This window comes from Atractosteus spatula, chromosome 4, assembly GCF_055471065.1.
Source record: "Atractosteus spatula isolate fAtrSpa1 chromosome 4, fAtrSpa1.hap1, whole genome shotgun sequence".
Lineage (NCBI taxonomy): Eukaryota > Metazoa > Chordata > Actinopteri > Semionotiformes > Lepisosteidae > Atractosteus > Atractosteus spatula.
The window spans coordinates 65301611-65576720 of record NC_142709.1 but is presented as its reverse complement, the minus strand read 5'-3'; the positions used below and the strand labels follow the sequence as shown (position 1 = coordinate 65576720).

Below are 275110 nucleotides of genomic sequence, written 5' to 3'. Positions count from 1 at the left end.
GTATAAAGTTCTCAAACTGCTACAACTACATGATGTTAAACAGTATTACCATTCTTAAAATTATTTAGGCCTATGTAATACAAAAGGAAATTAAAGATGAGCTTGGCTTTTAAGTTAGATTGGCTGGAGATCTTGGCACTAAGACTCCAGTTTCTAAGAAGATTTGAGATAATTAATCACCTGTTAGAAAAGGGCAAATTGCAGACATTGTAGGACATCTTGATAAAACCCATAGCCGCATCTGTTCAGTGAAATAACACAACGGTCTTCGCAGGGCAAGGCTGGGATGTACAGTGGGTTTTATAAAACCGACTGGTAAGAGCAGAAAAGGGCAGCAGTGTCAAACAGTGTTTAGGGTTCTGGCCTCACAACTGAAAGGTTTTCTGGAATAACAGAAAATAGGTGCTAAAATTTGCATTTTGTTACAGTGCCATCTGTGTTAACCTTTCTTTGGTAACTAAAAGTACACTGCACACAACCAAACTGGCAAAAACTGAAAAAAACAACCAATTTCGGCTGCACTGAAAATTTTGGTGCCTTTTTTTAAAACTTGATTGTTAGAAATGAGAACGCCAACATTTTATTTGAATTAAACCTTTACAGATTATAGCAGGGTCTTGGACAAAGTTCAGCTGAAGTTCAGCAGTTTAGCGCTGGTGTCAATGCCCTGCTTAGCTATGAAAAGGATTAAAAAAATAAAAGCTCAAGATCACAAAGCTGAGCTGATGTCATAAGACACCCTTTAACTTATGCACTGTACCTTCCAGCTTGTCTGTCAAAGAAAAAAAGACCGGTTCAGAGACTTTGTATTTGATTTAGAATAAGGAAATGAATTTCATCAAGCTTGTCCCACCACCAAGACATCAAAGGCAGTAAAACAATGCGAGTCAGTGCGTGTTAATGATCAGGGTTGTCCACTGAGTTCAATTCTGCCTTTTTTTCTCTATAGCAGCCTGTTTCTTTGAAGTGGGAAAGAAATACCAAAATACATTGGGAGATTAATCCCACTGTGGCAAAATTCTTTTCTTCTTCTGTAGTTCTTGATATTCCCTTTCTTACTAGTGTGTCCCTCTGCTTCGGGCTGTGGCTTCCAAGCTGGGGTCAAGTTAACCACTGAAGTACTCAGACAGAATCCCGGAGTCTGGAAACTGTTCTTCAATGATCTCGGTATTGAATTAGCATTCACTAAGATCTTTTTTTTTTTAATAACTTGAACATTAATAGGTGTAAATGTTGCAAACGGGCAGACACTGTCAGTGTGAAATGAGTGCATCTCTCCTTTAAAAATCACTCCGAAGCAAGGAGCTATTTTTTGTAGGTCATACTGTACATTTAACCACAATAATCTATTCTTTTGCTGGTAGCAAAAACATGTCACCTTTCACAACAATTATTTACAAGGCTTGTAAAAAGCATGGAACAAAATCAACCCTCTCAAGCTCTGATCATATTATGCTGTTTCAGTATTTTATGTGATAAGAACTTCCAAAAACATTTTGTTTGCTTTCAAGCCTAAACAATAATATTTTCATTCGTCTTCTAAGAACCTTCTCCAGCAACTGTTGAAAATGTGTACTTGTATAAATAAATGAAGGCAGCTCTCACTTACACTGAATTTAGGTTATAACTAAATTTGGAGTCAGTGGCAGCGTGTAATGCAAATATTATACAAGATGTGCGAGAAGCAAGGGAGAAACATTGCAGACACATTAAAGACGACAAAAGGGTTATTCATATAAGTGGTCTAAAATTTCACAGGAGCAAGACATTTCCTCAGTGCTCCACATCTGTTTTATCCATGAATTTCAGTACTATTGATAAACTCAATCTGGCGGGGCCAGTAACGTTACATTGGGAATTGCTATAGTGTACTTTAAATCTAAAATGATTTTTTATCTTGTTACTATGCAACTGTATCCAAATTTACAATTTCATCTTGGATTGTCATGTTTCTGCTAAATGTATTCTGCTTATGTGTTTTTGTACTGGTATTATAGTTTATTATCGGTGGGAAATTATGATGTTATGAAGTCCCATCTTAATAATTACATTATTACATACCATATATATTTTTATGTATTTCTAAAATCTAAGTTTTAGTGCAGACTCAAAGGTTGTGAGCTCAAATCCCAGGTATCACACTGAAGTTCCAACTTTCAGTAAAACACCCAGCAACGGTGTGTAAATGGATACAAATATTAGTCAGGTTTGAGAAAGGCAACAGACAAATCAATTCAATCCATGCATAGTTTTTAATACTAAATATTGCAATCTTGTACTTTGTGTTTTTGTGGTGTTCTTTCCTGGTAGTTTCATGTTTCATTTCTCAGCTTTTTCTTTCACTCTTAATTAAAGTAACCACTGGAGAGAGATTAAATGTTTGTTTTTCTTCTAAGGCAGATTGTTTAGTTTAGGGCTGGTGTTGCTGAATTGTGTTTCTGACTTATTCAAGGCTCATCACAATCATCTCCTGTCCAGAGGGATAAAATTGTTTTGGCAGGGAGATCAGCAATATCAGATATTTTTGACTTCACTTTGAAACCGTATCAAATTGTTTGTTCCAAGAGATTCTGCTCGTCTTTCCAAAATTTTGCCCAAGGTTAGTGCTGTGTTGTTTTTTTTTTATTTTAATAAAGAATGTCCTTGGAGAAGTGGTCCAGAGATCGAAGCAATGAATGGGTTATAAAATCCGTACATAAACTCATATCGACATCAATGTGGGGTTTGGCACACAGATGTAAAAACTGGGGTGGCATGGTGCCACAGTGGTTAGCATTGCTGCCTCGCAGCACTGAGACCTTGGGGTTAATTCCTTGAGTGCTATCTGTATGGTGTTTGTATGTTTTCCCTCTGTTCCTATGGGTTTATTCCCACAGTCCAAAGATGTACTGTTAGGTTAATTGGCTTCTCAGTTAACTGACCCCATTGTGAGTGTGTGTGTTTGTGCCTGTTCGTGCCCTGTGTTGGGCTAGTGTCCCACCCAGGGTGTATCCTGCCTTGCTCCCGTTGCATGCTCCAACTCCCTGCCCCCCTGTGTTGAATAAGGTGGTTAAAAGATGGATGGATGTGAAAAACGCCTTGTCTTGGGTCTACCTTGGCTCAGCCCTAGCTCTGAGGCTTGACCCATGCCAGTTATAACAATAATACTGTCTGAAGAGGTGTGGCAATATGATACACTATTAGACTGGATGGCAGGTTACACTTAGAGAACATTGCAGCTCAATGGTATCTTAATAAGTTAAAATCTTATTTTGCTGTACTCGATAAGGCATATATTTTCACAGTAATTTACCTGCTTACTTTTTACAATTCAACTCTTGCCCCCATCAGTTCACTTTTTTTTTATATTTCAGCCACAATTCTGAATCCTATAGAGAGGACTTTACCAGGTAAAGAAAAAAACTTTAAAGAAAGTTGCTGTGCACCACATCTATACTCACGCTTGTAGCAGCTAGAAAATGGCCCTGCCTCCCTCAGCTGTGTGAAGATTGTAGACTGTAATAGATATGCAACAGCCAGTTTTGTCATTTATCAGCTCTGATGTTTAACAGCACCATTTCTCTCAGAAGAATGTTAATGTCAGACAACAAGGGTTCTATGAATTCTTATCTAGATGTTTTATACAGGAAGAATGTAAGATACATGAAATCTATACAGTCCTTTAAGATTGTGCTTTTGTGAGCTTCACACTGGTTATATTGCAAGCAAAATAGACTTTGAGGTTTTTCATATGTAAAGTTTCTTGGTTATACTGTAAATTGTCCGTTCTTTGTTCTCCTGTGCTTTACATCCTTGCTACTGTCTTGTTTTCTCCCTGAAACCTGAGGAAGATTCAGTGGCCAAAAAGTTTGTTTCTACTTTTCAGCACGAAATTAACCTTTTCTTGTTTTTTGCAGCCACCGCATGGTGATGTAACTTTCCACTCGAACTTATTTATTAAATGTTAATTCACGAGGAATGACAGCAGCCGAAAGCTTGGGAGAAATTAGAATCGTTTATTGTGATGTGGAGATTTGGCGTAACCCGCTTGGCTGAGGGCCAACCTCCCGGCCGTCGGACGGGGAGGATAGGACCCCCATGCGACCAATGGGGTGGCTGCAAAGGTGGAGAGGGGGTGGAGGAGGGATGCAGAAAACGAACGAGGAAGAGGAGAGAGAGTGACATTTGATATTTATGGAGACCGGTTGCTTACGTCAGGATTAGTGAGAATTGCGGCAGCTGTGTCGAATGAGCGCGGCTGCCTTCATTCCTCCCGAACTTTCATTAAAAACTCCATTAAGGGAGAACTATAACACTTTAAAGATTTAAATGCTTCTCCTGAGACTCCTGAGACTCTCACAGCTGATGTAATTGATGTTTCCAGTACACCAATAAGAGTGTACTGGAATATATACCTGCTAGCTACTGATATTATGAAAAATCTTCCATACACTAAAGATCTATTCTGAATGGAACTGGCAGATGAAGCAAAAAAAAACGTAATTGTGCTGTGATAACTGAAAACATACATTAGTATCACCATGCTACTCTTTTCCTAGCAACACAGCTGGACTACCATAGAGCATGACACGATACCGATGTTATGTTTTTTTATATTAGCATCTGTGTTTTTCAATAAGAGGCAACGAGTTACAAGTGTCCATTTAAAGAAATAGCAGTGCTTTAAAACATTATCAAAACCTTGCTCTTTCTCATTGCATTACTGAAAGCAGTGACTGCTGACTTCTGTATTGTTTCAACACAGAGGGCTCTGTTGTGACTATGCTTTTTATTAATGTTAGGTTGCCTTGAGTGTAATTTAATCAGGACCTGGGTTCATGTTTGGACCTCATTCAGATGCATGTTACCTAGTGTGACACCCCAGTTGGTTATGCCGTAACAGGATCTTAAAATTGGGAAAACGTATGACACACAACTGCAGACATAAATTACAAACCAAGTGCTCTTTTAGTGCAGAAAACTAAAACAAAAGCCTAAACTGTTTGGGCTCACAGGACTTCTCCAATGGCCCTCACTAGCACTAGCTAAGCTAAGCTCCTTACCAGCCTCAAGACAAGCACTTCTTCAAAACTTCAGTCTCACTCGGAGACTCTTGAATTTATAAGTCTTGAACTGCAATAACCCCACAACTTGCAATACAGTAGATCACTTTCTTCTCCCTTCCCTCTGCCACCTGGTTTTTAAACTTTCAGCTGACAAATTGTCTTCCAGCAACTGGTCAGGTGACAGAAGACAGCAGCTCACTCATAACGGCATTCTGGGAAATAGGGTCCAGACGAGGCCTCCATTTTGCCTGAACCTGCTGTACAATCACAAAACAATCACAGAACAGGTAAATCTGCTTCAAAAAGAAAATGGATAAATCGCTGCTCAAAAAACAAGGTAAATGGATGGGAGCTAATAAAACAAGCTGACAAATGTTTTTTGTGTCCAGCAGAACAGCCACAGTCAACTTCAGGGTAAAGCAGTCTGGCTTACTATTTCTAGCAATGTTCTGTTCATGGATTTTACAATAATAAGCATTTTTTTACTGGTATCACTGTTACATTTTGCAAAGCTTGCTAAATGACCAACACATGGTCTCACCTTAAAAGTGACTACGAAATATTAGAGGCTTGTTTTAAAAACCAGTTTGCTTTCCTAATAAGGTGTGCTCTTTGTAGTCCTTTGTTGCTGCTACTAGCATAACTCAGTTTTCGTTTAAGACTTATCTCCACGGAAGTGTGGAAGGGAAGAAAAACAATAAAACAATGACGCCCTGTGCTCTTAATGAAGCTTCAGTGGTTAGACAAGCCCTGCATAAAGCAAATGATTTTGAAATGTCTTTGGCTTTAACCCACTTGGGCAAAGAGATGGCATCTGGTTTTTGAAATGGCAGTGCAGCAAATAAGGCATGTTGATGGTGAAGTGGTAACAGATGATTGGTAGGGAAAAAGGGTTCTTAACTTCCTCTCAGATGTTTACTATGACCCCCAATTTTCACACTGAGGCCCACTGAGATCACGGTTTTATCTTTCCGCGTGCACGATTAACCACTCCACAATCTGCCACAGAATATGTTTTGGGATTGTCAGGAGGGACTTCTACAAGAGAATATGGAAGAATATTGAAGTGGTTATGCAATAAACAAAAAGGTTTAAATAGTATTGGCTTTTGTGTCATACATGACTTGTTGAATAATAATATCCCCTTATTCATTAAATTCAGAAATGGACTAAAATCCACTGTAAATATATTAGAGCTTTCTAGAGCAACTTCAGCATCTGTTTGAGCTATTTTCATCTTGAGTGCAAATCGTCTTCCTTGCATTAAATCATTGATGTTATCATCTTCATCCCAGCTGCTCATAGCCTGGGTAGTGTACATCTTTAGAATAGATTTCAGCCATTGTCTGTCATGTTTCAGGTGATAAGATGTAGAGCCGCGACTCATCTCCAATTTCCTGTGCCATTAAGAAGGCAGGTGAAGATGCTTCAGTGTGCCGAATGCACGTTGAGCTTGTTTTTTTCCAAACCAGTCTCGTCCTTTTCATCAGCGGCACTGCCTGCACGAGAAGCCTCTATCCGTTCCAGCAGCTGCTGCGAGTCTGAACAGACCGATTTGTCAATTTCACTTCTGGTGTGAGCACCCCTGCTTTCTCAGACACCGCATTCATCAAGATCCCAAGACTGTGGTGTCTGACGGCAGAGAACTTGTGCCTAAATGTGTGATCAGAGCGCCGGCGGAGCGGCTTTCCCATTACTGCCGCTCCAGCCAGCGCTAAATGAGCAATCAGGGCGAAGTGGCAGGAAGAAATCCATCCTCATCAATCTTCCCGGAGTTCGTCACAGTGATGTCTGATGACCCCTTTCACTCTGCGCTGTGGCGCCAGTCCTGATACAATTGTACTTCCAGCCTGTTTATCATCTCGGTATTAAGGTCAATCCTTTCCTGTCTGTACAGCCCTGGTTATTGTGTTAACGCATTTGCTCCAGCAATTTTGAAAAAAGGAGGAAAGAAAAATGTTTTAAGGCTTGGAAGCATTTTTTTGGGGTAAGTATTCGAAATGCCACATTCAACCTTTCCTCATTCCTGACTCATTTATATAGTCAGACTACTTTGACTAGTCAGTGGGGTCTCCACGTATGCGACAGTAAGGTTCGCGAATTTGCTTACTCGCGATTCGGACAGGCTGACAGGGTCTTGCTTGGATGAACAGCGGAGCGGCATGAAACGGGGCGGAAGGTTGTTAGTCACAACTTTCAAGTTAGCCCTACAACACACTAGGGTCGTGAGACGAATCTAGCTAGTTAGTGAGCCTTTCCCTGCCCCTTACCCAAGTACCCACTACCCACCATCCACGTCTCAACACGGTCTTGCTCTTATATTGTCACAAACGCTCCAGGTTCTGTCAGCAGTGAGCGGAATGACAGGCTGGAGACGACTCTACAGGCTCACTGACAGTTTCACTACCCTTTTCATTACAGTGGAGTGTGCTGATCACAGAGGCAAAGAAATACAGACATCATGTTGTTTATTGTAGCTGATTACTGTACGTTTGTGATTACTGTTGTTTGTTTTAGTTGACCAATGTTGTTTAAATCTACTTAAAGCCAATGTATTAGTACTTGAATTACTTATGTTACTTAACCGTCCATACTATATGTGTTAGAACATCATGCAGCGGTATAGGAGTGGATATGGTTATATCCGAATTTGACTATTCATACCAGATCTCTGCACCAAACCCTCATGAATGTTTTATTTGAGAGCTACTGAATGCGATTCAGAAAATCTCCCCTCTCCTCTTCCTAATCAGAAAGAGAGAAAACATGGTTTGCTGTCTCCAGTGTAGTGATGCTGGTGCTTATGGCCGGAGCTGTGAAAAGGCTGCCAAATAGTCCAGCAATCCTGTGAGAAGCACCTCCGCCCTGTGGAAGGTGCACAGATTGGACGGTGAGCCGAGTTTCAAAGGGAGGAGGAGGCAGGGTCTGGGCCCTCATGTTTGTTTGAATTACCTTATGGGGCATTAAGGGACACTTGTAAGCGATTAACAGGCAGCCTGCTGAGCCAAACGGAGGGTGGAATGTTTTCATAATATTGTTTTTTAGCGCGGTGCAGAATTGAAGAATGTGGGTTTTGGCCGGTGTTTAAGGTGTTCCGTAATTCCCTCTGCACGGCAGACTGCGCCAGGGGTGAGGCCCTCGCTCGCCTTGTGGGTCTGAGTCTCTGCTGCAGTTATCAGCCCCCCAAAGGAGGACCAGCCATTCCTTCCTTTATATGGCTGCAGATGCTTTTCCCTAATACATCTCAAACATGCTTAAATCCCACGAATCCATCAAACTGTTCCTGTGCACGCTAGCGTGTTGGAAGAGAAGAGCCAGTGTTGCCTCCGTGTGTTTGCATTGGGTTTTTGTTAATTCTGCTGAGCCCCTGCAGACAGGATTGTGCTGCTATTAATGTGTGCAGGCTTTAAACAGCCATTCGAAAGGGATCAGCCATCAGAAGAAAGGGATGGTAATGGAGGGAAAGTTGCATAGATCTTTGGTTCACTGAAGCTCTGGGATTTTTTTTTATCCCATACTATATTATTCTTTGTTTTCCAGCAGGTTTTCTTGATCCGTTTATGTAGGTAGAACCTTACAACCTGGGAAACTGTAACTATTCCAGTGAAGTCTATGGTTCAGTTCACCCAGGATTTTTAATGAAAACCCACAGGCATGGCAGCCTTCTCACACTGGCATTGGGTACCCCTGGCATACACAGTACCTGCCAAGCCCATGAGTTGCTGCTGGGCTCTGGAGTCCTTCAGTGTCTGATGGAGGACAGGCTGCAGCCTTCATCACGGACACAGCGCAGCCCAGCCATGGGAGTCACTTATGTGTGGTGATCCCAGCGCCTTGCCTTGCAGTGCTCAGGCCAGTTCCACACTGCCAGTGAGGGGCTAAGTCTGAGCATCCAGTCCTCCAGCTGTAGAACTGTTGTACTGCAGATGGTGCAGAACGTCCAGCGTCTACAGAATGAATAAAATCACCATCCTAACTATTCGCCAAAGGAGAAAACCAGAGAAATGTGTCCGCTAGTAATATTTCAGCTCAGTCTGTGACCATTGGCTCTAGTGACTGCAGGAGTGGGCCAAATTCTTCTGAGTTGGAGGGCAGATAAGAACATTTACATGACATACTTGAAGTTGCTCAAATGGATCAAGTTAATCTCCGTCAAAGATTTACTTTCAGCTCGGTCCCTTTATGCCCAAACACATTTGAACGAGGACAAGTTAATCAGCTGCATTAGAGACAGAGTGTTCCTTTTCACAGTCAGGTGCTCACCTCTCTCTGACAATTCACTGAAAGCTCAGGTGACTGGCAGACACAAGAGAGCTCTCCAAACTGCACAGGCTATGGAAAGCAGTAATATGCAACGTATTATCTGAAATGCGTAGTAAAGTGTATTTCCTCTTTGCCTGTGTGTGAAGATAATTGATTTTGAAAGTGTTTTTAGCATAAAAGCGCTGTGGAATGTTTCAAAGAAGAGTGCAACACGCAAGCTGTAATATGTATGGGTTTTTTTTTCTCGAAACTCAGCAAATGCACTATTTGTTTCACACACCAGTCAGTGCAAACTTTTGAATGTTTTTTTTTAAAACAAGGCACAGCTCCTAATGTGTTTTCTGAGGTATCCACCGATGAAAAGACCTCTGTGAAATGGATTGTGTGACTGCGATGAGGGCAGTTTGTTCTGAGTGAGGTTTATTTTTGCTCTTCGAAGAGCTGTGGTGGAACGGAAAGTTCCCTGCTGACCTGCTGTGTGTGTTTATGAAGTCCTGGGGCAGCTGAAGCTGGTCTTTGGTTGAGCTTCAGCTCCCTGGACCGATGGAGGAAGTATTTAAAAGGTGTTAATGGACAGGCAGCTAATATTACTTTGATGAGGTGATGGCTGTTGTCTGTCGTAGCAGGGTTTTTTTTAATGCTTTTGAAGAACACCTTTGTGCTGTAATGCTTAGTAGTATTATTTCATGTATGATTATATTTTATGTATATAAAGGATTTATGTATAATTACTTCAGCAATTTCTGAGCCAGCAATGAATTATAAATCAAAATAGTACTGAGTACTGAAAATACATTTTTTAATGATTCTCACTTTGTTGTTACCCTAACTACTATTCATATAAGCAATCTTAAAATATAGAAGATATATGTTTGACAGCCCCATTCCCCCTATACAGAACCCTTCTATCTATGCTGCACCATAGGTTTATGTCATGAGAAACAGTTTATTTTATTCGGTGTTGATTCACTCAATTATCAAATTAAGGATCTGTATTTTATCACTGACCTGTACTGGAAGTGATTAGAAAGTCTAGTGTTTTCATGTGCACTGAAAAATATCACTGTGTTTATGAAGATAACATTACACAAGAAAGCACCCACAGATGTCTAAGAGGGAATTTTTTTTTAAGTGTCATAGATTTGAGACCTAGATATTAAGCATTTCCGGGCTCTATTACCATTTTTTTTTTTACCGAAGTCAAAACATCTCATCTGTACTTTTGTTTCATCTTCCGTTTCTACATAGTTTTAGATCAACAGATGTAAACTGCTGTGCAGCTTCTGGAAGATTCTACTGCTGCTGTAAAAGATAAGACGGCGCGTGATTTCAAATTGCACTTCACTGTAACCCAATAATGAGGCCATAACTAGCTTTTTTTAATTTTATATATTATATTGTCAATAATAATAAATAATAATGAAACATGCAGTGTTGTATCATTCAGCTGCAGAGTGGTTGAAATTGCCTCCCTCCAGTTTTGCTTCTGCCCCTGGAAGGACTGTAGCAATAGAGAGCAGATGGAGGCCAGACATGTCCTGATCGCCTCATTTTCAGGGTGGTATTTCAATTTGGAAACCTCTCAGGCTGGCGGCTCACTGAAGGGTGGAACCTCAGCGCCAGAGATCTCGCTCTCAAAGCATCTTTTCTGTTCGAGACCAGTCAGAGCCTCCTTCTTCCTGGAATCCTTTATGGAGAAATAAACTGGAGGGGGTGGGTGGCGAGGTGAGGCTTGCGTTTTGTTTTCCCCTTGGCTCTATAGGGACCACGGAGGAGAAGCAATGCACAGAACACAGGACACAATTGTGAATTATTCACGGCCTGGGCTGACCCTCCATTTGCATATTCTTGGAAAAGGGACCAAGGGACAAAGGGACCATGTTCTTCTCCATATTCTTGGAAAAAAGACCAAGTTCTCAAATTTACTTTGTCACACTCCTTTTACACAATGAAATGGTACAATCATTGAATACAATCATTCAAGAGGAAGTTGTCTAATTGAACCGCCTCTACAAACACCTTACGTTAATTAACTCCAGTGATCAGACTAGGTTTATGACCGTAACTTTTAATTCTCTTTGGCAGATGTCTGAATTAATTACTTATCATTCTCAGGTTGTTTGTGGTGTGGATTTAATTAATTGATGATGATAATTCACAGATAAGCATAGGGTGGCATTAATAGAGGCATGCTTGAGCTCACATGCTCCCATTTTTTATGGACAATACATTATATAATCTCTGTAAAGGTAATTAATGTGCATTAGGAAAAAAATGCCTTAGTTTATCAGTTGCTTATATATTTTTTTGAATGAGTTGGCTGTGGAGTCTGTAAGCAGCAGACTGTAAGCCTCTCATTTCAGAGAAGATACAAATGCATGTATTCTGGGTGTATCGATCCAAAAGACATCAACAAAGAAGTGGACATTATAAATGAGCTATTTTTTTAAAGATGGTCTTTTCAGGACTCAAGTTCAAAAATATCATTCCTAGAGGCAGTATTGTGTTTTTTTTTCCCCACTTCTAACATTTCCAGATATGTAGAACCAGAGGAACATTAGCCCACAGAAAAACTAGATTCTATTTTGAGGAAATTATTTTCTTAATAATTGCTGTTAGAATGCTAGCAGCTGGATTATCATCTTTTGGGGCAAAGACAGAAGTATTAACATCATATTGGATTTGAGGGTAAAATAGCTGAAAAACCATAGTGTTTGAATTTGAAGCTTGTTTTTTTGCCTTTGTGAAAACTGTTTTATTATTTATCCTGCAGTTTCGGAGATGGCTCAACATTCTTGTGCCTTGTTATGGTTCTGCTTCTTCAGAGAGGTTTTAGGCCAGGTAAGATCTTGCTCAAAGAGCCCTAACTGTTGTGCTGGACAAATGGTACTGACAGGCCCTGGGATCATGTTTGTAGAACTCCACATTTCTTTTCTATGGACAGGAACATTTTGAAAAGGTGGCTCTTTGCCTCTCTGTGGTGTGCTGACCACCAACTTCCACTGCAGCTGTTACACCACAGGCCATTAATCTTAAAGTTTTGTCTACCTTCCAACCATTTCATATGTGCGAATATGAGCTACATGTCAGTTTTAGTTATGCAGCCCAGTGTTCAGCTGCAAGGGAAGGTTCTTGCAGATGTTGCTCTGCTGGTCTTCAGCAATGGCTAAGATGTTGTTTAGTACAATGTGGTTTACTCGATTCTTGTATGTTATTCATCACAGTGGCATGCTGGTTAGCACTGCTACCTCACAGTCCTAGAGTGGGTTCTGGCCTGGGGACCTGGCTGGGAGGTGCCTTCATACTATCCCTGCGATTATGGGATTTTCACAGAGTGATTCTTCCCACCTGTTAAAAACATCCTGGTTAGGTTGGTAGATTTCTCTATGTACTTCTAGAGCACTACTGGTGTTTTGTGTCACAGCATATTTCAGTGAAGAGCAGAAAGAGGTTTATTTAGCAACAAAGAGGCCTCCTGGAGTTCCGAGTGACACAAATTCTCTCCCTATCTGATCTGCTTACTGTTCTTTACAAGCACCCTTTTATACTTTAAAACACCTCCTCTATCTACCCAACATGGTATTAGAGAAGCACACATTTTAGGAGTGATATATTTAGAGCTCACCTTTGTTTCTTTCTACAGATTTCCATATTTGTGAGACAGGGATATGCTTGTTCAGCCCATCAGATTCTTTGTGGCTCTGTACAGCATGTTTTTCATGAAGGAAAAGCTTGCAGACGGGTCAAATCTTACACGCAGAGAAAATACTGTGTTTGCATTTGTTGCATGACAAATGAAAGTTAAAGTTACTTCAGATTGTTGTTTTAAAAGGAAATCCCTGGATTATGTAACAGTAAGTGCTGCTTTATTTCGAAGCTAATTTATGATGTGCAGTTGTGAGAAACAATGTCCTTAATTGTGAGTGTGTAGGTTCTTTTTAAACAGAAAATGCTGAAAAAGTTGTAGACAGATCCGCACCATGAACTGTAGAAAAGCTGCAATGACTCATGTACAGTATCAACGTGGCCTTGTCGTGGTTGCACTGAATTACGAGAAAGGAACAGCGGAACAACAGTTCAGTGGAACAATATGAAATGGAAAAGGTTACTGAAATGGTTGGCAAGATTTGTTTGTTTTTTTTCCCTTCTTCCAGCTTTGTCTCATGGACACTCTTGTCTTGCATGTGGAAAAGCAGCCCGTAGGGGACACTGTTGGCCAGAGTGAATTTTTCTGCCTGTGCTCAAGACACACCTGTTCCAACTGAGTTTTCTGAATGTGCACACGGAATTCAGGCCTCCCTAAGTGTCCATCATCTTCAGAAGTCAACACTGGGTTCAACAAATTGTGTGGTTTATAACAAATTATAATCTGTTTTATGTTTATTACATGGATGTTATTAGCTGAAGTTTGGAATTAATCTCACCCAGCTGTTCCAACTCATGAACATTACTGAAATTAGCTGTATATACTTAATAAAAACACCTCTGTGCATCTGTCTCATGCATGCCTCCTTCACCCCATCCAGACCTCACAGCTGTCTCTCGGTTAACCCCTCCCTAAGAACGGGGTTCGAGCCTCCTAGTCCTGTGGCCAGGGGGCTGCCCCTTACCTGGGTTATGCCAAACTATCCTACCTAAAATACTCAAACATTCACAAAGCATCTGATTTTTGGATGTTGTTGTTCCTCATGAAATTAAAATGTTATTAAACAGCCAGTGAGCTGTTTCTCTGGATGAATCATACTGAGGAGAGTGATGATGGGGTTTGCTGAACAAGCCTCCAAGTTTAAAAAATGACTTCTAGTAATACAACTGTCCTATAATCTTACGACTTGCCCTGGTCACTATACCTAATACTGTAAATTAAATGACTTAAATCATAATTTCTGGATAGTTTGACATAAAGTGTGTTAAACACTGTTAAAAAGCACTCTGTCCTATCAGCATGTCCTATTTTCACTCATAGTGCCCTAGAACTGCTCTTTAACAAATGCAATGGGATGAAAGCACCTGAACAAACCTTAGTTCACTAATTCACTGATCCACAAGATGAGAATAATTAGTGTAACTTGGACCACAAGTGTATAAAAATACTTGGAAGATTTTTTTGCTCTAAATAATGAACTACATCCACTTCTTTTAAGTCTTTTATTGATTCCAGTACCACTGTCATTTTATTGAACAGTGTTTCCTAAGGGCATATATTTATAGATTATATACAGTATTTACATGATTTACATTTCACTGCTATATGGCAAAAAGTATAATCTCTTCCATGCACATATTTGGAAGACTATCTAAAAAGCCTAAAAAGCAATAAAAATATTAATTCATTACATTTGTATTACAATTATGAGAAAATACAAAATGTAATTTCTTAGACAACTGTTTTGACTGTGAAATTGAATCATATTCACAATATTCTAAGCATGTGCTCTACTGCAGCTATAAAGAACAAAATTACAGTTGTCTACACTGTCCATCCATTTAAAGATGGGAGGGACTGAAATTGAGCAGATGTGAAATTTTAACATCCAGAGTGCTGCAAGGTAGGTTCAAGTAAGAAGTTTTTCACTTCTGAATCCCAAAGAGTGCAGTTAAATTTGAAAGCATGCCCAGCTTGCTTTTATTATAATTTTGCAAAACAAACATTTGCATTGCATAAATTAAATATCGCTGTCTTATAGGAGGGTAATACTGTGTGCCTTAATAATAATAAGCTTACTTTTTGACATTTCTTTCAAAATTCAGCATATTCATTCAGAAACTATCACACAACGGGCTGCTACTAATATTTCCAGCACCTTGATTAAGTTCCAAAACCGAGTATTTTACCAGTTCTCTGTCTGATTAATAAATAACAGCAATAATAAACATTTCAAGGCACTAAAGCTAGAATATGAATCCCCCTTAAAGCATTCTCTTTAAGCTGAAGAACACAAGCTAACATCTCACAAAGCAAACCTAATTCAAATGGAAAGGAGCACACATTTCAACTAATTGGAAAGGGCACACAGCTATGTTGTTAGTCCTTTTAGGCCATGGAACAGTACAAAACACACCAGTTTTTTATCTGAGGATACTTGCACAGAATGAACATGGATGGAGGGGCAAACTGAAAAAGTGAAAAGGGTTACAGTCACTTTGATCAAGTTAACTTCTTATAAAAACTAAAATTAAAAAAATACATACAAAGACAGTAGAAAGCAAAAACAAAACCTAAGCAAAGCCCCTTTCATTTCATAGATACAGCTGGGGGGGGGGATTCAAAAGGAATGTTCCTGGTTCTGTCACAAAAGTACACAAAAAGTACTCCGCTCACTCCAGTGTTAGTAAGCTTTTAGTACTGGAAGAGAACATGTCCCATTATACACAAATATTAAAAGACATTGGGATGTGTGCATGCTCAGATAACCACAGCTCAAAAGGAACCCCTTTAAAGCACTGTACAACACACGGTACCCCTAAACAAAACATTGCAGTTTATATTGTTTATCAATATACATTTGGCAGCTTGTGCTAGACACCACACACAGGTATTTCCAACAAATGCATATATAATTCCGTTGGAATGTGTTAATGTTAGTACTGTTTAGTACTGTTTCGAGTAGTTTGAAAAATTGAAGTAGACCAACACTGTCTCACTGCCACTGTTTTCAGATAATTTCCTTTATTTTTGTAAACTGGGCCATTGGACATATCAACTGCTACCTCTTAACTGAAGCATTTTACTAGTACCCTTAGTTCCATCATCCTTAAATGGCTATGACTCCATTAACATATTACAAAGATGATATAATTTCTTGGTCCTATACACTTACATATGTACATCCCATGACTGAGATCACAATTGTATACAGATAAATCACTAAAGTTGGTCAATAGAACACAGCTGTTTCAAATGCCATTTCCATGACAGTAAAGCTACCTCAAGCAACCTGGAAAGGTAAAATGAAGCTTCCCTCAGCTTTTCACCAGTAACTCTACAATATATGTACTGTACGTGTAAACATTTGCAATATTCCTTGCATTGTCCCTAAATTTGAAAAAGTACTCCAGAGTGATACAGTATATACACCAGAGGCCAAATGGAAACTACAAACAAGTACATTTAAAACCGAGAACTGCAGGTACATTATTAAACTAAGAGTTGTGAGAGTATGGGACAAGCTACTCATCTATGCTATAGAAACTGATAACCTACAGTAGTTTCTTTCAAGAAACAGCCAAATAAGATCCTTGGATCTCTCTTGAGCAATGTGTGAAAAGGCTAACTTCCTTCTCTCAATTGTTATCTTTCTTGGGTCCCTGTTACTTACTGCAGCAAATTTGTATTTTAAAATTTAGAGATGTACAGTACGTACGGACATATATATTGTTCTGTGCATCTGAATACTTCACGATGCACAGTTCAGAAGACTTCTTTCAGAACTACACAACCTACTGCTCAGAGAAAAGCTTCTCATATTTACAAAAACAGTTTAGTGATACTTAAATAATGTGTCATCAAACCTACTGAAAATGGATGCTGACAGTCTAGCAGTAACAATGTCAATTTACATTCTTTGAAAATCTGAATCAGTTCATAAAATGACTATGTAAATAATATGCTTTCAAATACTGGAGAGCATTTTACAAAGTGCTCTTTGTGTAGCTTAATTCAAATGAGTTTAACAATGAAATATGTTCTTAAAGCATTTAACAAGGTTTTATTACATCAGGATTTTCTTGTTTTAGAAGAGAGGAAAAAACATGAAAATGATTTTGGTAAAGAAATTCGGACAGAACTTCTGAATTATTTCTGCTGTTACTTTGGTTTAAATTGGTCTTTTTTACCCCTGTCCTAGGTAAATTTAATACAAAAATAATGCTTTGAAATCTGCTGACAGTAAAAAAATGTACACAAACGGTAATAATTTATTGAAAGAAATGGAGACATACATAGGCAGAATCACTTGAGGTACTGGTGTAGTTCTGCTGTTTTAGTTTTAGTTCCTGCTATTTTCCTGAATCCAAGTGAAACTGCTGGTTAAACTCAGAGACAGTTTTGCTTTTGAGGGGAAGGTGAAATTACAACATGGCCTTCTCATGACCAGCACCAAATCTGCCCTGCTCCCACAGTGACACCAGCTCCTGCCTCTCTCCGTCACTCTCACAGCCTCTGGGAATCATACTGCTGGAACCGGTTTAGTTTATCAGGGTCGTTGGACGCCATCTGAGAAAAATCTCGAAAAATATCCTGATAGGTTTCATCCCCTGCAATGAGAAACAAGTCATTTTAACTCGCTGTGGAATTCAAAGTACAGGAATGTATGAAGCACTTTTAATATGCTGTTCTATAAAGTATATTTAAAAACCTACAATTTATTAAATGCATGCCTGTGTATCATCTTCCTCCTGTTTTAAACTTGGTGAAGTGGTGTTATAGTTTTTAATGCACACAGATGGTTCTAGATTAAATAACTTGAAGATAATAGGTGATATAACATTTTAAATATATTTTTAATAAAGAATATATACACTCCTAAAAGATCTTTAAACTTCTGTGTTGCATGTGGGGTTAAAACATAAAAGATTTGAGAGTAGCAGAAGGAAACGAGCCATACCTGTGCAAGTGTCAAAGCAGCTCAACAGAGAGAAGCAGAATTAAGCAGTTTTAAGGAAGAAGGCTTAGAGGAGGCAGATTCAGAGATTAGGACTAAAGCTTGGAGCCCAAAGTACAATGCAAAGGGTTGCTGGTACAAAATCAACCACTGTCCAAATGTCAATTCCTGAGAAAAATTTATGTGCTTAATGCTTCTGAAATCAAACGTTCAAATTGCTTAGATGTAATCATAACTTAACTTTCTCTATGCAGTTCTGATACTGTCTACCTACAGTATTTGTCTGATTTAAAGAGTCCACACCATTATGGGTCACTAGTTCAACTGATCTCTAGTGGGCCTATAAATGAGGACTTGAATAACATATGGAATATTTTGCCAATCTCTCCACACATACAAACATGACAGCATGCATCTATGGACAAAATTACTAATTACTAGTACTATAGACCTCTTCTTTCTTCTTTGTTGCCTTCCAAAATTCCAACAAAGATCTGAAACAAAGGGTCTTTAATGGTCCATATTTCATCGCCAGACCAACATGATTTGTAAGCGCATGTTGTTCATGTTTGTATATTTAATAAACTGTGAAAAAATGTATGTGAAGCAAATAAACTCTCACTAAAGCAAATTGACTATGGGTTTCAAAATGCACCCCCTAGTTTTTTAGAAAGCATTTTGTGATTTTGGCGGTGGGGGGGTTGGTTCTGTTTATTTTTGCTGTGAAAAACAGGTGAGGCATGTTCACCTATAAACTTAAGTAAAACTAAGTGAGACAGACTGACAACATGAGCTCCTCTCATTTGTAACTGTTCTGATGTACTTTAAACTCTGAATGTGTCCCAGCATGAGTACCCTTAAAAGGACAGCATGCGGTGTGGTGATAATCTATGGGAGATAAAAAAAAAAAATAGTCAAGTTTTTGTTAATAACCATGTTGTATTTAAAGTGCAGGATTTATGTACAAAAAATAGTTGCATTGGCCTCAGGATCTCAAAGAAACAAAAAAAACAGCAAAGGCACAACCTTGAGAGATTAGAGCAACAGATTAGAAGACAGTACAACAGTAATGGAAAGGCCAGTAAACATGGAAAAAAAAACATTTTGTGCCAGAAGGTGATCTACATTGCATTGAAATACACAGTAACTCCTCTGATGCTTCTTGCACAGACTCAGGAATGGCCTATTCTAGACAGTTTAAACCTCAATAATACTATTTCTTAATTTTGCTATTGGATTCACACTTCACCATAATCTCTACTGAGCCATAATGAAAACGCAACAGCCTTCTGTTGTACAACAGTGGATTATTAGGCACATAGATATTACTGATATTTTAAATACTGTGTTTAAATATTATTTGAAAGGTCTGTTGAGCAAGTAATACTGTAACCTGGAATAACAAAATACTGAGCCCAAGTCCTGTGATTTCTGGAAACACAAGTTAAAACCGCAATCTGTAGAAAAACTGTATAAATAAACAATCACAGAAAAACATTATTTTGATTAATATAAGAACAGAAAAACATACAGCTGTGGCCTACATTGAGTAATGACGATTGCCTGGTTTCTATTGACATTAGAAAGCCTAATAGACTGATTTCTGAAAGAAACACTACATTTGAAGCCTATTCCTTCAAAACCAGGAAACTGGCTGCGTGAGGGGATTCTGCTGGAGAGATACTGCAGGAGGATATGACTGGCAGAGCACTAGAACAATCCAGTGAGTGACCACCACTGTATCCAGCTGCACAGGAAGAAAGATGGAACAACCAAACATCCAAAACAGTGTGTGCAGAGGTGGCCCTGCGGGTCAGCACTGTCAGGACTGTTAGTGCTGTAGAAGGTCATACCCTGTACAAATGTTTTAATTTCAAAGGTGGGTCACGTCATAATCAAAAGATTATCGTGATTCTTTAAACTACACTTTTTAGTCACTTTTGCTATGATTTCGTTTGATATCTGTTTAAGATATTTGAAAAATAAGTCATTAGACCTCAATGATGCATTTCTTTTGAGCATCAGTATAGTTTCTACATATACTGCACCAAATACAGCTGGAAGCAGAAAACCCACTCAAGTTCTCACTAAAAGGTTTTAGGAATCTGCAACTAGAAGACAACTATCTATATTGCCTAAACATTACTCACTGCCATAGTTTATAAGACTGATATCTAAACGTACAGTAGGTTTTCCTAGATTCCTGAATGAGACTTGCTGTCAAAACACTAAACTTGTCTTCTGTAGCATCTTTGGAGTAATGGGGATAACGAATAATTCTGCAAATTTGAAAACATTCCTTGTGTCCATTTGTTTTTTTAGACAGATTTTAAATAAATCAGTTTAATAAATTAAAATAAAATGGCCAGTTGACGTGTCAAAGCTATACTGAATTGTAAGAAAATGTCGACAAGTGAAAATAAAGCAATATTGCAATCAGACTACAAGTGTGTGCAGGGCCACAGTCATGTGTTTACAACCCTCAATCAACATCTCAATCCAGATTACACAGACACTGGCCACCCCTGGTAAGGCAGGTCAGAACATGTCTACTCATCCCCCCCCCCCCCAGCAAAAAATCAACGTTAACTGAACTCAGCAGTTTCTCTTTCAGTGATTTACTAATGTGAATCACAGGACCGATGCCCCTACTCAACAAGAAAAGCAGGTCATATCGTGATTTTAGTCCTTGTTTAAATGTGTGACAACTTACACCTCAGAATAATTGTCCTATATGTTACAAACGCACTTGGTACAAAATAGCATCCATAAAAGCAACAACTAAATAAGATTAGGTCCTCTTTTGAAGCTGGGCAAGAGTATAAGAAAGGTTACAATCAAAAGGAAGCCAATCGGCCCATATAGCCCGTTTGGTAGTTAGGAGCTAAATAATCCCATTGATCTCTGGTTGGTCTAAAGAGCCTTATTAAGATGGATAAAAGAGTGATCAAAGTGTGCACAGCTTCTTTTAAAAAAATGCTTAGCTACGCTTCTTAAGTATAAATATTTGCCATCGTTTCTAATCCATAAGAAAATGTGCTCAAGTCACATAATCAAAGGCATGTATAAACACGTCTCCACCTTGAATGCCATGCAAGTGAAGGCAACTCACCTCACTCAGAACAGAAATCGTCATTTTTCTGCATTGTTTAATATATCGCCAGGTTTTCAGCTTATACACTGAAGATCACACTTATCAGGGTAGTTGGATTAAAAAAACAAACATGTTCACTGCGTCTGACAGTACATTACGAAACTTTTAACCTTTTGCATGGGAAGGTTTAACTGTGTGTTAGAGAAAGTCTATCTTCTATCTGACTTCTTATAATTCAGGAGGGACTTAATTACATAAAGTGTTATGGGAGTATGGAACAAGCAACCTAGCCATGTTGTTAAAGCCGATACCTTGGCTTCTTTAAAAGAACAGCTCGATAAGATCTTTGGATGAACTAGCCACTAAAAACCAAACTGTGGTCCTCGTTAAAAAAAATTAGAAAAATGAATATCTTCATGACTTCCTCGTGTCAAGAAACAACATATCTCCTGTCCATAACAATTACAAATGTCTTAACTGGATAACTAAGATGGTTCCCTACAAGTTAAGAGCAACAGTAAATTATTCACAAGATTTATCTCACCCACCTTGTTCCAGGAAAATATACAATGGAAATTATTAAGAATAACAAGGTATAAACTCAGTTGACAAAAAAGGCTTGCATAATCTTGAGGAAACAGACTAAAAGACTAGAGTGAAGATCCATCTAAGAAAGCATAGAAGGCAATACTGCTTTTATGCTTGTGTTATACTTTAAGACACTATATTTCAAAATAAAATTGGTTTAGGAATATTTTGACAAAGCCTGGCTTCATCGCTCTGACCTGAAACATTGTGACAGGGATACTTCAGTGTCCAGTCTTATGGGGGACATTTTTAACACGTGCTGTTGATTCAACCAATTAACACCAGGCTGCTAGTGTCGAAACCAAGCTGTGGAAGTCCAGTTGCTGCAAACGTTCTGTCATGTTTTGTCCCACTATGAACTGTAGTTTGCTAAATGGCCCCCAGGCTGTTGTGATAACATGAATTATTACATGTTAAGGGGGGGAGGGGAAATTAGCAGTCTAGATTGGTGTTTTTGTGACACCGGGCTTGTTGAGTAAGCACTCATAGCTATTTTTTTTAATGTTCTTCTTCAGTGCTGCACTGACAGGACATGCTGAAAAATGTTTTCCCTAACTATCCAACCATCCATTTTCTAACCTCTTTATCCAGTTCAGGGTCGTGGGGGGAGCTGGAGTCTATCCCACCAAGAAACAGGCACAAGGCAGGGCACACTCGGGATGGGACTGCAGGGCAATCTTCCCTGACTAAAGTACCCAAATTCAGATTTAAACCAGCATCTAACCCAGAGATCAGAAAAGTTGTGAAGGGAAGCAGAGACACTGATTATACGAGTACTGCCAGGCAATTGTACAGTCAATAGCTAAAAAGACTATTAAAAAAAGTTATAAATATAAAGAAGAAAATGCAACGGGAAGATATTTATACCTTAAATATGTTTACATCACCTGCCTTTGTGCAAAGTGTGTACACAATACAGTGATTTACAATACTGTATGAAACCCTTTTCATCTACAATACACTGCTGATTTTCCTATAAAAGACCTTTTAGGATAACAATCCTGTTTTTCCCCCCAATATACATATATATTAATATACAAACATAAATTATCTGTACATTTTGTTTATATGGTTCCACTGATGCATAAGATAGTTTTAAAATAAATTGTTTTAAAACCGCCTTCCATTTTAAAACTATCATTAAATCTTCTGCTGGCAGTTTTATAACTTAATTTAAAAAAAAGAAATTAAAAAAGTTGATAAGTTTTCATCTATGTAAATCAGTATGCAAGCATGGAACCATAAGAAATACTACTACAGTATGTGTTTGCATATCCACTAAAGCACCCCGACTTGTTATTCTCAGACTTCAACACCAGAGCAGTTAAATTCAGGCTGCTGTGGTGTTTTTCACTGCAGAATAACAAATGCCACCCACTAGTCACAGCTTTATGGCTTGGTCTCATGTGAATACATGTCTAGCATGTACCCTGCATAATATACTGTACAACGTCCTTTTCAACCTATTTGAGATATGATATTAAAATAAAAAGGCTACTTCAGATACTTCACATTAATAATCTCACTTCAGGTATTAACTAGTACATGGATTTCCAGACACTTCTGTTAAGACTCTTCTAGCTGCAGGCTGATGAACTCCTGTATACACTTCCTGTACTGCATCTCAGTGTGGCTGTTGGTGGAATATTGACCTGTCTGCCCATAGGGGCCCTCGGCTTCCCTCATCTCGTCGTTCATCTTGGCCAGACGCAACCTGCCAGGGGAGAGGCAAGGGGGAAGTTAGTCACATTGTCCTGCTGCTGCAGCACTGATGTCATTCATCCTGCAAAGCTTCTCCGTCCTCTGCTGGAAGCAGTATGGAACGGTTACCACCAGGTGGTAAAGGGGAACTGCATCGCTGTTTTAAATGTTTGGGGTTTAGAAAGAATTGACCATGATGAGCGCGTTTCAAACCACAATGAAAGCAAAATGTACTCGGTAACATGTAAAACCTCCAATTTGCATAAAAACAAACGAAATTTCCAGGCACCATTCTCTGCGATTCAGAACAAGGCAACGAAGCTTCCAGTGACGCGAGGCAACCCTATGACACTGCAAACAAGCAGGCTTGAGAATACATCTCCTTTAATCCAAGAGAAATATTGCTCCTGACTTTGAGATGGTTTTTCCAACACATACTAATTACTTGTTAACTCTGCATGCAGGTCACGTTGGGACATTTCTGCGGTGAAACGTCTGCTGCACCACCTGCACTTATTCGCTCGCACATCACATCACGCTATTCATTAGGGGCCGCATCACGTCGCACGAACGCGTGCAAACTCTCGCTCTCACCAGCGGCGAGATTAGGGGGTTTGCAACAAAGTGGAGGCCAGACAGCGCTTTCACAAAGTTGACGTTTTTGTGCCTAATTCAGAATTTGTAAATATTTTGCTATACAGTCAATTGAACTATATTGTTACTGAGATTTAATAACTGGTCTGAGAAATTGGGACTGCAGTTCCCCTTTAAGAGGGATGTGCTTTTCACATTAGTAACTGGAATAAAGTTTCAACCTTTATTCCTCAACCTTTTGTATCTTCAATACTGTATCCATAGGACATTTGCATTACTTCTAAAATCCTATTCCTCCTTTCTTTGCGCACTTTAGAATTCCTCTTTGGAACTTCTTTCTTACAGTTACTTTTCTTCACCACTAGAGGCTTCCGTTTCCCATTCCACACCAGTACAGTATTTAAAATACAAAAGCAACAGTGCGAGGTAGCACAGTGCAGAATTGTTTTACTTGGCTTTCTGCCTAAATGCAATTCCACTTGTGCATGCAATTCGCTTACATTTCCACATACTGATTTCTACAAAATAAGCAGTCATTCTGAGATGGCTATCAGGACACTTATGTACTGCGCTAGCCAGACATAACAGTGACACCTACTGTTCTTTAATAGTACGTGATTCCAGGATTGTTTCCTACTTGACGGAGATACTTTTACTCTGAAATGTTGGAATATAAAAAAAAATTTCTAACATCTAAACTTCGACACTATCAATAGTATCTAAGCATTCTTACACCTTTAGCCTTTCTTTATATGCAACACCCCCACTGCAAAGAAAACACCACAACACCAAGCCCTCATAACTATCAACAGGAGAACATGTACTCACAATGTGACTATGTCTGCATTGGCAGCGTCCACAGCTATCGACAAGGGGCTCTTATCCTCAACATCCACAGCGTTTTGACTGGCCCCTCTCTTCAGGAATAAGCAAACCTGCCTGTTGCAGAACAAAAATGACCAAACGAAGAAAGATGTAAATCTGTTTTTTTATGATCTCTACTTTTAATACATATAAATCTATACATTAAGATTGATATATATATAGCTTTATATATGATTATATAATAAAATACTGTATATAAAGTTATATATAATAAATTGTACACAGATTTATTAGGTTATAGATTTATACATGTAAAGCATAGCTGCATTTCACTTATTATTTAGCATCTCAGAGGTGAAGTACAATGTCACTAGGGAATGTCACTTAATATGTAACAACTGTCTTTCGGAGTGGGGAACTGTGTCAGCCTGTGAGCTGCAAAGGTGCAAGCAGAGGGAATGTCCATGCTAAACAGCAGAAAGAAGAAAAAACAAAGCATTTCAGCTGTGAAGCCTTCTTCAGGCATGGAATTAGTTTTATTACTTAACTAGGGAAGATCAAAGAAGGCAAACATCCTAAGACTCTGTCTGACTTGCAGGTCAATCTCCCTCATGCTTAATGAAGCCATTATTCCATTGTACAAGAAGGTGAACTCTAGTAGTTTTGATTTAGCTCGTGTTGACATATATCCAAAGAGATAATCTTCTGTTTATTGCTGAATACTGGATCATTTTTTGACCTGAAATCAAGCCCAGTCCCCAGCAGAAAGATGAAAGAGAGTACATCGAGCTCCTATTCTTCTTTTCAAACAGACAGTAACAGGTCAGAGAGCGAGCGAAGACAGGAACCCCAGAGTGGCAAGTTAGTCTCTATAGAAGAATTCAAAAGCAGTGCAACCAGATTTATTTGGCAACAGGAGGAGATTTAGTTATTGGTCTTATCTGATGAATCAAATGAGAGAAGTGGACTGAATACCCTGTGTGCCCCAGGATAGTGGCGTGGTGGAGGGGTCCTCTGCCGTGAAGATCTTGGTGATTGACGTTTGCGCCATTCTGAAGCAAAAACTCGCAGGTCACCAAGGAACCCTGAAAGAGGACATAAACAGCGTGACTGTGAAGTACAGCCTAAGGACAAATGAAGACCGCAGCCCTAGGAGCCAGGCTGTTCAAATTACAAGGAGATCCATCCTAAGGGCCTCAACATCACAATTTCCAGTACAGACAGTGATAACGGAGCAGAGTGAGATTCCCTGTCAAGGAGTCTCTGCAGGTCAGGTATCTTGTAATCTCAGGCCACAAGCCGTCTCCCATGAGGAAAAGTAGTCAATATTTTCTGTCAAATCTACAAACTAAGCATTAAAGTTTTAGGCTATTGAAGGGAACAGAATATATATATTCTCGACCTACTCGGACACAGATCCTTCTTCAAAGAAATGCGATATGCAACAGGTTTAAACTGACCAAAAACGTAAGACAGGACAGGATGGTCAGCAGTTTACCGTTGTGGAGACCGTGACTGTTCTTAATTCGAGTAGCTACAACATGAGGTTTGGAAGATGTACATGGACGCCCCTGCCGCACACTTACCCCGAGGACAGCCTGTATGAGGGGAGTCTTGTTGTCGTCCTCCGTGTTCACCCAGTTCACCTCGGCCCCGTGGGCCAGAGCCTCGGCCATGTCCGGCAGGCTGCGCGCGGAGGAGGCCCAGTACAGCTGCGGGCCCACAGAGTAATCCCTGGGCTCGGCGAACACCACCAGCTCTGGCCCAGCCAGGGGGGCAGGCGTCTCGGGGCCCTCTGCACGACGGGAGAACGACAGCGTTTAAACCTCCCAAGCGTGTTCCCTTGCGTCAGACACTTCACTCGGACATCCGGCGGCTTACCCGATTCGCTCAAGCTGTTCGTAGAGGGGGTGGAGGCCAGCATTTCCCTGCTTCCATCAGCGCTGTTCTGGATCCCACTGTCGGCACTCTTTTCTGCAACAGAGGGGGGCAGAGGAGGTTCCTTAGTCCCGTGTGATGAGCAGCTGCTCTACCAAGCGCACCTGTGGTGGACACCCACAGTGTCTCCAAGAAAATGGGAAGCGCAGCTGGAAGAGTCATTTTTTGCTCCCACCATCACCTTTGTTGCAACAGCAGCACGGAGGATGTTCTGTGGGTAAAACGCAGCTTTTAAAAATGACCGAACCGGCGCGCAAGGGGGGGAAGGGGGCGCATAACGTGGGGAAGCTGCAAAGTCCAAACGTGATGAGCGACATCTCGCGTGTACGAAGGGAAACAGCAACCGATGCCGTCAGCAGAATGGATGGAATGGATGAATTGGGGGAAAAAAAAATGCGGCCAGCCAAAAAAACAAATCTGCAACACAGCGACGATGTATTCGGAAATACCCTTATCGTGAGCACCTGACACACCATAGTATTGTATGAGCAGTGAAGAAACGACGAACAATGAGCACAGCTGGAGAGCACTATGACGGAGAAGGCCCGAGCACATGTGGAGGACTGCAGTGAAGGGCAGAGGGCACAAGATGAGAATGGTCTGCGAGTGCAGTACTTACTACTCCGCAGCTTTGAGGAGGTATCAAAGTAGGAGAAGAGCGAGTCAAGCTCATCGGGACAGAAGAGAGACTCCCGGCGGGTATCCTCGTTGAAGGTTGCGGCTGCTGGGGAGCGTGTGGGTTAGTACACAAAGCACGAAGCAGGCCAGAGAGAGACGGGGGTGGAGGAGGGAAAGATTCGTTTTGCAGAAGAAAAGGACATGATAAAAGCATGGGTGTTAGTCAGAAATCCAGAACAGGCTTTTCTTGCCTTGAAATTGCCATTAGTTGACCGTGTGACCGCGACAGACATCTGAGGACAGTAATTCAGACATGCTGGTTAGTGTTATTGCACATCCTGAGCCCCTTACATGTTTACACTGTTACATGTCAGTGCTTCACGGCATAATCACAACATGCCTTGATATGCTGTCAAAGCAGGCGCAGATGATTGTCGCGACTTCCTTCTAGAACGGTCAAAGGGTGTGGAACAGAGCGCCTCTCACCTGACGCATTGGAGGAGGGGTGCTGTTTGGGTGTGGGTGGGGGCGCCCGTGGAGGAAAGTGCTCTGAACTGCTGCTCAGGCGTTTCTCCTGCTTGCTCAAGGCTATGACCTTCGACCTCTGCTCGGCCGCCGTCGGCTTCCGCACAAACCTCTTCTCGACGTACTTCGCTCTTATGTAAGCTTCGATCTCGTGCCTGAAACCGAAAGGGGAAGTCGGGTGAAGTCCCAGTTCAGTCGGCACAACAGCTTCTGGCAGGCAGCTCGAGGAACACGGACATTTCTCTTGGGAATCAGTGCGGTACCTTGGATCGCCAGGCTGTGGCTTTCTGGCTCCGAGCTCCACCCTCCGAGCCTCGTATATTCGGTTAATGACAGAATTCCCCAGCTCACACATCAGCTGCCAGCATAGAGAAGCTCAGTCAAACATCTCGACAATGGCGTATAAAACACAACAGTAACCCTGCAGGTTTTTAGTGTCACATATAGTTAGAATATTTTTTTCGAAAAATGTCACAGTCTTTTCTTCCTTGCAGGTGCCAGGGTACTTGTAGTGTACTTTAAATGCGTTGATTATCACATTGAAGAAATAAAGAGAGCTTTTCTGGGTTTCACTTTTCAATCATCCCTACAAACCTTGCTTTTAGAAGGGCTTTTAGCGTGACACACTGCAAGCGCCCTCTCTTCAAACCATTTTTGTGGACCTTCCGAGTGAAACGATCACAGTGAAAAGTCACAGCCCAGGATGTCAGAGGGGACAAAACAAAAGTCTTAACCTACTGTTTTTCAAGTGTTAGATCAATGTAGTAATGCTTTTCCAATCAACAAAACTCATGGCTTTCAAAGATCTTATTCATGTGCACGATAAGTTGCTTCCAAAGATAGGCAAGGAGCTATGTTCACTGAGACAACAAGAAGGATACATTCCAGCACTCATTTTTCATAAAGCACTTCTCTGTCTGCTTAATGCTGTCTGCTATCTTGCACTCATGTGTTTATTTGAATTTTGCTTCTGCAATCCAAGCCACAACCTGACTCACCTTTAGCAGTTCAGGCTCCCAGGTGTCTAATGTTAGAGATCTGACTTTGGAAAAGTGGACACCTAGACTCCTAAAAAAAAATGAAAAAATTATATGTTTGCGATACTTATTCAGCTGCTTTGGACCCGTGCCTCATCCTGTAAAGCTGTTAAGTACTTTGAGTGGAGTGTCCAGAAAAGCGATACAAGTGTAAGGAATTATTATTATTATTGTAAACATTACTGTTAAGATCACTTTAAGAGTCATGGGTCAGTCATTGAATTTGATGTGCATAGGGCAATCAGCAATTACTAATAAGCACAAAAGTGAGAAATTCAGCACAGTATCCAACTTTGAAAACGAGAATATCGATTCAGCAAAGAAGCAGCTAGGAGGATAAAGTTTGCATCATTTCATCTAAACTGCAAAGGACTACCACAGACCACTGATCTAGACAATCAGGACATTCCTTTTCTTCTACACACCTTTCACTACCGTCAATAAGAAAGGCTCATCACAGCGCATCTCACTGTTCCTTTTGGACTTGACGGTATTTCACGTTCAGGGAGCTGACACGGGAGACGCTGGGCCGCCAGCAAGCTCCTGGGTTACCTGTGGATGCCCGAGCAGTCGATGCACAGCGTAATGCCCAGGTTGATGCTCGCCCAGCGGGGGTCTGCCAGCCCGCAGTCACAGCAGACGGCATTGCCCGGGATGGCCAGCACCCGCTGCAGGGCGCTCTCTCCCTTCAGAGACTTCTCCTTCGGCTCGCTTCCCGAGTCCAGGCTGCCGGTGGACGTCGAAGATTTCCTGTCCAGCTTCTGCAAACACCGGACGCGTCACCACACATGTATCTGCCTTTCCTGCCAGGATTACTCAAACCCTAACGCTGGTATCGGAAAGTGGAAACCCTTGTAAAAAGGGGGCTTTAAAACCAGATTAAACAGAGAGGTTAAAAAGTATTTGCTTGTTTTCACTTTGAAAACACTCCTTTCAATGTCCACAATATTTTCCAGTGCAATTTGCCTCGTGCAACCTGAAACAGATAAACTACAACTTGACTTGAAAACGAAATGAACATTTCCACCTGCGTTTCCTAGGAAAGTGGAAATTATCTTGCAACTTCTTTGGATTGCGGTATAAGTTCCAATCTCAAAAAAACTTTTTCTCCTCTTGATTAATGTGGATAGCTTTAAACTAAATCTAACCATAGGAAAAAAAAAACGATAAAAGTAGAAGACCAACAAAAATGAGACGCTTAGGAAAGCCTGTTTTAATGGGTAGGAAAAACAAAGAGCCAGGGGAACCATAAAATGCAAGCTGTGGAAGACAAACAGATGTGCCGTGTTTAAGCAGGGTAGGGCGACTGACCTCGGCATCTTCTCCTTTCTCCCTGAATGCCGTGGCGATGCTGTTCTGCACCGCTTTAATCCAGGCCTGCCGCAGTTTCTCCGAGTCGGCCTGCATCATGCAGCTCCTGGAGGGGGGGAGGGGGGAGGGGGTTGGGGCAGAAACTCATCAGCCCTCCTCTCAGTCAATGTACAATGTCTGCACCACCACAGCTAGTGGTTTACCTGCTTCCACTGTCAACAGCATTAAGGTGACCAGCCAAATCAATCCCCCTCACTCAAAATAAACACTGTCACTATTCCACAACTGTTTGATATTCAAACAGTGCTCGGAGCTCGGCTGCTACCTCCCAGAGGACAGTACCGCAAGGTCAATGCTTCTACTCATCACTGGCCTCACAAACAGTAAGCCTTCCTATTGAACACGCAGGATCCGATATCCTGTGTCAGGGAAACTGTGCCCGCACTAATTAATTAACGATCGAGGGCGCCCTGCACTGGAAAGGAAGGAGGGTGGAACAGCAGGTGTTTCACTGGCGTGTCCATGTCCTGCGCAGCGCCGTCTCGGGGAGGGGGACTCACTTGGTGGGTGAGACCACCTCGAAGCAGAAGCGGCGCTCGATGTCCTCGCAGTGCTTCACCGTGCAGAGCCGCAGGTCCTCCACCACTACCGTGGGGTTGTCCTGGTGGGGGACAAGCCCAGCAGGACAAGGGGTCAGCAGTGCGATGCACACCGACACAGCACTCACACACTCCAGGGGTCATGACGCGTCTCGGGCCACAGCTACTTCACTGCACTTTTCGTGGTCAAAAAAGAGGCCAAATGGACTCCTCGCGGCTACAAAAACCACACCTGACTTTGGGATTTCGAACGGGGACTCCCAGAAAGCATACACATGACCCTATACAGCTCTTTTAAAGAGATGTGGGCTTTGTAGAAGACATGGTGTTGACACTTCTCCTGAATACAGGTCAAGTGTTAAATAAGATACAGAACACAAATCTAGAAAGGCTACACATTTGAATACAGCACAATCTTCTTTTGATAATATACTTTTTTTACATGCGTTCTACACTTAAATATAAAAACAGAAATTCAGAGGTCTTACCTTAAATTTCTTCTGGTAAACTAGCTGATTATTTTGAATAGAGAACCAGCGCCTGAAGATTTAAATAAACAATGATTCAGTTTAACTGTAATAAGGCAGAATCTACAAAGCTTTCGCACATCAAATGCATAAGATCAGGAAATAAGAACACACAAACTGCAGGTACACCCAATTACTTATTAAAAAAAGAAAGTGTCTTGAGAGGTACATATGTATTTATTAGATTTGAGATCTATATAAAAGAGAGTTCTTTTTAAAACTACCATAATGATAGACAGCATTTAATCTTTAATTAAATATTTCGTGAAATAAGTACTTATATCATACTAATTCGATAATCTAAGATTATAATAATGGCCTTAGTTTAGCAGTACAGGTTTTATGAATGGAAAGAATGAAAAGTTCTTTTGAACTACACATTTTCTAGTAATTTGACATTATTACCTGCAGATAAAATCACATTTTTAAATATTTCAAATTTCTGATTGATTTTTAAAATTTTCCCAGTAGCACACAAAATCCATACACTGTACATCAGACGATGTGCAATTCATGATCAAACACATTACTAACTAAAATGCTAGCACAGCCACTAAGCGTGTCCTTTTAGATGACGAGCACAGCTTGCTTGTAGTGTTTAGAGATTATTACTACGATTACTCCTTTTTGCTTCCATTTTCACAGACTGCAAAACAACTTCTTTGCACCCCAGCCACTTTTAGTTTTTGCTGAACACCTTACTGGCACTGCACACACAAGGCCACAAAGGCATCAAATCAAAGTGCAACTTTATGTGCTCAAAAAGACAAACCAGAATAGAACCTGTTCCTTCCCCCCAAAAAAGAATCATACCTCATGATTCTTTAACTATCACACTAACAAGAAAAGTTTATAATACCATTAATGTATTACATCTGTAGCGGCGAGGCTTAATAATAAGGCAGAATTAAGTGTTTCTGAGCTTCCCAAATGAGGCCCCATTTCTCTGTTCATCTCTGTGGTGCAGCCACAGAGAGACCATTAGTGCAGGGTGATTTAAGGTTTCCTAGGACAGCTCCCAAAGGGGGATGCACTTAGCTAAGTCTGGCTATCATGATCAATGGTCATCCACTGGCGCCTATCAGTCTAGGGAGTGCCGGATGGACATCTGGACTGCATTACTAAGTGTCAGGACTAAGTGACTCATATCTCACCTTGATCAACCAATCAGGGACTGGTAGGGCTGAGTAACCCACGTGGGACTCTGATGCCCATGGAACTTTCAGCAAATCAACAAGCTGAAGTTCCTCCAGGTAAAAACAGGCAACACAGGCCTGGAGATTCAGATTCGGGAGATTCAGTAAGATTCTGGAGAGGATTCTGTGGACTGTTCTAAAGGGAATTCAAAGGAGAATTCCAGGGCAGGACGGCCCAGGAGCAGAAGGCTCCCAAGGGCAGGACATTCTCGCAGCGCGCCTCCTGACCATCCCGAGACTCAGCCCGGACAACCACGGAACGGCCAGTGTGTCCGAGTGCCAGAACTTTCCTTTGTTCTAAGAGTCTAGAGTGGAGGTTGCCAGAGAGTAACCAGCAGCAGGCCTCGTGGACAGGTCAGAACTGTGGACAGCTGAATCACTATTCAGAACTAGCTCTTCATCAGGAACGAACCGGTCCTCTTCCTGACTTGCTGGGATCCACAGTCATCTTTTCTCCTGTGCACAAACTTTGCTAGTTAAAGCCAACACTAACTAGCCGGTCAGTGAGCATCAGCAGCGCACCGTCGCAAGCCGCACAGCACAGCCTGGCACGGAGCCAGAGAGCGCGGATTGGACAGCAACAAGCCTGCAGCTGATTGTTTGTGCCTGCAGGAGATCTGAATCCCCAGAAATTGGATGAGTATTCAACTTCAATGCATTACAGCTCGAGAATTCAATTGTTATCCCAACCAGTTGATATCAATTTAATTCCTAAGAGTTATGTACTTGTTTTGAGTATCTAATGTAGAAGTTGTAACCAAGTTCACTTTACGAAACGGTCTTAATGAATGATATACTGAACGTATGTCCTCTTGATATATGTAACTCTTCGTAACTGATTGAATATATATCTTTTGTATTCTGATAACCTTCTCGATAAGATCTGTTAGGTTTACATGCATATTCTATGTATTAATAAATGTATCCTCGTGTATTAGTACCTGTGTGTGCGCGTTGTTTGAGTTATGTCGCGTGGTTGGATTCTAAAGCCATCAAAAGAATCAATTTTGTGATTTACTGCTACAATTAATAATTGTCTCAGTAAATGCCCAAACCCTACAGAACTGGTGCCTTCAGAGAGCCACTATGATTACATATTTGGCGTCCCTGAACGGCTATGAAACACTACACATCTAATTGTTTTAATAAATTACGATGATCATACACACAAGAGGTACCATGCTTGGCAAAACAAGCTCTACAGTATACAGAAATCATTTTTAAGGGCACTGTATAACTATATGCACGGTAGGACATACCATTAAACTGGCTTACTGACATTTATCTGTAAAACTGCTTATAGTACCAGTCCTTCAGCAACTGCGAAGAAAGACTGAAACTGAACAATAAAGTCAGTAGCTTCTTTAATACAAAATAAAATGTCTCATAACTGAAATTTGACAAGGAAAATAATGTGGACATACCTGCCTTGACTGACAGAGAAAAAAAAGGCGAAACAATTTATTGAATTGAAAAGTAGTATGGACTCCTTTTACAGTTTGATAAGGCCCTAGCAAAGCACCTTGTATCATTTAGGGGAGTGGGGGTCAGGTCAGCACAGATCACAACACCACCTCTCACTGGCTGCAGCAGTGTTAAACCGAGTTTAGGATAATACTGTGCCTTCCTCATAAAGACATGGACAAGGTATTGATTTCTGCCAATTGTCGCAGCCCAAAATAGAAGTAATTAAGAAGGCACCTTTAATATTTAAGTGTTAATTCTGCTAACATATATAAATATTACTATTAGGTTTGAATAAGAGATAATGGGTTAAGCTCTGAATATTTTATAAAAAATAAATTAGTATCAGTAACAAGCTGAAAATGATCAGCACAAGAAAATATTTATATACAATACTTGTATATAATATCTGCTGTTTTAAAAAAAAATCTAAGGGCTGAGCTGTAGTGTGTCACACATCCAGTGGACCAGTTAATGTACTTTGCAAAAACCCATGAAATTGCTTACCACACAGTCCCAGGAGACCTATTACAAGTTCCTCAACTTTTTGTTAAAGAAAAAGTAAATAACATGAAGTCTAAGGACAGTCAGGAGAGCTTTCAGCGACCACAGTCACACTTTCTCAGTGTAGATGCGCTCCATAAACAGCAAGGCAACATCACAGAAAGAGCATTTTTTTTCCTGCAAACTCGCTTCTAGAGCTGCGTCCAGTTAAGCTAGTTTATTTTCATTTATATTCAGTAATCAGGACAATTTATTTAAACAGTGGCCAAGTACATGATTGCAAGTAATCTAAAGCTCAGCAGGCAGTGGTCAGAGCAGGGATGAAGCACAGGCAGGGATCAGGGTTTGAGGTCAAAACAAGCTGGCTGTCAAGTACCTGTTTTGGGAGGGCTTTTTCCTGGCATGGGACAAATAGGAGGAAGGGTCAAATCATGAGGAAAGTTTAAAACAAACACATATAAAAAGACAAAAAAAACAGGAACATTTGAATATGCACAAAGCCAGTGGTGATGCTAGAGAGGCAATGGCAGAAAAAAGTGATAACTATTTAAATTGCATATAAAAGCAAAATTTACAAGTATAGGCATTCAGTGATGCCACTACAGCTAGATGGGAAGTAATTAATTAAATGGGATTCTATTTGCTTATGTAAACAATTAGCAAAAAATGACTTTCAGTGTGAACGAAAGTGATAAGAGTGTTAAATTATCTATTAAAATTATCTACCACTTAGTTCTACAAACCAATCTACAAAAAAAAACTTTCAGAGGCTGGCTGCATCATGCAGATTTATCTTCATACTCAAGCACAGTTTTTGCTGTGGATTCTAATTTAAATGTCATGGTATGGAAAAGATCATCTGATTTCTGCTTACGACAGTGCCCTGAGACTTATTATCCTGTAAATACCTTCTCAGTGCCACAACTAGTCCTTTCAAACGAGCCAGCTGCAACTAAATTATTTTTCAGAGCAGGGTAGCACCATTAATTAATTGTAGAAGCTTGTAAGAATATGATTAATGCACATGAAGAAATGACTCTTGTTAGGGATTTGGAATCTCGTTAGACTTCCACATAAGAAATTCATTCCTTAACAGTCTCCCACTGACACAACAGGTGATCTCCACCTCATGGTCTCTTCAAAATCAAAAGAAAAAGAGCTGCAGTAAAGAAGGCAGATGCAGTCTAACAGGATGAAAGGAGGAATATTTTTTCTGTTGTCAGCATCCATTTCCTAAATGTCCACTGATCCGTTGGGATACATTTCCCTGGTTTGAAAGGTGAAATGTCCCTCTCCAGTCTTTTGCCCCAAGTATCCAGGAATTCCTACCTGTTCCATGTTTTGAAGGCATTGCTCGCTCTTTTGAACAGATAACCCTCCATGGCAATTCCATTGTCTGCATCCACATTGTACTCCAGCTTGGTGTCGTCATTCGAGAAGTCCTGAGACGAAAACGAGAGGCATCAGGCAGAGACCAGATCTCCAGGATCCAGCTGCTGAAGTCAGCATGTGTTGGATGAGCATGGAATCAAAAGTGAAAACAGACTCCGGACAAGTATACTTCTAGATTCAGGAAGACAATGGCCTTATCAAGATGATCGCCATGACGATGGTGCTTTTTTTTTTTTACACATACTAAACTGCCAACGTTTGTGGAACTGCTGCTCGGTTTCAGATGACTTGTGTAATTCAGCCTGAAGCTATGCCTCCTAACCCAGTTGTAAAGCATGGGTAGTGGGTATTAAAAAGTGAAATGAAGCTATAAAAGAGGTGTTTGGTGCAACAACTTTCTTTGTAACACAAGACTTTTCGCCCAAAATGTGACACAAAAAATTGCCGACTATGTACTGGTTTACAAGCAAAATTACACAAAATATTTAGGGAGAGCAAGAAACAGTAGCTTTTGGGTAATTTTTCAGCAAACAATCATTAGAAGTTGAAGAAAAACAAAACATGGTTTCCTAGGGGTTTATCTACTTACAGTTTCCTCTGAAGAGTTTCAGACAACTTGTTTCAGAAACCATACTTAAATTTGTGACATATTATGTCAGAGGAAATGGCAGGATCAGGATTTCTGGTGATTCAGGTGGTCAGACCCCTTCATTCATAACATTTATCATCGGATTTATTTTTAGTAGGAAAATGATCCTCACTGAGGACATATGAGCCTTTTCATCCTCACCAAAGTCTCTTTGCTCAGTAATACAATACACGTCATGAAACTCCAATGAGTAGTGACAATGTTTTTGAAATCTACTCCCAACAACCCATAGCATAACAGATTGTATAAATTAAGAGTTTCACTCACTGGTAATTTGTATGTTTGCCTTTCATTCAGATGCTTCATTTATAAAATAACACAAAAGGTCTAACAAATTAAGTTTTGAGACCATCAAAATACATTCATAAACCCCTATTTTCTTCAATCCCGAACTCCTTCACTAACCTCCTGTCCTCTAATTCAGTATGTTAACGTATTAAACAATTTTATACACATAGCAGGTTGGAAACCATTATTACTGGAATCGGCTAATTCAGGCCCTTCTCTGAGTGGTTTTCTTATATGCAGTGGGGACAACTGTTATAACTTTCAGGGCAATGAATGCAAAAGCTTTCATAGGATGCCCATTCAAAACCAGACAATAAATGCACCAAAAATTAAATGTAGATCTTACTTCTCAGCTAGTTGCTCAGAAACGTCAGCTCCTTGATGCTAGTCAGTAAGGATATACTACTCTGTATGCTTCTTTGCAGAACCAGAATGCAAAAAAGCAGAATGCAGAGTGCTCTAGTAGAATCTGAAAATGAAATATTCATGGCTTCCAGAAGCTCATGCTTGCTCTACTGCTACATTTCTATCGCAGAATCTTGACTCCCAGATTGAAGTCAAGGGTTCTTTCTGACTGCTGCCACTTTAGCTTTAAAGTTAAATAAGACAGCAGATGGGAGAAGGGGGAGACAGAACAAACAGCAAGTGTTTCTCAATGCCAGTGTACAGTATGTCTCCAAGTAGGAACTGGTCTCCACAGTGCTGACAAACAGCCAGAAGTAAGCTCCTTGTTCCTCTGATTCTTTGCAATGCACAAGTAGAGTCTACAGTTCCCTTCTCTCACCGCAGTTGAGACTACAATGCTAATAAACTGCTTCTCAGTCTAGAATTTTCCATGCTGACCCAGTCGGAGGGAGCAGTTTATTTTTGGAGGCAGAATATTTACAGCTAACACTGCCGGGTCCTGTGTTCCTGTTGGAGGATCAGAATCATCTCAGATGAATCAGATCCCTCCAAGTGCGATTTGTAAAATGTTTATGACTGATCCTCCTGATAACGGGTTATTTTCATTTATCAAAGGGGGAGACTGGTTTAAACTCTAGTCCCCAAAGATGTGATGTGATGTGATCCTGGAACCCAAAACCAATTTTCAAAGCTATCTGAAAAACGTTTTCTCATCACTCTACAGATTTTTAGATGCCATTTGAACTACCATACTCTTTGGAGCTAGAAGGCATGTCATTTTGTTTTTGTTGTAACGCTGAATCATAAAAAAGAATAACACACTTTGATTTAACTTAAAATTCTTTAGATACAGTACATGCAGGCCTATCTTCTGCAAGAAATGAAAACCTTCTCGTGGAATCAGCAGATTTTAAAACAATCACGGATGGAATCCAGTTAAAATCTCTGGGTATAGGCGATGACTACTCTGAAACTAGATCAGATTCATATTTCTGTTTCAGAAAATAAGAGAAAACAGAGAAACAATGAGGAATGAGTAGGTTCAGACACATTAAAAAGCTACCTACAGCTGTCGAGCTCCAAGCACAAAAGCAGCGGACATCTGGCAATGAATCAGACTCTGCCACCTAAAAGTTTGTATTAGAACAAGGAAAACTGGTTTGGCCAAGAGTCAAAGGGGAAAACACTGTACTGTACACTGTATCAAAATCACGGATGAGAACATCCCCACACGACTGGTCCTGATGGCCTGATGAGACTAGATCCCTAGGCACGTCCACTCTTGAAATACACACCTTTTTCATCTTTGCCACTAATGCTTCACCGTGAGCAGCTAGTTTACTGTACTCCAGCCCATCATGCCTCATCTCTTAAAACATCGATAAACACAAAGGGTAAACACTTACCAGATACCACACATAATGGAACCTGCTGAAGATTTTCATGCTGCTAGTGTTCTTTGCTTAGGTTTATTCCAACTTAACCAGTGACTGGAATGAAGGCTAGAAAAATTCTGAATCCTGCTCAGTTCAGGGCATCTCTGTGACTGCCCCAGTGCAATGTTCTCTAGAAGCCTGCCCTACAATCGGGGCACATGGTAGGCTTACAAGAGTGTCTATACACTAGCTTCGATCACTACTAGTTGATGTGCATTACAAAGCAGGTCTGAGAGTTCTGAGCTGTGTAACTCAACCAGATGACCTGCTGTCTTAAATTAGCTCCTCCTCTCCACTTTTCAACATAGCAGTACAAAGACCAGTTCTGCATTCAATGAGGTTTCTCCTATCCAGACAGCCAGTCAAATTAGTAGTGGCGATCGGAATAACACAACCAGGTTGCAGCAGTGACTTAATAAAGGTTTATCCAGCAATTTGTATATTAAACCTTTTATAATGTCATTAAGAGCATCAAATTTAGAAGCACAAAGGTATTATGTTTCACTGTTATCTGACATGAAATATTATGATCATAAACAACAATTTGCACATTATACATATGCAGAATTTAGCCAATTCCATAACTAGGGGATTTTTCATCCACACAGAATGAAGTGACTGATAGAAATAAACAAGAACCTTAATGAGCAATATATCAACATTAGCTTACAAAATCCCAGGTTTTAGAAAATACACAGTTCATACTGGATAAAGAGCAAACTGTGTTCTGTTACAGTAACCTCCTTATCCATGAAAATATATTGAACTTGCATTCAATACAGTAAGACTGCCAGAGGACTTGAAATATTTGCATCATTGAACCTATTTATGGAAATGCATATACTTATTTATGTAACCATACATAAGATCAATACAGTAAGGACATTCTATTTGTTATTTAGCTAAATTAAATACATAAAACTAACCTGACTTTAATGTGGACTATATGTCAATATATCCTATATAACTGAGATCATGCTCTCTGTATAGTGGGAGCTGCACAGTGTAATTAAGCATTCTGCCCCATAGGAGCTACAGTCAAATCACTAAATTCAAGGTCTTGGAAGAAGCACAGAAATGAAGACACAATGGCACAATAAAAAGACAAAGGCTTACCTGCAGAGCAGCCTGAGAACAGCAAAGAGGGAAGAAAGAAGATCAGATTATAAACTGCAGATACAGGGAGCGGGAGAGCAGGAGGAAAAAAAAGGCACTCGCATAAAAATAGCAGCCTGCACAGAGAGGGGAGGGCCGGGCAGACAAAGACAGAGCCCTCGACACGAGCAGTCAAGGGCAAGCTGGCGTTAGCACCGGCATCACGGGGCCGGCTGCAAGCACACATCCCTCTCTCCCTGTGGGGGCCTGCTTGAGAACAGCCCGAACCTGACAGCTGCCCTGCTTCTCACCTGTTCTATAGCTTGAAAGAAGAAGTAGATAACACCGTTTATAAATCTGTTGGTTTTTTTACCGATAACCACAAGTTTTTGCAAAGAACAACGACTGTTATCTCTACACTAAGAGGTGTCATGGGTACAGGCTGCTTGCAAATGAATGAAGAACGAGAGGATATCTGACACATTCCTATTTGTGCCGCATCACAGGAGCAGGGCTGTAATGGATCCTACCTGTCCTGTATGCATGCCTACCTAATCCTTCCTTTGCACTTTAATAATGCATGACACTGGCTAACAGGATACTGCATCTCTCTCAGGGATAAGATTGCACTTAAAAAACAGGAGCTTTTCCCAGCAACTGGCATGACAAATGGTTAATTATGCTAATTACTGCTTTTTTTAAAAAGATTACTTAATACTGTATTAGACAGCAGTACAACAAGACAACCTAATAAGGTGCCTGTTTTCATCATCTTAGTTTCCATACAGCAGCAAAAAAGCCAGAAGTCTTTGCTGCACAATTGAAGAGTTTCAGTTAAAATCAGCAGTCCAGTACTAAAGCACAAAATCCTCCAAAATGGAAAATATTTTGAGAGGGCAAGAATTCAACACTGGATTTTTGGAGAGAGGGTAACAAATGCAAACTGGACACTGGACAGTTTAAAGAGTAATCAAACAATGAAAGAAAATACTTTCACTTCACCTTCCAAAGTACTTTCTGATATCAGCATGAAAATTGTGAATTCTAATCTGAGAAATGTGTCTTTTACATATCTGAACACTTCAAGAGGATGTCTGTCCAGTTCCTTTTTCCAGATGACTATGTGCAAAAAGTACTATCATGGGTCACACGATTTAGCAGGACAGGCCAAAACTGAAATTCATTCATTTATACCAATACAGCATGCTGCCAGTCATGCTACTGCTGATCACATGACACGTCACCAGTCAGACTAGAGGAAACTATTACGTTGTTATTCTTACAATGGAACATATGAAATGTGGCTGCTTTCCATAAGAGTCAAAATCTTTGTATTTTCGACGACTGAGATAAACCCAGATTCTGAAGATGCTACAGGATTGTCATCTAATTTTCTCTGTGTTTGGCCGATTTTCTCTGAAAAAACACAATTTTCTTAAGCTATGCATTTTCTTTTGGTTTAACGCCAGGGACACACGACTTGTATAAAAGATAACAGGTGACAAAAATGGATCAAATCAGGGGAGGTGAGAAGCCCTTACCTTCTGCTGGATGGTGGAGTGCTTCTGCTCCATGTCTCGCTTCTCCTTAGCTGCATCCACCACCAGCTGGTCCAGCTACAAGAAGAAAACAAGCCGCTTTAATCACCTGAGTACAGTTGCAAGAAAAGGTTTGTGAACCCTCTGGAATTACCTGGATTACTGCATTAATTACTCATAAAAATGTGGTCTGATCCTCAACTGAGTCACAATAATAGACAAACACAATCTGCTTAAACTAATAACATACAAACAATTGTTCTTCTTCTTGTTAATACTGAACACATCGTTTAAACATTCACAGTACAGGCTGGAAAAAGTATGTGAACCCTGGTAGAACCTCCTTTAGCAGCAATAAACTCCACCAAACGTTTCCTGTAGCTGCTGATGAGACTTGCACAACGGTTAGGAGGAATTTTAGACCATTCCTCCTTACAAAACTGTTTCAGTTCATTGATATTTCTGGGATTCCTTGCATGAACAGCTCTCCAGGTCATGCCACAGCATCTCAATTGGGTTGAGGTTTGGACTCTTGACTTGGCCATTCCAGAACACAAATTTTCTTCTGTTTAAGCCATTCTGTTGTTGATTTACTCCTGTGTTTCAGGTCATTGTCTTGTTGCATCACCCAACTTCTATTAAGCTTCAGGTGACAGACCGCTACCCTGTCTGTAGAACATTGTCCCAGAAGATACGTGAAACATCCAGGTGGTCTTCTGCAAACTTGAGATGTGCAGCAATGTTTTTTTTGGAGAGCAGTGGTTTCCTCCGTGGTGTCCTTCCCTTAACACCATTCTTTGTTCAGTGTTTATCTTATAGTGGACATAGTGGATCTTTGCAGGACGCCCACCGCTAGGGAGAGTGGCAACAGTACTGAATTTCTTCCATTTGTAGACAATTTGTCTTACTGTGGATTGATGAACACCCAGGCCTTTTTCAGCTTTTTCAGAATTTCTACAATTCTTCTTCTAAGGTTCTCTTATATTTCTTTTGATCGGGGCATGGTTCACACGAACAGCTCTTTCTTGAGAAGAGCAGACTCTGTCAGTAACCAACCTTTGCGTGCCTTTTTTATAGGGCACCTCCAATCTCATCTCATTGATTGGAACACCTGACTCCAATTAGCTTTTGGAGAAGTCATTCCAGATTTCAAATGACTGACAGCCGGACACAGTGACAGAAGATACCGTTGATATAGCTCGGTACATGACTAAATGCATGCATGGGAAGACTGAAAAAGAGGGAGGTGAGTGTCCAGCTACCAGGTTGTATTTGCAACCTACAATGGTCCTTACAGAGAAGAGTCACAGTTATCAGCAAATTGTCCTGAGTATCAGCAGGGGGCACTGTGGCAAAGCAATTTGATTATTTTTTTCTAAATTTAGACAGGCTCATCATCACTTAATCACAGAAAACACACTAAGGCCTGAGTGCTCAAATTAGGGTGATGTAATTAGTGGAGTACCATAGGGATCTGTACTAGGACCTACACTCTTCTCAATTCATATCAACAATCTAGGTACAATCTAGTTTACTGACTATACTATGGTCTAGTTAGTAAACTAGTCAAGTTTGAAGACAATACATTGGGAAGATTTAAATATCAGTAGATACATCAAATGAAATTCAAAAAGATTTAGATAAAATTCAAGACTGAGCAAACACCTGGCAGGTGAAGTTTGGTGAAGTTTAGTGCAGACAAGTGCAGGGGTTTGCATGCAGGTAGAAAGATCAAAAACTATAAATACAAAACCACTGATCTAGACTTAGGTGTTTATGTTGATACATCATTGACGTATAGACAGGGTGGGGAAGCAATAAAAAGGTAAGCCTATCCCACACTGAGAGGCGAAAGAACTGAACCTTTTCAGCCTTGAACAGAGAAGACTATGAGGGGAGTCAATACAACTATTCAAAATCCTCAAAGGCACTGACAAAGCCAATGCAGAGGACATTATGTGATGCCGTAATTACTTTTTTTTTTCCCCACAAAGGATTTGGGAGCATGGAACAAGCTACCCAACTCACCCACGTTACTGAAGCCTTCGCTCCTTCAAGAAACAACTGGATGAGATCCTTGGGCTGCTAAACTACTACCCTCCAAAGTCCTCCTCTCATCTGTTACCATGTCTAACTTCCGTTCTTTGACACATTTGTTCATTTCACACTAGTGGAAAGGCTGTACTTCAAAGACAAATCCCTCTCCAGATATCATAAATCTTATTGATATTGTTATTGTGTCAGTCTGTATATGCTATATATGTCATATATATGCTGTATATGTCTGGCTATCTGGAATGACAGGTTTAGGTTGTTTAATTGTTACCTGCTTCATATAAATGTTCATTCTGAAAGCTTACAGCTAACATTAGTTAAAATGGTGACAATTGTTAATACTGTGTTTATTGTTCCCTTCTGTGATAAAAGCATGCTTAAAACTATTATTACGAGGAAATGTGATTGTACTTCTCAGAGAAACATTGTATTGTAGATGCACAGATGAAAATTAAAATGTGAAGGGCAAACACAAAAAAACTAGGTGGAGGATTAAATAATTTAGAAAAAAAAAATAATTCCAACCCAGAGGAAGCTGGAAGATAGCCAGCTTGGTGATAAAATCTTATGTTTACTCACATCTACATGACAGCAGCATGGAATTTTTCTCTGCTGTAAGTCCCTAGATTATTCACTGAATAACGTTTCCCCAAGCTTGTGGTATGGACAATTCGCTGGAAACAAACTTTACCCAATACTTACCTGAAAAGGGGTTTACCATTTTCATTTCAAAAGCAAAAGAAAATTCGCTATGACAGAATTCAAAGGAGCTATTAGAGCTATAGACCAGAATCACACTGATACAATTACAAACATCAGTTCTATGAGCTCACTTGAAAAGCTCCTAACTTCTCTCATTGTACTTTTAATCAAGTTGTTTACATGTGTCATTGCATCTTATATATTATTCTTTTAACGATAGGATATCAATATCGCATTCCCTATTGCCTGTATTGCACTCTACATTTATAGAAAATCATCATAAGAATACTTTTAGGACAATCTTCTGCAATTCACAGAGAATTATCTTCCCATCATTTTATATTCATTTAATTTTTGTCTTTTAGGCAGAACACCCACATTCATGTCAGAATCTATACATAAACACAGGCATTAAATGCAATAAATGACACTGGTTTCAATGCTAGAATACTTCTCTCTCTATATATAAAATATAAGAGAAACAAGGTGCTGCTATATAACAGAATTATACAGTCAAGGAAATACAGCAACACGTGTTCAATGGATAAAAAATAAGATATCAAATGTATGACACAGATTTCTAGTTCCTTAGAGTAGTATAAAGAAATTATCCATTTTGTACAACTTAATTATAATGAACTTTTTCCAGAGCTCTTTCTGTGAACAGACTGGAATACTAGATATTACTAGTAGAGACTGTTCACAAACACAACACTTGAGTTAGCCTCCGCTCAATTCAAAATGTGGACATCTGTTCCGGTTTCTAGCGCTGCTCAACTATTCTATTTCCCCCCTTAATGCTACAACACAGCTACAAAGAGCAAAAGTGAAATGTTAACCTGTGGACAGCTCCTCCACAATTCGTGACACAAGCGCTCCAGTTTCTTCAACCTCATGGTGTAGACAGTGAACTCTCTCCGGAGATCAAAACTCAACTCACAGAGGCTCAGCCTGCCTCCTCGCCACTCAGCCACTTTTTACTAACTGTCATGCTTCCTGACTTGTGCCCTTGCTGACTACAAGACAATCCAGCATTGGGGAATTCCCTCTTCCTATGATGAAACACTCCACGCTAACATGGACACTTTCCTTTCTCTGTTTCAAGTCAAACACAGCAAAACTGAATGCTTAACAACCCGGAGGACAAAATAGCTGCGGCACATGTCAGTGTATTTGTTATTTTTTAACAAAAGCACATTAAACTTAAAGGTCTGGGGGCCTTGATGGAACACCAGGCTTTCACCCCACCTAGTCACAAATCTACAATTAGAAAACCCGCTTAGCAAGAAATTAAAGGACAGAATTCAGAAGCAATCCGTCACCCTTAATCAATGACTAGTACAAGGCCTAGTACAAATATAATGTTATATTTAAAATAATTCTGTGCGACAGTTTAAAGAGAACTGGTAAATTTAATTATTTTCAAGTGTTTAAAACTAGGAAATTGCTATTTTGTTGGTTGTTCTTTTTTTGTAACTGCTACTACAATCACTGTATTTTGTTCTTCTCTACCTTCTCGTAATTAATGTACTATTTGCCTTGAGGCTTCACTGAAAATATCTTTCAAGGTTTACTCAGCAAATTCTTGGCAAGAAGCCTGCCTTTTGATAATAAAATAGAAGCACAACCATTTGCAGCTGCATTTGGTTACATACTGCTGGAGAATCGCAGACCCTCTTAATATGTCATATGCATTACCATGTGAAGTTAAAACGTCTTTGGTTCAAATCTATGACAATATATTTTTTGTTATCTTGTCATTCTCTAAGGTTTCCAAAATTTACAAACATCCTTAAGAGAGGATATAAATGGAGGGGTTAATTCCTTTCAACTATGGTAAAAAGCAAAATATTTTGTTTTAGTTCTGGAACATGATTTTGGAAAACAAAAACATTACCACTTACAGGTACGTCAACAAGAATGTTGAGTCGATCCCAGAGTTGTGCAGGATCTGGTTAATTCTACATTAGGTTGTGAGAATCCAGTAACTCTTTGACTGCTGTTCGGTCTCAATGCAGGTCATAACAGAGACCCAGACAAACTCCAGAGCTCACCTGCCCTCCCAGCTCTTTCATTAATGGCTGCAGCTCACTGAACAGGTCATAGCCCTGATGGAAGAAGGTTAGGTGGGCATACATGAAAGACAGCATCTGCAGAAATTAAACACAAAAAAAAGAGAGACAAGCTTCGATCAGTTTTCAGAAAAAGTAAAACCCCTTGACAGTTCTGCTAGTATAGTGCCTATGGCATAAACCAGAAAAAATTGAATAAATCAGTGCCAGATACAGACACTTCTAAATGTCTTGTATGCAGTTCTGGTATGCAAACATTTCTTTACTGGGTTTTGGTGTTCTGAATGGACAAAAAAGCAACTCACCGATTTGAGAATCTCAGATCTCCTTTTGGATTGAAGGACATTAATCTAAGGGAAGAAACAATATTTCCACTTTCAGTCACTTGTTTTCTTTTTCCTTCAAGGTTAGTCTTCAGTGAGCTACAGCATATCTATAATGGTGTTTACCTTTGCCAAAATAAAATTAAAATATCTCCAGAACAGCACCTGCGCATAGCATCGGTTTGACACTTTATGGGCAAAGGATGAAAAAAATTCAGTTCATCCAATACAAGTCCTTTCACACTCAAGTTATTGATTGCTATTGATGAAGCAATAAAATGAAACAGTAATTTCCTTTCCCTATGAATCCTGAATATACATGCACATGCTGCTAATCATACAGAATACAGATTAGTCACTTTTTTCTGTGAATGTAGAATTCACTGTCCTTCCCCTTTCTGACAATCACAGATGTATACAAAGAAAATAAAAAAATACTTGTTTGCATTAGATAGGTGTGAAGATTGAGAAGGTACTAAACCTTTAAAAACAGTAAAGGTTAAGAACAGTAGGGAAAATTCAATACATTCAACTGTTATCAGCATGCAAAAGAGGTATGCTTTTTAATATTTATTCATGTATACAGCTTATAGGCAGACTGTTATTTTTACTGTTATAAACTATTTTTACGTATTTCAATGCGCTGTGGTTGAAATGTTTTTTTTCTACAGGTAGCAGGAAAGCATAATATCTGCAAATATTTGCTTTAATTAAAAAATCAGTGTTATGAGTTTGACATTTTGCAATTAAAGTTTCACTGCTTATAAAAATATTAATATAATTCAGAAACTACTTTTGCTACAACCGTGGTTCTCTGACCTTGAGCTTGGAGATCCCTAAACCAGTTAGTCTAATAGGTCATTGCTTTTACAGACTGGCAACACCTGTAAGCTACAGATTAATCAAGTAATCATTTCAATTAAGAGAACTCTGGTCCTTGAGGGCTGAAGAGTACCAGGACTGTAGTGCTAAATGATCTCTAACTTAATTAATAAATCACACATTATTATTTGATCACAGTGAAACTGTTCCTTATCTTTAACAACTGGTGATTTAAAGGACGATTGGGGCTGCTCAGGACCTGGGTTGGAGATCCCTGTATTATACAAACACACATCACTGAATAGTACCAGTGCAAGTACATTTTCACACCACTAGATGGCAAAAATAACTCATTCTTCATCTTAATGATCCTTAGTAGAGGTGAACAGGCGACAGTACATAATACCAGTACACACACACACAGGTGTTTTCCTGTGACAATTTCCCATCACCTCCCATTCTGTTATTTACTATTCTCTACTGTCAAACAAAACTCTACACAGGGTGAAAACACACCTAAATCAAAGTATTCTGGCACGTTTATATGTTAAAGAAGGTGCCATTGTGGATTACTAACAATATCACTTACAGTGTAAGGATGGCCCCACATTTTATGTTGGCCAGGAGTTACTATATTTGTGGGGACGCTTTCACACATTTTCCGTTTCCATATTGACACGTAACCAACACACAGTGTCATATACACCATAGTGAACACAACTGAACTAACCTTCAGTCATGTCAGCTGCTTTTTTCTGCCTCTACCTATACAGTCATGTGAAAAAGAAAGTACACCCTCTTTCCATTCTATGATTTTAAATATCAGGGCCTAAATAACAATCATCTGGTCTTCACCAACTTCTATAATTAGACAAATCTAGCCTCAGATAACAGACAACACATAACAGATTCCACTATGTCATTATTTATTCAACAAAACATAAGCCACATGCAACACACAAAGAAGCCATGTGGGAAAAAATTAAGATACATGACTGTACCCCTGATGCACACTGACAGCCACAAATCAGAACCAGGGCTCGTCTAGCTAGGTGGGAGAAACCAATGGCTAACATTCAGTGACCTGTTCACATCAATTTCTTGTAATCACGCCTTATCTGAGGCTATTTTTTTTAAATAAGAAATGAATGGAGCTAATAGAAAGAGTCCGGCATGCATTTACTAGCACTGCTATTTCTTACACCCGTTGGACCAGCTCTTTTCCGTGAAATTTGTGTGATGGGCTTGAAAGAATGAAAACTAAAAGCCCTGATCAGATCTGCCTTAACTGAGCCCTTACGTACACTAACATGGGCTTTTAAACAAAGATACAAATCTTCCAAAATCCATGCCCTGTATTTTACTCTTTTATTCTGAAAATATTTAGCGGCACATTTGTTTTTTTCAGATATAAAAATAGTGGATGGGAAAATCTAGTCAATTTGACAAAGCTAATCCTCTGCAACCTTGCAGAAAATTCAATCTCATCTCGGCACACGGCGTCAGATAGGTTTTAAGAAATGAATCTGATCTCTCATGAATAATGACAGCTCATAAGACAGCCACCAGAAGGCCTTCGTCTCTAAGGCAGGACAGATGTGTGAAATGCTCTCACAGCTGTTGCTGTGGTCATTAGCACATTCCTCCACAATGCTGGATACTCACTGAAAACAATTCTCACTAACATAAAAAGAGCAGGACCTAATTTTTATCCAGAAATATACATCACTCTCTTGAAGCCTCATCTACTTTGAGGATCTGGGTTAGTAGTTGCACATAAACATAAGAAGAGGACATCTGTAACATCTTGTTTTTGGACAATCAATCTGTATAAACCTATGCACACTTTGCACATATTTTATTGTTTTTACAGTGACTATGATCAGCATTTTTTGCACACACCTATGTATTTATTTATTTTATATTTATTTTGTATAACTTTGTCTATTCTGTTTTTGCTTGTCTTGGGCTGGACTGCTGTAACACATCAATTTCCCTTCGGGATCAATAAAGTATTTATCTATCTTTATCTATCTAATTATCCCACCAGGGTTAAAAGTTCCCTGAAGGAACACCATTATTAGAGCTCTATTATTAAACAATTAAATAGAACACAAATGTGTGTCAGTATGGAATGCCTTTACACACCAGATCAGAATTATTAATTGCTTTTCAATATGATTCAGACTAACATACACATGTTCCAAGGTTTATCTTTAATATCACTGGCTTTCACACCCAGCTATACAAAACATTTGTGTCCCATATGTAGCCACTAATGACAGGATTCACTATTCTCTGGAAATCCCTCAGACTTCAATGACTCTGGCTCAGACAACTGAGCCAATGACTCTAACACCAATAAGGGGTCTGGTGACAATCTTCGCCTGGCAAACTCTAGAGACTGAATATGACCCCGTGGACTTCACCTTGCTTTTTAAAAAGTGCTCGGTGTCGGAATACCTTTCTTTGGAGCTCACTGCAACCTTTTCACAAACCAAGAGCAACACAATTGCTTTGTATATTACGAGCATTGTATATCAAATGCTGTAAAAGGGCGATGGTTTTACAAATGTTCTCTTAAAGCCATTTCACAGGTACTACGTTAGGCCTAATCCATCCTTCTGAACAACAAAAGGTTCCTTCACTAGGTGGATGAGCTGCTCAGTCTTTGTTCAAAATAATATGCACAATTATGCTATGGTATGGTTATCACACACCATGATGTGCTTACTTATATACCAGGGATAATTTACTAAAGGAGCATTCTGTAAACCATATCAATGAGACTAGAAGCATTCAAATGATTCCTGGTGTGGTATTCAAGCCTTAAATTTTACTTGGTCAAACTCCTGGATTGCTTGAAACCTTACTTGATCTAGAAAACAGGTTCTGTTCTTGGCTGGCACTTTAATCGAGGAAGCCCCAAAGGCAGGCTTGTGCTCGTATTTGCAGACCATCCCCTAGAATGCTCTTTCAGTCACATGGCACAATAAGATTAATAAGTGCTCTGCCCTCTGCAAACTGCTCCCCCTATGCTCAGTCTGTCTCAACTGAATGCAGATAATTAGGGATGGTGCTAAGAAACAGGCAATGAGACTAGGACAATACTGGAATTTAATCAAATGATAGTAAACAAAAAATATTAAAGGGTTGTGATTTCTTACTAAAGAGCACCTTACCAATTGATGACCTTCCTGAAAAAACGTATTAACATACTTCTGACCACTAGTCAGAACTAGACCGCTTTTTTTTGTTTGTTTTAACCATCCTTTAATAAAATGCTTTATTAAGAAATTATACCACTTCATTTCAGCAGTTCACACGAACAGGTTAACAGGCTAATTTCATAATAACATAATAATAATAAATACAACTGCAGATTTTATCTAATGACCACCCAATATTGTCTCACCTAGGTATTCAAATATCCTAATAGAGGAGAAATTTGAGCTCTGTTTGACTGCGACAAGGGACAAAAACTAAGAACCAAACTATAACCATGACGGGTTTCTTGACTATAATAAACGTATACCTCTTATTCTTATAATATGTAGCAGAAGTGGTCATGTCTCTCGTCTTTTATCTTAGTTTCACTCCAATCACTTGTGGAGTCGAAGCTAAAGGTGGGGTGCCAGAAGAGCAGACATCGCTGCCTTCAAGTCAACTCCCATCGTCGTTTTATTGCTATTCAAAGCAGCATGCAAACAAATGATTTGCAACCTGGACCCAAAGGAAAAGCACAAAAGAAGACCTGTCATAATAAAGACCAATGACTGATCGCTTAAATATTATTCTATTATGAACAAGATTTTAAAGGAAGCTGTAGAACTTGAAAAACTGGTCGTTAAGTAAACGGTTTCGCTGTCACACCCTTATAATATAAATCTATGACCGGGAAATTACAAAGAAAAAACATCTAAAGCATAAGGGTCAGAAATAAACTGACATGCTGTATGTTGGTATAAAAAGTACAAAAATGTCTAGTCTGCCTCAACTGGATTAAAAAAAAACATTAGAAATAACCAAGGAAAAATGCTATTTTTATCAAAGAGGTAAGCGGATTTTACACTGAGCCTTCACAGATAAATTTCTCTGGACATGACAAATTTCTTCAGGTGTTGCTACAATAATGCTGTGTATCCACTCATCCCACTTCCTGGGTCTGACCTGCAGCACGTAGTCAAGGGCGATGTGTCGGAAGCACTTCCGGGTCGCGGTGAGGATGTTGGTGGCCTCCTCCACCTCATGCTGTTTGTTGCGTGCCGCCTGAGCGTTCTTCACCAGAGCAGCTTCTTTATCCTCGCTCACCTTGTCAAACTGTTTCTTGGCATCTTTGAATTTCCGAAGGTCCCTGTCAAAACCGCACAGAAGGAACGTGGGGGTTTCTGTCACACATCTCCATGCAGACCGAAATTAATAATACTAAGAAAAATCTCAAACACTGGCTTTTATAGTGTTTTACTCAATGCCTTCTATCGCAGTTAAGAGACAACAATTAAAATATAAAAATATAAGTTCCTTCTTACAATGCTTTCAAACAATCTGGTGTTAGCATTGGTCTAGAAGCTAATGTCTTAATTTTGCACAAGTAACAAAACACACTCAAATTTCATAATAAGTGAACTCAGGATTGTATGATGCTTTTCCTAGGGTGCACAACTGCATAAAACAGTTCTCACTTACAAACACTTACTCTTTCACAAACATTTGCAGCTGTGACTTAAGAGATCTCTGGGCTTGGTCAAATAAGATCTGAAATGAAACAACATGCATAACTTTGATCAATTACATGCAGTCAGGCTGGGATTCTCCAGGTTGCTAAACAAAGGTAGAATACCATACAAAAATGAACCTCCATGTAAAAATGTAAAAATAGCAAACATCCAATTAACATATGCAATAAAAGCAAAAATAGAAGAAAAAAAGAACAGGATATTGAAAGACACCTGCAGTTGTGCATGGAAATCTACTGTTAACAATAATTATTAAACAATTACTGTAACATATGAACACTGAAATATTCTGCAAGGATTTCAAAACAGGGATTCAACAACTTTCTCCATTACAGGTCATTCATCATTCCCACAGTCTTAAAAACAGCTTCAGCCCCATGACTAAAGGCCATGTGCTCAGTGAATTCAATGAGAGCTTTTAGCTCAACTCAGCTGATAGGACCACATCTAATTTTAGTGATTAAGAGTGAGTCACTACCATGTCTGTTTCTGCATTTTGCTTTGCCATTTTTAAAATGGCTGTAAACAGAAACGAGTAAAATTGAACAAAAACACAGATTTAATCTCTGCAGCTAAAACCCATCCTAACCCAACACACTTACAGTATTAACCTGCACATGGAAGTTCAAAAGGTTTCCTTTAACAGCGTTAAAGGCTTGGGAGAAAATTAACATAACAGTGTCTTGTGATTTTAAACTACAGTAATCCCAAAACTAAACGCGGTAAATCCAGTCATGCAGCAGCTTGTAGCTTTATAAATACGGTATCTGTCTAGCTCTGACCTTTTGAGAGGATTTGACAGATGTCATCACTGAAGCAAAAATGCTATAGAAAAAGTCACATGCAGCCAACAGAATGTTTAAATAAGTAATTTGCTAAGAGTCCACTAGTAAGCTTCTGTTATTTCATTTTTATGCTGTTTCATTTCATTTCTGTATTTTCAACACATGACTCTCACATTCCTGCCAAGACTGTGCTCAAAGAGGCTCCTCTTCTGTAATCTTTATATTTATGGCAGGCTGGCTTCTTCCAATACTTGGCAGATCAAACAAGCAAAGAGCAGCTTGATTACAGGAGAGCAAAAAGATATCATTTCAATTAAGAGGATTTATTTATTGTTTTTCAATCAATTCTCTTAGATTGAAAAACAATCTAAGAACACAAAAACACAACTACTGTATGTCCTACTGGCAGTGCCAATCAGGTGTGGCACTCAAGGAAACTCAAAGATTCAGACACTGCAAATGCAGGAAAACCAAATAATAAGACGTATGTAAGGTAAGGTGGTCAAGATATTTTCCCTTTCTTTGCAGTATGAGAAAATCAAATTACATTCTGTGTTTCAACCACAGCTGAGAAGCACATCCCCCTGCAAATGTTTAATTTCCAACACTTTTGTTACGATTTAAACCGATTTATTATAAAAGCAATCCACTGAACCCCACTATACTGAGACAGACTTTGGTATATTAGAGAAGGCTAACTTACAGTATGATAATTGATCATCTCCTGCAGACTCTCTGCAAACTTCGACAAACTGGACTGTGTGGAAAAGAAGGAAAACGTGTTAGGAAACAAAAGGGTAGTTAATGAACTGAAACGCCACACAAAAATAGCAGTCCACAGAAGATTCAACTACAGGCTATCCACAACGGGATATCAGAATGCAAGCATTTAATTACTTCAGGGCAATCCTAATAGTATAAATCTAGAACCGATATCTGCCGACAAACATTTACATTGCTGTACCTCTTGAAACACTTAACACCAGGAAGGATTGTAAAATTTGCTGTGAACTGCCTCTCATGCTAAACATGTATGACAACGTTTAAATTAAGTGCTCTGGGCACATAAATCAAAGCAACCAGAATGAAAAAAAAACCTTGTCAATTTGAATATTCAAAAATATAATGGTATGCATTACGGAAAACAAAACCCCGCATTTCCGTGTTTGTAGTCAAGTACAGTATATTATGTAATGATTCGCCACTTGTAAATCCAAGTCATGGACTTACCTCAATGACCACATCTTTCGCAGACTGCTGGGCGAGCTCTCTGATTCCATTAACAAACTGTTTGTTGGCTGTATTGTATGCTTTTCCGGCATCTATCATTCCAATGCACAGCTTTACCAGCTACAAAAAAAAAAGGAGGATGTTAACTTCTCTGAGCAAATAAGATCTTCAAGGCCCCAGTGGATAGTGGAGGTAATAGTATCTGTTTAATTCACTAGAACCATGTTTCAAAAAAAAAGCAACCGAGACACATACTAATACTATCTTGAAACCTGATGTTGAAGTTCAAAAGTTAATCAGGGTTGTCATGGTTAGTACTACGATGGTAGACCTCTAAGGAAAACTAGGCTGCTAGTGTGAGTAGTGTTTGTGGAGCAGCAGCTGGCCTGGGAAAATTCTAACCAATGTGCCTGTGGTCAGGAACACTGGTGCTTTTGGAGGTGCGGTTCGTTGGATGAAACCCCATACTCAGGTCCTGACCACTTGGTCATTAAAGCTCTTTAAAAGTCAAAAAGTTCATTGAAGTAACAGCACTGTTTGGAAGATCAAGGGGCTGTTAACCCCCCAGGATTTTGGTTGAATTCTTCCTTGGTCTAGTGCAATCCAAATTCAATTGTTGAAGCAACTATTTTTACTGTACCTGATCTACTGTGTAGTAGGGTTACTGGTGTACAATGGCTGCCATGTGTCACCCAGGAGGGTGCTACAATCTGGCAGTGGGCTAAGTGCTCCCCCTTCTATGGGAAAAATGGTTTATGTGATTGCACGAGCTTAGGCTTGGTTGCATCCTCCTCCTGCTGGAGAGTAAATCGGATGCACCTGCATTAATGAACTGATTTGCCACCTGCAGAATGGAAGAAAAAGGGGTTCATCTGACTGGCCGAGTGCATAACTGGACACTCCTCAGTCAGAGTATATCAGCAGTCAGGTGCAGAGGCTGGAGGCTGCGTCTGAGCTCCGCAGTTCAGGGAGGGAGAGTTGTGTTGGTGGAATCCTGAGCTGTAGAGGGTTTAGATAATGTAGGAGTGTTTATTCAATTCCTGTGCCTTAACCTCAGCAGCCAGCCGGCAGTCCTAACACCATTTTAAGAGAGATGACTTAGAAAGAGATAAAGAAAACTTGCAAAGATTTTGTTATGTATTGGATTTAGTAAAGAATGATGGATCCAGAGCGAATTTAGCATTTGTTATTTTCTGTATGTATTGCTGAATTAATTCTAATTTCTCCAGAGTCTCTATAGCATAGTAGATTAGAATTGTTTATAGTGGGAAACAGGTATGGTGCACTGCTAGGTCTCTGGGGATATGGGGATAATTGTCCTCCAGCTGTAGTGAAGACTGGTTGTGTGTCTAGGGAAACCCAGTTTAGTGTGCCAGGTGTCCCGGAAGGATAAGTCCTTTGTTGGAGTAAAAAGGAGTTTAAGGGGACCATGCTCGTTCCTGTCCTCTTGACAATTTTCTTTGAAGACCGAAGTGGTTTTGCGGGAGGTGAAGAAGAAAGATTGGACAGTGCTTTTAAGGCCTCTGAACGAAGCCTTAGAAACTGGAGTTTTGGGACTGAGAAGACTTCTCCAAAAGGAGACCACTCTGGGTTGTATATTGCATCTCGGGGTTTGACATTCGCCATATTTTGGGTTCCTGCCTTCAGAATGAAAAACGCTATATGAGAATTATGCAAAATGCCAGATTGGTACTTATGTTCACCATAAATCTCAAAGGTTTAGAAAAAAAATCTTAAAAGGTGATATACAAGATAAAGAAATACTGTATGTAAAGTCTTAACCATATACTCTTCACAATATTACACATCCCATATTGCACAACAAAAATACTGAGGTTAAAAGGAAGTACATTCACCACTAGGAGTTTAGAAATTCATTTAGTTTTGCAGAACAATGTAAAGCAATTTGTCCTGTATACATTTGACAAACATCAATAAACAAATATTGGTAAATATACACAGTTCTCACACATGGCTATGTAAATGAAGAATGTAAGTTCATTTTATTCAGTTGAATTTCTTGGTAGCCTGAAGAGAAAGAAAAAAAAATACTTTTATAAGATCACTTTATTGGCCATATACAATTTCTTGTATTAGGAATTCGTCTTTTCGCATACCCCAGCTTGCTCTCCATGAGACACACAGACAGGGAGAGAAGCTTGGGGTCAGAGCGCAGGGTCAGCAATTTATATGGCACCCCTGGAGCAGTTGGGGTTAAGGGCCTTGCTCAGGAGCCCAGCGGAGTAGGATTCCTCTGCCGGCCGTGGGATACACACCAGCAACCTTCCAGCTACAGGCGCAGATCCTTGGCCACAGAGCCACTGCACCGCCCTTTTATGGCTTATATTAAATAACTAAGCTTAAAGACAGATACAGCAGAACGCATCTGGGGACCAATGCGATGGATGCAGACACATTAATCTTCAGGAATGACCCCACTTCAGCTACCTGTTTCAGTAAATCTCATTAATCTGCTCTTTGCCAAAGAAATGTGGCATATCCAAAATAAATTTTCAGCAGAAAAAAGTAGTTATCTAGGTACAGCTGTGGCAATGGGACCATATATTTCAATTTTTGCTTTCCAATAAGAGGAATAACAGAAAGCTGAACAATGTAATGAACAGTGTTGTACAAAACCGCACACAACAAACAGGAGTAAAGCAGACCTGACATTCTGATGAATTTGAAAAAAGGCTACCCTTTTGTTTTCTTTTCAACTTAAACTCAGTATTTCATTTTGGGCTTTATACAGAAACTGGCCTCGCGTTGGTGGGAAGTTAATGATACCAAAAGGGAAGAATTAAAAGCTCAGCTGAACATTGTTTGCATTCAAATAAGGAAATGAGCAGGACACTTCCCTTCTTGTTTATGTAGATTGCGCGCAGGCTGTCAATGGGAATGACAGAAAGGCAGCGCCCATGTCTCTCCTTGCCCTGCTGCAGGGCTCACAGCGACGCAGGCCTCAAACACACCGACTCCCACTGGAGTGCACCAGAGAGAGGTACTTGTTGGCCAGGGTGCGCAGTAGGAGCTATTCTCCCCGGGGAAAAAGTGTAACAACATCTAACAGCCCTCCCTGCCAGCACTTAATCCCATCAAAGGGGAAGTCAACTTACTTAGGATACTCAGCTAATGACACCCTACCCTCTGTTCATAATTTTTTCAGGGATTTTCAGTCGTAGCCTTCATTTACATAATCGTAAGAAAATCACAGCGCGTTGTAGAGTCGCAGCGGGTGCCCGTTTCCGTCAGCTGTGTAGCGTGACACCCCCAGTGACTCAGTCATAGCGCTCTTAACAGCCCCGATGACAAAGTCAAACTGGTTTGATTTTCTCGTGGCGAGTCGCAAGTCGTAGGGGTGGGCTCTTGTGTCTGCAACAGTCTACAGCCAAGGAGCGCTCAGCCGGAAGTACCACGACCAAAAAAAAATGTGGTGAACTCCAAGTTTTGCGACATATCCTCTTCTTTTTTTTCTCATCACAAAGGAGAGCACAGGCTACAGCAAAGGCAACAGCTACCTGCTTGTTCTCCACGCTGCTGCTCTGCATTCAAATCGAGAGAAGAGCAACAAGGTACATTCCCAGGTTTACAGAAATGTCCCACATTGAAAAGTCAAAAGAATTTAACCTTTAGTGTCATGGACAGATAAAACAACAGGAGGACCCCACTTATTCAAAATCTTCAAAAGGCACTGACAAATACCAGGAAATGAACTTCTTCAGAATCAACCGTGACAAACGAGCCAGAGGAAACAAGTGCAAGTGCATTTAAAACTGAGAACTGGAGGCATTTTTGGTGCAAGGGGTTTTGGGATTGTGGAACAAGAAACCAGGCCAGGCCGTAGTAGCCGATTCTCTGAGCTACCATCTATTAAAAGTGTTAGATGGGTCAAATGGCCTCCTTTTGTTTGTAACATTACCGAATGTTTCTCCTTCATTCATTATACTGCTCTATAATGTTGCTGCTGGTGAAAGCTCCTGTATCTACAGTACAGGTATATGACCAGTGGGGCTCACCTTATCTAGCTTAGATTCCAGCTCGCAAACATCTCCCTCTACCTCTTCAATTGCTGCCCTGTTGAAAAACAAAAGAATGCAGTTAAACAGGAGCCAGTCACATCACGTAGGATAAAACATACTGTACCAGTGTCATTATCAGATATAAATACATAATCATAATTAAAGAAATGTTATTGTTGAGGTAAAAAGTACTCTTTTGTGTTAATTAATGATATAACAATAACAGACCAACCAAAAGCAGAAGCTGACATATTACTTAATGAAACAAATGATAATCATTCTATGGTTTAAGACAATCTGGGGAAACGGAAATCATATTCAAAAGATAGCAAACCAAACAGAACGTGTATTTCATGTGCAATACTTTACAGTGCGCTTGTGCACTAGCAAGTAGGAAACCGAAGAGACCGCACACACTCAGTCTGAATGGAGGACTGAACCACAGGCATTAGCCTTCCATCAAGAGCTTAAAAACACTTGGGATCATTTCCAAATTCCAACAATGACAATGAAAAACGTGGATGTTGGCAACTGAAGGTGCTTCAAAACAGAAATGTTGAAATCAAGACAAAATTTGTTTTTAAAAAATCAGTCCAAGGACTGAAATGACATTCCTGGAACAGCAGCAGATTCTACTGAATGTCTTTCAACAAACAGATTGTCCTCCCAGCTCTGCTCTGACAATCTCAGAGCCCAACAGCATTAGATACCTAATTCTTTCCCTTCTCACTCCTACACAAGTCCAGTCCAGGTTCTGCTGAAACTTTCATATGGAGCAAGTCGTCACGTCACTAGTAGAGAAAACAGAAAGCTCTATACAACACTCATCTCTGTCTAGGTTCTTTACAGTAAGTCCTGCATCATGGCCACATAGAAAAAGGTATATTAAAAACAACCTCAAGCACAGACTTTAAGTGATGGAAGTGAAAGAAGCAGATGTCAATTTTTTAATAAACTTTACAGAGTGCTCTTATGGCCAAAATATGACTTTATAAGGCAAAAAAGCACAGGACCGTTTCTTTTTCTCAAAAAAGAACAGAATAACCATCCCATATTTGTCAATTTGAAATACTGAGGTCAACTTTTCCAACGTCAGGAAATGCAACTGTACAATGTGTGGCATGATGGATAATGGCATTTCTCTCAAGAAAACATTACAGAAAAGAGAGGAGGAAGGATCAATGAGGAAATGAAAGTCCTGAAGGGAAGTCCAATAATTCACTTCACAGAAATCTTGACGCTTCAGCTGAGCAACAGTGGAAGCTGCCGCAAGTTTTGGTACCGCGTTTGACACCACAGAAGGAAGAAGGGAGTTCATTTTATCAAACTTCCCAAGCCACACTGTCCATTTTTACAAATAATAGATTGTGTTATTCACCTACACAACAGAGCTCATACAATTTTAAATATTAATAAATGTACAAACAGGATACTCAATTCAAATTGATCTGAAGGCCAGTATGTCATCCAATATGAAAACTGACTGAATACTCGGAGATTCAAGACTCTCCATTGCTGCCTGTCATACCAAGCTTCCTTCATACAAACTCTGTCGGTCATGGTTCGCTTTGGGGTTCACTTGGTGGTCACCCTGAGACCACTGAAACCACACGGGTAATTTGTCCAGATGGTTCCAATGCTCATGCATGAAGAGTGAAGTGCTCTTGTGTCGTCAAACACATGGACACCAGAAAGCATCCCTTCCTTAAACTCTGCAGAGGCCATGGTCACTGTGGTATCCTATTCATGATGGACATCAAGAGCTCTCTGCTCTTATCCTGATGGGCACATCTTCACTGCTTTCTGTTTCGGTTAGGTACACCACTGGGGTCCTGCATCTCTGGCTGTATGTGTGTAACTTACAACTACTTTGGTTTCATTTGTGTCCCTTTGTCTCTCTTAATGGATAATAAGAGTTTTTTTTCCGGCCTTGTTTTTCAGGCACACAACTTTCCCTTCCTTGGTCCTTCCAGTACAAATTCTGAAGCAGGCTCGGCTGCCCCTGTTTCTAATATGACACGTCCCACCATCCGCCCACAAAAAAGAAGGCAGAAAAAAAGACTTTGAGGCCGTGCTGCCAAATACAGGAAACCGAATGCCACAGGGCCTATTTTTGGAGTGGCTTTCATTAATGTAACAAAACAGATCCTTTATTGCCTGCATTGTCAGAGCAGTTACAGCCAGCACAACTAACATTCTGGAACACAGCAAAGAACAAAGCCTGCAGAGGTGACATCATCAGTGGGTGGCGCTTTGGAGGGTGGGAACCAAGATACAGATTACAGTCCTTAGAAGCCACACAGACACCCTGACTGTGTAAATAAATAAGAGGGATTAGGAAAGGCTTGATTAGTGTCATGACATTTGATACCAAACACTAAGGTGTGCAAAAGTGATTGAGAAACAACATTTCTTATGAGTTTACTGTTCAAAGTTATTATGAGGAGTACCTAACAAGAATATTGGGAAGTTCAAATATAAAAAAATAAAGAATAACACTAGGAAACTCTCACATGTACAGTACACTTAGAGAATTAAAAAAAACACAAATGACCTTAACCTCACCAGTTTAGTGGGTCTGCTGGTATATAACAGCTGGTATCAGGTGGGGTCTGCACTTTAATGGAGGACAAAGTGGGTCTCCTACTATACGAAAGGCACTTTGGGACCCTTTGGAATGAAAAGTTGTCTACAGATGTACACAAGTATTATTACTGTGCCATGTGTTTAGTGGAGCCTTAGATTGAAAAAAAGCAGTACAATTTCACACACAGGAAAATCTATAATGCATTTACCACACTTCGCTTGCAACTGTGCTCTTAACTCTACAGAAAGATGCTGGTTAATACTGTATAACTTTGTCTAAACCATGACCACAAGAACAGATTTCATTTTGTAATTTTCCACAGCTTTATTTCCAATTAACAGCTTAGCCAGCTCTGCAAAACACTGTTAAGCTTTGCGTCATTTACACTAAGAATGTACGGGTATCTGCAAATCTCTCTTTTAATACAATTCTTTTACACTGAAGTGCTTTCTTCTCTGATTTTCTCAAAAACAATTTAGAAGAAAATAAAAGCCTCTTATAAAAACAAAAGCAAGTCAAGTCTAACCTATTTATGGTAGTAATAGCTTGAATTTCTGAAAAAGTACAGTTCCTCATTACAGGTGGTAACAGCACAGTCTAAAAATATATCTTTGATAGATTCTCCTGTCTCATACATCAGCCCACAAAAACAAGGCTAGTTCTCTTAATCTCAAGCTGTGAAATTAATCTATCGCTATTTCTGTTAGTTCCTGAGGTGTTATCCAAAAGTATCCTTAGCTGACCTAATTTAAATGATTGCCCCGTGATGAACAGGGAAATAAAAACCCTATTGCTCAGAAAACAAGATCCGAAAAGTCTGTGGCCTGCAAAAGCAATGAATGTTTTTTTGGTCTTCCAGTCCAAGCAGAGCCAATAAAGAGGATGGTGGCAGATGATCTGTGTCCCAGTGAACCAAGGACAGCATATGCACAGCCATGATCTAACGGGGCATTTAATACAAGGTATTTATTTTTACTATTATCCATGAGATTCCCTGCAGCCCCCTGCAAATGTCTTTAATCCAAAAACCGTTGCAGCAGGCCCTAACAGACTATTGGAAACCATGTTTATCAGGGTACATGTCCAACATACACAGGACTTCAAGATTTCTTTCTTAATTACATTTAACCTATCTTCTCTTCTTGTCTACAGTACATTTCAGCAACAGATTTTCAAAGCTTGTTCTGCCTTATACTGCTGACTGTTCTTTGTTACGTAAATAAGAGTGTAGCAATCAAAGGAGGAAGAACAGTTTTCCAAATGTTTAGGATTATCATTGCTATGATAGAGCCATTTTGAGTTCCATTATTCTCATGTCGTACTGCATTTTCTCATTTATTTTCTGTGACACTTCCAGGATCATGTAAATACACGACAGCTGATGAAATATGGAATATCCTGAAACCTGGCCAGAGGACGGAGTCAAACTGCACAACTCATGTGGTTATTTTTCGATTCTAGTACAAAGTAGATGAGGCTAAGCTTTTCATTTCCACAGTAATGCAGGTCTGTGTACTACGTATTATAATATCTGTATTTAATCATTTAATACCATATTTGACCATATCTGTAAGCACAAGAAAGGCTTCCTGAATAGCATCACAAGCTTTGCAGGCCTTTGACTTGCGGGTGGAACGTTGTGATAACGGGTGGTCAAGAGAAACGGTATTAACCAAAGGTACAGAACTCTATTTCTGACTCGTCTGAAGGGACAAAAAGGAGAATTACCGTACTTGTGGGATTGAAAGCGTGAAGAAATTGCAGCTTTCAGGTCCTTTAAGAGTGTGTTTTAACTTCCACCGCAGGTGTAATTATGTCAAGGAGAATACAGAGCGCTGTGCTCTCATGTTTGTTCAGAGTGCAGCCATCTGAGCCATGAGATCGACTCTGCTCAACAGCAATGTCACAGTGTGGACATTTTTACACTACAAACAAGTATAAACCAATACACACCACTTCTCCCATATATTTCACACTGTCAGATTGGGGAAAACAGATTGATAATGGCTTTAAAGTATACTAGTTAATGAGTTCCGAGTAAATACTAGAAAGCCACTCATGAAAGTAATGGAAAAAAAAATTCTCCAACAACATAATGGGGGGGCTTCATGTAGCTTTAGTGGCCTTCTGATGTCATGCTGCTACGTTGAAAGCTTTTCAAGGTAAAATGTCATCTTGGAAAAATAAATTGACAATGAAAGTCACTTCGCCTTGCAAGGAATAACAAGGAGACCATTCCTCTACGTCTGACAAAACAACTGTCCCATATGCGACACACATCTCCCTGCTGATGGAATCATCAAAGGAAAGTGCTGCGTACAGGATGTGTCAAATACTAATGGATCTGAACTGCTGCCTGGGGAACAAGGCAAGGTACTGTCACAGCAGGTCACACTTCCTGCAGGAACCCCAGAGAGGAACACGGGTCTGTGAAACTGCACCCTTATCACTATTAACCTCATTTCCTCTTGACGCGCAGATGCATCAATTGTATTATCTCTCTGTAGGTGATGATAATCTCTCTTCAACTGCTCACACACGGTTCTCTTACACCTGATTGTGTGCGTCGCTTTTCGGAGGCTTGCAAACAGATTCTCATGATGACGGCACTCGTCTACTGAACAAAAACCACTCTCATCACACACACACATATTTCAAGGGGAGATGTTAACAGGAAATTAAGGATTCTGCTTAATCTAGTGAACTACAAAGATCTTAAGAAATAATTTGGGCCACGAGGTCATTGAGGAAGATGAATCTGCCAGCTCTACGGTTTTCTACATTCTTCCATCCATACTTAATTTGCACCAGTACGCTCCAAATAAACTTCATTTTGTCAATGTTAATGAGTAATCTGATCATGTAAATCGTATTACCTGGATTCAAGATCCAGTTTCTATTCCCCCCTCTGTATATACAGCTTCTTAAAAACTGTATCCAATCACAGATTAGAAGTCTGAAATGCAAACCTAAATTGCACCAAAGATGTCAACAAGAGGCCAAGAGGCATGTATAGTTTATCAGTCAGGTTCAGCAGACGGTCCCTGCCAGCAATCTTCCAATAGATTATTTATATCACTAGGTACTCTCATTGTGTATTTTAATGCATGGATACATTTTAAATTAGTTATTCATTAACTAATTGACTTCTTGTGTTTACTTGTAAACAGCAGACAGCAGGCCACTCTTGTGAGATAGTTTTCCATTCTAACCTAAAGGGGCTAAAGTGATAATTACTGGCAGTGAGGTAATCAGGCTCTAATCCTTCTTTTAGCTGAAGAATGGAAGAGTGTAACACATATCTATCTCTATTCCATGCCTGTTTCTGACAGAAACAAGAAAGTAACGGTACCTTATGGTTAGCCTGAAAATCTGAATCCCGCCAAGCAGTCACATACAAGCAAAGAATTTTCGTCAAAATGACTCATGAGCTTTCAGCACTTCAACTGAACAGACAGTGGACCTCACTGCTTCTTATTACTGCAACACAGGACAGTGCAAATCTTCCTGTTTGTAGTCAACAAGAGTCTGAGCAGCCCTGTGGTATTCAGAGTTCAAGAATGTCATGAAAAACATAATAATGTGTTTCAGGGCTCTTAGTTTTAAAGACAGTTGATAACCCAGAGATGAAAACTTTACTAATGACAAGTTTCTCAGAAGGTCAACAAAGAATTACACAAATAATAATCATTATCTTCAAGCACACAGAATCAGTCAAACGAAAGTCTCCTCAAGCCCACAAACGTATGGCTAAAACTTCTATCAACATAAAAAGCTGTTGTTTCCTTGGGGGAGGAATGACATGAAGAGAACTGACCTGGAAAGTATATTGTTTAGCTATCTAGCAGGCTTTCGACTAAAAGCTGATTACCTAACTTCTTTAAAGAAATGACGAACAGATGAGTTCCTGGGATCAATCAGCTACTATCTACCAAACAGGCAAGATCTGCCATATGACTTATATCTCATTTGTAATTATTTTTAGGTTCTTGCTATAACTTTCTGTAACAAATCAAATTCTTTTGTCTTTTGTGTCATCCTGTTTCATTATCTTTCTTTCGTATCACACACTGCTTGAAGTATCTTGCTCATATAATCAAAACTGGCCTGGGGATGGAAATGTTAAGACATTTTTCAAACCAACATCTTCGTGCAGAAGATTAATGGGATTTCAATACTACTACATTTCTCCTTAGGGCATCAGTGGTTGAAAGAATCTCAATGTCACATTTTGTGTTTACTGGAGCTTATGAGCATCACATTACCATAGAACGTACTTGTAATATTCTTTTCCAAAACTAAGCAATTCAAGAGCTGAATTAATGTCCTACCTGTAAGATTTCAATGAACAGTCCAAACTGGTTCTGTATTAATTCAAACCTGAAGTTGTCAAGGCCTCTCCAGAAGCCCTTTTCAGTGACTTTCACAAAGCAGAGATTATTCTAAGCTTTACATAAGGAAAGGACAGAGCAGGGCTGATTAAAATGAAATCACTTTACATACGAAAATTGTTTCCTATTGTGAAGAAGGTGTGATTGGGATATGATCTACTGACCAAGAAAGCAGACAGTAAGGAAACTATCCTGAACCAACACATTTATTTGTATATATTTTCCTTATTATGTAACACTGTCAACTGCAGAGCCCAGATTCCAGATTGCATACATCAAAATACCTAATCCGCAAAAATTGCCAGTATAACAAGTGCTATACCCACACACAAGACCATTACCTCCCGCTGCAGTGAAGATCTGACAACCCTTAACTACAGTATACAACTTATCCCTGTGAGTAGGGCACCAACATTCTCGTTGACACCCCTCCCCTCCACAAACACACAACTGGGTGCCACCACTGCTTGATTATTAACTACAAAATTACTGTCCTCCATTGTTCAAGAGAACTGGGGTGGCTGCTGTTCCAACATCAACAACTTCAGGACTTCAAATGAGTTACTTTCAAAAAGACACAGCTGTCAGGAGGGCTAAACAAAGGTTATGATCTGCTGAGGTACAGGCAAGAAAAAGTGAGACGTGGCAACAGGTTGGATATTCATATCGACATTGTGTTTCCCCACAGGGTTAGCACCAGCACAGCAAAATCTCTCGGGAGTGTTTTTATGTATGACTCATCAATATAGGCACAAAAAAAAAACCACAAGGCCCTCCAGATTCTGAAAAATAGCTTGCAATCACACGCAGCTTCAAAAGTTCTTTTAATTCCATTCCGGTGCAGAGAAGCATCTGAAAGTAATTCCGCTTTTCTGGCAAAAGAAAAACTAATTAGAATCAGAAATAAACAAAACCCGTAAAAGATCTGTGCATTCCAATAACTGAGCTCCTTGAATTCTAAAAGAGATTGAAGCTAGACAGCAGACCTACAACAGAGCTGTCCCCAGCCATTCCTGGAGAAAAACTACCAGGACTTTAGGACTTCAGGAATAGGAATAAGGATTGCTGCACAGGTGGTGTAGACCACAAGCTGGAGTACACTAATCCTCACTTACCTCATTTGACTCTGTGACATTACAGTGCTATCAGACTAACTCTAATAAAGCCCTGCATGGAGTGACTCTTGGTCTCTCTAAGGTCTATAGCCTTAGAGTTGGGGGGTAGTTGCTTTGTCTTTTATGCATTTAAGAAAGAACATTTTTAAACCCCACAGTCACGGGGACTGTAAGGCAATAGGAATATAGTGACTGAAAGGAAATATACACCACCAAAATGGAGGAAAAAAAGTGTAAACCACTGATGAAAGTGCATGGGAGGTCCTCAGAATGGGCAAAAATGTTACGTGTATTTAAAGCATTTCCCGCCTACACTGTAGATAATGAATTAATTCAAGGAAATCCCAAAGGTACGTTAAAAGTACAACAAAATACACATATGAGGCTGATGGACCAAGTGGGCAGAGCGGTGGCTCTGTGGCTAAGGATCTGTGCCTGTGGCTGGGAGGTTGCCGGTTCAAATCCCACAGCCGGCAGAGGAATCGTACTCTGTTGGGCCCCTGAGCAAGGCCCTTCACCCCAACTTCTCCAGGGGCGCTGTACAATAGCTGACCCTGCGCTCTGACCCCAAGCTTCTCTCCCTGTCTGTGTGTCTCATGGAGAGCAAGCTGGGGTATGCGAAAAGACAAATTCCTAATGCAAGAAATTGTATAGGGCTAATAAAGCAACATTATCATTATTATTATTGGACATTCTGCTTAAGTTGTAAGTACTTATTTATATTTTACGTTTACTGTGTCAGACCCATCAATGCTCTGCTTTACAACACAACCTCCCTAAACTTTTATTTTATGCAGCTCCGCTTAACAGCTTTAGAAATCCAAATTTAAGCAAATGAGACAAAGTCACTCAAGAGCCCAGACTGTGAAGCTGACAGTACTGTCAATGACAAGCAGCTAGACCCCAGCAAATTAAAAGGAAGGTTTGACAATATGAGGTCACTGATTTCCATGGAAACGCTGTACTTCTTAAATCAAGACTGACACGTTTAAGGTAGAAGCCTTAGAAGGAAAACAGGTCATGCATGCTGACAGGGAAACATCGTAAAAGTAACTCTTTTATCTAAAAGCACATACGTTATGAAATCCTTTACACCCTGCTTGTAATGAACTTCTGCAGCTACAGTATATTAAGCCCTGTCAGAGACGCAATGGGGCAGTTGACTTTTTAATCACAACACACCATTTCCAACCCTGTAACCTCGTTGTTTTCAAAATTACACCACCGTTACCTCCTACTGAAAGTTAAGTCTTAAGTGTGCAAATAAGTGATAAACTGCTTTGGGTCTTCTTATTTTTTTCCTGCAGTTAACTGGATATTACCAAGATTCCTGTAAGTGTTTATACTATATTATCCGGGACCAAAAGACAGATGAAATCCATCTATGTTGTTCTTAAGCTCACTAAAGCCACCCAAGTCCGAGTCTGGCAATGATGCACTTAATTTGATTACTGCAAGGTCACGATACTTTTGTTAAAAAAAATGCTGGATTAAACACTTCAAAATAATGTTTACTCCTGAGTAACTAAACATTAACATGTTTTGAGTGGTTTTCCCAGTGAAGCTGTACAGCACAGCATTTGCCCCTACGGACAGACAGTGACATACAGTAGATCTAAGTTGGAAACAGATTTAAGGGCTCTCTCTGTATGACCCCATCCCTTTTTCCATTCATGATATTACAGAGATCTGATCTTCTTCTGACTTACTGCTGTTGTCAACATAGTACCAGTCTCAATATTTAGAGGGAATATTTTAAAAAGTAGGCTGATACGTTATGCTATACCTACAATAGTAGCGACTGAGGATCACACATTCTCACCATCAGGAGATTTTGCAGGACACTTTATCTAGTTGATTTAATTTTCTATATGTATCCCATAACAACCATAACCTTGTGTGCACTCTGTAAGGAGTTATAATTAGATATTGCATATAAGTGCTGCAATTTGCGTTGCACAGTAACCATGACCCATCTTTATTCAACTTTATTCAATTGGACTATTCCTTGATAATTCACAGGACTGTCCCTGAAGTCTAAATCCAGTGCAGTAGGTACCACTGTGTACCAAGTTTCAGATATGCCCTTTCATCAATATCAGAGAAGATCACATGAATATTTCCAAACTTTTATGAAGAATCTAAAGAAGTGCAGGAAGCCATGCAACCTGTCAAGGGGAACACTCTGACACAACATCCCATAGGCAATTTCATGAGTCTTCATCCAGGGATTTAGATCTGAAAATCCCAAAAGAAAAAGTATAGTAATCACCATCATTTCAAGAGGGGTCCCACATCTCTGGTGCTAGTCCTCCAAATTATAACACATGGAGGACATTCAATATTTCTTTTCTTGAGGATAGTCAGCCTGAAGTATGTTTGATAGCAGGCCGAGAAGATGCAGAATCTCACAGGCGACTGTATCCAACACGACAGCAGAAGCAGGGCTCTCAGTCTGAGCACTGTACTGAAGGCACAGGCTCTCTCCAGGGGCTCTGGAGCACAGGCCCGCGCTCCTCCCCGTTTTCATTGGCAAGCCCTTTCACTTAGCGAGCTCCCTCCTCCCCCTTTGCTCATTATTCCAGCTGGAAAGACTCCAAGGTCGACAGTGAGGTAACGTCCTAGTTTTCGCTGGCCAGAAACCTTCCATTCTTTTCCTGTATCAGCACTTTCATAGCTCCCCAGCTCTAGGCCAAAGTAACACTGATGGGAAGAAAACATTATTCTTGGCCTAAGCAGGAGTCAAGAGAGAATGAGAAATGACTGGAGCTCTCGGAGACATCCAGCAGGGCTGTAGTAAGAGAGCCTCACAAGTGCCTTTACACACATGATAGCGACTCACACTTGACTACGCCAGACCATAACACGTTTCTCAGCAAACTGCATGCAACACGTTACTTCAAGTAAAAAACGATCAGCATGACCACTAACTATTGTGATATCACGTAGGGATCAGCTCAATTCATCCAACTCCTGTTGACAGCAGAAAAAAATATTAACACTTGCCTTTACAGACTAGCTTGTACTGTGATTATTTTAAATAAAGTTGATTCTGGAATGATCTTTTCAGGGGTAATATTGTGGTTTTGACAAGCAGGGTAACGTGCTGTAGATGAAAATTAGATGTGAAAATTAGCTACTTTGGATTTACATCTCACAACTGATTAGATTGTTCATGTTTCATTAAGTTCAGCACTACAATACAGAAAATACAAGAAAGAGACAGGCATAAAAAACTTTGATTTGTGGTTATCTTAATGCATTCAGATGTTAGTGATATCCTCACCACAATGATACGTAGCCAGTTTGGAATTGGCCAACTATATCGACAACAGAGATGGCGGTGGGACAGTCATCTTCGTTAATGCACATTCTTCTTTTGTCACCAATTGTATTGCCTCTCTGTCCCAGTACAGAAACGCCATGACATTGTTCAGCATCTCAGTCCCCGAAAACCAGGCATTAGTTTCAAAAGTGGGAAGAAAAAAAGATCCTTACCATTACCATTGCTTTCCACCATACGTTAGACTAATCAGAACTTGGAAACTTCACTAGAAACCTCCAGGCTTTTTGATAAGTGGTGACATCTTATGTAGAAAGCACATCTACAGTAGGCCCCCAACACCTTAAATTATTCTAAAAACTTAGATTTTGTCATCTTTCACAAAGTACAATGGATCATTTCAAATTTGTTACATACCACACACCTTCACACGCTAATTCAGTAACAAGTCAAGCACAGAAGAAAACACAACAGCCATTAGACAAGTAAACTATTAGTCCTTTGAAAGGCGCTGCGTCATATAACCACACAGCGTACGTGGCCTCCTGAAGACATTCTGTGCAAATGTTTTTTATAGTTTCTAATGAAAAGCACGTCGCAAAGCAAGCTTCAAACAATCTGAGCAAAGGAAAACCAGCAAAGCTGCAGGCTTTTATCCCTTCAGTTTCTTTGTACATATGTTTTTAAAAAGTTCTGTCTTTTCTATGACTCATTTCATGAGCCATGTGACATGATGAATGATGAAGGATGAAATCGGGAACTCTGCAGAGAAGCACAGAAATGCTGCCAAAAGCCATTTTGTAAAAGCCTGCTTTTAACAGTCTTAACAGTTACAGAATCGATGCCAAGATACTGTCTAAACTTTCCAGATGTCCATTTTCCCCAAACATTTCCTCATGTCTTAAGATATGTTAAATGTGTGTATATACAGTATAAGCAGATAGTGTAAAGTCATGAACATCATTTTGTTTACTGCTCAGACTACACAATGGAAGACTGCTCGCGAAAACATGTGGGGTGTTTGTGTTTTATGCAGTGTCAGGAAAATGATCAAATTTGGCTGGCACTTACATTTAAGAATGGGCTTTACCGTTAGCAAGACATAAAATCAAAATGTACAGTAGTTTAAGAAATGTTGCAGGTGAAAAAAAATGAGTTCAGAAAAAGAAAAGGATTCCCAAACTCTGGTGGTTTTCAAAATGTTACTGATAAAAACATGAATTTGTCTAGTACATGTCTAGACTTTCTTTTAGATCAATGGACTTGTAAGACACTGGATATTGTCCTTCGTGTAAAGGTGATTTTCACTGGTTCTGCTGAGCTGCAATTCTGTGAGTTGCGGTGGCAGCAAAAACCAGCATTAAAGCAGGAAACATCTGCCTTGAACTGAACGATAGAGAATGACAACTAAGGGGAACAAATCTCAATTTTGCAGATCAGTACTATGAAATACTCAGGGCCTTTTCTTGCCAATGCAGATAAATCTATACTCTGAAATCCCCAGAACCTATAAAAACAGAATGAAGATCTAACAGGGATGTGAAATAATTTATTACAGAGAGAATACTTATAAAATACTCTTTCATGTCAGGTCCCATTTTCCATCCAGTCGTGGAAAATGATATCTCAAAAACAAAATTCTCTTATTTCTAACACTATTTTAAAAATAGGGAGAAGAAATGTACTATATAAAGTTCAAAGCTTTTAAGACCACACACTGCAGCCTCAAAATAAGCTTATTAGAATGCATATTATAGGTTATCTACACTATCATTAGACTCTTTATGAATTAAAAGGTCACCAGGTCATCACTGTATTTGCAGCCTCTTCCAACTCATTTAAGAAATTATAATTAAAGATTCCTTTCCAGGCAGGGAAATAACCTGCACTTCATTTTTAAAATGAGAAATTTTAATTAAATGTACCTCAACACACTTCAAACAAATAACAGTTTATCATAAGAACAATCTACCTGCTTCAAAATGTAAAAAGAGATCCATAATTGAAGAATGGCATCATTGAAAATATATTAAGGAATGTACAATTTTCATGAGAGCCATGCAAAAAAATCCTATATCCATTTAAACATTCCCTCTTGTTTAAGAGATGCATTTCAATAATTTTAAGATCTTTCCATTCTTAAAAACACACACTGAAGGTAAAATGTGTGAGATCACATTCCAAATATCCTAATTAACAATTGATTTGTAAAACTGTTGTTACAGAGGGGAAGAAATTCATATCACAAAATTCTGAATTAACACCAATAGGGCAGGTGATCAGTCAAGCGTCACACTTTTCATATCCAGGCTCCCATTCCTTGCCAAAACATAACACAATACTGCTGCTGTACTGTAATTGAGCCTGGACATGAAACCAGGTACAGCACACTGAATGCAGACTCCTTCCTGAGGATAATGTAAGTCACAATGCAAGTCTGCCACTATCACTATCTGGACAGCCATGTGACTCACTCATCTACAAAATTAATAAAGTGCAGTTAAAGTATTCCTCTTTGTCCTGAAGGCCTGTGAACGCTAGTCCTCTTCTTTCCATTCTGCTGCGTGGTCAGCGCTAAGCACGAGAAACTGCAATGGAAGTGTCCTTCACTACAATCACAGAAAGTTCTGTCTGCCACGTGTGTGACTGATAAATCACGCCAAAGCTATGCAAGGGATGGGGGGAAAAAACAGACAAGAAAGAATCACACAAGTACAGCCAAGATTATTTTCCTATCAGGAAAATACTGCTGTGTAAAGTCCCAAAATGGACCGAAAACAGGCTTCTGTATTCTGGAATCTTCAGATAAGGAACACTGCAAAAAGAAGCTCACCTGTGACTGAGGTGGATAATCTATGATCAGGAAATATTTGCTCACATTTACTTTCTGTCATGTGCTATCGCAAGGTGCTCCTTAAATTTGTGTATGTCTTATCCAACTGCTGCAAGATGGCTTTTCTTTTACTCACAGTCCTACATGAAAGCAACATGAGCAAGTCTACAACATGCATTGCCATCAAATGTATTCATATCATGATAAGATGTAAGTGAATGTTAGCTTAAACAAATAAAGTTTTCATTTGTTATCACAAATATGAGACAAAATGTAATACAGTATTTTATATCACTAAAACAAATCTGTCCAAGACAAATACATTTTCTTCTAAATATAAGGTGTAAAAATTGTCCACACCCCAGTTATCAACATTTGCTGATCTGCCTCTGGCTTTGATTACACTAGAGCAGGTAACTCCTATTGTGTTTATAATAAGTTCAGGCTCTTCTCAGTAGGGATTTCTGACCATTCATTCATGCAAAACATCACCAATTTCTAAATTCAAATGATGCAAGGTGACTTTGTAAACTTTTATATAGTCTATAAAACACGTTGAGTTTGATAGGTCTGGAGATTCTGATGGCCAATCAGGGATTTTGATTTTAATAATAATAATAATAATAATAATTGCTTACACTTATATAGCGCTTTTCTGGACACTCCACTCAAAGCGCTTTACAGGTAATGGGGTCTCCCCTCCACCACCACCAGTGTGTAGTCCCCACCTGGATGATGCGACAGCAGCCATAGTGCGCCAGAACTCTCACCACACATCAGCTATCAGTGGGGAGGAGAGCAAAGAGTAATGAAGCCAATTTATAGATGGGGATTATTAGGAGGCCATGATTGGTAAGGGCCAATGGGAAATTTGGCCAGGATGCCGGGGTTACACCCCTACTCTTTTCGAGAAAATGCCCTGGGATTTTTAATGACCACAGAGAGTCAGGACCTCGGTTTTACGTCTCATCCGAAGGACGGCACCTGTTTACAGTATAGTGTCCCCATCAATATACTGGGGCATTAGGACCCACATGAACCTCAGGGTGAGCGCCCCCTGCTGGCCCCACTAACACCTCTTCCAGCAGCAACCTTAGTTTTTCCCGTCTCCCATCCAGGTACTGACCAGGTTCACACCTGCTGAGCTTCAGTGGGCTGCCAGTTGTGAGTTGCAGGGTGATATGGCTGCTGCAGTCATATTTTATGCTCACCTTAACATTTGACAGTCATTTTGAATGGGGGATGCAAAACAGCCCTCTCAGAATAGATCCATTTCTATTCTTCGCAGAAATTATGACATTCTTTTTAACAAAAACCTCACCTTTCTGTATCAATCATACTACTGGTGAAACTGCCCAAACACTCCACTTGTGTTTCCAGTGATTACATGTAGTACTATTTCACTAGGGAGTCACTCTGTTGCCATTTGGCAAATTTGGATGCTTTAATCTATGTTGCCAAGAAACTCTGCCACATACCCCAGATGTGTGGGGTCAACCTCGAATTGTAGTCATGAACATGGAATTTGGAACTTGAAAACAGTTTAGTGAAGATTTCAAATTGCTGCCTTTGGGTGAGACTTAGCCTCCCATGTTATTTTGGTGACACCACATTAGGGTAAATCTTTTGTTACATCCTTGCTGAAGCTGGAATGACTTAAAGACTTGTTATAGCCTTCAATAGAGTTGCCAAAGTTGATAATCTTCTTCCTTAGATCTTGGAATAATATCCGACTTTCTCCCGACGGGATCTTAAGTCGTTAGCACCTCTACTGCACAGTGCTTATTAAGGATTACAGGATTAGACTCACATCTTTTATTTTCACTTTATTTCCAGGATATGAATTCTAAAATGTTTGCAGTTTTAACATTTATGTTAGTGATAGATTCAGTTCTCCTTTTCATACATATCTGTCACTTCCTGTAAATGTTGAAAAACCCTGGCACACACCTAGTTTTCTTTTCTAAATCAACTTTCATCCACAGGTCATTGGCATTATGAAAAAATAAGCTAAGATCACTTTATTGGCCATATACATTTTCTTGCATTAGAAATTTGTCTTTTTGCATTCCCCAGCTTGCTCTCCATGAGACACACAGACAGGGAGAGAAGCTTGAGGTCAGAGCGCAGGGTCAGCCATTTATACGGCGGCCCGGGAGCAGTTTGGGGTTAAGGGCCTTGCTCAGGAGCCCGAAGGAGTAGGATTCCTCTGCCGGCCACGGGATACGAACCGGCAACCTTCCAGCCACAGATGCAGATCCTGAACCACAGAGCCACCGCATGCCCCATTTACAGGTGTCCGTATTATATAGATGTGTGTGTGAAACTTCAAAAAATCGCCTCCCAGATCTGACCAAAGAACACAGCATTAAGGCCAATATCTCTCAAAGCACAATACAGGCCAACAGAATCCACTCCCCTTTGCATCAACGAAAGACAACAGTATTATCAGCACTAGTTTCCCCAATTGTACATTTACCTATTTAGCAGATCATCAGTACATTCAATTACATTTTGCATCCCTGTGTATTTCTGCTTATAGCTTAGTGTTCCCAGAGACAAATAAATGCAATAAATCAGTTGAATTCTGAAGTGGGTCTGATTCAGTCTGCAACCGATATCCTTGTTAAGTACAGATGAACTTCTCTGCTAACTCAGCATGTAACAAAAGAAACATTTTAAATGAAACATTTTAACATGTATTAGTGTTTTCCATAATATTGGCTAAACTGAAAAAAAGCATTCAACTTAAGATATTTTTTTACATGTTTGGACAGAAAATGCAGGTGTGACCAATTACACAACTTTCCTGTGTCTATCATATGGGCTTACGGTTTGTATGATTGAAAAGAGTGAAAAACAGAAACGCTACAGCCTAACACAAAGTTTGCTTTACCCAGCTACCAGAGCCATCCACATCACAAGATCTAAGTCCATCCAGGAGTCCCAGATATTTGATACACCCCTAGAAGCTTTCAAGGACTGACTGCTTTGCCCAGAATCAAACCACAGGGCGCAGTACTCTGCTCATTCTGAACAGCTTGGATTTCGTCTGCCTCAGAATTCTGGAGGGAAACCCAAACAGAAGAATGAAATTCCCTCTTCTCAAAGACAAAATGGTTGATGTTTCCCAGAGACCCGAGCTCAAGTCGCAACGAGCAAAAAAACTTGAGGGCCTGTTGTGACAGGACCTCCCAGCTCCCTCTCTTACAGAGTAGACAATGTAGGAGATAATTATAATGTCCAAGTCCAAGCAGGAGGTAGAGAGAACCTACAGAACCTGGAGAAAAGCCATGGGACTGTGAGGCAAACACGCAAACTCCACAACGGAATCAAAGGTTCCCGATGTGGAATCAAACTCCAGATCTTGGAGCCATGAAGCAACAGCACTAACTGTCATGACGCCATGCTGCCCGTGGTCGTGCATTAAACAGTGTGAATTACGACTGACAATCTCGTTTTCTCTCATTCGGCCTCCAAAATACTTCTGATTGTTTGCAGTCTGCAAACATTAAAAACAAGTAATAGGTTTATTCCATGCTGAAAAAAAGGGAAGAAAGAAAACACAACGTTTCAGCAGTGTGCGACACACCTGAAGAAGGCTCCACGGCCGAAACGTTGTTTTCTTTCTCCTCTTTTTTTTCAGCATGGAATAAATCTATTACTTGTTCCTTTGCAGCCTACGCATGCTGAAGCAGCTACCCACCTGAAACATTAAAAACACCAGCTTTCCGCATTTCTTAAATAGAGTGTTCGCCAGTGCAGGAATAAGGGACACATCTATGTATATTCATCTTAATGCAGGAGGTGAAGGGCTCAGTCTTGGAGCCACTGCAGGCCAGCCTGCAAGCATGTGGATCTGCTGCTGGAGGCACCCAAACCGCACTTTAATTTAATCCTGATGAATTAGCCTGCTCCTTTATGACCAATGCAGATCACCACAGCCTGGCTCAGGAACCGAAAAGGTCTCTCATGCATTTATTTATATGCCAAGTACTTATTATGAGAAGAAGTATAAAATAAAAAGTCACATCCATGTAATAAATACTGGTCCCCTCCTTACATGTTGTATAGGAAGAAAGATACAACTGGCAACCATACAAGGGATAATCTTATCAAGACCCTCCTGTAGCAACAACGGCACATTTCTTATCAAAAGGATAAAGGGCTTCACTCACACAACAGCAGTGTGCGGATGTCTCCCAACTGTGGCAGACAGTTGTTTTTGTGGGGGAGGGGGTACAATTGAAATACTGCATGTTGTTTCTTAAAGCGTGGCAGTTCAAAAGCAATCAGGCAAAATGTGTTGACTTTTGAACCACATGTGATTAACTCAGATGCCTTGTGAAACCTGGATCAATGGGGATCGAGAGCTCCTGGCAGGATCAGCAGAAAAAGCAGAAATCGTTCACATTCAGCGCTTGCTATCCTCGCACCAGCACTAAATTCAAACACCTCTTTATTAACTAGGCAACAAGGGCCAGGACTAACAATCTTCAAAAGAAGCCTGGAGATAAATCAATTATTCAACAGTACTTACTTAGCGACATTTGGACAAGCTCACTCTGAGGGGATGTTTTACAGGTCTTTTGGGAAAGTTTGCAAGTCACCAGCACATGGAATGACTTTCCAAGGAGCCACCCTCATGAAGCGAGGACTTCCTGAGCACTGCTGAAGCACAGGCTATAATTAGAAGTGCCATTCACACAGCACAGCCCTCAATGGTGGGTGTGTAAGCGCTCAGCAGGCAGGCAGGCATCAGCAGTAGGATGGTGAGTCACATCAGTGCAGCACGACCCACCCTCTTTGACTAATGCAGCTGTCAGGTGGGAAATGTGAAGCTCAAGAACAAAAGCATTGTGTTACACGTCACGCGTGTAGACAAAGCTAACCTGTGCAGTGCAACTTAAAAGCAATTTCCTTAACGTTAATGAACTGGCACCACTCCTTAAGGTAAACAAAATATGCCATTTTGTTCTCTTTTTAACACGTTGTGGCAGGCCTGATATAACATCATGAAGCACTGTATTGGCTTTCTCTCGCCAGACTGCATCATCCTGGGTGTCAAACTCCAAACAACGATTAAATAAACCGCACACAGCAGGTCTCCATGAGATTTCATTTTGACGCTTCATATCACTGACGTTGACATGACCACATTAGCAGCGGGCTGGCCCAGGGCTACTACCATTCCCTCTCAAACGCAGTTAAGGCCGAGAACTCTGTTCAGCTCTCTGAGAAAATAGGCTGTAACTGTTACAGCATGGCGAGCAGATGGAGAAAGCCGCGTCTTGCTGACAGGCTGAAGAATCCAAAAGTTTGATCCCAGTGAAAGCTCATGGGAGCAGACGGAGACAGCCGAAGCAGGTTGGAGAACACAGGCTGATGGGGCATGCCAAAAGGACAGGCATTAGCAGATCTGTAATTGAAGGCAAGCAGAGCTATCAGGGCTGATTCTGGCAGGGTTACCAGACAGGGGGCTTGAATTCCCTACCGCTGGTCCGGTGCTTGGCTGGACAGACTGGGTGCCGACAGGCTGAGCACGTTCAAAACAGACAGATATATACTGGGGCAGGATTCAGGCTGGGTGTTCTTCTAGAAGTGGGCCATTTATACTGATTTTTAATGACTCGTCCGAAGGACGGCACCTGTTTACAGTATAGTGTCCCCGTCACTATACTGGGGCATTAGGACCCACATGGACCGCAGGGTGAGCGCCCCCTGCTGGCCCCACTAACACCTCTTCCAGCAGCAACCTTAGTTTTTCCCAGTAGGTCTCCCATCCAGGTACTGACCAGGCTCACACCTGCTGAGCTTCAGTGGGCTGCCAGTTGTGAGTTGTAGGGTGATATGGCTGCTGGATGTTTTCCAGAAAACAGATGTTTTCTTCTTATTAAACACAATGTATGGTACAGAATTCCATCAGTGCTTGCCTCATGATCACAGGCTTACTACAACAAGACTTGTAAGTATTAGGTGAAATCACTCACTACCACACTGGGGCAGTGCTGTGGAGCAGTGGCCAGGGTTCTGGACCTGTAACTGGAAGGCTGTAGGTTCAAATCTCAGGTAAGACACTGCTGTTTTACCCTTGAGGAAGGTACTTCACTCAGATTCCTACATTAAAATACCTGGCTGTACAAATCAAAGTTGCACTTAATAAAAGCATCAGTCTCCTAAAGTAGCGGTTAGCAGTACTCGTTCTTTTCGGTCTTAAAGATTTAAGGATATAAGCTGGGATTCTCCATCTAGTATATCTTGCCAATACTGATGCATTTCTTGATGTCAACATAGTGGATAAAACTGATGGAAAACCCAATTATATTGAACATCCCCCCCAAAAAAATCCCTTAATCTTACACGATAATATAGGTGTGTGCACTTCATAATAAGGTTTTCTTATGCCAAAAAAGGTTCTACCAGTGATTCACTGTAGTTGTTAAAAGTTTGTCTTATTTTAAAGCCCAATTTCTACTTATAATACAAAGGATTTGAAGACTGAATTTAGGCCAGCTACTCCCCTGGTGCCATGCAGTAGGAAGACAGAATGTAATGTTCAGCCTGTACTTCTCTCCCACTGGTACTACACTGCAGTCTGTCCATGTACTTTAACAACTAGTATACTAATCTTCACAACTAGGGAAAAAACAGCTTTATAGAGTAACTTGTGCACTCTATTTTGGAAAGATTAACTTTTGGTATTGATAAAAATCAAATAAATGTTCCCTTCTGAAACACTGATCATATTCTGTAGTCCAAGAAGGAAGAAATTTCCCCCCCGGCTATGTTTACAACACAACTACAGAACCCTTGTTTTCTGCTTCATACCCTACAACTATAAATTTAAATCAGCCTTCCCCATGTATGACCTGTGAGATGTTAACTAACTAAGAACTTAAAGTGAAAGTGAAAATAAAGTGAAAACATAGAGCAACCTAACAAAACTTAAGTAAGGATGCAAACTTCTACAGTGCTATATAGAGTACAATCATACATTACAATCTTAAATACTCTGGAAATCAGAGTCAAACAGACATACACTGTGCTGCTGGCGAAGTGAGAAAAATCGTAATGCTTACTATGGAGAATGGAAAAAAAACACGAAAATTAGGAATAAATCCTGGAAATCGATGCTCAGGATCGCAATACTGTATATATGAGAGACACCAAAGAGAGAACATGGCATGATTACTCCAGAACTTGGTATTTCACACCATATACCCAACAGTTTTATTACTTTACTTGGCTGACATGTTTTGACACCCTACTTTTGTACTCATTTGTACAGCTAGGCATCTTACTGAAGCATACGGGGTGTCTTGCCTTGCGGAAGGGTACGACTGCTGCACCCCAACTGGGATTTGAACACGTCAGACGTCCAGAGCCCTAAGCACCATGCGATGCAAAGCCTTTTCTGTACTGAAGACACAAGAAAGTGTCACTACAACTTGTCTGTGAAACAGCTGTAGCATTTGCAGGGACTATGTGCATTTCAACAGAATAAAACACAAACATCAGCGTTCCTTTACTTATTAAAAGGCAAATAAATACAACTCATCTCTCCATGTGGAGCCAAAGCAGTCAGATCTGCAGTGCAGTGCTGGTTTGGTCTCATCAATGCAGTTCAGAAGGGAAGGCGAGATAAAACTGCCGTCTCGGTCTTTCAAGCAAAGTAACCAGCTTTAGAAGAGAAATCAGAACTGTGGCAATACAGTCAGCACGACTATGCGCACAGAATACATGAAACACAAAGACTCTTTTCCCTAACAGCATTAGGGTCATAAATAATGCCTGACTAATATCATCTGCAGACTTGGGATGCAAGCAAAGGACAGCTTTTATTTGCCTTACAGTGAATGCAGTTCAAAGGTAAACAAGACATGCACAACACCAATTAATCTCCCTTCACCCAGATAGAGCTTATTAGGAGTAAATGGTAAAACACATTAAAAAATAAAAAGGACTGAGTCAGCTTGCCAAGGTACTTTATTAGTGCACAGTTGGGCCTAAAATCCCATGTGTCAGACTGTAAAGCTCCTTGGGCAGAAATGAGTTGAATTCAGAAAAGATTTTTGGTTTCAGCTGTGACATTCTGCCTTACTTAATGGTCTAAACCAATCCAGTCCAGCATATTGTTTCACTCAGTTTTACCTAAACTAGAGGTAAAACTAAAAAACAAAAGCAAAAAATATCCCAGGAGAATAACTACCAAAGTCTTTCAAGATTCCAGTAACATTTTCATTTTTGTTCTCTCAAGTATGAAGAGGAAGTGCAATCAGTCGTTTCATTTAGAGACTTGAACAAGTCTTATAGCCTGGAGGGCTATAACTCAGATCGTACCTGCATTGTATACACAGTTGTGTCTGGAATACCTAGTAGAAATGCATGACTTGCTGTAGCGCTGTCAGAACTGTCTGAGAGACCTTTTATTTGGGTCCTATTTTTCCTTGCAAGACTGGCTGTTATCATTAAAAGCAAATGTGTGCAGCTGAAGGTTTAAAGTGCAGTTCTGGTTTTTTTGCTTTCCAGAATAAAAACAAGAAAGTGTCTAAGAGGTCAGCTGTACCTTCTTGATCTTTCAAATGGCAAACAAGGGGTAGCAATAAAAGGCCAGGCTGGATGAAAAGTTGGCTGTTCCAAGCAGCTGGGTAAAAATATGAAAAACAACTGGTGGTGGCAGATGAAACCCATTTACAAACGTAAAAAAGGGCTATGCTTAAGGCATAATTAATATCACTCTTAAGTTTTTTCTAGAATGTGACTTTTTAATAAAAACATAAATGCAAACACTGCCAGGCACACCAATTCCATCAGAAAACACCCTTTTACCAAGCAGAATAATGTCGGCACATTTCAACATTATTTTTAGCTAAGATTTTTAGCTTTGCTTTCATTTTCAGCTTAAGTCAAACCCATTAAGAGTCCTATTCAGATCCTCTTTTTGGAGTGTTTCACACACAGAAACTGGTAGATACAGCGAGAGCAACTGGCAGGATGCAGCAGGGTTGATGCACAAATGAAACCAGATGTCAGGAATAGTGTTATTCCACACTGGTCTTTAACCTTGTTTTCAGCTGATCCTGTGAAATAGTTCCACACAATACTGCCAAATTAAACACAGCATTAAAAATGAAGGAGATGCAGGCGTGCGTGGTGCTTCCAGAGTACCTTCAGCTCCCTGATGGGCTACTGGTCACCCCAGGACCATGCTGCTGGTGAAAACAGAAGGACATGAGGCCAAGGATCTGACAGAGAACCGAACAGCAGGAGGGCAGGGCAAGGCCTGCAGAAGACAACACAGTGTGTGCTTTAGGCACAGTACAATAAGAGTCCTAGCGAAGCTTGCTAAACACAGAATAATGAAACACGGACTGCTACTCAAATTGAACGACGTGATAACATTTTCGTTTGTCAATTAAAAAAAATGTACGGAAACTTTCAAAAGAAATGCTATAGTTTTCAAGAGACTGTAGCCTTTTAAACTGCGATAGATGTTCAGTTAGGCTCGGCACTTTTGATGAACCCTAATGCAAGAGAGAGTGCTGTCACTTTTGACTTCACTCAACTAGTGAACAATACTTAAGGATCAAAACTACTTAAGAGCACGTGGCCATTTTGGCAAAAAGGAAAGGAACTCCCAAGACACACTGGACTAGTTATTTAAATCAGGGCATATTGAGTTACAGTGCAATAAATAGTATTTTCAACGCTGAATGTCATTCTCATAACTATAAAAAGCACAAGGCTTCAAGTGACTTTTAGACCCTAGTTAAGTGTGCGGGATCTTATAACCTCTATGTGTACTTGACACACATTTGGATGTCTACACCTACTTTACATCTGGGGATGTCTGCATTATTTTCACATAGATCATACAAACAAATTACCATATTCATTATACATGATGTGATTTTTATCTTGTCTTTGCGCTGTATATATATTGTCAGGGTGTATGCTGTCTACCTTAATCATATTCAAATGATGAATTATGTAATTTTATAGATATAATACTTTTCTGAATGTAAAACAGACAACCAATTTGTGGCACAAAGGCATAATCAGGGGCATAATGTTTCGTGATCATGTATTTACTGGAAAAAGGCTGTTGTGGTAAAATAATGATTTCTGAGTGGGTGCTGTTATCAATTTCAAAACCAATAAAAGACATAAAAGTGGATATGGATAACATTTTATATAATAAGATTTGCTCAAATCTTACTACGTTTTCTCGCCGTGTACATTGTCTTAATTAATTGATTTGTTTTGCTCTACAAACTTTGTGTGTCAGGCATTTTTCTTTGAGGCTTTGGAACAAGACACAAAATCTAAACATCCCTGAAACTTTAAGAAAGGCCAATGGCTCAACATTTTCAGGATAAGAATCATTTGGAACCGACGGATACAGAAACTGCCATAATGCAGTGAAATGTATATCCCCTGCTTTCCATAATTGTAAAATTTCAAGACACAGATGGAAAGACTCAGTAACCAAATACACGCATGTTCTTAAGAAACCTAAAAGAATTTCTTAACCATTGGTAGCATACTGCCAAGACCCCACTGAAGCAGAAATGCTCAGTCACTTCAGAAACATCATGTACATACAGTATGCACTGTGTCACATTAGTATAGAAAGTAAGTACTGTATTACAGAACAAGGTTAAAGCCCATATGTGTATAGGAACTTTTGTTCATTCTAGGATTTGGAAGGTTAAACCACTTCACCTTGTCAAAAATCATCACATATTATATTCTGATCTCTTGCATCTCTAAGTTATAAACCATTTCCATTATTGCATATCATAAGAACAACCACTTTAGGATTTCCTCAAAGCCAGGTATATTTGAATTTCTAAGCAATATGCATCATTCGGGCACACAATCTCAAAAGATTTCCAAAAAAAAACTATAACAAAATATAACAAGATATGAAATGTTCCTGTTTCTTTTTTTGAAAAATGGAAGCTTCTTTCTCAAACAAATGCCCTTTTAATACCTGCATTCCTGAAGACTTAATGGAAAATGGAATCCTTAGCATGACATAAAACTCATTAGAATGGTCTCTTGATTACCAGGTGTGTCCAACTGGAACTTTCAATTGTTTTAAGCACATTCCTTAAGGAAGTGTTCACAGAAAGCCATCTCTCAATTTTTCCTGTTCTTAACTTTCCAACATCTGTTCCTGATTGCGCTGCAGGGATGCTGGGCTTCAAAAGGGGCCCCTTCAATTCAGACCAAAGAAGGCCAAAGCTTAATTCAGAAAGAAGAAGAAGAAATACACACTTCCTGCTGCTCTGGCTGAAGTTTCACAAGCACACAAACCAAGAGCTGGTAGATCCTTACTAATTGTTTTAAGAGCACACTCTCTCCTCTTTCATTTTGCTAGAGCAAAAATGTTATAAACTCTCCCACAGAATCCTGTATGAAGTGCAGTATTGTGATGATGATGCCCACTGTAGTACCAATTTTCATTTCATATGTGTCTCACAAAGGTTTTCTGTTGGGACTACAGTTAGTTATTTACGTTAATTAATACTGTCACATGATCATAAGCCAAAAAGGTAAAATACTGCCAGGGTTAGAAGGACCAGCTATCAAATATGACAAAAATGACATTGGTGCCATTTTTCAAAGGTAGATCAAAGGGACTCTACATTCTAGCCTTTACAGTGTGTGCATTATTGTTGTGTTTTTATATTGTTATTGTCTTGTGCTCATATAAGTGACTTATTTCACAGACTTGATCATATATACTGTATATATAGCAATAGCAATAAAAAAACATCTCAGAACAAAAGTGTCCTTAAGCAACACTAGTTACTGAACCTTCTTCATCTTTCTCTTCTTGTAAATCAACTGCTCTGTTCTTCCAACACTTAAAGGTCATCTTCCCTCAAAATGTAACAGTCGATTAATAGGCATCTGGGACCTATTGAAATACTCTGCAAACCAGAACACTTATGCATGGGGGCAAACATGCCAGACTGATAATTTAATTACCCCTGTTTTGTGTTTGGATTTAGAAGTAATTTTTCTGTGCCCCAAACCACAACATTTGAAACTGCCAAGTCAGACTGAAGATCTATAAAAACTCTTCTTTTTCGGGTCTGTGCGGTTCATGGCACACTCTATAGTTCCTCTTGATGAGACGTCCACTGTGGGCAGTCAGGAAAATTAACCAAACGGACTGACATTGGAAAAAGCTGACAGGAATACCAGCTGTTTCTCGGTCATTTTGGCTAAGATCTTCAACCTAAGGAGAGCTGTGAATAAAGTCCAACTAAGTCTGTGATGAGGAACTGGTCAATACTACGGCCTTTAAACAGATATGAATGGTTATTTTTCACTCAGGTTGAAACCCTCCAGTATTCTTTACAAAGCTCCTAGTTTAACATGCTCCTAAACAATGGATATTTAATTCTTGACAGCCACAGAGAAAGAAATGTATTCTGTTCTTTACTGTATTATGCCATTTCCATTAACATTAATCACAAACCTAGAGAAAGGTAGTAAACTACCTCTTCATGTTTTTATCCCACCAAAGAAAATTGGTAATTCTATAAAAACACAAGCAATATGCAAGATTTTAGGTGCTCATACTGAAAGGTTATGCACATCCATGTCTAGTTTATCAGTTAGGCTCAGGGGTGCCGACAGAACAAAAAGAATTTGTCCTCAGCTGCGGTGGCAAAATGATATAACCTTTTACTGTATTCCCCCAAAACTGCCCCCTGTTCCTCCGATTTCGGAAGCTAGCTCAGGCGTAGACACGTTGCAAAAGCTGTAGCCCGAATTAGGAAACTCGGTAATACGGTAGGCATAGCGTTTCAACAGCTGGTAACAGGGTGGAGATTAGAATCTGGGAATTTGAACAATTTGCAGGAAACCGTTTTCGGATTGGACCTGTAACGAGGCTGTCTTGCATATATTGACAGTGTAAATAACGTGTTTAAAAAGACAATTTAAGACCCGTTAGAGCCTAACGCAAACCGACTTTAATTCTCCTCAAGACACAGCTTTGCACTGGCGGGACACGTATTTTAGTTAGGCCATATGTGAAACTATCGTAGCTATATTAGACCGGACAATGTAAAAGGGTGTTGGTGAATACAGGTTTAGCCCTTAAAGTCTCCCAGTGTATAAACACGACAGGGTCTGTCGACCTGTTCAAGGTTTTAACAAGGACCGTGGTTTACGCTTAAGGTCGAACACAACTTCATCTTTACTGTAAAACTGTAAACACCTGGAAATACAATAACGTAGGTAACAACCACTGTCAAATGACTCTTCAGGTAGAGTATTATGGAGTTTAAAGAGAAGGGATTTAAAAAAAAACAACACAATTTACGCGATCATGTGCCGATGACCTGCACATCTACATGCATTATTCAAGTTTATTGTGCACACTACATGCTCCTTGAGTGAACCGTACCTAGACCCGCTGTATCGCGATTTCAAGTGTGAGCTAAAACGAATGTACGAAGAAAATATTCATGCCTTGTTGCTACAATAAAAGCTTTCACAGGATAACAAAGTGCGGGCCTACCTGAATCTGGGAGAGTCTTTCAGACATTCCTCGAAATCCACAGTCATCTTCATCTTCTTTAAGATTAATTAAGGTAGAAAAAACAACAGCTGCTTTTTTTTTTTGCCTCGTCCTAACCTAAATGAACACTGCTTATCTTCTTTTTTAAAAAAAAAAAAGAAGTACAGTTCACGTTTAAAGAAACAAGAACGATCAACACTAGCAAACTAAAGGTAAGAAAATAAGTAATACCCCCCAAAAACTGTGCCCACTCATTGCAACAACCTCCAGGAACGTAGTCTCTCACTGGCTACTACAACCTTCAACATAGCCTAAATCAGCTCCCCGTAGCTTCCCAGATCCCAGCCATGGAGACGGGTTGAATGCTAGACTCCCCAACCAACCACAGCGCTCTCCTGACACTGAAGAGGCTGGACTTCTCCCCGTTTCCTGTGAGGAGATGGACATTGCTGCTTATACCGAACACCACAATAGCACAGTGTGTGTACTCCCCCCCCCAGCTGTGCATGAGGAAACTGAAAATAAAAGTCAAGAGTCTATTGTATTTTTTTAGCCTAAGTTTAGTATTATTACATTAAATACGGCACCATCCCTCCTTGTCACAAGTATGAATTTAAGCTTTGTGCACAGGTACTGTGCTAGCTTTTTTGTATCCAAATATTATTTTACGTTTGCTGACACAAAATCCAACACCCATACTACAACACTTGTGGTTTCCCCAGTATTGGTATATGAAGTGACTATAATTGCAAATCAGGTTGCAAAGTAAGAAATGCCTGAAGTTATCTGCAGTGAGAAAATAGTGAATATTTTGCAAGGAACCTGTCGATTGTCGACGAAATGGAGTTTCCTATGGGGTTGATGACTTGCAAGATTACTTGCATATCAAATGGCGCTGCTTGTAAATGTTTTGTAAAAAAAACTGTTTCTAACAACCATCAATTAAGTTGATACATTTTCAAAGCTAACTAATATTTCCATTAAAACTGACTTATGATTCAAAGTTAAAAGTTCAAGTGCATTGCAATTTACTTCGGAAGAGGGCCAATTTAACTGGAAAAAAAAGTGCTTTGGTCCCTATCTACTGTTGTGACAGAGCACTGGAGAGTGAAAATACTGTACTTCAGTTTTTTGGGCTTGCACACTTGCCTGCTCCATAAAATAGTTTGCCTGGTGTTGAAAATCAGGCTCCTTGACGTTTGGTGTGGATCTGTGTCCCAAAGTGGAAGCCAATGTGTTTTATACTAGTAAGTGGAGGTTTACTAAAACTGAACTTCTCGCTCCATATTGGGGTGATTGTTAAAATTACAAATAGTTTAATACATTCACGTGGGTTTACTTAAACTGTATTTCACATTAGCCGGTGACTGTCACATTAAAAAACACAAGAAGTTTAAAAAGTAAAAAAAACAACTCAAACTACATTGTGAAGAATACATGAGCATTCACATACTGTCAAAACATATTTTAAAAATTTAAACTTCCCATGCTCTCCATTAAAGATTCCCGATATGTAAGTTTTGTATTCAGATTACACGCCTCCAAGATATAAGGTGACGAGCAAAGTACAAGATGGACAGGGAGGAATATTATTCTTTATTCAGCAGCTACAATCTAAATTTAATCAAAGACCCGAAAGCGATCCCTAAGCAACGCACTGTGCTCAAGGTAAACGCGTTTAAATGCATCTCAGCTGTGTGCCGATTTTTGAAAATACTGCGCGGCATCGCCATCTAGTGGAAATTCACTTTTATATGGGAAAAAAAAATGTTTCCTCGGGATTTACAGGAGCAATATTTTGAACGCTATACACAAAAATTAGACGCAAATACATAAAACGTAAACGTTGAGTCCTAATCTTGATATGCAACGATGATTTCAAAACTACGAGCTCTCCTCCTAGGGGTAATCAAATAGTCATCTTGCCGTTTTCTTTTTCATGAGTGTTGGTTTTCTATGCTGTTCGTTAGACTGTTGGTAAAGATGGGAGGTACTGGATTACCAGTCCACAGGAACGCTCGTCGTATGAGGTATGTTACTCAACCATGCTGTCAATGTCAATATCAGCGCTACTTTCAAGAAGCAGTCGGATAAGAAGCTTGGGTCAACGAGCTACTACAAACCAAAAATATAGAAGGGCTGAATGTCCCTTTCTTTTACAAACTTTTACCTTAACATTTGTGAAGACAGGAACATTTGCTCCTAAAGACTAGATAAGGCTTGTTTAATATAACCCCCATGCGGTCATAAAAATAAGCCCCTGAAAATGTACAATTTGCATTAAGAGCTGGTATATTCATTTTCACTGAAGATGATAAATACAAAAGCAATTAATACAATAGACATCCTTGAAAATTTGACTCGTTGAGTCTGGTGTTCCTCAGGGTTCAATACCGGGCCCCTTACTTTTCAGCATTTACATGTTTCCACTTGGTCAGCTTTTCGATGGCCTCAACTATTATTTCTATACCGATGATACTCAAATATACATCCCTACCAAACCTGACACTGCTGTGGCTCTCTCTATTCCATCTAATTCCATTTCCAACACAAACTTGGATGACTCAAAATTTCCTTCATCTTAACTGACAAGACTGAAGTCATGCTTATTGGCACCCCCATCAACTTTGTAAAGCCAGTGCTGTAATGCTGTAACCTTGTCTGTGGATGGTACTGTGCCTGAGCTTTAGTCTAAATTGAAAAACCTTGGGGTGATATTTGATTTAGGCTTGACATTCAACTCAAATGTTCTGTTCTTTACCCCTCTTCTCCTACTGTATTCAATACCACCATCTACTATCTCCTCTAACTGTGTATTCTCATCCTGCTTATCTTGTGTATTTTTTTATTGTTGTCATTCCGTAAAGCACTTTGAGAAGCCACCTTTAAAGGCACTATATAAAATAAAGTTTAATATTATTCAAAAGGAACAAAAATTAAAGACCATATGGAATTGCTGAAGAAGACAATATAGCCTGTCTTGGTATTATGTCTTCATTTATTCATGGAGACCAAATATTACACATATCCTTAATTTTAAGAACATGCTTTCTGTGAAGTTCCAAAAGAATAACAGTCCAAACCGTCTTCAGTCAACTTACAAAAAAAACAGATGTAGTACTCCTCACGTGTGGGAAATTTGTTTCATACTAAAATATCATCCTTCAGGAGAAACTGAGAATAAAACAGGCAGATCAGTTAAATTAGAACCACAGAAGATCTATACATTGTCACAGCCAGGTACAATCAAAGGGAAATTATGTATACTGTATATACATAAATATGGCATACAGAGATGTTTAAATAATAAGAAAACCATGTGGCAGCCAGATCCATGCAAGCAAATGAGTATGAACAAAGCAATACATGAGAATGAATTACAAAACATGATTGTAGTAATTTTACAACTCATTTAATAATACAGGGTTAATCTAACCATAGCTATCCAATAACAAAATCAAATACAATCTCATATGCGGTGTAGAGACTAAAGGGTACTGATTCACTTCCCAGTTAAACTGAATTTCATTTTTTTTCCCTACAAGGCTTTATCCCACATTGACTACTCATCCAAGAAATGGATACAAAAGTAATTTTTAAACAAAGTGTAAATTTGAAGGCAAGAAAGAACACCAGTCCCAAAGGTAAATGGGCATCCCAGAACAACCTTTTTATTATCAGAAAACCTGACTTAAAAACCATTATTAGAAAGACATGATACTAGTTACACTGTCAATAACCCACACTTGTCAGCTGTTCATATGAAAACAAGCAAAACTCCCATGCTGCCCTGCTTTTAATACTGAACAAGCAAACACAACAGTGCCAGTGAAATAAACAAGAGTTATGACAACACTTTTGCTTTTAAAAACCTTTTTTGTTTTAGATTTGCTGAAGTCCCAATTTAAAAAAAAAATATAGCCAAACGTAATGAGGAAATCAGTGCTAGATCTTTTGAAAATATATGTCCATAAAATATGTTTGCATTAAAGTTGGTTTGAAATGCATCTTAATTCCTCAGGCAGCAAACATAAAAAAAAACATTTCTGAAACAGTAGCAAATCACTCTTAGAAAGTCACGAAAAGTGCTTCTGGCTGTCGCTGAACCAGGTAGCCGAGAGAAAAAAAACAAGAAGCTGAATTATCTTACTGTAGTGCAGGTCAAGTGGTATCTCCCTTTCATATGGGAGAGCCCACAGGCATTAAAACCTACCATACAGCAGGCAGCAAGAACTCTATGCCATTTTCCCCATATTAGTCTACTTCCTTAGATGAACAATAACTATAATTATAATCTTGGCAACAGAAGAAACAACTGTTTGGTCGATATGCTTCATTTACAGTGTTCATAAATAGAGATGTGAATGGCAGGATCGCAAAGCAGTGTCTTCTTCGATCAGCTGTGAAGCAACTACTCATGTCTTTTATTCACTTAAGTGAATCTTATGTTCACCTAAGAGCCAGAGCAAATGTGTTCTTTTTCTTCTAGGAATCTTGTGGATCAGCTGCAAAGAAAAAGAGGGGGATAGTTACTTTTTCTATGAAATAGAAGTATATCCAACAAAGCATAATGATTTCATCTTCATTAAAAGGAGTAAACAGAGTACTAAAACAGTATATATAAATTCAATCATAGTAAAATGATGTCAAGGGTTTTCCGGGGTAGTAAAAGCATGGAAAAAAACACTACAGTGTCAAATTCCTTAAATAATGCTGTGTGCAGTTCTATCCCTGAGTCACCATGAACTTTAAAACGAACGCACATTAATTGAATCAACATTTGATCTAGAGCCAGATTCAGGAAGCTCGCACCTCACAATTTAGAGACAACAGTGATTAGAGCCAAACAGATCATCACTGCAGGATAGACCTGCTGTTATAAAGCAATATTCATAGGTCTTATCAAAACAAATTAAACTCCAGGTAAAATAAATCTGTATGTGCTTTCAAAACTAAGTGCTTTTGGGTACTTTCCATGCTGACTGATGTTCTATCAGATGGGTGTTAGATTACTATTACACACTCAATGCCTGTATAAAGGAATTCAACATTTTTAATCTACAAGTCTCATAAAAGAGTAACTTACCATGTTCTGGTGGGTCTACACTGATGTCTTCTGTCTCTGTATCTTCCTTCATCTCTTCATCTTCATCCTCCTCTTCGTCAAGTTCATTTGCTATCAGTTGCCTGGCCAATTTAATGTTCAAGCCTTCATTGTAATGCATCTTCCTCATCATTTCAAACTGCTGCCTTTTTGCTGAATAAAAAAAAACGCAAGATCTGTTAAAATCTGTGAGGAATCCATGTTGTGGTTTATACATATAAACAAGACATTTTTTCAACAAGATACCATTACAGTGAAGAGTACAAAATAAATGCAAGCAAGGAACATAAAAAAACTATATATAAAGAAGCTGACTGTACAGTTTTTTTGGGACATTAGGCTCAAGGACCTAGTTTTAAGTCGAAGAAAATGTGACATGTATGCAGTTTTTAAATCTCACCTCTTCTCTCTGTCAGTGCATAAAGTTCCTGTTTTGTAAGCTGTCAAAATGCTTCAGTAAGCTTATGTCATCGATCGAGCTTGATTAATTCATTTATTCCTCGTATAATGTAGACGGATAGACAGTTGTGTAATTAAGTGGTATTTAAAAGTAAAAAGGTCATGGAAGACCACATATTTACTTTATGGTCAAATTAATAAATATAGCCTCATTCCACAAACATTGGATTTTCCTTCACAGTATAATTAGATTCTAATCAAGTGGAAAAGAATGATGCAGGTTTTCCAGCACTAAATGACTCTTCAAATAGTCCGGAGGCAGTATGACGTATTATAAGATCCTAAAAACAATTATGCACAAGCTTCCCAGAAACACTAACTTAATTTGCAGGGGATGTACTTGATAAACAATTACTATCAATCTATATAAGATACATATTGTACAGAATAGTGCAGAGTGATTTCAGATACACTGGCAAAGACAAAAACAACTATTTCAAAAAATCTTCCACATTACAATTATTAAATTGAAGCAGCAATTTCTTTTAACATGCTACAGCAGTTTATTGTTTTTCTTCATATTACTTTCATGCACACTGTGAACAGCACATTTGTCACTGTCAAAAGTTCATAGTTTTTATTTTCTCTTGCATCTTATTTAAATCTTATACATTTTCTGTATGGGACTAATCAGCAGAAAGCACCGAAGCCACAATCCCAATGCTCTGTAACTCCACAATAAATTCAAGAGAAGTAAATAGACAGAGAAACGACAACAGCACAATACTTTTATAAAAATAAAAAAATATGAAGCATAATTTCTACAGTGGATCATTCAGGAAACCAGACATAAATAGAAATGATTTATCACAAGAATAAATTAATGTTATTATTAACATATTAATTATATGTTAATAAATAATAATTACATTTATTATTCTACAAAGTTTGATGGAAAAAATGCAAACACTTGAAGTGCAGGGCCCAAGGAGATTTTAATAAAAAAAACAAATTTCAAATCTCAAATATGGCTTTAGATTACAAAATGCATCTCTCATCAAGGTTCTCCAGATCCTCACAACAAGCACGAGAAAAAAGAAAAATGGATCATACATCCTCCAAGCTAATTAGAAACAGACAAGTGTATCATTTCCTTTCAGTTTCTAAAGCTCAGTGCTGTAAGCATGCAGCTGGGAAGAAGGAAAGACGTCTCTACACCAATCAACCACTGTAGGTGTACAGCTGGTGGCAATTAGCTCCAGCTTCAAAAGTGACCATAGCCAAGGCAACAAGGAGATAAAGCCCACCCTGTTCTTCTGGTGTCAGCTCCTCTTCCTCTTCCTCACTGGTCTCTTCCTCCTCATCCCTTTGGAAAATCTTGGGCTCGTCTCCCTCTGCTGCTGCCAGCCTGCGAGAAGCCAGCAATAGGTGCGGTGGTCATTATGCATGGCTGAACTGATTAAAAAGCGCTCAAAAACAAAAGCAGGTCAGATATTTCTGGATAAGCTTCGCTCACTTGGTTTTCCTTCATGTGCAATTTACTGTTAGAATCAGCTGAGGTGGAACATTCTTTTTCCGTCCATAATTGTCTTAGAAGAACTGTTACCTAGTAATCAAACATGGGCCAGTTGTACTAAAAGGATTCAAGCAGAGGTCTGGAAGCCAGTTGTGCAAGAACTCCTCACTCTGAGCACAAATCCAGCTCAAATTAAAATCCTGCTCTCAGGCAATGACCCTGCCTTTTCAGAAGGACAGAGATACATCTTAACATTTTTCCTTTGAAAGCAAAATGCCGTGTGAACTAAGGCACACAACACCACATTACAGTTTGAAACTGGAGAAGATACAGATGCTATATTAAAATGGACACTGTAAACAATTACAAACTACAAGTTAGTTTAACATTGCCATGAGTCTAACCATAAAAAAACACTCAGGATCACTATTGCTATGCTCACTTTTTAAAACATCTAATACTGATATTCAGTTTTGTGGAAAGACGCATATGATGTCAGGAAATTGCTCACATCCACCTGTATCCACCTGTAACACATTTTTCTTGAAAACAAAAATCCCATATAAAAATCATATAATGGCTGGTGTAAATATATTCTATGATATATCCACAGGTGATATTTCATAAAAGGGGAGAAAAATAGACTATAATAGAACAAAACAGACTGTTAAACATGGATGAAAGAATATTCAACAAAGGATGCCAGTCCAGAGGCACAAGTCATAAATGGATATCTATTGCTTCTAAGAGCTGAACAGCCTATCTGGAAGAAACACTTATAATTACTGGTTAAATCGGACATTAGGAGAAATATCTATAAAATCTAATAAAAACTGCACAGATACGAATAATATCCTAAAATACTAAAAAACTAAATACCAAATCCTCTAGGTGGGAATGTTTCGTAAATACAAAATCCCAAAGATCTCTACTAAGTAAGCTCTACTAATGAATTACTTCTCCAGCACATCAGATGTGCTCTGTTTTTTTAGATGATTAATGTTCTGCCTTAATCTATATTGTTTTCATAAATTAAATGTAGATCTATGGGTGCCTAACTTTTTTTTATCACAATCTGATGAATTAAAAGAAGCAGAGGGTTTTCTTGGCAAACATCTATATATAAAGAATTATATCTATTTGTTAAGAGGTTAGCCACCTCCTGATAAGCTTGGGATTGGTCAAAAGGCATTAAAAAGACAGAAAAGGCTTATTTTGCAAGAGGACACAGCAACACAATGTTGGCAGGATCACATACGTCTTCTTACTTGGACTATCAAAGGCAACGGCATGACAAACAGTCTTTGCAAACCTTCTAGGCCCTGCAGGAAGCTGTTTCACCTTAAAAGGCAATCAGCTAGTGGAATGAAGACAAAGACATTGCGAGAGTGGATGGCCAGCTGCTATTCACCTCTCGGTGCTTCTACAAGATAAAGTGTCGGCCAAGCTGAAGTGAACAGCAGCCCTGGCTGCCAGACAGGTCTACAGGCCTGAGCCACTCCAGCCTGGTGGGGTCAGCCAGCTTTGACTCCCGTTTTAGGGCTTGCTATTAATCAGAGCACTGCAGCGTGTTCAGCTGAAGCATTCTTCTAGGAACTTAATCCGATTGTTTTAGTTTTTAATTTACCGGTACTATACTGAATGAATTGCATTACCACACAGAAGAAATCATTTCCTCCGGATCCTAACCTTGTACCTCCATTACTGAAGCAGGACCAAATGGACATATTAACAAGATCAGCATACAGAAACTACTTCTACGTCCTTGTCACCTTCCAAGCCTGTTTTACTGAGCTATACATTTCTTTCATTTCTTTACTCTAAGAGCTACATAAAAAGCAGTTTCTTTACAGCCTTTTGACTACCCTAAAAAGTCCCACGACATTTCATTACTTGGTCATTCAGAACATACATAGCAAAAAATACTTTTTTCACTTGCTCCTTTTACCGATTTTATAGCTCACTGAAATTCCATTATCAATTCAAAATTTTCACTGGGATTACATAGTGTAGACTTGCCTAAAAACATGATATATAGGCACAATTTAAATACAGACTTTATGTTACCTGGCTGTTACTCTCAGCTTAAAGGCTGTTGTCAATATGCATGCAATGTTTTTTTTAATACTTTCTGGTCTGGATTTGAGGAATTCATCTGGCCTACGTCTTTACAACAGGGCCACTACTTAAAGAAGATACTGTTTCTCATAACAAAACTTGGTTATCTACAACTTTAGGGAAAATGTAGCAGAGCCGTGGTCAAAACCAGAACAGAAACACCACATCATTGGAGTTAAAATCAGTTGCACATACTGTAGAAAGTATTAGGTGCTTCTTAAAAACAAAAAGTTAAAATCTCTTTAAAGTGATGTACAGAAACCTAGACCACTGATGTTGAGCACAAAACAAAGGTCTGACAGTAAATTATTTTCACAAATATTTACGTTGCACTATAACAATATTGATGTTATTTCAGTACCACAAATTCCAGTGGAAAAAAAAAAAGACATTGCCACCAGGAACCAAGAAAATGAACCTTAAACGCAGTTGAATGTATGAATGTACAATAGAACCACCATCAGTACCATTTATTAACTAGGCTGTTAAGCAAGCAAAACTCTGTGCATCCGTGTAAAAGAAAAAAATCCATTGTAGCTACTAATACACGCAGTTAAGTATTTGAAAGTGTAGGCAGGGCATTAGTGTGCAAGGCAGTTACTTATCTCTGCATGATCAACAAGGACCATCTGGCATGCCTCACCAAAGGGCTTTCAGTCATGTTGCAGAACATAAATGAATGAGCACGTCATCATGCCAACGGTCGAAAATTCTTACACGCAATGCTTACTTCATAGCCAAGGTGTCCGCAGTAAGGCCTGTATTAGATTCCGAATCACTCAGAGCTCCTTCATCATCCTCATCTCCCACCATCCTGGAAGATGGGAATTATAGGGAACACAATCAGAAATTATTCACATAAAAATGCCACTAAGCCTGCAGTATCAGCGTAGTAACTTTTTCAATTTTCTAACATGCAGTTAGTCCTTTACAGAATGGCTTAAGCACAAGTAAAAATTATAAAGGAATTATAAGCTAACCTTGTGCTCTGCATGCTCCAATGAACATATTAAATCCAATTACTCCCGTGAGGAGAGTCTTTATTTGACATAATTGCCATGTTCCCCGAATCAATGTTAGGTCATTCTATTTTGTTTTACTTTTCAAATTGATTGTGCTAACTCCTTTGGCAACCTGCGAGTACTTGCTCCTGAAAATCCAGAAATATTTAATATTTTATTGCTTCAAAGCAGACATTTCTGGAAGCTGCTTCTCTCCACCTACCTGTGGAATGGTGTGCTGGGCTCATCAATTTTGATTAACCCATAATCTTTATCTGCAGGGTGGTAGGTAGCCAAGATGTTCATTTCATCCCATTTCTGTGACTTCTTTCTGAACAACAAATGGATTAAAAGGTACGATTAAGGTGTTGTTTCAGTGGGGGGGAACAGATGTCCCATGTAGAACACATTGGATAATTCATCCAATAATGAATCATTTCATATTAATTTATTCAAGCAACAGACTAATTACCAATTTCAAAAGAATGGGATGTATACTGGAAAACAAAATTAAGGATAATTTATTCTTGATAACTTATATAGCTAAAACAGCTACACATTAATTAACTAAAAACATTTAATTGAAGCAGGAATTATATCGTTTTACATATTCTGTACAGAAAACTACACACTGAGCATTCACACGCCTGTAACACTTTCATTTGTATAACATGAGCAAATAAGACAGGAAACAAAACTTCACACAGAATCCACAGCTTTTACATAATTCCTGCTTTTATCCACCCAAATGAGAGAAGAGAGTCAATGACAAAAATCTTTGTTCAGAGTTGATAGTGTAGCCAGTTCCCTCCCTGTTTTTACACATTTACACAAGGCACAGCATTCTTACTGTACTTATAGACGAGACTGAGGAGGGACCCAATCCAAGTGTTCAACATTCAGTGACAGTCAGTGACAATGTTTGCCCTATGAACTTCTTCAGAATCAGAAGCAAAACAGAAGAACCAGGGGACACAAATAGAAACAACACAGAAATGCATTTAAAACTGAGAACTGGCAACATTTTTACAGACTCGCTTCCTTCAAAGGGCTGGATGGGATTCTAGAATCTCATTTATCTATGAACGACAAAATGGTCAAAATGAGCCAAACACCCTCCACGTTTTTAACTTATGATTTTATATATTTAGGAATATATATATTCTAAAATTAACCTCAATATGATCCTATGTATAGTCAAGTGATCTGTATCAGTAAGTAATCAGACCATTATAGTTTATCAACATGGTTAAGACACAAATTGCCATCTATTGCTTTTTGTATTTCCAGACATTAAATCTTACTTAGAATTATCACCCCAAGACACTAGAAAAAAATATGAACATATGTTTGGAATATTTTTTTTTCATTCCAGCTCTCACACTTGCTCACAAACTCAAACTTCCTTCAGAAAAACAAAAGGGTTTTATTCAGATCACGGCATCTTGTTTTCAGTTAGAGCCGCTTACCCTCATCTTTAAGAATCAATAAAAAAATTCATCATTGAATAAACTGTTTAAAATAACTGAATCTCAAAGAGCAATTTTCTTAATTATATCATCATTATCATAAAAGAAAATCGTTTTAAACTTATGAAGTCAGCTAGGGCAGATAATGCTAAACCTCTAACAATAACAGCATTTAAGGATTCAATTATCACTGCAAGTGTCACTCCTAACAATTAGGAGCATTAATATGGATGCTTAAATTGTGGCAATTCCCAAGCCAGGCAATTTTCACATATACACATATTTCCCCTGGGAAAGAAATGAATGGGTTTCCGGGAATAAGTGACAGTGAGTCAGGAAACATCACTTGGGAAAGTTGTGCACAGTTAATAGATTAATATTATTAATATAATAGATTAATACTTCTGAGAGCGATGAACTCTCATTGTCCCACCTAAAGTACAATGCCAGTCTGCTCTGAATACATGCAGCTAGACTGTTAGAATTTGGAACACATATGCAGAATTAAGTACTGCAGGGCGCCATCACTAATAAACTGGTATATTAAGTACAAACCAAAAAACACATCTCTACATAATGCTTGCAACTACAAATGATTTCTTTATATTATACAAATTAAATTACCTTTCCCCTAAGGCTGTAGCGGTCTCTTGTACTATTTGTGAACTGCTACATCAGCTACAGTATATATACTTAAGACATTAAAGGAAAATTAACAATATAAAAAAGTATATAAAACACATCAAGTCTAATACAGTAGCCCTGCACAACTCATTAAGGATTGTAAAGCATTGCACTACCTTCAAATTAGAAATTGTAAGCTGGTGTTCTACAGTACAATAAAGCACACAACAGTTTTAGACAGGTGCTTTGGATCTGGAAAAGAAGTATCATTCTGAACTACAGCATATGAATATTAACTACTAAATATTTAAAAAACAACAATCGCATTGGCTGGGTCCTCACTCGATAGGTGCTCGCGTTATGAACAACACATAAGACAAGAAGAAGTTATGACAAACTATAAACATAAAAAAAGAACATTCAAGTTTTATTTTCAGAGGTAGCAGTCTCACTGTAGAAAGCAATGTGCAGTGCAAACACAACCTGCCCACCAATCCGTCATTCACAAAGACGGGTCAACTTCTACACCGGATGAGATAAGGTTTCTGTGCTCTGTGCACAGTTAAAAGTAATTCAAATCAATGAATAATAAATAAAGTCTTGATAGCTTTAGCATTGAGGATATTGAAAAGCACGACCCATGCAATGAAACAGTAGACTTAAGGATCACTTTTGGGGAAAGATATTAGTACATTGTACTGTACTGTCTTTTCATTTGCTAATTTCAGCCCAATATCACTCACCATCACTTGTCATGCATCCAAATCCAGTTTCAGAGCAGAATGTGAAGATCATGCAAGGAGACTGACTTTGTTCATTAGATACAGGCCTTACAAATTCAAGAGGCTATTTTTCTTCCTGGGAAAATCAATCCATTTTCCACCACAGGAAAAAACGATTGTTTGAGTTCAGGTGCACAGGATTTCTATACTGTACATCCCGAGGTTTGAGAAATTGGTTTGTCAGGAAATCCCATGAACAGCTCATAAAAAACCGCATACATTCAATGGTGAGAATATACTACACAGCAGTGCAACAGACACACTGCAGGATAAATTCAGTTTAATTGAAAAAACCTTCTAGTAATACTTCTTAACAGGATTATAATTGTTTTCTATGCCTTTGATAAAAATTAAATACCTCAGATGAAACATTTTAGAACCAATATAATGTAACAAAAAATAATTTAACCCTTACAAGGTCTTATCTGGAAAATGTCTATTGAAAGAAAAGTCTAAGGAATGTTTTATACAGTTTTAACAAATTTAACTATATAAAAAAAACTCAAATGCAACACAGTACCCAGATATGGATTAATAATCCAAACTTTAAGTATTAGAATAAAGAGCTATATAGTATATGCGTGAAATTAAATTCTTTTCCATTTTACCACCATTTCTTTTCTGTAATTGTCATGCTCTTAAAAGCAAGCCTTGATAAAACAAGGTTTCAGATGACAGAGCAGGCCCATTTCAGAAACAATCAGCACTGACATTCCCTGAAGATTCAGAGTGCCCTGTCCTCAGCAGCTGTTTCATCTGCCTTCTGCACACACACTGAGCACTACAGTTACCAAGTCAAACCTAGATTTACTGAAGAAAACTTGGAACCGAGCATCCGAGAAAATGTTAACATCAAAATGTTTGTCTTGAGGCATTTTAAAAATAATAAACAGGTATATTTCTTGAATATGCCCGTGAACTGAGCAAATGTTAGTGCACGCTTGGACGTGGGGAGGGCACATGGGGTGACGGCAGGTTATTTTACAGGTGAGGTGAAATGAACCTGATACTCTCAAGGTCGTCTGGTGCTTTTCATCACCTACAGAAGGTTCTCCAAAGATACCACCTGAATACAAAGCATGGGATTATCAGACATGAGCCTGCATTAGAGGGAGACTCTGGGAAGAAATATTACAGCTGTAAAATAACCTTGCAATAAAAGTCTAGCATCAGCAGGATATACAGCATAATTCCTTGCATTTACAGTTGCTGTACAAAGTACTGACCCCTCTTGGACTTCTACGACATTTTTGCAGTGTTACAACCTCAAACCGCAACACATTTGAACATTTTTGTTTGTACGATTTACCAAAACATACTTAATATATTGATAGGATGTAATCATTTTAAACGTAGAAGAAAAGCTTATGAAAAATAGAAAACTAAAAAATCCAGCTTGGACAAGTTTTCTCCCCCTCCCCCCAGAGATCTTGGGCATTTAGAAATCAGTTCCTCCTCATTTGGCAAGAATTACAGACTCAAGTCTTTTGCGTTGTGTTGTAACCAGCTTTACACATCTGGTGGGTTTAATGCCTGACCACTTCCTTGCAAAACTGCTCCAGCTGTTGCAGGGTAACGGAGGGGTGGTGGCATAATGAAATCTTCAGGTCCTACCACAGATTGTCTATGGGATTTAAGCCTGGACTTCCACCTTTTCTTTTCAAGTCACTGCCTTTGTGTTTGGAGCCATTGTTCTGTTTAAATATAAATCTCCTGCAGACAGTTCCAGGTTTTACTTCAGGATCTCACAGCCAGCAGAGGAATCCTACTCCGTTGGGCCCCTGAGCAAGGCCCTTCACCCCAGCTGCTCCAGGGGCACTGTACAATGGCTGACCCTGCGCTTTGACCCCAAGCTTCTCTCCCTGTCTGTGTGTCTCATGGAGAGCAAGCTGGGGTATGCGAAAAGACGAATTCCTAATGCAAGAAATTGTATATGGCCAATAAAGTGATGTTATCTTATCTAATACTTTGCTCCAATCATTCTGCCCTTTATTTTGACAAGCCTAGCAGACCCTGCCGACGAAAAGCAACCTCACAACATCATGCTGCCACCGCCATGCTTCAATGTGGGGATGGTGTTTTGCGTGTGACGAGTGGTGCTCTCCTTTCACCAGACACAACACTTGGCATTAGGGCCAAAAAATCTCAATTATGGTCTCATCAGACCACAGAATGTTTTCCACATTGTCTCAAGAGGATCCTACGGGTCTCCTTGCATGTTCAAGATGGGACTTCACGTCAGCCTTTTTCAAATACGGCTTCCTCCACTCACTCTACCATACAGCCCAGATCTGTGGAGCACCTGAGCTATTGCCGACTCACTCACTGTTTCTTCCATCTCAATTATGAGACATTTTAGGCCTTTGAGCGTTATTTTCACCACTGTTTCTCTGACCAACGTCTTTCTTGTCTGGCTGCCGAGACCTGGTCATTGAAGATCCTAAGTGCCCTCCACTTCTTGATACTTGATTTGCCTTTGAAATCTTTTTATATTCCTCGTCCGACTACAACTCTGTTTCTTATTTGTTCCGGAAGCTCCTTCGTCTTCATATCGCTTTGTGTCCAATGGTGGGAACTCACACAGACAGGTGTATTTAACCTTACAAAGACAGGCGTGTTCAATCTGGATGGTTAACCACTTTAATTGCACACAGGTGGATTCAAATCAACATTTGTACAAGTTCTGAAGGCAACTGGGTGAGCCAGAGCTTATTAAGGAGAGTTAATGCTAAGGGGCTGAATACTATTCCCAATTAAGATTTTAACCGTTTTTTAACTTTTAACCAATTTATTTTTTTAGCTCCAAACTTTAAAACACATGGATATTGCAGAGGACGTTGCACAGCTCGAAAGGTGGAAAAAAAGAATATTAAGTCTTCCAGATGTGACACGACAAAATATACAGGAATCAATATTTTCTACACTTTCACTTTTTACGCCCACTGTATATAGCGCTTTCCATACAGGAGGACTCACTTCATCCCACCACTGATGAGCTGCAGAGATAAGAAAAACAGTAAATAAATTTAAGACCAGAAAACAGCGACCTTGTGCATTTAACTAAGCGTATGCCTGAGAGTATACACCTTTTACTGATGCATAGCATTAAATGATTTTATAAGCAATTTCTCACACAAGTGTGCAAATCCCTCAGTATCTTAAGGATGTTTTGTAGCTGGGTAAAGGAACAAAAAAAATGATTCAAGCACATGTTAAAGAGAGAAAAATGCTGGTCTGGAAACATGCGCTTTTAAGTCAAGTTTATTCCTTAAAGAAAATGGATTCTAAACAGAAGCAGAGCGAGGTTTCTCTCAATGGGCAGGAGTAACACCAATCTACATTTTCTCTTCCAGGGCAGTGGGCTGAAGTGGCTCCCCAGCAAGAGGTCGATGCTGAAAGCAGTGCTGTTGTGAATCCAAGAGCTTCCATTTCTGCGGATCTGGCTCCTGGTGTTCCGCGCTCGCTTCCACAGAGGCTATTTTTAGGCCAACAGAGAATCCTTGGTATAATATTGAAACTGGGAGTATAACATTAATTTATATTATAAGCTCTGAAAGGAGCTTATCTTATTTTGAAAGGACCAACCGTATGATACGATCAGCAGATTTAGGTATAATAATATTTACATGGGGGGGGGTTTGCTTACTACAGTGGATAAAATGCTAACAGTTATAACTGCACTGTGTGCCATGTTAAAAAGTCATAGTTCATATGAATATAAAAATGTCACCATCCCCTGATTAACTACTGAACCTGATACACTCGACAGTAAAATAAATCAAGCAAGCCGCATCCTTACAAACCCATAAAGATGTTATTTCACACTCTTGGAGGGGGAGGAGGGGTAAAAAAAACAAGTCTAGAAAAATGCATATTTCTGAATGACGAAGAAAACTGAAATGAAATACGGTTTGGTGCCAGGGAAAAGCACAAACAGCGTGTGGACCTGAACGGCACAGGCAGACTAGCTTCCGTCACTTCCAGTTAAAATTAGCTCCCGGTTTCTGAAACACAGCCACGGACACGAGTCCCCAGCCGACTTCATGTTAAAAAGGGATGACAGAGTGTACAAACCCAGCACAGTCTGCGACTCCGTGGGCTGTACTACTGTCGACACGACACAGAAGAATCCACCGAATGCAGAAATGGAAGACGATATTGAAGAGCTCTGGATTTGTAAGAGAAATAACTTGTTGTTTATGCCAGCTGGCACCCTTGGGGGATATTAACTTCCTGCAATTCTTTTCTCATTAGAAGCCGAACAATCCTTTACATTATGAGCAGTATAGTCCCAGACGTAGCCCAAGGCTGAAGGAACATCAACAGACTGGAGCTCAACCACGATGGCGGGCTTCAGCAATGTCTATATGCCCACCCCAGTACCAAGAACCCGGATCCTTCACTTTTACTGGAATCCTGGAGCGAGAACAACATGTGCTCAGTATCTGACCCATAATCTATAAACACTACATTCAGCCCTGTGCCCCACCGGATACATCTTTAGAGCTCCCTAGCTCAGGGGTGTCCAGTCCTGGTGAACTGGTTTCTCTGCTCGTCATTCCAGTCTAGCTCAGACCATCTGCCAACTGCCTTAACGGGACCAACTGAACAGTCTCTCCCAGTCCTCCAGGGGCTTCTACTTAAAAAAAAAGAGACCTTGAAATGAATCATGCGCTTTCCTGCACACTCCACTCAAAGCGCTTCACAGGTCAAGGGCTTGACCAAGACGGCTCCGGGAGAGTTGAAGGAGTTCACAGAGCAGCCATGGGTGAAGCTCTCTTCAGACACGAGGCCTGTGCTGTTGGACAGGCCACGGCGCCGCGGGCACTCGGGGGCCCGTCGTCACTCAAGCCGTCACCTCCACCTGCAGCTCCGCTGGCTCAGAGGCGGCGGCGGCGGCGAGAGGAAAGCGTGTTTTTCTTCCGTCTTTTTCTGTGCCAGGCGTTCAAAGGCGTAGCAGGAAGGTCCTGCAACACGGACACGGTTACAACGCTTCATCCCGGCAGCTCGGCACTATCGCTGAGGACTCGGGGGATTTGAAAACACGCACATCTGTAGGCGCCGGCACACACTCAGTGTTAATCAGTGCGGTTAAAAATAAGATCCGCCAGTTTAGAGCAGTGTGTGCGCAGAGTGTACTTTCCCTCACTCATTTCTTCACGATGTGGAGCACTGGAATACCATCGGCACAGAACAAAAACACGTCGCATCTTAGTCCGTGACCAGCTAATATTATTCAGCGACAAACGGGTTTGTTCTCCACTGCGGAATGGGAATTGAATTAAATTAAGTGAATGGGAAAATGTTCACAGGCTGTTGTTGTTGTTGTTGTTGTTTCCTTTTTTAGCAAAGTCTCCATCGATTTGTTTTGGCGCTACCTGTGCCTGGATCGTAATTGATAGGAGGAATACAAACCATTTCCAAGACACCAGAACTCAAAGCGGTGGCAGTAAACTGTCAGAGCGCAAAAAAACAAAATTCACTGGAAACTTTTCGCCTTCACAATCTCACGGCGGCTGAGGCGCGTTGTGTAGCAAATAAGATTTCCACAAGGCGCATGACAGAGATGGTAATTTCCCCTAAAGCTCGAGTTCAGAAACACCACCTTACTTCTCAGGTACCGGAGTATCTCCCCGTTGCCGGTAACATTACAGGTACAGCAGCAGCAACTCGCAGTAGAAAGCTTGACGCCTTAGTTTAACTCAACACTCTCGTCTGTGGAGCAATCTGATCAGGATCTTACTCGTTACCGCCGGTTAATTAAAGTCCCGCAAAGAGGCAGAAGATCATTTTACCTTGCTACGACACAACTTTTTTTTTTGTTAACCCCAGGTTGAGCTTCAGCAGCTCGGTTAACAGCTCAAATACGGAAGGCCAACTGCGGCGTGTATGTTTTTACTTTTAATTCTCTCTCTCACTCACACACACACACAGAGACGTCTATACTCACTGCTGATCCTCGTCGAAAGGCGCCGGGGCCGCTCTCTCGGGGATCTCCACCACCGGCACTCCGCGGCCTGTCTGGGCGCCGGCCCCGCTGTGCTTGTTCTTCAGGATCCCTTTGATGGGCCGGGGCGCTGCCATGCCACTCGCTTGGCTCCGCGGGTCTTCGGCTCCGAGATGTGTGTCCGCCGCCTTGTTGCTGTCCGGGTCGCCTCGGCACTCTGTAATCAAACACACACTCCCCTTCGAAGCCGCAACACTGCCGCCCTCCGTACCTCACTCACACAGGCGCACGCAGCCGCAGCGCGTACACATCCCGACTCCGCCGCTCGCTGAACAAACCAGAAAAATACCACTTGTGGGGCGGGGGGAGACGCCCCTTCCCCGTGCCATCGCGAGAGCTGGTGCGCGCGTCCCTCATTGCTATAGCAACACGACGCCGCCGGAAGACTGCGAGCCCCCCTCCCAGCACCGCAAGCAGCCATCTTGGTTGTGGCACATCGGCGCCGGGTGGTGCGTTTGCCGTCGGATGTCTCTTCTTCTAAATGGCAAAGCATAATCAATGTGACCTTTCGGTATGAGTTTGCTAATTTCATTGAATTAAGATGGTACTGGTTAACGTATCTTGATTGGAGCGATAAAATGTTTTTTTTTTAAAAACTTGCTTAACATCTTTTTCACAAGTCGATATACTGAACTTTGACACACACCGAAAGTGGCCCATATTCTTAAACTATCTTAACTCTCAGTTTATTTAAATAAAACCAACACGTTTAATTTATGATGTTATATTTTTATTGCAAAACACTGCCCGTTATAATACAACTCTATTGTGAGTTCTTCTTTTTTCACAATAATCGGTTTTAAGGTCTGCCAACTTTTTTATCCCTATTTTTCACCTTTCATTATTTTCAAGTCATTTTTCTTCAACGATTTTTACTTGCCCGAAACTTTGTATTTGTACTGAAATGTTCTGTGTGATTAAAAAATATTTTAAAAATTAAAAAAGACAAAACGGGTAAATGGTTGATGTATGAATACGAATGTAGAAAGAATATAACTACCTTCTTTTGTGTATTTTTCAGTAACAGAGTAACCCGAATATAAATCGCTGTATTCTGGGACTAATAGAGTTCTGGGAATAAAAAAAACAAAGTTTTTATATTACCGTTCCAGGGGACGTCTTACAAATATTATTAAAAAAATAGTTTAGTGAGAAGTCAGTTCTTCTCCACATAATGTCAGCATTGGTAATTATTCCTTGTTCATGTTCATAAATGACCAAAATTGCAAGAACATTCATTTATTACATTTTCAGGAGAGCGACCGTTTCTGAAAATTAGTATAATTTATTTCTATTTTTTCTGCTTCAGGCACTTGAAAGAGACTGTTTGATTGCTGGTTGAACATAATGACATGTGTCCTTGCATATACAGGGACTTGCTATAATTTTAAAAAAGTCCAAATCAAGTTCTTTGCTATCTGTGACCCCCCCACCCCCTTAACCTTAGTACCACCTAAAGGTAATTGGATGATGCACTGGAATATAAAAAAAATTTGGTTTTAGAAACTTTCAATCAGAGCATATTACTACAGATGCATTCGTTTGAGAATTGTTTCGGGAGAGAGGCAACTTGTTTTGAAAAGCTCGCTGAGAATGAAGTACTTTTGAACATGATGCATACCATTATTAATATTGAATCAAATAGCTGTTTACATTAATTACATTCCATTAAATTTATATATATATTATTTATATATATATTTATAATTCCATGTGAGTTATAGAAAATTATCTGTATACAAAATCAGAGGACTCACTCTATGAAACAAAGTCTCTGTTTGGTAATGCTGAAATACAGTATGTTTTACTATTTGTAATATACGCACTGTGTAGATTGGTGACATTGGACAGGACACATTTCTGAAATGATTTTCTCTGAAGCAAGTGGCCAGCGTGAGTGCTCCCGTGAGCCTGGATGTGCAAAGGAAATGAGAATTCAATTCTCTATGCTGTAGGAGAGAGTAAGGGCCCTCTGCATGCCAGAGAATAATTGCCAGACATCAGTTCAGTCTGGAGGATTATGATCAAAGCAGCCATGAACCAAAAATCGAATATGAAATAACAGAGTGGAAAGGACAAGTATTTAACCTACCAAGGACATCTAAGTATGTCTCCATTAACAGTAGTGTTCCTTGTCTTCTTTACTTCAGTATTATTGCTGTCTACAGAGTCCGCCTTGTCTTCATTTTTAATTTGTTTCAGCATTTTCAATCATTTACAATACACCACCGTTGACCATGAGGAAACATATTCTCGTTCCAGTCGTAAAATCATCAACAAGTGGCTTTTGTTAAGGTCTTTATTTGATATGCCTTTTAAAAAATAAAAACATGAATGTATGTTATTCTTTGCCAGTTAAATTGCCCGAAACTGCTTTTGAAAAAGACTGTGGAATGAGAACAGAGAAGGATTAACTTCCTGTCCTAGTTTGTCCTGTTCACATCATTTCAAAGATGACGTTGCTATGGCAATGGACAGGCTTACAGACTCGCATGGACACCCACGCCATGATTATACTGAAATAAACTATCAGCTAAAATGTCATCTTTATTTTAGGTATTTTCATTTTAGAAAACTGCCGTGGCATATCAAAATTAAACATCTTCATTTTTGCATTACTAATGCGTTAAGATTGACATCAGTGATTATTTAAACACTGAGTCCTGTGCTTGAATCACATTATGTTTCAAGTTAGCAATTTCACCAGTAACAACGCTATAGCATTTCTTGATCCAGGCATCTAGATATCCTGTCCTGAGTGGGGTGTAAAGTGGTGGAGTGTTCTATCACGCCAGCACTGGAGAAGAATATGATACTGAATTGTTGCCAGCTCTCTAGTGTCCATTTTTCAAATATCAAGAATTTCTGTTTACTTTCCAGGACTAAATCATGGGACTAGAGTATTCTCATGAGAATTTTCATGTCTATAACTGCGCAAGCTTGTCATCTGGCCTAACAGCTTTTGGGGTGAATCTGAACATCTATAAATAAGGAATTTGTGGGGCCTTTTAAACTTTACAGATGGCAGGAAAAACCAGGAAGCATATAGCATTGTTACTCACAACAGCTAATCTGTAACTTAAAAAGATCTCTAAAGCAATGGAATAATGTGAGGCCTGAATTCTCAGTATTACTGTATCTTTAGATTCAGTACAGAGCATATTTGTACCCCTTTACCGGCCTGTCTGACATTTACATTTTCAATACACTACGTCATTGCACACATTTTACAGTAGAAAAGCATGTATTATATACATTTAGTATATTTAACATATCGTGAAGAATTCTGATATTTATATTCTCAATTAAACTCAGCTAGTTTGTACAGCTTCTTTGTAGTTTTAAAAATGAATGGTATTTGAATTTTAAAATGAATGTTATTGTATCTTTTTTCTTTTTCTGAAGGCCTGCCGTGATTTTACATGAATGTGCTTTTTCATGAAGTTTTTCTGCAGGGTTTGTGAGAGGGTAACACATGCATTTGAAGGGAAATGACTATTCTTCAACGTTACAAATATGATTCACCATTACAGGGCTGAAATTCTAAACACAAAGGAGCTTAGTTTCCTTTCTCTTACAATAAAAACAGTGTGTAATTTAGTAACTGCAAGGTAAAGGAATTGGTGTTTCAGACACTGCTGAGCACATAGGCCATTGGTAAGAGGCCCAGGACGAGAAGGCTGGTCTTGGGAGCCCCAGATCCGTTGGGAGGATTTTCTATGCTGCAGGCCTCATATGGCTCTATGCAGGCCGCAAAGGCCATGACATGTGCGATGTAGCTTTGCTCCTGCACCCCGTGGAACAGGTGAGCCATAGGCCCTTTGGCAAAAATGGCAACATCTTCTGCTCCGTGAGTCTCTGAATCAAGCAACACAGCACTCTGCTGCCTGTAGGCTTTATCTTCTAAAGAAAGAAAACAAAATGGGAGTTTCAATTCCACAGGATCTTTGTAGAACCATTCTAGATGTACTACCTGTTTTTTCATAGTATGTGGCCTCTATTTCATCTTCTTAATCAAACTATCAAGGCCATTATTCAGAAAGGATTTCTCCATGATATATAACAGGCTGTGTATGCAATGGAAACATTACTCTATTTATTAAGTCTTCACCTGCTACAGAATAGGAGACAACCAAATTCTGTTGAAAAGCTGTGGTTTGTATGTTATTGTGTAGCTCTTAAACATTTCTGCTCTTCTTGGTTAAAGGATTCCTATTATTTCTTAGTTGTTGGATCTTATCAATTAGTACATTAATGAAGAGGCTGTCTTGTTGGCAAACATTTCTTGAATACAAAATTTTGCAAGACCAAGCCTTATGTTATAATTGTGATCAGACACTAGATGGAGCTACAACATTCTCTAAAATCCAAGCAACACAGCACAGGTTTCATGTTCTCTTAAAGTAAGTAGAGCTCATTGCTTTTTTTGGTTAGGAATCAGCACTACGAAAACAGTACTGCAAATGTATTGTCAGTTACAGGGTAGGGACAGACTATCTCTAGCCAGATTGAGCCTGGGATATTAAAATGTGGCATGCTCAGAAGGGCCCAGCTAGATAGTAGTGACTCTGACAACTATGCAAAAGCAGTAAAATAAAGATCGTAATAGTTAAACTAAGCACAAGCTTTCTATTGTCCCAATGAGTACTAAAGAAACCTCACTAGCCCTGGGGTATCTGGAAGAATAAAATAGCTAAATTCAACTTAACCTCTTTGCAGCAGCCAAAACCGTCTGAAGAAGGCACTTCAGGATCTTCATAAAAATTTACAACATGATTGTAGCATTAATGTCAAATGTTGCTTCAATCCCCGGTTAAACAGCTAGGAGCTAATCATGTTATATACTAATATAACATTTAAGTTTATTTATTATGAAAGTTTATAATGGCTTGAAGGTACAGTGCTAAAATATTCTCGGCACGTACGTATGTTAGTAATATTTGGAGCTGGACGGGTTCCATTTTCCATTATGTATCCTGGGCCATTCCCATACAGTATAGTAGTGAAGGGTTTGTTGTCATCAGCATTTGAAGGCGCCAGCCCTGAGAAAATTATGGAATAACACAAGGGGTCAGTAAATAGCATAGTACATCACAGTGAGAGAACCTCTGCAAGACAAAAAGTAAAAAAAAAAAAACCTGGACATTACAATGCAGTTATTAACAAGCCTCTATATTTGGTGCTAACAAATAATTTAAAACAGATAATTTCATTGGTCTGGCTCATGTAGGCATGAGACCACCAACATAATTTTGTTAGGCCCCAGCCTTGTATGTGCTGTATAAAGAACATTCCGTCTGTAGTATATTAATAGTCTTTCTAATGAGCTGTTCTGTATTCTAAAGGAAAAAAAATCTGAGAATGAATGCAACACAGAATTTGTCTATATAGCATCATTCATCTGCTTGTGTTTGGGAAAATAAAAATTTGTTCATGAAAAAAGATTCACTCGTCTGCAAGATTCTGGAATAACTAAAGGCAAATGCATTCTTCACTTTTGCACACCAAAGACGGAGTTTCCCCGTTCCGCCTTCCCCCCAATGGTGAAGACATGGGAGTGGTCAGCTGTGACCACTGTCAGAGTGTCCAGTTCACTGGTCAGCTCCGCTGCCCTCTCGATCGCTCGGTCAAACTCCACTGCCTCTGTCAGGGCATATCTGGCTCTGCTGTCGTGATGTCCGTGGTCGATTCTCCCCCTTGAAATTAAAATGCAGGATTATAATACACAACCATTTTCAAGAACCGGCAGTTTACAGGCGCTGTCTAAAGCCGTGACTCCTGTTTTTCACAGAAACAGCAGGAGACGAAATCCGATTTCCCAAACAGATACAAGCTGCACATCATCTGAAACTGATCGTGTTGGTACTTTAAGGCAAGAGTTCAACCGTAAAACGACTGAAAAATATTAAATCATATGGGGATCCTGACAAGTAAAAGTATTTAATGTTATAGTGACAGCTTTATTGACAGGTTTATGGGCCTTTCTGTGCCACCTGAAGGTATAAAATGTGTTCGAAAGAAGGAATATTAGAAAATCCCCATTAAAAATAGCTTCTCCTGATGAGCTACTGCTGACAGAAACTATTTTTCTCAAGTGAAAAGGTATATATTAGTAAAATAGCATTAATTATTGGACTATTCAGTGTGCATTTTGTCTCCCTTTTCATTGATGTTAAATTTTTGGAAGGTTGTTTTCATCTCTTACAACCTCTGGATTGTGCTGCATTAATGCTTTTTTGTACTTATCTTCCACGAAGAGGAAGAAACCTTTGGGGTTCTTTCTGAGAATTTTGATGGCTTTCTCTGTCATCTCAGTGAGTGAAGGGTCCTGTGTCTTGTTGCGGTCCAGCTCATACCTGGTGTCCTTTGGCTCAAAGAGGCCTTGCAAGACAGAAGAGAGGCAACACTAAGATATTTATATATACTGAACGGTGGTGCAGTGGTTAGTATTGCTGCCTTGTAGTGCTGGGGCCCTTGGTTCAGTTCTGGACCTGGGGTGCTATCTGCGCGGCGTTTGTTCTTCCTGTGTTTGTGGGGTTTCCTCTATATCTCAGTTTTTTGTTCCAACAATCCAAAAACATAGTGGTAGGTTAATAAGCTTTTGGGGAAACTGTTCCTGGTGTAAGTATGTTGTCACGACAGAAAGCCTTCAGATATTAATTTCTATTGCTAACTGCACAAAACATCTGAAATCTGATTTGAGAGAAAAGGTCTGTGCCTCAGAATATCAGTTGTACTAATTTTTTGACTTATGCAAAAAAACAAACAAACAAACAAACAAAGAAAATAATGTGAAAAGCTTAGCCACTTCCAAATGGCAAGGGGCAGGAGGTACATCTGGAAAGGAGTGACGTTGTGCTAAAATAACACAAAAACTCATTCTGGAAACATATAGTACACCTTAACATACCACGTTGTATCCCCAAGTATCTTATACTGACTTTAGGCTTTAATTAAAAATTGCTGGAGATGCAGTGCCAGCTAGATAACCCAATACCAAACATCTCCATATTATTAACATTAATGAAAAAGTCCCTGCCCCAGGGTATACAGACAACAAAGGCAGACTTCTGTCAGAACTGGCGAGGAGACGGACAGCAACCTGCTCTCTCACTCTCAGAAAAATGGGTCACTCCTTGGCCAGTTTTAGGCCGCCCGCACAGCAAGAGGGCAAGTGTCATGTTCCTTTGTTTACCTACTTCATCTGATCATGAGTGATGAATCGTGGTTTAAAAAAAATAAATGAAAACAAATGGATTACTTCAAGTCTTTTCTTTTGAGTTAGAATGTTCCATCAGTGTTGACGTGCCTAAGAAGACCCTTCGGATAGATGGACACTATTTTTAATGTGCTCAGATTCAGGTTCCTGATATCTTACCCATCAGGTACTCTGTGGCATTCTCATTCACAGCATCAAATTCAGTTTTGTTCCAGACGTACACTGCTTTCTGAAACAATCGTGAAAGAGAGAAAAATTTGAATGTAACTATAACCCAGAATAATTTTGTGTTCTTTGAACATATGGTGCACAATGAAAAGCCTTAGAAGGTAGAAAACATAAAAATATCCTGCTGTAGTTAAAAATGTTGATGGTCATTATCAGGCATAGTACTGTTGCTGATACAATTTCAAGACTCTCTTTCGTTAAAATTGCTGTGGGTTAAGCCACAAAAAGGTAAGCCAATGGAATTGGTTGAAAGAGAATTAATATCCCACCCTAATGTATAAGCGTTGAATATGAAATAATAAATATAAAGATGATTATCTCTGAACTGGGGACCTGAAAAAAAGATGATTTCTGTGCTGCTTTAGTTGCATGTTTACTGTTGGATACTGAGACTTGATAACAGATCCATTTTACTCTTAAAGCAGCAATGGGTGACAGTCAAGGGAGGATTTCAATTACCCAATTAACAGCAGACGAGCAATTCTAAACAAACATAGCCAGAGGACAGTGCCTCTTCTCCACCTTGTTTCCACTGGTCTTGGCCTTCACCCACTCGTCAATGAGATTGATCCCGTCCCGTCTATTTCCTCTCGCCGATGCGGCGCTGTACTCGGGATCTTTTGTTCCGTTGGGGGTCATGTACTGTCTTCCTCCTCCGAGAATTACCTTACACAAAAACGCAACCCATGGTCTAATACTGTAGGATTCCAGTATCTCTGGATTTGGACATGAGTGCTGAAATGACAACTTTGATTGTCACTACGCTGTATCTGTAAAAGCATGTCATTGTGTTAAGATGGATTATTTCGAGGTGTGCTTGGGCCCTGGGTTAATTTCCTGGGGTGCTATCTGTGTGGAGTTTGTTTTCCCCGTGATCGCAGGGGTTTCCTCCAGGTGATCCCATTTCCTCCCACAGTCCAAGGACGTACTGATAAGTTACTTGGTTATTGGCCCAGGTGTGAGTGTGTGTGTTTGTATCTGTGTGTTCCCTGTGATGGACTGGTGTCCTGCCCAGGGTGGGGGGTGTCTTGCGCCTGTTGCTTGCCGGTAACCCCTACTGAATTAAAGCGATAGAAAATGGATGGATTGTTTCTCTTTATAGTAAAAAAAAATTACAAAAAGATTTTCATTGCAAAGCTGACTTATTCTAAGTAATGAATAAGTCATTATTTTTTTTTAAATCCTTCCTCAAAATTTAAACATCCATCTAACTAATGATGGGTGTAAATATTAATTAGCGTATCACCCAGTCCAAATACTGCAGAAGACAGTTCTCGCTGCTTCTCTCCCACCATAGTCTTGAAGGAATGGTTTCTCTACTTACTTAAAGACAAATGGGGCACTAAACACACTGGCCCACACAACACTTTAAGCAGGAAAAGACAAATTCCTAATACAATAAATTGTATATGGCCAATAAAGTGATCTTATCTTATTTTAGGATTAATTGCATTTAACCCTGGTTGTGATCTGTTTGCATCTTAAGTCTGGCTGTTCCAGTACTTAATATTTTGCTTGCATGTTCTAATATGCTATTGTAGGTTATGGAGAGATGTGCAGTGAAGTTATTCTATAAATAAACAGCAAATACAATATAGTGCATTAAACATTATACTGCAGCATATGCATATACTTTTGACTGGCTTACATTGATGTCACTGTTGTGGATGAGCTGGGAGGAGATGTCTCTGCAACCTCCTGCGAGTGCATCATTGGGCAGATCTGAATCACTGTACCAGTTCCTGTCCACACTGTGAGCGTAAGACGCAGCTGGGGAGGCATGCTGGACCCGCGTCGTCGTCACAATGCCAACTGATTTTCCTGGACCGCATCAGAGAGGAGAATGTCAGCCACGAAGATGAACTACTTTCACGATTCTGGTGACAGAAACATCAGGGAACCATTCTAGTGAGCAAGAAATTTCGGAGCAGCACGGTGGCACGGTGGTGAGTGCTACTACCACCGAGCTCCAGCGTCCTGGGTTCGTTTCCTGCTTTCGGCACTTGTCTATGTGGAGTTTACGTGTTCTCTTTGAGCTACTTTGAGTTTCCACCTGTGCATTTGGGCTGAATGGCTCCTCCAAATTGTCCTCCTGGGCACCACATGTAAAGACACTGGTCTACCTTGTTAATGCCCATGAGCAAAGGGGTATATAGAACAACCATTCCTGGTTACAGGACTACACAGAGAGAAGAAACACAATTTCCTGATTTCCCCTTATCCCATACAAAATCATCTGAAGTATTTTTCTAATATTTAATGTCTATACTAAAAAGGATATAAAGGAATCAAAATGAATAAAAAAAAATAAAAAAATCTCATGCTGCTCAAATATCTCTTTGCCTTTTGAACAGTATATAATTTATATTTGCAAGTATCCAGTGTTTTCCTGTGCTTTGGTTCCTCTATATGATCCATAAAGGAAAGACCCTACATGATTAATGAGAAATACATTTGTTTCACTTTTACCTCCCTTAACAACATCCAGCTACGTTTCCATTAGTAGCTTTATTTCCAGGGCTAGTTCTAATTTATTAAGGCTGTACTGGCCTGGACCTTACCTGCCTTCCTGGCCCTGTGCAGGATGGAGGTGACTTCGTTGCCTTTGGTGGTGTTGCACTGGTAGCGCCTGGCTGCTGCACTGAGGCCCACAGTGCCATAGTTCGCCTTCACACCACAGAGGTACGCCGTGGCTGTCCCTGCGCTGTCGGGCGCCTGGTGGTCCACGTTATAGGTCTAGGAAGGAGGGAAACATGCAGCAAAGTCTGCACACATGAGCAAAGTACAGTAGCATATGTCAGCTGCCTCTTCATAGGCAGTTAGCAAGAGAGGCTGTTCACACTGAACATGGACACATATACATGAAGGAACAGGTAAAGATTTATTTCATGCTCAAAAAAGGTGTCACCTAAAGAAGGCTCCACAGCCAAAAGGTTGTGTCTCTTTTCTTTTTAGCATCAGGTGTTAGGTAAGAATGAAGTTTCTGGATTTCAGATTCAGACAGACAGATCCCCACCAACGTTTGGGAGACATAAATGTATTTCTCTGACTTTTCTTATCAAGCTGCAAGAGGCGTATTCGAAAGAAAATCTGAAAATAATGAGAAATAATGAGAAAAGTTCACTAAACTAAAAAACCTAATACTCCTCCAGCATTTAACAAGACAGGGTTTTTAGAAAGTCATCTTGTAAATTTTGTCAACATCTTCAGTCAAGCAGGACAGATAGAGATGATCAGTGACTGCAAATTCTTTTCTAAACAAATTGTTGGGTTGGTACAATGTTGAAGACATTGATGTAACAGTGGTTCATATGGTCTCCCAGTATAGGTCTTTATGACCCCACTGTCTGATGGTTTTTATTCCAACTGAGCTCTTAGTTATTTAATTGAACTCCAAATGTAACATTGCTAATTAAATAATTTTGTCTTCATGTTTACTGTACTGTAGGTTTGCCAGAGAAATTAATGATCCTGAAAACATTCAGAAAAGCATATTAAAAACTGAAGCTTTTTGAGAGCAGCAGACAATTAAACAGGTGGAGGCAATCAAAGTACTAGTCCAATTAAGGATTCAATTAACCAAGCAACAGTCCAGCTGCAATGAAGTCCAGCAGACATGGGGGCCATGAGGACCAGGGCTGCACCCCTCTGACCTTTGAAAGTGCCAGGTAAGGAAAGGTGTCCATAGTCAGGACGGTCTCCTCGCCAGGCTTGCCCTCCAGCTGTCCCTTCAGGATCCTGGTGGCAGTCACTGTGGAAACCCCCATTCCTGGAGACAGCCCAGACAGACACCACACTGTTACCACTGTGAAGCCCCTGAAGGCACCCTGACCACACAGAAAGTGCTGGCGATTGTTGCCATCTTTAAACACGAAGTGGTACGTAAGACATTGTTATCAATTCATGCCCCTCTAGCTGGTTTGAGAGTACATTTCTTCTTCACCATCTATTCTGCAAGGCAGGACTATACCCTGGACAAGACACCAGTCCATTGCTGTGCACATGTACACCCAAGCACTCTTTAGAAACACCATTAACCAAGGTAGAATTGGCTCTTACTGCTCACTTATAAGATCATTTATCAGAAAATAAGTTGTAAGAACCATATCAGTCTGGGCATTGTGTTGAAACATCTTATAGGATTACTATAGCTTTATTGATGAATGTTGAATCTAACGTTTTTATACATTCTTGTACCACTTCCGATGAGCCAGAGGCTGAGGCTGCACCCTAGACAGGATTCTAGTCCATCGCAGGATCACACACTCATACAGGCATATAGTGGGCAAATTTGGAGACACCAGTTAATCTGGACAGCATGTCTTTAGACATTGGGAGAACCAGGAGAGAACCAGGAACACTGGGAGAACATACAAACTCTCACCTTGTTGAATAGATCTGATAGGGCTTGTAGGTACTACTGGAAATACTTTATTGTGGTTGCAATCTTATCAAATTTATCAATATTTTTGTCAGCTGGGTAGAAGAATGTTTCTTCACTTCCTACATCGGCTTTGTCCCTGACCTCTCCAGGCGATACGACCAGTTAGAGCATTTTCTGCACCACTTCACCAACTTACATCCATCCCTGAAGTCTATACTAATTGACATATCTTCCACTACTATTCCATTTCTGGACATAAACCTGTCCATTAACCAACCATAATTCTTAACTTCTGTCTATTACAAACCCACAGATTTACACAGCTATCTCATGTACAGCTCCTTTCACCACACGCATACTAAAAATTCTCTCCCCTTTCCACATTTCCTCAGGCTCCAACAACTTTGCAGTGACGACATTGACTTCCAAACCAAACCTTTAAAATACACTCTTTTTTCATCAACAGAGGAAACCCCACCAATGATATTGACAGGGCCTTCTCCCAAGCCATAAATATCAGATTTCATAAACCCAATTAGGATCTCCTGACCTAGCAACCGCATTCCGTTGGTGCTTCCCTACCACCTTAACACCTTTTCTATCCCCAGGACCATTAACGACAACTTCACCATCTTACAGGATGAACCCTCCACTGGTACCCTTTTTTCTGACTGCCGCATCACCTCATACCGCCAATCACCTAATCTGCATAGCCTTCTTGTTCTCAGCTCCCTTGACCTCCCTCAGCAATCATCCACACCAGGCATCACCTGTTAATATCTGTCCAAAACCACACAGATTCAAGGCCCCTCTGGACAATTATGGATCTTGTACTTCCAGCAACCTTATATACTGCATCTCTTGCACAACATGCCTAGTTATTTACATTGGTGAAACAGGATGGAGACTGGGAGATCATTTTAGGGAACATGTCAAGATCTCTCCAAGCCCATAGTTTCCCATTTCCCCTCTAACGACTCCTATTGCAGAAAGACATCCAAAAATCTATTCTGAAACTAGGTCCACACCTTCCCCCTTCTCTCAAAACAGACTTTTCCTTCTAATCCTTTTTATTCATTTGCAGGTTTTGACTTCACACCTCTCTTGACTTCTCATCACCTGCGTGTCCTCTCTCCTGCTCCCACCTCTTCTCCACTCCCGGCTTTTGTTCTCTCCTGCTTAATCAACAGCCGGTTTTCCTCTCTCTCACACCTGAAGAAGGCTCCACAGACGAAATGTTGTGTTTCTTTTCTTCTCTTTTCAGCATGGAATAAACCTATTACTTGTTCCTTTGCAGCCTATGCATGCTGATGCAGCTCCCTACTTCAATCTTATCTAACTGATAAGAAAACAGTTTGTTTAAAATGGACATTGCTCTTCCTCAACTTTTTAGTCACACCTAAAAAGAGCTTCCCAAAGAGCATCCCAAAAGAGCTCTAATCCTAGTCCCATTCTTCTTAGTCTCTATCTTTTAACATTGTATCATGTTCTTTGTAACAATAGTATCTTTCTTATCCTGTTTTCTTTCTTATCCTGTTGATATCCAGTTTTGTGGTTATACGAAGCCAGCACTTAAGCAATATCTACCTTGTCACTTGTTACGCTTAAAAGATGCTAAGAATAAAGAGCTAAAATCAGTAAAGCTACAAAAGCTAAGATGCTTATAAAAGCTCAAATCAACAGCCAAACAATTAAATTTAATGTTTAATTGGTTTTTCAACTATATGCTACACCATGGATAACAATGGGGAACTTTCAGTGTCTTTTCACTAATATGTATCTAAGTGCTGCTAATTCTAGAGTGTTTTAAAGATTTCTATATTGCTACTACTATTAACATTACTACTAAATTCTATATTCTCTGTTATCATTCTGCACTGAATTTTGTTAGGATACACTTCCCCCTTTTCTTATTTTGATGTTTTTGCATTTTATGCTGTATAGAATATATGCTGTATGTTCTAACAGTATTACTGTGTCTTAAGTGACTTTCAATAAATGCAGCTCTGAGCGGGTACACATTTTTGGGGGGGAGTACACTGTGGGATCACACTTGGACCTGGAAGGATCACTTAATTTGTTTTAAAAACAATTAATTAGATATGCTGAACAAGATTGATTATTTCTGCAGAATCTTCACGGTCCTTGTATGAAACTTTCACTTTAGATACACTGTCTGCCCATGATCCTTTTCAGTGGAGGTCTCCTGTGCTGTGTGTGGTTACCCACCATCCCCCAGGAAAAGGATGAGGTTCTTGGCTTTGCCAGCATTGGGCTTCAGTTCCAGAGCTTCTTCCAGAGCCTGCCGTCCTTTCCTGTTCCAGAACCGGGGGTCTTCTTCAGCCACTAGGGAATCGCACACAGTACAGCACAGACATGAGTGGGAAATGTTCGGAGCAAACCTAGCCAGTTGTACAACAGAGGAAAGCATTTAACCAGCACATATCCTAATTTCAACTTTTGCTAGAGGCAATTTCCATGCTCTGTGGCATACATACATTTATTTAATAACAACTCCATAAATAAATATCTGCAAGGTGTTTTTAGCTTCCTACGGTATAGACCATCTGCATTTTAACCTCTGGCTGTTGCTTTGAAATGATCTGTTTTGTGACATACACTGCTACCTGTAATAAACACTGTTATCCACAAAAATGGATTCGAAATTCTTACAGTATACCTTTGTAATTTATGTTAAACCTGAATAATGAAATTAACCACTTTTATGGAGGATACCACCTCAGGAGGAGTGACAAACAGTGCAAGAGTAGCAACAGATTCAGACTGCTTTAAAAAATCCAAGACTGGGAGGTGACATTCAATGTAGACAAGAGCATTGTTCCAGCAGACAGCAAACATAAGTATAATAACGCATAAATTTAAGATGGGCAATACTGAGACACTGAGGAGGCTACCTATGAAAACCATCTTTTGAGTCTGTGTAATACATAATTTTTCTCCATTATACAATGCAGAGAATCTCTAAGGCAGGCAGAATGTCAGTACAAACTGTAGAGTTTTAGGTGCAGAATCAAATTGGGTGATCTCATGTTAAACGTCTACACACTTATAATACGTACAAGTTTGGTCACTGCATTACAAGAGAGATATCGCTGCCTGTTCTGGAAACAGTCCACAGGAGACCAAACAGCTACATTCCCAGACTAAAAGAAATTAACTTTTTTAATCTTGAGAAGAGACGACTCCAAGGAAACCTGATTCCAGTGTTCAAAAGCCTCAGAGATATTGGGTCAACCCCCTTGTTTTATTTTGAGATCAGCAGTCAAACATAAATCAGGGGACTCAAGTAGCAACTAAGGGTTGGGACGTTCTAGACTGAAAACAGGAGGCTAGGGTCTGGGACGTCTGGAAGGTTCCTTTCAAGAGATGGGTGGATGAGCTCCTGAGGTTAGTTACCAACTAACAAATCAGTTTGAAAGGCTTCCTCTTGTAGTATTCCTTTCATTCTTATGTTCTAGAATTCTAGGCAAATGGAAACATGCAGAGGACACTCTTTACAGAAATATGGTGTCTGTCAGCTTTCCCATATATCCACTTCAGCTGGCATTTAAAGAAAAGACAAAAGTATAGAAAAAGAAAGTATAAAGTAGCAAAAGCAGAAGAACAATTTAGAACGGATAAAAAACCTCTAAGATGGTCACACGTTTTCATTTACAAAGTTGACATTTTGTACAGAATCATATCATACTTACCAGGTATAACCGAACAAGAAGGGTTGATGGCAAGATAAATCTGTAGCCCTAGCAGAAGAAAGTGGGATGGAGCCATGGTGTGTCTGTGCTGCTGAAGGTCTTGTTAGAAGAAGAGCTTCGTTCTTAACTCTGCTTTACAGACTGATAACACAGATCAAAGATCACTAGAATCATAAATGTACAATGTTGGTTGCTTTATTAATTCTTGGCATTTTATCTTCCCAGGCCAAATGAATGAAAGTGAATCTAAATAAGTGTATGATTATTGTCAACAAGGGAATTACTCCTGCGATAAGGTTGTAAGAACTGTGCATTGGTATAGATCGGCTACTGCCCTTCACCCAGGTGGGAGTCGTACAGTTGTACATGAAGTAGGCGTCCTGTACTGTATGAAAGCACTGTGGGGTCCTTCAGGGTATATTGTATGTGCAAGAGCAATACAAAATGTCTTGTTTTCAGCTGTAGTTAAATGGATTTTGTAAGCTAACACCAGCAGTATGTAAAATTTTAAATCTATGTCTAAAAGAGAAAGGGAATTTCTTCAGAAGGCACAAATAGATATAAGACTCCCAATTCAACAAGTAAATGTTTTGCAGGTATAAAGTTCTTGTTTAACCCTTAATATCAGAAAAACGTTACTCCTTTCACATCACCTGTTCCCACACAGAATTGGACTTACTGTACCACAATACTGTACGAGATCTTGTAGAGGGAAAATCATACTCTTACAGCAGGTGGAAAAAAAATGGAATATAACATTTAAAATGTATACGAGTGTGGCAAAACAAAACTCTGTTGTGCCAAAGTATTCATTATCTCTAATTCAGCATTTTTAGTATCCCACTTGAACTATACTTTCAGTGTGCTTTTTTTCTAACTGTAGATACTGCATTTTATTAGTACTCAAAACTACTTTTCCAGTCTTCATCCCAAGCAATCCTGAGTGGAGTGCCCTTGGTGGGACTCCTGGCAGCCAAAGCTTCCTTCAGGTCAACCTACAACATTCCAGATGAGCATATGATAGGTGGCTCCAATTGCTTATCCTGCATTTTGTCTGCATCACTTATAACTTTGTCATACTGAAATATATAATAGTGTTATCTAAGTTGCAGCAACCACTAGGTGTCATCTCTGTCGGTATCTTACTGTGTTAATTCTCCTGACAGCAGAGTAGGAGAGCCTCCAGGAAAACTCCTGGCTAAAGGTCAGCATGAAGCTGATTCTGCTGTTTATAACAGTTCACTCTTGTAACTCCAGGTGTGATTTTTAACTTCATCACACATGAGAGGTTTGTGAACAAGTAAAATTCGATTCAAACTTTATCACCCTCCTCTAAGGTAAATTTGTTCTGCTGCAGTGTCTGACACAAAAGAATCTCACCAACAATACTCCATTTCAGAAACATCTTCTACAACCCTTAATGAAATTAAAGGCACTCATTTTACATTATTCTAAAATGAAATTGCAGAGGGAATAAACAATTTGGGATGATACACAACAGTACAGTATGTACTGTATTTATAAGTAGATTCCAGGGTTGAGCTGTTTTAGTTTAAACCTTCATGAAACATTGTGTTTATTCATGTGTCTTATTAGAAAAACAGTAAAACAACCCCTTCTGTACTCTTCTCCCAAACTGTCTGGGATTTAAAGTTAGTTTTATTTATCTCATATAAGACTCTGATTTCAAAAGGCTTCACTCTCATTTTTTTTGCAGAAAGCTGTCAATATGGAACATCCTAGAGTCATATCGGAAGAGGACTTAATTACTGAAAATTAACAGAAATCATTTGCTTTGCATTTAACCGAAAATCAACACAAAAGCGGTTTAGCTTTGATTGCATTTTGTGATGACCACTGATGATATTTGAGTTGTGTAACCGCTGCACCATCAGAAGCTGTGTCAGCATCAAAACCCAAGACTGCCATGAGTAACCAAACAATTATATATTAAAAATCTAAGAAGAAAAAGAGTGTTATGCAATTTCTAGTCTTATGTATGGAGAAATGCTGTCCTCAATTGACCCGCTGGGTGCTGTAGGAAGACAGCGACGGGAGATGACAGCTAGGGATGATTTAGGCGGCACCCTTCCCATCTGACCTTGTTCATGTGCTCAGCAGAGCACCATCCTTCGTTTAAAACAGAGAGATTAATTCCCCTTTCAGCTTCAATTTAATTTATTTTGTGCTTGCTTTCTGATAGTGCTGGTCTGAAAAAAAATAGTAGGTCATTGCATTTAATTGAGGACGCTTTCATTGAGGTTAATGCTGTGACAAAGTGTTAAGTACATAGAGCAACATGACCATTGTGGTTCACCGTTAAACAGGAGCCTACCTGTTAATGCCATTCTTAATCCGCACGTTTAGGGATTTTGTTATCCTAGCCTTTTGATGTTTTTCCCCATTTTACAGTTTTACTTTTTTCTCCTCACTTGAACTTCACAAGGATATGCCCCTGAGGTTATATACAGCTTAAGATATCATCATCCAAAGAGCAGTCTCCATGCCTGGTGCCCATTGTCAGCTGTCAGAATTTAGTGGAAAACATAAAATAAGATCACTTTCCTGGCCAAATACAATCTCTTGCATTAGGAATTTGTCTTTTTTGCATACCCCAGCTTGCTCTCCATGAGACACACAGACAGGGAGAGAGCCTGGGGTCAGAGCACAGGGTCAGCCATTTATACAGCACCCCTGGAGCAGTTGGGGTTAAGGGCCTTGCTCAGGGGCCCAACGGAGTAAGATTCCTCTGCCAGCCGTGGGATTTGAGCCGGCAACCTTCCAACCACAGGCGCAGATCCTTAGCCACAGAGCCACTGCACCACCCCCCATGTGACAAAGAGCACATATCTTTGTCCCTCTCTCTCAGAATGTTGACTTGTATGTGGAGGAGTGTTCATTTTACAGAAAGTCCAATTAAGAGAATAGCACCAGGGACAAATGCACAGGGATGGCATAGCCTAAATAATCAAGAAAGAGTCACGTCCTAGCAGCAGTATCTCTTGCTTATTAGACGAGATGACGCAAATTTCTTCACTCATTTCCTTGTTAAATTAGTCCACAAATGTGCTGCAATGCACTTTCAGGGTTTTTCCCAGTTTCTCTTCTTGTATTTCTCTGCTCGTGCTGTAGACGCACTGTGAGCCCTAAAACCGCAAAGCGTGCTTAATTTCCTTTTTATTAGGCTTTTCATTAACCGCACGCAACTGGAAGTCCTCTGCAGATGCACTATATAGCCAGGAGAATGAATCCTCTTTAAAAGCTGAGATCAGTTTTGAAGCTAAAAACATGCAGTGATATTTAAGCTGTGATTCCTGTCATTGGAACTTCTAACTTAGCAGGATGTTCTTATTCCTGCTGTATTGTTTTTCACTAGTACCTCTTTGTCTGAGAATCTCACATGTTCTATAATTTCACAAGCATCTTATGTGTCACTAAGGCCCATAAGTTAAAAAAAACCTACAAGTAAAGAAACATGCAATTTTCCACGAAAATAAATGAAATGAAGGCATTATCTGCATGTATGCAGCATAGTGCTGTTGTAATCTTTCTGAATCAACAGCTAAATAAAAACATGCACTTTTATCAATTTGTATATATTATTCAGATAAAAAAAACTGGCTAGGCCACCAGTGTTCTTCAAACACAAATCAGCATAAAACTACATTTTAGATTATTACTAAAATTGTTGAACTGAAGTGGTGAAATGTATTGAAGACATCTGTGGTTTTTATTCATTTGTATTACAACAGACAATCCACAAGAAAAAAATGTCGATGTGTACCAGAAAAGTAAAAAAACATTTCTTAAAGAAACAATGATATTGGCTGTTACTAAAAGGGGTGTTTCAGAAGGGGGGTTCAGTCTTTTCTGAAGTCAGCTTCCTTTTTCTCTACTGACCTATGAGTGCTGGTCAGGGCCCTGTCTTGCAAAACACCCTAGGTTTAAAAGCCCCTTCCTAGAGATCTGAGCGCTCTTGAATTGGTGTCAGGGACATTTCACAACATGAATCACCGCATGGAGCAAAGCATGGTCCTGGGACTACTAGCTGCATTTCTTCTAACAAGTGTTCTCTCAGGTCAGTCTGACATGTGTGTTACTCGCAGCTTTAGGGGTGCAATGATTTTAACTGGCAAAATTGCATGCATTTTACCAGACTCTGCTTGATATATTTTTAATGGTTAGATTAGTGTGTTTGTGTCTCATATGCAGCTTTCCATTTTTTTCAAAAAGCGAGCATTTATTGTACCAAAAAACATGCATTGATTTTACCATAGCTATACTGTATCAATCAGAGTACCAATCACTGTGCCTTGGAAGAAATGTAACATTTTTTAGGTATAAGCCTTTACAAAGCACAAAAAGAAATGTTACATTTCAGTCACTAACCCTGTCTGAATGCATGCATTAATGATTTTGCTCCTCCTAATGGGGCACTCACAAGCACTGGATGTAATTGGGGAATATACCTACAGTATTCCTCTCTGTAGAGGACAGGAGAGTGACAAGCCCTGGCCTGATTTTACCTCTGAGCAGCTACACCCATGCAGGAGAAGGACCCAGCCTACTGGAACACCCAGGCCAAGGAGACACTGCAGGCGGCTCTGAAAATGAAGCCAATCTCCCACCGCGCCAAGAATATCATTCTCTTCTTGGGAGATGGTAAAACGCAGCACAGCGTCAACCCGTGTCACAAGAACATTTAAAGTGGGCAACACAAAGCAAGGCTTTCACAATTTAATCCGACTCATATTCATGGTTTGCACATTACCTCACACCCGGGGGACACTCATCACTAACTTATCTTTCCGCACCGTGTTACAAAATAAGCAAATTCCTAAGGGAGAAGCTCTACTTCAGCAATTCAGGGAAAAATGTGCATCTCGCAAAAGGTCCTGAAGTCCTTCATGTGTTCCAACAGACTTAAAAAAATAACAAGCATGAGTAATTCCTGATGGACTCTCCCTGTTATTCTAAAAGCACGTCCCGTTGCTGACAAAGCCCGATATATCCTTAACATTAATAATAACACCCGTATCTGCCTCTGTTTTTACTGCTGAAGCATTGGTTCTCCTTATCTGTATGATCCACTTGGCCACTGGTGTAGGATTCTGAGTGTTAGGAGATAGAGAAGAAGGGCTGATGTTTTCTGAGCTGATTTCTTTACACAAAAGCAAAGCCCAAAGGGCTTTTAAATTAGATTATCTCAGATCAAAGGTTTTGATTTTCACTTGCATTTCTACCTGTTTCTAAGAGAAAATCCAAAATAATTTTGGTCTTGTCTTGTTCTTGTAATTTTTCTTACAACCATAAACTAAAGTGAGAATAAAAGGGAAGCACGGTTAATCTTGCTTTAATCAAAAATTAATTAGTTAAAGTATCTATAACAAAGATAACAATCCGTAATTTTTGTATATTTGTACACCAGCAAGAGAGTAACGCCAGGCAAACCTGTGCTAAACCAATTGGCTAAACTAATCAATTCCAGATTCCCAGACTGCTTTGCGTACAAGCCACAGTTTAACCCATGACCACAGTGGTACGCTCTGTTTAGTGGGGACGCTGCAACAGCCATTTGTTTAATCCGCAAACCACATGCCAGTGGTTTGCATCACAAAAGTGAATGCAGATGACGAATTCAACATATCTGAGCATATGTGGAGCACTGTAATTTAAAAACCCAAGAACAAGTAGCGCAGTCAACTCTTTCTCCTCTATCTGCTGCTATGGATGAGGGCACGGTCAGTGTCTCTTACAGGAATGGGAGTTTCCACCGTTTCGGCCACTCGGATCCTGAAGGGACAGATGGAGGGGAACTCCGGTGAAGAGACAGTTCTGACCATGGACACCTTCCCACACCTCGCTCTTTCCAAGGTGAGGTCAGCTGAGGCTCAGGCAACCAGGCTGTCTGTTATAGGATGGGGAAAAAAAGGGATTAGAAGAAAAAAGAACACTCACAGCCCAGTAAATAACACAGTATTGTGCCCTTATCACTTACTGATTGTCTTGTTTGTCAGGTCAGTTTGCCACACTGAAAGGCAGACAGGCGCAAAATGCAAAATAAAATTTGACAAAGACTAATATTAAAACATTGGTCACTGGACTTCAGGTTAGATTATAACTGAAGAGAGAGGGTCCAGTTGAAATATCTTTCCACAACATATTGGAAGCATAGTCGCAATGCGACGGCAGAAAATCAGTTTTAATTGCATAATTACTGAGGTTATTGTAAAAGTCGGCATCAAGCCGTGACCAGGTACTTGTCAGTAATTCCCATCCCCCAGCCCCCGTACAGCAGGTCCACAAGTGACTGCGGCGTGTGCTTTCTCCAGACGTACAGCGTTGACATGCAGGTGGCAGACAGCGCGAGCACGGGCACCGCCTACCTCTGTGGAGTGAAGGCCAACGCCAAAACAGTGGGAGTGAGCGCCGCCGCTGTGGCCTACAAGTGCAATAGCACCTTCGGCAATGAGGTGTACTCAGTGCTGCACCGCGCCAAGGCCCAAGGTACAGACAGGACTCACAGTGATGAGCAGTGCACCGGCTTAGGCTGCCTGCTCTTGAGGGGGTTTCTACATGGCAGAATTCACCCTTTGCTTCCCTGAAATGGCAATGGCTGATGTTCGACAAGAGACAGACCCTCTAGAGCAGACGTCTCTAGTCCTGGGGACTCATACATCTGCTGGTTTTTGTTCCACCCGAACACTCAAATAATCGAACACTTAATAGACCTTATAATAGGTTTAGCTTGACATCTTGATGTTGTTTTCAGTGCCTAACCGTCTAGGAGGTTGCCTTGTAGCTTTTGAGTTTATTGTGTAGCTTAAAATCTCTAAGCTTTGGTTAGGAAAAAAAAAACTCTGGATCCAGCCAAGCAAATTGTTGGTTCATTTATGTAAAGACCTCGGCTGCAATGAATGTCCACAGCTCTGAGGGTCTCCGGGACCAGCACTTCGTTTAAACTGACCTCTTAGCGGGGACCTGCAGACCCATTCCTCAGACCGGTTATTAAATATGGGTAACAGAATATATTGCAAAAATATTGTGGTATTGCAAAAATTCGACAAATTCCGTATTAAGTCCAAAATCGTGAAGTTTGTGAAAGTAATTTATAGTCACCACGTTGTCTCAAACCCCTAGTCTCGTCATGGGCAAGAAACTCAAAACCTTACAGCATTCAGAGCCACCTCCAGTCCCATTTAGATTTGTAAATGCTGAAAGCAAACTTTAAACCACAGTGTATACCTTACCTCAGAGAGAAAATGGAAATCAATTAGTTTGCCAATTAGCTCAGCTGGAAGAACACTGAGAGTGAGAGTTGGGTAAGGGTTGGGAAACACTTGAGATCCTGGGGATCCCATGACCCCTGCCAATGAAGCTGTCGGCTATTTAATTGAACTATCATTAACTGAAGCAAGGAGTTTGCTTAATGGTTACCTGTTTGTGTCTCCTCTGAATGTAGAGATTTGCAAATCAATTGTAAAACCCAATAGTTAAAAGGAAGCTTCCAACGTGCAAAAGCTGAAAACAATTGAAGAGCTAAAAGTAATTCCATTATTACTGCATTTGTTTAATTGTTGTTTGATGTTGGCTCTGCAGCAACATTTCTCTCAAGATGTGCTGCCTCCCTGACAATTATGAGATGATTTTCTTGGTGAATGAACTCTGAATTGTCTTCATTATGATTAATGTTCTGAAGTTAGTAGTAAACAGACGTGACCCTAAAATAAGTCCAAGAACAGGTTCATGAAGCTTTAATACATCTACTGTACATTATGGCAAGAACACCTCATATCAGGAGATTCGTCTGGGGTGTGCAGCTCCAGTCCTGGGAGGCTAAAAGGTTTCTGTATTTCTTTTCACCTTTACTTAATTCGGCTCATTTTTTGCTTAAAAGGACAAGTTAAAGCCTTTCCTTGTTCTGAAGAAGAAGAGACCTATAACACCGGCTGGATAGCAGAAATAAGGAACAAGAGCTGAGCTCCTGACGTAATGAATTCAGCACAACTTTCCCAATGGGGACAGTAGCTGCGTATGAAACAGTCTCAGGTCTTTGTGTCTGGTCACTGCAGGCAAATCCGTGGGCATTGTGACCACCACCCGCGTCCAGCATGCCTCTCCTGCGGCCTCCTATGCCCACTCTGTGAGCCGCAGCTGGTACAGCGATGCCGACCTCTCCTCCAGTGCCCTCAGAGATGGCTGCAAAGACGTGGCCACGCAGCTGGTTTTCAACACCGACATAGACGTAAGGCCTTGTTAACTGCAGAGAGAGACTGTTGCAGAAAGGGGCTTGACTCTCTGCAGGTCTGAGGAGGTCAAAGGGCAGTGGACAACGCGCAGTTTTTAATCAAATGTCTCATTGTATATACAAACAGCAAACCTTCATTTTGTCTGTTAAGGCTGTTGGAGGGAGTACAAGTTCAGCTGAAAGCTGAAGTAAGAATTCACAGGAAAAGCCACATGAGGTACTCTGTGAAGACCAGTTTGCTATTTTCACTATTTCTATCACTGTTAATGTATTTAATTTATTGAAGTTTGAAGTGTTGTAGTCTGGTTTTCAGTAAAGGAACAGTTACATTAAAAAAAGCAGCCATAAATTGAGAACTAAAAAGTCCAATGACAGGTCATTTGTCGATTTAATGTCTGTAACACAGCTGTGCCCCCCTGATCTTTGCCATCTTATCGTCGCCCCAAAGGTCATCCTAGGAGGAGGGCGGATGTACATGACTCCCAAGGGGACCCCAGATCCCGAGTACCCGACATCGTCTTCCCGCCGCGGCAAGCGGAAAGACGGGAAAAACCTCATTGAGCTGTGGCTGGAGGCACGGAAGGTACTGTTCATCTCGGACATTTACTGTGCAGAACAGAGGTTGCTCTGCACTCTCATTAACTGCCCTTCTGGACGATGAGCCTTGAAGAGGACCAGACCGTTGAATCATTCCCAGTGTTCAGCACAACCACCTCCTTCATGATCCAAATCGCTAAATCATCAAAGTTCTGGACCCGTTAAAATGATATGAGGAAATGTCTGTTATTTGAATAAAATCCTAGCAGTAATCTTTTCTTATTTTTCTATTACAGTCAAAGAATGCGCAATACGTGTGGCACAAAGAACAATTCGATGCCGTGGATGTAAATTCAACCAACTGTCTCATGGGTAATGGCATTTGTTTGGTGCTGAACAGACAGGTAATCTGTAGCAGGGGATAATTACGGATTATTTTGCATATTACAGACAGAAAAGAGAGAAATAGTACCACAGTTTGTGATATTTTCCAGTTTTGTGAAGACATTATCATGCTACTGTAGTTCAACCCCTGATTTACAATTTCAAGTTAATACTTAAATATGACAACAAGCTCTAGCACACAGCTTAATGCTTATGGCCATTGCTTGGTTTTATTTTATATAACAATTTATTAGGTTTACAAGTTTTGTAAATCAACAGATCCTCCTCGTATTTCAATTATCTTGTTTTTATTTGATTTAGTCCTTCCACGTAAAAACTTGCAATGCAGAGGCCAGCAAGAAGAAGAAAGTATAACCATATTATCTCACCACGATAAACATTTATCACATTGCATGGGTTTAAAAATCATATCCCTATGAATACTGAGCCCCTTCTTTGCGTTGAGAAGTTGAGAAGTTAAAACAACATCTTTTGGATTCCAGGTCTTTTTGAGGCCAAAGACATGAGGTTTGAGTTATATCGCAACTCCACACGGGATCCTTCTATAATAGAGATGACTGAAAAAGCCATTCAGATCCTCAGCAAGAACCCGAAAGGCTTTTTTCTCTTTGTGGAGGATAAGTATCCCCTTACATTTCCACACACAGCACAGGAGACATCAGCCTGAAATCCTGTGGACCTTGTTTATTGCCTAAAATGAGCAGTAGAATTGCCTTATTTCATTCTTTAGCAGCAACCATGATTTTTAAAATAATCTTTATGCTAGGAGGAGGACGTGAGGCTGCAAGTCTTTCAGATTCAGTGAGTCAAATGGCCTGCTCCTGCTGTACCTGAAATGAAGCAGAAAGTCTTATTTCCCATGTTTTTCCCCATTTTATCAGCTAGGTTTCAAATTCATTGGGGACAATTCCAGGCCACCTGGAATGTCATTGGTTCAGCACTAATACCAGTCAATGGTTTTAGGTGCTATTGGGCTCTTGCCTTTGACACTGTCCTTCCCTCTGTAAATAAAGACTGGAACTGTGACTACTTCTTATGGAAGGCTTGGGTTTTGTGCTGATAGTAGTGTCACACTACTATATTTTTGTAAAGTACTCTTATCTACAGTACGTAAGTGAGGATGCATCTTATGGTATTGATCTGATTTAAGAGGAAGAATTGACCATGGACACCATGATGGCATTGCCAAGCTGGCCCTGACAGAGGCGGTTATGTTTGACCGGGCAATTCAGCGTGCCTCCCAGCTGACCAGAGACTCCGACACGCTGACCGTCGTCACCGCTGACCACTCCCATGTCTTTACCTTCGGAGGAAACACCCCCAGAGGGAATCCCATTTTCGGTACGCTCCTCCCAATCATTCCGGCTGTGTGAGCATTCCCATAATACGCACAGGGAGGGCCTGACCAGAACAAGAAGTGTCTTAGCTGTTTAGATATTTATAATAGAGCATAGCTTAAAAAAGCCAAAGCAAGAGATTCCTTCAAAACTAAAGCCAGTTCCTAAGCAATAGGTTTGTTAAAATGAAAGATAATAAAGGAATTTTGCAAATTGTACAACTTTATGTCTAATTTAACTTATTCTTTTTTCTAAAACTCAAGCATTTGGGGAAAAATAGCCATTAAAATGTAAAGTGTACAGATCTTTTTTCTTTAGGTCTAGTCCCAGAGATGGCTGAAGACAATTTGCCATATACCAGTATCCTGTATGCTAACGGACCAGGATATCTGCTTGAAAATGGCACAAGAGCAAATATTACTTATGTTGATTACTGTAAGTGTACAGTATGTCTATGTGTACTGTATGTTCAGATGTGTATGTCTTCTATTCTTTAAATTGACTAACACCTGTACAGGTAGAATTTTTAAAATAAGTGATTGAGGTTGTTACAGACAAATTTGCACAAAAATACTGAATCATCACATGTCACCCTTTGCCAAAAACTTTATAACAGGAATTTGTTACCAGGGAATGAATTTTAGTAAATTCATCTGGCTGTGTTAAATAGATGCTTCTCTTGCTTTCCACACATCTGATGTTGGATTATAGTTGTTGGTAGTAAAAATCTATTTATTTGCAAAGTAGACAACCTTACACAGGATGAGTTACTTTAGTTTTCCTCTTTAAATAGTTTAAAAAATACTGTAAATGCACTTATTACATTTATGTATGTAGTAATTGTATTCTGATATTTTTATTAGTAGCACAAAACAAAAATCGACAGGAGGGATCACATTGTACATATACATAGTTCACGTTATTTTGGAAGTGAGGGTCGATATATACCAAAGAAGTGGTGCATCATTATAGCAATATACTGTAACTTGTATTCCTCAAGGCCGATAATTAAAGTAAGGGACAAATTGTCAACTGTTCACATCTATAGAAAAAGCAAGATATTTGTACCCCTTTTCAGCTACACATTAAATTATCTAGGTACTGTATTATTTTGAACTTATCCATTAATATGTCATCTGAATCACAGTGGATTGTGTCAAAAGACAAGAATCATGGCAGGAGCTAGGGAACTGTGCAAGTAATCTGCATTCCAGACATTAAATGATACATAATATATATCCACATGGTCTGGAGGCCAACCTAGTGCAACAATGTGATAACTGGCTCCAAATCCTGTTACAGTGTAAGACTTCTGATTGCTACTCCCAAGTTAGTGAGTTAGTTGAAATAAGTAAGTTAACCCTTTTATTAGTGTAACCTGGTGGATGGTAGAGGTAATTAATTGACTTAGTTCTACCAAATTACTCGTGACCTCCAGAAATTTCACAGAAACAATTATTTTACCATCCCCTTTTCGTAGATTTAAGATCCGCCTGCACTTTTAAAGACACTGACGATAGTGGCCCTGTCCATATGCATTACAGTTAAAGCTTTTTTCTATATGGCATCTGTTGTCTTTTTCTTTCTCTTCATATTGCACCTTATCAGTTTTTGATACAAGTTCAAAATGAACCAGGCTCGTGTTAGCATTGCCCAGTGTTTTGGATGGGAGTTTTGCGGTTCTGGGTGCTGGTCTCTCACTCCCCCGTCTGTCTCTCTGCCTCTGCTCCGGTCTTGCCAGTGGATGAAGAGTACATGCAGCAGGCTGCTGTTCCCCTGGACTCCGAGACGCATGGTGGGGAAGATGTGGCCATTTTTGCCCAGGGTCCCATGGCTCACCTGTTTCATGGAGTGAAAGAGCAGAACTACATAGCCCATGTGCTGGCCTACGCTGCCTGTCTTGAGCCCTATACCGACTGTCCCCCAGAGCCCAACTCAGGAAGTGGCAGTCATGGCTCTGTCAGCCTCCTCCTCGCTGTGTCCATTTTACCTGGGTTCCTCAGGACATGAAGCTTCTCGTTTCCCAAACCATCAGCAACTGAAGTTCTGCAGGGATTACATTAGACACTCCTACCCAGACCACTACACTTGGAACTCTCCTTCGATCTTGGTGAGGTGTCATGACTCCTGATCTCCCAGATCCGTGTTGTTGCCAGACTGTGTTTGGCTCTAATGTCTTGCCAGGATTGAAACTGCTGACTCTGAACGCCACGACTACAAGTGACGTGTTGACTCGGTCCTGTCTCCAGCATACTGATAGCATAAAGGTGTTGTCCCCTTGATAAGTGGGGTGTGTTAGCGATTTTCTGTATTTTCCTTTCTCAGTTTTCACCAGGCTTAACATTCAACAGGTTAAATCACCTCAACACCTGAGCCTAATCAACTTTCCTAACTAATAATGTGATTTACAGACGTCAACTGAATGTATCACAGCCAATCATGAGAAATCGATTAATGAAAATGATTCCAAAAACCTTTAATCAAAATCTATTTTTATAAATACATGCATAATTAGAAAGATATATTCTATATCTGCTTAATATTTTTACTGTAATCATTTCAGTCTGCAGGATTTATAAGTGTTATGTCTTTGAAATCTGTTCTAACCTCAGAGTCTGTGAATTCATGCAAGAGATTAAGTCCCTCAATATCCAATTTTTCTTTCAGCTGTATTAATGCTCTTTAGTATCTTGGGTTCTTATCATCGTCTTAGTGAAAAACACTTTAAAGACAAATTGAAACAAACAAGTTATGGAGTTCAGAATTTTTCCAATATGTTAAAACAGTTTAGTAGTCAGTAACTAGAGTAGCAGGCATTTTGTTTCCTTTAAGGAATGTACGTCCCGCTTATTAGTATTTTTTTTTTTCAAATTTAGCAGGTGGTAAATTGAGATGAAAAATAATGGCAGTGTAATATTGAAAGGAATTACATTTTTATCCTGTGGTCCCTTCTTATATCTGTCAAGAATTTTTCATACAATGACAAAGTCTGCTGATTTACAGGACTTTCAATCTGAAACACCTACTGTATGTGGATATGAATGTGCTTTGTATAAAAACAAGTTTCTGCAATGGACACTTGTGAATTTTGTATTGATCAGTAAAGCAGGAAAGAGGAACATTTTATTAAAACCATTTATTTCACCTTGCTTACAGTATTAAATCTGATTTTGTTTCACGCTAATGACAGCTGATAATCAAATTGGATTCACTTAGTAAGTGCATTATTCACTATGTTCTTCCCTGTTTAGGCTGTTCAGGCAACACAATGTTACTGCTTTTGATGAGCATCATTTTTTGAGTTCTTCAATTTTATTTTGTTTGATTTTCTTCTGTATGGAATACCAAATTGCAGAGGAAATATATTGATCATTGAGTGACCGGGTGTAGAACAAGGTTTTTGGGTAAATTAACGATTGGATTGCACTAAATAAAAAATAATATTTATATTGAAACCTTACTTAGGGAAGTACAGTTTCCATAATACTAACCAGCAAAGGAAGTTTATCTCAGAATAAAACACATCTTAAAGATGGCTCCCTACCACTGCAAACACAATGTCTTCAGTCATACTTCCACAATGTTTTTAATTCTTTTTCAGGTATATGAAAACATCTATTTACAGCACATAGCCAATATAGTTACTGTATACTCTGGGCAATATGATTAAATATCAGCTACAACCTCATCCATTCTGGAATGACTTAACCAAACCCCTCACATAAAATGGGTGTGCATTGTTTATCAATGTGGACAATGAGATAAGGATTCTTATCTCTCACCTCTTCTGTGTTTTATTAACTTACACCTGGAAATTAATGTCAAAGTCAATTGCTACTTTACAGCAAACTGCCACGCAAGGAGATTTTTCAAGTAGCTACAGTAAATGGAGGAACGCCTGAAACTCAAGACTCTTGCCGTTTCGTGTCGAGATGAATTTTGAAAACTGTTTACATAGCAAGTCTATTAACCAGATCATGTCAAAACCTCAAACCAAACCTCATTTACATTAAAAAGATCAAAAGCATACATTAGTAAGATACGAATTTACTGTATCTGACAATGTTTAACAACATCGCATTATCTTAAAAGTCAAAGCTGGATATTTTCTCCAAAGCACGAACCAAAGTTCACAGAGGCCAAACACCACGTGTCTGTAATTAACAGTTCATTGTACCTCCTGCCAAAGACATTTTCAAATGTCAAAGGGCTTGGCCCTGCGTTTCATGCTAAGCCGATGTATCGCAGACTTTGTTCCCTGTCTTTTTTCTTATAGCTACTGTACTACTCAGTTTGAAGTATAGCAAGAAAGATTTTTCTCTTGACTCTCTTGAAAGAAAGTACTAGAAATCACAAGTTTTAGTTGCAATGAACATGTTCTCTGTGAATGATCTCAATATAGAAATGAAAGGCTCAGCAGAAAGTAGTCAGAATGTATTTAACTTTACACAAAATTAAGTGGAATAACAGGAATTTAATCAGCATTTCAACATTGTTTTTCGCATATTAATTATGGTATTTCACAAGTGTTTTTTCCAGACTGATCTGAAACAGACTGCCCATTATGATTTGTGTGTACAGTATGGGAAAAAAAGAGTGTTACAGTGTCAGAGGGGGTAAAAGTGCTTTATTTATATCCACAGAGCAGCAAGATGATCAAAGTAAACAAACACGTCAGACATGAGTGGGGTCTCACTCCTGCCCCCGCCCTTTGTCATGGCACACGTGTCCAATCTGAACTCGCCAGTTGCCGTCTCTTCACATCTCAGATCACGGAGCCCATGCCTGTACCCTGCCGGGAGAACGAGGGAGCGCAGACCGGCCACACAGAGGCTCTGATGCCCTGCTGGGCGACACAGGAGGTCCTGTGCCAGCTGGAGAACTGGCATGCTCCTCGGTGATGTCACTGCAAGCCGCCAACCGCCCAGGGAGTTGTACGGGTCTCTCGATGCCATTGGAACCCAAAACAGCCGTTTCTGCTTAACCCCAACTCTACCCTCTGGCAGTGTCCCTACCAAAAAGATGCCACCACTTGGGCAATCTAGTGAAATGACTCAGACCTGATGTTACAAAGTCTGGATTGTGAAGCTGAATTTGTGCTCAGGTTAAATGCTTTTAAACAGCACAAATCCCCCCCACCTTTGACGTATAGCAGCATGAACATTTTTTATAAGGTCTACAAGTTACACCCCATCACCCCTTTACAGGTTACACTAGACAGCACCGCAGAAGAGGGAAGAGAAACTAGTTTACGCAAGCAATCTCTTCTGCCGCTAACAGTTACTATTGCAGACCTGACTCTTGCTGTCTTGGCTGAAAAATAAAAATAAAAATAAAAACACTCCTGTTTTAATAAATAAATCAGAGGAAGACTAACTTGCATACTAATTTTTATCCTTATAGGATGTCTCATGTTCATAAGGCTTCATGTAGAAGAAAAAGCAGATTTCCTTCTTCCACTCCATGAGATAATTGTCTTTAAGTTTCACATACTAGGTGAGTCAGACTGCTTAATTTAAATTACTGCACATACAGTGTGTACACATATAACATTAACAGTTAGAAGGGGGTGTTGTATCAGTCTGAAAGCTCCAAAAGAAGCTGTAAAGGTTCATTCTGAGAAGTAAAAGAAAAGCAGAATGGTTTTCTTCAGGATTAACACTGTAGCATACTGTCTATTTTAATTGCAAACCATTCCTAATTGGAAATGACTAACTACACATCGCTGTAGTACTCATACAGTCATTATCAAGTATTCAGGTGTACCAGATTATGCATTAGTTCTTGTTATCTCATCAGGACAATCAGGCAAATTTGATGGAATTACATTGCTACAGTAGATATAAAATGAGAATAAAACTATAGGATGCTCAGAAAGGTTAAAATGTTATTTCTAATTTGGAGGATGCTGTAACACAAAATTCAGACAAAAAAGTTACGTCAGACTTTGGCCAAAAAAAGATTTTAACATGAAGCTCTTAAACTGCATCCAAATTAAGGTTTTTATGCCAAAAAATAAAAACAATGGACACTTTCAAAAAGCCAAATTACTTTAAAAAGTCAAAAGAAAATAATTACAGGTTTGTGGGCTGTAATAATGAAGTTTGACAGTACTGAAATGTTTCATTCTGGCACAAATTCTCACAGGAACAGATGGACGTGCCTTCATACAGTAGTTAGGAATATCCATTTCACTGATCAAGCAAAGAAAAGTGAAAACATGCCTCAGAATTAAAAGAACATCTTTTCCCCAAAACATTTCAAATTAAAGTTCCAGGAAATATATGGGTACAATAAGGCAAAACGCTATAAACCTAAAAACCTGAACAATTAAATAAAACCCCAAGAGGATAGATCATTTAAAATAAACAGGAAAAAAAACAGATGTACAATACATAGAATTTTGGTCATGCTAACTTCACCATCATGCAGACATACTCAACACATCTACTGGGAATGCTTTATTTACAGCTCAACCAATTTAAAGATGTTCTGACTTCTGAATATGTTTACATTCCACGTGATTAGGAATATCACAGGGAACCATTCAGCACAAGCCTTCTGAATTGACATTAATAAATAAGTCTTTTTTTTCAAAGCAATATAATGCATTAACTCTTCTTCAGGTAGCAAAAAAAGCAGATACAATAAGTAAAAGACAAGATTCTTCCATTATTTTAAAAGGTTTTCAAAAGTGTAGCTGAAACACAGGGAAGCTCTTTGATTAATTCACTAAAAATTGAAAGTAAATATTTAGGGTAAAAAGCATAATTATAAAAAGAAAATGAACAAGAATATTTGTGGCGTCTGTAGTGCTTTAACATGTCATGGTTCAATGTATTGATCTAGACAGGAACTGTCCGCTAGCTTCACATTACTCATTATTGTAAGATGAACAGGACACACTTGGACCTACTGTATTAACAGGACTTTCTCCTTCATTTATAGTTTTGCACACAGATGATGTTAACAGACATCATAAAAATGTCAGCACTTAAAAACACTAAAAAACACTTGAAATTACAAAAAATATTATACAGAATGTAAAACTAAGCCTCAGAGTAAAAGTTACAGCACTTGCATCGTGAGTGCAATTCACAAAATCATGTTCAATTTTACAAGCACTTGTAAACATTAAAGTAAGAAGTGGCAATATCATTCCCTAAACAGGTGAATGTCCATCAAGTAAACATTTTTTATATTCTATACATGAAAAAAATAAAATCAAGATTTGCCATTACATTTCCAATATTGAACAAAAAATGAAAAATGTATTAACTGCATTTATGTGCCCAATTCCGCTGTATACAGTGCCTTAAGACATTATAATTTAATTCTGTTTAAATAATCAGAACCTTTCTATGATGTCTTTTGCAGTTGTAATCAATTGAGGCTTTCAAAGTTACTCTGTAAATGCATAAGAAAAATGAAATGAGGTATTTAAAATGTCTTCAGTTTGGCTTGGCTTCTTTAATGAGAATGTAAAGTAATAAAAGTCATCCACCTAACACAATGATATATTGTGATGTAAAATTAATTAGGGGGAACAGTTCTTTCTTCATTATCAAATCCTCAGCAGAAGGCTCCTACAATCTCGAAGATTCCTAGTAATTTTAAAGCTTCAATAACTTTAAAGCTTCTTCCTAAAACTTAAATGTCTCATAAAACTAAGTTTGCACAGACTATACACTGAATTAATTAGGGAAATCTATATCTCCAATAATAAAAAAAACAACCAGTTCATTCATTTAACTGCTTTGGCCCCCAGTTCTATTTTATCCCCCAAAACAGTCAGCAGAGAATAAATATGGTTCTAAACTTTACCAATTTAAAAAATAAAGTAAAAAGATAAAATATGAAAAAGATGGTCTGTGCTTGTGAAACACTTTTAAAAACAAAGCCTGTGCCTCCTCATTGCAGGTCTGGTATGTTTTGTACTTTTTTTGGCTCTGTACTCAGCCTTACTCGGAGTCTGTGGAGTTCTGTGATGTTTTCTCAGAGGGCTGCTTCAACACTGCGCTGTATTTCATCGGGGCTCCATCGGCCTTCAGCACCACGTCCACCAGAGTGAAGATGGAGATATCCTGAGAACAACAGAACAGTTCTGGCAGTGAGACTCGCGTGGAGGCAGCAGCTCTCTCTCTCTTTTCATTTTGCTGACATCATAGTAAGTGACACACGGAAAAAACATTTTGGGTACAGCAATCTGTATGGCCAAACGTAATCTGAAAGTGTTTATGTTAGACGGGAACATTGCTGAGCCAGCAGCCATATCACCCTGCAACTCACAACTGGCAACCCACTGAAGCTAGGCAGGTGTGAGCCTGGCCTGTACCTGGATGGGAGACCTCCTGGGAAAAACTAAGGTTGCTGCTGGAAGAGGTGCTAGTGGCGCCAGCAGGGGGCGCTCACCCTGCAGTGTGAGTGGGCCCTAATGCCCCAGTATAGTGAAGGGGACACTGTACCGTATTAAGGCGCTGTCCTTCGGATGAGACATAAAACCAAGGTCCTGAGTTTCTGTGGTCATTAAAAATCCCAGGGCATTTCTTGAAAAGAGTAGGGGTGTAACCCCGGCATCCTGGCCAAATTTCCCATTGGTCCTTACCAGTCATGGCCTCCTACTAATCCCCATCTATGAATTGGCTTCATCACTCTGTTCTCCTCCCCACTGATAGCTGATGTGTGGTGAGCGTTCTGGCGCACTATGGCTGCCATTGCATCATCCAGGTGGGGACTACACACTGGTGGTGGTGGAGGGGAGACCCCATTACCTGCAAAGCGCTTTGAGTGGAGTGTCCAGAAAAGCGCTATATAAGTGAAAGGAATTAGTATTATAAACATTGAAACTGCGCAGGCGATGCCTCCAGTGTAAGGTTCACTGGTTAATGTGTCATCTTCCTCAACCTATTAATCGAGTGCAAACTCATAAGGACTGAAGGAAATCAAAAGGAATTTAATGAATTCTCATTTATTACCCCCTATATTAACTTTAACAGATGCTGCTGTTCTCTGAAAGGCCACAGAAGTCATAGTAATAAAGCAATTCAGACTTGAGCAGTGCACTCTTTGACTCTTTGGAACAGGAAAAACAAACACTATATAAGAAACCCATGCTTCACTGTCTTGAAACTAAGTGAATTCATATAACAATACATACAACACAATGAAATGTTTTCATGCAGCGCAGTGAGTAGAAGAATGCTATACTTAAATGGAACAGTAGACCATATGCAGTTTGACCCTGGATCAATCTTCCAAGCAACATGTCAATAGTCATGGCAAACATCAAACCCACTGCACCAAAAACATAGACCGCTGGTGCAGGGAGACTTTTCAGAGCAATGTCCCCACTGTTATACTTCTCTGTTAATATTTAACAAATCGAACAAGGGACATTATCAGTTACAACCTTTAGCGCAGTAAAAATGCACAAAAACCACAAACCAACACTTGGAATGGAAATTTGACATTATTAGCAAAAAAGTGGATTTAACACTTTAAGTTAATGAAAGAGAAGTGTTTCCAGTTGGTACATAAAATGAATACTATCCTAAACTGTTGAAATATGAATGGAAGAATAAAGACTGCTAACCACTTCCATTCTCATCCCCAGACAATTTACTACACTATTTTCACCTGGCCCCTGAGCAAGCAAAACGTAACATATTCACAATCAGGCTAAGCATCCCGTCGCTGAAGATGAAGGCTAAGGCAGCGCGCTTTACTGCTAAACTGGTCTGCTGTCATACCTGGCGAGAAGGTGTCTCTCCTGGGCCCACAGCCTCCCAAGTCAGTGTCATCTCTGGCTTCTTGCCCACCTTACGAAACTGGAACTCCTTCAGACCTTGCAAAGCCTGAGCAAGGAGCACAAGCGACGGGTCAGTCCACAGTCTCTTGATGCTCACTGTGGTGTTCATCGTGGTCTTTGAATTTTCAGTTCAAGGCTTAAGCACCAGTCAAGGACCCTAATGTGTTTCCTAATATTAAAGGGTCACCTCTATCTTTTCAGTTTTTTTCAGGACGGTCACAGAAAACATTTATCAAATAAAGCATTTTGTCTATGAATCTACAGTAACTGAAAGCTTGACATACATTCTTGTTGTCTGAATCTGTTTTGTTTGGTAATAAGATGTGTTTGCAATTTTTCTTAAAAAAAGAAACATTGTTGGTACTAGACGTATTTGGACCCACTGCAGGGCTACCATGTTTGAGTAACCAAGACAAAAAAGACTAAATTAAAGCTAAACCAGCACTCCAAACATGAAGAAAACGTGCCTTTTTCCCCACCAAAAAGTTTTTTGTTGTAGCTCCATCCTGATCTCAATGACTAGCGAATTGCAAACATCATTTGAGAGAGGACACTGATATTTTATGGTACAAGACGTACAAAAGTACAGAGTGCGAAGCATAAACTAAATAAGGACAAAGTCTGATGCAGATGTTAGGACGTAGCACAGGAAAAGGCAGATTGTGCTTGATGAGCCATTATCTGGAAACCATTAATCTCTGAAAGCTTAAATAAAACATGGCAAAGATTTACGTCCCTGTGGTATTTAATACTTGAGGAGCTGAGCTAATAAAAACATAAATGTGTTTAAGCGTCATTAAATTCCCATTATAACAATATAAGAGCAGGAGGAAGAAGATGTTTGTATACCTGTACATACTGTACATATTCAAACAAATTTAACAGTGCACATACTTTTTTTTCCAAATGTAGAAAGTTGACAAAGTAATGATGTTGGCTTCAAAGTAAAATTGTGAACCAGCTAACTCAATTCTCTAAAATTGAGTAAAAGATCTATTTACAGTATATGTGGAGTTATTTATTAGGACTTTGGGAAGAATAATGCTTTTATGTCTCCAAAAGGCTTTGACTAGCAAATGCTGCTTGTCCTTAAAGTATGAAACATAAATTGTAGATGATTCAATGAAGTGTGGACAGAGGCATGTGATATTATTATAAATGACTAAAAAGACAATGGGCTAGACACAGAACAAAGTACAAAAGACCGAAAATGACCAAGAAGAGGACCTCCCACAAAATGGCATGATGAACTAAGCAAGATTAGAACAGAGAATGACAAAAGTTTGTGGAAGAACCCTGAGGATTTGTTCATTAACAAACTGACTGAAGTTTCTGCTGCTATATCCAGTATATAATCATCAAGAAGGAGATGCGAGTCGGGTGGCACAGTGGTTATCATTGCTGCCTCACAGCACTGGGGCCCTGGGCTCAATTCTGGACTTGGAGTTTGTGTAGAGTTTGTAGTTTCTCCCTGTGTCCTTGTGGGTTTCCTCTGGATTATCTGCTCTCCTCCCACAGTCCAAAGACACACTGGGGGGTTAACTGGCTTCTGGGAATACTGGCTGTGGTGTGCGTGTGCGTTTCTCTGTCTGTGTGCCTTGCAATGGGCGGGCGCTCCAGGTGTACCCTGCCTTGTGCCCCTGCTGGCTGGGATGGGCTCCAGCTCCCTTATGACCCTGAACTTTATAAAGCCGTTAGAAAATGGATGGATGGATGATGGAAGGAGATGCGATTCATTTGAGAGAATCTGAAATGATGTGTGAACAGTGTGATTACCGACATTCCATAAATCTGAAGACCCCAGAAGGGGTCTGGCTTTGGAAACAACATGAATGAAGAGCAGAAAGCAAAGTGACTGGCGGCAAAGGCACCATATGCACAAGCAGCTATGGAAAGTACTAAAATCTGCCAAAATCTACCGAAAGTACTAAAATCTAGCGCTAAACCAGAAACTCAGACAGGGATTTTGATTAAAAGCATTAACACTGCAGCTCTCTACTGCTAGACAGGTGGTGGTACAATGACAGAAAAGGGTTACTTCTATGCGGGTCTCTATTATGGGTGTCCTCTGTTACTGAATGAGTAACTTCTTATGCTGTTTATACTGCACGGTCTCCATATTAAATCTCTTAAACACATCCAGAATAATGTGAAACAAAGTAGGAGACAAGTAATAATGTGAAACAAAGTAAGGGACAAGTTTCACAACATAATTACTACCCCGGGACTGAGGGTTGTAAAGCATATACACAATTTAATGAATTGGAAAATAATGTTAACAACAGTAGTTAACTTAATGTCAAAGGCTGCTTATAACTATTTTCATAATAGTGTTATAAAGGAGGGAAGTGGGCTATAGGCTCTACTTTTTGCAGCATCTTAAACCTATTTAAAGAACTAATTGATTAATTAAAGAACAAAAACTAGTGCTCTCGCTGTTGTCTGTTGTATTTTCCCCTCAGACAACACTTCCATTCATTGTGTTACATCATCAGAGACAAAAAATAATTTCAGTTCTCCAGTGCATCTGAATCTATCACGCAAGTATTCAATCATTCATATATTAGTAATGCAACCTTGTCTAGCAAGTATGTAGGTGATAAGTTAACATGCACAATTATTCCAAAGCTCTTAATATCAAAAGTTTAAAAATGTCTTTTTGAAATTATATGGAATTTTATACAATAGACACTTTCTACTGTACAATCTAGGAGGCAGACTTATTTATTGGGTTGTGAGTGCATATTACTAACAAATCTTAAATAAGGAAATGTAACATTATATAGTGTTTTAAAATAAATAAGCAACTTATTTAAAACAGAGGTAGTTACAAAAATACAGATCTCAGACAAAAGGAGGAATTTATATGCTTCTTGTTATAATATGAACTAAATTTTCCAGCAATCTTTCTATCTTTATCTTTAATCTTTAATAACACAGTTCAGGTTGATACTCACATTGCAGTAGATCCGCTTCTGGACTCCGTATCTCAGCACAAGCACATCAAACGCCTGGTCTAAAACGCCCATCACCATGGCTTCAGACTCCAGAGGGCCAGACTCCTGAAAGTACAAAAGGTGCACAGTTAAAAGAGATCGAAACATCATGACATAGAATCAAATCTTACACTTCAGGATCAAATGCAAAGTTCTGAGAAAACATTAGGACTAAAAGTATGGCGTACAGGTAAATGAAGGTTGACAAAACCAGCACAGCTTATTTATTTTCATCACCAAAATCTAGAAAGAGGACTTCACATAAGTTGCTCAACTCATGTTATGTTCAGGAGATTGTACATTCATTATGACATGTCAAACATATGGACACCTGGTCATTAGTTTAGGGCTGCTCTTCTTTATAGCCAAATAAAGGGACTTATTCTGCACTACAAATCTCAGTTCCCAGATTGCACTTAGTATTAAGTTTGGGCAGATTCCAAAAGCTTCACCAAATTAAAAAGCTTCACAAAAGGTTCTGATCATCTAAAGTCAATGCTTTCCCCCACCCAAAGAACTGCTCAAAGCAAGTAGAGAACCAAGAGAAAATGACCTTTAAAAAACAGAACTGTGTAGCTAAGTATAGAAGTGGTTAACAGCCTCCCGCTGTGATGGCTCATCACTATTTGTTTCCTGTCTGGGCCTTCTTCCACAGATGCCCAGAGCCCTCTCTCCCACTTGTCAGCAGCTACCCATATCTTCATGTACAGTTGTAGTTTCCAATTCATATTTCACCCACATGCACAACGTTTCAGAATCAGCAGGATCATTCTCCAGTGTGGGCTGTAACTGGTGTATCAATTGCAGAAACATTTGCACTTAATAATAACACAGATGTGCAGCTGCATGTTAAGCTTTATTACACTGAACCCCTGGGGGATCCCTTACTATAAGAGCACAGCGCTATTTAAAACCGAGTTTAATACCTCAGACTCACACTATCAATCCAGAAGCAGAAAAACTGTTTTGAACACTTGAACACAGCAATGAGTGTATCCATGTGATGTATTAAACCCCATGCTTTGTGGTACTGTGGTTAGTCAACATATGTAAAGTTCTGTCTGTCTGATGTGTAACTCAGATATAGATCATTACCCTAACAAAAACAGCAAAAAAGAGATCTGAGCTCAGTTCCTGGACACGTTTGGAAGCCATCTTTCTGTCATTGCAATGCGAGGCCTGCTTCTGAATATCCTCCACTGTCAGATTCAAACAGGGGCCACAGCCTGCAAAACAAAGTACAGAATACAGAGGTTAGCAAGTTAGTGAAAGGAGCAGAACCATCACTATCACATCACAAACAGGTTACACCACTGCAGTCACTAGCCACTTACACAGTTTTACTCTGGCAAAATTATTTTATTTTCTAAATGTAATCTTTATCCCTTATTTCATTTTGTTAAAAAGAGCTAATCCAGTTTACAAATATGTACTGATTACCAATCATAATCATTCGCTCATTAATAAACTGAAAAACCTTTATTATACCAGGTTTTACGACAGGACCTCAAATATAAGCAGTTTATATAAAAGTTGTCCATATACATCTCAACATGGTAATTAAAAAAATCTGTCCGAGATGACTTCTGTATACTCTGTATTAAAAAGACCTGTGACCATTCAAGACTGGAAACTGCCAAAAATACATTTCTAAATATTAGTTATTAAACCATGTTAAAAACTAACATTAGACTGTATGTTAGAGCTTTCAGAGGTTCTTGTCACAAAATTACTTGACCTTAAAATTAACACATTTTCCCCACTCACTTTCTGTCTAAGGACCTAAAACACAATATCAAGAACTGCATAAAAGGAAAGGACAACCCCACAACATATAGCTAAATGCTGCCACCTTGAGGACACAGCAAAATGCTGACTAGAGCTCTAAAGATGAATAAAGCTGAGTTTGTGGAGTTCATACCTCTGAAGAATATATATTACCAACAACCATATAATCTATAATAGCCTCTGTAACTCCTCATAATATCCTCCTTAGGCTTGGGATTTTGAGTCAAAAGTTGGGCAGAATGAAGAAACAGTGAAATTTCAAAGTACTCTGAATTCAGCCCCGTCTCTTTTGGGAAAATTAACGCTGAATGATTGTTTGGCTGATACACAATCCATAAACTGCTTTTTGCTTGTGTTAATGGGAATATTCTAGTTCTCTCACTTGTTCAATGACACCTTCCATGAGACACTAACAGGTGGAGAGTTTCTGAATATGACCAATGGAACAATGACCATTTCTAGAAACAGGAAGAGTTCATAGGACAAGACATTAGCAGAATTTAGCCTTCATGAGAAATGCAATAAAAGAAGACAGCTGGAAAGATTAATATGAAAATACTCTGGTCCATGAATTATTATTGCTGGTTGTTGTAAACTTAACTTGCATCTTTCATTAAATCTGTAGTACTATCTTGCCACTGAATTGCTGACAATGCCAACAAACAGCTGTCTGCTTGGCCAAAAAAGGCAGAGTCGTGCATCTTCCTCAAGGTGTACTTCGACTTCTGCACTTCAAATCACCACAACGCAGGAGGTACGGAATGACTTTCATCTTCCTCGGGTGAAGTTTCCTCCAGAGGGACGACGGCCCGTGCTGATTTCACCTACCCAGCGAGGCGGCCAGCAGCCGGTGCACGAGGATGTCGGCGTAGCGCCTGATGGGGGAGGTGAAGTGGGTGTAGAACGGCACGTTCAGGGCGTAGTGTCGGAACAGCGCCTCGTCCTTCAGCACGCCGGTGCAGAAATACAAGGCCATCTGAAAAAACACTCCCATTAGATGATGTCCCCCCAAATCTCATTTTACAAACAATTTCATGAAACCCTCAGAGACTTATATTTAAGGCCACAAATGGTGAAGATCTAATTGTGCTTGCTCCTTTTTGACATAGTCACGCACAAACAGACATGATAGAAAAACGTCCTATTAATGTAAAAAAAAAAGCTCATATCGACATGTTGCGTTTTAATCTGTTCCAACTATCCAAAACATGGGTGCTTAACAATTTAAACCATGCCTCAACTTTACAGTTACACAGACATGCTGCCTCAGAATGGAATATTTTCACAAGATTTAACTATTTCATCACCCCTCCCCCCCACATTTGCTACAAAGGGTAAAGAGACATCTCTTTGCCACTGGGACAAAATGAAGTGATTCAAGGCAGCTTTCATTGTGCGATTAACACAGAAAAAAATAAAGATAATTACTGGATTGAGTGGTAAAAACGAAAAAACAAACGTTGTAAAGGTGAAAACCCAAAAATAATGGGAAAAACCAGCAGCCCTGTGATAAAGTAAACAAGACCTCAGATACTTAACTATTTCACACACTATTAACACAGCTATACTGTTTAGCCAACATCCATGTCATTTCAAAGTATGTTAAGTAACTATTTTTAAGGAAGGTTCTCTTCCAATGTGGTAAGATGTGAAAGTGAAATCGTTTTAATCAGAGAATATATATTAAAGTCTAAGACATGGAAGAAACAAGTCCCTTTACTTAAATCTCAATTTCTCCTCAAGGAAACTAAAATATGATGAGACCCCAGGTGAATAGTTTGCTTTAGGCACAGAACTCAGACAGTAGTTCTATCGGTTTGACTTGTTTATGTAAAAGATTCCTCCTAACTCCCTGACTGTTCCAGATAGCCTCTGGGACCATTGCTCAGGCAGGCTGGAACAGGTTGCAGCTCACTAGCCTGTGAAAGCACACTAGGAATATTCGCAAGTAGACTGATGTTAATTAATCTTGGGCACCATGTCCTTTTTCATGTGTTTTCCTTCAAAGCAAAAACACCATAAGAATAAGGAACTACCTTTGATAACCTTATAAGCTCACCTGCTTCATTAAATCTCTGCTTTAAGATACATGTCTGAGTTAGTTTTACAAAAGCCCTGTATTTCAGAAGTTCTATATGTCTTGCAGTCGAAAATCTGGCTTTAAGCACAAAAATTGGAAATGCATCTTACTTAAAACCATACATTCCTTTTTCGAAACGCTACTTCCAATTCAGGGTCATTTATTAGTGTAACATGACCAAGTATGGAAAAAAAATCAATTTCAGCTACCCCTAAACCCTAAGAAGATAAAGAACAGAGGAACTACAACAAAGTCATACATACATTACAGTACAAATAAACAATATATAGATACTGTATGTCAACAATCTTCTGTCTGCAGTTTTCCTTAAGTGGTACAGCCGAAGTCCAAAGGGGCTAAGAAAACACAAGCAGTTTGCATAACGAACCAAAATGATCTTGTTTGTCCAGCTCATTGGTTTTATTTGCCCATATGAGCAACAGTGAAGCCTTAGCAAATTAGCTGCTTTATAAAAGATAATGAAACCAGTGGCAAGGCTATTAAAACTAGAACAGAGCTGGACTGGCATTATCATCTGCAGTCTCCAGCCACTAATCAGGTCTAGAGGTCTTCCAGGAAATTACAAAAAACAAAATCAGGACTGCCGGCTCCTTGTTTGATTAGGTATTGATTAAATTGGAGCAAAAAACCGGAGCGATACATCCATTCTATAATCGCTTTATCCCATACTAAATAACAAGGGGGGCAGGAGCCTCTCTAGACAAACAACAGGCGCAAAGTGGAATACACCCTGGATGGGACATCAGACACCAACACACATACCCAGAAGACAAGTAAGCCAGTAGTATGTTTTTGGACGGTGGGAGGAAACTGAATGAGCACCTGAAGGAAACCTTAGCAAATGCAGGGTGAACATGCAAACTCCACCCAGAGAATACCCCATATCTGGAATTGAACCAAGAGCCCTAGTGCTACAAGGCAGCAATGCTAACCACTGCACCAACTACTGCCATAATCCTTTTTAATTCAGTTAACTCTAAATCCATTTTTTCTTTGGTAAAATAAATGTTTTTGTAAAAACAGACTGTTATCAACTCCCGTTCAGGATCTGTGTTTCACAAACATCCGGCTTATCGCTATATATCTCGATTAGCAGTGAGTGAACAGGCATGGTCTGCTAATGTGTCTGTTTAGCAAGGCCAGTGGGTCAAAGGTCAGAGCCCCACAATCAGACATTACAGATCAGTTAAGAAATCAGACAACTTCCTGGGTGCCAGCAGACTTGCAGTGATGCCAGTGACAGACAAGCTTCTCCTCCAATCAGTGCCAACACTCCTGGCAGGTGGGTGGGGCTTGTATTGTGTAAAGAGATGATGAATGGCCTGATGAGGGGCAGGTAGGCGGAGCCTTTCTGCTCTTCCTCATTCTCCATCGTGCGGAAAAGGAGATTCAACTGTGAGGCACGATGTAAAGAAACAACTGGCAATTCCAAATTCGGTGGGTTCAAAACATTAAATTAGAAACAAAATAAGTTAAAACACACGCACAACATTTATGCACAGAACAAAAGCTTCCATGAATCAACTCCAAGGCACCAGCACAATCTATTCACAACTATATCATATTTGTGGTTAGCAAATTAATAAATCAAATGTTGCTTATTTAAAGCACTTTGTAATTACATGTATAAACTGTAAAGAGATTTTTTAACTCTATTAGAAAAACAGGATAAGCCCTGGGCAAAACTTTTTTTTTTGCTTTGTATTGTTGCTTTGTCTGAGTGATCTCATGTAGAGCTCGTTTGTTTAGTGCTCCTAGAATTTCTAAAATTAAACTCATTCTATATGCCCTAGCACCAAAGGCATTTTACTCATAACCATATCCTGATATTAATTTTCTGAAGAGTTTGCCTTGGATTACACTTGTGATAAAATCCTGTATATTTATTTATCTGATTGCCTACCAGCCACAAAGACATTCTCTTTTTGAAGAGGCCAGTGTTGAATAATGGCCCTTCTAGTGCTTTTTTCTTTTAGTGTGTTTTATTTTATTACAAATCCAGTACATTGGATCGTGCAGTTTCATATTCTTTGCTACTAAGCATGTCTTCTTCCAAGAAGTAAAACCAAAAATGCTATTCCTTTTCTAGGAAATGGAAAGAGATGAGGACAGAACCTTTTATGTCCATAACCACAAAAAAACATATTTCAAAGAAGCCTGAGTATCTCAGAATATACTATTCATTTCAAATACACAACAGTAATGGCACACCAAATTCTATCCATTTGTTACCAATTCAGACTGAATGTCTGGGTTTTCAGTTCTTCCTGCTCCCCAAATTAGTTCATGCAACAGTGACTAACCGCCAGGATAAACATTACATTAAAGCTGCTTAACCTTAAAAATGAGGATTGCGGAGACAGATTTTTAGGTAAAAAAAAATAAAAACCTGGATGAAATCTGCATGAAAGCACAGTGGGCTCTCCAACTGTTCTTCTATCTATGTTTAGCTATGACTAGATTGTTTATAGACTAGTTTGTTAGTAGGTAGCACAGTGGCACAGTGGTTAGCACTACTGCCTTGTAGCACTGGGTAACTGGGTTCAATGCTGGACCTGAGGCTCTATCTGCATGGAGTCGCTATGTTCTCCCCGTAAGTTTGCATGGGGCTTCCTCCAGGCACTCTGGTTTCCTTCCACAGGCCAAAAACATATGGGTAGATTAATTGACTTTGGGGCTTTTGGGAAAACTGGTCCTGGTGTGAGTGTGTGTTTCTGTGTTTGTGTCAGTTTGCCCTGCGATGGACTGGTGTCCCGTCCAGGGTGTACCCTGCCTTGCGTCTGGTGCCAGGTGTTCCAGCTCCCTTGTACACTGTGTTGGAGGAAGAGATTAGAAAATGGATGGTTGGCTGTTTGTTAATATGAGCCTTGAGGCTTGAGAATTTGTTGTACTGACTAGGTGGGTTCCGCAGGACAGAAGTTAAAGGAGGACATTTGTACAAGAACGGGTCAAGCAGCCAGTTTCTAACCTGCATTGGCCGGGAGCACATGTGAGTGAGAACCTCCTTCTTGGCACTGGAGTACTGGTCCTTACCCAGAGTTTCATTCAAACTCCTCTGCGAAGAGAAGAAAAAACAAACAGCCTTTATGCTCAGCCACGCTGCGTGTATTGATTAAACGTGAGCTGGCAGCAGGCTGGCGGCTGACTCCTACGTGCAGGGCTCCAGCCGAGGTGAAGTCCAGGTTCACGCCCATTTGATCACAGAGCTCCTTCAGGTCGTCCACCATCTTGGTCTGGGGCTGGGGGTGGCGGCGCAGCAGGGCCTGCTCCGGGAAAGTGCGGTAGATCTGGTGAGCCATGGCCATGTTGGCCAGCAGCATGAACTCCTCCACAAGCCTGGGGAAGACGAGGTACTGTCTCAGAGCTGCTGCCCTTCACGGCAAGAGCTGCGAGTGGCTGCTTGCAGTACAGTGCAGGGTTTCACAAGGCAAAGACAAAAAGACTTAGAACTCTGTAATAAAATGGTGCTACTATTTTATTTAGTGCACTAGGGTTCCTCAACAGAAAGCACAAAACATACATAAAGTATGCATGTTTCACCATCTTCAGAATTCTAGTATTCATACAGTCAAAGCTGCTCAATATACAACAATAGGACCACATGTTGATTAGTGTACCCAAACTCTTAAGAGCTGTAGGCACTGGTACCTGGTAACAACACTATACTTTAAAAGACTAAACATTATTTACACAGACCCTTTGTCTGCAATTTAGAAGGGTCATGTTGTCACCACAACTATAAAGCTTTGAGATGCTGTATAAACGCAAGAAATTAATAATCATTGATATTCTCGGTAATTAGGTGTTTTTTGTAACAATACTAAAGAATATTTCTCATAATTGGCAATGTAGTTTGTGATTCCCCCACTAACAGAATTTGGAATTACTATTTTCCTTATAGAAACCTAAAGTGAGAAACGTATGAATTTCTGTATCAAAACTCCAAATAAATCCTATGAAATAGTTCATCCCTGTTAGAACATCCCCTCCACACTGAATTAGTCTTTCATCAGAACTCCAGTAGAGGGCAGAAGTAGCATTTTTTGAGAATCTGGTGGAAAAACACTCAATACTGAGGAGGATGTGTGAAGTCATCCAGTTGCATTAGACCTTTTTTATTTTAAATTATGAAAATCAACAGTCCACCCATTTAAAGCAATCTACCCTGAGACAAACTATGAAGACATTGTAAATTACATCCAAAATAGCACAGCTATATCCCCAATAAAGCAGTCAAATACAGTCATGCTCATCATTATGTTATTCTACGTTACTTTTAAAGGGAATATTTTATGCAGATAAATTCACATAAGCATTTCTGTGTCATTATTCTTCTCAAGAAGAACTTACATAGCAGCCTCACTATACAAACTTAATTGAAACTTTTTGTTAAGAGACCAAATTTTTACACCCATATCACAAAAATACTTGGGCTAGTTTTTAAAATCTGAAATGTAAAGGTTTTCCAACACATTCTTTTATGTAGACAATGTTATCTGGAAACCTGCAAGGATAATGGGAGGTGCTTTACACAAATTGTGGAAACTGGGACCAAGGTGCCTAGACCTGTTGTTGAAGCCGATACCTTCAATTCCTTCAAGATGAACCTGGACGAGATCCACATACTGTACCTTCTACTGGCAAACCAATGAGCTTGCTGGGCCAAACAGACCTATCCTCATTTGTAACCTTCCTCATGCAGAACAGTGAGAGACACGCAATTCTGACTAACCTCCCTGACTTTACAAGATACACTATCTTGGGATGCAGCATTTGAGAACTGATAGCAAAGCAATCCACAAAATTTAGCTACACATATGGCATGCTTATTTTTTTTCTACACAATTGCTTCTCTTTTCATCTGTTAACAGCAAAAGCCTACAAAACTAGTTCTAATGAGCTTTAGTTCAATTACAATGATTGTGAGAGAAATAATCCACTCAATTAGGAGGCAAACATCTCTGTTTTTAACTGGGTAATTTAGCCAAGCAAACATTTTGTGCTGACATATTGAATTGAGCCCTTCAGACCTATTTGCCTTGATGAATGCAATTGAAGCCGCAAATCTGTATACACTCCATTAATGAAAGCTCCAGAAGATAAGGTGCAGTTTTTACTTTTATGATCTCTCCACTGGAGTTAGAATGCTGAGATGTTTCTCAATCCTATCCCATTTTAATTTCACCTCCTCGCTGGGAGTAATGACCAGAGAATCACCAGGAGTCATTTTCCATCACCAAAGCTAATGTCTGATAGAATTCTTTAGGGCTAAGAACCAAAAAACGGGATTAGGATTCTTATTTTTTCTACTTTGAGCTATTATTAACGCTCTTTAACTTTAATGGAGCTGGGAAATGCAGCCTATTATTGTACTGTCACTCAGGTAAGTGTGCAGTCTCTAGGGTCTGTTTGCATTAGTACATTTACTTCTTCAAGGCAGATTAAAATGAAACATAAACAAAATGAATTGTATCATATGCCAATCCTGTGTTCACATTCACAGTGTGAGAGGAAAAAAAAAGAGTATTTTTGTCATCTTTAAATGATATACATTTCAATATTTAGAATTATTTTAAGAGAAGTGCGTAGCTTATTGCCGATTTTGCCAAGCCTTTACAGTGGGGGAAAAATTGAAAACAGAGATGCTTGCCTCCTAGCTGAGTGGGACCTTTCTCTTAAAATCATTTATGAAGGCACAGTGTAACACTAACCAGAGGGTAGAAGAGGGAATTACGTGAAAGTGCATTTTAAAACCAAGAACAGGAGGCAGTTCTCTACGCAAAGGGCTTTGGAAGTTTGGAACAAGCTACCCAGCTATGTTGCTGAAGTCGATAGCCAGGTTTCTTTTAAGAAACAACTCTATGAGATCCTTGAATTATTAATTCATTAACTACTAACTACAAAATGGGATAGATGGGTGAATGGCATTCTCTTTTTTGTAACTTGTCTTATGTTCGAAAAAAAGAAAAATTCCTGAAACTGCCAGGTGCATTAATTGGGGTATAAACAATGGTTTCCAAGAAAGAGCTTCTGTACAAGCCTTCACCGACACCTCTGATCACCTCTTGCTGGGGGGAAAAAAAAACAAACTTTTATGCTCAAAGCTATGTTTGCTGACAAACTACAAATACCACCACACAAGCCTGTGCTGGTGTTGAGAAACAAAAAATGTTCTGCTCAGTTTGAAAAAAAAAACCCACCACTTAAGAATACAATAATCCTCAATTAATAGAAAATGAAAGCTGTAATTTGTTAATAGTTTTTGCTTCTTTTGCATAATGGAAGGATTGCTATTGTGCTTGCTCAATTCCCAATCACATCCAAAGAGGGATTTAAATTATTCTGTTAAGAATGTGCAAGTGTTTTATCTCTGTCTGACAGAATGGTACCTTAAGTCAACTCAGTTATTATGCTTAATGGATTTTTGCAAATTAATTCTGAGGATACAGGAACAGCAAAACAAATTCAAACTGAGAGAGATTTGTTAAATTCTTGTTAATTTAGCTGAATTATTAGTCTTGCATATTCCCGGTGCAGAAATTACAATCCCTCTTAATAAACTGAAAAACTACCCATGTCAGATTGAACCACAGAAACACTGAAAATAGTGGAATATTTCTCAATTATAGTCCCATAGGGGAGTGTGCTCATTTTTTCCTGTTTTCATATCCTCTTGCGGTCAGTAATTGCAAGTAAATGGTTTTACTACCCTCTTGGGTCATGTACAGTGTATTGTCATTTTTCATTCACAGCTTCAAACACTCAAGTCATAAAAGTTGCACAGAAGATAGAAGAAACTTAACCACAAAGAAATTGGGGGGAAGAAAAAATTTAACAGCACCCCTTCTCCAATTGTATTCACATAAGATTCCCTCAGCAGATTAGACATACGAAAAGTGGGAAAACAGCAAATTTTCTTCTCGTGCAGTAAGAAAACATCACATCAATTTGATGGTCAGTAAGATACAGAAAACTAAAAAAAAATGCTGAAACTATGATGCAGCAATAACTGTGGGAGTACTACTAACAATCCTGACCATTTCATTTGCGTTTAATGTATTTAACTGGCTCAGCAATGCATCATGTGGAGAGCGAAAGTATATAGAAAAATGCCTTGACAAAAATGGAGCCTCATTTCAGAAAACACTGTATAACAGGACCGATTCTGTCCATTTACCAGATGGGGGAGCAACGTGTTAAGACACAGAAAACCTCTCAAGTTTTTCTTAGAGATGAACTCATCAAAGTACAATCTAGAGACTTTGGATACATTTTCAAGAGCCTTTCAGGTGCTCAACGACACTGAAGGAAGCACTGATGTGTTCTATAATTGCAGATGGACAGTAAGTGGTACTTACTGTAGAAACAAAGTGTAGGGTGAGAACTATAGATTTGCTAAGAACTTTATCACAGACATTGAAACTGTTTAAAAAATTACATAGTTCTTTCCCCTTCTACTCAGATGAACCCTTGTTATTTTTTACATGCATACCTTTTTGTTGACCTGTATGTGATCTTCAAACGGCATAACTGCCTTCACCGAAACTCTTCCAATCTAAGTCAGTAAAGCAGGTTGTAAATCAAGTTCATAACCAGTGCATGCAAAATGCAGAACCTATCATTAGAGCTACGTGCATTTTCTCATGGATACTTGAACTTTGATTCATGGTGAAATGCCTAATTACTGAAGTCTGCAATTATCAATCTTAAAAAATAATTAGGTGGTTATTTAATTACTTGGATGTAACTAAGCATTGTTCTAATAAATTCATTGCAGGAAGACCGGATTCTATTACAGATGCTCAGTGAATAACAATGAAAGTGTCAGGTCAGATGGCTTTGATACATTTTTTACATTAACTCACATTAGAAGTGTAGAACAAATGTATCTATCTTTTCTGCATTGTGATCGAACTGAGGAGATGGTAAGTGTCAGTGCAGCAGATAAAAGATGCCACTAATGTACATTTAGCCATTTTGTATGAAGAAATCTATTGAATAAACTACCAATACCATATTCTCTTCTACATCAATTTCAGGAACATTTTGCCAAATTGAGTAACTCACAGTTCAATTTTCCAACTCATCAATCAGGTGTTGCAGGTGTAGAAGCTCTGTCTTCTTTGAAAAGTGTTAGACAACATTAGACACCAAAAATAAACCACTTGGTATGCCTTCCTTTTAAATGTCTAATACATATTAAAATGAACTTAGCTGACAAACACCTAATGCAAATGCAGCATTCAGCCAAAAGTTGTTTGAAAGACATCAAAGCTGCTAAAGGCTTTTGACATTTGGAAAGGATACTCACCCTGCTGTTCAAGCTCTTTTTCAATTCAGGTTTGCCAGGGGTTGTATCAAAACATTACCAAGGTCATGAAAGCACTAGCAAACAAACCAATATTATTCGATTTAGAGGCATCCAAGGATTAACATATCATTTGTGATTTGTCTCCTTGTGCACAGATACACAAAGCTTTGCTTCCCCAAAAAAGACACTTTCACAACAGGTCATCTCAGCAGTGTCAGCAAGTAGCACTTGTTGGTAACTGTCATTTTTGTCAGCTTCATTGGACAAAGTTATTTTCACTCAGTGGCAAATGTATGGCTGTAGGATCTTAAGTGTGAGAATTATTGATATCCACTCTAAAGCAAATATTTAATCGTCAAAGGTCGGGTTTTTCTTCAGATCTTTTGACTCATACAGCCTACCCGTAAAGAAGAATTCCCACGTCATGAAAAAAAGACAAACTAGTAAATATATTTATGAATGCACTTCCATTGGTTTCCAAGATTCAAAATCACTAATTCCAAATTCATGTCACAAACACTAAACCCAGAACACAAGCTTGATATTTATAAAAAAAAGAGTTTAAACAGTGTGCTGCTTAATCAAGAAAATTCAAAAACTGACCTTTTGTCTCAAAATGAGACTTCAAAGAGGCATTGAGCATAAATGAAGTGTGAAATTCATTATGGGGAGCAGAGCCATGAAAGCCAACACACACTGGCCTGTTCCCCTGTCCCCTGTGCTGGGTAGCATTGCCCCCTGTGAGGCTTCCTTCAGCGCCTAGTAATCCACATCTTAGTCCCAGTGAGACTAGCACATGGCCCTGCATACTCCAGCACTGGGTTCCAGCTTTCACTCAAGAGAGCACTTTTACTGAACAGTCAAGCAACACAAAACTGAATCTCAACACCATCCTTATGAAGGTGCTCTTGAGACTTCCAACATATAGCCTCTTTCACGCCGCACTGGACTCTCTAACACTCCTGTCATCTAACTGAACAAGAATCACTGTACGTGCCACGACCCTTACCTTTTTAAGTGGACAAAGATTTCTGGAAACACCAGCACGTTAATGCTGTGAGGGGCTCAAGCATTACAACCCATTTACACTTTTTGCATTTTGTGATTTATTATATAACACAGAGGTAAAGAAACTTAAAATGACATGGAGGGTTAATGTTTATCCCCAAAATAAGCAAAATCTTAAATACAATGGGAGAATTTCAGCTGGAAAAAAAAGGACCGTCCTCACCTCTCAATGCAAAAATAAACTTTTTTGCAGCCTGCAAAGTTTGGTTTGTTTTTTTCCTCCTGGGGGAATCTGTAGGCTTTGGAATAAACTGGACAGAAACCTAGAAACCTTTGAATCCCTTAGCTGTATCTTTAAATCACCAATACCTGTCAAAAATACATTTTCCAAAAAAGCTTTGCTTAAGGGCAAAAAAAAACTTTGACACATTTAACTATATTGGTTCAAGATTAAAGATTTTTTTAAAAGAACATGCAATGGTACAGCATGAACAGAGTGGACTCCTAATATGGACGAAAAAAATCATAATGTGAATTTGTTTCGGAAAAAAGCAACTGCATGTCGCACACGTAGTTGGCTTCCTGCATGTGTGCATACAAAATGCGCAGTTTCGGGAGATAAAGGAGAGCAGGCTTTCTGTGTTGTGTATGGGAACACCTCTATCTGGTACAGCAGGTCACGCCACAGGCACATTCATCTGAGCCGTGTTAGTCTGCGGTTGCCAGTGTTTTGTGAACACATGATTGATCTGTGTTAAAAATTTGTTATGGCCTGGGTGTGCAGCCTGGGGTTCGTGGACAGGCCCTCCCAATTAGACTGCACTTGGGGGGCAAAAATATGGCCTCTTTCTATCCCTGGGAAAGTTCAGAGGGGGCCACAAAGCCACGCTGCTTGATACCGACGTGTCACTCCACTGGTTAAACACTGCTTCCATTGAACTTCACACAGCGAGGATCCCGGGGCGAGAAGGCAATATGTTTTGTTTGGCTGCCAACGGACTGCTTTTTATGGTGTATGCTCGGGCATGACCAGAAATATTCTTTGGGATATGCTTAGTGAGGTTCTTTAAAATTATATTTCTGATCACATTATTTTAGCCTTACAAAACCTCTTCTCATCACTGAATCGGACTTGCTGAGGAAAGTGTATAGTTTCAAAATCTCCTCAGAAAAGATCAATCCAAAGCCAGTTTGTACTGCTATCAGTATTTTAAGTCTACTTTGGTTGTTTTCCAGCTCTTAAAGGTTATTTTGCAGAGCTGTCCAAAGTACTGTGTGTGGTATTGTTTCTGAAGTGACACATAAGCCATTAAAAACATTCAAAAGACTGACATTTCTATAGCAACCCACCCCCATTGGGAAGGAAAACACAGGAAAGAAAGCAATCAGATGCCTTCTTTCCTCATTTAGGAACAAGAGTGATTGCTCTGCCTTATCTACATGAAGAACCCTGTAGCTCTCCTTTTATCACCTCAAAACTGGTGAGCTTAGTTTTCGATATTTTGGAAATGCTCATTTTAACCTCCTTTTTGAACTTTCTGCGCTGTGGAAGGCACTGCTGAAATGCTTACTGTTTTTTTTTTTAATTATTATTAAAAGGGACCAGTTACATTTCAAACTGACAATTTTCACTTTTCTTCTTCTCAACTATAAATTGTACCCAGGACCTTTGGACTATGGCATGTGACAAGGTCTTTCTAAATTGCGTAAATGAGCATTCAAAATGCCAAGGAGGAATGACTGGTTAAAGTTGACGCTTTGTTTTTATCTTTTGTATGCTGTGCAAACTCCGCAGTCAAGTAGCCTTTATCCTGATGGGTTGGCACTGTGAAAGCAGCTCATACTGCAGACACGCCACACCAATCTAAAGAGTCACCAGTGTGTCAAAGGCACCCTGTAACTCAACTCTGAAATACACACAAATGCACTTCAGGTTTTCTGCAGTATTTTATAACTTTGTTAAACTGACTTTTTTGTGTGAAACCTGTGTTTTTATTGAAATAAATGCCTAACAAAGATATTAAGAGATTCTCAAGAAGAACTTGTATTAAATATGTATTAAATACATATTCATATTTACAGTACATGCTAATACTCCAGCAGTTCCAAACGATCTCAGCAGGTAAATAAGATGATTTCTCATAGTCTTGCGCCTACTTTGTATCATTATCTAGGTTTACACTATCATTCCTTTCATTTTCTTTAAAAAGTATTGATTTATTTTACCCAGTTTTATACAATGTAACTACCATAATTTGGCTTCTAGTTGAAAGTTGAATGTTTTTAGCGGCGAGTAGGCAGTCCAATATTTACTGCAAGACCAACTTATTTCATCTGGTGAGGATGAAAGCAAAGGTTTAAACACCTTTGCCCATTTGAACCAAGGTGTGACGCACCCAATTAGTCTTGCACTGGGGTGCAGAGTAGCAGAGAGGTTAAGAAAAGGTTAAGGAAAACTTCCCAACATCCACCGTGTTGATATGAACAGTTTGAACACACCCACTGGCAGGGTTGAGAACACTTGTGACCTCCCCCAGACAGGATACTGCTTCACAGACGGGGTTAAAGACAGGGTTAAGAATCTGATTCAGCCCTGCATCTGGAGTTGGCAGCTATGGTTTATCTTTTATCTCGGATGGGCTGGGGTAGAAGAATGAAAACATCATTACAAGAGACCAACCTCTGACTTGGGTGTTTCACAATTAAAACCAGAGTGCTGCTGAGCTCAAGTACTTGTTTCACCCTGACAAGATCCCACATAACGTCCCCTTTTCCAGGCAGTTCATCAAATCACCTACAAATTAGCAGTGGAAAAATTAGACAATTTGTCCATTTGTCCATACTTAGTTATGCTTTCTCTGCATGTCAAGAACTCAAATCTGATCTGTAATTGTTCTGATTTGAAACAGCATCTGTCAGACAAGACAAACTGGGGTATAAGCATCACACTTTCAGAACTGTGCTGTACCTTTAAACTGTAAAGTTCCAATGTTTGGCTTACAAGCACTTGTAGATTATGCTGCATTTTACGAGAAGAGCAAACATCAAAATAAGTCAGCACTCAAAAGGTAAGAAACTGTGCCAGATCTAAGGCCAGGTCAAGAAAACCTTATTGATTTTATCTTGATTTGGCACATCCAACATAAATAGGAAACGTCTTTTGAACACAATGTAGAAATTTAGCTCCTTAACTATTTTTGTTTCCTGGGGTACACAGTGTTCTAATGTTTTAATATATCAAAATATCTAAACATAGTGTACTGTCAAGCTTTAACAGTTAAGGTTTATGTAATCTTTTCCAGAACAAAATCAGCATGACCCAAGAAGATGTAACTTTAGTAAATTGGCAATTTATTAAGAAATTATCAACTCACATGTGAAGTCTTGAAATTAATTCTGCTCAGGAGATTTTTGTAAGACAGACCTGAGCAAATGCAGGCAAATCATTCGGCGTCTCATTAGAAGTATTTTTAAGTCGGGCTCAAACAATAGCCTTTTATCATTTAAGCTACGAAACACATCAACCTGTCACAAATGGAATCAGTGTTCCGGCAATGTTGGCTTTAAAAACAGAGGGAAGAACTGCAAGCTACTACCAGTAACTCTTTTGTCCATAGAAATAATTCACAACATCATGGAAAAAAAAACTGTACCTTAAGGCATATGTATAAGAGAACCATTGTACAGACTTAAACGTCCTAAGAATCACAGCCCCCACCACCCACCCTACAGGCTCTTAGTGTTTCAAATGTGCTATGCAATTCAGAAAACACACCTAAGCTCACTAACAGACAGCAGTGTGGACGCCCGTTTGAAATGATTACTGCTGATCTGAGCCAGTACCCAAGGGGAGAAAAAACACCCTAGTTAAATTCAAAAGTATCCTGGCACTGAAAATGGCAAATCATTTTGCTGGCAGTGGTTTTTGGCCTTAAGACTAGGATTTTTACAAAATAAAAATTAAATTAATAAAAGTACCTAAGCTAAAAGTCCATATTTACTGTCAGTAACACAGCCTCTGAAACAGGTCTGTTGCTTTAACAGAGTTCAGCCCTCTACTCTCTGGGAGAGCACTGGTGCTGAAAGAACAGCACCTGTGAACATTGCAAGTATATTGCCAGAGGCAAGGCAACAGGTCATCAAAACCCTATTGAACTTCCCACATTTACAAGCAAATGTCCACTGATTCACTGTAATTAACTGTCCTCATTGCTCAACACAAGACTGGACATTTAGCACACTCCAGTACAACGTGCATAGTAGGCTTTCTTGAAACAAAGTTGAAAACTTCCAATTCATTCTGGCCAGTGAAAAAGATTTAAACCAAACATCCTCTTCTCTACTCTGCCGAGAAATGCAAATTAAAGAATCAACAGTTTACACCGCGTTTTCAGTGGTATTCTGAATACTCAAATCTTGTTTTGTTGTTCGTGAACTCAGATTGCCAAAACAACAAGGCATAACACAGAACTATTAGAGAGCTGTTCTCACAGCTAGTAACATTATACAAATGCTACTGTGTATCCAAACAACAATAAAAATAATGAGCAATGGGAAAATGGTTCTGATTCTGGTTGTTTTCCCCTTATCTCTGCAATTTTAATGTCATCTCACAACAATAAGGTGAATAAACGATTAATGATTTTGTGTGGCCTGCCCAGGGTCAAGGTACCGTAACAGGAATCTTTTTACAGGCAGGTCTAAGGAAACACACACACTAAACATAGCTGTAAGGGAAAAATAAATAATACTCTTTTATTCATATACAGCAAGGGAAACAAAACAGAAAACAAAAGTCCCTCTCTCTCTCTAACTAATCTACTTCCTCAAAATCCCTCCTTAGAAACAACCAGACAGGTAATCTTACTGGCTCAAAAACAAAACTCTCCCAAATGTGCTCCAAAAAAATCGATTCCATGGGAATGTCCATTGGTTGCTTCCTTTGCTCCTTTCTCCCTCTTGTGCAGCACATAATAGAGGCTCTGCTCTCTTCTCAGACAGCGGAGGTTGATGACCACCTGAACAATTTTGTCATCTAAACTCCTGTCTTCTTCCAATTGATCAGGTGACCGAGGACAGCAGGTCATTCCTCATTGCCTTCCGAGGAATGTGGTTCAGACAAGAACAATGTACTTACTACCGTCTTACAGATTTATTTTAATATGTAATGCATGCATGTTTTAATAACCTTACTGGATGAAAGCTTTGTAAGTGATTGTATCTGCACCATGTATTAATTTCCTTAAAGCAAGTTGGCTTGATTCCTTTTTTAGCAATCAATAGAAACCTTATCTGATTTACAAATCATGCTTATCCTGAGTACTACATTTAACTTCATCTACATGCCTCTGTACAGATCAGCATTATAATATCTCATTTGAACTGAGACAAGGTAATAGAAATCAAGCTACAGCAACCCAATCAGCTGGAAAGGCTACAATGTAATTTTTAACAAAAGCAGGAAGGACTGTCTGACAGAACTATACACATCTGGACACGTTGGTTTTACTGCGGATATTGGTCACCTCTTTGGGTTATGGACTATCCTCCTTCCCTCCACAAGAAAATTACAAGAACATTGAGAAATTCTCGTTTTGATCAAATCTGTGTGAAAACTTAATGCAAATCATTATGTCCTTACTTGGAAATGTTAAAGTTAAGAGTGTTTATCAGTGAATACAAAGTTAACCCATGCCCCCAATGGACATCCTTTTTGAAATTTTGTAGTATTATTTTTTAATGATGCAGCACCCCTCCCCCCAGTTCTTTATTGCCAGTTACCACTTGCTTAGACACTTGAACTGCACAGGGAGAAAGAAAACCCCCAGACATCCTGAACCATAACCGTACTTAGCTGGTTTGATGCAAGCTCTGTGTCTGAGAACATAAAAAACAACTGACAAACTGTCTGACAAACAGTGAAGTCCTAGGACATCCACCTGCCTTCAGTATGTTTTGTTGTAATGTGGTTCACATCAATTCTGTAAAGCTTTTAAGGTGATAGTCAACTTTTTAAGTACAACATGAGTAAAACATGAACCAGTCATTCAAAGCAAATGGGGGTATACACTGTAAAAACAAGGACAATACCTCAGCTGAAACGATGTCTGTATTCTACAAGAAAACATAACCAGACTTTTATGACTGGTGGTTTATGAAAGGAATTATCTTTAGAATTGACCTGATTTGCCAGCAGGTAAGCGTTAGAAAACATTTAATGTCCCAACCTTTCCCTTTCCAGGAGCCCCTAGAGTTCACTAAAACAACTACAGATTTCACATTTCCAAGTTTACTGCCAACAACAAAGGATTTCCACTGCTGCCCTGGGAAACTAAATCATTATTTCTGCATTAGTGATATGAGCACATGAACAATTTTCTAAACGCTTGTGGTTTTGGAAAAGCCTCATTCATTCATTTTTTTCTGCTTCTCTAAAGGGTCTGTACCCCTGTTAAGATTATAGTTTTTTTTTTTGTCTTCAATGTAAAACTGACACAGAAGGATCAAGCAGTATAGGCACACTAAATGTTGTGGTCTGGAAGAAGTAAAGCAGAAAGGATTTTCTCTTCCTTTTCTCCTCAGGAGCAAGAAAATTTGAAACTAGTGATCTTGCTTCATCCTTGAGGTGAAAAAAGTCCAAATCACCGGGTCACCACACAATTTGGAACAATTTGTATCCTCTGCACGCAGACTTGAGGTTAGATATATTGGTTTGGAAGGGTAAATAGAAGTCAGCTACTCCCTAACCCTCAGCATGAGGACTCACAGCTCAGCCCAGCTGAAATGGGCTGGTTTTAGGTAGGCAGCACACACAACTGTTTTTTATGTTGGAATTTATTTTAGATATACAGAGGATCTTGCACTGAAGAACTGAGGAAGAATAAGAAGTGACATTGATGGTCATGTGTGGAAGGATCCATCTATAATACCGTGTTGTTAAAAATAAGTCCTTGCGGTATGAGACTTACATTTTTTATAATTCTGCCTAGATAGTGACAAGGACTGTGTTCGAGTAATCTGAAGGATAACACAACGAAACTCAGGACTATCTATTTATGGTGTTCTATTAAAAACACCATCACGAGTCAAGACTGGACAAATCTCTGGTCATTAACAGTTAATCAGAGCCATCAGCGAGCCACAAATTTGCCCATAAACAGCAAAGCTCACAGTGTCCTTAACTGTTCAGTTTCAAAAGCAAGACTGCCCCTGTAGAATATCACACTGTATCCTCATCTTTTATCTTTAGCTGTAAAAGTGAAAATGATCAGCTTTTTTAACCATGAAGTTCCAAGTCTTTTTGTTCTGAAGAATATTAAAATAACTGATACATGTAATTGAACGTTGCACAAAACTCCGAAATAATTTAATGGTTCTGAGTATGCAAATGATGGGTTACTTTTCACCTTTGTTGTGGCAAATGCTTCTGCCAGGGAAGTATCAAAAATCAACTCTTCAGCCCTGTGGCTGTCAAGCTCCCACATGGGGAACCCAGGCATTTCTGATTTCACTGCCTGAACTCTAGGCATCCCAACACAGTGGCATACAATCAGAAACTCCTACCAACTCAAGGCACCCGGTGAGTTTTTATTATGAGTTGATGTTAAACAACTACACTGCCTATTTTTAGGGGCAAATTGGGCTTTGCATCAAGTCGTGCAACAAAAATAACTCCATAAATTTTTACTAGGAAAGTTTAATACCTAAGGGGCGCTTGTGTGGTCTTAGTTTCATAAAAGGCCTCATTTTCCACTCGAACACTGGAAATTATTTCTATGGCAACAGCTTTGAAGCTCTCAGCGCTCACTGAAGGCCAGTCCTCTCCCTAGTCATGCCCAGAAAGCCCCTAGAGGACCTCCCCAGCTGGCTACTTTTGCCTATGGATTGCGAAGCCAGACTGAATAACTCCACCTTCAAATCATTGAGGTTGTATGCTATATTAACTGCCATACCATTGAAGAGTCATATGTTTGAACTGTACATTTTTGCTAGGCAGAAACATTTTCCTGGTCAGCAATTCTTTACTTCATGTTAAAAAAAAAAGCATGTGTTCTTCTCATAGCTCAACGATTAGTAAAATGATATGTCATACTAAATTCTTTACCCACAGTCTTACATAGTTGCAAAAAGTCATATAAGGCAACTGTATGACAATTAAATTTAAGACACATGAGTACTAATGATCACTAAGTGCACTGATTTAAGTAAGATGACCACATAAAATTCACTGAGCGTGCCTTCTTTTTATCTTCTTATGGTACAACTCCGCTCAGAATAATTGACTCATGTCAAGGTGCCGATACCTACTGCTTTTGGCTTTACTTGTAAAAATATTTTTCCAAACGTTTTCTGTAATCGCCTTTCCAGGTGTAGGAGTTGTAAATGTGGAAGAGTTGTAAGAGTTATAAATATAGGGTACTATATGCAATCAGTAATGAGAAAGAAATTGGCTATTTTAGACATCACTGGTATGTCAGAATGTACCAAACAGATTAAAACCAGAGCTATGTAACATTGGTATTGTTAAAAGACTACAGAAGAAACACACATCAGAAAAAGACTATGAAGGATTAAAACAGGCCTTAATAGAAACAGAACAGGATAAGAGTTTTGAAAATCAGCAGAAAACTGATGGCAACAGATAATCTCTTTGAAGCACATAACAGATTCATCCCAAGACTAAATGAATCAAAGGCCCTAATGGCTTATTAAATCAATTAATAAATAAAACATTAATGATGAAAAAACAGCATATAGTTAAAGAAACTGAGTAAAACAAATTGGAAGTGGAGTGTTACATACAGGTAGGAGAAACAAAACTAAATACAAGAAGGAGCTCGAACAAGCTTCGCTATGTTGCTTGTTGACATAGCACTTATTACTTGTATGTAAACATCACAGAAATAAAAATATGCTTATAGTCCTTGTCTTTAAAACATCAAATTAAATCAAGATGAGCCACTTACTATTCTTCCAATACATTACAAATATTGCACAAATATTAGAATATGTATAGTTATTAGTGACAGTTTACTGTTTTTATTGACTTCAAAGGAACAGGTAAAGGTTTATTCCATGCTGAACAGAGAAGAGAGACAGCGTTTTTGGCTGTGGAGCCTTTTTCAGGTGTTCATTCTCGACTCCATGCTTATACTAGTAAAAAACTTTACTTTTTCCGGCAGCCATGTCATCCTGCAATTCACAGCTGGCCACCCACTGAAGCTAAGAAGGTGAGCCTGGTAAGTACCTGGATGGGAAACGAAGGTTTCTCCTGGAAGTGGTCTTAGTGGGGCCAGCAGGGGGCGCTCACCCTGCAGTCTATGTGGGTCCTAATGTCCCACTATAGTGACGAGGGCACTATACTGCAAAAAGGCGCTGTCCTTTGGATGAGACGTAAAACGGAGGTCCTGACTCTCTGTGGTCAATAAAAATCCCAGGGCATTTCTCGAAAAGAGTAGGGGTGTTACCCCGGCGTCCTGGCCAAATTTCCCATTGGCCCTTACCAATCATGGCCTCCTAATAATCCTCATCTATGAACTGTCTTCATCACTCTGTTCTCCTCCCCACTAATAGCTGATGTGTGGTGAGCGTTCTGGCGCACTATGGCTGCCGTTGCATCATCCAGGTGGGGCTGCACATTGGTGGTGGTGGAGGGGAGTCCCCATGACCTGTAAAGTGCTTTGAGTGGAGTATCCAGAAAAGCGCTATATAAGTGTAAGCGATTATTATTACTACTCTAGTGTTTCTCAGCCCTATAAAGGAAAGTGGAGAGTCAAAGAAGTGACACTGAATTCCTGAAAGGACAGCAAAGAGACAGTTCATCTATCTTGAACTCTGGGTACAAAGCAACACACTCTGTTCACTTACGGAATCTAAAAGCTCGCATCCAAGGTACATTTACTGCAATCTTCTTTCATAGCAGCAAGTACATGGAATCACAGTTAATTTCAAAGAAGAAGTGGATGAAAGTAATTCTAAAACATTACAGCAAACAATTTTGTATAGCTCCAGGCCAACTGTTTATAATGAGCTTAGTTTACCGAGTGGTGGCAGTCCAGCATGGTAATGAGCACTTTAAATGAAAAACCTAAGAAAAGACAGCGAACCCACTCACAACATCTCTCTCTCACCAGAAGCTACTCTTGTCAGGGAGGGGACAGCTGTAAAAACAATAATTCGGCACAGAATGCACCATCCTTAAACATTCACAAAAAATCAGGATTTGCCTTTATGAACTCTAAATATGAGGAACTGCAAGCACCACTCCAAAGAAATGCAGAAACAATATTTAAAATTAGAACTCCTTCCACATTTAAAATTTTCTTTTGACAAATTTTACATACAAACCTGTTTTTTTATTTGTAAAATCATAGGACAAACCTGGTTTAACTTCTGAAGTGACTGTTTTGACTATCAAATACCTTTAAAATAACAAGTGACATGACTTTACCTAAGCTTCCTGTTTTTAGTCATTGCTTCAAAGAGTATCAATAAGCCTTAAGGGTCATATCTCACTCAGTTCCTTCTGCTAGTGGTATTTGTGTGAAGCAAGAAAAAAGTACCACCTAGAGTTACTCAGAGAGATGAAAAGCTTCAGAGGACCATGGGAATAGACAGATATTACCTTCACACACTTGGTTAAGAGACTTTGACTAAGATTTTAAAGTTCAAATACCAGGGAATTCATAATAGTCCGTGTCTAACTGAGAGCTCAGCCGTGACCAAGCTTTTCTCTAGATTGAACTCTGGTCCAATAGTGAAAATATCTTTTGCAGTAACATGTCACAACGAAAGTCAAATTAATGTTTTAGACATGCCTAGTTTTAGTTGATGAATTCGAATGCCTGTCATAGGTGAATTTTCTAAAACACTCCTAATTAAGAAAAACTAAATTCTACATAAAACAGGTGCAATTTGGCTCCTTATTTAATGGAGTAACCTTTTCTGATTTGGTACTTACTTGTTACTGTCCCTGTACTGATATACATAACAGCCTTGAGGCATCCCACTCTCTCGATCCAAAGTGAAGGACAGTTTCAACTGTAAAAGAGATGACAGAGATCTCAGTGTTAATGACAACATAAGAATATAAGAGGTTACAAATGAGAGGAGGCCATCTGGACGATCTATCCCATTTGGTAGTTATTAATGTAATGATAATGTTGCTTTATTAGCCCTATACAATTTCTTGCATTAGGAATTCGACTTTTCACATACCCCAGCTTGCTCTCCATGAGACACACAGACAGGGAGAGAAGCTTGAGGTCAGAGCGCAGGGTCAGCCATTGTACAGCGCCCCTGGAGCAGTTGGGGTTAAGGGCCTTGCTCAGGGGCCCAACGGAGTAGGATTCCTTTGCCGGCTATGGGATTTGAACCGGCAACCTTCCAGTCACAGGCGCAGATCTTTAGCCACAGAGCCACTTATTAGTTAAGTGATCCAAGGATCTTAACAAGCTATTTCATGAAAGAGCCCAGGGTATTAGCTTCAACAACATTACTGAGTAAACTGACCACACTCCCACAACTCTATGAGGAAAGTAAAAGAATAATGACAACACAATGAACGATAGACCACCTGGTCCGTCAGTTTACAAATCAATCTAAATACAAAAGATGACGGATTGTCCAGTTTATGTTAAGAAATATAACAGCCTTCTGCTGCCTTGCAGACATCTCTAATGGTTGTTTTATGTGGAGCTGATAGTGATGCAGCCTCCATCACTATCAAGTTATTGCACAAAAAACACTGCAGGTAAAATTAAATGTCAGTCTTCATAAAACAATGTTCCAGGAAGTGGATCGCAAAATTAATCCCCCCCCTGCCTAGAGATTACTTAAGACATGACAAAAAGATGTGCTCCAAATGCTCCAAGGTGAAAGCTCTTGGCACAGTACACTGTACAATAATAAGCTTACGATGTGCTAATTCCAAAACATATTGATATAGCTCTTTGTATTTGGGAGACAGAGTGTAAAAAGTGACGCACTGAGCTTACTGGATAGCTCTCTACTCAGTCCCACATTCTACCCTGAGGCTGTCGGGGCAATTCTAATCCACCTTAGACAACTCTTTGCTAGGAATTATATAAACAACCTCATATAAGCTACATAATGGTGCTTGAACAGCTAAATTGGTAAGTATGGAGAGATGTTGCATTCAATCTGTATAATATACTGTACATCTGTAGACTATATAGCAATACATATATCTGTAGACTGTATAAGACAACACATCACTGGGAGAATGTACAGTTGGTTAAAGGGTATATATAGTTTAAAAAAAAACAAACCATGGTTAAATATTTTGCTACCAGTATCGTAAGATAATCCTGTCCAGCAGAATGCTACAGCATGTCAACGGTATTAAAGAAATCAGAAATGGCAAAGGGAAATAAATTGTATTTTTATGTGACATTAGTATGGTGGAAAAGTGGGGGAACAAGGTAAAATGTTATGATCTAGGACAGTAGAATCGAAAAGACACTTTCATACTAAGTTAGGCTTGAAAGGAAAGACAAGAGACCACTTGATTTTTAAGGTTATTAAATGCCTACCTCTCAGGTTTCTTCCAGGCATTGTGTCACACAGTAACATGTCACCTATTTATTTTGCAGTAGCTCTTAGGTGCTTAAATCCACATAAGTGTTGAAGAAATCAAGCATAAAGTTAAAAGGACTCTACCTCTTCCTGTGTGATGCGTGTGAAGCACCAACAGGTATATTAGTTCAGGCCTGAGTAAGCATTCTCAAGGAAATGAGCTGATGATCATGCTATTATTCACAAAGAGATATCACTATACACAACAATAATCAGGAACCATAGCCAAAACCTTCTGTTTTTTCCACGTTTCTCCACAAAGCCATTCTATTGATTTAGCAGTAAAAGGTGGTGCGAAACAGGTTTTTCCTAATGATACGCCAGGGAAAACAACCATTAACAGCTGTTAGAATTAAATTCATACAAGCATTTCTTTTCCAAAGAAAATTAAAAAAAATCAAGGATATAAGTATAAACTGGAAGTGTCTAGTGTTTACGTTATTGTGTTTTTGGGAAACATGAGATTACAAATATGCAAATAATTTCAAGGTAAGAGGAGATTTGAAATCCTTCAGCCATTATTTCCTTTTGTGAGAAGAAACAAGCCCCTCTCATGTTAAAACATGTCACTGAATAACACCTTTTATTTTATCACAATACACAACAATCACACAAACAGTACATCTGGCTTAATTACAGCCAGTACCATGTGAGCAACAATTAATGTCTTTCACTACAGAGGAAATGCATTCCCTGATGTAACATTTTTTTCCTCTCACTTACCTCTTGGAAGCACTTTAAAATCAACTACTGTATATTTCACTTTCTCTCTATGAAGTCTGGATTAAAACAACGTTGTAAGGGGAAAATAACATTTTTTATACAACATGTTGGGTGTTATTACCAACAGGAAATAATTCCACACTTGTCAAATCTTGTAAGGTCGTTATCATTATTGTTTGAAGAAAAACAAAAAAAAGCAGGCTAACACTGCATGACCTTTTTGTGCAAACACTCACAAGCACATGAGGGAATCTGCAATTAAGGTGAAACTGGAATCAAAAATGTCCACATAACTCTCAAGGCAAAGTTCAAGTGTGGAAGAATGAGTTTTATTTGGACTGAGCAAAAAACCAATAGAAACAAACATGAAAGTAATTGCAGTTGTGCTTGGCTTTAGTAGCAGGAATCAATTTGGGTTAAGCCTGAGATATCTAGTGCTTCCAGGAAGTTAGACAAACTTCCTTATTCAAAGTGAATGCACACAACTCCAGAAACAACTATCCACTGAAAGGGCAACTTCTGAATTCTGAAACTGGTCAGAAAGTATCATGGTGATTTACTGTACATGAGATATCCTAAATTACTCCAAAAATGATTTTTTCCCCAAATGGCACACAACTACCAGACTTGAGAACACTGCAAAATGGAGATGTGCACTTAATGTTTCTTGAGAATGGCAGCTGGCAAAGAATTGGGAGAAAAAAAGGCACTAAAAGGTCAAGGAAAGACTGGGCTATCTCTGTGAGGAGTGTACCTTTGCCCCCTTTATTAACCACAATGCAATGATAGAAAAGTAAATAAAAAGTAGAACGAAAAAAAATGCCTTCTGGCAAATATCAAGCGGAAACCAGAAATTGCATTTTTATGATTTTAATATCTCTTTCCCCGGCTCCTGTGAAGCAAAAGACAGATGGGATTGACACCTAGGCCACCTAGCATTAGGAGATCCACTTGCCGAGACTCTTTGCTGAAGTCGAAACCTTGTGGAATGCAGCTCAGTGAAGGGTGTTGAGCGGAGTGATTAAATTAGCTGTTGCATGAATACATCGCAATGCACTACATCACTCAGCCAGGGAACAAAACAAGTGCCAACACTAAAAGCTAAAGATGGAGAGGGTGACCCCTGATATGATTAGCCATGAACATTCACAGCACGATCCAAAAAGCCACCACTCCATTATTTCCAGCACACAGTTGTCCGTGGTTTTAAAGAGTTACTGGGAACCCATCGACCAGAGAGACGCAACCAATAAAACTGGGTGCCAAAAACCATTGAAAACAAGACAAAAATGGCTATTCAAAGCTGCTCTTAACTTAGTGAAAGTGGCATTGTTTGTGCCTTTTTTGGGGGACCAGCAGGGGAGGACTCCTGAAGAACTCAGTCTGACGTCTAGGTCAGATCACGTGCCACTTGAAGTGACTGAGGAACCCAGAGCCAAATCAAAAAGAGCAGAGGTTCTCTGGAGCTGTGTGCCTTTCTTTGAAGTAATAGAAAGCAGCCTCATCGATCATTAATTTAAAAGTTTCTTCTTTCTTCCCCTCGATTTAAAAGGACTAGACATTCTGGCTTTATTTGCTGTCCCAGTGAAACTGTTAAAGCCTCCCCTCCCAAACAAAACAAAACAAGCTGAAATCAGACAGTCTGCCGGCCTGAAAAAGAAAACCTTTTATTTCTAAATTTATTTTTCTAAAAAGTAAATTAGAAGGTTTTAGAATACATAAGTCTTGTTAATTGGTGCAGAGCTTTGAAACCACACTGTGTGTAGAAAACTCTGGGATAGCCACTATCAGAAATTTTTGTTTGCTCTTGTTTTATATAAATATAATATCACATTCTTCAAAAAGCAACATCTATTCACTCCACCATAAAGTATTTATTGTAGTGTTAAACTTTGAAAAAAACAGTGAAGTGCATTCTTCAAAAGGGAATGCTTAATGTGCCCAAGGAGACTCATAAACTTAATATCCTGAAAGATTCCAGGCAGTGGTTCCCAATCCTGTCCTGGTGTCCCACACACCTGTTGGTTTGTGTTCCAGCTGAGCCCTCAGTTACGCAAGCGAACCCTTCATTGACTTAGTAATAAGATTAATGTGAACTATTTGTTCCCAGTTTGTTCCAAACTCTTGAAGCTTTAAAAGTGGATTTTTTTAAGTGAAATGAAATCCTGAACTTGAAAATTTTAGAAGCAACTTCTTGGATGAAGTATTCATCAATTATCTAAGTAAGGTTTGTTGGAATGAAAAGCATCAGGTGTGTAGTTCACATGGACCAGGATCGGGACCCACTGATTTAAGGAAAGCATTATAACTTCACTGTACAGTGTTCTTACTGCAAAACAGCAGGTCTAAACTAGTCCTGGAGTAAAGATTCTGAATTTCAGGTCCTCTTGAAAACAAAATTTAAAATTTCCATTTATGAAAACACACTTTCTAAATAAAGTTTTTGATGTTTAAACAATGTTAAAGTATAAGCACTATGTTACTGGAAGAGTGTGGTATGACTAACTTTTATTTTCTACATTAATCATTTTGATATATGAAACCAATTAATCAAACAATGATTACGATCATGAACCAGTTCTCAGGAAAAAAAAACGTATCTCCCAGTATAAGTTCTGCAATGTGATCTGATCTTACCTTTTTAAATTCCTGCTTAAGTTCCAGTTCTTGCAAAAATAGTCAGATCACTGACCTACTTAATTAATTGCTGAATTACACAAATTTGAATAGCTTAAAATTTACTTCGGGTTCATAAAGAAAAAAAGGAGGAATGACTCATGTGCTCCATGTAAATTCTGAAAATAAAATTAAAATAAACAGCCTTGAAGTGCTGGCAGAGCTACTGTTACGGTTACGGTTTGCCACACTTAAAAATAAAGGCTTAGAACTCCTACCATCGGATCACGTTGAAAATCAGGGCGAGGTATCATGAAATATTTGACAATGTTCTACAGATAACGCATGAAAAGCAAGAACCACAAAATGCCACAGGACAAAATTCTTCATTAGTTTGAGGATCTGTTATCACTGTAAATTGACTGCTACATGAGAGGAGACTTCTATATATTAGTGATTAGCCCTTTCAGAAAATAAGACTGTTTATAAAGAAGGTGATTTTACAGTTTTATGGTTTCTTGGTCAAGAAAAGCTTCTTTGTGAATAGGATTGGTTTTGGGGGTGTAAACTGAAGGTTCCTTTATAGCTGCCAATTATAACAAAGCATTGATCCACAGTGCAATTTGATCTTGGAAATTTCTGCATGTTCTGATATTTTATTTCTTTACTCTTTTTTAATAACTACTTTTAAATATTTGCGGTACTGCACCCCAGTAGCTTTACTAACTGTATTCTATAAAAAAATCTTAATGCAAAACTAAGTCATCCAAAATGATTAAGAGAAAGTCTTAAACATGCACTAATCTAATTTAAACAGTTTTCTCTAGAAAGGTAATGACAAATGTAAGAATTTGAAGTAAAGTAAAATTGTGCTGCCCATTTCTGCAAGGTAATTTTTAGAAAACGTCAAAAGCATATAAAAATAATTCAAAATTAAAAAGCAACAGAGTCAATACATTGTATTCCTCATATGATTTACAGACTACACTTGTAACTGATATATTTTAGATCTTGTGCACTTTTTTCCACAGATTTTATAGATTTAAGACTACCTAAGATATTCTGCTACTACAAAGGGTGATCTGGAGATCAGCCAAAGTTTTCAGAAAATTCATTTTAAATGTTTCTTCTAATTTCATTTTCAGGGATCTATGTGTTGATTTTACTAAATCATCTACTAAACTTCCAGTAATACATGCACTTTAAGTACTAAAAATCACATAACTTATTAGTGTGATGACTATAATACACTCTCTTAATGCATAAAATACATTTAGTTGCTGCTTGTCAGATGCTTAAAGTCTGGCAAACTAAGCATCGACCTGTATTTCCCCTTTTGGGAAAAAAAAGTTTAAGTCATGCTTTGTCTTCTGTCCAGGTGATCACAGTATCAGTTCCTTAATGAAGTTTGGTTCTACTTACAAATACAGTATATGTACATATAAGGTCAGGATATTTTTGAAACACTTAAGAGATTTAGCTCATCTAGGAGTCAGTGTGTCAGGTACTGGCATTGAAAACAGTCTTGGTGACAAAACTAAATACTCGATCCTGTTGCCCCCATCAACAGAATTAGTCAGGACATATCTGGTCATCTGTACTTAAAATCACATTAGCACAATACAACAAAGACTGAGTGAAACATTAAATACACAAATCCAGATTTAAGCATTGGGTAAATGTTTTAACAGCAGTCTATATAGGCAGTTAACGGTCAGGGAACTAAAGCTATGTATTACTTCTCCTGACAGACACATTTTACAAAATATAATATTTATGAAAGACTCCCAACGTTAATCAAACAGTACAGATGGAAGAATAACCAGTTCTGGATCTAGAGGAAAGGTTACAGACAAATAAAGGAACTCAATCTCCTTTTCTCTTGAGTAGAGGCGTCTGAGGAAATATAACATAAGCGATCCTCTCGCTTTTAGTGTAAAGTTTAGTGTCAATTTGTTTTATTGGTTTGTTCAGGTTCCAGATGTTTAGGCCTGTGCAACCAAGCACTTGTTTACCACCAAAAGGTAAGTTCAACGCAAACACAACTAACCAATCCCAACGGATAATAACACAACTGTATCAACTGACACATTAACACCCTATACTTTAATAGTTAATAACAACATTATATTAGGTAAAAATATGTAAAGTAGCCTATAACACTGGGAAAGTCACTTTGAATTGAATTCCTATGCTAAATTCTGCTGAAAAGTGGGGGTTTACCCTGAAATATTGTAACAGCTGATTGCAAAGAAAAAAATGTATCGAAATTTTAGCAAAGCATCTTGGTGTTATGAAATTAATGAATGTAAATCCAAGCTTAATATTGTGGTGTTATCTGAAATTAACACACTTAGAGTCAATAATTAGCTACATTTAAATATCAAACTACAGCAATTATTCTTATACTCATCTGGAAAGCACATACACACATGCATACGTAGGGAAAAGATAGAGCTACAGTAGGTTTGGATTCAAGAACAATACGGCAAACCATAAAAGTGGTGCTGTAAATATTAGAAAGCCAATTTTACAGACTGAGTAAAAAGAAAAGTGAAAAAAACTATGTCTGAATTCATGTAGAGTGTGATAAAGTAAGAAAAAATTGTCATCCAACAGAAGGGTGAACTTCTTTTCTTATATTTGATTTTCAACCAAAATGAAAACATCAGCTTGAACAGTTTAGCAGAGTCAAAAATGTTTTGGACATTGTTTACTTCATGCACTCTACAATTACAATTCAGTTAGCAACACTGACACCCAAGCACTTCTGTTCCTGTGAATATTATAAGCCCCCCCATACTGCATAGGATTAGCAACAATATGTGACAAGTTCACATAAAAAGGCATGTTACCTCAATAACAACAAACAGATGTAAAAATGTGGGAAGATATATACATTAGCATATCAAAGAATATGCTCTTTCATCAACAAGACTCCAAGCAATGGAGTAAATTAGCAAAAGAAAAACAACATTAAAAATGCACAGAGTGGTATTCTTGCTTTTTTAATCTTCTATCATATCCATCCTTGATCAGAAAAACTCTTACCCCAGTGAAGGCCACTGGCAAGGCAGGCTGTATCCTGAAAGCACAAGGCACCAAACTGGACGTCGAACACAGGATTCCTCTCCCACCCCCGCACAGGATGACAGATCAGGACACAGCATTGTGAGCAAAGGGCAATTTAAAATGGTCGATCAAACCTAGAAGTAATGGAAACTGAAGCACCCCAAACAAACCCAAGCAAACTTCATGAGAACATGCAGACTCCACCTAGAAAGACCCCTAAAGCAAGAAATTGAACCATAGACCACTGCAATGCCCCTAGGTCAGACCTAAAAATGTTTAAAGGAGAAAACTGAAATGTACACTAAAGTGTTCATTTTATTTAATGATTAACTTTGAGTCTTGTTTTCTACAATATTCTGTATTACATCATTTACATAATTTTTGACACGTGTCAATTGAAAACTTACGGAAATGCTAATTTTGCACAATTTTTAGAACATGAGTGGAACGCTTCAGAAAAAGAACGTTCTGAAAACCAAGTTTTTTCGCACATCTGTCTTTCATCTTTGAAAGGAGCTACAGCTTTTCTCCTTATAGGCAGATAATAAAGATCTTCATGTTAAGAGACTGCACAGAAAGCAAGAACCAAAAGACATCCTTTAAAACACACTTCTCCAAGTATTACATTGTGATTCTGTTTTAATGACAACTCACAGGATTGTGCGTAGGCTAGTAAAGCTATTTTACTTAACTGACAAACTCAAATCTATGAACCCAAGTTGATTGTATATTGTATGACTATATTTCAGTATTTTTTAGATACTGAAAATATTACTTACTGCATATAAATTTTCTGTAATCCTGGTGGTACATACAGTAGGTTTAAACGGAATGCAATAAGTAGTGAACTATCCTGTAGGTGAGTTAATAATCACAGATACAGCTCAGTTATCTCCATGCGCACACACCACATGCCAGTGAGGAAAAACATCTCCCCAGGGAGTGTCCAGCCCTGTTTCTGGAGAACTGCAGTCCAAACACTTGGAACACGTGAGTTTTGTTCAAGTTAGCATATTGATTTCAGTTAAGTCAGGAATGTGCACCTGTGGTACTACAGGGTGTTGGTATTTTCAGATTGGGAGATCACCTGCTTCAGTGGTCAAAATGAAAGTTAATAAAATTAAAAGTTCTCCATAAAGCCTATTGGATTGCAGCTCTCCAAACCCAGGGATGGGCAACCTAGTACATTGGACAAGGTGTATGTTACCTTCGTATGCATTTCAATATAATCTGATACACAACTAAACTAGTAAGATAATTAGATATGCATTGTTTTCAACACACTATCCGCCTGTAACGTCAATGCTGTAGCTATGAAGTGAATACAAGTATAGCACACTTCCATGCGATATCGTTTTTACAGAGCCAACCAAATCGAAGGAAAGAAACAATAATTAGGACATTGAAAGCAATACTAGTGTGTATCTTTAGAAAAAAAAACGTAATCTCAATTAAATTGTACATACTGATAACGGTGATCTAACCTGCTTCAGTTTAATAATGTGCCTTCATGGTTTTAATTTCAGCAACACCCTCAGTATCCTGAGAGATTATTTTTCTTCCCAGAAAAACTGGAAATCTGTGAAAGACAACCTAATGACCTTAGTAATTACACTGTTAACACCCCTCAGAGCTTCAATGTCAGAGTAAACCAGTGACCTCTGAGTTCCTGTGCTACTCATTGCTTTCACATCAGTTTATCTGTGAATCCTCCACATTATCTCCTCCTAAACACTGAAGGGAAAGGCTGTATGAGAAACAAGTGAAATCTTATGCCAACTCAACCACCAATAATAATTTCCAGAAAACATTATGCATTAGACAATAGGGCATAATTGGCTTAACATCACATGACCCAGCTTGACAAACATTATGCATATACTGGATATCTTTAACACTAACGAGATGATTCACACTAAAAATCGCTGCTCAGAGATTAAGTTCACCCACTAATGTCACTTTTATTCAAGAAATAAACTACAGCAGTTATGTGGTTAATTGATTCATTTTTACTCCATTTTTAGGACTCATTTACCTTGAATAAAAATCAATAATTTCTTCTTAATTCCAAACAATAAATGGCACATGCAGTTTCTGTGTATTGTACTTGAACTGTTTCAACACAGCCATCCATATCTGATTCAGTCAATGCACGAACACAATGCAATTCTGAGGGGGCAATCAATGTACAATTGTGCCTGTAAACACTAGCATCTGGTGGAATACAAAAATGTAATCAAAGAAAAAAACTCGCAAAACGGAATTGGCAAATTACCAATTAGATAACCACCTACATGAAGAGCGAACTCTTAAGCAGAACGATGCATGATGTGTTTCTCCAAACAGGATGAACAGGACCTTGTTCTTTCGACCACTAATTTGTTCAAAGTGATAGTGTGTGCACAGCAAAGCTAAGTATACTAGCACAAAAGTCTGTGATAGTTATGCTTGAGTTACAAAGTGGCAGTCTGTGTTAAGCTTGAAATTTCTGCTGACTTCTCAAAAGAAAAAAGCTCCAGACAGATCAGAGGATTACAAAAGGAAATCCTAAGTCGGAATAATTTTCATGAATCATTTTCACCTTTCTACAGACTGAAATAGAGTGCTTCTGATGTTTGTCTGGTACTACACGTGATAAAAAATTCAACTGTTGGCTAGAGATCACAAACCCAACGTGGGTGATGCTGATATTTCAGAAAAACTGAAAAAATAAATACTTGAGTCAAAAAATATGCATGACAATGTATGGAAGTAGACTTCTTTAGTGCACTTTAGTCCACACCTATAGTGGCATGGAAGATCCTGGGAACTGAAGAAGCTAATGCGCAGTGGGGGCTGAACTTCCAAAGCAACAGCCCATGTGTTTCAAGGCTATGATGTGGACAGAATCCAGCAATGATTTCATAGTAATTGGCTTGAAAACAAACACACTCTATAGTTAACCGATAACAGTGAAATCTTGATTTAACACTACAGAAGAGATAAGTGCCTTTCAATTTTAGAACTACGTGCCTTATCCAACATCTCCTGCAGCCTGCTCACAACACAACCTGTGTGTTCACAGGGCATTCCAGCAATCAACGCTCAATAAAAATATGATTCACCACGGCCCCTAACATTCTCAAAAACAATGATTGTAATCCAAGAAAACCCATTGCTAACCTAAAACACAAAAAGCAATGGATTTAATTGTCTAGCTTCATAAGACCAAGCTTGCAAAAGTAGAAAGTGCAGTGCGCTGGCAGATGGAAGTGAAGTCTCAGCCTGAAAGGCATCTTAACTAAGGCTGTGCTGCATTAGAATCACAGCCCCACAGATCTGAAGCTGTCAAATGGGTTCCATGGGCAGCGCTCATTGGATTACTATAATAATTAAGTTGAATTAAATAGGCTTGTATTTTTATGAAATCCAATAGGTGTTTACCATGCAATGCAATGAGGATGAAAGTATAATATTAAGTGACTTCTAGGGTCACAGAAGCAAACCACAGTAAACAGCCTTGTTACAGTAATAAACCAATTTCTTTCACAAAGATGTTTATACGTCTGACCTGCTTACTGTAGTTTGTGCCAGATGAACTTCAGACCTCCTGCAATTCAATGGTACGACACTGTGTGATTAATTTTGTACATGGTTGTACCCAATTCACTCCAGCGGACAAGCTGTTTGGCTCTTGAAACATATTTTTGAAAGCGCCCAAGAGGTTATGCTGGTAAGGGGTTAACTATTTAATTGCTTAGTTAATGCCCTAACCTCAAACTCACTATGCTTGATTTTACCAAAGTAAAAAACACACAAAATAAGGACAGAATAATACCTTAATGTGAAAATTCAAAGGTGGGGAAAATACAGGGAAAAAAAGGAACTTTAAAAAGAGTCTTGATTTGTGTGCAATCTTATGTGTTACGTCAAACAGCAGTATACTGTATACCCCTCAACTGTATCAGCACCCACTATTTCAAGGAAAATTGGGGACACCCCAAGCTCTAATGCAATGTTCACACAACAGGGACATCAAACCTAAGGTCCATGGCGTAACAAGAAGACCATATAAAAGCAGTTTTTGATCATTTGTAAGACAAAAAAGTGAAAACTGTTTCCACAAGTGGGCTGAAATGAGTACAGTCTTTGAGAGCACACTGGAAATGTGCTACTCTGTGAACAGGAGGATTTCCACACATGTACTTTACACCAAAGCCAGGATAAAGAACCTGAGAGTGACCAAGCCACAGACAAATCTAGCAGCGTCTTGCACAAAGGTGACCTGTCTGGAATTGTACCATGTCTGAGATCCATATTCATCAAATATTACAACAGACTTTGTACATTTAGAAACTTAACTCTTTGCTGCTGCAATTCTAGATGTAGTGCTCTCTCCCAGAGTGAATTACTAAAAGGGGGGAATTTGGGAAAGTGCAGAACGAGCTGCTCTAGATGAACATTTTGGACAGCATTAGAGCAGTACTGCAGGCTCCTCCTGCTCCTCCAGTATTCACTGAGCTTTTAAACACCACAACAGTCGCCCTGCAAAACCTCCTGACTGAAATTATCGACACAGTATTCGAGACGAATGAGTATCTAACCATTTCCTTTCTAAGTACTTCACTGCATTTGAATTTTGTGTGTGGGAAAAGGGTTTGCCCTGCAAAAATACCACCACCAATAATGAAGGTCTTCTTATTTTTTTTAGATCTGCCTCCTGTTTTTCATCTTCACTTACAGTACCGCCTAGAATTATTGTACAATTTCTTAAAATATTTGGTGAATGCTTGATTAAGCAATGGAATGCTATTTTGTTTTCTGCAATTACGTTGCTGCAATATTCACATCCATTGCTTGAGGAAACAAAACTGTGATTCAAAGCCTACATTCAACCTTTGCATCCACAGGTCCAAACAATGTCAACTGGTTTGACAGCCCGGAGGACAGTGCCTCTTTCCCAGCCCCCTCACTTCTGTTATCGCCTCAGACATGCAAGGTTCTCGGTGTTACATTTTGCACTTTGTAACGTCAGCAAGTCAATTTCAGGGTATCTGTGACATCAGTGGTGCGGGGAAGCGATTAATGAAAAGACGTCTCAGCCTTTAGCCATCAGAGAAAGCTAAGTGAATAGAAAGGCATGGGCAAAAGCCAAAATACGTACCTTGCTGCATATAATCTTTTTTGTGTGGGTGCTGCCTTGCTCTAATGCTTTTATACAAATCAAATGTAAAGTTGTTTTTTTTACTATGCATATGAAATACCTTTTTATGATTCAGAAATCTTTTTTTAAGAAACAGATCTGAGCTCAAAATTCTTAACCTGCAATGTTATACTTCTTTTCATGGCATTATATTTATACAGTACGTTTCAACTCTGATGTTAAAACGTCAGTTCTTCTGATTGCGTTTTCGATGGCTCTAGATTTTGCTTTTCCCATGGTAAGTCTAAGAAAGCCTTCTTTTAAACTTTCTGTTTAAACAACTACCTAAGCACAACTTTTTAATCAATGGACAAGAAGCAGTTTCAGGCCATGTCCTTGTGATGATTTTACCCAATTGATCTTATCTGAAAGCTTTGAGCGATGTACCGGATTTATATCTTCAGGTCAACATCATTCATTCTATCTCATCCGAGATCTGTGGCCTTTTAAAGGTTAACTGCGCTTGCTAATTGCTCTCTAACTAACGAGAGCCTTGTTCAAGACAACGTCATACAAAGGCTGAATAAAAAGCCTTTTCAACTACCTTAGCAATAGCATTTAACTTCAGAAGGGCACTGTGATTTCTGAACACTTTGTTGGATAGTGGTGGTTTTACAAAGCCATTCATTTGTCTGTTATTTGCAATGAGTTGTTGCCAGCACATTTAATGTCGAAATCACAGTCTGTGCTTGAAGGTTACAAAAACGTTATTTACACAACAGAAATGTGAGAGCCCCTGTCTCTTACAAATGCTTTAAAGATCTTTAAATCTGCCTGCACTGGAAGATAGGCTTGTATTTTAGCCATCCTTTGCTTCTTGTATAATTATGACTGGTTCAAATAATAATGTACAGTATACATGTTAAGTAAAATTATAAGTCATTTAAACTTCATCCCATTCATACAACTGCACAGTTCACAAAAGCAATGTCAAAGAAGTATCTTGCTCAAGGATACAATAGCAGTTCCCCACCCAGGATCTGAACCCACAACTCTTCAGTTATTATACCGAGCACTAACCATATGTAACTATACCTTTTATAGTTCTGCCTCCTTTTCGAGTCCTTATTCCTAAACATTAATACTGTTGAAATTACATGTGCTTTTATCTCTCCATCATACGTAAGAGACATGCAGTATTAAAAAATGGTCTAGACCCTCAAGCAATTAATAAGTACTATTTCCAATTTGACTTTTTTCATGCAAACTTGGCATAAGGAAATGGCAGCTCAATTACAGTCTCATCTTGCTTCTAATGAGTTCTTTCAACCTTTCTGGTTGAGAGAGAGAGAACTAAATGATATGCTGATTGCTTCCGATTCTGGGTCACTTAATATTCTGTTCTTGGAAGTTCAGCTTCTGGTCCCTCAATCAAAAATATTGAATCCTCAATCCTACTGAATCACATGGAAAATTATCCGGGGAATACTAACATCTGCTTTCTTTGGTTAGGATACACTGTAAATCTGATGTCACTAACTACCTGGGGGTTCCACAGGGTTCAATGATGGTAACATATTGCTTCCTCCTTAGATTATTTGCCACCAGGGACTTCCATTTAATTTCACTCAAACATACTTGTGGAGCAAATCAGATAATACTATTCTGGTTTCTGCCCTTTAAAGATGTCTCATATTAAGATGAGATGATGCAACAGAAATTTAAGCTAAACCGTGACAAGGAAGGGGTTGTGCTCATACAGTAGGCTCCCAATTCCTAAAGATTCCCACTGCTGATGAAATCAGTGAAGTTAGTTAACATGGCATTACTCTTTATCCTGTGTTGTTATTTGAACCATATAAAAATGTCACAAGGTATTGTGGTATCACATGGGGTGTGTCTTGCACAGAGGTAGAGCTCTTGATAGAGAATGACACATTACCTTGGCAACCACAGCTAAGAAGAGTGAGTGTTAACGAGAGTCAGCTGTGGGAGGGCTTTAAGAGCATGCCGAATACTTCCCCCAGGGAGAGCAAGCAAGACCTCAGTCTTGAGCAAGCTGCAGGTGAGAGCAAAAAAAGTACCGTCCTTCATATGAGACATAAAACCGAGGTCCTGACTCTCTGTGGTCATTAAAAGTCCCAGTGCATTTCTTGAAAAGAGTAGGAGTGTTACTCCAGCATTCTGGCCAAATTTCCCATTGGGTCTTTGCCAATCATGGCCTCGTAATAATCTATCAACTGGCTTCATCACTCCGATCTCCTCCCCACCGATGGCTGGTGTGTGGTGAGTGTACTGGCCCACTGTGACTGCCGTCGCACCATCCAGGTGGGGACTACACATTGGTGGTGGTGGTGGAGAGGAGTCCCCATTATCTGTAAAGAGCTTTGATTGAAGTGTCCAGAAAAGTGCCATATAAGTGTAAGGATATCCGTTATTATAATTATTATTAATTCTGTGTTCTGTGGCTCAGGTGTTACCTAAAATTGCTTTTAAAAGCAAGAATATTTTATTATAAAAACACATGGATCATGACCTATTTTTTTTACATTTTTCAAATAAACATCACATTTATACATACAAAAAGAGAAATCAAGCAATAAGCATGTATTCGGCATCACCTTTGCTAGCTAAAAGTGCTCCCAGAGAGATATCCCTCATGACTAGATAAGCCACAATAAAGCAAAACGCCTATGAAACATCAAGATTCTCTAAAACAGACTGGCTGCAGGCAGCTATGCAATGCTGAGGGAGAAATTTTATAAAACAGACCCAAGCTATCAACAGTACCATGCATGGGTGCACTTCAATAGAGGGCTCCCATTCAATTGCACTTTGAAAAATAAGAAAGCTGGAGTGTGTAGGGGGCTGGTGTATGTGTCTGTGGTTGAGGGGGAGGCAGGACAATCATTGTAAAGTTTGCATAATTGGTTAGTAAGCCCCTAATTTAAGCTAATGTTTTTTATTTTAACTCTTTCACCTGTGAAAATCCAGTGTAGGAATTTTCCATTACGCCTTCAAGTGCTGAACAATTCTGACAGGTTATTAAACCCACTGCAATCATTCATGGTCATCACTTTCCCTTATCAGTCACAATTAATTAACAAAGACATTTCAGAATTGTCTCCTCCGCTGAATGAAGTGCCTCTTGACCTTCCAAGTCCCAAGACACAGCAGCACTGTCTCCGATTAGTTCACCACCTCACTCGTCTTGATACCATATCCCCATCAATTAAGGCACTGATCACTAACTCACCCAATCTGCTCTTTACCTGAGATGATTTCTGTGAAAGGGTGTCTATTAAGGATCTACTAATGAACAGTGGCTATGAAACTAAGGCATAAAGCGAGAAAGAAGGTCACAAGTGCAAGTGATATTTTGCTCAGGAAAGTTAAATAGATAGTGCCTCGCAAAAGTATTCACCCCCTTCATGTTCCATTTTGTTGAATTACAAATGACGTACACATTTCTTAAGTTTTTTGAAGTTTGAAAGCTGAAGTTTTGAAGGTGTATAAAGTTGTCAGCAAAAGCCACAAAGAAAGCTCAAAAAGTAAAATGTTGATTGCCTCAGTCAATACTTGGTAAAAGCTCCTTTGTGAGCAACTTTCAACTGCAATTTCTTTTTGGGAGAAAAAGAATCTCTACTAACTCCACGCATTGTGATGGTTCAGTTTTTCTTTGCACACTTGCTCAAGCTCTGTCTCGTTGGTTGTGGATTGACGACAGAAAGCAATTTTCAAGTCTGGCCACAGAGTTTCTATGGAATTCAAGTCAGGATTTTGACTTGGTCATTCTGGTGCTTTGACCTTGTGTTTTTATTTTCCTGCTGAAGGGATTTTACTGGCTCATTTTGCTTTTTTTCAGCACACTGAAGCAGATTTTCTTCTACAGTCTGCTTGTACTCTGTGCCATCCCTTTTTCCCTCAATGGCAACAAGCTCCCAGTTCCTGCTGATGAAAAGCATCTGCAGATGAGAAGCAGCCCCATTACATAATGCTGCTACCACCATGCTTGACAGTTGGGTGACACACTGTGTTGGGTTTGGATCAGTTGTAATGCTTTGCATTTAAACCAAAAGCTTCCAATCTAGGAAGTGCCTGGATAGTGTGATACACCTTGCAATACTCAATGATCAAAGGGATAGTTGGTGTCTGATCTTTTTACCCTTCCCCTCATGCCATTATACAATCTTTACCCCTTGAGTACTTAAGCAATCAACATATTTACATTTGTGCTGACTTTTAACTCCTTTTACCCATACAAATGGTCAGTCTGAGCATTTAAACTTTAATTAAAAATGTTTCTGGCAAAAAGTGGAAAGCCAAACCAAAACCAAATGGCATAACAAATCAAAGAATTTCCATGCAAAAAGGTCAAGTGATATGTGCATTTTAAAACTTTTAAACATTTGATGGCATGAAGGCAGTACTACGAAAAATGGCTTTCCCACTGGGATGTTGTGCGTTCCACAGATGGAAACCAAAGAGCTCTTTCAGAAAGCCATGCTGGTGATATTAAGACTCTAAAAGCTTCCTGGGGCTGCCTGAGAGGCATACAAAGGTCACAAAAGAAACACGTGCTGTGTCCTGTATTCCACAACAACATATGGCACTGAGTTCTCTGCTATTATTTATTTTTTCTTTGTTATAAAATATAAGAATTCTCCATTGTTTATTCCCTCCGCAGCTCATAGCACTATTTTTCCATTTCTTTGATACAGGCACAATTTTAAAAGGAACAGGCTAAAAACATTTTACAACACACGATACTTAAAATTCTATTAAAACAGCAATTAAGTTTTACTTTCCATATTTACATCCGCCACTTTGCAGAAGACTGGAAGTGAGCTCTGAGTCTGTAGCTACGCATGCAGCAGAGGATACCGAATAATAAACACATCTGAGTTCCTTTGATGTCAAGGAAAATAAATTTTGTTCAAAAACACCTTTTGTGCATATGAAAATGAAACACTCGGAAACAATGGCAGTAGTTTCCATGGTTATAGTTAAACTCACTCAGATGGGTGAGATTTTATTTTGGATATGTACTGTATGCAGATTAATTTATAAGCCTGTATTTAATGTATTATTATTAATTGCTTACGCTTAAATAGCACTTTTCTGGACTTTTCTCACTTTTCTTTACAGGTAATGGGGACTCCCCTCCACCACCACCAATGTGCAGCCCCACCTGGATGATGCGACGGCAGCCATAGTGCGCCAGAACGCTCACCACACATCAGCTGTCAGTGGGGAGGAGAACAGAGTAATGAAGCTAATTCATAGAGGGGGATTATTAGGAGGCCATGATTGGTAAGGGCCAATGGGGAATTTGGCCAGGACACCGGGGTAACACCCCTACTCTTTTTGAGAAACGCCCGGGGATTTTTAACGACCACAGAGAGTCAGGACCTCCGTTTTACGTCTCATCCGAAGGACGGCGCCTTTTTACAGCATAGTGTCCCCATCACTATACTGGTGCATTAGGACTCATATGGACCTCAGGGTGAGCACCCCCTACTGGCAGCAGCAACCTTAGTTTTTTCCCAGGAGGTCTCCCATCCAGGTACTGACCAGGCTCACACCTGCTGAGCTTCAGTGGGCTGCCAGTTGTGAGTTGCAGGGTGATATGGCTACTGGTAAAAAGCCATCTTTCTCGCTTTTTCTTTCGAATCAGCTCTATAATATTTTTAACCCTAAATAATGTGACTTGTTGCCCCTTGTACCCTCATAGGAGGAACTTCTGCTTTGTTGAATTGTGGAAATGTGTGCTGCTTCTTGCTCTGCAGAGCTGGAGTCGCCGATGCGAGCAGGGTGCTCACCTGGTCCAGCCGTAGGGCCCCGCCCTCAAAGCGCTGCAGGCGGAGCTGTCTGGCGATGCCGTGCAGGCGGAGTACGGCCCGGTGGACCTCGGAGAGGGCGTGCTCTGGGGAGCAGGGGGGCAGCTCTTCGGCTGAGAAGACCTTCTCCGGGGCGTCAATCATGCTCTGGGCATGGTCGTAGCTCAGCTTCACGCAGGAGCGGATGACTGTGCGCCCACACCACTCGCTCAGGATCTGACGGAGGAAGGGGGAACGCAAACATTAAAAGACAGACCAAAACAAAACATGGCCTGTTTCACGCAATCAGCCAGGGAATCGCAGCGGCACTGTGGCTGAGACTGCCTAAGTGACTGGGATTTCCCGCTGACCATGACAGCCCACGGCTGCAGTTTCCTTTAATAATTACATAATGCGTTTCTCAACATGGTGTACTGGTGCCAGGTGTCCATGACACCCATTTCCAGCTGGTATTAATTTACCAGAATTTACCAACTGCACACTTGATATGCATACTGTACATATGTACCATAGACTATTTACACATTCACAGGGCTACTTCTAGTTTACACTGAACACCTTCCAGAGTTATGGCACCTTTTGTGGACCATCAGGCACTGTGAATTATGGCAATGTCAATATTAATTAGGTCTCAATTCATATTCATATTCCCCTAATAAAGATGTATACATACAGGCAGTCTGGTATTTACACACACTTAATGTGGGAAATTTGATTTAAAACATCTCAGAAATAAATGTATCTTAGTTAAAAAGAGAAGTAATTCATCCTAAATTAACTCGCTTTGGTACGGCCAGCTACAGGACACAACTTGTCCAGGAAGAGCTCTGTGTTCCCAGCTGCCTTCAGATGAACAGAATTGCCTGGGTGACCTTAGGCTCATTGTTTTTTCAGCCACCGATCAACTCTCATCAACTTACCATTAAGGTAACTATGCGGAGCGGTGGCACTGTGACTAAGGATCTGCACCTGTGGCTGGAAGGTTGCAGGTTGCAGACAATGAAAAGATATTTCATTGCCTGCAACTACTGCTGCACGCTGTATTGTTGTGCATTTGATAAATAAACTTTGATTTGAGGTTCAAATGCCACGGCCAGCAGAGAAATCCTACTCCGTTGAGCCCCTGAGCAAGGCCCTTAACCCTAACTTCTTAAGGGGTGCCGTTTAAATGGCTGACCCTGCGCTCTGACCCCAAGTTTCTCTCTCCCTGTCTGTGTGTCTCATGGAGAGCTAGCTGGGGTATGCGAAAAGACAAATACCTAATACAAGAAACTGTAAATGGCTAATAAAGTGATATCTTATGTTATTGGATGGATTTAATTAATGCAAAAGTGGACATTAAAATAAAAACAGTTTCAATGTTCTTCTAACATGTCAAATCCTATTTTTTTATCATCGAGCTCAACATGACTTCGCAGCAAACCAAGTCAAAAAGAGACAATATCATCTAGTGCACTGATCTGCTTTTAAAAAGGTTAAAAAAGGTTTAAGTGCAATACAAAACCAATGGAGCCATAAGCTAGCAAGACTTTCCCAGGGATTTTAGGAACAGGATGTTAATGGCAGTGTTAGTCTATTATTCCTTAATATTTAAAAACAAGATCAAGGAAATGATTTATAGACATGAAAAGTTCAGAGACAAAGCATATACTATTACTGTTCTTGTGTTTGCGCATCTGGCTTACAGGGGTGGTGTGTAATGTATCCTTTTATGCACACCTACAGTTTTGCATATATTGGCAGCAACATCTAACACGTCATCGGTTAATTTATTCCACATTAATGCAACCTGATGGGTGAAAGCTCATTGATCATGGGAAATTCTAGTACTTTCTCTTCTACATTTAAGCAGTATTAGCAGGTTTTGAAAGCAAACAATACCTTTAATATTAAGGCATTTTTATAGGACAAATTAAAAAGATAAGTACTGTACATGAAAAGAGATAAGAGATAATAAAATAAATCCATGAAACAATCCAACCAAGCTATCGGAGTGGACTGTAATAGCACTTTATATTTAAAATTTTCAGTTTAGTTGGGATTGAAAGCATTACTTAATGAAGACTAATAAAGGACTGGATCACAATTAGCACTGCCAAATCAAATCCCTACTGAATGTATCATTCAAACAATCAAAGTGCTAGATATTATTTCAATCAAACAGCCAAGTACTTAATAATAAGTAAATTTCAACTGAGCACTTTTTTAAGAGATGACGACACAAACTTAATTGTGAAGTTTGTTCATTGTCAGTTTGTAAAAAGTACTAAAAAAAATCAAACAAAGTTCAAGCTTGATAAAATGTAAAGACTTGGAAGGTATGGAAAACAAAAGCTGTCCACAGTTATTTCTTGATTACCGATCACAGCTTTCTTTTTCCCCCCATGCTAAAATACTTGTCAGCATCCAGCTCGGATTTAAGAGAGCTAAGGTCTTCTGCCACAGATCAGGAATGATCTGCAAGATTCTCGCATTATTGCAAATACCCAGTTTATCATATATACCAGGGGTAGTTCAATTAGTCAGTTCTTTAAAAGCAAAGTCTAAATAAATGATCTAAAAATGGTTATAGAGCTAAGAGCTGAAACAGTAAGGATGACAGCCAAAGAACAGCCACACTTGTGTATCCTTTCCGCACACATCCAAACTCAGCCATGCAGCAGAAAGCAAGAACGTGACACAAAGACTGTCTGGTGACCACAGCCAGCCTTGACAGTCAGATTACTGTTAATTTGATGGATAGACCTGTGTGGTCACAGAATTAAAAAAAACTGAAGACCCGCTAAAACAGAATGTTAAACTGAAGGTCAAGATCCGTCTGCCAACCAACCATCATTACGTCTGACATCGGGCTGTAGGTAAAACAAAGCAGGTAAGGCAAGTAGGACATATAATCCACATAGAAGACGACACATGGAGTCAAACCTTTCACCTGCAGGAAATGACCTGGCTCACATTTTTATACTGTGGTAATGGCTTATGCAATTATTCTAAAACACTAAATCACGAAAAGGGAGTTTTAATACTTGTGCAACCAGTCTATTTTGCAATACGTGATGCACACTCCTGTATCATTCTGTGACAAATATGCCACACTAAAGCAGATGCAATTAAAAGGGATTGTATTTTAAGCTGCTTGTAAACCAATGAGTTTTCATGGATCATAATGCAGCCCCTTCCTACGGTGTCCCATTTAGTGAAATCACAAATACAGCAGACACCTTTATTAATACTTTATTCAAAATCTGAATACTAAGACAGAAGACTTCTAAGGTTATAAATAGGTTGCAGTAAATGTCAGCAAAAACTAAGGAGAAAAACTAAAGTACATTAATTGTATGAGTGTTCAGATTTAAGCTCAATATTTGGTGTAAGCACCTTTGGCACTAATTACAGCCACAACTCCCTACCAACTTTGTACACTGGCTTGGTTTGATTTTTGCTCATTCTTCTTGGGAGATTTCTTCTGGCTCTCTGAAGTGGCTTGGGAAGTTGTTGGGGGTCACTGATTCTTAACAGGATTCATGACAGGACTTTGACTGGGCCACTCAAGGATTTTCAGTTTCTTATTCAACTCTAGTAAAGCTTTTTCCTGCAGAAAGATGACTTTTCACCCTAGTTTTAAGTCTTTAGCAGACTAAAACAGGTTTTCCTTTGCGCCATTCACTCCCTGCTGAGAAAAATCATCTCCATAACATGATGCTCCCACTACCATGCTTTACTGTGCTGATGGTGATGGTGATGACGGGGCCGTGTTGGGTGCATGCCAAATGTTCTTAGACCAAACAGTTCCAGTTAAATCTCATCTGACCATAACACCTTTTGCAGGATCAGTCAGGCGCTTTGTTGCAAACCCCATATTGGCCAGCTTTGTGGAGTGACCAGGATATTTTGTGACTGTCACATTTTCTCCCATTCTCTCAGACATTGAATGCTCTCGCTCTTTCAAAGTTGTCATTGACCTCACAGATTCACAGTTTCCTCCTTTCCTGGTTGCTCAGTTAGGAGAGACATCCCAGTCTCGGCCGTGTCTGGGTGGTGCAATGCACCTTAATTTCTAAAATGAGTAGACTGTGACAATATTCAGAGACTGTGAGATTTTTTGTATTCTTCTCTTGATTGGTACTTTTCAATTACTTAATCCCTGACTTATAAAAGCTTCTTAGTCTTCATTATTCAGTCTACGGTTGCAACTCACTAAAGAACATTCATGTTGTACATTTTTTATTCTGAAATCATGGGAACATGTTACACAATTACTGCACCTTGTTAAGGCAACTTTGTGCGCTCAAAGGAATTTAGGTTCGCCACAGCAAAGGGTTTGAAAACTTCACCATGACTTTTCAGTCCATTTTTCATATTACCTATTTGCATCTGTTTTTTGCTTTGAATGTGTAATGAGCAAATATAAATCGCTATTTCAAAGTGTCATGTTTGCAAACAAAACAACAAAATGTGAAAACAGTGCAAGGGTCTTTTGAAAGGCACTGTAATAAAATTAGAATACAATTTTCAAGTGAAAGCAATGCAAATACAATACAGGGCAATAATATTCAAAAATAAGGAGGAAGAGCTGTTAAGGGGTTAGGCTTTTTTAGCAAAAAAATAACAGTGCTGATCACAGTGAATAAGACGGAGATAACGAGCAAAGCGACAGCACAGAAAAAAATGGGGTAATTTTGCAGCATCTCTGATTGTCTACATGTGACCTTGAGAGACAATCTTGGTTTTCCAGGACTGTCATTGTAATGGCTGAAAAAAAACAAAGACTGGTGGTGACGCACACTGGCTCATGAGAAGGTCTGGAAAAAGTCATGACCTGCAGCCTAAACCAATGGCCACAAAAACAACACAGAACCTGTCCAAAGAGTGATAAGCTCAGGTGCCATAAGGAAAGACTTTTATCAATGTAAGAATGGCGTGTTAAAACTAAAGACTGATTATAAAATTCCCCCTTAGTTGAGGTTTAAAATGATATTTGCTTCAGACAATTATCCTGTAGAGGCTGATGTAGTTTTTCCACTGTGAGATTTGTTAAACACTTTAAATGAAATTGATACAATAATTTAAAAGGGACACATCAGAAAACCTAATATGAAGATGTAGAAGATTTCTTCTTTACTTCATTTGAGTACTTTGTTCTTATATTTTGTATAGTACTCATAACACATTCCCATTCTACAGCAGACCAAAATCTACCGACTTTGTGTTTCAGACATCTACTTATAAATTTCTCACAGCTACTATAGATAAAGATTTGGATAAAGATCAAATGTGGGGTCTCCTCTAATAAAGGGTACAAGACATTTGGGTTTCAGCCTCCTCACATACCCCATGAAAAATATGGGAAAGATGGTTTTAACTCGATATGCACAACTGCAAAGGAGAATTAAATTAAATTCAAAATACTTTATTCATCCCCAAGGGGCAATTCAAGCAGCAAGCTGTGCAACATACAGAACTTTCCAAATAAAACAACATTACTAAGAAAAAATACATTATGAAAGCAGCAGTGTGCAATATTTAAGAAGGTACTCTAGTACATGTACATTTGTAGAGGGGATACAAATCATATTGATCATTTTTTTTTTACATTCGGTGTTTGCAAGCCTGAAGGCTGCTGGAACACAGCTAAATTAGCCAAGAACTATACTTTATTTAAACTAGTGAAATATGATGTCAAGCAATCACATCGCATAAAATATATAAATACTGAATGCAATCTAAATCTTAATCAAAGTGTACAAGAAAAAGGTCTACATATAACTCACTTTGTCTCAGTAAACATATTCCACAAGCATTTTTGCCATTCTCACCTGTATAACTTGAAGCTTTCAAGTGCAGATGCTATTTGAAATGTAAGGGGGTGTTTTTAGTCATGCCACTCCTAGTCATACTATATTAGATTTTTACAATGCAGTGACTGGAATACAAAGATTAAACACTGACGATTTTCACAATTCAGTATTGCTTCACTTTATTATTTCCTTGTAATCTGAATCTTGCACACACCTTTTGTACACATTTCATTAGCCTTGTACTATTTGATCTTACAGAAGATGCCAGTAAAAATGAAATGCGACCCCGTTTCCTTCTCTTAGTGAAAAAAACCTTTCCTTCCTTTCCCACAATCTCAATCTGTGACAGGCTTTCCTGGACAGAGCATCTACACTGAATTTGTAAAGCAGTGCTGGTGTCACTCAGCACCAGGGCCACGGTGAAGTCTGATCACACATTTCCTTGATGGAACCTCTGTGTCTTAACCATCAAGGCGAATGAAGTGCACTGAAATCACCCTGTTTTATTACAGTGCTGTTTCTGCCTGCGAGGTTTAAAATACATGCGGCTTATATTTTCTTTTGAATCCCACAGCAATCCCGCAGCTAAAAAACGATGAAAAAACTAAACAAAACCAATAAAACAGTATGGCACACAGAACATTTTCTGATTTTCGCCAAGCCACAGAACGTCTGAATAATTGTTTATGTGGCTTTCTGTCAGTTTGGCTAAAGACTAAATTAACAAAAAGTAGAAAGTGTCTTTTTTTTACCTTAAACTGATCAATTCGGTCTACATATATCCAAAAGATCATTTTTGCCTATATATATAGTCCACATGCTTGCCAAGCAGAAGAAGTGAAATCAGTATACGATCGTGCATACTGTACCTTCCCATGAGGAGTGAGTGTCCAGATGACAGAGAAAGTCAGCCTGTCTGTCATGGGATTGAGACTGCAAAGCTCCTCACACAACAGGCGAGGCAGCATAGGGATTACCTGCAGAATGCAAACAACAAACCCAGAAAACAAAATCAGCAAAATTACTGCAATGGACAGATTGGGACAAGAAATTGCACTGGAGTGTAATGAAAAAAGTTAGGGAGCACTCCACAATTCTAGTATCTTGTTTAACATTTGAATTCAGTTGAGATCATACTAAAGCTAAAGCTATGACAGAAGTCATTTAAAAGACCTGGCTCTTCCCATTGTTGCTTGTTTGCTTACAGATCAAAGAATATGATCAATACATTTATTGAAAAACCCCACTGGATGCAAAAATACCATTAAGGCGAATTGAACATTGAACATTAAACATATAAAATTCAATAAACTGACTCCATAGTAAGGAAAGAACAGTGTGATTTTCATGGATATGGCAATGACAAACTAAGAGTCCCGAACAGAGAACGAAATAATTGAAGAGCGATGAACTACGTGAAACTGTTGTGTCTGCTGAAGGAGCAGTGGGGTGCAGTTATGCAACTGGGTGCAAAAAGGTAAAACCTACAGAACACCAGTGGTATGCACAACCCATATGCAAAAAATCTTGCCTTCACCACACAAATCAAAGTCAAACAAAGGCATGACTGCGTAAAAGCAGTAAGAAACATACATATAGCTCCATTGACTGAAGATCAATGCAGATGGAAGCACTGAAGAACACTGAAGTAGAACTACTTTCACCATCATGGCTTCCCAGTGGCAGTGTAATTATTCCTTTCGCTGAGCTTTTCTTTATTTCAAAAATCCCTATCTGAACCTCTTTCCATTATTCAGCAGATTCACACTTTGGCTTCTGCTAGTGATGAGAACAGAAGATAAAAAGAAAAAGTGTCAAAGGCCAACGATAACCTTCCGTTTTCCAGATGAATTCAATCACCCGCCATTTAGGAAGCACAAAGGGCTGACAGAAAGCTGTTTTTACCATGAAGATACAAACACATGACAATGGGCTGGCAGGCAAGTAGGAGGAGAGGGAGCACTGCACATGCCTGTAACACTGCTTATCGCTTGCTTTATTGCAAATATATTTCAAGGTAATTAGTCACTAGTCTCCTGTACTAAGGTAGTATATCTTGCTTAGAAGACAAACTCAAAATCATTATCTACCATGCCCCTTGTTTTCAGGCCTTAAATTATGATAATTTTGTCAATGCAGATATTACAAATTGCAGTATAACATATTAAGAATTCATCAATAAATTATCTATTAAGCTACTATACATATTACTTTACCAAGATTTGGTTCATAATACAGGTAAATGAATCTGGATACTTTCACCTTCATTCCTTTACATGAAAGGAACACAAGAATCCTAGCAATCTTAATTTGAGCATCAGAAAGAGGTGATGAGGAACAGAGTGCCTGTTCATTTAGTACTCATGTTCTGTATTTCATGTTCTGAATACTGGTCTCCTTGTTGGTTGTCCATGTAATCCTTTTTAATTTCATGTTATTTATTAAGACCTCAATTTTTCTTACTGCAGCCTCGTTAATTTCTGTTCTGGAAGGCATTAAAGTGAAAGGACAACAGTTCTTAATTCACAATGAAAGTATGATGCATTCTATTTCAAAATCCACTACTACAGAACAGAGATAAAATACCCCATGGGCAGTCTCACTTCTTGGTTTTCCCTGTAGAACACATTTTAGAAACACCTCAGATCTGATTAAACATCAGACTTGACTTTGTACTCTGGATGAGATAATGTGAAAATGTGTTCTATTATGCTGTCTATGAGGATGAGTTCATAGGTCTGGCAACATGATTTCAGAGTTTACCGTAAGTCTCCCTTATATTTGTTTACACAAAAATAAAACTATAAAAAATAAGGTCTGAAAAAATTGCAATAATGGAAGCTATGATATCGCAGGTACAAGTAAAAAGCCCTGGAATGAATTTATCATCAGTGGTATCGACAGCTTGCTAGTAAAGAAGGTAAAACGTTCATCAGACACTCCACAGATGGTCTGCAGCACCAGGCTCGGCGATGTGCGTTTACAAAACAAACTGAACCATCCTGTCACGAAGGACCGCGTTCTGTAGTTTGCCTGTCTTGGAGAAGATGAACAGAAAGGCAGACTGTCAGCTGCTGTCACAAACACTTAACAGGCTTGTTAGCTGTAACAGCTCTTTTCAGTCACCATCAACGGCTCCCATTAAAATCCAGTCACGGATCCAAACGTCTCAATAACTCCATGGGGATGACAGAGTCACGAAGCGCTATAATTTACTGTCCTGCTTCAGCGTTGCAATTAAAAAGCAGCATCCATCCCACGTCACCTGTCAAATCCTCAGTTTTATCCATCCGTTAGTGGAGGAAATATTTAATGCTTTTTTTGTCAATGGCTTATCAAATAATTAGCAGCCACATTTTCAATGCATCTCCGATAGCTACCGGGTTCACTCAATCATCAAATTCACATTCAACATGCTTTTTAAAAACCGTGCTTGCGGGAGATAATGCAAAATGTGAATACTCAACTTAGGTCTTCAATTTCACCGAGGCAAAAAAGAAAAACAATTAGAGTACATAGCTTATAAACTCAAAAAAGAAAACAAATCAGTATAGTGGAATTGTAAGTGAAAAGGAAAGCACTGCAAGTTATGAATGTAATAATGATGACTTTGTTTTCTAGTTATTTTCTAAACTCAAAAATGTCGGCAGCACAACATTCTACAAATAAAAATGCAAAAGAAACAGATTTAAAAAAATAAAATGTCAAAAAGGTTAAGTATTGAACAGATCAAACAGACACCTTTTGCACAAGGTAGACGCTGGTCGCTCTTCTGCTAGCAACCAAATCCATTGCATTCCCTTCTTCCACAAAATAACTGACATCAGCGATATGAACTCCAACTTCAAAGTTTCCTGAGTGAGAAAGGAAAGGGGAGGAAATTAAACAAGACCCTTGTATCATATTGCATGGGAATACCAGCGTTTTCCAGGCCATGCCTTATATTCTTGTTATCTTTTATACTGAATGTGATCACTGTACAGAAAAAAAAGTATCTGTTTTTGGTATGAATTCAATGACTTTGTTCAAGATATTTAATTTCTCCCATACGTATTTTTGAAATAAAGCTTTTCATGCAAGATGTATTCAAAAGGAGATGTGCACCGAGAATCCCATTTTTGTTGAAACATTACTTTTTCTCATGTTTATACATTCCTATTCAGATACACTGCTCAGCACTTCCTGCAGATCTTTTTTTATTTTTACTTTGTGTTGTATGAAGTGCCCTTTCATTAATGTATAGCTTTACCTGTGGAAAATTACATAGAAAAATGAAACATCACTAGAACAGTAACAAAACAAAAATGGAAAGCAAGTTGGGGTATGCGAAAAGACAAATTCCTAATACAAGAAATTGTATATGGTCAAAAATAAATAATAAAAAGTATCATATCAGTACTAATTCTGCAACACATGAAGCAATCCCCCAAAATGAATGTTGCCTTCTTTTCCCATTTCTGCCAAAGACAGAAATACATTTGAAATATTCAGGGAAAAGGAAATTAATTAAAACAGCTTATTGGTTTTCCCCCCATTTTTCCAAAAGCCAGGTACTTCTTGTTTGTTTGCTACAACTCAAGAGAATGTTTCTCAGAAAACAACTGCTCAATCTGACCGTCTCTTTATTTTTCAAATCTCTCACCATTTGTTTTGACACATTAACTTCCAATCCTTGTGTGATCTACACAAACCTGGAACAACTCTCCATTACTTCTGGAATACATTCTCTTGAATTAAATGAAGATACATATGTACATAATAACAGATACATTTTTATCTGGATTTACACAATTAATATTTTGTGACCGCGAAGGAATTATTTACTAAAAGACCAAAAAGGGAGAGAAATTCTTAGGACTGCCTATTATGGAGCATTTGTTCTTTCAGTATCCCTATTTAAATACATAATAAGTTTTGAAACAAAATGGAGTTTTCTGAACACTTAGCAAGATTTACTACTAGGGTTTTGGCTTGAAACTTAAGTTAAATTCTCTCTCCGTTTTAGAATAAAGTACAAAAAAAAACACAGCTCTTTACCTAAAAACTAACAGCTATACACATTTGTGGAAAGGAAAAGAGGAAAACAGAAGACAGCCAAGTGAATGAATAATTAACGTTTTTTAAATGGTTGGTACTATTTTGCAATAAACCATCTTCTGATCAATTAATACAAACCAATTTTTACACCAATGGTTTTAATAAAATGGGCAATTGGGTTAAATTTTGGATGATATTTCATGATTGGCTATATATACACAGTATGCACAAATTGTAGGAACAACCTACAATAAAACTTATGTTCAACATGATCATTTGTGGATGCGATTCTCCAGCTTCTCATTGCGTGTGAAATTCACCAGTCATGTGTGTTTATCAAGTTTAAGTTACACGATTGAAAACTAAAATCAAGTTGTTTTTCTTCTTAAACTACCCTCATTATTATGCATTTAGTTCTCAAGCTGTCTGGCCTTAAGCTAAACAAACATAAGGATTTTCACCACCGAAAGAAAAGAGTGAGACTTCATCAGGAATCAGGAATTTGCACATTATGTTTCCACACACACACACTCACATGTTGTTGTACACGACTTGCACAGTTGTGATTTAGATATTTAATCACAGCTGCATGATTATTTCGCGATGTCTCATTAAGGTCGTAAGAAAAGACGTGAAAAAAAAAGACTGAACCAGTGGGAAAAACTGATACACTGTGCAGACCCCTCAAGTGCTTGGCTATTGACTTTCCACTGGACCACCTAAAAAGTTGCTCAATAAAAGCAGCATGTACAAAGCAAGCTCTGACATTAACATGCCTTGTGGAAGAGCAACACACTATGTCCATGAATTCATCTACTTTGCCTTCCAACTCTCCTGAAATATTAGTACTATTAACGCTTTGAAAGCATGCCCCGTTAATAGTAAACACAAAAGAAAACAACCCACAGTATTTCGGTAACAATAAATTCTACAAACGTGGGGATGGTCAGAAGCTTGTGTGTTTTTGCACAAAAAAGTATATAGGGGCCATAACTCTTCTGGTCCTTTTATATGGCTGATAAGGCTCAATGTCAAGATAGGTGAGGGTCCACTTAAACAGCCGAGTAAGAACCGAATGATATCAGCTGGAACAGCATACACAAAGCTTGTTTCTTGCTTTCCAGATTCCCAATATTTCTTGACTGCTAGCAGCACATGAAATGCATGTTTTGACCCCAAAATTACAATCACCAACATTTTTTTCTTGAGCTAATTTATACATAAAATATATTTACATCACGACCCCCAATCTATTGTATTTCAATATTATCAATGTTGAGTCCCCAGCTTGTGATGCAGGGCAGGACAATTCAAACAAGTACTGTATTACATGCAAGCTAGATATAGTCAATGCAATCCTAAAGGCACTTTCCTGAAAAAAGCCTGTTTACACTGTGAGGATGGTTAATCTAGTGGGGGCTCTGTGTTCTTAGAAAGAAAGATCCAAAACTAACATCTTGAAACGAACAGCACAGATTACTACAAAAATAGAGCACTGCTTTAAAATAAACCCAGCTGATTTCACATTCACAGAAATATTAGTTCATCTGTACCTTTTTTTTCTGAATGAAAAATAAAATGTAAACACTGGGCTTGGTCTGTGTTTTTTCTTTCATGAATGACTAGTGTAATATTTCCTTCCTTTGGAAGTTCAAAGCCTGAATTCCATATGCTGTACATATGATACTGAATACACCTAGGAAAGGCTTTAAATACATTTGATGAGCATGACTTAGGTAGAGCAACAGCTAAACATGGAAATCATTATGTGCTGTGCAGTGCACCACTATGCATGAACATTCTCCTTTCCAATGTTTTCTTGGGCGGAAGTTTTGCTGTGGTTATTGTGAAAGAAAGAAAGAACTCCCTTTCAAATAAAATAAACCTCCAGAGCTCATTCTGTTTAGTATTTTCACAGAATCTCAAAACCATCCCAAAGTAACAGCAAATGAAATCCTTAATCCCACTAAACTGAGCAAATCTGCAGGTCCTGTACGTAACAGTGCATTCATATGGCTTAAAGGTTTGAAGACATTCCTTAGGGCATTAATTTGTAATTATAGCTTTCATTTTTTTCCAAATCTCAGCCGGCATGTCAGGCTTAAAAACAAAGTTCAACCAGGACAAAATTCCTTCTACGATAAAATAGGACTGTCTATTAAAATGGTCTGAATTTCACTAGTTATAGTTATTTTAGATATAGTTATTTTAGAACTATTTTTGCTATCTTAGCCGAAGAAAGCTACAAACTTGAGAATGACAGTATCATTTAACTAGTCAGATTTCTTAATGAGACAGTTTTGTTAGCATGTGCCAAGATGCAAACAGTAGGATACATCTGTAAATCAATGGGAATATGCTGGATACAACAGAATGGTGAGACAAAGATGCCTTGATGACTGAAATGTGACAAATACAATGATCACACTATTGTTTGAATGCCATTCTGAAGTGCATCTCTTCAAAAGTAATCACACATGTTCTATCCACACAACAATCAAGTTGGACAAATCACAGTAGCAATGAATCAGAATTAATGCTTTGCTTTATTTCAACTAGTATCATCAAAAGAAGTGGTTCTGAAGGAATTAACTCTTGGGCTGCCACAAACACTTGTTACATACGTCACCTATTGATAATATACAGTATGTATGCCAAACAAAAAAAAGCATTGTCTTCCATCTTATGTGCTTAGTGGTGATTTACTATAGCTCCCAGTACCTTGCATTTGAAGTCTCAAGATTAGGATGAAAAGCTCTATTCAACAAATTATGGTTTGCTGTATTTTGACAAAATGCAAGAGCTTTACTGGGACTTTATAATCTCCAGGAAGGATCCTTTCTTCATCTGATACCTTGGATGCTGTGTTGCATGCATATATTAGTTTATAGAATAACTGAACACAAAAGAAGACTGACAATCCCTCAGCACATGCACACAAATTACACAAATGTAGGCATCCTCTTACTGAGCTCATTATTATAAAGCCATTGCAAAAAATTGTGCTATTAAGGAAATCCTGAATTTTCCCAGGTTCACGAGATCTACTCTCTTAATACCAATATGCACAGGGTTCTCCCTGTTCCTGTCTCCAAGAATTATTTCATTTTCTATTTCAATGTTCTGAATCTTTTATGCCATTTGTCATGTGAGGGAAAACACGCAAGTAAGCATTTCATTGTACTCAGGTACATATGACCTTAAACTTGAACTTGATTCCAGCATGAAGCGCAGCATTTGGGTGTTCATGCATTACTTTGGGCACAGATGAGACTATCAAACATTATCAAACAGAAAAATTAAAAAAGCTGATGCATGCTTGTATACTGACTCACTTGAAGGTCGCCGAAAGAGACTGAGATGATGTCATTCCTCCAACAGCAGTGCCTGGGATGTACAAGTGCACTCGGCACTCTGTGAGGACTCCACGCTTTCATATGGTCATTTTCACTCAATTAACACTAATGGTAGAAAGGCTAGCATAGACGCTATGAATGATAGCTTCACTGACTGGAGCACTGTCCAGGCACTTCAAAAAAAAAAAAACACCCTGGTGTTCGAGATCCTTTCCAACAAGAAATTGCTAAACCTGTCAAACAGAGATGTCTCTTCAGGTGAAACTACCAACTTTACAAATGTTGACTCTGTTATGGTTACAGCTTGGCTTAAACGTATGACTTAATGTTAAAACAATTAGCAAGGAACTTATACGGAACTCACTTTCTCTCAAAAGGATTCAATTTTCCACATTCCCTTGAAAGCCATAACGTATATCAGCTTTTTCCTGTTACATCTTTCACGATGCATTAAACCATCATGCAAGTCCTGTATGATTTTGTTAATGTTTCACCTTACATTGTGCTTAATCACAACTAATCACACAAAAAAAAAATTCTGAAAGAGTCCTCAAAGCTCATTTCGAGGACATGTGGTGGGAGAGTAAATCAGTGTTATGAACCACATTGAAGTTCAATTTTCTGCACTGAGCCTTCTCAGAATTCTATATATTTAGATAGAAACACATCGAGACAATCATTATCAATAAGCTGATATGTTAAACTTAACAACTCAGATGTTAATGTATAACTTAAAAGATGTAACCGTATGTAAAATAAGCATTTTATAATTTCTACTGCATATGACTTACAATATGACAATTTTATGGGCTGCCTTTAGCTTTGCAGAACACCGTTCCAGCAGCAAAACCTCCTCATTGTATACTAACCACCAGACCAGATCAGAGTTCTCAAATGTTTAGGATCCTAAAACTTTAACAGCTTTTAATACAAATGGTACAACTGACAAAGGACACACTCAACAAAAAAATCTCAAATAAGATTCCAGCTTTGCCAACTTTTGCGGATCCTGCAGTGGTGACTGCCATTGGGCTACATGTTAAAACCCTTTGAACAAATCATGCACTTCACACACCCCCCCACCATGGCAGTGGACATTACATCACTCTGACCTGGGGGGCGCTGACTCACACTGACATCATGGCTTTTGTGCCTGGCTGATCGCAATCATCTCTCTGTGTTCCACCTGATTGTATTCTTCTTCAATTGAGCCCATCTGATTGTAATCATCTGTATCAGTACCAGCTGATTCTGCTGTTCACCAGCCGTGCCCACCTGACTGTAATCAACTGAGCAGTTCCATCTGATCATATGTATCTCTATTTGTTCTCCTTGATGGTAATCACCTGGTTTTATGTGGGTATTCAATTTCTTTGTTTTGCATGATGTCTGTAAAACAATAGACACTATAAACAACACAATTTTTTGCTCTTAGCTTATCAGACATTTTGAGCTTGAGAATGCACTGCAATTTATGTGAAGTTCTACATATGAATTAATGCAGTACTCAAATATAAAATGACATCAATAATGATTAAGTAGCAATGGAAAATTGGTACTGGAGGTACACTGTAATTTCTAGTCATGAGGCCTGTGTTCCACAGAATATCTTTTAGCAAAAAAAGATGGACTAACTCACAACAAGAGAGACATAATTCAGAGGTCTTTTACTCCTAGCTCCTTGTTTGTCTGGGTTTGCAAACCTTGTCATATTCCTATGAAGAACTTCTAGATTTATGGAGATGCTTAAAATATACTGTAAGTTACTGTCTTGTTTTGGAAGTATAGATCCAGAATACATAACCCCTCAGGTCATTTCAAAATCATCCAGAAGGCATCACATTTGTCTGGCGATCTCAACAACTGTATTTTTTGCAAGAAGGTGGCCTGCTGTTTACACTGCTGAAAAAGACTGGTCAACCATTTTAGGAAACATATCAGAGCAGCAGGGATCAAAGATCTCTCAATGTCAACAGTTCACTATTTTACCTTAGCCAAACAGGATTTCATCGCCCTTTCTGTCCGAGTCTTTTCACAAAGATTCAAAACCCCCCAGTAACAGAAAGCATTCAGAAATCAAATTTAAACTAGGTCCATACTTTCCCCCTGCTCTGTGATCAGCTAATTTATTTCTAAATATTTCCATTCAATTACAGATATAGAATTCCAAACGTAGTGAGGAAAACATCTCCCATACTTCTGGATAATGATAAACACATCTGCAAAGAAAAATCCATACTTAACCCCATCTCACCCCTCTTCATCTCTTCTCCCTTTCCAGTTCTTTAGTCTCCTCCACTTTGGCTCATACTATTGCCCCCCCCCCCACCACACACACACACACACACACACACACACACACACACACACACACACACCTGATGAAGACTCCCAAAGCAAAACCTGTTTTTTCCTTGTTTGTATTTTCACAGTGGAATTACACACTACTACTACTACTACTACTACTGAAATGCAGAAGATCATGGGGCAGACACAGAACTGATTCAGTCAAAGATACTGCATCCTTTTCAAATTGTTCCTCCTTCAATTTTCGTGTGAATGAATGCAAGATGTTAGATAGGTGCTAGATTTCCTAGTGATCCACTTCTGCTCTGAACCTTGAGCTTCTGGTAACATGCTACACCCTTCGATTCCAGAGATGGAGCTTTAGATACAGTGGCAAAAAACAAAGTCATTACTTACTTACACCAACTTTATTAAAATTAGTAATCACGTGAAAATCGACTAATCTCAATTACACAGCATTGTTAGGCTAAAAAGTTATATTTTATATTTATTTTATTCATTTCTGGCAGTTAGTGAGTGCTAAAGGATCTCCAGTTTATGTTAATTTCTCTCGAACTGTCAGTAAGTTGAATTGGAATTGAGCTTTCCACTTAAAAAAAAAACTTTGCTACAGAGTTGAAATGAGATTATTCATGAATGAGTCTTAGATTATATGCTGTACATTTATCCAAAGTGGTTTTGGCCATCATTTTACATTAAAGATCTCATAAGATGTAAATGTTCTACATGGCAAAGGTTTTCCAAAAAAACATTTAATACATTATAATCAGAAAAAAACAATTGTCTTCTCCTTACCACTGAAAAGGCATTTGGCAGTGTTGATGAAGCTATAGTTAGACTAATTTCGTCATCTCACGGTTTACTCAACCCAAGAAACAGCCATACCTAGAGTGTGCAATCACTAAGGTTTTCTTCAGTTTTAAATTCAAAGGGAAAGAGGGGTACAGTTAACCTTACATTATCTTTTGTGTTATTAAATATAGTTTGCCACTGTTATTAATATCAAAACTAAATAAAACCTTCAACTGAAACAGGCTGCTGACTTCATCTTCAAATTCCTAATGTTTAGGGATACTTTGAGTTCATCTTCTTGTTTACGTACTAAAGTGAGTAAGTTGTATGTCTACTTCATAGACGAGTAAACAGACTACAGATAAAACCAGAAACACCATGTTTATAAAAAAAACGATTACGGAATCTATACTCTATTAGGAAAATTTAAAAAACAAACGAAGAGTGAAGGCAAAGATCTTCACACCGCGTTTAGTGATCAGAGGGTCAGAATGTCAGAAGTAAAAACGCAGCTTGCTGTGTTTCTCACACTGTAACGTTACAGCATTTGTGCATTTGTTCCTATGGTCACCTTAATGTTAAGCAAGTGATCTCTGGAACAAGGGGAAAATATGTACTAAAAAAGCTAACATACCATCTGGGAGTGGTTTACAAGACAAGGCGTCATCCAGGTCCCTGGCAGTGGCTGGGTCGATTGTGAATATACATTCTTTCCTACACCAGGAACAACAATACAAAACAAACAAGCGTTAAATGTTTCCCAGTGATCTTACATTAACGGGCATCATAAACACAATTCTGATGGAAAACACACAGTCACTTCTGGAAACACGGCTCCCTTTTCATGTAGGTTAACCATTCCCCTAACTCTTTATTAAAATTGCATCCAGAAACATACGGTTTTACAGGTAAAGCATAATGGGTTTGATTTGGCAGGCACCTAATGCATTGAGGGGAAAAAGTACTTCTAAGAAAATGAACCTCTATTAAGTTCAAATGCCTTGGTAAACTAATTTTAACATCTTATTGCTGATTTGCTTTTTCCCTTGCCAGACACCCAACACATTTCACTTGCTAGACACATTAATAACTCGGCTTTTGCACATCACAAATGGTGGAAAAAAAATCTGAAATCTCACGACCCAGAGACGATACAAAACTACAATATTCTAGGACAGAGTTAAAAAAAAAATCTGTCCCAGCTGCTCGGAGGAAGTAAATAGTGAAATTAAATGGTGCAGTAACAAAGGTCTGGTACCAGCTGATTTTCACTACTGTCTGGGTGATCGGTGGTTCTTGAAGCAGGGACCTGAAGCTTGAGTGTGTACAGTTCAGAGAGATAAGGCAGTACGTGCAAACTGAATATTCTAAAGCATACATCTTACGCTCATTCCTAGAATAAGCCAGAAATCACTGCAAAATTCTAAACGCAGAGACCTGAGGTAAAATGCTACTCAAAAATCCAGTTGATTTTTCTGCATGTAATCTCCCAAGTGGCAGAATTCATGATCCACTGACTTTGGGCATAAATTTTAGTACTATGAGAACAAAAACTATATTTACATACATATGTTACGCAACAGACTTTAAAGTGATTAAGATCTCGTTGAGCAACACATGCAAGCCTTCCTAAAACATATACACATATAGAATTTCAAAAATCAGGATGCTATATTAGCACCATGTCAGTTGAAAGACGGCGCTAAATAAATCAGTTAATGATCCTTGTCTTGTCCTTGTCTGAACCTCGTCTAAGTGAGCACACATTGCTCATCTGTTTTAATTCCTACAATTAATCTGGATTACACCACTTCTAAAATTAGCAAATTTAGCAGATAGAGATCCTGCATTTTATTATCACTCAACTTTGCGCCAACTGCACTTCAGGTTGACTGACAAAATACCATTCATTTATTTTACCACTGCCATCGATACACAAATCTCACTCTTTAAATAGAGCAATGGTATTGGTCAACTTTAAAAATAGCAGACTTATGAGCAAACAAAAAAATCAGGTGTCCTCCATTCCCTAAGGTATCAAAATAGTCTTCAGTCCTAGCCAGTGTAGTGCTGAATTCATTTTTATAACAATTAAAATATCAGAACTTTGAAAACCATTGCAATTGCTCCTAACTTGGCATCAACTGACTTTTAAAAGTGTAGCATAAAGGCAACATTTAAAGCAAAAAAGTGAATGGTGCAGATTTTTTCTCCTTTTAAACTAAATAACAACCAACTTTCAAACCAGGCATAAATGAACACTACGGCTCCCTTAATGGTTATATGTCTGTGTTTATAAGAAAGTCTGTCTCTGTCTAGGACAAAATCTCATCATAAATTGAATTTTGTGCTTTATAAATAAAAATGTCTGGAAGATGACATAAAAAGTTAAAATTCCAATTGTTCAATGTTTGACATAAAATGAGCATGCCGTACACAAGACCCAGCAGGGACTGCAGTAAAAGAACTGTTCTTACACCTGCGTGGGAATTTCAGTTGGCTTAAATCATAACGAATTTCATTACGTTGCTTATCACAAATGGACGCATGTTTCATCTCTAACCCTCACTGATCTGACATTTGACAAGAAATCCTGTATTCCCTGAAATCTGCAAGTACAGTCTTCGCCTATCTGAGGAAATAAGGCTTTGAGCATGGTGGCATGAAAAATCAAACCGAGCTGATGGTCTCCCATTCAGTCATCTTTCCTTTCTACCTGTATGGAACTGAAAAGCAGACAACATACAAGAGACACACGAAATGATTATCATTACTGTTTACAGAAGTTTTTATGTATTAAATAAGACAAGAGGCATGAGCACAAGCACTGAAGCTATGATCATCCAACATCACGTCCGTGTAGCATGTGATCTGGTTGTCAGACTCCCACACAAGATTATCTCCCTGCAACTCCACCTAGACGTTAGTGCAAAAACATAAAGAAGTCCAATATAAGTATCAGCTCTTGGGATCTAAGGGCCGACGCAGATTGAAGGAGAATATCTTCGAAGAAGCCCAGTACTTCGAGACCCAAATGTCAGAATGAGGAAGCATAGCAAGGACATCAATGACTACTCACTATGATTAGGCTGCGAAATACGCCACCAGAGACACCTGCTCACCCTGGCGGAGAGCAACAGACCACAAATTGGTCTCATCAGTCACCTCCAGTTTCATGGACGGCACTCATCCTCGACCACAGTCAATGAATGCGTTTCTAATGGACGGTTCCACACTACTTTGCTGTATATCGGACATTAAGCAAAAGAATGAAATAAAGAAGAAAGAACTAATTAGTCTACAAGATAAAATAAATGCTGGTTTTCTGCCTCAAAGCTATAAGATTTCATAAATTCTTAATTAAAAAGATCAAAAAGTGAGTCATTAATAATTGCGAATTATATAAAAATCTCTTGAAGCTGGCAATTGAATACTTTTTTTTTCCCCTAACAGCTTTGACACATGATAGTCAAGAGTTGAAATAACCATTGCATTGAAAACTATTTTCTTAACTAGGTCATACAGGATATGTATATATATTTCTGATTCATCTATCATTCTGCATACAACAGTTAGCTTGAACCTACTTCATTATGTAAATGTTACTCATTTATCATTTATAAGTGATTTAATTAATATATTCCTTACAAAAGAGTCCTTATCAGGATTCCAGCATTGTCCAGATAACGCAAAATAAAGCTGGTTCTGTGACAAAATATAGTCCATAGCCAGTTACGGCAGCAAATCACATTTTTCTCATACATTACATATTGACTGTCATGTGTCTTTTTTCATAACTGACATTCAGAAAGTTTAAGCTTGATTACTTTTCATAACTTTACTACTTTTCATATTTTGATTAAGTGTAGGCATTTGGCCTGTGTGTGTCACAAGGAAACTATTCTGTATAAGCAATTATTTTCAAAGTTAGGGTGAAGGAAAAAAGAAAGACTAGCTGCTTTGATCATTTAAAAAAATGCTTCTCTGGAAGAGGAACAACAAGATAACACCTGTCCTCATTCTATTCTTTCGCTTTGTACTTTATTCTCTTTTCATTTCCATTTTGTGAGTTAGGACCGTGTAGCACGTCAAAGGAATGTCGTTAATTGAATAGAAGCAACACTGAACAGGTTTATCTTTCTCTGCCACACTGTTAGTTTCAAAGAGACATTTACCAAGTGCACACTGTACAGTTCACTGTATTTGAAAAGGCACACTCCTATTAAACAAGACTGACTTTTTTGCCCACTTTTTTTCCACCAATACAAGATGTGCACAATTCAGGAATCTTTGCATTGCTTGCTTACTCCATCATCTGTGCAAGATTAGAAATAACAGAAATGCAACTTCAGATTTCACAAGCTTATCTGTCTGTTTTATCATCATCATCATCTGTTTCAATTAACAGATCATCTTTTTAATTTTTTATATAATCAATGAAATTGTTTCTGAGCTCCAGGATTTGGCTATCTACTTCAAAACCAATTTAAACGCTGTAGTTAATGCTTTCTCAGCCGTCAAAATTAAAAAAAAATAATTACCCAGCTCTTCTCCTAAGAAACCATAATAAAATTCTGTTATTTAATGCCTTAAAAAGAAAACTAAACATATTTTACATATGATGTGTAATCTATTTTTAGTTTTTTTTTATGTTGAGACATCTCTTGTTACTCTCGGTCAACTACACGAAGATCTGTTTTTTCCATGTATATTTCTCACATTTTATTGTTACCCTTTATAACCTAACTATTTGTCCTTTCCTATTAAAAACAGATTTCAGCCTAACTGAAACTCCTTGTCTTATTTTAAATCTGTTTTTCTAAATAGGAGTTTTCAATTAAAAACGTTGGGAAACATGCCGTTTTACAGTCCTGGGTCAGTAATAGCCATCACCGCCGTACATGTAACAGAGATCAAGCCATGAAAGATTTTTAGTTGTCTTACAAAGGATTCTCCACCGCTCTTGAAACAGGCATGGTGCCCCGGTATCCCCATTCTCACGCTTTATAAAATCTTAAGTTGTAAAAAACAAAGGCTAATATTAACCAGAGACCATGCTTAACCAGGACTTTAAGTTGTATGTATTTTATAAATTCATGGCAATTTCTGTTTAATGCCATATTAAAATGGGATTCATTATTTCCTAAATGTTATTTATTTTAGCTTAAAAATATGAAAACAAAGTACTTGTGGTACTGCAACATGGAAAAGTGATTACAGGACTGTTAGCACTCACATCAGATGACTTTCCATCGCTTTATTTCAGCGGAACAAAAACACACTTGTTTTGCTCCGTTAGAAGAATGAGCGCGAACGCAAGCTGGACTGTGTCAGACGTGTGGGCCAGTGAGGCCTGCAGGGCCCGTGGAGCTTTTTATTGATGACAGGATAAAATAAACAAGCCACTCATCATTAACAGTGCAGCAATAGCCACGTAAAAATAGAACTCACTCTCATAAATCATACTAACAAAAAGTAAATGTCATTAAAGTACACTACTGTCTTTTACTTAACCTGCTGGAAGCAAGAGGCTCTCAGGTCTTTGAGAGGATGTGGAAAAGCGTTATCAAATACGCATTTTAATCCTATTGGTAACGACTTCATTTCCATTCAATTTTATAATTAATGTCTTATTATTGCATTTTTAAAGCCAATGTCTAAGTGGATTGAAAATTTTCACAGTGTATCCCAACGTTAACGCCGCCAGGCCAGTCACATCCCACTTTTGCACTCTGTTAGAATGTCACAATAGCTTTCTTATTTCACTAGCATCCACAAAAATCCAAAACGTGCTGGTCCTAGATGTGCCAAATAAAGCAAAAAGGTGCATTTTTTCACGGTTTAAAATCCTTAAACGTAAACCACAGGCAACTCCTGGCTAACTGTGTGCTGAAGAAAAAGACATCCCTTTCAAATTAAAATCCACTAAAAAACAAAACAAACGGCACATACTGTACGTTTACAATCCATACAGACTCAGAAATATAAAAATGAACAATGAATATTGAACACTGCATGACTCTTTTCTTTATTGCCACACCATGAACACCAGCTGAACAGCTGAAACAGAATTGCAATATCCACGAGCGCCGTGACATGAGTGCTTCCATCCTGTACAGCCAGAGTGCAGCTCTTTTTTACACTGGACATTGACATCCCCGTGTGAAGTGATCCACTGCTGAGCAAATAAGCTGAATTTAATCCCTTCGAAAAGAATAAGGAAATAAAAGGGAAAGCCACCGCTTCAAGGGTGGGGGAAAAAGGAGTCTGATTTAAGATTACAGAGAAAAAAAAATGATGATGAAGATTAATCTCTTCGATGGCAGGGCATTCAACTGGAACAGCTGCTCTAAAAGGGTGAAGCAGCCCCCAAAACAATGTTTGAGAAAGCAGCTTTCCTAGCGCCGCACAACAAAGTCAACTGCACATCTAGAGGAGGACGAGGAGCCGATAAATCTCATAGTGAAAGAGAAAACTTCCAAGCTCCAAGTCTCGCTGAATCAATCTTCTATTCAGCAATGAAAGAAGCACAACAGTGTCACCATCTCATTCTGTTTAGATTCTCCACAGTAGATAGGACTATTCACCTGAAAGATTCTGGCTTTCAATTCAGGTATAACACATAACCTTTAAAATAATGCGTGCACTTTCAACAACTGTGCTTCCTAAATAAAACTGATATTTTCTTCTCATAAAATATCCGTGGGATATATTCTTTCAACTACGGCTTGAAAACCTAAAGAATTTTTCACCTTTTTTGCGTGCAGAAGAAAAGAAGCATTCTATGCCATCGATCACTTTAAAGTTCAATAGAAGCGACTCCCATTATTAATTAACCAGTCAAGTACATACATATCATGAATGAAGTTCCCTAAAAGGGAGAACAAACTGACCTTGAAACTTTCACTACCTACTGAATAGTTATCGAACTACCCATGTTATTATCGTTATCATTTGTACAGATAGCATGCTGTTAAAAATAGAACAAAATAAAACCTGATATTAATCATTAAAGATTCCAAGAGACAATACACTGAAGTGACAATCTAACCGCAGATAACTTCCTCATTTACATTTGCTATTTCAAGTGTACCACACTGTACCACAATGGATAGGATGAATGTAATTTCTGGCAGCAATCCACAATTCCACTGCATGTCCATTGACAAAACATTTTACAGATGAACATATGAAGAATATTAGTGAAACAATGAAGCAGCCTAACTGTTACATTTATTTGGATCTATTGGTAGCTTACACAGAGGAAAGTGCCCTTTTCAGTTTATTCACATTAAGGATTTTGTCACTCAAATACCACTGCCTTGGTACATTGCCTGAATGTTAACTGGCACATTTATTTAGACAAAATATATACAGCTCTCCTCAGTGGACTTAAAGCATGACAGGAACCAGTTTATTTCCTCTTTTCAGAATAGAGCATGTGGAAACCTAGACACACAGAACAAATTTGTCTTTTAACATCAATGGCTCTGGGCACCATTCCTTTTGTCTCTGGAAAAAGCAATTAACGTCATCAAATTGTTGCCAGATTGAGTAATACAAATGTTCATTTTATAAGTTCAAAATGCCTGCCCACCTTAAATCCCTTCTCCTGCTAAACTCCTCAGGTGGGATTGTCCAAGGAAGGTGCAGGGGAAGACAACGCAGAACCTCATCTGAGAAATCAGAAAAATCCACGTCGTACTCCATCAGGATACCTTCTGTCTCTGGCTCGATTTCACCTGCCTGGCCCAAGCTCTTCGCCAGTCGCCTGGACAAAGTAAAAGAGAAAATAAGAGTCAAGCACAAGTTATTGTGGGACAACACTCACCAATGACATTAAAATTATAAGGACAAATTACATGCAGAAGGTACAGACGAAAATAAATAAAGTAAATGTGATAATAAAAGAGCATTTATTGATATGCCCAACTTAAAACTGCTTAGTTTGAGGGCTGGATGTCTAGACAAGGACGTGTCTGTGATAAACCGCAGGTTTTTCTTCACTGGGGATGGTGTTGGGGGCTTGGAGGGTGTTAGTGTGATAAAGACAGGGAAACACTGTTCTAAAGACCATATACCCCCCCAGACCTGGTGGCTGTTGGAAAATAAGGATTGTCCTTCGAAAGATCCGTTATGAACTTCAATAAGTGGTACAACAACATATGGAAAGATGTCATTCTTTCTAATCACAAGTGGCATTGTGGCACAAAACAAACTAAATCAGCATCAGGCATCGTCATGTTTAGCACTGTACCATGTGTTATTGTAAGATGAACAAAACCAGGGACCAAACGCACCTTACATACAGTACAGACAGGTTTTGGGAATGAAGCCACATGAGACAGGAAAAGAAAAGCAATGGCTGAGGCCTTCAAAAATTCGCATGCAATTGAGGCCGTCGGTCAACTACACATGGCTCTTCTCGGCTCAGAGCAGAGCCCAGTGTCAGAAAGACTACCTGGAGGTCAAGTAAAGGCAGATTCAGGGCGACAGATAACATTTCCTTCATATACTGGCAGTGGCAATGGAAAAAAAACAAGCGATGCTGTGGATGTTGATTCGTTGAGACCTTGAACGTTCTTTGATCAAGAAGCGTCTGCATGACAGACTGAACAGCCTCCTCTTACTCACAACTCTGCGGACGTTTTTAAGCGATTTCCACCTTTCACAGACAGAGAGCACATTTTAAATGATTCAGTATGATACAGAACATTCGTTCTCCGTGGTACATTGGGAAATCTCCATGAATCAGCTCTAATTTTCCTAGCAGGTTTAATTCCAGGCTCCCCACAAATTTGTTTTTATTGATGTTTTCTGGGTAAGTGGCTCAACATGCAGCTTTTCTGGTTTGTCAGTTAGGTCACATCCTTTAAGAAATTAAATGCAGGTTTACATTTTCCCTACCAGAAGCATTGCATTGAAGTTCCTAGCTAGGAGAAAGCTGATAAACATACCAGATTTAAAGTGAAACAAACTGCTTTTTCTTACATTTCTAACAGCACCCACCGTGCTCTGAATGACAGGTCTAAAGAAAAAAGAAAACATCAGAAACTTGAGTTGGGATGAATAAACAAATTAAATGGTTTTTAACTAAAAAATAATCCATTTTTTAAATTTGATTTGTGCCGTTTATTTTATTTTCACTTTATTTTGTAGCTCTCACCAAAGTCTAAATTATGTTACTTTTCCTTTCACTATCAATAGAAACTTTCCTTTTTTCTTACAAACTGTCCTTGTCAACTTGTTAAAAGTAATTTAGATTTTTATGCCAGCTTTGAAAGCAACTGGGATTCAACCCGCAGTGTGTTGAATGTCTTTTAAGAGTCACAAAATTACTTTTTTGGAATTTTCAGCATAACATTATTACTGACACAGTAATTTGCCTTAATTGCACAGTAATTATCACTTTTTACTAAAGCGTCGAACATCTACGCAGCATTTTAGTTCACAAAGAAGACTGACACATCCCTTTGAGATTCTAATTATTCTAAGCACTCAATAGTTGAAATTAGTAACAATGTATCTAATTGCCTAATTTAATTGAGCTGCTGGTATTGCCTGTAAACACCCCTCTGGAAAGGAATCAGACCTTGATTGTTGCATTTGCTTTCAATATCTCAATCCTTTGGAAAGACGTATTATGATATTTCAAAGATAAATGATCAGACCTATAAAAGATAATAATGCATCACTGTTTCATACAAGTACGTGATGTATCTCATGGCCTGGGTAAATGTCTAGGAGTTTTAAAATGGACGCCAAAGGGATTTAAATTAAAAATAAGGCATCTATCAGTGTTTGCTTATTCTGGAGTTTGCAGAGATACTCAATATGACTAAAAGGATTTTTGCCTAACTCCTGGATTAACTGTGTGTGTTCATCTTTTGGCTGTGTTCCACGAAGCCAATATGACAATTGCAGCAAGTAGCAATGTTTTCATTTCAGAATGCGGTTGGGCTTAACAGAAAACGCTGAATCACAAATTTTCACTATTGGGAACAAGGTGTCTCAGAGACATCTGGGGATCCTGGAGGTTTCTGTGGCTTTGCAGAGACAAGGACTACTAGGCAGAACCTAGTCATGAGACCAGTGCCTATCTGGGTTTCAACACTAAAAGAAGTGAACAGGTGTATGAAGGCTCATTCATGAGACCTCACAGCGGCACACAAGGAATGGAGATGGGCTTAACTAAAAGCTGGCAAGATCAAGATCCTGTACGAATGGAGAAAAGGTCACCTGCCAAAATAGTGAATGCTCTTCAACCTGGTACCCCAAAGTCTTGTGATTTTGAATTGCAAGGCAGCAAATGAGTTTTTTTTGTGTCCTTAACATAAATGTGCATCATTCAGAAATGTGAGTTTCTAAATGCATACAGAGAATCATCTGAACAAGCTGCTGTAATTTGTCCCTTCTGCCTGCACGCACCCTTCAGCAAAGTTGGAGTCATCAGGCCAGCCGGTAATGCGGCAGATGAAGAGAGTGTTGGCGTAGTCGCCGGGGCGCGACCTGAAGTCTTCGGGACAGTCGGCCAGCGGCACGTTAACGCGTGGCACCCTGTGGTCGACAGGGGAGAACATGGCGAAGTCCTTTTCTGGCAGGTGCTTAATGAAGCCCGTCACGGCCCGAGAGTGCTTCCGCTCCACTATGTATACCACCTGCAACCAGGAGAAACAGTGTTTCAGTGTTTGCTCCAGAGACTAGTAAATCATGGCACCTGGAACCAACAGAAAAACAAACACTTGTTCAACTCTAATAAAAGTTCTGTTCATATTATTTAATAATTAAGCAGGTCTACACACTATTGAAGTTTTGCAACATTAACATTTTCTTGTATATTTTGAAACAAATAAATGCAACATCTTACTTCATTCAGACTGCTATATGTCCACTATGTAAATGGATACACTGTGGGTAACATTGTAAATGAGAACAAATATCATTGGTTCTCATTTACAGTCTCATCCCAAAGTGTTACAATGTTAAAATAAAGCATTCCTTTATTTAATGCACATATGCTTGTGTGAAGTTGGATGATTCCAAAAACCAAATAACCAGAGGGTCTATCAGTAACCTTCTAGAGATAAGATGGAAATGATTGAAGTGCTCTACCAACCCTTGTTTGGTCCATTCTAAAATGAAGAACCTTCAACACAGACAGAAGATTTATTCACCTCTATTCAAGTGTTCAGCCAAACTCACCTGTTCATGATCTCCGCACCAAACGTTATAACATTTTGAGAAGATCTTGAACAGGCAGGTTTGACCGATTTGAACAAATGGCAATTAGGTGAATAATTTGTAAAAACGCCTAAAAAGGCTCAACAGCCAAAACATTGTTTCTCCTTTCTATTTTTCAGCATGGAAATAACCTTTACTTTCTTTCTTAAATCTGAGAACTATTTAAACCCTACTGTTTTTTGTTTTTTGTAGTAGAGCGGATGTGAACCTCCATTTGCTCCACAACAAATAATATCAGAAAAAAATCTCTGACCTTTGCGGAACACTAAAAAAAAGGAAAATTCAGTCTCAAAGCAACATTTACGAACTCCCGTTATAAGTTTGAACCCTTTTCTAACTACCCAACTATTTTCTTTAAAGTCTGACAATAATTGACTGTTCATCAATTCTGTACATATTGATTGTGAATCATTAACATACAGTGTGTTTTCATTTTCTAAAGCCTGACCATAAGCTAAAGAGCGGATATGATAGGCGAAACATGAAATGTGAATTGAATTACATTCCGGTTTCTTCTTTTTAATAATGTTCATGGTTGTTAGCTTTCCTTTTTGTCCTTCCATGTCAGTCCATAACCTGAGGACAGTTAGACAAATCTTAGGAATACATTATTCCTCTGGTTTTACTACTATATGAGTACACAACAAGGCAAAGCACTCTTCGTTGTTTTTTAAAGAGCACATTGCTAATTGACTGCAGGCATTTTGTAAGGGACTATCATACTAGCATATTCGCATGAGTCCATTTTTTTTTACCTGTTTTACTATTCACCATTTCTGTATTTCAAAGACGTTTTTTTCCAAACAAACCTAGTTTCTAGATAAATCTGAGAAGTTAATGGGGGTGATTTACATTTCCTGAAGAAAACAACCAGTTACTGTATGCAAGATTATCCTTTAAAATGCTGTGGAGTGCTCATTCTTTGAGTTCAAGAAAATCAAACGGTCTTGTCTAAGGAATGAGTTGTTAGGTGTACATATCCCTGTAAAAGCTTTAAAATTATTAGTAAAAAAAATGGGCAGTTTCAATGTCCATAGGTTCAAGGTTTGCGTTTCATTTTAGCTACATGTGGACTTGAAATAAGCACATGCCGATTCCTGTTAGGATATCTAGCCTACAAAGATGACATTAATGTCAAAATCTGGCACCGCTTGGGCTGCTGAAGACCTGCAATTGCTTTTAATCATGTATGCAGAATTGCAGGTTACAGCGGACAGGTGTCAATGATAATTAGACAGTGCCTCAATTTGTTTGTTGCTGTAAAATGGAAAATGCTACAAAACAACTGAAACATTTCACAGTCAGACATGAAAGGTTGAACTCATGCCTCATACTGGCACACTAGACGGTGTCCTAAAGAACACAAAGAATCAAAGTAAAAGATAAACCACTGGATACCAATGCACTCCATGGGGATGAAGACCATATACCCACACTGGAAAGGCCTCCTGCGGTCTCCAGCTATTGCCTTGTAATTACTTTGCTAACCCAATAATGGTTCTCACTCTTCATTCTCTTCCGCTCTACTGTAATTGCCCTTAACACAAAATCAACAGCAAAATGAAAACATACTGAAGCTTAAATAGGAGGTAAAAAGCACAAATACTGCTACTCCAGCCAAGTTATCAATAACTCAACCAGAAGTAAACAGTACTGAGCCAAATGCAGGGCAGGACAGGGTTTTAGCCATTCATTATATGCAAGCAATTTTGTTTATAATCATTTTTAATCTAAGAACACAAAAGCTGCTTAGTCACAGAGCGAGGAGGTCTTGTTAAGATAAAAAAAAGCAAGCCTGCTGTGGATTTTAATTTTTTTACTGCAATCTGTTCTGACCTCCTTTTAAAGGCCGTCTCCACTAGGTTTCCTCCACTAGAAGGACAGAAATGTAAGGAGTGTATGGAAGTAATTAATTCTCTTTCCTTTCAAAAACATACTACTTACCTTTCCAGTCCTTTGAAGAAACTTATCGGCAAGTGTTTGAGGCTCATCTGAACCGCAGATATTATCTTGCTCTGAACCTGGGGTTTCTCCATTTCTTGGACAAGCTGACCCTGAATATACAAATAACATAAAATAAAATAACTTTTGAAGACAACTGATGTCATGAAACAAAAAAAAAAAAACAATCAGTGAAAGCTGCCTCAAAAAGATATGTCCTAATTTTATTGGGGCACTTGTTTTCACATAGTCCCTACAGTGTCATGAAAGATCATCTCACTTTTTCTAAGAGCTAAAAGTGTAGAAGGAAAGTTTAGCACCTTGTCTCAGGCCTAATTAATACCTGCAATGTCCCAGACACCTGAGTCTCCTGAGACCAGGGAAAGTGGGAGGTTGAGTACTCAATTTTTCTATGTACACGCAGCTTCTGGCAACTCTGATACTGAACTAGGAGAATGAGAACGAAACATGCCCGGCTTTCTTTCCATGTGCTGTAAACTCTACAGTGCCTTATGGGGAAGTTGGAAATTGAGGGGAATAAACCTTGAAACATTAAGTGATGCCTCTGAGTGTGTATTAAAATTTGGGTAAGTATCCCATTACTATCTAGGATTTTCTGAGTTGTGGTAAACACTAGGACAGGACAGCTCCTCATTTCGTTTCAGCAAATACACACCGACAATTGTGCAAAGTCAAAAACCTAACACTATTGCTTTTCTACTTCATCAGAACAAGCAAGATAAGCATGGGGGCATGGAAAAACTAATCATGTATTCAATTAAAGAATGTTTTCATTCCCAATTGTTTCCTATGATGTACTTTCTTCACTCTTTGACTAAAGTAAAAAGTTTGGTTGAAGCCCATCAACAGAAGGAGCTCCAACCTGGTCACACAGGTGATATTGATATGATATAACTCAATGATACTAATATAATTGATTTGATATTACTGGTTAATAAAGCTATGCTTTGTTATTGCTAGCTTACTTATATAAAAACAGAAGATTTTATAATTGTCTTGGTTTCACTTTTAAAATGTGTTAGAATAAATGAAATGTTAATAATTACTTAACTGAAAATTATGCTATGTTCTCCTTATTTAAAAAAAATAATACTGAATTAACTGGAAGCTTATCATGTGCTACCAGGAATAGACCGAGCGACCATTTTCACACGAGCTTCTTATTGCTTCCAAGAAAATCATTTTGGTCATGACTAGGCTCGAGACATAAAATACAAACTGATTTGATCATTCTAGCCCATCACACAATCATATTTCCATACAAAGTTACAGTATTTTTCAGCACTAACCAATTTGTCTTGACATTACAACAATTCTATGACAGGTATTTACTACGATTTTTTTGAAATACCCTTAGAATATCTCATTCTTTGGGAAAGTCTGCATTCTCCCCCTGCTTCTGGAAGGTGTCTGGATGAATGATACCAGGCTTATTTCAGCAGCCAGCTCCAAAAGGCTTAACGAAACACACAAGTGGAAAACCCTGAGAGCACAAGCTCCTGGACATGTTGGGATGTGCTACTCGGAATGAAAAATGTGATTGTCGGAAGAGTAACAAATCAAATATATGGTCAAAACAAAAACAAAACAGGCAGCGTCAAGGAAACTGGAATGAAATAAAAAGAATGAAAGTTACCGCTTCTGGAAATAAAACCTTTCTTTGAAAATAAATGCTTTGAAATAACACAAAGCTATTTCAATTCTCAGTGCTACATGGGCAGAATGCTAAAGAAACAATCACTACAATCTCCTATGCTGAAACACATCTAAGCAAAACATTAAATGCCTTAAATGCAAGACATTACAGTTTTATTGCTTAGTCAGTGAGTTCAGCTTTTAATTGCCCTGTCTCATTTAGACGAAGTTCCCAGGAGAACTGAGAGGGTGACAGAACTGTGACACTATTAAAAGAGATTCTGGATTGCATGAATTTGTATTTTGCAGCTATAAAACTAATTTTATTGATGCCCAAGTGTGTCCCTTAGTTCATATGTGCGGAGTTCTGCAAGTCATAGTAGCCCATTAGTAATGCTGTCTGTCCTCGTATGCGCAGCCCTTCCGGCTGAACAATGGCACAAGATTAATTGACTTGCTCTGCTCTTTCTCCCCGTTTCCCGTTGACATCCACAACTACTTTCTGTCAGCTGAGAAAATCATTTTCACAGAGGCACTCCACGACATCCTGCCGTTACAGTCCAGATAAAACTTCAAAAGGAAAAACAAAAGTTCCATAATTCAGAAGAGCAAGGAAACTCCCAGGACGTACAGGGCGGTGAGCAACTAACTTCTATCAAGCCTCCCTGTGTCTTACTTCACGTGACTGCTGCTCCAGTGCAGGTGAACATCGCTGGGTTTACAACTGTCTTTTCATCTTTTCAGTGCAAACGGCATGATCTTTCAAACAGGGCTACCCGAGGTGTACACTATTTGGTTTCTAAGCCTCTGATGAATGTTTATTCTGATTTAAATTAAAGTCTGTATAAACTGGAAATACTGTTGCACTCAATATTTTTCTGAAACATACCTTAAAAAGGATGTTTCCCCCCCCCCAGTTTCTTCCTTTTCTTAATTCTGTTAAACTCAGAGTAAGCACAATACAATAAAAATGTTTTTGCTTGCCTCTCAAACACTGTCAGACAAATCTGACGTGTTTCCCCTACTCACTTGGCCATCTTACATCTGTGAATTGACTACTCAGAATCAGATTTATTAAGCACACCAAAAATGACTGAAAGGTCAACATTCATCGGAGAATTTTCTAGATGCGCCGACTAGTGTTGGATAGCAATCACAGTGTATATTACAGAATAAAAGTTTAATGTGCCAGGCCTCCGAACAGAAGCAAACTAAATTTAAGTCAAATGGACTATTCTGTATTTCACTACATTTCATTTGCAGCAATGGTTTACTTCATCACAGGTATTTGTCCTTAGGGTACAGGATTGCTGATGTTACGGTCAGCAAGGACACCGGCTCTCAAAATAAAAAGTTACAGCTTAGCCAAATGTGGTGACTCATTTCTCTCATTTCTGCTGCCTTTTAAAAAATAATGAGATAATTGATAAAGCAGATGCTACCTACTTGCTCCAATCTTTCATCCAGTATTAGATGTTTATTCCTAGTAAGGGTCAAGACAACCTGGAATATATCCCAGAAGCATAAGGCACAAAGCCATGCAACCTGGATGCCCAGTCCATTGCAGGACTTGAACTCACACACTCTCACACACACACCTAACATCATCATCTAGACATCATCTAACCTAGCCTGAAAGTCTTTGGGAGGTGGGAATAAACAGGAGCATCTGGAGAACTCCTGTATGGGCATGGAAATAACCTACAAACTCAGGTCAGAATCTAACCCAGGACAGAAAGTCAGTAAGGCAACAATGCTACTGCTACACTACCATGTCACCCACCTACTTACTCCAAGGATCATTTAAACTACTGTAAAACTCCATATGAAAGTGTGGTTTGTGCCAAACATGATCTCGATAAAAATTCTAAAAGAGAATTTAAAAAAATAACATCATAGTTTCTATAATACCCTTATTTTTAAGGCATATATGCTTCAAAATGAGATTTAGGAGCTTTACAAACAGGAAACTAGTATATATTTGAAATTGTATGGCAACCAAACGGAAAACTATTCTTTCTTCAAATCCTAGAAATAATTGTATTCTCTCCTAGCAGCTATTTAAGCTGATGGCTTCATTTTACTTACAACTGAGCCGATAGCTGTCATTTGCAGCTACCTTTCTGTTTATAATGTGCTTGAGCACCGGTCTGAATCACTTCACAGAAGGACTACAATTACAGTCATTAATTCCTCGTTCATTTTCTTGCGGATTTGGCAGTCCCAGGACTCCGACTTTATTATAGGTCATTTTTTTGTGCTCTTGCTCTAGTTGTTTCACATGCAGCACTGCAGTCTGTATTCATACATTACCAGATGTTTATTTGAGGACTGGGCTTAAACTCTTCATCGTCAATTAGGTATACAATTTTGCACACATACACTGAATACATCTGAAAGACTCAAAGGCCTTTTAAAGCAACTATTTCAGGCACATACTAATGACTGACATTACAATAAACCAACACGTTTCTGGAATCTCAGGAAGCATTGTAATGTCACAAAGCATTTAAGATATCATAAAGGGTTATTAATGACTTTGTCCATTAAATCTTATAGCCATTTTTTCATGCTATGTTGGGTTACAATTAAAGGGAGCGTATTCTAAACCTGAGAAAACATCCTGTGGTCACCTTTCGGAAGAGTACTCCCATCAAAGCAAAAAACTGGTACAAAGCAATAAATGAATAAGTTCCAAAACATGTATAAGTTCTGAACTGTCATCTTTATCCCACCCTTACTGCTGGCAGAACGGGACATTAGTCAGTCTGACCCACCCTCATGGAATATACTCCTCACTGAGCAGCAGCTGTGACACACTTATAAGGGGGTCACATGAACTACACCGGGGGGAGGCTCCCAATAAAAGAGAAATGTCCTCAACTTGTCTGGTGACCTATGCTAAGAGGACACATTTATAATAGTTTTTTTCCATCAGAAAAAAAAAACTTCTCAAGAGCTGTCAGTGTTCCACACTCTGCGAAAGATCAGAATTTCCACATGTTAAGAATAAACGCTTCCTTTCAAAAACACAAATTGTTGACAATCACATCCTCCAGGACCATATGTCCCCCCAGTTCCCATAGCTGTGGGAACTATGCGCCTGAAGGACACACAGTACCAGAGGTAGTTCCCACCCAGCAGTGCAGTCCTGGTCAGCTTTGCTGAACAAGTGCTCAAATTAAAAGCACTGTATTTGCTATTTTTTCAGTCAGACCTCTGAGTATATTGAGATTTCCATGATAAATGCCAAAAATACAAAAATAGTTTTCATTACAAACATAAGATTATACCCAACACAAAAATATACGTCAAATAATTCACAGAATTATACACTGATTATCAGTTTCGATGAACAAGAACTGTTAAAGGGCAAAAGAAAACATACCTTTGTCTAATAATTTTGAGATGATGATGAATGCTTAGAGAACCTAACTTTTTCACTTAGCTTATGGCCAAACTTTTGCATTAAAAAAATCCACCACAACAACCTTGCCTCGAGACCAGAGGCAAGGTCCAGTCCTGGTGCTGGAGGGCCAGTGTACCTGCAGGATTAAAGTTCTCTTTAGAGCAGCAGAACCTGAAGAGCTTAGAGGAGCTGTTAAATTGGTCCCATTAAGCCAGTAACCATCTGGTTTAGCTCATCAAGAGCCGAGTTGGACTGAAAACCCCAGTACACTCCAGTCCTCTGGGAGCAAGCAAGGTTACTGTGCAAAAGGGTTTGTTAAACTTTAGATCTGTAGAAACAAAGAGAAGATGGAACTGCAGCATGATATCAAATCCCTTGTCTTTGCCTCACCTCGAAGCGCTAACACTCAGAGCAACACCAATGGAAATAAAAGCTTCTGTCTTGTCAAAATGATGTAACTTGAATCGAAATGGCCAGTGAGGAAACAGGCGTTTACATAATCAGATCCCAGATTTTGCTTTCCAGCTATCAGCTGGTACTAATTGTAAAAGGAGCTACGAACAAACCGAACAATGTTTAAATTTAGGAAATGAAAAAATATGCATTTTAAATTAGAAGCACTCCCCAATAACAAAAGAGCATTTGTTTAATGGATCGTTTTTTTTTCTTTCAAACTTGAGGGTCAGTTTTACTGACTGTATGAAGGGGGTTAAAGGAATCGATTTGAACATCAATACATTGTTTCACAGAAAAAAAAACATGGAAATCTGACAGAATGCAGTGAAAACTGAATTTAGCTCCATTTTAAAATCTAAAATTTCATTATTCTGGTTATGGTATAGCACAGAGTAATGGAACATTTCAGCATTCATAATTACTGAACGATGAAGGAATTTTAAAACAGATGCTAAATGAAACCTGGCAAGCAAGATGTTTAAAGAAACCCAATCATTTTTCTTGGACAATCAAGTATTTCAGAATTTGTCAAACATTTATATCCTATACACAGAGGTTTATTTGAATGCACCTGTTTAAAAAAAACTCTCAAAAAGTCAAAAAAATAAAAATAGCTTGTCCTTCCACCACCCAAGAGCATTTATTAGACGGAGACAAAAGATTTTTTTAATTGAAGTGAATGCAAAGACTTGTCAAATTAACACAAACAGATTATTTTTGGAATACCATTAAATATCACACTCAAGATGCCTTAAGTCACACTTGGCCTCAGAGAAGAAATGAATTGTTAATCTGGCACTTGCTTTGCAATCACTTCTTTCATCTTGCTGCTTTCCCTCAATTGTTTCAAGTTCTAAATCAGAACTGACACTTTGGGATCAGTTTCAATATTATGCTGTGCCTGTCACAAGCTATTAATTAATCAACCACACTAAAGCTATCTAAGAGTTTCTGGTATGCAAGTTCTGACTTATCTACTCCCATATTTGCTCTAAAATTCATGTGTGCCTTAAATGTTATACACGTGTAAACTTCCTGATTAACCTTTAAATCTGACTTCAACTGATTTAAGTATTTATAAATATATGAAATGTCTTTCAACAATAGACTTCTGCAGTGCTGTTTCATTACAGAAAACATACAGTAGACTTTATCACCGTGGACATACAGCAGTACCATATACCGCTGCTATTTCTCAAATAGTACTAAAGCCTTGATTCTATTTGCACCAATGTGCTTACAACTTAGGGTTCTTCTGGCAAGACCTCACATCATACATAAAACAAAACCTGGAAAGGTTTCTTCATTCAAAGGTTTAAAAGCCAAAAAAGTTTTTTAACAAGACAGCTCTTACCAATTGCAAGAGTCTAGTTAAAAAACAACATTTCCTTTAGTTCACTTCAACAACAGAAAGAATAATGAAACTAAACGATATTTAGATTTATTACTGAAATAATCTAATTCCACTCCCAACATAACTGATAAAAGCAAAAACTGTAATGGGAGCTGAAGGGGAATTAAGAGAAGTTTGTATTACTTATACTCAATGAGTAACTATTCGAGATAAGATATGAAAAGGGAGATATCTAGACATTGTGAAAGTCCCTGACAACACATCATATTATAGCAAAAGCACAAGGCTGACCTTCCTGTACTGCTCAGCCACTACTTCACTGTCCAGACTAATTAAATAAAGACAGCACACGTGCACACAAACACGAGGACAGCCCTGGGAAAATTATTACATCAGGGTGTCGACTCATTTTGCATCACAAGCAATGAACCTCTTAGAATGACTAGAGACCTGCTACCAGCCTAACCACCTTACATATAAAATAATGAGAGCCGTGTTATTCACAGTTCACTAACACTTCCGTTGCAAAGTTGTTTTTCCTATTATTTCACATGTTTACATAACCGTAATAGTAACTAGAAGACACTGATGAGTCGACTGTTAGTCAGTGCCTGGTGAGAACTCTATGAACCTTGTCTAAACAGGTCGTATCTAGGTCTGCTGCTGCCAATAAAAAAGCCCCAGGTTCTTAAATTTCAAGTTATGTCACTTGCAATGAATCTGTATCTGTACAATACTCCAAACTTTAAAAAAAAACTTCAAAAGATTTTTTTAGCAATGACTATTCTGTCAGTTTAAGATGATTTAAAAGCTTGCAACAGCCTGTACCCTGGTTCAAATCCAGGCTGACCCTATCAGAGTGTTGGGGGCCAGGAGGAGTGACCTGCAATCACCCAAGCTCGCTCTGCCTTGAAAGGCTAGATCCAAACACATTTGGAGAGAGCCTTGTGTCAGATTCTGAGAAACTGACTAAAAAAACTGGACATGAAAACGAATGAGGAAACAAGCTAGGTTAAGTTATCACTTTTTTTTTTGTTTCTCGTTATGGCATGTACTGTAATTGGACAAGGCAGTTCTCTCAATTCTCAGGGTAACACCACTTCCCTTATCCTCCAATTCACAGGATTGGAATTTAATTGAAACAGGACCATGTAATAGTAATGCAAGCTTTTTGTTTTTGTTTTTTTTTCTTCCAGTTGATGGCCTAGCAGTGCCTAAATTTTTAAATAGCAGGTCTTACAAAAATAGAGAACTGAGAAGAGGGAGACGCTTCCTGAAGGGAGGATGGGAGGAATATGCAATGACGTGCCTTGTGCTGAAGAAATCTTTTGTAGTGATGAAATCTCCAATACAGATGTGTACACTCACTCCCTGCTGTCCGCATACTCAAAAATAATATTGAGGAACATGGGCGTGCTGTGAAACTCACCAGGAGTGCTGAGGTTTAATGGTTCTATTCTGCTGGCAAGCAAATCAAGGGCTGATTCCTGGTCGTCTCTGTCCAACTGCGCTTCGGTGACAACGTCAGGACCATGCTCCTCCACCGCACATCTGCCCAGAACAGCGTCCACACACGGCAAAGGGGGCTCGGCGTGGACCTCCGGCTCTCTCAGCCCCTCCCCTTCGCCGTCCTGCTTTATCACCTGCACAGCAACAGACACAGAACACCACCATCACGCAAAAAAAAACACAGAGCAAAACAGATCGGCTTCATCCGGCCTGGATCTGAGGCTGGCCCCCTCTTTACTCAAGACTACTGTTGAGACAGAAACCTATATCAAAAACCTGGATTGGAGTCAGATAATGGGCAAAAACCCATCAGTTTTAAAAACTGCAATATTCTTTTCATTTCCTGTTGGATCGTTTTATTACGGTCATGTCTTTTCTGGACACTTTAGAAGCTCATTTTGGTTCTACACCATTAAACTGAAGGGGAAAGAGAACACTCCTCCAAATAGACAAGACACTTTGATTTCAGTCAGCAAGCATAAGAAAAATAACTGAACATGGCCAACTTTTGTTGTAAAGCTTTGCTCCGGGTATATTTACTGTGATGATTGCAACCATATCGGAAGATAAAATTAATTTTAAGTCTCTTTTTTTTCCCCTCCACATCACTGATCCTGCAGATGCAGCCACTTACTCACCATATATTTTGGAGAAGACACGCAATCAAAGAAATTAACATGCAAGGAATAACCCACCGCTCTCAGATTATACAAAGTTAAATTCCAGTGTTTGTTCTACAAAACACATCCAAAAAGTGTTACTTGCATTTGGGTCTAAATAGGTTACTTATTTATGGTTCATTTATATCACTCCGACTGGCTGTCTCTTTAGCCATTGGGGGACTGGGTTCAAGACCTGCAAAAGAAAAAAAGCTTTGGAAGTCCACCTCACAAAATTACGACCAAGTTCAACCTAAAATTGAAAGGCCTGGGGTTGCTCAGGTCAGCAACAGGACTCAAGTTTACTTGGAAAACTCAAGAGAGGTCTGGCATGGTGCTTTTTGGTCTGCCAATAACCACCACCACAACGTCTCACTTTTCAAGAGTTCTAAACCTTCCCATGCTGAAAAAAAATCATTGTCGATGATGAAAAATTCTTGCTTTGGCATTCAAAAGACAGAAGAAAAACACTTTCTTTCCTGCAACTGCAGTAACATTACAGCAGAAAACCTATCCCCTACTAAGGCAAATCTTTCAATGTTGACATGCTAAGCTTACTTTGTGGTTTTTCTGTTTTTCTTGGACACAAAATTGTCCGGGAATATTAGTTTCAGCAAGCAGTTATTATTGATGCATAATTAAAAATAACAGGGGAACACCCCAAAACAATGTTTCATTTAATGAACACTCTGTTTCTGTCTTCAAAGGTGAAGTTACTAGGTTATATTAATTTGCTGCTATCAGTTGCAAATATTCTTCCCAATCTCCCAATACTAATAAACAGCCATCACCCTGACAACAGGTAAATGAAAATTCAGAATGAGTTTCATCCCTCATTTCTGTCAGTCAGTGCAATGTTCTTTTCACATCCATTCTCAGATGTATAGAAAACCTTTACCAGAAACTATGCACTTATTGGAAATGACCCGTACGTTTTTGTTGGCCTTTGAAAATTACTCTGCTAAAAAATGACAAAACAGAAAAAAACACTGAACACCCATTCATAAGAACTCACACATATTTAGCTTGATGCCAGAAATTATGGATGTATTACAGAGCTATGTGTGCTGTTTCTGCACACAAAAGCTTAAAAATAATAATCAAGAATTGTATCAATATTATTGACAATGAAAAATAAATATTCTAATAACTGAATTCTGCAGAATTTTATAGACATATAGACAACACTGAGTATCAGTTAAGATATTAAAAGGTACACAAAAAAATACAAGAGAAAGGTAATCTGATTTTTGTTTCAAATAAGAAACCTGTGTACAAACACATTCTTTAATGGTGTGTTGCAAGCCTCTTTAAAATCTACTAAGGTAAAGACACTGTAAAACTACTGGACTTATTTGAATGAAATTACATGTTAGAATATTGGGCAATTAAATTAAATAATTACCACTGAGTTCATTAAACGGTCTCAATAGTTCAACATTGGGTGAGTGCTGAATTTTGGGGAAATGTTAATTTATGACACATGGATTTGAAATTCATCTTTCTTAATTTTAAAGATTAAGAAAATATACAGTATGTGGCCTGTTTTAAGAAAATCCCCTCACTTTTATTTTCAACAAAAAAAAATGAAATCAGTTTCAGCTGACTATGACAGGATATCCAAGAAATTATTTTTTTCTTCTGGAGATCTATACGATCTTTTTTATATATATATATAAATTATATATTTATATATATATAAAAATAATCCTTACCAGTGGTAATTGGACAGTATAAACATACAGTGTTGTCAAAAGAAAATTCTCCTAATAGCACGTATGTGCACCTTCAGTAGCAATTACAGCTGAAACAAGTCATCAATTCTGTAATTTGCTTACTGAGATATGTGACACCTCTCTGGTCTTCTCTCAAGTTCTGAATTTTGCCTTCAGCCATTTGTGTCAGCTGATTCTTGCAGCCGGGACTGTGCTTCTAATCACTTTTTTTCTGAATTAGTCAAACACCGTTGATAAACAGTTAAGACTGTCAGACCTGACATTAGTAGTTCAAGTAGGGAGCTGCGTCAGCATGCATATGCTGCTAGGGTTAAAGGTAACAAGTTAAAGGTTTATTCCATGCTGAAAAGAGAAGAAAGACATTAGCCAGGATTGATGTTGCCTTAAGCAATATGTCAAAGGCATGCACACTTTTGGAGTGTTAAGACTCTTCTGTGGATACCCTGGAAATGATGAATGAGGAAAATTCCTGTTCCAGGTTACCCATCATTGAACTTACCACTTTCTAATACTCCCTTTGGTAGGGCAATGCCTACATTTTTAGTGGCTGTTATTCTATATTTTCAGAATGAACTCACCTATGAATATAAAGGGTTGGAGAGAGCAGAGAAAAAAGCAAACCAAAGCTTTGTCTCAGAGTTACCCCTCATTGAGGTTTAAGTGGCTGTTCACAAGTGCGGTCTGCGGCTATTTTAACAAACTCTTCAGAAGCTGAGAACTGCACACCTGGGACGCAGCACACACTGCTAAGGAGAAAGTTGTCAGCCAAAACAAGCAATAGAAATTTCCAGTTAATTCGCTGGTCTGCCAAGAATCCCTTTGCTTTTTCTTTTTTTTAATGAATAGCTCTAATTGGATCTTTTTAGAACAATTTATGTAAGTTATCCTAAGAGACAACTATTCAAGTGAGAACTTCCTCAATAGGGCGTCCTCCATTGTACTTTATGCGGATATTTACTTAAAAGGAGATGAAAATTAAAGCCTGATAGTGACAATTTAATAATGTCTTTGATGCACTGTTCTTTCTTACATCCAGTTTGGTGACTAGATAGCATGATCCCTTCCAAACCCCCACACTTCTTACACTTCTGACCCGTCTCTAAATCCGATACTTTTAAAATTCCCCAGACCAATTAGACAAGTAAGAGTTCTACTTAAACTCGGTTAAGACACTTCCGCTACTTTACCAGCAAATTAAGAAAGAATAATGGATAAGTACAGGCAGAATATGGCCAGATGGTTTTGCGTTTTATTTATATTTTCCTTCACTTTCCAAGAAGAAAAATAAGGACATTAAACTTTGATTTCCAAGAATGTTCTGGGAAAAACACTATGGTGTTTGATTTCAAGCGAGAGGTTAAAAATGGGAGCTCCAGAAAACAATGGCAAGAAACGATCACTAGTCACAAGTTTGCAAATCCCAAATACAAAAGAACCTATACTTAGATAAAACTCTACCGAAACTGTAAGTAAACCTAAAAGATCAGCCAATCTGACACCATCATCTTAAGCAGTTGCTTTACACACACCTGAAAGTTTTACTAGATACAAAACTGAGGACTCAGTAGGAGCTCTTCCAGAAATAGGATTACCTGCTTACAGCTAACTTGACATTTAGAAGAGAGCTGGCTATTAGGAGTTTAAAAGTGGGTGGGCCTTCTTAACACACAAGATGGAACAAACAATAGGACCCATTCTTTTGGCTACTGATTAAATAATACCTTCTCTTATTTTACATCTATAACCGTATATTAAAAGCTAATTCACAAGCTTTGTAAGAAGAGACTTCAGAAGACAATGGCTGTGAGCACCTTTATGAACACGGCTTAATATCGCACTCAAATAATGCTACAGGACTTGAACTTTCATTATTATAAGTGGTCAAGTACTGATCTAAACTGTGGTAACTTTTTCATAGTAGTGTGAATGTAACTTATTCAGTATGTGTGAGTACAGCCAGCAGTAACCTCTATTCAAAGGTACTGAAACTGTGAAAAAGAAATATAGATAAAAGCCTCTCAAATTTATCACTTGCTTAAGAGTTTTGAAAAGCAGAAAGATAATACACACTAGAAATGCACACATTTATAACTCTTTACACCATGAGTTACAAATTTAAGAGCTCTCCCCACCCCCCAAGTTGTTAAATTCAACTAGCACATCAGAAACACTTCAGTTACTCAATACATAGTAAACTTATGACATGTGCTTGCTAAATTACATAACATATTTGAAAGAAACAGTGATAAGCTTACATTTTTGATCAAATGAAAAAATGTAGCTGAAAAGCCAAGAAAAGGGACATTGCAAAGATTTTGTCTGAATTTTCCCTGAACTTGCCACAGAAGAAAGCAAATACAGTATATGTCCAGGATGTATAGAATTATTCTGGAATAAATGTTCTGCCTAATAGCATACGTAATTTATGAGAAAGGAATGCTTGAATCTTTGTTTTACATAGACATTTGTATATACGTACAATGTTAAGAGGCCAGAATGCTCTGTTAACCATGCTGTAAATTACTGGTTAAAATATTCACACTTTTTGAGGACAAAAAAAAACAGAATAAATATCATAGAAGGAAGTTTGAGCAAGTAAAACAAATATTTTGTTGATAGAACCACTTTTAAAAACTTTTAGAAGCAGGATTGAAAAAAATTGCCTAGATGTCAATATTCAGGACAGAGTACCAAAAGTCATCTTCACACCTTATCACCTTCCACTGCCTGTGTAATTTGTACTAACTTTTCTACAAAAATTATTTTTAATATTAAAATTCATGAGATATGGGCATTCTATATGTGTAAAATAAATGTATTCCATAAAACAATATTTGAATCTTACTTCAAATAGAAGCATTTGTTCTTTTCGACTGCAGATTTTTTTAGTTATAAGCTCAAAATAAGTTAAATTTCTAAAAATGCTGAATCAAACAGATATCGTTTAATTGAATACATTGCCTGTTAACTTGAATTTGTTCTTTTCCACTGCAGATTTTTTTAGTTATAAGCTCAAAATCTTAAAAGTTAATTTTCTAAAAAATGCTGAATCAAACAGATATCGTTTAATTGAATACATTGCCTGTTAACTTGAATTTCAACAGCAGTTTTTAAACTTCACATCATGAGCAGTGGACCAACTTACAAACAAAACGTCCAGATTTATACAAGAAACAGGTACTACTAAAATAATTAAAACCCTGCTCTGGAAATTTTTTAACAGACTGCAGCATGGCAGGTGTTATAAAGCAATGCACATTTCTCTAAGTTTATATTGACTGGATTACATTAATTTGAAATACAGACATCAACCACGACAGGCCTCCAAGGAAAAACTGATGCAAGAGTTGCCAGGCAAACGAACTTTTTATAGTTTCAGTTACCTGATCAAATTACAATGAGGGCATTTCAAATCTAAGGGGAAAATCGTCTACTTTGCGGAAGGTTGGAGGTTTTTCCCTTTTCAGTCCTTTTAATAAGAGCCGCCAACCTAACGACAATGAAACCTAAATACTAAAACACACTACTGATGAAAAGTTTAGCTGGAACATTAAATCAGAAAACCATTGTTTCTACTGACCACTAGGGTCACTTGGGGTATCCAATTAGCCAGTATAACCAGTCAGGGTGTTCACCCTGGACTATATCTCCTGCACAGATATGTACAATGTACAGTAACTGGAGTCCTTGGTTTGTTCAATATACGACTCTGTATCGGGATTTGCTTAAATTGACTTTCAATTACCGGCTTTTGTGGAGGTCATAAGACCAGAACCCAAGGGTTGAAGCTCAGAGATAGAGCCAGCCAGACCCCACTTTTTTTCTTGTGGGGGGGGGGGGAAAGTTCAGAGGTCAAAGTTCAGAAACTTTGTTCCTATTTTTGTTATAGTGCATTGTGTATATTTTGTATTTGTGATCCTCAAAGACAGCAGAGAGGTTGGACAGACTCTTCCCCTGCTACTTCACCAAGAAGAAACTGTAAGAGCTTAGTTCTTCTGAACTGGAACTCAACGGGACAGCTAAAGCAACATGTAAAAACTGAGATAAGAGCAGTGAAAGCAGAGATTGGCACAATCACTAAGGACCTAAATGTCAACTACTCGCCAACAGATGTTGGATTCTGGGTGTGGTGGATACATGGACTTTATTTAATCCCCTAACCAAAGACAAATGTCATGCCATATAGTCCAATATAGCTCATAAGATAATTCTTGTATTTCACAGCAACATAAACCTCATCTTACTAAAATGACTGAATTGGAAAATAAGTTGGGTTTTTTTGCAATCCGCCTTTTCTAATACAACTGCCCAGGAAATCAGCCCTGTTACAAAACAGCTAAAACTGGAGGTCAGACATCATACCACCATACCATTTCTTATACAGATGCCTATGTAGAATAGTCATTTTTTAGTGGTAAGCCATTTGCTAGCCTTGAATGTCCACAGCAAGATATTCATGCAGTTAAAACAGCACAAAGGAGTAGTGACGTCAGATCCCACAGACAAACTCTACAAACTCTCAAACTCTCTCTTTTTTTTCTATTAAATTAGAAAAAAAATACTTGGAGCAGAAGACCTTATTTTTCCCCACATCAAGACGTCATCCTTTTTTATTAGAAAAAATTAGGTTGGGTATTCAATACGATCAGGTAACGTGTGAGGTTTCACAGATCTTTTCATTTGTCCTTTTTCTGAAAAGGCGACTGTACTAGGTGTCTATACACCTGTCTGTGCAAAAGGAAGTGGTTCAGGAGACCGCACTGATAGTATCCCTTAAATCCAGTTTTTAACAGATGTCAAGTCAGGTCTCCTTCCACATGAAATGATACACACTGCCATTCAGAAACAAATATTTTGGTGGGACGTTAATAGAAAAAGAAACCAGATTTTGTGCAATGTACAATAACTGGAATCCTCGGTTTGTTCAATATACGACGTAAAACAAACATCACAATAGGGCTTAGACAAAATGTTTTACCATAGATGTCATTGGAAAAAGGTAAAAACAGCTCGTAATACACAACAGCTGCAATTCTGAGGTGAAAGATGGCTCTCTCAAGGATCTTTTTTACACTGCTTCAACTGTTGTAAGAGGGCGGTGTGAATTAACTGTCTAAATGCAAGGCAGACACCTACCATCTTGCTTACTCTGCACTTTTTACTCTTCCAGATGCCTTCCAGTTCTCACTTTGTTCTTTTATGGATAGAGGAGTTTATTTGCCATTTCTATGTGTACTTTGGGATTCTTATTGGCGCCATTCTCTCTGGAAGTGTGCACAGTATATTACAAAATGGTAAACAATGACAGTTAAACCAACCATCACACACAACAACATACAGTAGCCAGTACAGAACAATAAATGTGTGGTACCTAAGTAAAAAGTACAGAGGTGCACTGAGGCAATACGCAGATATATACATTTTAATGCAAATCACATAATTAACAATCTAATTTAAAGGTGCAAACTTGATAGTGAGTGCAGAATACCAGGTTAACAACATTCTTAATATATGACATTTACTCAAAATTCACTCCTAAAATCAACCCTACTATCTTTTCTATCAGAGAAAACTATTCAAACTCTCCAAGCTCCATCTCACAGTGTATTTAAACAGATAGGATTTTGCAAGTGGCAGTCAATATCAAAAAAGAAGGGGAATCAATATATCTAAAACTTGTTTCTAAAATGTGTAAGGAGCTTAAAATCTTAGTTTCTGTCATCAAAATTAAAGAAATGCCAAAAAGTAAACAGTTTCGTTTATAAAGAGAGAAATTCCCGTAAGGAGACTGCTGCTTTCCCATTACAGGAAGCTCAGAATGGCAAATAACATGAATCAAATCTATACTGACACAAAGCAACTTTATTAACTATGAGGCTGTGATCTGAACAAAATGACTCACTAATAGTCTTAAGGATCTGATAAAGCACAGGAAGGAAAGGAAAAAAGAGAGGGAAAGGGATGGGGTGGGACGGGTGGGATGGGGCGATGTTCTCCACCTTTATTCCTTTATCTCAGCTGCTCCCTCGCTGTACTGAAGTGACTGGTAGCCCAGCTGCTGCATATCAACTATCGACAAGCAAGGCTTTGAATGGCTCCTTGGCATTACAGAGCAAGCTGCTTCCGACTACTCAGGACTTGTGACGACGAGGCTCAGACACAGTCACAGGCTGACTTGCAACACTCTTTTAACGGGGGTCGGGACAGCATCTTCCAACAGTGACACAACCCAGCAGGCTGGGTAGAAAAGCTACTTGTGTGTGGTTCAAACTACTTTTCAGTGACAAAAACCAACGGCACTTAATCTATATAAACAGACTAAATATTTAGGCATACTCTTTCAGGTCGCTTATTCAGTGTGGTAACATACCAAATTCCTGTAGAGGGTAATTCCACGCTGAAGAGCAGGAAGAAAGAAGAATGAACATCTTGGCTGAGAGGCCAGAAAGAGGAAGGGAGCAGGAATATAAAGCACAGGGGTGGGTGCAGTCAACACACTCCAATATTCCAGCAGTTCCTGGTATTAATGATCATTTTCACATCACCAATTAATTTTATTAATACAGACCCAAACTGAAAATGCTAATAGTGTGTTTACAACTCAGCACGCAGTGATGCCCCCTATAACCACACATGCAGAATGAGGAAGTGCAGTTACTGTCCTTCAATCAGCCCACCCACCCCCAGTCAACAGACTACAAACCCCACAGAAACATCCAAGAGGCTCAGAGCTCACTCGAGAAAGAGCACATCTCTTACCAACATCACAAGCTATAGGTGCCCAGTGGGAACAGGAACAGCTCCACCAGGCTTATTGCAACCCAATGGTGCACTGCCACACGAGGAATCCCAGTCACAGACCTGACCCAGGTTCAGTCTCGTGGCATGTGGATCACAGAGCTCAGCCTGCGCTCCTGAGTGAGTGACTGTAGCAGTGGAGCCACTGGCATCCAGTTTTTTTAAGAGTTAAATTAAAAACACCACAAACATTTCCTATGTAAAGAAAAGAGTTCTCTCAGTGAGTGGGTTGGTGTTTTTGTACACAGGAAACAGTGCTCATAAACAGCTCTGCTCAGTGAAGGCTTACTTGCCATGCCAAGATGTTAGCTGGACAGTAAAAACATGCAATGCGAAGCTCCAGTGCATGTCTATCAGGTTTTATAGCTACGTTACATCAACAGAAACTGAAGACCTTCCAAAAAATCCATTGTCTAAATAAGTAAATCATTTCAAATAGAATAATACAGACAGGTGAGAGAAAACCTGAGAAACTGGAAGACACTGTATCCCTCAAGAAAAGTGCATGACATGCCAATGAAATTAAACAGCTACAGTACTTTGCAAAACTATTCAGACCCTTGCACAGTTCACACATTTTGTTGCTTTAACATTTGCAGTCATGACACTTTGAACTATTTTAGGTGCATTAATAGAACCTTAATGACACCCTACTCGTGGTTCACATTATTTCAAAATACATGTGTCCATAGGTCAATTAATAGACTAGCCACTCCACAAAGGATGTTTGTAGGAAACAGAAAAAAAAAATTCAGATCCGGCGTGGGGTTAGCAACAAAGTACCTGGAAAAACCTGACAAAGGGTTTTGCAGTCAGACAAGACATGACTAGAACTTTGTGGTGAAAATGCAAAGCATTACATCTAATGCAAACACAACAGAGTGCATCACTCAGTCAACATTATCCCTGCTTTTAAACATGGTGGTGGCAGCATGTTATAGCTCTGCTTCTCATCAGCAGCGACTGGGAAGCTGTTCAAGAACGATGGGAACATGGAGCAAAGTACTGGCAAATCTTAGAGGAAAACCTGCTTCAGACCTTAAACCGAGAGAAAAATTCACCTTTCAGCAGGACAATGATCCAAAGCACTGGAGTGGATTAAGACTAAGAAAGTTCTTCAGAGGTCGATAGTCCTGACCTAAATCAGTGAGAATTTGTGGAAAGACTTGATAACGTCTGTCCAAAAGCAACCCCCCAGAATGGGCAAAGACTGCACCAAGGCAGTGCAAAGATGTTAGAGACATACCTAAAAAGTGTTGGTGCTGTAATTCAATTATACTTCATCTTTTTTCTCTTCAGTCATTACTGACATTTATTGTAATTTATCTTACCGTTAGACATTTTCAATTATAGTTTAAAAAGTATATGCGTTATTTTGTCATTTCACAAAATGGGAAAGGTCTGAACAATTCTGGTAGGCACTATACCTTGTACAAGTAAAGTATGTAAAGTGAATGTAAAGTAATTATTTTGTTGCGTGATATATCAGTTTAATGTATCAGTTGTCTGAGACGGGAGCACAGGAATCAGTATTGATCTGTTTCCATTAACACAAGCAGCACAATATCCAGGTAAAAGTGAGTTTAACATCACATACCTAAGTGCATGTTAAATGGAAATCCTAAACCACTTAAGACATGACTTCATACAAAGTTCACAACCTAAAGTTTCAGGATGAAAACATACCGTTTAAACAATAGGTCTGTCATGTTGGGGGGATATGAAATTTTATTAAAAAGAGCACAAACTTGACTTGCCCGTGGTGTGTCAAAGTGTTGCTACAGTATGTTCCCTACTGTAAAGTGACTGTAATAACCAAACCTGTCAACAATAAAACCTGAAGGGTGGCTATTACAAAATATTGAAAAAAACAACTTCCACGTATTAATATTTTTTGTTTCTGATGGAAGGTACTAATACGGACTCCACTTACATTATGTGAAAACTATTATTTTTGAATCCTTAACAATGATAAACTGGGAGGCAAAAATTAACCACAAAATGCCCAGGTAATACAGAAAGGGAAAAGATGTGCACAGATACAGTATTATTAAACACACAATCTGCAAGGATTTCTCTATGGCTAACAATGAAGAATGGCTCAATATAGTGAAAGGTGTGGTGTGAATTAATGTATCACAGTGGATTGTAAAACATTTTATAAACACAGCCTGTAACTGCAGGAACAAAGAAGCTTTAGTACACTAGAGACATCGCTGAATAACTTATGTATGTGCATGACAATCTGCACATCATGGAATGTCTGATAGATCTTGGAAGTGAAAACGTGTAACTCATTCTCTCCTGTTGATCATGCAGAAGACAAAAGCAATGGAATTAATTTTATCATTTCAGTAAAGCCCACAAATACCACCATTACTTAATGTTTAAGACATGCCTTAGCATCAGTGTCTTGTCTTGGAGCTTTATATCATTTTTGTTTTAAGTAGCCTACAAGCTTAACCATAAAGAACCATGTACCGGTACAAGCAGCCTCAATTTACAGTAAGTGACCCTAGCCTCAGATACATCTGAGACCAACTCTCTTGACATAATTACAGGCTGATGTCAAGACCTCTGTCTGGTCCACAGGAAACTGCTCATAGTGATACTGCACACGGGGACTTCCCTTCTCAGCCTTTCCAAGTGTCGAAAGATGAAGGCACACCTACTGGCTCATTCTATTGTGTACAAATCAAACCTGGACTACACCCTGCGGGAAAAAGGGGTTTATCAATACGGTTAAGTCTTGCAACTTCCCTTTAAAGATTGCAGAGCCGGACGTGAAAAATATGTAATAGTGCCTCACACTTGTTCTTTTGATACTGGAAAGAAAAGACAGTTTACTTGCCTCACCAGTCTTAAGCAAAGCTTACTAACTGAATACAAGGCTGTGAAAAATGACCTCTGACACGTTATTCTCCTTCCTCCCATATGTATTTACATCTTTTATATTGTTTTACTTGGCTGACATATCGTTCTGCATTTATTGTTCCGTACTACCCGTTGTATGTTGTGCATGATGATCGGCTGTGACCGTCAGTATTATTTACTGATGTGATATGTACTGTGTACATTGTGTGAAAGTGTTGTCTATTGTAAATGTACACGTCCCAACAGAATGGCACAAATAAGAATGCCAATGTACATGAACATACCGTATGGCAAATAATAACTCCTCCCTCTCTAACAAGTCAGCAGCCGCCGAAAAAAATACTACTTATATTTAGTCATGTGTATTCAGCCTTCTTCACACCTCAAAACACTGCGTAGAAACTCTAAGAATAAAGAGAAAAAAATTACTACATTGAGCACTTGCAGATGTATCACCTTTAACGGCTTTTACTTCAAACTGAATGAAACCAAATGGTTTTAATGTTCTCCTCACCTAAATTGCCCTTTCGGAAGGTATAGTTGCAGATATGAAAACAGACCCAAGATGAAGAACCCTGGAAGCTCTTGCCGCCCATCCAATTAGGAGCCAGGTGGCTGCTTGGCTATGGAGTGGTTAGTATGAAACAAGAATCTGCAAGGAAGTTAAAAGTCTAGGGAAGAGTGAAAACAGCACTTCCTTGAGTGACTATCAAAGATGCCCGAGAAGGAGAGCCAGCACAGCACACAGGAGTTTTATGTTGTATAAAGAGAAAGGTTAAATGAACTTTCATTTCCTGAACTCAAATCACTTTCCCCACCAGGTCTGTTATTTTCAAAAGAACACAAGCTATTTTATGATCAAGAAAGAGGCATTAAGCACAAGCTGATCGCTTTTTGATTGTCTTAACATAATTTCGTTGCTTAATTTATGGTCATGCCACTTCAACAGAACCTAGTTCATCCCTAAGTGTTCTAAAAAACTTTGCTTCATTGCCACTCCCAAGGAAACACATGCCATATGTGTAGCTGAGCTCAAAGGACAACTGTGTACAGAACTCATCAGATACATGTATACACAGTAAGCTCCTTTCCTGAATTGCACAGTGGCTGCTGTGTAATCTACACTAAACATAATTGAAGTTGATCATTGTACTTTATAGTAGATTAGCAGGGTACGAAATAGCCAATTATGCAATACAGCTGCAGGCCTGACAGTGTAAGAACAGGTATAAGAAACAGCACTGAGAAAAAGCAGAAACAGCACCAGTGAAACCAAATGAAAGTGTTTTTTCCAGTGTCTAAAGACCACCTGTATTTGAACTAAAAAAAACAACACAGCAGCAGTTGTTATTATAAGATGTCCATCACATCTATACAAATCAACTGATTTCTGGGAAGAAAACTGTTTAAAAGAACATAAAGTATGAATCAAACTAAAGGAAATTCAATAGGCGACCATGAATATTTGGGGGGGAAAACAAGATCTCTGATAAACGACAACAAAACTGAAAAGTATATCAGTAAAGGTGATCACCATGAAGTGAATGGTTCACTCTTATGGCGGGTACTGTCATAAGCTTGGAGCCTGAGGCTGGCATTGTAATGAGCTAATGTAATGATACTGTATGAAGCAAGTAAAAACCACAAGTTAGCACAGCAGTGAGGAGCCTATTTGTATTATTTCCTGGCAGCTTTTGTGAGAGGATGAATAAATCCCGGCATAGAAACGTTTCAAACCTAAAAACAAACAGAAAAGAATATAAACAATGAGAAGACAAAGTAATAGCATCAGAGAGAAACATAAACCACTATAAAGGAAGCAACTCTTTATGACTGGCAAAAAGCCTCTGCCCAAATTCAGTCATACCTTTCAACTAAGAACCACAAACACTAAATTAGCTCATCTGCTAACACGGCAAGTTTGTTTTGATGCACTTTCTTGTCTTTGTGACTCACAATTTAATGTGGACATACCTGACTCCTAACCAGAACAAAAGGTTTATTAGACATTTTATTCAAAACTTTTTCTGTAGCACAATAAAATTTTATGATATATTTTTTAAGTGGGGAAAATTTTTTTTTTAATAACTTACTGAGAGACAATTAGGCAAAGCTGCTCCGAGAGTCTATATCCTCTCTGCAGAAGTTTAGTTCTCATTTGCTCAGAAGTGGAGTTAAAGAGAATGGTCACATGGGGTGGTACTTTTAGTTTTTAATAACCATTCACGTAAGAGAGGAGCAATGCCTGTTCATTTCCTGTCACACCTATTGTACTAGGAGTTCTTTTGGAAAAGTGAAAAAGGTCAGTATACAGGTTAAACAGGGGATTCTAAATAGACTGTGGTGAAAAATGTGTACGTTATCTCATCAAATATCATACAGATCTGCTACGGTGTCACTGATTGTCAGGAAACCCATCAGAAAGTGCCTAACTACCTAAAGGACTGCATAGAACAGGAAGAGAGATCAGTATGCATCTTGTTGCCGTTGACCACCGAAAAATTTACAGTACATTCTATTTTTTAATCCCTCCTTGATCCTCAATTGTTTGCAAATCTTTTCAAAGTATGAAGATCAAATTAATTCTACATTTTAGGGCATTTTTGGAATAAAATTTGTGTATTTTTATCTGTCCAGTGTTGCTCTTTCCATCTGAAGGTTTGTTAAAAAAAAATCTGCAAACACCTTTCTACTGGAAGAAACACAATTTAACAAGTTCAGGCCTAAGTATCTTAATTATCTGAAATTACAGATTTTTTACAGGATGGACATAATTTAATCAAATTCAAGAGGTATCCTTTCATTTGGATTTCTACAGCTAATTCCTTCCCAATCCTTTTATGCAAGGTGCTATAACAAAATCAAGAACAAGATGAAGCTTTTAAGTGCTTCTTTGACATAACCTATCCTAGGGCACCTAATCATTTTTCTAAACAAAAACTCCTCAGTCTGAATTTTCCTCCCAACAAAATGTTAAAACCGCCTGCAATTAAAACACTGGAAGCATGTGAAAGTTAAAAAAAACTGCCCCAAGCATCCTACAAAAATAACATTCCAAATGCAAAAAAACAAAACAAAATGAAAAAGGGCTAACTGAAACAGACAATTATTGTTTTATAACTAATACATTAGCCTTAAAAAGGTTTGGCAACACAGCTGGGTCTTCAGGGGAGTCCTGTTTCTGAACAATGATGACTGTGCAGATCTGAGATACCCGCTGGGAAAGTCAATCAGTTGCTGAAGGAAGATTCCCCCAGAGAATAGGGGAGGCAGGATCGAACACGGAGAAGCGCACAAAGCTGACAGAACATGGAGAGCAGCCAGGAACACTGGTGGACCGGGTCTGACTTACAGCTTGCTGCCAGGCCACACAGGACTGGATCAGCATGAACCCAGGATCTTCATTTAAGAAGCAAACACAAAAGCCACACAACAAGAAAAACGTACTGGTTGACTGACACAGGAACAGATTGAAAGGATACGGAGTTAATCCTCATAATACTTGCAAATGCTGGCTGTTTTTTTTATGGTGTTGCATTACAACTGTAGATTTAGAGTGTTTAAAAGCACAGCTGCAGCAGACAAACATGTTAAAACAACCGTAAGTGAATTCAAAAATTTAAAAAAGCTAAAATAACATCTCACAGTTATGAAATACAGCCACATTAAATGAGATATATCTCTCTTTAAATGGTCCCATTAGTATTGAAATTATTATCCAAACCATAGTCTTAAAACCCAAATGTTAAAATATTATTGGAAATGTATATATTTGTACATGTATGTGTACTGTTAAAAGCAAGATCAAATCTGAGTTTTCAAAAAGCAGCTAAACAGTCCTTTACCACGGCACTGCTTCTTCAGGACTGAACTGAAAATATTCGAACAAGTATTTAAACAGCACTTGCTCCCGTCATTTCTGCCAGCTGCTGAGGTGTGGCTGTTCCCAGCACATAGAAGGACACCCTATTTTATCGTTCATTTTACCTAATGATTAATCTAACTCCGCTTGAGGACAGAAACCAAGCCCTTCCCAGAGACGGTGCGTTTTCATGTCTGTGGAGACAGGATCTGCCAGAGGACACCTCTCGTCACCAGTCAAGACGTGCCGGGGGACAAAGAAGGGAGGGGGTGAGGGGAGGACTGGCCGTCACGACGGCGCCCGGTGTGTCTAATGGAGAAGCAGCTCATTCCCTTTGGCCCTTCCATGAGGACAGACTGCTTCATTCAAAAAGAATTCCCTTACCTTCCACTGGTCCCGGGGGAGAAGTTTCACCACCACCACATCCCCGTTCAGAGCTCGGTTGCGCGCCACTACGCCTTCGATAAATATGTCCCGAGTCCCGTCCTGCAGTTGTGGGAGAGGAAACATACAAGTCATGCATTTTACAAGGCTTTTAAAAATGAAGCCTTTCTGGCAAGGTCTGAATTAATTTCACAGCGCTCCGCATCATACTGTAGATCAACAAGTGGAGGCACACTGTAACTGACAGGGCGCTGTGCTAGAGGAGATGCCCAGGTCGAAAGGGGAGAAAAAAGGCAACAAGATCCAATTTTTAATTGCTTCTGTAGTCATGAGATGCTGTGCTAATTCAGTCTGGTTTCAAACTGAACCCCTCTACATTCTAGTTAGTTGGGATCCACATCGCTCAATGCAATTTACTGCCGTGTCCAATGACATCCAAGGATGATATTGAAAATGCCTGTAAAAGCTTAACAGCCCTTCCAGTGCTGATACACTGCTTAGAGATAAATGTGAAATTAAGTTTCACGACCTTTTCTAAACATTCAGCACTGTTGGCTCTCAAAGAACTGGCATTATCCGAACCCACTCTGCTAGCATAAAAGGAAATTTTATTAAATGCATGAGTTGTTCCCACCCAATAACTATTTCTAAAAAAACACATTTTTCTGAAGAACTCTTAAGAGATCTTCTTAAGAGATGCAAGGCTCCATAATTTTATATATTAGCGTTTACAAATTTTGAAATTCTAGCTTCATGGAAGTGGAAATGTATAAAAAATAACATTTGCTGAATAACAACATTAAACAAGAGTCTGGTAAAATATTTAAATGCTTTAGCGTCAGAAATGTCAAACTACAGGGTATATCATAACATGCCAATAATATGTGCTGTCAACTAGGCCATTTAATCCGCTCAAGTTGTCATACCCACGCAGGACAAACAGACCATCTAAAAGGCATTAGAGGATTCTTTCCTAACTGAAAAAAAACAATAACACCACATCAACCACAGTCTTCTAACAATAATAAAGAGATCAAATCTATAACATTACACTTTTATAAGCAATACAGTACCACCCATTAAAGCTCTATAAAGATCTTCAAAATGTAATAAAGCTCAGCAGTGAAAGCTAAAAGTACAAAACTGAAGCCTTTACCATCCCTCCACTTCATTTATTTCTGATACCTGGTAGCATGGTGGTTATAGCAACCAAAAGCTTTCATATATGCAAGAATCTGTTACTCTGCCACAAGGACCACTGAAGTGTGAAATAACCATCAAAGGGCTAGAGGAAAAAAAATAAAGGGGTTAGACCCTCATAAAGACATTTAACGGAATCCCAAAATTGTTTAAAACAAAATTAGGAGGGGGGAAAAGGGGGAAAGTGAGGGTTGTGCCCTGAAAGGGAAAGAAAACTAACTAACTAAGCGAAAGTAAGGTCTGATGACAAGAGGGCCTTTAGTGGCTCAAAGATCTTGGTGTCTTTTGCCTCATTTGAAAACAAAAATGGCTCCAGCTGTAATAAATGCCCACGCCTACAGCAAAGCTGGTTTTAAAATCAGCTGCAGCTTCCCAGGCTTGCAATCGTCTGCTAATGGATGACAAATCATGGCAATAATGTGAAAAGCCCTTCCCAGAGCAATGGCTGTCCCATGTCTTGTAAAGCTGGGGAAGGAAAGTTTATTACAGCCCGCACTCCCGGTCACTCAAAGGTTTCCCCTTCAGCCCTTGAAGCGTTTACTTCATTGGCAAACCCCAAAAAAAGGCATCCTTGAAATTCAATTTGTTTTTTTTTTTAATTGTGGTTATCAAACCCTGAGTGACAGACGGTACAAGTTATGGTGGAACACGTGTTAATTCTGACTCATGGAATATATGAAAATAATTTATCAAACCACATGAAGTCATCCAAGATTAATTCCACAGCCCATTAATGTGAAAGACACATTTCCGAAATGCACTGATTGACTCTTCCTGATGGTGATATTACATTTGAAAAAAAACATACAAGTTTGGGAAAGCTCATTTGGAAAACAAACGCTGTTCAAGTAATAATGATAAAACATGTTCTCAAATGCTGCACCAACGTCTTACATTTTCAACAGTTTTCAGCAGCAAATGCCTTAAAATGGACTTTTATACTTAGAGGTATAAGCCACAGTACATGTAAAAACAGTGTATTTACAAGAATAAAAGCAATAACAACTAAAGGAAATGTCATTTAAATTTTACATTCATACAGAATTATAAACTTTGTGCTTATACCTCTCAATACGTTTGTACCTTTAATTTCACAGTTAACAGTTTTAAACATGCAAACTTTCTTTAAAGGAATTTAAAATATATCCATCTTTTCAAAATATTGTTTATTAATAATACCTCTACTGAGTTAAACCAGGTATGTACATCCATGGATTACCAAGAAACTACCATTCGCAAAGTGAAATAAACTCTTCTTATCATTGAAAACTCCTACACTTTTCTGCAAATAATTGATTCTCAGGGTGTGAGCTGATATAGTACATTTGATATGAGCTATTTGTAAAATACATATTCTTCCATGTTGGGAAGTGTCTGTACAACCAAATCTCCAAATGAGCAGAAAATATATATATATACACTTTAAATATTTTGTACTTGATCACATCACACATGTGCATATAGACATGTATTTCTTTAAAAACAGGAGCAAGGAAAGGGAATGATTTCCTATTCACGCACAACTCTGCATCGCAACCTATTGAGATCTGTCCATAAATTATTAATTTCTACAACATCTTTTTCTCTGATAAGAGTACATACAGGCAAATATGGTGCTCTGATAAGTATGAGAGTAGAAAGGAAATGACTTTGACAAAAGTAAACAACGACCAGTTGAAAACCAGTGTTTTCAATTTGTATTTCAATACATGCCTTAATACCAGAACAATATTTTTTTAGCTAAGGATAACCCTTTTTCAATCTATTTCCTTAGAATTAGAATTTAACAAAATGCAGAATCAAAAGTTCATAGCAATGGTCCTACCACAATTTTCCAACAGGCTATCGACTATTTCAACAACAGGCATTTATACCATTTTTTATTCTTCTCTGTTTCTATTTAATTATCAATTAAGTCAACATCTTGCCAATTAAATATATGAAGCTGTTTCTGTAACATTCTAGATGTCTTCAACTTGTATAACAGTGAAATGTTCCACATGAGAGGCAAATTAAAAACCAATAACATAACATCTTACAGAGTTAGTTGCTACCATCAACTGGCATCATGCTTCAGTTTTGAAAGTCACCAAGACTCTCCTCGTCAAGCCCACCCAAATGGGGTTATTATTTTTTACTTAGTGAGAAGAAACTTTTACATTAAATATACTCTTAAGTTCTCTGAGAAAAAATAATACTTCACTGCAGTTTACAAAAATGCTATACATGCTGGTATATTTAACTTTTCGTGTTCAATTAGGTCAAGAAAGGCACAGACCCTTTCCATGCCTTTCCAACTCTGGTAAAGAGCTATGGAAAGTCCTGACAGTAACAAACCACATGTTAAAATTTTTAATACACAAAAATCAGCAATTCAATGGGGTATTTTTAAAACTGCTCTGCTTAACCTATGCATTTTCTGTGGAGAAACGGGACAGGGAGAAAGTAGGACACAATGTCTTGACATTATAAAATTATCCTTAGTTTTTAAACTATGATGCATTAAATACATTTTAAAGTTAAGGCATAGCTGTGTTAAGGTATATGTGGTAATGTATTATGTGCCAGAACAAAACACAAACACCAAATGTCTAACACTTTAAAAATGCAAGTATAGATACATTTCTGAAGCTTATAGTTTATAAAGGGCACATAAGAAGGTTACAGATGACAAAATATAAATAAGCTATCACAACTCAATTATCCATTAATAAAGCATGTATATTCAGCAATGTCAGATTGTTCTCAAACACAATGGAACCCTGTTCATTCTGGGTTTTGTTCCTAATCACAGGCTTAAAGATTTGAGTTTGGATTCTGGAGCAGATGTGTGAATTTACTTGCAGCTCGTAAAGGTTGAACGGAATTTGCAGTTGGTATCAAACCTGTACAAATTTCAGAGTTTCCCCAACTGCTCTCTGTCCATTCTTTCGGCAATAAAGAAAAAAGTCCTCCGTGGGAGTTCAAGCCTGCCTGTCTGTGTTCATTATAAATTGATCACCTAATCACCTATTAAGAGCTATTTAGTCGGAAATAGGGATAAGCAAGCTGAGAAGTACACAGATCAATTTAAGCCATCAATTAGCCCTGGAGATTTAGAACTCAGCTTGAACGACAACCAGCAGAGAGAGTGGTCCCCTAGTACCAGGAACCACTGCCTTAGACAACATAGCACACAATTAATTAAGCTGTTAATTAATTTGGAACATACAGTACATAAGAACAATATGGTATCATTTCCTTGCCCCAAAAATATGCACCACTGAATGACATCCATAACTGCTAGAAACAAATCAGTGACTAACAAAACTGAACCAACTAATCTTGTTCTATACTTCATTAATTGGCACTGTGCCTTTTACATTCAATCCATTTTAGCACTTAATTACGTTGACAGGGCAAAACTACTTCCAATACTCAATAGCTAATAACTGATCAAGAAACAAGAAAACAGGGGAGTGCATGCAGAATACCACTAAGTTCACCACTACTTGTTCACCAAAATTGCCCTAAAAATCATTCAGTTTCTACATGTTTTCCACATCTTCCCTCTCTGTTCAATCAAATGTTAATGTTAATTTTATTCAACAATAAAATCGTTTCTTTAAAAAGTTACAATAATGTAGAGCAAAGCAACAATAGATTCAGAATATATCACCAACCAGGAAGGAATGAAAGTTTAAAAGATTCACCAACCACTCACACAGTACTCACTTCAACTGACTATACACTTCTCAGGCTAAAAAAAAAAAGTTGTAATATTTTTTGAAGTGGCTGAAAACTTATTAGAAAAGACATAAAGCTGTCAACGTTTTTGCTTAGATTGTTATCTGGCATGACAACCTCCTCACATGGATAATATGTCATTGATGAATAGGACTGAATGCCAGATGCTTTAACAAATGGAATTGAAATGCATTATGCAAAACTAATTTCATTAACCTCCACTATCCGTGGCAATTAGCCTTGAGAGGATCTTAAGACCGGCAAAGTCTTCTTTACTGGAAAAGTTGGTTCACATGGCAACTAGAAGTCCACACAGGCAGACGCAACAACGAAAAAATGAAAATATGAGAAAATGCAGGTGACACAAACTATTTCTTTAACCTGCTTTAAGGAAAGCTCAGACTTCTTTAAAGCACTTAATGTTTCCTATGAAAATATCAGTTACAGGAAGAACAATGTGAAAACTAGCTTGTCACTGAAGAAATCTGATGGAAACTTGTTCCTCATTATTGCCATGGCCAATTTAACTACTTTTCCATGGGAAGCCTCTGGTTCACTGCATGAAGCTGTGGACCCAGCCAAGAGATCCAGGGTTTGAACAGAGTCCCAAGTCAGCCACTATTAAACTGGTGATCCCAGCACAGTGGTTAACCTCCTGATGCTTCAATCCTTCCTACTGTAAAATGGGGTTAAGGCAGCAGGCCCTCAGCAGAAATTGTCTCAGTTTCCCCGAATAATATCTTAATTTTTAGATATTCTTTTTTTATGGACAGGAAAAATACCTCCTGCAAAATTACTTTAACACAAGTGTTGTACGCGCAGCACTGCATTTCTTCAGCGCTAGAACTGAGCACCTGCTGATGGCAGATGGGTTTCTAGGGCTGGGTTACAAGGGCTGCGGTTTTGCCCTTATGAGTTTTGTTAGTACTTAATTACATGATTCTAATAAAAGACCATTTCATAAAAAAAGATCACATGGGATGTCCCTCAGTTTTGAAGAATACCAAGAATATTTTTTGCTGTGCAGTGAAGTGAAACAGCATGTGTATTCAGGAAGGTGGACAGCAGTTCACACAACCTCTTCTTGGGTTCACCCTGTAAATGGCCGGTGAACTCAGAAAAGGAAGGACTATCGACCAATCCTTAGCCTTTGAAAATGCCAAACATGGAAGCAGGATCACTGCTTTACCAGTCTTCTTCAAATTACATGGCTAAATGGAAAGCAATATTTAAGTTCAGTATACTAATGATTACACATTCCAAACAAACAAAAGTTACCAGCTTAACCAACTGTGGGTCAGTTACAGTTACAATGCATAGACTTCACGTGCTCCTGTTTGAAAAACCAAAACATTCTCCACTTGTACAAGCTCAAAAACTGTGGTAGCTGTGGAACTGCCCCAGCTAAAGAAGATGTCAATGTAACAATTTCTCAACAAAGTTCAACTGAAAATTTTGAACTTGGTTGAAACCAGATCCTGTACTGAAATAGTCTGAAAACAGACCAGTACAACATAAGCCATGTTGAAAAACTGCTTCACAGAAAGGGAAGGTCACACAAAGGCCAAGAAATTACGAAGAATTAAATTAACCCCACAAGTAAAGAATTTCTTCAACTGACAATATTTCTGACAGTTGAAACTCAATATAAAACTTTTTTCTTGCCAGCAGAAAAAAACGCAATTCATTAAAACCTCTACAGTCCAAGGTTTTCTCAAAAGCAAAAAACCTTAAAATGAAGTTCAACTGGGAACTGGCGCCTTAACCCTCCGATAAATTTAATGGATTATGTGTGGATATGTGGTCCAGGCTCTGAACTCCGGAAATGAGGGTCGTGGGTTAAAATACCTCACTCAATATGCTCTAGTAAACACCTTGCTAGATAAATGGTTACTATTAAGGTCATCACAGCAAAACAAGCATTAGAGCTGAACTTGAACTTTTCTATTTAAATTACACAAATATTTTTCCTAGATGGGAATGGTTTTCAAAAGTACCTTTGCGCATCCACAAGTTTCCGTAGTGATGCACAAAGTTATAGATAAAACAATGTTTGTTGGTCAAATTCAAAGAGTTTTATTGGCACAGTCAGTAATTTTCAGCATTGCCAAAGCACCAGGTTCTTGAAATTTTCCTATACTAGGGTGCAGCTTCTGACAAGGTTGCTTCACTTGGCCAAAAAGATGAGAACCTGGACAGTGTGAGATCCAGACGGTATTGAGGCAGGGTCACGGTCCAAAACCTGACACTCCTCAATGTACTGCAGCTTTCACTGTGCCTGGATGCTTACTGCTATATTGCAGAACACCAGTGATGAGCACCCCATGATGCCTTGAGCACTTTGCTGGCATAGATGTCAGGAGTTTGTTAACACTTGTGTGTCCGTTTTACTAAAGTGTGCACCCCAAACATCCAACTAGTACCGGAACGTTGTCATCTTCCTTTTCCCAACACTTGGTCGAGAGCATTTTTGGTGTGCATTACAATGTGTGTTTCCTTTGCCCCGATGCCCATTAACAATCAGATTTGTAATCATGCATAAGGATTTTGTTTGTGTTAAGAATTTGAGACAAAAATGCATTGCTCTCTGCTTTGCATCACCGCAGAAGGCTCTGGTATATTTGCAGATGCATCCAAATTCATCATTTTTGCAACCATCTAGCACACTCTTTGCAGGATTGCTTGCTGCTCTGTAATACAGCAACAAATGCCTCAGATTTGCTGCTTTAATGTCACATATAATAAAACTTTATCACGTCTTTGCACTACTACAGACACAAATTCAACTTATTCTCATATACATGTACCTTCTATGGCTATCCTTCGTACATCGATTCATGCATATATTTTCTAACAGCTTCATCCAATGAAGGGTCAGTAAACTAAAATACAGCTTCCAGTTTAAACTTGCAATCCAAAGATAGCGGTTTTCTTTTATTGGAATTTCCCAACCATAACAAAAAGGATTCCACAGCAAGAGGGATGTTGACAAAAACAATCACAACACACTGCACAAGCCAGATGCATCCCAAGAGACAAAAGTAACACCCAATTAAAAGGCCTGTAAGATGGAAAGATAAGATTGTGGTTGTATGAGAACAGCTAAAGAAAAAAAAAGGATCAATTCAGTAGATCTAATGCAGGGTAAAAAGTCACCCCAAAAATTATCTTATGCACTTGGCTGATTAACCTAGAGGTATATATGGAGAGATAGCTATAGCCATATATTTGAAGGAAATCATCAGTGATGAGATGACTTTGAAACTATGGCAACACTGCCACCTGTGTGGGAGCAAAGGGGTCAACATCACTCACAGCAGCATATTTAGTCAGCATTTAGAGAACTAGACTAAGAGATCAGGTTACCTCACTTGAAATCTATTACAGGTGAAACTATAAATGAGTGCTAATGGTATCAAATGTAGTCCTTATGATCACAAATACCCATTACTAAATTATCATGACATATTTTGTCTAATAACATTTAAGACATCTACAGAAACAGTCAGTTAAGATGGGGGAAAGGTTTCTAACATTTTCCCTAGAAGGACTAGTCTTGAGCTTAAGTTTCATTTTCAGTCCTCTATGTTCTGATCTTGCAATGGTATGTCCTTGATCTACACTAAAAAAATAAAGCCGCATCAAATTCTGACTTAGCCATAAATGTCTGACCTGGTAATCTTTTTCATAATGGAGAATGACAGCAAAGAGCACTTTTTGAAAACCAATACTTGGTTAATATGTTTAACCAAGATGTCCAGTTTTCCACTTGAGTGTTACGTCTGGGAACTGTCCACTGCTGAAATCAATATATGGATGCATAACTAACATGGTCATATCTAGTAGCATTAAGATGACTCAATCTTCTATTTTTTTAGGCATTTTTATGTTATAATCACATCTTCACATTCTGAATACTAAGAATACTATTCTGCTTCTGAATATTGTCAATAATGGTGGTGAGATAGTCCACTAGAATTCTGTATGACATTAAACAGCATAAGTCGGATTTGAAGCTTAACCCATCTGACCTGGTTTATTAACAGCAAACCTAGTCTAAATTGTATAGATGAACAGCCTCAGGGAGAAGGTTAATGCTATGCATGTGGCTGACTGATCCCTAATTTACGTGTTGTACTCTAGTTGCTGTTTGTTGCCTTCTGCTAGAATTGGCACCAAGCTGTTGCCATTGTGCACACCAGTATTTGCTGCTGTGTGTAGACATAGGTGTGCAGCTTATTGATGATTTCAATAACCACTACAGATGGGAATTTATCTTTATCCACATTATTAATTAGTATGTTCAAGTCTGAGTAGAGAAATAAATCCATCAGCTGTGAAGCATTTCCTCATCACTGCCAGCTTCCATTCAAAACAACTGTAACTTCCATCATGAGGAACTGTCTCTTAGGTTATCAGAATTCATTTGATTTGAGGTTGGCAGCAAGCTAAGCATTACTGCTCTCTCAGCACCAATGGAATGTTGCAGTTTAACATATGTAGAAATTAATACTGGTGAAGGACAGGTAAAGTAAAGGATAGGTAATACTGCATAGAAAGTACAGATTCCAAATCTTCAGAAGACGTGTTATACTGTATTTCTACTATTTGAATGTATTGACTATGATGGAGGGCCACAATGACTCCTTATGGGGGTTTTGGGCACCTCAGGAGCAGACAATTACTAAAACAGAACTTTCCTTTGTTAGAGATTAACCTGGTTACACAACTCAGTGATGACCCTTGTTTGATAGCTTCCCTGTTTGGTGGGTGGCACATCGAAAAGAAGGCAGGTATGGACAGCATGCCGTGTGAGCGAGGGTCAGCAGAACAGGAGCAAACAGTGACGAATTTCTCCTAAACATGCAGATGAACGCTCACAAGTTAAAAGAGCCTACTCTAATTACCAACTCAATGGTTGTGTTGGCTTGTTATTCTTTCTTCAACAAACACACGCCATCTTAGCAGTAAAACATCTGTATGTTTCACATGCCATACATTAATTATTGTAAATTCTTGACTGCACAGGCCAGACCAGAACTTTAACAGACTGAACCCAAACTTACCTCGGTTTGACGTCATAAGCCCTTTGCTAAACTTGAGGCAGATGTTATAAACAGTGCTCTGTTTTTTTAAGAACTTAACAAGAGAGCCCGTTTTGAATTAAACATTACCTGGCCAGTGTGTTACTTGTCAAACTTTTCATTTGGTTAGTAACAGTTCTGGCCGGCAAGCTGCTGTTTCAGGACAGTATCCCAATTAGCGTGTGTTACAGTGTTACGCATTACTGTAATATATTTTCTTTCAGTAAAATGGAAACACAAAATGTCTTAAGGCTGTTCTCTACTTTCTTGCAAACCCACGTTTTCTATTAAAGGAGTCAGCTATACCATGAGGTATTCCCTTTGAGACCTTCTGCAATTACCCTATGTTAGCAACTTCATCGGTCGGTGACAACTTAGAACATAGTACTTGCAAAAAAAGTGTGGTTTAAAAAAGCCCAGAAACTTACAGCAACTTAAAGAGATATGAGGCAGATATACCTTAGATGTTTTGTGGTATCTACTGTATGTCCTCAAAACACCTGTCACCCAATAAATGCCACTAGACTGGTATGTTTTTTTAACAGATGAAAAAACATTTAATTAATAAATGTATGTTTGAAACATCCTAAACATGTTATGTTCCATCTACTTAAGTTACTTCATTTTCAAAAGCTTAAAACATCACCCTATCAATTTTTAACTGGTGTTACAGAGAGAAAGTGGCAACTGGCCAAAAAAAACAAATCCGCACCCTGCTCCACCATCGCATGCTGATCTCCATGGACAAAAAAAGCATACAATTGTACCTGAGGACAGCTGTCATGGCTTGAGGTTTTGAGGGCATATGCATCATCTGTTTGAGTTTATACAGCATCCACGACGAAAAATAAAACTAGAAAACCACAGTTCAAAAATGTAAATAACCTGATTATCCTAATATGCTTCTTTACTGGTCTGGAATCATTCAATCACATGAAATATGACAACAGGATATTACAACCCACCTTCACTTAAAGACAGCTAAATAATCTAAAGAACCAGTTTTAATATGTATATTTGGAATTTAAATAAGAGAGGTACTCTTCCCTGCAAAATAGCTCAGTTTTAGCTCAGTTACTTTATGATCATAATTTCTCTTCAGAACCAAAATATTTTACTTGCTAGAATGAAGAGTCACTAACTTATTCATTGGAAGGTATAAAGAGAATGAATGAAACACTTACAGGAGAAGGGATGAAGGCCTCATGGTACTTCTTAGGGTTAATTCTCAATGGGCCCTAAAAAAGAAAAATGATAGTTTCTTATAAATTACTATATTGTCGCCAAAGTTAAACACGAAGCATTACTTTTCTATGTCCATCATAGTCAATCTACCTACAGTCTGGGTTCCAAATACAATTCAAAGTTCCTACCTTATGGCTATAAATCTATGCAAGTTCTTCCTAATTCAATTTAATCTTTATTATTTCCTGGGAGAAATGTGTTTTGTGGTAGAGTCCAACACCACAATATCATAAAAACAAACATCACCGACAAGGAATGCTTGTCAGCACAACAGTGTTTATGGAGATAAGAGAGTTACTGTACATAGTTTGGGAATGAGATAGAGAGGATGAAAGATTTTCTAAATCTATTACAGTTACATCTAGAGAGACAGAGAGCTCTCCCACATAAGTAAATTACACGCAATGTTGTGCTAAAAAGCTTTTTGCTGATGATATTTTATGTTGAATTCCAATCATCTGGCAACAAAGCTTCTAATAATATATGGGATTGGAAGAAAGGTGCTAAAGTTGTTCTACCAGTATTTCGCTCTCCAGTCTAGTCTGTTTAAAACAAAACTAGATTTAATCCTACCTTGTGAACAAAACAGCATGTAATGCCATGATTAATAATTTGGGATAACACAAAGAACACTTTGCAGATACAGAGCACAAAGAGCTTTATTTGTGCTCATTGTTACATGGCCTCTCTCAAAGACACTGAAATGTAATATTCTTTTTCCAAAACAAAAATCACACCAGTTGTCTACACAAAAGATTTAGCAAAAGCATTGTGACTTATCCTCACACTTTCAATCGCTAAACTGCACCAAAAGCAACAACAAAGAAGAGAGAACATCCTGAGCAAGCATTTCTTGACGAAAAATCTGGGTAGAAAAAATAAAACTGTAGTTGTTGCATTTTTACTAAATCCATAAAAGACTTCCAAACCTGAATCAGCTCTCCCCTCTTCAGCCCAGCAGAAACATCCTGGATATCCATGTATGCTTCAAATACTTGCTTCTTCTTGCCTCTACCTGCTTTGTTCTTATTTTTCCCTTTATCTGGAGCCATACATGCACTGGAGATTCTGCCTGAAAACACAAAATCAGATCAGACTTATTGTTTGCATGCGCTTACTTTCTAAAAGTAAAATAATTCATTAACCGTGACCAATTTTAAGAAAATTTAAAAATTATAAACAGCTTTTGAACTGTTTCGAACAGAGTGGGACAGGAAGCAAAGTGTTACATTTTCATCACTTTTGTTTTTAGAGAATTTGGTAAGCAGAAAACGAAAAAAGTTGTATAGGAAAAACCCTGACTACAGCTCAGCCCACGTGCTGACAGCAGCAAAGAAACTTCCTCTTGGAAATCTTTTCCAGGCATTTCAAAATCACAAGGAATCTCAAGAGAGGCAAGACACCCATGATATCAAACTTTTAAAGGTTCTAAAATTCAAAGATGACACGGCACGTCTGGAAAAGACTGCACCTGCTCAATGAAACAATTCAACTCAACAACAATAAGAAGCCTGAATATCACTTTGCCAATTCCAGATTGAGAATGATGAGGTCTCCAAGCGTTTCAGTTGTCCGTGTCCCTAGTGAAACCCCAATGAACATGAGGTTTTAAAAGAAACCTTATTGCATAGATAACTTCTAAAAGAGCTAAGAATGCTTGATCAGAAGACACAAAACAAAATGGAAAACATGTTGGACATCTTTCTCCTTCCAACATGGGAAATCTAGGGGCGTCTTTCACAGGCCCTCTACCCCCAAATCCTGTAAGAAAATATAAAGTAGAGGAAAAGGACAGTGAAATAAAATCTATTACATTTAGCTTGTTTTTAAGGTCACTATTTTTATCAATGTATGAAGACCTGCTGGTTTCAAACTAACAATTCAAAATCGTTGAGGCTAGTCTTTGCCTTACCTGGGGACTGGCCTGTAATTGGCCTATCAAGGCGACCCTGTGACATCTTCCCAACTGGTGCTCCGTCGCTATCTGTACCTCCAGTTCCCTCCCAGCTGCCCACAGTGTTGCCCTTACCGACATTTTTCTTCTTCAGCTTCTTTCTTGCATCTTTCTCCTGTTCAACTAGAGGGCCACTGGTTTTGTGGGGCGAAACCCCTTGTCTTGAGGGAAACATGACATCTTTACTCCCAGAAGCACCTGCGGGACCTGTCAGAGAGGGCCCTTTAGCTGAGGCAATGCTGTGATGGTGCTTCTTCGGCTGCTGTTTCGGGGCATCCTGTCTCACAGGCCCCTCCCCGCCGGACTCCACAGCACCTTCGTCTTGGCTGGTGCCGGGGTCCCTCTTTTTGACACGGCTCTGCCGCGCGTTCGCCTCGTGCACCCCGAAAGACTCCACGGGCTCCCTGCGCCCCTGCAGCTTTTCTGTGCAAAAGGACGGGCCGCTCTCGGCCTCCACCCCAGCGCTGGGGGAAGAAGAGTGTCTGTTTGCATTCGGGGAGCCTCTAGGAGCATCGTCCCTTTTGACCGACGCAACATCATCCTTCTCCAGCATGGAGTCGTTTGCCCGGAGCTCCACATTCTCCTCGACGTGCAGCTGCTGGTGCTGAGCAAACTGGTTGAGGTAGGCACGGAACTTGCTGCTGTGATGCTGGCTGAGCAGCCGGGCATAGGCATCTTTCTGGGGGGCACCAGTGTGATTCTGCCCACGCCTCACCTCCCGGAACTGGGTAGGGCCCTTCACCTGCCTCCGATGCTCCATAGTATGTCTGCTTGAACCTGTTAACACAGTAGAGTATAATGAGGGTTTCTGTAACACAGCTGGATTGCCTGTAAATTAATGTAATCAGGGGGGGTATTTGCAGCTCTTATTCAATATTTAAAATCCATGCAATAAGATGGTCAAAGCTGTATCAAAAAAAGACAACCACAATTACAATTGCAACAAATTGTGTTATCTCTTCCCGGCACTGAAGCATTTCCTTATGATTGGGTCCTTGCTCTGAACAACAAGCAAGGCTAAAACGTTTTTAAATATATTTAATTTTATTGTCAGAGTAACAGGGGAAAAAAAGAGATTACATGTATTAGTGATGCACTATTAAACCCGTGTCTTTAACCCACAGCGGAATGACGATTTGCAGCATTAGAACCAAAGATTTGATGGTCATTTAGTGACTTTAAGAACGTCACTTCTCGAATTTAAAGATTCCACAACTTGAAGCCTCTTTCAAATCCTGCAGAAATAATGCACAACAACCTCGCGTTATAATTTCACGAATCTTACACTCTGTTAATACGCGTATCTTTAACAATGTAACTATTATCTTTCAAACAAATTTCGATTACATTTCGAATAAGACGGCTTACTAACTCGACTTTGAAATGGAAAGGGTGCTTCCCAAACATCTGCTACTAACATAAGCGACGCTTATATTAAAACTCCGTGGGTAACACTGGTCTTAAGCACCTAAACATACTACATGTCATAACACGTCACTACGTTTGTTAACAAACAGAGTCTATAGACACTGTTAACAACATAATTTGATATGCGCTAGAATATACTATTACTAGGACAGCATTATGTAAGAAGAAATATTAAAATGAACCTTGAATTCTGCTGTTGCATGAAATTTGTATGTGCCCCTTTACTAATCGGGCAAAAACAACCAGCATAGCTAACATGCAGTTGCTCATAAACCTGTGCTTTACATCCTATACATTGTTACTTTTAAACTTATTTTAAGGTGTACCATAGATGTTAGTGGAAGCCGGTTATTCCGTAGACTACATAGAGCAAAACAGTGCTACTGATATAACAAACATTAGCACTGCTGTATTTTCTTAAAAGAAGTCCAATGTATGAGACTCAAAAAAGCTAACCAAGATGTGCGTTCAGAGTTAATTTTAATCCCATTTCATAGTTACCTGATTTGATGTGCTCAAAACTATACTTCGGGGTGCTTTGTCTCTACTTCAAGTTGAAGGGTTTTGTTCCGGGGCATAGTTCGTTTGGGTTTTAGCTGCAATGGTTTCTGGGAGCAGAGTACTCGTGAATTCGAATAAAAATGAAAAGATGTTTCTTTGCGACATCTGTAAGAACCGTCTCTTTGTTCATCAAAAGCTTAAGTTAATTCCTAATTGCGAGACCGAACTTGCCTTTATATCGGCAACAGCAAAAACCAGGGTGTAACAACGTACAACAGGCTTTTGTGCTAGATACCATATAATCATGGAGCTACAGACACCGGACTGAAATTAAATTGGTTTAGTGCTTAATAACAATTAATTAGGATCTCTGCTCTGTGTATATAATATAAAATGTACTCTTTCTCTCTCCTGGCATTGATAATAATATATTCCATTGCCCCCTTAAAGGAAAACTGTCTTAAAGGAAAACCGCTGTCTTTATGAATGAGGAACCTCTCAAGATGTTTTTCTTTAGCGTCCAACGTGTACTTCCACCTTCTAAAAAGACAAAAGGGCTTAATAGAAAAGACAATCTAGCATTACGTTTCCATCGTATTTAGATTAACATGTTTCATATTTGTATCTCCCTTTGTGACCAAAACATGGTCGTCAACAAACGGAGGACATCGAGGCTCCGCGAACTTTCTTTTAATGCCTCCTTATTCAAAATAATAAGAAAATATATTCCTTCTTTAAAACACATTCTTTAGCATTCAAGTCTTTCACTCTCTCGGTGGTTAAATATACAGAGTTTAATAAATAACTACAAATTAATTTTATTGATGAATTTGAGATTCATCCTTAAATGTAAATGGTTAAATTTACCCCTGTTAGACCACCAAATGTTTTATGCTATTATTTGCCATAGGGAGAAAATAGATGCAATTACTGTGCTGGAATTTTTTTTTTTTAATTCTGCTCAGTGTGAGAATTCAGTTCTTTAAAATGGACAGGTATTGTCTATTACCTGCACTTCTGTTTAATTCTGGCTGTGAAGAATGTTTTCTTTGTTCTGGCATAGCTAGTACTCACAAAAAGCTTTATGCTCTAAATGTAATCTTCCAGAAAGTTCAAAGACACACTGAGTAGGTGTGTAAGTGTGGGTGGAACAGAGTATATATGGGGTGCTTACACTAATTCAATCCCTTTATATAAAAAAAATAAAAATCTTCTCTATCAATCACTGTTGTACATTTTTCTTTAAGAACTAATCAATAGCTTGCTTGTGATTAATCCTGCTGCAATTTGTTAGTCTGAAAAATATGCAGCAGGTTCCTTGAATTAAATTTGTATAGCCCACGGAATCATAATTTTATCACCCTTTGCACAAAATTCTGTGCGTCATAATCCGTCTTTTGTTGATGGCTTTAAAATGAGTACTGTCAGATTTGCAAAATAAAATATTGCTATGTATTTTCATTTGCCAATATTAAATCATGTTACCTTACATTTAGTGGTTGCTGTGTACTTCATTCATTACTGAATTATTGTCATTTATGTGATACACAGGACTGATAGGAACAGGCATTTTATGCTTTGTGGGAGACACTTCCAGACACATCATTTAGCATAGAAGTATATTAGTTTTGTTAAGAAGTCTTAACACTACATAGGACCATTTAAAAAATATAGGGAGAAATCCAATATAAGAAGTATATATATTGCCTTGCTTTCTCCTATTTCTTTCAGCAACACACAACATAGATAAATCACATCTTTTAGCAAAACAAACTTTTGGGATGACCTAGTAAGCAGCAAATAAAAAACTGCTTCAGCTTTTTAAACATTTGGTTATAAGTACAGTATTTTTACCATCAATTGAACTGTATGTCTTAATGAAGTTTCATTTATTTTTATGCAGGACAAACTTTGTTTTAAAAAGTAAGCTTGCACAGCAAGGCTATGCAATAGCTTTTCACCACTGAAGCTTGGGATTGTAATAAAATGATGACTGATACGTTAAAATCCATGCAAAATGAGTTGCATTGGCAGTAGAGTGTTCTTAGGAAGGGGAAACAATTATTAACCCTTTGAATTCAATTTCTGAATGTACATTCCTAGCCGCTGTTGTGTTAGATGAAATTAACTCACAATGTCATCCTGTGGTTGTGAGCTATTACATCACTTCATAAAAGTAGCACTTTTTCAGACATTACAGCAAACATTTTTATGGGTTTAAACTAGTGCGATTTTACTGAAAGAATAATGGCTCTGCATTGGAAGATTTGGATTCTTAATTTTAGATTGGCGTCTCACTGTTTCCTTTTATATTACTGTGCATGCCTTTTCACTTAGATATTTTACAGGTGCATCGGGCCAATCTCTTCAAAACAGCAAATGAAAAGTCACGTATATAACCAATGGAGAGGGTATTGTTTTGACTACAATCATTATTTTGTCAATAATGCTCATTTGTACTGCACGTGATTAGAATTTATTTCCCCCACCTCGTCACAGTCCTGAAGCAAAACATATCTCAGGGGATCAGTTTAATGTGCCTCTAACTCTAACCAGATTGAATATCCATCATTTACATTAAATGGAATACAAAATCAGAAATATAAGTGGTCATTCTAAACCTATAAAATTATTGGATACTCCAGTCAAAGTGCTTTACAGGTAATGGGGACTCCCCTCCACCACAGATGTGCAGCCACACCTGGATGATGCGACAGCAGCCATAGTGCGCCAGTAGACTCACCACACACCAGCTCTCGGTGGGAAGGAGAACAGAGTGATGAAGCCAATTCATAGATGGGGAATTTCAGGAGGCCATGATTGGTAAGTACCACTGGGACATTTGGCCAGGACGCTCGGGTTACACCCCTACTCTTTTCGAGAAATGCCCTGGGATTTTTAATGACCACAGAGAGTCAGGACCTCAGTTTTATGTCTCATCCGAAGGACGGCACATTTTTACAGCATAGTGTCCCCATCACTATACTGGGGCATTAGGACCCACAGAGACTGCTGGGTGAGCACCCCCTGCTGGCTCCACTAAAACCTCTTCCAGCAGGAACCTTAGTTTTTCCCAGGAGGTCTCCCATCCAGGTACTGACCAGGCTTACACCTGCTGAGTGTCAGTGGGTTACCAGTTGTGAGTTGCAGGGTGATATGGCTGCTGCTGATATGGTGATATGGCTGCTGGCATCAAAATTAATTGATGAATTCTTAAAGTTGTAACCTTTCAGTATGTAAATTGACCCTTAACTGTTAGAGAATCACAGATTTACCAGCCATTAATATCCAGACACTAGACACACTACATCTAAAGGATGTCACCAGACAAAGTTCTCTGACTAATTCATTTAGCTGTGGGATAAATGCATTATTGCTTGCCATTGAGCCTTTCAATGTTTTTTTTTTCTGTCTAACTCTATGTACAGTATTTGCTAACTAGGAAGGTCTAACTGTCCAAGCATTTCAAGTCTGACAGCACCAAAGAAGTACGGGTTCACTGAAAGGGACACATGAGGACCAATCGAAATGATGCAGTGTAGATGTTCTGTAGAGGAAGAGTCTGAATCATAATTGTTTTCCAAACCTTGACCTTAATCTGTCTTTACGGATGAGTACCTGATAGGACTGGCCTTCCACTTTCTCCTTCCTAGAGTTCGTTTAGCGTAATTAGTATTTAGTTATGCTCTTTTTCGTGTCTCCTATATCTTTCTCTTTTAGTTGAACTCCATTTAGTGAGGGAAGATTTGGGAGGGATGTGGGAAGGGCACTGGAAATTCTGGATTTGTCCTGTTTATACATTCTTTTCAGATGGAACACTATACCAACAATTTACATGTTCTGTAATATTACTTTAATCTATAATGTAATCCTCGGGAATTTTGGTTGGTTTAAAAAACAATAAGAATACTTGTCAAGTATGTGTAACCCAATCATTTATGACATGTTCCATCCATCTATTTTCCAACTGCTTCATCCAGTGCAGGGTCACAGGGGAACCCAAGCCTATCCCAGCAAGCAATGGCCACAAAGCAGGAGACATCCTGGACAGGACTCCAGTCCATCACAGGGCACACAAACAGACCAGAGCCAGTCTTCCCAGAAACCAATTAATCTAACAGTATGTTTTTGAACTGTGGGAGAACCCAAGAGCACCTGGAGGAAACCCACACAAACACAGGGAGAACATACAAAGTCCAGGGATTGAACCCAGGCTCCTAGCACTGCAAGGCAGCAATACTAACCCCTGTGCCACTGGACTGCCTAGTTATGCAGTCTTATATGACGGAAATATTTTAACAGTGTTTATTATCTTCCACAGATAAGACATGCATGCATTGACTTTATTTTTAGTTAATTTCTGTTGTGTGAAGTTGCTGTTTCACCTACATGCTTAGAACGCTGTTTCTGTTTGGTTTTGAAAACAAAATCCAAAACTCTACTGACAACAATCTAAGCGTTGAAAATGTAACATTAAACTTTGCAACTTAAAAAAAACTTAACATTTGAGAGATAAGACTTTACATTATCCACTTAATGTTAAACAGATTATTGCTTAATAATATAACAATTGTAAATACTAGTCTGTCTTGATATAGAAGTAATCATGCTTTGCAATACAAAAATAATAATGGAGGTGTTTTAAAGTTTTTTGTTACATGTAGAAGACATCAGTCAAAAAATACAGTACAGCTTTATAGGGAATGTTAGTAATTTGTCACATGTACTGTTAAAGTTATTACTACTCTACTAAACTCAGGCCACATTGAAATTAGAAACATATTGCAGTCTACATGTTCCAAAACATAAATTAATTAATAAAAACACTTGAATTGGTTTTGAACAAAAAGCTGCTGTGTACACTTTCTTCCCAAGTCCAAAACACATTGAAGCGTGTGGTTTCAATGCCTCACAGACAGTTTCTCTAAACAAAATAACTTTGTGTAAACTAAGATCAAGATAGCATGCTTTCATTCATATATACATATAAAAAGATCTCTTGGTCATTTCGTCATTGTAACTGAAAGTATTCTGAGTTTAATTGTGCGGTTAAATGACTGTTTGAGTTACAATTTTCAAAGAAGCAATTTCACAGCTCAATCTTTCGTTCTACCGAGAATTTATAGAGAAACTAAGCTGTATGATTCATTGTGTTAAAAATACGATAATCACATATGAACTGTCCTTGTCATTGCTCTTACATAATAAACACATAGGTATTTATATTCAGGTAACACCATAACACAACCTAATTATAGGGAACAAAGCACAGTAAAATGTAGTAAACCACATTGACACAATAGGAAAACTGCCTAACTAAGTTGTAAATGTATTGCTGTAAATGTTTGTAAGGCATTACAAGCTAAGAAAGGCCATTTGATCCATTTAACTTGGTTGATTGTTCATATAGTAGTGAAATAATGTAAGGATTTCATCCAGCTGCTTCTTGAAAGAAGGCAGGGTATCAGATTCAACAACATGGCTGGGTAGCTTGTTCTAAACTCTAGTCCATTTTTTGTACTGTTGGATCTGAAGACGTCCAGGTCTTCTCAGAGCCCTTTCCATTCAAAATAAAGAAGCTTCAGCTCTTTTAGCCTGTTAGTGGAGGACATTACCTTAAATCTCGAACTGCACCTGGTGGCTCTTTTCTGGAGTAGTCCCTAAGCAATGTCTTTTTCTGTAATGTGGTGTCCAGAAATCTACACAATATTCTAAAAGAGGCCTTACAAGTACATTTGTGTGATTTTAACAGGACATCCTTCTATTTGTTTTCTTCTTTGCATTGCTTGCTCTACACTGTTTGCTTTCTATTGCTTCACCACATTGTCTAGAAGATGAAACAAGTGCATCAGCATAGGCAAATAAGTCCTTTTCATACATAGCTTTTTCAGCTTCAGTGTTTCCCAGTTCATATTTCTAGTTTATAGCTCTAATAAATGTAACATTATACACTTTTCTGCATTAAATGTCATCGACCAGGTGTCGGCCAATTTTGAATTTTGTCTACTTCTTTTTAAATTTCCATCACAATGTCTGCAGTTTTTGTTAATCCTCCTGTTTCCTGCATTACAAATTGACTAGTTTTCTAATTATACCAAATTCAGTTGCACAAACAAGGAAAAGCTCTACCACTTACATCACCCCAGTGTGAGTATTCATCCCTAATCTGTCCTAATTCTTCCTTCCCAAGCACCAGTTCCCTGAATGGCTACTCCCTGCAGTTAATGAATTAACTGAATGAATTAATAAAGAACTATTATCCTACGCTCATAGAGATGATCCATGAATTTAGAACTACGCTTCTGCCTCTCTTTGATATATAGTGAAAATGAGGTGACACTATGAGATTCCAATGCTCTGGAATTCTATTTTAATGTATTTTGAAAAGTACAAAGATATTGGAATTAGTAAGTATGATGTCACGTATGAACAAGCCCTAATCTTGTGCAAGGCACTGTGAGTTCTCAAAGGTTACCTAATATCCCTGAAAACAACCTGGCTGAACCCTTACACGAGATGTACTGCTTCTTCAGCTTCTACTCCTGTCCAGATCGCAATGCTGAACGATCCCACATGTGAAACACTTCAGAACTACGCTTTGTAAAATGCAATAAAGCATAGCATAATAAAGTTGTTATTTATAGGGCTGTAATGGACTTGTATTTAGTATTCCACTAACAACGACTGGGGACACAATATTCAAGAACTTCAGAGACACCAACCAGAGTACAAGCAAGCAGTCTCCACTGGTCACAACAATGGGACCTCCTGATGTAAACCATTAGGTTTTTTTGTTTTTCTCCCACAAGAAAGAGGAAAATCGTATTAAAAATTATGTATATAACATTCTGTGGTCTGGGCTTCAAAACTCTCAATTTCTCGGTGATGTCACTAGGAAAAATCTGTACCATCATTAAACGGGTTTTTCTTTTTCAAAAAAAAAATGTGTTAGCCCACACTTGTGACATTTACAAAAATGTGTCCCCCAGTTGTAAAACAAGAAGAAGGAAAAAAGGAACGCTATGTTAAAATGCACTACGTGAGGTCATCACTCAGTGGGTGCTCAAAGCAGCACATGTCGAGCTCGGGTCTCGGCTGCAAGGCTCAGGACAGATCTGTCATGAGAAAATGAATGGTAGCACAGTTCTCACATCAGCACTGGACCACAAGTGATTTTCCAGTGAAGCTGCCGAAATGGCTAAACCCATCTCTACCATCACTGACAGGAGAACAGATTGTGGGTTCAAACACAAACATCCCTCTTTTGGTGAGCTCTTCGACAACCTCATCCTACTCCCCGCAGAGGATGACAAGACATGTAGTCGCATGTGGTCTTCAGGACAAATTTCTAATTTAGACTTAAGTGAAATCTTTGTAGTATTAGTATTAGTAGTATCATACCTACTTTTATCATCCTTTGAGTCGACTGAATAAAGGCACGTTTTGGTATCCAGTTTGCTATTTGCTAAGACACATAACAAAAAGTAAAGCTCTTTTGAATGAGTTTCATTTTGGACAATGAAGTTGAGTGTTTAAACCTTAAAGTTGAATTTTCTTTTCTTTTTTAGACTATTCATACCGCTTATCATTTTATAAACTAACCAGAGCTACTTCGCATAAACCTACAGATCTGCTTTAGATAAACAGACCCTGAGATTATTGAGACAGCTAATCAGAAGGTACTTTAAAGGCAAATAATCTTCAGAAATTAACATCAATGAGTTTCTGCATAAACTGCACCTTTTACATCATAGCTAATCTTGATCTTTTCCTGCTTTTGGGGTGCTTTAACAATATTACTGATATCACAAAATATAAATGTGTCAGGTGTCTAAGTGAAAAACATTTCATTCACTACTTTATTTGTTCTCTGCTACAGGGAGTATGGGAATGATAAAGTTTCTGTTTTTTGTGTTTAGAAGCACATGCATAGAGATTAAATCTACAGTCTTTGAAAACTGGAAACAGTTTGTTACTTTTTGTCATTTTTAAATTCAAGATATCATTGAATTAAACACTTAATTACTCACACCCTTTTCCTTTGGTTAATTATTTACTTCTGGGAAGTATTGCATTGTGTAGGTGTAATGTTCTTTAGATCCAGTGTTCAGGTACAGTTAAGCAAGCACAAATTTACACTCCCTTTGCAAATAATGAAAAAATTATGAAATCTAAATTATCACTAAAGAGACAAATGTGAGAATCAACCAAAAGAATGTTAAAACATATTAAACATTACACAAGTCCCATTACACAGTCAGTTTTTTTGTCTTTCATTCATTCTGATTACAGGCATGCCAAATGGACTAAACAATGGCTTGCAGATTTTCACATTTGGTGGCTTTAAAGCTAACAGTCATGACACTTTGAAGTAATAATTAATATTTGTTATCAACACAAGCTTCTCCACACATTAAATGCAAAAAAACAAAAAGAAAGACATAAATAGTTGATACGAAAGTAAAATGAAGATGCCATGCTTGTATATAATATGTATTCAGGCCCTTTCTTTGGCAAACCTAAATTAATTTAGATAAATAATATTACCTTAACAAGCCATACAGTTAGTTGAGTGGCCTCTCTCTGTGTGTAATAGTGGTTTATATGATATCACAATAAATACATATCTCTGAAAGCTCCCTCAATCAGGTAGTAAATTTAAAGCAAAGAAGACAAGGAGCTTTCAAAACAACTAAGGGACAAAGTTTTATAAATGCAGAGATCAAGAGAATCATATACAAATGTCCCTTAATACCTCTTTGAGCATGGTGAAGTTGAGCATTAAGAAATGGAAGGCCCTCTGACATTGCCTAAATCAAGCAGTCCCTTCAGAGTGAGCAGCCAGGCAAAGAGGAACCCGTTTAGAGAAGGCACCATGAAGCCAACAGTGCCTTTGACAGAGTTCATTATCTTCAATATGACAAATATCCAAGGGTTAACAGATCCTGGTGACTTCACAAAAGTCACCAGGGAAGCTTGTAGGGAATGATGGGAACATGGAGCAAAGTACTGGCCAATCTTAGAGGAAAACCTGCTTCAGACCTAAAACTGGAACAAAAATGTACCTTTTAGCAGGACAATGATATTAAGCACAAGGACAAACCTGGAAACCTGGAGTGACTTAAGAATAAGAAAGTGCATCAGTGACCCAGTCAAAGACCTTGAATACGTTAATACATTAGAGAATTTGTGGAAAGACTTAAAAACTATTGTCCATAAGTGATCCCCAAGCAACCCGAGACAATTTGTGCGAATCCACCATGACATATGGGCAGAAATTGTGTCATGTGGGTGTGCAAACGTGGTAGAGACTTACCCTACCAAGGCTGTATTTACTGTGGCTCTAATTATTTCTAAAGATTCTTTCACCAAATACTGAGTTATGGATCTGAATACTCACGCAATCAATATTTTCTCTTTAGTTTTTGCTGGCATTTACTTTAACCTAACTCGCCATTGGAAGTCTTCAGTTTGAACATTCACATGTTGAATAAAATATTAAGTCATTTTGTAATTTCACAACATACTGTAGGAAACACTTTTGTAAGGCCCTGTAACAATAGATCAACTTGCCGATTTTCTAAAAAAGCTATTTGAAATTTTTAAGGGTCATTGTTCTTCAGATTTTGTATTATTTTCACAGTACTATAAGTACCATTCTGCCTCTGGTACATACATGTATTTACATGTACATACAGTGTGTATCAGTTTTGACATGACTGTCATGTGATGGGTTATTGGAAGAACCGATGACATATTGCCTTTTAAGTTAAACTAAAGTGCTGCTTATTTTAACTGTGACCATTTCATTCGTTCCTGTGCTATAGTGCAGTGGAGGGAGCAGTATTCAAACCTAATGAAATGACAGTCTATCCTTTTTGTTCCAGCCAGGTTGTGTAACAAGGTTTGTTCATTCAATGAATTTCTTAAAAAAAAACATTCGCATTCTTCTAAGAAACACAAAGAAGCAAAGACTTAAAATGGGAAATGATATGAAAATGCTGGTCTATTCAACTCAATTGACTGAGTATAGAATCTCTGTTTTCGTCACACGTACGTCAGTCTGCCACACATCAAATGAGTGATACCAAATAATGGACTTGACTCAAATGAATTAGAAAGATGCAAAATCCCAAACCACAACATCTCCCTGGGAGGGCTGTTAGGTTTGGCATCTACTAAAATCTTGAAACTTTTGCTTAGTGTTTTATGCATACGTAGGCAATATCTTATGTAAATTAAATGAAGCTTTTAACCATTCTGTACAAATTCTGAATACTGAGAATTGGAAATGAAAGCAGATGTTTTAAAAGCTACTGTATAAAGGTAAATGGCCATTGGCTCCTGGACCCTTGCTGGCATAAAGCTGATCATGGACTATCCAGAATCCCTCAGCCAGCAAGGATGCTAAAGAAGAACAGCTGTGAAGGGAAAATTCTGCAGGAGTGGACAGTAAGGAACAAGTCACTCAGCTCTGATACAATCTGTCGTTTCTCACAGCTCAAGAGGGCAGCTTTCATTGTCTCAGGACAATCGCGTAGAAGACACTTCAGATAGACCGCCGTTTCTGTTTTGATTTCTTTCTCTTTAAGCCCCTGACTTGCTCATGAAACATTACAGAAGTATGTCTGCCCCTGCTCTGGGTAAACTGTCAGTTGAGTTATTCTCCCCTTTGGAATGGGCAGCCATGCTTAGATAAAATGCTGTTTGTATGAATGAGTTAATCGTTAGCCGAAGTCTACCTGCCGAAGAAGTAAATTGGCAGCATCATTACCACTGTCTCACACGATCTACTCTTTTCAGGTCAGCAAGACTGGGCCTCGGCAGCACAGGGATGGGAAACCTCCTAGGAAAACAAGAAAATTGCTTTAGACGGTGCTGGTGGACCGGAAGGGTGCACTTGTCCCCCAAAACCAGAATTTCCACATACGAATGCCCCAGGATAGTGAGCAGAGGCACAGTGTTGTAGGAGTTGCCTTTGGATGAGATGTTAAGCTGTCGGTCTGACTTCTTGGTCATTAAAGATCCCATGGCTCTGTTCGTAAGGGCAGGAGGCTTAACCCTGCTGTCTGGCTCATTTCCACTGTGGACTACCCTAAAGATCTCCCTTCATTCGACTGGAGAGGGAATTTCTCAATTCTTTACCTCATTTGCTATGTACTTCAGTGCCGCCTCTTCCTATCTACAGAGTGGTTTGGGGTCCTTAGGCATGAAACAAATTCATGCTCTCTCAATTAAATGGATTGTTGTTGTTAACTGTCGGGTGTAGCTTGAGAAGCTTTTGATGAATGATTACAAGTCATTCTTAATTTGGAATCAGGACAGTTCTGAACTGCAATTTTTTTTATCCTAGCCACCACTGCAGTTTCCCAAATCACAGTTTTCATCTATCCATCTGTGTTCCATAGCGGCTTCGCCATACGGATGGCTGTGCTGAGGCAGATCCTATCCTGGCGGAGCCAGGGCGCAAGTCGGAATTGCATCCTGGATGGAACCAGTGCATCACAGGGCAGACACAGACGCACAAGCAGACATGGACAACTAAGAGACAACAATAGCCTAGCCAGCATGTCTTTTTTGAAGACCCGGTGAATACCCATCTATCCATCCATCCATCTTCACTCCGCTTTCCCTGGTGAGGGTCACAGCTGCAGCAGGCCGAGTAGTTCAGCCCAGACTTCCCTGTTCCCAGTACAGATTCCAGCTCCTCCTGGGGGATCCCCAGGCGCTCCCAAGCCAGCCGAGAGATATAATCCCTGCAGCTTGTCCAGGGTCTGTCACGGGGTCCCTGCCCAGTGGGACATGCCCGGAACAGCTCCAGTGGGAGCCGACCCACCGGGGGCATCCATATGAGATGCCCAGGCCACCTCGATTAACTCCTCTCGCTCTGGAGGAGCAGCGACACGACTCTGAGGCTCTCCCGGTGCCCGTGTGGACAAATTAGAACATGCACACTCCTCACAGAAGGTCTCCAAACCTGAAAGCGGTGTCCAGCAGCAGTGTAAGGCAGCAGGTCACTCTACAGGTTCTCAGCTGTCACGGTTTATGTAATCAATAAATATACCATTTGTCAAGCCATCAGGAACAGCTCTGCCAATTGCTCGAAGTGTCACCACATCCAAATTCCTTCTTTTCATCTGAGAATGGGTTTCAACAAGATCAGAAATTGACATCACACAGCTCTCGAGTCAGAAATCGTCTCCATCCCCCCACCCACCCCCCAAGTCAGACATTTCTATTGAAAAGAATAAAACATCCTTGAACACGTGTATCTACCAATGTCTTCTAACGTTCTTCTCCTCGTGTGACTCATTCCCATTTCCCTTTGGTCTTGCTTAGACTGAGCTAAAGGGAAATCTGAAGCAATTATCTGAAGCAATTATCACTCTACCATACTTGTGTAAGCTGATTAGAAAAAGGAAAATGGAAGAGGAAGAGTCATCCATACTATGACTAGGGAAAAAAGATTTTTAAAAACACCGGGGAAGGCGAAAATTGCAAAATATATAGCCTCTTAAACAGCACATCCAGAACAGTTTAATATTGTTAGTTTGTAATAATTATTATAAAATACATGTAACTCGAGGCATTTTTGATTCGTTTTCACGGAGTAAATGAAAACGACAGGGATAACATAAAAGCATCTGTGTGTTTAGTTCGGACTAAGTAGCAGAACACTGGAAATCACGCTTAATACACCTCTTTCAGCATTTCAGGGTTTGGCGACGAACAGCTCTTTCTCGTAAACTAAAGCGTCGGATTCTTGTTTGCTGCGCGGCGTGGGAGTAATTATAGAGAATTCTTACTGTACGTTTTCTCCGGAAGACAAACCCCACGGCTTCGATCACTCTCTGAGTGAAGACTGTCTCTTACTACAGACTGAACACGCTCCTCGAGACTACAATAATTCAGTGATCCCCACCTGTCCGCCCACTTCCTTCTCAATAACCACCCTCAAGATATTAAGACTATTCACTTACCCGTGACGTGCAAAAAGACCCGCATTGCAACCGCGCAAAAAAAATCTATAAGCCAAAATACAAAAGTAATAATACCAACAATATGAAAGCAATTGCTTTCATATTGTGTGTACTGAAAATGGCATTTCGTTTTGGCCAGTTGTGTTGGGTAATCATAGATACCAAAAGCAGCAATTATATATAAACTCCGCATTAGGAGGGCTACAACGGGCAATAAAAAGACGCACTCCTCTGGAATCTAAAGTCTGCGCTGTCTGTAGGAGAATTAAACATCGTTCTACAGAGCAGGTGTCCCTCAGTTTTTCGCAAAAATGCTTATTTGTTGAAGAAGCACACAATGAGCACTGTAGCTTACAGGCGAAACATATTTTTAAAGAGTACCTAGTGGGTTGAAATTGACCGCAATATCCCATCCTTCAGATAGCCCATATTAACCTAGTAAATCGACTGTCAGTTAAAGTAGTTTGGTCAAATCACATTATATAAAAATATCACGCAACTACTGGTGGAATTAACCACAGTATTTCCAAACCAAGCATCTTTAAAATCCATTGAGCAAAGTCGGGATCTATCCGTCTTTCTGGAAAAACGAAGAAGGTGTAAAAAAGAAGTGTTGGAATACAACAAGAAAAAATAAGACATCATTGTCTTCAAGTGATTTAATCTCAAAGTTTAAGTTTAAGGGTTTCGGAAGAGCTGTGGGGTAAGGGGATCAACGCGCGATAAATGCATAATTTGGAATATTTGAAGTGTGAATCTCCAAATTAATTTGATGCGCATGATCTCTTTATTCGCAAAATTAAAATTTTGGTGTCATCACTAGTGTAACTCTAAACTACAGATAAACGTAGCCCGCATCTTCTTTAGAAATGATCAACTCCCCATACATTAAACTAGATATATATATTGCACGCAGTTAAATACAGTATAGGAAGACGGATTTTTTTTCTAAATAAAAACGGGACTTTTCATATTACGCAATAATCGTAATGTGATATTACATTATGCGCATTCATTTTTAATTTAAAAAAACATAAAGGATTTATGAAAAGATTGAATCGAAAAGAAAAAAAACACCTTCAACACCCACAAAAGTTGATAACGGAAACAAAACTGGCTACAGAATGTACTTGTCAAAGATTTCAAAATAAATTTTAAAAAAGCAAAGTAGGCTCTCTTACGCTAAGGCGTATGTATATATAAACCGCACATATATTAAATTCCAAATTAAATTAAAACAAAACGTTAAGATGGGTTATCCGTGAGTCCCTGGACATCAGCAGTGGGCGCATGCAGATATCCAGTGAGGGGAGATGGGAATCGGATAATTGTTATAGAGAAAAAAATTATATTCTAGGGCTAAATAAACAGATCGTGTTAATGTTCTTCTCGATAAATCAGTTTGTCCCCCATTTCACGTTGTTTCGAATCACTGGTACCGTAACTCCTTGTACAGTAGATCAGAAAACCTGAACACGACCATAAATGACTTGCGGGATTTTGCTTTGAAGTGTCCCGCTCATGCATTTGTGTGGTATCATTAATACAAGGAAGCGCAGTTTATTCTTTTAACTGAATGGTTAATTGTAAAAACCTCCAAACATCCTTGTCCTAAACGAGAGAAGGACATGCCAGATTTCTCTACAGCCAGACAAAAGATAGGTAACTCTGGGAGCACCGGTATGATGTTTTACCCCAGAAGAGACCATATCCACGTCCTGACTACTGTAAAAAATACACAGACTAAAAGCGGTATAGCATATTATAACATACACGCGTACAAAAACACACTACCGCGAAAATTAACAGGTAAAAAAAAAATTGGCAACATATCACAACAGAAGGGGGTGGGAGGGGGGACACCATTACAAAGCCTGGATGACATCATCGCTGGGTTATAAAAAGCGTGAATGGTGTTCCTCTCTAGCAGTGCAGAACTTGAGTATCTTGGAGTAAGCGAAGGCAAGACAATCCACTTGCTGAGAACCGACCTCGATCCGAAGATTTTATTGTAACCAGAAGGAACCCAGTCTTAGAATTCGCCACTGAGCAGAAATGAATATCTCGCATTTGGTGGCTTGTGGACTATTGATGACTCTGCTTTCAGTGAGCATGGAGGCTAAACCTTTGACGCCGGCACAGCAAAAGGTAAATCGGATTTACAGGGTATAGACTCCGTTAGTATAGCCTTGTGATATCCAGCGTAATGATCCATTGTTGTTTTCGGTGGTGGCGTATTCTTCTGTCTGAAAAATAATTGACAGTGCGTTTAACGGTTAGTTGACATCATTTCTTAAACCATTTAAGCTAACTTTTCTACGACTCCTTGCAGTTATGCTCGGCTGTTACTTTAGTTTTGTTTTTTGCTTTTGGCGCAACTACTCCTACGAGTAGTACTAAAACAATAACAATAACAATAACAGCCGCATTAAAATACGTTTTGAACAACATATTAACCTGTTCATCCATTAATAAAGTGGTGGGAACGTTTTCTTCATGGTGTTCAAAAATAGTTGGTTGCATACATTTTTAAACTTCGAAGTTTTAAAGTTCATTGAAGGAAAAGTTTTATTTTTAATAAAGGTTCACTCTCATGACCCTGTAGTGTTAGAGATGACTAAAACCCATCATTATTATAAATACTTTCTTATTTCTTTAATTTTAAAAACTAAGAAACTTTTACGCATGGTGCGTAAGAAAACAGGACATTTGAGGAAACGTACAAATTATCTTAATAACATGTTCTTCTTTTAGTAGCTGCAAGTATTTCACCTATGTCATGGTCCTGAATGCATCACATTCCTAGAACTGTATTCTGGTACCCAGACATTCATAAGTACAGGAACGCGCAGATACGATGGTAAAAGAGATGAGGGCTCACGGTAGCTTCTTGTAGTTTCAGACCCGTCTTACAAAAAAAAATATTTTAAAGAGAATTTTAATAACTTAGTGACTGAACCTCTTCGTCCCACTTTCGGAGCTCGTAAAACGTTTCTCGGACATCAGTGACAAAAGCGCCACTACGGTAGTAGTGTAGTACCTGTGCATCATACATAGGCATTGTGACCAAATCGATGGAAAGCACTTAAAAAAAGACAAACAGGAGAATTTCCTTTCCGTATAATGTAAGTATCTTCACGGAATTTATCTCTTGAAATAACACATATCTTTCATTTTCCAATGAAGTTTTTATTGGGTAATGTCTTAATACCGACATATCTTAAAAAAGTATTTTTTCTTTAGGAGGTGGCGTGAACTCCCACTTATCCGAATCTTCCCACATGGAAATTTACTAGGATGTAACAACGGGAAAGTGTTAAAATCGATGTAGGTTATGCTAAAATGAAAAAAAACCCAGCAAAGTATCCACAGCAATGTCTCAATAGCACCTCCAACAGTTGATAAGAAGATACTCTGTTCATACCCATGTCCCCAGTTTGAATAGGAGAGCTTCTATTGCAATACTTAACTTTAAATAGGCTCCTTAAACTAACCCGGTTTAACCTTTGAAGACAATGACTAAGCCTACCGTATATCCAGTAGCTCCTGCATCCACATGAGCATGAAGTCGACAGCTTAAAGACTTCTGCAATATTAAACTGTAATAGTAGGGAAGGTTTGTGGATTGAGCTGCAGGTCAAGTAAAATAAAGCTGTTAGTGACTGTCATTGTGCCATCCTCCTCTATACCTCACATCTGCACCTACCCTGGCAGGCTCCAGGTGAGCTGTTGATGATTCTTTATGGAGAGTGGCGCCTGCCCTCTCACAGCCTCTGCGGAAAATATATTCCCTACTTCAACACCGCAGAAAACACGGAAGGGGATATACTAAGTATTACAGAAGCAAAAGAAAGTAGGAGAGATTCTGATCTGCACAGAGAGGCGTTAAATGGACAACAAAAGGTGTTTCCAACTCTCTTTTGGTGCATTTTGTATCTCTCTCCGCCACATATTACTGGCTAGAGAAGTGTGAAACCGTAGTCTTATATTCACTCCTGCTGCTGATTTCCAGTGAATGGCTGTAAATTACAGTCATCTAAACCTGTGATCATCTCTTTGTGGATCATCATAGTGGAGACAAAATAATCACATACAATGACTGGAAACTAAAGGGGGAAAAGCGTATTGTAATATGTATACAATCGAAAATCCCGATTTACCTCGGTTTACATAAAATAACGAACGGTGCGAGACGTTCAGGTGCCGTGTGGTTACACGCAACAGTTGTTCCGTTAAACAAATCATGCTGAACCAAAACAAAGAGGGTAATTTTATTAACGCAGAGTATTAAGATGCTCCAGCAATTAGTTCCTGCTGGAAAGAGAACTGCTGTGGAGACCAGTCTTGCTGCATAAAGACAGTAACTGGATTCACAGATTGACCATGCGTGAGTCTAGCTGCCACAGGTCTGACCAGGGAAGCCGAGATCTGACGCCTTTTTCTTCTTCACCTCTTTGTTTTAGTCTCTTAGAAGCTTGCTAGGCGAAGAGCTGTCCGAGTACCTAGCATCGGGGGAGACAGAAGGCAAACTTGAGAGTGCGAGGTCGAGGGTGCGACTCCTCCGGGACCTGCGCCTGGACACCCGGGCAAAGGCAGCCTGGGCGCGGATTCTGAACGACCAGCCCAGCCCGCGGAAGTTCAAGGGCGGCGTGAAGAAAGGGGGGTCCCGGGGCTGCTTCGGTCACAAGATTGACAGAATAGGGACCATCAGCGGCCTCGGCTGCTAAAGAGACAGCGCCCAGAGGCGGTAAGTGAAGCACAGGGGTGGCGAACTCTAGGAGGATGGGAGCTGACGTCAGCTGTATCTGAGACGCAAAAAATAGACGCGCAAATCTCATGTTGTAAGTGCTTAGCAGTCGTTAACAGTGAAGTAGTCATTAATAAAGCATGTATAGATGACAAATATCCAAATCTGGTATCCAAATCTGGTTGACAATATCCAAATCCACAAGTATCCAAATCTGGTTGACAGCCATGCAAGTAATCATTTATAAGGGTCACCTATTACAGGGTTAT

The 275110-nt window shown here is 38.9% G+C and overlaps 6 protein-coding genes across 9 annotated transcripts in view; 2 read left to right on the top strand and 4 right to left on the bottom strand.

Moving 5' to 3' along the window:
* Positions 1-15961: 15961 nt before the first annotated feature.
* On the bottom strand, positions 15962-86047 carry LOC148836882 (arf-GAP with coiled-coil, ANK repeat and PH domain-containing protein 2-like). Of its 4 annotated transcripts, none has more exons than XM_088912763.1 (24): positions 85735-86047; positions 57977-58034; positions 53961-54080; positions 53434-53487; positions 51906-51964; positions 51380-51563; positions 46370-46414; positions 46047-46142; positions 41239-41313; positions 35762-35874; positions 34809-34829; positions 31230-31281; positions 30703-30803; positions 30143-30248; positions 29384-29592; positions 28793-28862; positions 28058-28152; positions 27756-27949; positions 26595-26687; positions 26300-26508; positions 25689-25798; positions 24717-24827; positions 23246-23307; positions 17321-17564 (listed from the first exon to the last, which is right to left on the bottom strand). In XM_088912763.1, exons 1-24 carry the CDS (start codon positions 85785-85787, stop codon positions 17461-17463), a joined length of 2394 nt encoding a protein of 797 aa, XP_088768889.1. In that variant the 5' UTR covers positions 85788-86047; the 3' UTR covers positions 17321-17460. The 4 variants fall into 4 exon arrangements, with proteins under 4 accessions (XP_088768891.1, XP_088768889.1, XP_088768892.1 ...); XM_088912766.1 differs by lacking the exon at positions 34809-34829 and adding an exon at positions 27271-27375; XM_088912765.1 differs by lacking the exon at positions 34809-34829 and having other exon boundaries at positions 15962-17564.
* Positions 86048-88714: 2667 nt separating this feature from the next.
* On the bottom strand, positions 88715-105078 carry ppp1r2 (protein phosphatase 1, regulatory (inhibitor) subunit 2). The gene is made up of 6 exons (XM_088912762.1): positions 104698-105078; positions 96096-96203; positions 95602-95685; positions 92545-92645; positions 90821-90991; positions 88715-90239 (listed from the first exon to the last, which is right to left on the bottom strand). Exons 1-6 carry the CDS (start codon positions 104829-104831, stop codon positions 90220-90222), a joined length of 618 nt encoding a protein of 205 aa, XP_088768888.1. The 5' UTR covers positions 104832-105078; the 3' UTR covers positions 88715-90219.
* Positions 105079-107281: 2203 nt separating this feature from the next.
* Positions 107282-120414, bottom strand: LOC148836880 (intestinal-type alkaline phosphatase-like). The gene is made up of 11 exons (XM_088915018.1): positions 120299-120414; positions 118815-118931; positions 115855-115970; positions 114763-114937; positions 113850-114022; positions 112724-112867; positions 112133-112202; positions 111001-111135; positions 110260-110451; positions 109680-109796; positions 107282-108657 (listed from the first exon to the last, which is right to left on the bottom strand). Exons 1-11 carry the CDS (start codon positions 120372-120374, stop codon positions 108383-108385), a joined length of 1590 nt encoding a protein of 529 aa, XP_088771144.1. The 5' UTR covers positions 120375-120414; the 3' UTR covers positions 107282-108382.
* A 4428-nt stretch (positions 120415-124842) lies between these two features.
* Positions 124843-130155, top strand: LOC148836879 (intestinal-type alkaline phosphatase 1-like). The gene is made up of 7 exons (XM_088914206.1): positions 124843-124960; positions 126057-126172; positions 126631-126805; positions 128371-128543; positions 128995-129129; positions 129380-129455; positions 129971-130155. The coding sequence occupies exons 1-7, from the start codon at positions 124843-124845 to the stop codon at positions 130153-130155; spliced, it is 978 nt and encodes a 325-aa protein (XP_088770332.1).
* Positions 130156-130245: 90 nt separating this feature from the next.
* Positions 130246-257180, bottom strand: dis3l2 (DIS3 like 3'-5' exoribonuclease 2). Its single transcript, XM_088912905.1, has 22 exons — positions 257115-257180; positions 255144-255962; positions 254161-254303; positions 253171-253224; positions 241977-242078; positions 225584-225797; positions 217283-217392; positions 214526-214755; positions 211695-211868; positions 204732-204811; positions 196347-196459; positions 193475-193582; positions 186790-187023; positions 167798-167877; positions 150671-150854; positions 150487-150573; positions 146246-146393; positions 144725-144855; positions 143591-143695; positions 140575-140679; positions 138791-138909; positions 130246-130318 (listed from the first exon to the last, which is right to left on the bottom strand). The coding sequence occupies exons 2-22, from the start codon at positions 255943-255945 to the stop codon at positions 130246-130248; spliced, it is 3396 nt and encodes a 1131-aa protein (XP_088769031.1). The 5' UTR covers positions 255946-255962; positions 257115-257180.
* Positions 257181-272014: 14834 nt separating this feature from the next.
* nppc (natriuretic peptide C) overlaps positions 272015-275110 on the top strand; it is a 5344-nt gene continuing 2248 nt past the window's right edge. Inside the window, exons 1-2 of the mRNA XM_088914704.1 lie at positions 272015-272242; positions 274558-274841. Of these exons, the coding sequence (XP_088770830.1) occupies positions 272150-272242; positions 274558-274821 (357 nt within the window). The 5' untranslated portion in view covers positions 272015-272149 and the 3' untranslated portion in view covers positions 274822-274841. The remainder of the gene's footprint in view (positions 272243-274557; positions 274842-275110) is intronic.

Coding starts and splice junctions, on each gene's coding strand:
- LOC148836882 (XM_088912766.1), bottom strand. CDS start 85,787: ATGAAGATGACTGTGGATTTCGAGGAATGTCTGAAAGACTCTCCCAGA. Junction 53,488..53,960: donor CGAAAGATGTGGTCATTGAG/GTAAGTCCATGA, acceptor TTTTCCACACAG/TCCAGTTTGTCGAAGTTTGC. Junction 26,509..26,594: donor GAACAGCTTGAGCGAATCGG/GTAAGCCGCCGG, acceptor CCCGTCGTGCAG/AGGGCCCCGAGACGCCTGCC.
- ppp1r2 (XM_088912762.1), bottom strand. CDS start 104,831: ATGGCAGCGCCCCGGCCCATCAAAGGGATCCTGAAGAACAAGCACAGC. Junction 95,686..96,095: donor CCCAGCACACCATTCCACAG/GTAGGTGGAGAG, acceptor CCCATCTTCCAG/GATGGTGGGAGATGAGGATG. Junction 92,646..95,601: donor GCGGACACCTTGGCTATGAA/GTAAGCATTGCG, acceptor GGCTTCTCGCAG/GCTGGCAGCAGCAGAGGGAG.
- LOC148836880 (XM_088915018.1), bottom strand. CDS start 120,374: ATGGCTCCATCCCACTTTCTTCTGCTAGGGCTACAGATTTATCTTGCC. Junction 112,203..112,723: donor CCAAGACCAGTGGAAACAAG/GTGGAGAAGAGG, acceptor CGATTGTTTCAG/AAAGCAGTGTACGTCTGGAA. Junction 109,797..110,259: donor ACGGGGAAACTCCGTCTTTG/GTGTGCAAAAGT, acceptor TAATTTTCTCAG/GGCTGGCGCCTTCAAATGCT.
- LOC148836879 (XM_088914206.1), top strand. CDS start 124,843: ATGCAGGAGAAGGACCCAGCCTACTGGAACACCCAGGCCAAGGAGACA. Junction 124,961..126,056: donor CATTCTCTTCTTGGGAGATG/GTAAAACGCAGC, acceptor TGTCTCTTACAG/GAATGGGAGTTTCCACCGTT. Junction 126,173..126,630: donor CACACCTCGCTCTTTCCAAG/GTGAGGTCAGCT, acceptor TGCTTTCTCCAG/ACGTACAGCGTTGACATGCA.
- dis3l2 (XM_088912905.1), bottom strand. CDS start 255,945: ATGGAGCATCGGAGGCAGGTGAAGGGCCCTACCCAGTTCCGGGAGGTG. Junction 253,225..254,160: donor AGAGGGGAGAGCTGATTCAG/GTTTGGAAGTCT, acceptor TTTCTTTTTTAG/GGCCCATTGAGAATTAACCC. Junction 150,855..167,797: donor CAGTACAGGGACAGTAACAA/GTAAGTACCAAA, acceptor CGTCTTCCCCAG/GCTTGTGGAGGAGTTCATGC.